Source organism: Balaenoptera musculus, chromosome 12, assembly GCF_009873245.2.
Source record: "Balaenoptera musculus isolate JJ_BM4_2016_0621 chromosome 12, mBalMus1.pri.v3, whole genome shotgun sequence".
Classification (NCBI taxonomy): domain Eukaryota; kingdom Metazoa; phylum Chordata; class Mammalia; order Artiodactyla; family Balaenopteridae; genus Balaenoptera; species Balaenoptera musculus.
Window position 1 is genome coordinate 25,468,735 of NC_045796.1, and position 243,793 is coordinate 25,712,527.

At 38.9% G+C, this 243,793-nt stretch overlaps 4 protein-coding genes and 1 non-coding gene across 15 annotated transcripts; 1 reads left to right on the forward strand and 4 right to left on the reverse strand.

Moving 5' to 3' along the window:
- Positions 1-3,789: 3,789 nt before the first annotated feature.
- On the reverse strand, positions 3,790-17,689 carry ABRACL (ABRA C-terminal like). 3 transcript variants are annotated; one of them, XM_036870852.1, is made up of 3 exons: positions 17,299-17,689; positions 11,998-12,064; positions 3,790-4,381 (listed from the first exon to the last, which is right to left on the reverse strand). In XM_036870852.1, exons 2-3 carry the CDS (start codon positions 12,056-12,058, stop codon positions 4,197-4,199), a joined length of 246 nt encoding a protein of 81 aa, XP_036726747.1. In that variant the 5' UTR covers positions 12,059-12,064; positions 17,299-17,689; the 3' UTR covers positions 3,790-4,196. The 3 variants fall into 3 exon arrangements, with proteins under 3 accessions (XP_036726747.1, XP_036726745.1, XP_036726746.1); XM_036870850.1 differs by having other exon boundaries at positions 17,330-17,687; XM_036870851.1 differs by lacking the exon at positions 17,299-17,689 and adding an exon at positions 12,405-12,532.
- Positions 17,690-47,674: 29,985 nt separating this feature from the next.
- REPS1 (RALBP1 associated Eps domain containing 1) lies at positions 47,675-130,454 on the forward strand. 9 transcript variants are annotated; one of them, XM_036871272.1, is made up of 20 exons: positions 47,677-48,414; positions 88,574-88,697; positions 90,323-90,519; positions 90,652-90,805; positions 91,365-91,489; positions 91,995-92,157; positions 92,436-92,499; positions 93,640-93,794; positions 105,152-105,273; positions 108,753-108,833; positions 114,456-114,543; positions 115,327-115,428; positions 117,551-117,620; positions 118,948-119,066; positions 119,891-119,973; positions 122,132-122,317; positions 123,502-123,597; positions 125,454-125,602; positions 126,717-126,822; positions 129,160-130,454. In XM_036871272.1, the coding sequence occupies exons 1-20, from the start codon at positions 48,262-48,264 to the stop codon at positions 129,226-129,228; spliced, it is 2,406 nt and encodes an 801-aa protein (XP_036727167.1). In that variant the 5' UTR covers positions 47,677-48,261; the 3' UTR covers positions 129,229-130,454. The 9 variants fall into 9 exon arrangements, with proteins under 9 accessions (XP_036727172.1, XP_036727167.1, XP_036727171.1 ...); XM_036871276.1 differs by having other exon boundaries at positions 91,365-91,426; positions 117,548-117,620; XM_036871271.1 differs by having other exon boundaries at positions 47,678-48,414; positions 117,548-117,620.
- An 835-nt stretch (positions 130,455-131,289) lies between these two features.
- ECT2L (epithelial cell transforming 2 like) lies at positions 131,290-207,573 on the reverse strand. Its single transcript, XM_036870938.1, is given in 25 exon segments — positions 131,290-131,711; positions 133,062-133,234; positions 141,326-141,414; positions 142,757-142,816; positions 143,512-143,564; positions 143,567-143,667; positions 143,766-143,839; positions 145,531-145,678; positions 146,651-146,865; positions 149,192-149,278; positions 156,807-156,910; positions 158,425-158,607; positions 160,176-160,268; positions 165,568-165,751; positions 167,325-167,429; positions 167,432-167,465; positions 168,209-168,377; positions 169,185-169,437; positions 172,971-173,073; positions 173,075-173,125; positions 191,025-191,137; positions 192,291-192,339; positions 195,009-195,093; positions 201,066-201,130; positions 207,521-207,573. Coding segments are annotated over 23 exon segments (2,622 nt in total). The 5' UTR covers positions 195,062-195,093; positions 201,066-201,130; positions 207,521-207,573; the 3' UTR covers positions 131,290-131,583.
- Positions 154,311-154,417, reverse strand: LOC118905551. Its single transcript, XR_005022256.1, has one exon. It is a non-coding gene; the product is annotated as a U6 spliceosomal RNA (small nuclear RNA).
- Positions 207,574-212,298: 4,725 nt separating the features above from the next.
- CCDC28A (coiled-coil domain containing 28A) lies at positions 212,299-227,205 on the reverse strand. Its single transcript, XM_036872233.1, has 6 exons — positions 227,041-227,205; positions 224,977-225,176; positions 221,233-221,396; positions 216,664-216,818; positions 214,867-214,889; positions 212,299-212,526 (listed from the first exon to the last, which is right to left on the reverse strand). The coding sequence occupies exons 2-6, from the start codon at positions 225,132-225,134 to the stop codon at positions 212,457-212,459; spliced, it is 570 nt and encodes a 189-aa protein (XP_036728128.1). The 5' UTR covers positions 225,135-225,176; positions 227,041-227,205; the 3' UTR covers positions 212,299-212,456.
- Between the last annotated feature and the right edge of the window lie 16,588 nt (positions 227,206-243,793).

Sequence of the window (243,793 nt, forward strand, 5' to 3'; positions counted from 1 at the left end):
TTCCTAATTGCCCCGTATGCATGCTCACGGTTAATCCCCGTTACCCAGCGAAGAGCCTCCATTCCTTCCAGCCAAAAGTGTCTCACTACAACAGTCACTAAAAGGGGAACTACAGGGGTAAAAAAATTTAAGAACCCTTTTGTTGAGGCTGCTAGAGATACACAAAAGCTACAAGAGAGGACTTTTCATACAAAATCATCTTCCGTAAAAAATGTGGTCTTTTCTGATTTCTTATCATAAAAGGCTCCTGAGGAGTGCGTTTTCTTTGAAGAGTTATTTATATCTTTTGTTAAGGAAAAGGAAACTCCAAGATTATCCGACGACAAATAAATTAAAGGTACATGCCTTTCTCTTGACTTTTTCTAGATATACGAGGCTATAAATTAATGAGGTCAACCCCGCGTGCCACACAGAAAAGCAGGCTGTTCCTTTGCCATCACATATGTTTGGTATTTTGTCTGTAAGTCCATAGGCCTTTTTTCCCCTCATTGTCTGGAACCGTAGGAAGCACTCAGACACCAGAGAAATCTGGGATGTGAGTGTTCAATTAAGACAAATTCCTCAAATCAACATTTCTGTAACTTATTTTAAATTGTGCCTCCAGCACACGAAGGAGTGCTTGGATTTTTCTATGACGGGGAACTTAAAGGAAATTTGAGTTGCACAAGTGGTAACGTTAATCAATTTTTCAATTAACAGTCATTCACTCTGAAGACAAGCTATAATTATAGGTTGTTTTGTATAATCTCAGTATACAAAATAGCACTGTTATGGATCTTACAAATTAAAGTTACTTCATAATGAGTGGTACTTATCAAATTATTTCATATAAGTTTTTTTTTTACAGTTCTTTGTAATTCACTATTATTAAGACATACACTTAGAATTATTTCTTCTGTCTTAAGGGTTCAAACTAATGTCCCAATCCTTTCCAGCCTCAGCTCCCAATACTCCCCTTTCCTTCCTTACCTTAAGTTACCTGCCTTTCTCTACCTTTGTAGGCAGAAGCAACTCCACCAGTAAAGTCCTCGGATCATTCTCCTGCTTTAAGGCAAACTTCACTTCACCCCAGTCCACCCTGTAACAATTCATCATTTTTGTACCTGTATCCCTCTATCATTTACCCAAAGCTTCTTCTATATTTAATATATATTGTGCAAATTATTTGCTTCTCTTTGATGATAATAATAACCCCTAATGCCTAGCACAGTGACTTGAACAAAGTAGATCCTGTACATTTTTGTTGCAAGAACGAAGAAATGTTTGTGTACAATTGTTTATAATTTCTAATTCCCATCCACCTATAGCCAATGACACTCATTAGTGAGATGATTAACTGGAATGCAGTTTATAGCCAAGAAAAAGTATTTGCACTGTGATTCTGGACCAAAAGAAATCAAATTTATGATTTTGAATTTTAAGACCATGATCCAAATAAGAACTATCCATATATTAAATTGTGACAAAGGAATGGACCATCTTGAATCTAAAGGAAAATACATAAAACTATATTATGGATGTCAGTAGTAGATAGGAATGCTGTTCTATTAATTTTCTCAAAATAACTAAATAACCCCATGGATATATTTTTTCTGGAATATATTTCTCAAATTCTAAATCATTATGGGTTTGAAACTTCGAAACTTCATTGGATACTCACCAAGGAGATACTTAACAAAGTGACAAACTAAGTAACTATTTCAACTTCTGAAGATTTTTTAAGGAAGTCTTTGACTATGAGGTCAACCTGCTCTCAAAAAAATGCCATCAGACTTCTGAGTTTCCCAGATTGCTTTCCTTTAAAAATTGCTTGTTTCTCAGCCCAGCCTTTTACAAAGCCTGTAGATTGTATGTCTTTGTGTTTCTAAATGCCTAATAATTAAAATTTCAACTTAAAGATAATAATAGGGGCAGAATTATGATTATCTATACATTTCAAAATTGAGATGGAAATCAATCCTGAACCATAATTCTCAGGTCTCTATCGATATTCCTGAACCTTCACCTGAGTTCCAGAACCAAATCCTCACTTGCTTACTACACATTTCCGGCCCAAACACTCCAAGTTCACCATGTCCAAATGTAACTCTCCCTAAAACCAGCCCTCCTGCTCCACTCAATTTCCCTATCTCTGCTAACATGTTAATTCTCTCAGTTACTAAGGCCACACGAGTAGGAGCTTTTGACCATTTCTTCTCACTTACCTTTGTTTTCTGCCACATATATATTTTATGGATTCATCCTCAAAAGATCTCTTGTATCTATATTCAACCTGTGTTATTCCCATGTTACTTAGCATCCTTCCCTTCGGGGAACTCTCCTATTTGAGGTGAGGCTGTGAAGCACAGTCTCCTACCCAATACTCACTCAGAAACAAGCATATGACCCAGGTCATTCAAGATATCTCATCCCTCTGGCAAATGTTATTGATCAGAGGGGTAGATTTATGCTGCAAGTGGAGCCAGTCAGAGTTCCTTTCTTTGAATTCATAATTAATATATAATTCTCTCTCTGCTAGAGTTGCTAATCTAGGAGTAGACGAATTTGCAACTACCTGCAGGCATCTATATGCAGGAAACATATTTAGAGTAGTAAGAGAATGAGAATAAACCAAAGAAGTCATCAGAGCCAATATGGAAAGTCAGAGTGTTTAAAACAACAGTGTTTGAGTCCCCTGGAGCCAGCCATGCCTGAATTCCATCCCATCCCTGGACTTGCCAGTTTAATGAGTCAAACTTCAAAACCCTGACTTGCCCACTTTCTGGCTAGGTAAACTGGAGAAGCTCTTAACTCTTCTGTATCTCTCTTACCTCATCTATAATACCTACCTCACAGGGTTATATGAGGATTAGCATAATAAATGCCTGATAAATGTTAGCAGTGACTATGAAGTACCAGTGAATTCTGTTGTTCTTTAGTCTAGTTTGAATTAGGGTCCTGTCACAAAAGAAAAGGTACTGGTGACAAAGTTTCAATTTCCTTTAAAATGTGCTTGCACTCCATCCTTCCTCTGCCTTCCCATTATCACCACCGCCATGAGATTCTTGAGCAATGTTTTTGCTGGCTTGTCTGACTACCTCCGCACTCTCCACAGTCCACCCTAGTTACCAGTGGCAGAGCTACCTTCACTAAACATCACTTTCATCATGGAACTTCCCTGCTCCAATTTTTCCCCAGACTCCTCTCCCTGGCTTCCCAGGTTCCACCTTAATTAGCCAAACTGAATCACCTCTCTTCCTAACATTCCAGTCAACCTGACATCCTACCTTTCACAAGATCATGCCTTGCTAATTCACGTCCCTCTGCCTTACCTTGAGTCATCACCCTCATCCATCCCATCTTTTTCCCTCTGGATATAATCAGCTCCAATCCTGCAAATTCCGCCTCCTCTATACCTCTTCCAACCATCATGCCTTTCACTGATCTTATCCTCCTTGAGATTCTGTATCATTTTCAGTTCTGTACTACAAGCTGCAACATGCAATCACAGATAATCCTGTATTATTTCAGGTTGGTCTAACTAATCCAATTAGAAAGTGAAGTTTTTAGGTTACATTTTTGGGGGCATGTCCCCTAACCCAGTGGCAAGCACAATATAGGCATCAAAATTAATATTTTTTATAGGGCCAAATCATAACACTAACCATCCCTACTTTTTAAATTCTGTAGTTTTAAGAGAATTTTTCTTCAAATTAAGATAACTTTTACTGCAGTTACCTAATCTTGATGCAAAAACTTGATTCTGAGAGATACATAAATCTCAAATGACAAAATAAGGCAATAAGGCAATTTTAAGAGAGTTACATGCTTTTATTACATAAACATTACATTCATTGTGGGAGCTGGTCTTCAAGTTTGCTTCTTGATTTCATAGAATGTCAAATGTCTGTAGAAATTATCTAAGAATGATTTATGAAACAAACACTCTTGCATCCCCACCAAAAAAGCCTCATTGCCTACATTTTCCAGCCAGATTCCTGAGAAAAATAATAGGTTTTGTTTATTTTACAGTGTAATACATAAATTTGCTTTCAAGATATAAAAAAGGACAGGCTTCTAAAATGAGTCTCCTTTTGTTTATAAAGTTCTATAAAAATACATTAAGTATGCTAATATGTTTGTCCTTTGATGTAATATTCCAGTTTACCAGAAACAAACAAACAAAAAACACAATAAACAAAGCTATGCAAGCCACATTAATCTTGCAGCAATATAATGTCAACATCATCATGAACACCTTGCAAAAGTAGCTCTCCTGGGTACGTAATCATCTTCCTTCTTTTTGCAGCTTTGAGAGTTCCTACCAGTGCTTCAAAGAGATTGGCACATTTGTCATCTCGGAAGAGGACCCCAAATTTCACACTTAATTTTCCATCAGCATCTAGTTTGAGAAAACACAAGGTTAGCCGGTGCAAAGTCTGTTTCTTGCCACCATGTGTGGCAGATACACATAATCTTTCATAAACATCTAACTGAAGGTTAACCAAGATTACAGTTTAACAGTCAACAGTCAAAAATTCAGTGAAACCTCTTGCCAGATTCAAAAAGTGATAGAATAAATGCAATGTATGCTACATCTCCTAGCTTCAGTATCATCTGGATAGAGAGTGGAAGAGAACTAAGAAACAGTAACAAAAAGTGAATGTGTGGGACTTCCCTGGAGGTCCAGTGGTTAAGATTCCGTGCTTCTACTGCAGGGGACACAGGTTCAATCCCTGGTCTCCCTAGCCGGGGAACTAAGATCCAGCATGCCACACGGTATGGCAAAAAAAAAAAAGTGAATGTGTTACAGCACTACAGTGGACAATTCCTCTCTGTCTAAATTTCGATTTTTTAATTGTTAGTTGTTGAATCGATAAAAATAACAAGTACAAGAGAAACCCCGGCTCAGGAGGAGTGTTTCTCTAAGTGTGTTCTGAACATGTGCAGAAGCCCCAGGGAAGGAGTGGTGACCTTAAAAATGAAGAAATCTTTATTTACCAGAATCCCTAGATTATCTAGTTTGAAGGCCAGTTTTTAACATAGATGTTAAAAGTTAAGGTAAACACTAAAAAGAAATGAGCTATCAAGTCATGAAAAACATGGAGGAACCTTAAATATGTATTACTTAGTGAAAGAAAGCGATCTGAAAAAGCTACATGCTGTATGATTCCAACTATGGGATATCCTGGAAAAGGCAAAACTATGGAAAAAGAGAAAACTAAGTAAAAAGATCAGTGGTTTTCCATGGTTAGGATACGGGAGAGATGAACAGGCAGAGCACAGAGAATTTTTAAAGCAGTGAAGTTACTCTATGATACTATAATGATGGAGACACGTCCTTACGCATTAGTCAACCCACAGAATGTACAATACCAAGAGTGAAATGTGATGTAAACCATGGACTCTGGGTGATAATGATATGTCAATGTAGAGTCATCAACTGTAACAAAGGTACCCCTCTGGTGGGGGATGTTGATAATGGGGGAGACTATGTATGTGCGGGGGTCAGAGGGTATATGGAAAATCTCTACACCTTCCTCTCAATTTTATTGCAAATCTAAAACTGTTCTAAAAAAAAGTTTTTTTTTAAATTAAGGTAAACAAAAGGTGGATCTTTGGCTAAAAGTCAATCAACTGAAGTCTCAAAGGGTAATCTAGGACACCTTCCAACTGTTGGCTGTATCCTTTGATCTACCTGGCTGAACCCTTGACCCAGTCCCATCCTACTGCACTGCTCCAAGTTCTTCCCTCCCAAAGCTGCGCCCCCTGTCAAGTAGATGGCCATCACAGTGAGAAGGGTTCTTGAGTTCCTGCGCTCCCCTGCTAGAGCTTATAGCCTGCAGCTTAGTAAACTCCTACTGTGGGTGCAGCCCTGTGCTGGGCACTAGAGGCAGAGAGAAGGAAGTATAGAATCACTTTCTAGCTATCAAAGAAACGGCTTCCATTCCCACAAGGAAATAAACATACAGTAAAACAACAGCACAAATCAGTACGTGATTGGATGTCAAGAACAAGATGACTGGGCTAGAATGGGAAGGGAAGACTTCATGAAGGGCAGTACCTGTTCTGGACTTTAAAGGGAGTATAACACAGAGCTTTTTAAAAAAACTTGACAGTCCTCAGTTGAAATCCTGGCCATCTGCTAGTTGCTTGGCCTTGAGAACTTTTATGTAAGCTCCCTAAGCCTCAGTTTCCTCATCTGTATAATGGGGATCTTAATACCTCCCACACTGTGAGGTTGGGGACACAGTTCTAAAGCACAAAGCACAGTGCCCAGCACATGCTAAGCACCTGATCAAAGATCATTATTGGTTCAATTATTTTTTTTATGGATATAATACATTTTATTTATCCATTCATCAGTTAACATTGGTTCAATTACGAATGAGAGAAATGGGGTATGTGCCATTAGGCACAGGTGAAACAAGTAAGTGTCTAGGAGAACAGTAATTAGACTGGCTAATTTACTCACTGCAAGTAAACCATCTAAGGGGAGAAGAAGAAGGAAATAAGTTTGTAAAGGAAAACAGAGAATGCTTGGCCTGGAAAGCAAAGATGCACCTGTTTGATTTCCCTATTTTTTTTTTGGCCGCGCCTCGTGGCTTGTGGGATCTTAGTTCCCCGAACAGGGATTGAACCTGCGCCCTCGGCAGTGAAAGCTCAGAGTTCTAACCACTGGTCCGCAGGGAATTCCTGCACCTGTTTGATTTCTTAACTTCTAGCTGCACAACCCTCTGTTTGCAATGAGAATCTTTCACTGATTACAGGAATCAGTGCAGCTGCTGGTAACCTGGCAGGTCCTTCAAGCAATCAGAGTTGCAGTTATGAGGGTAAAAGTACCCCTCACAGGGTTATTGCAAAGATTAAAAGATGGAATATAGGTAAAGTCTTTTATAGAGTGCCAGCCTATGGTAAATTCTCAATTTAGGTTAAGTTTTTAAAGGTACCAAAGGCAGAAACCTGGCTGTAATCTCAGAGTTCTCCTGCCCACTCACCCCTCAATCTGGCAAATGTCCAGGTGATGCCACCTTCTTTGTATCTTATGTTGCTCTAGCCTCTCCTCTTCATTAATTCCTTGGTTCAGGCCCAAACTGATTCTCAAGTGGGTAACTGCAAGACTCCTTATCAGTTTTCTCTTCTCCATGTTTACCCTAAATACACCCTCTACATTGATGCAGAATTAAAAATGTGGAAGAAACTTTGTATGATGCAAACTTAAATTGATATTCTTCTACTCTAATCTTTCAGTAGCTCCCTATCACCTTCAAACTGAAGTGAAGACCATGGCCTCACAATTAAGACTCTCCATCCTCTGGCCCTTGCACTCATCTCTCACCCGATTCCTGCCATAACGTTCCATGCACCTTGTGATACAGTCAAAATTAGCACCTTGGTGTTACCCAAGGTGACAGGAGTCACCTCCCCTGGTAACTTTGCCCATATTGAGCCATCTACCCAGCATCCTAGACCCTCTTTTTTAGCTAAATTCTTTTTTCTTCAAAAATGGACTCAAATGTCACCTTCTCTGAGAAGTCATCCATGATTCCTTCAGTCGAGCTATTAAAGCTCTTCTTATAAAATTGAGTATATATCAGTCAAAGCATTCACCATCAATTACAGTAATAATAGCTAACATTTATTGAGTAACATTGAATGCATTTATTGAACCGTTCAATGCATTTTACAATCATTAAAACTCACTTAACCATTTTGTCAAAGATAAGACACAATTGATTGCAAGACAGCACCATTACTTTATGTTCCAATTAAACTTCCAATTTAACAATAGCACACCATGTATCACAAAATACGTCCTTATTTTAGAGATTTTAAAGTGTGAGAAACAAATGTCTTCAATACTCATTGAAAGAGTAGTAGTCAGAAAAGTTTAGAAATGTGCCCAAGGTCACACAGCAAGAATACGGAAGAGCTAGGATTCATTCCCAGAGTCTGACTCCAGAGCACACACTCCTTTTTTTAAAATAAATTTATTTATTTATTTATTTTTGGCTGCATTGGGTCTTCATTGCTGCACGCGGGCTTTCTCTAGTTGCGGCGAGCGAGGGCTACTCTTCGTTGTGGTGCGCGGGCTTCTCATTGCAGTGGCTTCTCTTGTTGCGGAGCACGGGCTCTAGGCATGCAGACTCAGTAGTTGTGGCTCACGGGCTTAGTTGCTCCGCGACATGTGGGATCTTCCCGCATCAGGGCTTGAACCCGTGTCCCCTGCATTGACAGGTGGATTCTTAACCACTGAGCCACCAGGGAAGTCCCCCAGAGCACACACTCTTAACCACTTCTCAATACACATTTCCAGTTTATCTGTCTTCTCGATACCTAAAGAGGTCCGCAAGGGCTGAGATGGAATTTTGTTTATTTTCCCATCTCCAGCACTTGAGCACAAAGGCAGCACTCAAGAAATATTTGTTAAACGGAGGAGTTTAAATCTCCAAATAATCTTTATCCACTTAATTCTTTTCTACAGGATGAAAAATGAGAGACTTTAAAGAACTTTATTTTAAAAGAAACAGGTAAAACTAAATTCATCAATCTCCAACTTCGGCTAATACATCATATTTAGATTAGTCTAAATATGATTAATCTAAATCATAGATTAGTCAAAATTATTCCAGACACAACATAAATAACCATAACCTGTCAGTAGATAACATATCTCCATAGATGCTTTCCAACTTAAAAGTCATCTATTACCAGGAACAGGTAAGTCAAGGAGGCCTAGTGAAGTTGCAATGTTCAAAATATTTTCATCCTTGTAGAAGTTAGGATAATTACTTTGTAGTCATCTAGTTTGTAAAGCTGCTCATTTTGAAGTGCAGGTTCAGTTTGCCTTAGCAAATAATAACACTGTGCTAGGGATATAGAGGTTAGACTTTTAAATACAATTGAATGTGACCAATAAACACTAAGCTGACATGGAGAAAGATCTAATAAGAAAATCCAACAAATCTTTGGAAATACATCTTTAATATCTTTAACAATCCAAACAATAGTACTACTCCCAAGAGTGACAGAGCTCGTCACAGAGCTCAGGAGAAACTGAGAATGTAGAAATGAGGAACACAGGTAGGGGCATCACTATCGAAAATAAGACTCACTGAGGGACCTCCCTGGTGGCACAGTGGTTAAGAATCCGCCTGCCAATTCAGGGGATATGGGTTCGATCCCTGGTCCGGAAAGACCCCACATGCCGTGGAGCAACTAAGCCCGTGGGCCACAACTACTGAGCCTGTGCTCTAGAGCCCACAAGCCACAACTACTGAGCCCACGTGCCACAACTACTGAAGCCTGAGCACCTAGAGCCCGTGCTCTGCAACAAGAGAAGCCACTGCAATGAGAAGCTCACTCACCACAGTGAAGAGTAGCCCCCTCTCAGCGCAACTAGAGAAAGCCCGCGCCCAGCAATGAAGACCCAATGCAGCCAAAAATAAATAAACAAATAAATAAATAAATAAAAAGACTCACTGAACTTCCATTGAGTGAATATGGTGAAGTGGGTGGGAGAAGAATGGAATTAGGAAAGATTGTTCATGTGTTTGATTAGAGTGATGCAATGTGAGAACTTAGCAAGCTGAGGATGAAGAAGGAACCATGAGACGAGGAAGGCAGACTGCCTCTGGAAGCTAGAAAAAAGGCTAGGGATTCTCTAGAGCTTCCAGAAAGGGATGCACCCTGCCAACACCTTGATTTTAGCCCAGGTGACCTTTATCAGACTCTGCTGTGGTCTGAATGGCTGTGTTCTTCCAAAATTCATATGTGGAAATCCTAACCCCACAAGGTAATGATATTAGTAGATGGGGCCTTTGGGAGGTGCCAAAGCCATGGGGGGGTGTAAGGGTGTAAAGTCATGAGTCATAAGGATTAATGTCTTATAAAAGAGGCTGCAAGATATCATCAGCCATAAAAAAAAGATGAAACCTTGCCATTTGTGACAACATGGATGCACCTTGAGGGTATTATGCTAAGTGAAGTAAGTCAGACAGAGGAAGACAAATGCCATATGATTTCACTCATATGTGGAATATAAAAAACAAACAAAACCCCCCAAATAAATGAACAAACCAAACCAAACAGAAGAGCATGCTGTGTTGTATCACATGAAACTTACACAATCTTATAAACCAATGTTACCACCATGATAGATAGATAGATAGATGATGGATAGATAAAAAGGCTGCAAAGAGATCCCTAGTCTCTTTCACCATGAGAAGATACAAGAAGTCTGAGACCTGGAAGAGGACTCCAAGCTGACTATGCCAGCACCCTGATCTCGGACCTCCAGCCTTCAGCACTATGAGCAATTAATTTCTGCTGTTTAAAAGTCACCCAGTCCAGGGTATTTTGTTACAGCAGCCCAAACAGACTGAGACAGACTCCCAACCTACATGACCACTAAGATATTAAATGTGGACAAAACTGTAATTCAAAAGGATACATGCACCTCTATGATCATAGCAGCACTATTCACAATAGCCAAGACATGGAAGCAACCAAAATGTCTATCGACAGATGAATGGATAAAGAAGATGTGGAACATATATACAATGGAATACTACTCGGCCATAAAAAAAGAATGAGATAATGCCATTTGCAGCAACATGGATGGACCTAGAGATTATCATACTAAGTGAAGTAAGTCAGAAAGAGAAAGACAAATACCATATGATATCACTTATATGTGGAATCTGAAATATGACACAAATGAACTTATTTATGAAACAGAAACAGACTCACAGACAGAGAGAACAGACTTGTGGTTGCCAAGTGGGAGGGTATATGGGGGAGGAATGGATTGGGAGTTTGGGGTTAGCAGATGCAAACTATTGTATATAGAATGGGTAAACAACAAGGTCCTACTGTATAGCACAGGGAACTATTTCAATATCCTGTGATAAACCATAATGGAAAAGAATATGAAAAAGAATATATATACATATATATAACTGAATCACTTTGCTGTACAGAAGAAATTAATACAATGTTGTCAATCAACTATGCTTCAATAAAATATATTTTTTAAAAAAGATATTAAATGTGTTGCTTCATGTCACAAAGTTTATAGCACTGTTACATCAGCAACAGAAAACTACAGGGGACATTTGATACTAATGGCTTAATGGAATTTTCAAGGTACCTCTTGTTATTTCAAATGATTTGTGATGCATAAGTAGACAGAGCTATAAGTAAGAAGAATCAAGCTATAATGACAAGCAACTCTTTCAAGGTAATTTTTAAAGTTGTTTTTCACTTATATGATGTAATTTTTAAACTTTGGGTTCCATTATCCCAGTTGCTGCTGAATGTATCTACTGCTCTTACAATTTTCGAAATGCTCCCCAAACTCTTGTATGTCTGGTCTGAGATGCACGAAATACTTAGAGCTACAAGCATAATAGTTGCTTTCATTACAACTTAGGAAAAGGACACTAATACTACCAATTTTACATGTCACAAATTTCACAATAGCTGCTTATATGCTGCTAGGGGCAAAGCTAACTTTAAAAGAAAACTACCTAAAGGATGGGTTCTTTTAGTTATATACACATAAACACCTGATTAGACAAAACTCAAAAACTTGGAGAAAATAAAGACAATTTATTAAAATTTCAATCCGAGTCCCTAGTCATTTGGCAATTTGCAAAATGGTGGCAGGGTAAAGCAGAAAAAAATGAATTTTAATAGTGTGACAAATAAAAATTTGAACACGATTTAATTACAAGATTTCAATGCAGCTAGGTTACAAAAGCACAGCAATTTTCTTTCCATTCAAAGGATAATGAAATATCTCAACCATTCTTTGTATAAGAAACACAATACCCCAGTGGCTCTGTGTCTCCAGAAATCACTTCAGGGCAGAGAGCAGTTATCACCTGAGGCTGACAGAAGAGCTGCCATAACTGTGTCCTGAATCTCTAGGTGATCCCTTCATATGCCTCTAAAAGTCCTACCTGCTCTAACACAAACTCAGAAGAAATACTGTATCCATGTTATAATACTTACTTTTTGAACCCAGACGATGAATTTCCTCCACTAAGAGGTTAACTTCGTGATCCACATTCATTGCTGCCTGAGGGAGAAAAAAATACATGTGTATTACTACAGTTTCTACATTCCATTAAACACACCTTGCAAAATTCAAGGGCCCTTTCTTTTTTTCATGTAGCATTTGTAGCTATTAATTTACTGTGGTCCTCTTCCTAAAAATACTTGCATGATGTACCCGGCCCTAGAGTACCTCCATTTCCCCAATTTTATAACTGCCCCTCTGGGCTGATCTCACTCTTCTACACAGTCTACTGGGCAGAATGAAGCCATTCTCCTTGCACCCACTATGAACTCTAAGCCCAGGCTCTGGGCACCAAAAATACAAAGGTGAGTGACACAGGACCTGCCCTCAGGGAACTCACTATCCAGAAGCAGAGAGAGGCCTGGAATGAATAGCAAAGTGACAAGAAAGCACTCTTTTAGTGGTGGGTCCAAGGCATTAAGGGAACACAAAGGAGGAAGCCACAGAAGTTTTCGTCACTGGGGAGGAGTGGCCAGTAGACAGTTGGGAAAGGATGTTCTAGGCACAGGGACGAGTATATACAAAAGCACAGAAGCAAAAAACAAAACAAAACCGCAGCACACTTGGGTCAGGCCCTAAGCTAGAAGCTGGTGGTACCAGGATAAACCAACACAATCCATCCCCTCCGGGAGCCTGCGGTCCAGTAAGGAAGGCGGATCCAGGTGGATCCAAGGCAATTTTAATACCATGGGGTCAGCGCAATGATGACTTCTGGGTCCCTTCCTCCAGCAGTGCCCAGTGCAACCTGACAGTAATGGAGAGCCTGTGATGAAAACCATTCATCTTTGGATAAGGAGTTCAGGACTAACAGCGGCTGTGAGAATCCCCTGGGCTCATGAGGTCCTCCACGGGCTGGGCTCTGCCCACCATTCCACCATTCCAGCTGCCTCAAATCTACCCCCTTGAATCCAGGCTGCAGTTTCATGGGGCTTCTTTTTATTCCTCAAATGTCCCTCACTCTCACACCTCCAGCCTTCACATATCCTGTTTCTTCTTCAACCCGGACTCTGGCTATTCCTCTTTCTTGGGGCTAACTTCCATACGTCCAGTCCCAGCTGAGATATAACTTCCTGCAGGAAGCCCTCCCTGAATCCCTGGGGTAGGAGAGCTCTCCCGTGTGTGTTCCCACAGCATGTGTGCCCTCTTCATTTCACTTGATTGGAATGACCAGCTTCTCAGTTTTTATCACTAGACAGTGAGCTCCTCTATGCGGGGATCTGACTGTCATGCTCACTGCTGGACCACGTCTGGCACCAACAGCAGGAGTTCAATAAATAACTGGTTTGCAGACTGGAAAATGAGCAAAGACATGAGAAGGGATGGAACCACACCTGTGGGTGTTGTCACCATGGAGCTGCTGATTTATGTAAGGAACAGAGAGGAGCTCTGAGAGGGAGGAAGTGCACTCAGACAGAAAAGGTAAAGGGGCGTGGCGAACACCTACAGAAAGTGGGAGGAGACAAACACAGCAAGAAATAGGAAGAAGCAGGTAGAGCTGGAGGAGAGAAACCCAACCTTGTTGGATCAAAGAAGTAAAGTATAGAAGTAAAGGAAGAAGAATGAGTTTCTATAGGAAGGCAGTAATTTACAGTGAAAACAGCAACATGAAGGTTGGAAAGTATGAGCAGCTGGGCAAAAGAGGAATCAATTCAGTCTGTTTGCAAATCGTAAGTTTTCCAAATCAAATAAAAGAGTGGGATTGTGTGAATGGTTTACGCTGGGGTGATGATTTGGAAGAAACAACTTTATTCAGACAGATTGTAACTAATGCTCGGTAGCTTTGAAAAAACAAGAATGACATCTATGTTTAAATGATATTGATCGAGACCCCAGATTTTCTATCAGCTAATAATAAAAGCACAACTACACATCTACACTGCTACACTTTCGTGTAAATCTTATAATTTAAGAAGCCTACATTGCAATAAAATGCAACCTTAGGTTAATGCATCTACATAAAACCGAATATCAAAAATTATAGTGTCCAAATGTGGGAACTTTGTGTTGGTGAAATTATAACATTATATTCAATTCAAGATAGTTTAAGAGAGACACTAAAAAGCTAAAACATACCCAGAGGACACAACTGAAAGACATGCCATGAGAATAATGGTAAGAAAAAAACCTGTTAGTGTCAGTGTTGTGGACAGCTGTTATATTTCCCTGCTCAGCACACATTCCGCCTTCTGGCACCAGCAGTCTAATGTTTGTTTGGGTAGAGCCTTTCCTTCCTTACTCTAAACCCATGTATCTTGGGTAGAGCCTCACCCTGGACTCCAAGAGTGGTTCAAAGTCAGAATAATTGGTTTGGGACATAGGATAGGTGATCCCATCCTGAACAATGGGTTCAGTCCATGAACTTTGCCAGGACTACTAGTAAAAAGACACTTTCCTACTGGGTTTTAAGGTATAAGTTCACAGCCCTTATATAAATGGCTACCATGTGAAAAGAGCCTGCCAGGAATAAAGCTGACACAAAGAAAAATCCAGCCACATAACAGTGATTGAGTCTGTATATGACCTTGGACTTTCCAGTTACATGAACCAATCTTTCCTGGTTTGGCTTGTGCTGGTTTGCTTAAGTTTCTGTCACTTGCACTCTAAAGAATCTTGACTTTTAAAGTTAGCCTAGAGAAGACCTGCTTCTATTTTTTAAAAATTAAAGCTCCTTTTATTGGGACTTCCCTGGTGGCGCAGTGGTTAGGAGTCTGCCTGCCAATGCAGGGGACACGGGTTCGAGCCCTCGTCCGGGAGGATCCCACATGCCGCGGAGCACCTGGGCCCGTGCGCCACAACTGCTGAAGCCCGTGCGCCTGGAGCCTGTGCTCCGCAACAGGAGAAGCCACCGCAGTGAGAAGCCCTCGGCAACTAGAGAAAGCCTGTGCACAGCCACAGAAGACCCAACACAGCCAAAAAATAAATAAATAAATAAAACAAATCTATTAAAAAGAAAAAAAAATTAAAGCTCCTTTTATGTACTTATGTGAATAGTCTTATTTTGTGTTGCTCTATTGGGTAGGATGGATAGATGGAACAGAAAGGCAGATTTGAAAGCCATATGAGACAAAATTTCTCTAACAATCAAAACAGTCTAACAGTGAATAAAGTTTGCAGTAGTAGTATGGACCTGTGAGGGTTGATGAAGAAATCAGCCCACACTGGACAAAATAGAAAGGGAAATGTCCAAGGGGATTGCAGTCCTTTCCAATTCTCAGATGCTTTGATTTCCTCCCACCCTGAATATTTATCTCTTTAACATCGTTTTCCACTCCTTCCACCCCCCCACCAGCCACACACTTCAGACCTAATTCTCCTAAAATAATGAGACTCAAAGAGGAAATCCCGCCCTTAAGTAGTGTGAATTCCTGGATCACATTAAGCAGACAGATGTATGTTCATCCAATTTTAAGACAGGAAGGCAACCAGAATTTCTTTGTAATTAATTACACCTGAGGCTCCTTATCTGCATTAATTCATGTAAACCTAAGAACCTTACGAAGTAATATTATTTATCCCCATTTTATGGATGATGAAACTGACTCCAAGGGGCTTTTCCCACAATTAAATGCCGTTTCTACTGCATCATTCTGGCTCGTCTCCTTTTTTTTAAATTTTTTTTTTTTTTTTTTGCTGGTTATTATGCCAACTGCACTAAATATAACAGTGGGTTGTATTTGTGTGAAATATTACACGCTGAGTACTTACTAAGGCAGACACTTACAAAGTAAGAAAGGTTCCCTGCACTGACCCTTCCGAGTAGGAAAATAACAGGCTTAGAAACTATTGCTAGCATACATAATTTGGCATGGTTTACGTCTTTATTTGATTATTTAATGAGGACAAAGGAGTAAAAAATACTCTGTTGCACAATCCTTGGAAGGCCCATGACATTTTATAAGGACAGAAGCCTGGGACTGGTGTTAAGCTGCAAGATCAAGAACAATGAGAGGCCATGGGCAGAGCAAGTCTAAGGAAAAGAAAGAGCCCCTCAGTGGGAGGCTCAGGGGAAGGCGATGGCAGATGCTAGTCGGGCCCTCTAATTGAGACAGAATCCAATTAGGCACTGTGCGTGGGAATCACAAAGAAAGCGGAATGTGGGAGCACTGGGCCATCTGGGCCATATGCTGAAATGCTCCACCATCAATATGCGCTTAGGAATATATTTAAGGACTCTCATAGCTTTTTTCTTTGGGTGGTTGGTTCCTTTTTTGTTTTGTTTTGTTGGTTTTTTTTTTTTTTTTAAGTTTGGAGGCAATGCCTAGACATTTTCTAATGTCAGGGAATAAGCCTACTGGGGTGGGGACATCTTGGAATCAGGAGCCACCTCTCCACACTGGGGCTGGCCACCGTTTCCCAGCCCTCCTTCACAATCCCTGACGAGCAGCTGGTGCCGGTCAAAGAATGACTGGGTTCCTTCCTGCCCCTCGCAGGCGCGCACACACTCCATATTTGGTCATCCCTGTACCAAGTTTGGGAGCTGGCCCGGAAGGGGTCCCAAAACCCTGTCCCCAGCGGGCCATCACACGGTCACCACCGGTACCAGTGCAGAGCTGGGGAGCGCGGGGTTCGGCCCCCTGCTCCGGGGCGCACGGCTGGCTCCCGGGCGACCTCCCCAGGAAGAACCGCATTCCGGAAGCCTTTGTCTCCGAGAGTCTCGCGCCAGCGCCGCCTGCCCGCGCTCCGCGGCTGTCGGTGCGCCCCCGGCGCGCTCCGAGAGCGAGCGCCCAAACCGAGCGACGCAAACGGACCCAGCCCGCGGCTCCCCGAGTCGCTGGTGTCCCCTCACTACCACCCACGCCGCACACAGAATCGGGAGCGTACAGATCCGCACCCGCCGCCGGCGCCGCAGAGTCCACTGCCCTGAAGCCACCAGATTCCTCGGGGGAGCCTGTCCCCTCACTCCCAGCCCGTCCCCGCTCAGCTCTGCGGAACTGGCTCCCCAAGCGCAAAGCGGACACGTTGCTCCGCGGTAAAAATCTTTAAGCGCTGCGGGTCTCCCTGCCCTGTCCGCCCCCGGTCGGCAAAATGTCACGTGAGCCGAGGGCGGAAGTCCGCTGGAGAGTTGGGGGGCGCAGGGGCGCGCCCAACCGGTCCCCCGCACCCGCTCAGCCCAAGGTCAGTTATACCCTCCAGGCGTCTTAGCCCCCTCCTGGTCCCGGCTCTCCACCCGCAGCCCACGATCCCCCCGGCCGCTTGGCCTCCACCGGCTACCCCCGTCCATCCTTCATACCTACCTGGCCTCATCTTGCCAGGGCAATCACTCACCTCTCCGCCTCCTTTTCTATTCCGAGAAAACTGGGGCTGCGTCGGCGCGGGCTGGTTATCTTCTTCAACACACTGGGGAGGAAGAAGCTGAGGAAGGAAGTGACTGAGGCAGAAAAGAAAGGCTGGTGTGCAGGAGGAGGAAGGCTAGCGGGGGGAGGGGGGTGAGAGTTTCGGTGCTCAGGAATGCGGCCGCCCACACTCCCAGGGACAAGCCTATGAGGAGGAAAGTCAGGAGAGGAGATGCCCGAGACGGGGGCGGACTCCAGACAGGTGGCGGAGCGCTGGAGGCTTCTAGGAAAACGCGCCCACAGCTTCGATTACCGCCGCCTTTCCCCACGCGCCGCTCGGAGCCAGGGATCTTCAACCCCAGCATCTGATCCTGGACGTTGACTTCCTGCCAGGATCTCTCTTTTAACTTAGGAAACAAAGCGTCCCCAGCGTGCTGAATGCTGAGGTCTCCTAGGAGGAACGTAAGCCAGGAGCAGGAGCCTTCAGAAGGCTACAGACGTGACAACAGGATGGTCAGTTTTGCAAAAGAAAATTCATGTTTGAAAACCAATTTGTTCTACTGCGAAGAAACTTTACTTGGACAAAGCTAATTCTTGGTCCCGGTCAATATAGATTTCTTCCCCTCTTTATTATTTCCTACACATAACCGCATAATTCAATCATTTTATTCATGCATCCTTTAGTAACTGTTGTTTTAATCAGTGTGTGTTTATGTGTGTGTATGTGTGTGACATGTTTGCTGTACCTGGCGTCCCTTCAAAAAGGAAACCGAGACCCTGCTGAGAGAACTGACCCAAACTATTCCTAGGACAAAGGTTGCACAAATAACTGCCCCCAAATTTCTCCCCCCCGCCCCGCCCCGCTGTAGCTGATTGGATTAAGAGTAGTCATGTGACCCAAGAGACACAGTCCATAAACTGGCCATCACCCTAAGAGGTGACCTGGAACAAACAGTCCTCACCAAACCGGGACTCGGATCATTAGATAAGCCAATCAGATTCTCCCTTGGAAATGGAAAGGGGAGAATACAGAGAATGAGCTATCTGACAGGAAGGCTGAAGCTGAGAGGGCTTGAAGCGGAAGTAGAGAAAATGGGCCGCCACAAAGCAAACACTGGAGTAAGCAAAAACCAAAGATGAAGTAGAAGGTGGATGGGGGTGGAAGTGGTAGAAGTGCCTCTATGGGAAGCTGACACCCAGTGGTATATTAAGAACAACAAAGACCTGCTCCCCAGGAAGATATGAGTATCCAGGTCCTTAGGGCTGCACTGGACACCGCCACTTCCCAAAGAGCATTCTAGTTACCCTTTCACAATAAACACCTATGACTTTGGGTGTGACTTCGAATGAGTCTCTGTTCCCTACCACCAAAAGATTACTCTTCAACAAAGGTCTGATTCGGCAAGGTTTCTCATGTTACATGAAGTTTAAGGTGATCCCACCATATGTTTGAGGACTAATTTTTTCTCACTAGAAGAAAGCTGAGAGGTAGTATTTTATATCTTTCAAAGTCTACATAATGCAAAAATTATAATTCAAGAAACGATCATATTTAGCAATTCTCTAAGCAGGACCTGGCTACTTTGGCTTGTGGCAGTGACCACAATTCTTCATTCGGAGAATATCCAGTGAAATGAATAATCAGTCTGTAGTTGTGCCACTTCTTTATAACTAGGTAGTGTTTCACAGTACTTTGCCAATGGGGAGAAAACAGAAGAGAGAGAGAGAGAGAGAGAGGGAGAAATCGATTACTTTTAGCAAGTAAAAGTCCCTGTTACTATAAAAATGGATTCACTCTTTTAAAATACTTCGTTTATACATGTTGCACTAAGCATAACATAAACTTCATGTAATCTACAAAGAATTACAATTCAAGAAAGTTGTTTTGAGTGAAAGAAGTATCAAAATCTCACCAAGTAATATTTTTCATACCTAATTCCTACTCTTTCAGTTTCCATGGAGATTTTTGCCATTATCTTTCTTGTTCTTTTACAAAAATTATCATCATGTAGCTAAGCAATGTGGAATTTTAACCTAAAAAACAGAAAATAAAGTTTAACAGTTAAGAAGTACTTATTAACTATCAAGCATGTACTGGCAATGTGCCAAAACTGGAGGGTACAAAGTAGCCTAAAGCATGATCTTTGTCAAAAAGAACTTTCAGCGATGTACATATAAAATTTTAAGACAATCCTTATCCATTTACTTAATTACATAGTATAGACCAGCACTGTTTGATAGAAATATAATTGGGAGCCACTTCTGTAATTTAAAATTTTCTAGGAGCCACATTAAAAAAAGAAACATGTGAAATTAATTTTAATAATATACTTTTATATAATGTTTTCTTTAACCCAGTATATCTAAAATACTACCATTACAACTTGTAGTGAATATTTTTAAAATATTAATGAGATATTATAAACTTTGTTTTGTACTAAGTTTTCAAAGTTATTGTGTATTTTACTCTTAGAGTGCATGTCAGATGCTCAATAACTTTATATGGTTAATGATTACTGTATTGGTTGGTGTAGTTACAGATAATTCCAGAATAAAGCATGACATATAGGCTAATAAATTTACTTAAGAAATTACATGTTCCTGGAATGAGGAAAATAATAACACTATATTTAAAGGTTCATTTTTAAAAATATAATTGTCTCTCTTGTAATGAATAGAAAAAAATCTTTGTGAAGGATCTTCAGGACAGCAATTCTATCCTGAGTATATACCAATAGAAAAGGTACCTAGATCCACCAAGAGACATGTACAAAATATTCACTGAGTATTCATGGCAGCGCTATTTATAATATTTCTAATCTAGAGCCACCCAGATGCCCAGTAACATTAGAATGGATTAATAAATTGTAGCATATTCAAAAAATGGAAATTATCCACCAAGGAGAAGGAACAACCAACAACTACATGGAAGGGTATGGTTGAATCTCACAAATACAGTGTGGAGTGAAATAGCCAATTATTCATTTTACATAAAGGTTTAAAAGCAGGCAAAACTAATCAGTGGTGTTAGAAGTTAGGATAGTGGTTATCTTTATTGGGTGGTGGGGGATAGTAATTGAGATGGGGCATGAGGAGGGCCTTATGGAGTGCTGACAATATTCTGCTTCTTGATCCGTCTACTGGTTACACGCGTGTTTTACTTTGACTCTTCAACAAGCTGGCCAGTTAAGATAAATTTTTTCTTCCTGTGGCTATGTTCTTTTTAATAACATTTTCTTAAAAATAAAGAAGAGAGGATCTTGACCAAACAAGGCTTATTCCAGGAATATAAGGATTATTCAACAATATTAGGAAATTTTATAATTCCCTATGGCCAATAGTCTGATTTTTATCTTATTCTTTAAATGAGGTTTATCATTTGGATCTATCATTCTAGTTCAGACTGTCATCACCTTGTGCTCATGTTAATGTTGGTTATTATGGTAATAATAATGATTATTGCATATCTTGGGCACTAATTTTGGATCCAAGTATAGTACTGTTTGAGTGCTTTGGGTGATATAAAGAAGTAAAAGTAAAATCTGTGCCCTCGAGAAATAATGGAAAAAGAATTATATACCATGAGTAAGTGAGATTTATTTGAGGAATGCAAAGTTGGTTAAACAAATGGAAAGTAATCAATGTAATACACTATATTAATAGAATAAAGGGAAAAATCCACATCATCATCTCAACAGATGCAGAAAAAGCATTTGACAAAATCCAATACCCTGTCATGATTAAAGACACTCAACAAACTAGGAATAGAAGGGATTTTCCCCAACGTAACAACGAGCACATACAAAAAACTCATAGCTAACACCACACTCAATGATGAAAGACTGAAAGCATTCCCCCTAAGATCAGGAACAAGACAAGGATGTCTGCTAAGGAATACACAAAAAAAGCTAACAGAATCAATAAGCCAGTTCAGCAAGGTTGCAGGATATAATATCAATATACAAAAATCAGTTATATTTCTATTTTTTCTATATACTAGCAATGAACAATCTGAAATTGAAACTAAGAAACCGATTCTACTTATAACAAGATCAAAAGAATAAAATACTTAGGAATAAGTTTAACTAAAGAGGTGCATACCCTTGTACAAAATAGTATTGAAAGAAAAAAAATTTTAAACCCAAATAAATGGAAAGACATCCCACATTCATAGATTGGAAGGCTTAATATTGTGTAGATGGCAATACTCCACCAAATCATCGACAGATTCAATGCAGTACCTATCAAATTTCTAACATCGTTTTTGCAGAAATTGACAAACTGATCCTAAAATTCATATGGAAATGAAAGGGATTCAGAATAACCAAAATAATCTTGAAAAAGAGAATAAAGTTGGAGTATTCATATTCCCTGATTTCAAAGCTTACTACAAAGCTACAGTAAATGGTACTAGCATAAGGATAGACATATAGAAAATGGAATAGAATTGACAGTCCAGTAATAAACCCACTCATCTATGGTCAATTGATTTTTGACAAGAGAACCAAGGCCATTCAATGGGCAGAGAATGGTTTTTTGTCTGTTTGTTTTTGTTTTTGCTTTTTGGCCACGCCGTGCAGCATGTGGGATCTTAGTTCCCTGACCAGGGATCAAACCCATGCTCCCTATAGTGGAAGCTTGGAGTCTCAACCACTGGACCACCAGGGAAGTCCCAAGAATGATATTTTTAACAAATGGTGCTGGGACACTGGTTAACCACAGGAAAATAGCTAATTGGATCCCTATCTCACATCATACACAAAAACTTAAAATGGATCAAAGACCTAAATGTAAGAGCAGAAACTATAAAACTCTTAGAAGAAGACATAAGTGTAAATCTTTATCATCTTGGACTAAGTAACATTTTCTTAGATGTGACACCAAAAGCACAAGCAATCAAAGAAAAAATAAACTGGGTTTCACCAAAATTAAAATGTCAGTGCTTTAAAGGACACCATCCAGAAAGTGAAAAGTAACCCACAGAATGGAAGAAAATTTTTGCAAATCATGTCTGACAAAGATCTCATGTCCAGAAAATGTAAAGAACTCTTACAACTCAACTATGAAAAGACTAATAATCTAATTTAAAACTGGGCAAAGAATTTGAATAGATATTTCTCTAAAGGAGATATACAAATGACCAATAAGCACATGAAAAGATGCTCCACATCATTTGTCACCAGGGAAATGCAAATCAAAAATACAGTAAGGGCTTCCCTGGTGGCGCAGTGGTTGAGAGTCTGCCTGCCAATGCAGGGGACACGGGTTCGGGCCCTGGTCTGGGAGGATCCCACATGCCGCGGAGCAGCTGGGCCCGTGCGCCACAACTGCTGACCCTGCGCGTCTGGAGCCTGTGCTCCGCAACGAGAGAGGCCGCGACAGTGAGAGGCCGCACACCGCGATGAAGAGTGGCCCCCCGCTTGCCGCAACTGGAGAAAGCCCTCGCACAGAAACGAAGACCCAACACAGCCAAATAAAATAAATAAATAAATTTAAAAAAAAAAAAAAAAAATACAGTAAAATACCACTTCACACCCAGTAGGATGGCTATAATTTTAAAAAAAGGAAAATAACAAGTGTTAGTGAGGATGCAGGGAAAACAACCCTCAGACAATGCTGGTGGGAGTGTAAAATGAATGGTGCATCCTTTGCGGAAAACAGTTAAGCAGTTCCTCAAAAAATTAAAAATACATTTTAAATTCTTTGACTCAGCATTCTACTCCTAGTTCCATAGCCAGGAGTTGTATGTCCAGAGCAGACAAATCCACAGTAAAAAGCAAATGGATTATTGGTGGCTAGATACTAGGGAGAGGAAGGAAAGAGGGCTAATGAGCATGGTGTTCCTTTTTAACGATGAAAAATACTCTGGAATTAGAGAGTGAAGAAGATCACACAATCATGTGAATACACTAAAAACCTCTGAATTGTACACTTTAAAATGGCAAATTTAATGGTATGTGAATTATATTTCAATTAAAACATTTTTTGAAAAAGAAACAATGGAAAGACGAGACTAATAAACAATTAATAATTTAAAAACAAACCAGGGAATTCCCTGGTGGTCCAGTGGTTAGGACTCCGTGCTTCCATTGCAGGGGGTACAGGTTCAATCCCTGGTCGGGGAACTAAGATCCTGCAAGCCACAAGGCACAGCCAAAAAACAAAACAAAACAAAACAAAACAAAAAAGAGAACAAATGAAGATGCTTTGGCTGAAAAAAACCTGTTGCACAAAAGGGTTGATAGACTGCCCTGGGAAGATACTGCCTTTTCCCATTGCTCATTTATTCATTCATTCATTCATTCAACAAATATTTATTGAAAACCGTTATGGGCTAAGATTTACATGTCTTTTTCTCAAAGAGCGGTCAAAGAGAACAAACTTCCCATGTGAAAGAGAACCATTCTTTGTCAACTGAAGAACAGGACTTTTCTAAACTGGTTTATTAGACAATATATATCACCATTATTTCCAGAACTTACATTAAGATATTTTTCTTATTTTATTTTTTTCTCTTTTTTTCCCCTTCCTCCATATCTTTCTTTCTTTCTTTTTTCTCTTCTCTTCTCTAACATGCAAATTAGAAACGATGGAGTTCAACAAAGCTCAGGTAGTATGTCCATCACTCATCTGAAGTGATTTATTCCCTCTTTTCCTCCCCTCCCCCACCTTCACTACAGAGTTTCTAGTCTCCACCCCAACATAACTTCGGGTTGCACAAGGCTTTGAGAGTCCAAGGCACAGGCTCTAGCGCCAACCCTACTTGCTCAGCTCACCACTACCAAATGGATGCAGGCTTTCAGTATGTCAATTCCAGATTCTTGAAAGAGAAAATCCAATTGGGCCAGTTTGGATGGATTATTATCCCAGAGTTAAATCTGCTGTGTCTAATACATAGGGTTGCCCTTTCTCTACAAAGGAGGTGTGGGAGATGAATCACCCCATAATATGTCTACCATAGACAATAGCAACTCTATAGTACAATAAAAATAAAGCCTTGTACAGTAAGTAACTACTAAACCCCTACAGATATTTTCATTTTCATTTAAATTAATTGAAATGAAATAGCGTTAAAACTTCAGATCCTTAGTCAAGGTAGGCTCAATTCAAATGCTCAGTTGCTACAAGTGGTTAATGGCTACTGTGTTGGACAACAGAGAGTATTTCTATTTCCTCAGAAAGTTCTCTTGGACAGAGCTGTTAGAGGTGGTTAAAAACAATCAACAAAATCTGGAAAATTATTAAGAACCTTAATAAGATAACTAGTATTTAGTTTTTGCATTTCTTCCCCCACTCCCAACCCACCAACCAAAAAAATTTACAAATCACCTCTGTTCTAGGCCCCCTACTTTTCTGGCAAGCAATCTAAATTCTTACCCGAACGAGGGGCTAAATGCTACACGCAAAGAGCAGCTAGGCAGGCAGCTGTGATGATCACGGGGGAGACAGGTATCAAAGTGGGCACTAAGAAATACAATTTCTAGTCCAAATATCCAAACTGTTGTCCGGGGGTGACAGAAGGCCTGGAGTGGAAGGGGTTAATGCCACAGAGCATGACAGTTCGAGTTAATCAGGCTACACATTAGAATCACCTGCTAACCTCTAAGACACAGTGCCCAGGACTCACCAAAACTAATTAAATCATAATCTCTGGGACATCTGTGTTTTAAGGTCCCAAAGTAATTCTAATGTTCAGTCGAGGTTAAGAACCACTGGTTCGGGCAAGCTTTGAAGCCAGCTGCCAGGGAAAGCTTGGGGCAGCACTTGCTCCAAGGAATTCCAAGGGACTTCGGCTCTACTTTTCAGCTACAGTAGTTCATTGATGTCTTCTTAGTCCATCCCGCAGCGTATAAAGGGTCTGCTCTGGTCTCTGCCCAGGCTCCCTCACTCAGGGTGTCTCTGGTAGGGACACTTTCCCAGGATGAGCAGAGGACAATCTGATCCCTAGGGCAAGGTAGGGACCCAGCAACATTATCAGATTTGAGGAGTGCTTAGGAAAGTCTATTTTCCCCCAAATAGCTCCTCTACCATCATAATTTATGCCTGAAATTTCAATCCGTATAGATTGCTTTAAAACAGACATTGCAAATTCAAATGCTTTTAGAGACAGGCAAATAATAAATGACAGCTGTAGGAATGTTTACCCAATGTTGCTAACTCTTACCATTTTTCAAGAGATGACAGAAACCTGGATTTGTAAATATATATATCTATCTATCTCCCATTTTTTAAAAAATGAGGCAATTCATTGAAATGCTTTTAACACACTGTCCAGGCAAAATGAAACTTGTCTGCAGGATGGAAAAGTCCCTTTCCAAAATACAAATGTCCCTAGAAGTAGCCAACAGAGGATTTCCTTTTTCTCAGGTCTCTGTAGGAGCATTTGTCTCTTTCTACAATCCTGATACATCCTCTGCTTTATTCACAATTCTTTCCCTCAATCCTGCTGCTTGCTGAGCTTCTGTTTTCTCTTTTTCTCAACATATTTCTTCAAAGAACACTTTAAATTTGCTGCTTCTAGCCCTCACCACCCGCTATGTATTTCACGACTTATAATATGGCTTTTGCCTTCACCTTTTTGCTAAAAGTATCCTCTCTAGTCTAAGGTCACTAATGACTCACGATTGGCAGACACATTTACCTGTCCCCAGTTCTCGCTGTCCTGCAGCTCTCCATAGCACTTGGCATTGCCACCCATACCCTTAGTCGTGATCATTACACAGTAAGGGAGAGTAAGTGGCTCTAGGCTGCTGGAGATCCGAAAGAAGTGGGATCCTCAGAGTGGATTTGAGGGTGCAAACAGGAGGCAGGGGAATGCAGGCAATAGGATCAACTACAGTCTCTTGGGAGGAAAGTGATATTCTAAGGCTGAGTTCAAAAGAAGCACGTCGAAAGCAGTTCAGAGTTGGAGTTCTGATCTGGAAGTTTCAGGTCCAAGAGAGAAGATATAAGGCTGTATGCCTAGCACAGAAAATACTAAATAACCGTTTACACAACAGAAGTGATCTTCACCACTTCCCCTCACTATAGCCTGGACCCGATGTAGAAACAGAAGCCGATCTTGCCACTGGGTCCAAGACTGGGGATGGAGGGGAGGAATTACAGCCAGAAGCCAGGGCTCAGGCAGAGGAAATCAGGGGTCAGACCCCCCAACGTGCATACCCTAAAGCTCTCCGCAGAATGTTGGTGAATACTGCCATGCTGATGGGCACCTTCCCCTGCGGAGGGGACTCTGGGAGAAGCTGGAGTCAGACAGCCTCAAGTTCCTTTAATCAGCTGTGGGAGAGGAGTGGGACGACAAGAAAACACTCGCATGTGTGCACAGAAAGGTTGGGAAGGGACAGAGCAGTTCACCAACTCAGAACCTTTCCTGTATCAAGGATGCTCGAGGCTTCTCCCATTGCCATTTCTTCCTTCTCTAAATCCTTTTCCTCTCCTGAGACTCTAAATAAAGGAAGAGTTCCCAGCTTGAAACTTGCCACTTTCCCTCTGGTCCATCCTGCCAATGCTTCTCTATACAGAGTTCTCAGATCCCTGAACCCACCCTAGCCTCCCTGGGTCAGAATCTTTAAGGCAGAGAGCTTGTTAGAAATGCAGAATCACAGACTTGCTGAAACAGAGTTGGCATTACATTCAAGTCTGAGATGCACTGCTCTGGGCTATCCTTCACCTTACTGTCAGGTTAATTTTCTGAGTACAGCTTTAATCATGTCACACCTGTTAAAAAAGAAACAACAGGCCCCAAATGGAGTCACCTGTGCTAAGCCCCACATCGGCAAACCAAGGCTTAATACTTAACCTAATTGCAGTTACAACCTCTCCCAGGAATGTAGTCTTAACTGGTCAGTATGGAATTTTCTGGTCAGCTCCAATGAGGTAATCTGCCTCTTTCTATTCCCCATAGGTAGGTTACCTAAGCCTGAAACAATCCACGCCTTTCCCCCTTCTGCCTATAAAAGCCTTCCATTTTGTACAACTCGGTGGAGCTCCTTTCTACTTGCTAGATGGGATGATACCTGATTCATGAATCATTCAATAAATCATTCAGTGAAACCAATTAGATCTTTAAAATTTACTCAGTTGAATTTTGTTTTTTTTCACACACCCTTACTCAAAATCTTCAGGGTTTCCTCATCGTCCATTAAATAAAGTATATACTTTTTACCATGCCTTTTAAAACCTTCTACAACCCCTACTACCTTCCAGATTCCTGACCCCCCAAAACCATCTGTAAAAACCATGAGTCAGTCAAATTGAACTCCATCCTCTTCCTTCACCTGGTCCAGAGTATGGAGAAGAGGTGGAGATCAGTTTTGTTCTGTAAAAGTTTAGTTAGCACTTTCTGTGTGCTCAGCATACAACCTGTACCTTCTTTCTCCTGGGCCTGAAATCACAAAATCCCCACTTTCTTTTTTTTTTTTTTAATTTTATTTAATTTACTTTTTATACAGCAGGTTTTTATTAGTTATCTATTTTATACATATTAATGTATATATGTCAATCCCAATCTCCCAATTCATCCCACCACCACCCGACTCCCTGCCAATTTCCTCCCTTAGTGTCCATACTTTTGTTCTCTACATCTGTGTCTCTATTTCTGCCCTGCAAACTGGTTCATCTGTACCAACCAAATCCCCACTTTCTTGCCTTTGCCTTTTTTTCCTCTGCCTGGTGAGTCCTTCTTTCCCGCCACGTCTTTGCCTACTGAAATCCAAGGCCAAAGCCGACTGCCGGCTCTTTCACCAAGCCCCACGTGTTACCTATAAGGCAGAGGTTACCCAGGCACCCAGTGTGGCTCCAGTCCTGTCTGTGTATGTCCTTAGGAAAGGTATTAACCTCTACAAGTCTCAGTTTTCTAATCTAAAAATTAGTGATCCTAAAACCTACTGGCAGGGTTGTTGTAATGAGTAAATAAAATTGGGTCTCTTTTTTTTTTAAATTATTTTATTTATTTATTTTTGGCTGCATTGGGTCTTCATTGCTGTGCGCGGGCTCTCTCTAGGTGTGGCGAGAGGGGGCTACTCTTCCTTGCAGTGCGCGGGCTTCTCATTGCAGTGGCTTCTCTTGTTGCGGAGCACGGGCTCTAGGTATGCGGGCTTCAGTAGTTGTAGCATGCGGACTCCGTAGTTGTGGCTCAAGGGCTCTAGAGCGCAGGCTCAGTAGTTGTGGCATACGGGCTTAGTTGCTCCGTGGCATGTGGGATCTTCCCGGACCATGGCTCGAACCCGTGTTCCCTGCATTGGCAGGCAGATTCTTAACCACTGCGCCACCAGGGAAGCCCAAAATTGGGCTCCTTCCTCTTTGCAAAAAAACTTGGGAAATGAATTAATATAGCAACGTGCCCAGCCCTGTGTCTTCTCCTTCACTCCATTCCCCTCTGTCCCCAATGTGTCATATGCCTCTCTTGGGAGTCCTCCAGCACTTTGGACATCTTCTAGGACAGTTATATCATGTCACCTTATGAAATGCAAATATCACCATCATCTTTGAAATTTAATAAAATTAATTCAAGTTTACTTCTTTAATCCTCTAGGAAGTCCAATGCTCTTCTATTTTTGCAATTCTCAGGTTGTATGTTCTGCTTTCCACTGGTTCTGAATTCTCTAATCCTAATTACATCTCACACTTCGTGAATGTTTAGCCATTCTATCCGAAACAGACATGGAAAAGCTTCATTTCTTTATTCACCCTTCACACTAACTCCTTCCCCCCTCTTCCCCAAAACTAACCTTTGGCATTTGTGATGAACGTCGGGCTTTACCAAAGGTTTAAGGATGAAGGCAAGGTACATTAAAGCGAAGCAAGCAGTTTATAATGGAATACGAAAGTCTCGTTTACAAGTCCCCTCACTGCCCTGCCTCTGGAATTGCTTGCTGGCCCCCCTCCCCATTGCTCCAGCCTCCCCATCTGCTGCCGGGGCTGTCCTCACATCTCCCAGCTGCTTCCTAAGGCCCTTCTCCGGCCCCAGAACCTCTAGTTCGCTTCCTATTGTGCAGAGCAGTTTAGCTTTCCAGTCCAAACTCCAAAGTCTCACTAATGTGCTCTGCTGAAAAAAAACCTTCCTCTCTGACCCTTGAACAGCTTGGAAGACCTGGCAGAAGCTTTAGAATTTGCCTTTTTTTTTCTTCTTTTTTCTTTTTTTTTTTTTTTTGTCTCTCTCTACCACTTACTAATCCCTATGAGTGAAAGTAAGTCTACAGCCATTTGTTTTCTCAGTGATGTGAGTAACAACAACTCTCTTAGGGAGGCAAAAGTTGCTATGGTATATTGTTCTGAATAATACATTTATGTAAATTTGTATGGAATTTGTGCCATAGTCATTTCCTCTTAGTAGACGCTAAAGCTCTTGAGGGTGGACAGTGTCTTATTCATTTTGTATCCTTTGCAAAGCTTGGCACCACGCCTGGCAGGGAGTGGGCTCTCAACAATTGTTTAGTTGAATGGACTTAAAGGTTGACTTTCTAACCTCTTGACTCCTCTCAGGGCTATTAAAATGAAAGATTAGATGTGTACACCAAATACCTTAGTCATGGTAGACTGAATATCTTTTTCACCTTCACCAAAATTTAAACAAGTTTCTAGGGAAGAGGTAATATAAAAAAACAAATTAGTATGTAGTGAATACATATAATTACCAGCATTTATGTTCTATTTCCATTGCCTTTTTAATGTGAGATTAATGTACCTCTGCCCTCAGTATCAACGCCTCTGGACCATATTCAATTGAAATAAGCCACTAAAACATGCAAAAGTTAATTGAATGCATTTTTAATGGGATAGAGTGGCAAGCAATCACGACGATGAAAGTTTCATTGATATTATCATTTCCAATGTGATGTGAATTTTTAAAATTATTTATTTATTTTAATTGAAGTATAGTTGATTTACAACATTATATTAGTTTCAGGTGTACAACATAGTGATTCAATATTTTATAGATTATACTCCATTTAAAGTTATTTCAAAATGATGGGCTACATTTCCCTGTGCTGCACAGTATATCCTTGTTGCTTATTTATACATATACATTTTATTTTATACATAGTAGCTTGTACCCTTTAATCCCCTACCCCTCTTGCCCCTCCCCCCTTCCCTCTCCCCACTGGTAACCACTAGTTTGTTCTCTATATCCGTCTGTTTCTGTTTTTTTACATATATTAGTTTGTTTTATTTTTTAGATTCCACATACGAGTGATAACGTAGAGTATTTGTCTTTCTCTGTTTGACTTATTTCACTGAGTGTAATACCCTCTAGGTCCATCCGCATTGTTGCAGATGGCAGAATTTCATTCTTTTTTCTTTTTTTTTTTTGGCTGCCTTGGGACTTTGTTGCTGCGCATGGGCTTTCTCTAGTTGTGGCGAGCAAGGACTACTCTTTGTTGTGGTGCGTGGGCTTCTCATTACGGTGGCTTCTCTTGTTGCAGAGCACAGACTCTAAGCATGCGGGCTTCAGTAGTTGCAGCACGTGGCCTCAGTAGTTGCGGCACATGGGCCCTAGAGCACATGCACTTCAGTAGTTGTGGTGCATGGGTTCAGTAGTTGTGGCACATGGGCTTAGCTGCTCCGCGGCATGTGGGATCCTCCTGGACCAGGGCTCGAACCCGTGTCCCCTACATTGGCAGGTGGATTCTTAACCACTGCGCCACCAGGGAAGTCCCTCATTCTTTTTTTTGACTGAGCAATATTCCATTGTATATCTATACTACATCTTCTTTATCCATTCATGTGTTGATGGACACTTAGGTTGCTCCCGTATCTTGGCTAACATGATGTGAATTTTAAATATTATTAATTGCATGTAAAATTCTTTATAAAAGCTACCTGTTAACTATCAGTTATCAGTATGTATTCACAGTACATATTTTTAACTCCTCAGAGAAAGAGAAGAGAAACATAGTTTGATGTGTTGTCAACATAAGTTGAAAAGATCTATCTACAAGAGTAAATCTTTAAGTCTTTTTGGCAGTTGTTCTATATGTTTAATTAAGGAATAAAACAACAAAAATTTGCTGGGAAGGCACACATACCACATTTTCTTCTTTCTTGGTCTTAACAGTTGGGGGAATTCCCTGGGGTCCAGTGGTTAGGGCTCTGCGCTTCCATTACAGGGGGCACGGTTTTGATCCCTGGTCAGAGAACTAAGATCCCACAAGCAGCGTGGTGCAGCCAAAAAAAAACTATTTGGTATGTTCTAAATAAGCCATAAGAATTCTCTGATAAATGGAGATTTTTTCTTCTAGAATTAATTCCAATCTTTTCACTGATTTCTTAGGATCTCAGAACATGGTTTTTATTGCCACAGATTTCCTTAAAATAGCTAATTAGTTCCATGGGCTTACAAAGTTTGAGTTTGATAGGTTATATCACTCAAACATTTAGATTTTAATTTAAAAATTCAAAATCCAGATGTGTCTACATGGGTCTCTCTTCTGAATAGGTAGGTGGCTTCAGGGTGCTCCTCCAGCTATGACACATAGCAGGAAGAATGGCTAATAGTAACCAAGTATGTAGAAGATTGTCTTTGAAACATCAGTATTATTACACAGTAAGAACTGTCACTGTACAAAAAGTTAGATTAGTTATCCACCGAGGGGCATGCACAATTTACAAATGGATTGCTGTATTTGCAAAATCAGATCGGTTTTCACAAAGTAGCTTTAATAATCACAGAAATAAAGACAAAACAATGGGGATTATCCTAGAGGTTATCTAATTCCTGGCACATTGATAGGAATTCAAAGCTTATGAGAGAAAAGAAAGATGAGTGGTAATGTTATAGTCATGCAAGACTTTAATACTAATATTTTGTCACTTCAGTTATTTTTGTCATTGGTAATTATAACCATTAAACAAACATTTATAAAATATTTATTTAAAAATATATATATGTATATATTAAAAAAAAAAAGTGTTTATCTAGTACCGACTATGAATTAATAGGTTTCTCTTTCCCCTAACAGGGTTTTTTGGTCTGATATCTAGAACCATTTCCTCTGTTGGGGAAATATCTACAAGATTAATTCCTGAGCTGAGATTGTGTAAGTCCCTTATCAAATGCTCTCTTTTGGTACTTTGCAATGATCTTCAGAAGCTTCTGTTTGTAGCTGTTTTTCTGTCCCCCCATGAGTAGAGAGGCTCTAATAGCTTGCTAAATGTAGCTTTTATTTTCAACTATTATTTTCAAACCAATTAAAGGTAGAGAGGCCTTACGTACACACGGGGTAGGCAGCCATCACCGTGGTAAAATTTGAGATTAGAAAGAATAATGGTCGCCATACTATGTTTCAAAGCACCTACTTGTATTTCCACAGGCGAAGCACTAGAATTTGGACATATTAGGAAGGCCACTTTCTTAACAGTGAGGCATCAGCGTTACCTTGTGATGATTCTTGTTTTCAGTTACTGTTAGTCTGCTTTTTAATTATCATAAGTGTATAATTAAGTATGTTTATGATTCATTATAAATGACTTAATTAAGTACATCATTGTTAATTTAGTGTGTATCATTATATCTTTGCATCAGTTTTATTTCAGGCTCGTAATTTTCTAATAAGCCACTGCCAAATGACATGTACTTCTGAAAACACACCAAATTTGCTGTGCAGTAACATTTAATTCATTATATGCACCCAGTGAATCTACACTATTTAAATAACTTTCATAACACTAAGTTAAGTATAATAATTTACTCTGTTATTTTATAATTTATATATTATTGTCTTAGGATATATGTTATATATCTGTCTTTATGCCTCATAAAGTAAGCTAAATGTTTCAAGCTACATGTTTATTGTAGCTTTTTTATTCTCTCCAATTTTTTATTATCAAACAGTTCTGGGACTTCCCTGATGGTCCAGTGGTATAGAATCCACCTTCTAAGGCAGGGGATGTGGGTTCGATCCCTGGTTGGGGAACTAAGATCCCACATGCCATGGGGTAACTAAGCCCCCGTGCCACAACTACTGAGCTCGCGTGCCTGAACAAGAGAGCCTGCATGCCACAAACTACAGAGTCCATGAGCCCTGGAGCCTGAGCACCACAGCCTCAGAAGAGAAAACCCACACGCCACAACTAGAGAGAAGCCCACGCTCTGCAACTAAGACCCGACACAGCCAAATAAGGAAATAAATAATAAAAAAATTTTTTAAATAAAAGTTCTTTTTTCACTGGGAAAAAATTGGTCCAGTGAAGCTGTGCACTCATCCAACAGTGGTGAAAACATTAAAGCACAGACTTTGGGGCCCAACATGCTGTGGATGGAATCCTACCGCTATCACTTCATGTGTGTGGACTCCATCTCTCTAAGACTTAGATCCTTCATACATAAAATAGGAATAATACTTTCTTTGTAGAATAATTGTAAGACTTACCTAGCCCAAAGCAATCATTCAATGAATAGTAATTATTATTATTATGTATGTACAGTGGGATTAAATGATGGAGTTTGTCTTTCCAGGCCTTGGGAGGCAGATGTGGTCAGAGAATTAAAATCCTGCGAGCAGCGCAGTGGGATAAAGCCAGGCAGACTCTTCTGGAATTGATGGGCAGGATCTGTGTGTTACAGCTTAGTTTCAAGATAAGAAAGTGGGTACCATGTCCCTTTTGCGGACTTGCATTTTGTAGGGACCCAGGAAGCTGAAAGAAATTGCCATGCTATCCCAGCAGGAACTTCTGATCTTGCACAGATATGGTAACTCAATTTTCTATTTAGCTTTAAACAAGTTAATCTGTAATTTAACCTTGTGTGGGTGATGGAAACCCCCTTCCCATCGGTTGGATGAGACATTTCAGGATATGCAAAGTGTTCCTTTCAAGCTATATCAGGTGCTCAAAGGGAGAGGTAAGGTGTGTCTTATGCCCACAAATCTGAGCTCTCATAGTTACCTGATGCAACGGCTTACCCAGGGCCTGGTTTTAGAGCAGAATACAAGTTTTTTAGAGCAGAGTACAAGTTCTTTCCACCTTTAGAACAGAATAGAAGTTCTTTTTCTGAAATTGCCAGAAAGCTACTATGGTTCAGGAAACACATTTATGTGGTACCTCAAAGGAACCTAATAGGAGGACCTTACAGGTAAGCTTAACTGGAAACAGGGCCGTGGTAACAATAACCTGGACTTTGTCCTAAGGCTCAGGAACAGGGTCTGAATCTCTCCCTTCCATTTAGTGAGGGGAGAACATAGCCTGATTAGGACACTGATCAAGGGGCAGGAGTTGACCAGGGCTCCATGTAAGGCAGGAGACACAGAGGCTGTAGGAGCAGGAGAATTGAGCTCTCCTTGAAGGAAATTCAAAATCATGCATGATAGCCAAATTCCAAAGAACCAAAAGTATTAGGAGCACCAAATCTGGGGTCTAGTATGAAGGTCAAGTTCAGAAAAAAGGAAGAATATAAGCAAGGTGGAATCAAATGTAGTAGAGGGCTGGATAAAGGGAAAGAAATAAATGTTTTTTCCTGAATTTTTTTCTAGAATATTAATTGACATTGGTAGTTTTCACGGAATGGCTTGCCATAAGGACTGAAAAGGTGTCAGTGGCAAATGAATGTGTGGGTACTCACAGCTTAGACAGCCTGGGGGAAGCAGACAGGTACTGGTGAGATCAGTTATTATCTGAGCCCAGGCTGATTTTTAACTTCTTTGGTTCCACCCTTAACCAGTTATGGGGGAACCTGCCCTTTCCCCCCATGCCAACTAAGAGTAGAGCTTTTGCCCTTCTCTCTCGGATGTATGGGTATTCGGTGTCTTCACAAGAGCGGAGGGCGGTCCCCTTGGGTAAGCCTGAGTGGGCTCCACTCGCTGGGCAGTACAGAGTGCAGACAGAGACAGTGGCTGGTTTGGTCCCTGCTCCTAGACAAGGGGCTTTTCCAGTGAAGTCAGGGGTTCTGAGTTTTACGACTATTGGGCCTTCAGACAGCAACCCTCTTGGTAGTCCTTCCCGCTCACCCTGCTTCTCTTGAGCAATGGCCTAAAGCCTTCTAGACTGCTTCTCCAGGATCAACCCGCAGGCTCCCAAGGGGCCCTCTGTAAGCCCCTCTCGTTGGAAAATCCCTCCTCTCCTACTTCCCTTTTCCCTCAGAAGCGTTATCTCCCTTCATGACGCCTTCTTCTCCTGTGGTGTTTTCACAATAGACCTTGACAAGTTAGAAAGTAATTTGTTAATTAAAACCTGAAAATTTTGCTCTCCTTGAGAGCAGGGAGAGCTTAACTCCAAATCCTCCCTGGAAGTGAGGTGAAATGTTTGCATTCCATCTTTCCAGTGCAGACAAGCAGGGGAAAACAAAGCATTCATAGAAAACAGCCTGAAATGTCACAAGCTACTGCAAACAATTCACATGAAAGAGGATCAAAGGCCATTAAAGGAGAACCAGACATCCTCAGACTAGGAACAAAGCCAACTTGGGACTCAGAGGTGTTGGGTGAGGGTGGGGAGGTGCATAGATATAATGTACAGCACAGGGGACAGAAAAGGAATCGTTAGGTAGTATACACATGTCTCCTCCACTGGACTATAAAGCCCTCAGTGGCAATGATCGTGTTATTCACCTTTCTGTTCTCAGCATCTAGTAGAATTATTAACACTTAGTAGGTGCTCAATAAATATTTGCTTGAAATGAACTAAACTTAGCAAACTATTTTCATGACAGATATTTGTAGGTATGAGCAAAGCCCCCAGGATGTTTTAAAAGTTCCACACATCTCAACCTACTCAAACCTTTAGAGGGTTAGAGATATATTGGAACATTAAATGAATGCATATCAATGAAGGTCCGAGAAAAATGAAGAGAAAGACAACTATAAAGGAAACAGGCAGAAAAGTACCTGGATGTAAAATATAAACTAAGTGGTAGTTCTCTTATTCCAAAGCTCATCACATCAAATAATTTCTTTAAAATAACTCTAGTTAATCGAATTAGAGCAGACTTAGAAACATTGAATATTAGTCTTATTTCCCAATAAACCACCTTTTTCTCAAAATGATGAAGGTAACAGGGCAGATATTACAAAATGGAAAACGTCAAGTAGATTCTGGTGTCTGGTAGATTCTCTGTAGAGAATCAGGCATCACTCTCCACTAAGGTTCAGCCTGGTCAACACAAGGATTTGTATTGTGGGAATATTGTTGTTAGTTTTTAAATTTATTGCCATTAAGACCCTTAACATTAGTCCTACCCACTTAACAAATTTTCAAATGTATGATATATTATTGTTATGTGTGCAAACTTTGTTGCAGAGCAGAACACTGGAACCTATTCCTCTTGTGTAACTCTCTTTCATTTTTGTCTCCTTTTTCTCACTGTCTTTCACTTACTTTTGCCTTCAACATCACCTCTAGTTCCATTCTCCATTTTCCCGGCTCCAAAGACGTAATTGGACGTGTCCTTGCTTTAATCTTGTTAACTTTCACGTGTCTTTTTCTATCTATCAAATTATTGATCATCATCCTGCAGTTCTCTCCTAAAGGAAGGGTCAACAGCAAAAAATTACATTGAACTTACTTCTCACCACTCCAGGTCTATGTAGGGAAAATTTCCATATATTCTAGGAGTATTCTGTTTCTCTCTCTTAGACCATGTACCACACTGTATTATAATTACTTGTTTACTCATAGTGAATGTCACCCTCACTGGCTTCTTACCTCTTTAAAGGCAAGAAATGCTTTCTTGAACACCTCCAACTGAGCACAGTGCCTGACATATAGTATTTATTTAATTAATTGATGAATGAAGGTGGGGGGAGAGAGAGAAGAAAGAAGCAAAGGAAAAAAAGGAAGGAAGGAGGAGGAAAAAAGTTAATTTGTTAGTTGGAGAATTCTAGTCATGAAAGAGAAGAATATATATTAAATTTGTGGAAACCAATCATTCATATGCACTCTCACAACAAAATCCCTGTAACTACTCCTCAGCCTGGTCACTTGAAATGACCTGGCTAATTGGGGAGCATATCTTGAGTTGGGGGCAATGGGGCAGTTTAAGCAGCTATTTGTTTTTTTAAAGTTTCCAAATTCTACAAATACAACCATCAACCACAAACATTAGGCCAAACCAACCAAACGAAAGCAGATTTCATTTTGGTTATCAGGCAATTTCAGGGAAACTTTTGGTTTTGATTCCTTAGCTGAATTTCTCTATTTTTTAAATTTCTTTTTGTACATGTAATGATTGTCTTAATGACTGCTTTCTAGTAAATAATCCTTTGAAAAGTATTCTCTTTGAGTGAATAAACTGGTTTATTGAGTTACTTTGGGAAAATAGTTTTCTGTTCTTAAATCAAAGTATTGATCCAGGAAACATGAGCATTGTGAATCCTGGGATCACTGAGACTGAATCTCAGTGAGCTTATCGACTTCTTGTGGGATTGACCTTTATGAGTTTCTTTATTATATGCTACAGAAAGTAGCATACAGTTAATTTTATAGTTCTTAGCTCAAATAAACTTATTTTGGTAAAATTAGCTTTGCTACTATCCAAACAGTACATTTTCACAATGACAAAAAAATTTTTTAAGACACCATAAATCTCTTTTAAAATAATCCAAGAAAGTAGTTAAACTTATCTTCTATCTTGAAACTTATGTCCTGTCTTTAAAATAGTTACAAAAGTCACATTAAAAAAGATTTATGTCAAAAAAAAAAAGATTTATGTCAAGTTAAAAATCTTAATGCAATGGATAAATTTTTGAGGAAAAAAAAAGAGTTATTCAACAAGAAAAAGAAAACCTGAATAGGCCAATAAGCTAGGCAGAAGCTAATAAATTTGGCAAAGAAACACCACCCAAAAATATCAAGTGGTTTTATAGGTGAATCATTCCCATGGTAAATAGAAAAAGATTATCTAGTAAATTTGGAGACCTAAACATAATCTTGATAGGAAAGTGGCAACAGTACAATGCCAACAACAGACAGATGTTAGATTGATTGAGTAACAGAGAAATCCAAACTAAAGTAAAGCCCCTGGGAATTCCCTGGCAGTCCAGTGGTTAGGACTCTGGACTTCCACCACAGGGGGTTCAGGTTCGCTCCCTGGTTGGGGAACTAATATCCCACAAGCCACACGGTGCGGCCAAAAAAGAAAAAAAAGATAAGTAAAGCCCCTGGTTAGCTGTTTTCATTTTTTGTCATTTATAATATGTATGGTTTAAAAAGGCAAATCATTTTACATGGCTTATTCATTATAATGAAAAACAGTGGATCCTTGCATCAAAAGGTGGGATATAATTTTCATTTTATTAAATCTGCACTGGCCGTCATGACTCACCTATAATCAATAGAATGCATTAAAAAGCTGTTGCATAATTTCTGCCTTGATCTCTTGGAATGCTTGTTCTTTAAATGCTCCCTCCAAAAACCCAACCACTATGCTGTAAGAAGTCCAAGCAGATGGAGATGCCATGAGATGCTCCAGGAGATAGCCCCAAATGAGTTCCCAAATGAGTCAGCATTAATTGCTACCCCCATGAGTGAGTCATCTTGGACATCCAGCGCAGTGAAGCCTTCAGATGACCGCACATAGAAGATACCACAAAAGATATCTGCTTAGCTGAGCCCTTCCCACATCCCTGACCCACAAAATCATGTTTTCTGCTGTTCGGTTTAGGGATAACATGTTACGTAGCAATAGCTAACCAAACCACCTGCCAATTCTCAATTCTAAGAAGCACCCCTACCCCAAGTTCCTACATGGACCAGTGGAACTACTACAGAAGTCACCAAATGCAGAGACTTAATGATTAGAGATTAAAGGCTACAAGTGGTTTCATGATACCAGCCTGATGGCCCAAAAGGCCAGACTAACTCTGAGGATACCTCAACATAGACTAAGGGACCAGGCCACAGCAGCCACTTTGCAGTAGAACCAGAGGACAGCACAAGGACTCCTGCCTGTAGATTTGAGGCCCCTTCTCTCTCACAGTCAAATCGTGTAAACTGATCTCCATCTTCTGTCCTCATATTCCCCCATGACATCTGGGAGGAAAACAGAGAAAAGAGGAAGAAATATGAAAGGCTGAGCATTTAAGTGAACAAGACTGAATTGCTTAAATGATTACATTTTAACAGGAAGATTCTGAGATACGATAACTGACAAAATTAAGTTCAACCCCATGCTGATACTAATGAAGATTGTAAGTATTAGAGAAAATTTAAAAACCACATATAGTGTTTAAAATGTTTGATCCCACTATATGTATATAATCATTAAAGAAAAGAAAAAAGATATGTAGATTTTAAGCACTACATGCTTAGTGACTATAACACTTGTTGAATATACCCAAAGCACTAGACACATCAGTTTTTCTTTGTCCAAAGGGTTTACAGTATAGTAACAACTTAAAGACTAGGAGGAAATGGATATTATAGCTGGTAATCATATGTTGTAAATAATTATTTATATCTTAATAAAGGTTACCAGCCCTGGCCGTTTGAATTATTTGAACAAAGAACAAGAACAAATATAAACAAACAGATTTTTAATGATCATGTTTGTCCCTAATAATAGCTGCCAGTAGTTAAACACCAGTTAGATAACAACCTTTTATATTCATTCTTTCTTGTTCTTATACTGGCCAAATAAAGCATCCCATTTTACAGAAGACACTGAGACTGAGAGATGTTAAACTGCCTTAGATTACACAGCTAATTAATTGCCAGAATCAGGCCTCAAACCTATTTCACCTCAAACTAGGATTATCTGTTTTCGTTACAACTTGATTCCTTCCTATTGCTGTAGCCATTAAGACTTATATTCGTTTTCACTTTATTCATTTTTAGTTTTTAAGATTGCACAGAGATAACCTCTAAGCATCCTTGGAAAATGAAATATTGACAACAGTGAAGTATGACACAGGATTAAAATGAAAATACTTCACAAAGCAGAAAACCTCTAGCTCTTAAGCACCATGAAAGGTTATGGAACCCATAACACTGTAAAATGTTTTCATGGCAGGGCGATGGGAGTTAACAGACACTAATAAAGATTGTAGATGTAGAATTAAAGACAGGTTGCTTTATTTTTGTTAAATTACTGGTTTAAAAAGTTGCAGTTTTTGTAGGTGACCCTGCCCAAATGCAAAATTTTTGCTTCAGAAAACACTACTAATAAAAAAGAAAAGAAAAGAAAACACTACTAATGACAAGCAACATGCATTTAGTATTTTTACAACTATCTCTGCATGCTTCAGTATTTTAAAGAATAGGGAAACCATTCGGACTCTTCCCATTTTAAAAATTTAAAATATTGAAAGCATGCTAAATTGAGAAAATGTTTACAAAGGAAACTTAAGGGGAAAACTTCCTTGCATAGAGTAAATAATAAATGTTTGTTGGTTTGATTTTTATTTGGAGAAAAGTGCTTTTTCATTTTTGGTTAGTCTTTCCTGAGAACTTTATTTATACAAAGAATTGATTTATTTTTGCTGTGCCAACAATTTTGTATGGATTTCTATCCCTTTGCTCCTGATGAACTTCATGCTCATATGACATCTTACATTTATCTGGCATTTTCTATTCCATTATTAAACCCCAACTGCAACATCTAAAAAAATAATCATTTTATGGTTCTCTCCTAGTTAGGTAATGAAAATAGATCCCATTGGTAAGACAGTGTAAGATTGCCTCATGTGGTTTCTGGAGGATACAGTTGTGGTTTTTCAAGTTAACCTTATTATATATCATTTATATTGATGACTCCGAAAGAGGAAAATAAATAAGTAAGATTCATATTAAGTTTGAAAAAAAAGGGACAACTCTTTTACAAGTACAATCTATAGTTGAGTGAAAAAGACCTGCTACAAAAGATATAACAAAGAAGTAGGCATACAATATCAAATACAGGGATGGAATATATATATGTGTGTACATATATATATATAATGCAGGAATAATATATAGTAATATATAATGCATCCATTGATTTTTTAAATTATATGTTTGTAATGTATATATATAACATATTATATATAAAATATAATGTGTGTATATATACATATATATACTATGTATAAAATACATCCTTTTACTTAATATTGTATGCCTATCTTTTTGTGTGGCTTTTAAATAAATGATGTCAAGAAAAAATATTCATCCAAATGTTAATAGAAGTTGCCTGTGGATGGCAGAATTCAAGGTAATTTTTTTTCTTTGTTCTTTTCTGAGTTATTTTGTTTTTACAGAGAGTGTGTATATTTTTATAAAAATAATAGATTTTTCAAAAATAAAAAAACAGGAATTTTGATTACAGGTAAGAAACTATATTCCATTCCAAACTCTACATCAATCAAACAAGAAGCACACATTGAATATCCCATGTGTCCAACCCATAGATACCGTGTTATTTTTTTGCAACTCCAAGTCTTTCTCCACGAGTTCCACAGCTAATTCAACAACCACTTCTCTTAGCAATTCGCCATCATCACATCTTCCCACAGTATCATTCTTGGTTTCCACAGAAACGCAAACCATCTTTCTGTTTTCTTAATTTGTTTATGTAATGTTTAATCCAATTATAACAATTACAATATCAAGTGCAACAGGTTGGTAAGCACTCACTAAGTCACTTAATAGGAGCAGAAGTGTGTGAGTGGTTGAGATCGGGTTCCCCAGGAAACACACTGAAATGAAGATTTGCATACAGGAAGCTCCTTGATAACTCTTGTCAGGAATAGCACCCGTACGAAGTGAAGAAAGCCCATCATTGGGCAGAGGGACAACTGCTATGAGGTAACAACAGAGGCCCCCTCCAATCCCTGGAAGAGATCTGGAACTGAGATGACTCTTCAGAGTTGTTCCTAAACAGTTCAAGGACCTCTAGTCTCCTTTATCCACTGGCCAGTCACTGGATGTGGGCTGCCCTTGGGGCAGGGGTGTAACCTGGGTGAGGCAAGTTCCTTCTCCCAAGGGCAATTCCTGGCAAGGGATTCTGCTGTGGGCCCCTGACAGTTCAACGTTCTCAACAGCTGGGAAAATGGGTGAGGTGGGCAGTGATCTGGGTAGTTCACAGCAACCACGGGGTCCACACTCACACCACTCAGATCCACTTGCTTCATATAATATAGTACCTGATATGGGAACAACTCCCCCAGGACTCTGATGGGTCTCATTTCCTGGGAAATTTCACCAAAAGAATGTGAGTGAACTATATCTGCCACAATAGCAGCTCATTTCAAGGCCGCATCTGACACTTATTGACCCTTCTCTACTTCAATAGAATGAGAAGCCAAGAAGAGTAATGAGAAGCAGAATGTCTCCTCACCCTCAGCTAACACCTCTGTGGCTCTAGGTGGCTTACCTTGTGGGGTGACACGGTCCCTCATCCCTGATGGTCTGAGTGCCTTTGTCACCATGCCCTTCTCAATCTGTGGCAGTTATACTTGTCCATTTACCATCAAAACTAAACAGGGGAGACCAATACACCCCAGTGGATCTTCTGGGTGTGAAACATATTCCTTCTTGCCTCAGTTGTGTAAAGTAAGTACTATTACCTCCTGATGAGTAGGTTCAATACCCTCCAGTACGTTGATTCTTTTGTTCCCTACTGACCTATTGGCACAAGGAGCCCCAAGTGACAGAACATCATTCGTGGCATAAAGTTTAATGGGACTAATAATAACTAACTAATAATAAGCCTCCTAGTGGAAGCAATCCCGTGTGAGAACCAGGACCTTCGGATGCTCAAAACCTAGGGTTGAAAACCATAATTCAAAAAGACACATGCACCCCAATGTTCACTGCAGCTCTATTTACAATAACCAGGACATGGAAGCAACCTAAATGCCCATCGACAGACGAATGGATAAAGAAGCTGTGGTACATGTATACAATGGAATATTACTCAGCCATAAAAAGGAACAAAATTGGGTCATTTGTAGAGACGTCGATGGACCTAGAGACTGTCATACAGAGTGAAGTAAGTCAGAAAGAGAAAAACAAATATCATATATTAACACATATACGTGAAACCTAGAAAAATGGTATGGATGAACCGGTTTGCAGGGCAGAAATAGAGACACAGATGTAGTGAACAAACGTATGGACACCAAGGGGGGAAAGCGGCGGGGGGTGGTGGTGGTGGTGTGATGAATTGGGAGATTGGGATTGACATGTATACACTAATATGTATATAATAGATAACTAATAAGAACCTGCTGTATAAAAAATAAATAAAATCAAAAAATAAAAACAACCTAGGTTTGAGGGGATGGGAAACTCCCCCAAGTGGGTCACGGAAGGCAAAGATAAATGGGGCCAGTTTTACTTCCATCCCTTGGTTCTCTGTCCCATATTGTCTACCTATTGGAGGCAGAGTAACATACAGGATTGTTAATTTAGGGTGCTACTGCATCCTGGAGTATGGGGTCCCATCTTCACAGAATATCATCTCCACGCTGACACATCAGCTGCACCTTCAAAAGGCCATTCTATACTCTCTGAAGTCAGCAGCTTCTGGATGATGTGGAATGTGAGTTTAGTGGGTTATGGTTATGTGTCCACTAATGCACTTCTATTGCTGTAAGGAGGGTCTCTTTGTCTGAAGTCATGTTATGCAGATTACAAGTTGGTGATAAAAACAGTCTTAAACACTTAAATGGCTAAAGCCCTGTGAACAGGAAAGCAAACTTATGCCCAGGATACATTTGATTCCTATAAAGATAAATCAACTCGTCACCAAACGCATGACTGGTCTCCTCGAGGGATGATGTTACATCAGGAATTGAACTTGGTGTTGAGCTGACACCAAGGTGAGCTGAGCTGAACTCAACTGTTGCTGGCAGGTTGGACATTTGGCCTTGGTAAGTGGAAGCTGTGATGTGGGGCTCATATATACTTTCCATTGCTGCCACAATAGCTACTCAGTTCCTGAGCCAATGTGCCAACACTGGGGTGGCTGCTTGCAGAGGCTGCCTGACATCATCTGGCCAGGTTGTTTTGTCTACTTATGCCTCCTCCGTAATGGATGCTTTCTGGTGGGTGTGAACACATGATGCAAAGATAGTCACACTTCATGCCCCTTCCCATAGGTTCAACCACATGATTTCCTCCCAGACTTCCTCTTCCTTAATTTTCCAAACTGCCTCCTTCCAAGTCCCTGCCCTACCAGCCCAATCATTTGTCACTGTCCATGGGTTTACTGTGTATTCTTACCTTGGGCCACCTCTCTGACATTAAGTGAATGATCAGGTGCACCAACAGAAACTCTCTCCAGTGGATTTCCCCTCACTAACGTCTTTCAGGGCCACCCCTGAGTTGGACTTAAACCAAATTTTAACAATTATGTTCGGCAAAAGTGAATAAAAAGGCAAGCCACAGACTCTAGAAAATACTTGCAAATCATGCATCTGACAAAGAGCTTGTACCAAAAATGTATAAAGGATTTTCAAAGCTCAATGATAAAAAAAACAAATAATCCAATAAAAAATAGGAAAAGTTTTGAATAGATATTTTACCAAAGAAGATATTTGGTTGGCAAATATGCGCATGAAAAGGTGCTCAACATCATCAGTCTCTGGGGGAATGGAAATTAAAATCACAGTGACATACCACTGCACACCCATTAGAATGGTTTGTGAGGATGTAGAGAAACTAAAATTCTATACATTGGTGGTGGGAATGCAAAATGGTACAGCCATTTTGGAAATCAGTTTGGTAGTTTCTTTTAAAGTTGAACATTTAGTTACCATATGACCCAACAATCCCTCTCCTAGATATTTACCCAAGGGAAAAAAAATGAAGGCTTAAGTGTGCAGAAAAACCTGTACATACATATTTATAGTGTCTTTATTAATAGTCACCCAAAATTTAGAAGCAACCCAAATATCCTTCAACTAGTGAATGGATGAACAAACTATAATCATCCATACAATAGAATACCATTTAACAATAAAAAAATGAACCACTATACAAGGAAGATCATGGAGGAATCTTGAATGCATTATGCTATGTGAAAAAAATTCAGATTCAAAATGCTGATTACCGTGTAATTCTATTTACATGACATCCTGGAAAAGGCAAAAGTACAGAAACAGAAAATAAATTGGTGGTTGCCAGGGGCTGAGGGTAGAGGGCAGAGTAGTACAAAGGGGAAGCCCAGAGGAATTTTAGGGGAGAGTCACAGAATGTTTCTGCATCATGACTTTGGTGGTGGTTACTTGACCATTATGCATTTGTCAAAACTCACAGAACTGTATACCAGAAACGACGAATTTTACTGCATTTAATTTATTTTAAAAACTTCATTAGAGGTTTCCAGTTTAAAACAGTTGATATTTGCTAGCAGTAACCGACTATTTGATCTTACCTGAAGACCAGTATCTTTAAATTTGTAGCTATATAATATAGCCCAGCTGTTTTAAAATAGCTTTCTCATAATGTCACTTTTTAAAACTGATATATCTAGAAACATATAGGAAAGAAATTAGAATTGGTCTCAAAGGGCCTGTTAAATCTTTTTTTTCCCCTTTGTACCTGAAAGTATAAATTTAAGTAACGGATATAGAGAAAAATCCCTTTCATTTGTGAAACTGTCAAGCCCTCCAGCACCAAGGCAACCCAGTACCTGGCTGGGGGGTGGAGAATGTCCCCACTTCGTGCAAGACTTTCTGGTTTTTAAAGTGTGTGTATGTTTGGAGGGACTTTAGCAGATACAGTGCTTCTTATAAGCACTGATGTTCAGGACTGCACCCCCCCCATAAAAGATTGTATGTCAATTGTATCTCAGTGTTAAAAATGTAAACAAATATACATGTTAATGCCAGGTAGTGAAAAGTGTTATAAAGAAAAATAATTCAGATAAGGGGATAGAGCGTGGTAGTGGGGCTATTTTAGGTCAGGTGTTGAGAGAAGGTCTCTCTCTCAGTACGTAATATGTGTACAGGGACCTGAGGTGTGAGAGAACAAGCCATGCAAAGGTTTGTGGGAAGAGTATTTCAGGTGGCAGGAGCAAAGGCCCTAGGGCAGGAAAGAGCTTCAAGGCCTAGGAAAGGTGGTGGAGAAAAACATGCTGAAGACGATTGTTAAGCCAGTGCCTACCTCATGTGCCCCTCCCTTTTACACCTTTGGAAGACAGGCCATCTGTGGGTCTCTGATCTCCTCTGGTAGGTGTCCTGTAGGGACATGTGAGGTATTGCTGTGGCAAATTTAAAGTTTCAGAGATAGAGAAACTTGAGATTAATGGCATGTTATATATGTAAGTGTACAAAGTGCTACTCTTCAAATACAGCTCCACAAACCCTCTTCTTTTTTAAAAAAAGAAAAGTAATGCAATGCCTATAACTGTGTGTATATTAATATCCCATTAAAGCCTGGAGTAAAATGAATAAATATTGACATTAAACAGCATACATAAAGACTATAAATAGTCTCATGTGAGTTGAGTTGAGATTTTGTCTCCAAATGAAACAGGGCAGGTTTTGCTGACAAAGTGTTACAAAATAACCGTTTGGATTTTCAGTGCTCTTTGAATTTTGGAATTCCAGGTAAAGGATTTTGAACCTCTAATATTACTTTCCTTTTATGAGTCATTTGTGAGATCAGCACTCTGGGTAGTAACCTGTAGCAGACAAAATAAAAACCAAAACTGAAAAATCTGTCTAATTCTGCCCTAGCTGCTGTTTTTGAAATATTTCCTATTTGCTAAAGATAAACTCTTGTTAAGATATTCTATTTGGGATATCTTGCGAATCACTTCTCAGATAGGTGCAGAATAGTGCAACCACATGATTTTCATAAAGGAGGAAATTGGGGGTCGCAGCAGTGAGCCGCTGTGGTCTGTCCAGAGCCTAAACAGCTTTATAGAGCTGATGCTCTATATTTACAGCACTAAGTTCCTAGTGATCAGAACCACCTTGTACAAAGAGAAAAACTTTGCCAGCTTTCCCCCCTATTCAACAATTTTGTTTCTCAGGTAAACACGGCTTGGAGCAAGAGTGGGAGTTAGGTCTCAGTGGTCGGTGTCTGATGAGAGTTCTCAGATGGGTTGGATGTTCATAGCCCTTCAGAGCACAAAGAAATATTGAATTAATCCTCAGTAACGTCTGACCTCAAAACGGTACGACGGATACAATAATAACCTGAACAATGTTCCCCTTTCACGCAATGTTTATTAACCATGTAGTGCCAGAAGCTTTGAAACAAACCAAACTACAGCCGGTTTCTAAGTTCTCCTGGTCTGAATGGGCGGCGTGCTGTTCCCCCCTTGTCTCCGCTCCTGGGGGTCCCAGCTCTTCCCGCAGGGCGCCAAGGGCGGCTCGGCCCTCCGCCGCGGGACCCCGGCCACCAGGGGGCGCTGCAGCCCTCTCTCCAGGGAGCGGCCGAGCCAGCCCGGTGGGTGTTTCTCTCTCCTTCTCGCGCTCTCTCCTCCTGGCCTCACATCCGGGTCTGGAGCGCGGCAGCCGCTGTCAGTGTTGGTGCGGTCGCGTCGGGGGCCGGGCCGGGGCGCAGTAAATGGCGGCGGAGGGAGGCGGAGCGGCCGCAGCGGTCAGCCCAGAGCCCCCGAAACTTTAGGCTAGGAGCCCCACAACTTTTCCGGGAACTGCTGCCTCTCCGGGGGCGTGGACGGAAGGGGGCAGGCGAGGCGGGAAGTCTGGGGGGAAGCGGCGGGGAGCCGGGGAGACTCGAACCCGCGGCGGGGGCGGTGGCGGAGTCCGCCCGGGCCTCGCGCCGCCGCGGCCCCCGCCTCCTTCCCCGCGCCCTCCCCGCGGCCGCCGAGGCGGAGCCTCTTAGGCGGCGGCGCGCCGAGCCCAGCCGGGCCCCCTCCTCGCGACCTCCGGGCCCTGTGGCTCGGACGCCCCCGGCGCGCGCGCGAGGCCGGGGCTCCCCGCCGCTTCGGGGGGCGAGGAGGAGGCGGCCGGGCGGCGCGCAGTCCCCGCCGTCCCGGGGTCGCGAGGCCGGGCCCCGGGTGTTGCATGCGGAGCGGGGTGGCTGTGAGCGGAGGCGAAGATGGAAGGTTTAACGCTGAGCGATGCGGAGCAGAAATACTACTCGGATCTCTTCTCCTACTGCGACAGCGAGAGCACCAAGAAGGTGGCGGCCCACGGGCGGGTGCTGGAGCTGTTCCGGGCCGCACAGCTGCCCAGCGACGTGGTCCACCAGGTAACGCCGCCGCCGTCCCCATCCGCCGCGTCCGGGGGGTCGGCCGGCCGCCGAGGGGTCGCTTCCCGGCGGCTCGGGCCTCCAGCCGCCAGCCTCCTCGAGGTGGGAGTGGGCGCCGTTTCCAGAAGGGCCGGCGGTGGGCAGGTTTCCCCGGGTTTCTCCGCTGCGGGCCGGGGCCGCAGGTGCCCGGAAGGCCCGGACTCGCGAGGGGAAGGGGGTCGCTTTTCGAGGACAAAAGTCATGCAGAGATACGATGGGGGTGGGGTGGGAGGGGTCTGTGTATTATCTCTGGAGAGCGTAAGTCCTGTATCTCTCGGCTGCCCCTCAGAATCTGTGTTTTTCAACACTGGAAGAGCAACTTCAGATGAAAGATCTTGGATTGTTAACCATGTCTTTGAATCCTAGATCCTGGTTATCTACTTTTTTACATTTTAAGGAAGCTCAATTCTTAGGGAGATTAAAAAATTTGAACTTTTAGCTCGTAGTTTGCAAGTAGCTATGAAAAGAACTTTAACTATAGGATGCGTGGCTGATGTAAACTGGATAATTTTTCGATTGGCATGCGATAGCACTTGGTGGAATTTGTGGATTGGGTTGGGAGATAAGTATTGAGCAACTGGAAGTCAAAGGTGCATATTTGCCTCAATCTGTAGCCCTAGAGGAGAAGCAGAGTAAGTTTTAAGCTTTCTTCATCACGTCTGCTTTTAAAATAGAAGGCTTCCTGGAAGTTCTTCTCTAATGTATGTTGTGAGCATTGATGTTACTCTGTGTTTAATAATTCATAGCTGCTAGTGAGAGTCTGTCTAAACAGCATATCAGGAACAGGTTTTAAGCTTCATCTTTATGATGATCCAAGCCAGTTATCCAGATCTCCAGAACTTAGAGCTGCGTGCATAGATAGGTATGATGTAGTGCACTGCGGAGAGCCCTGAATAAGGACTTTTCACAGCTGGGTCCTTGACCGCACTCTGTTAACCCCTAGTGTGGCTTTGGGCCAAGCGCTCTCAGCTCTTCAAGCGTAAGTGTGCTTCTAACAAAAATTCTGGGAAATATAAAAATGTCCCCAAGGCCTCTGTTTTAGAAGTTACCTGTGCACTAGCTATGACTAAATTGAATGAGTTCTGTCTTTTCACATAATCTTGTTTGTTTTACGTTGCTTTTTAAAAATTTTGGGAGGAAAAGTTCTGTGTCTTACATACTAACAGCTAGGAGTCTCATATTTATTCTGCTGAAAACAGACAAAGTAAGTATTTTACGCTCTGCTGGCCACATACCGTCTCTTTATGTATATTCTTTGTTTTCATTCTTACAGACCTTTAAAAAATGTAAAAATCATTCTTAGCTCAGGGGCGTACAAAACGGGGTCCGCGGCTGTGCGGGTACTCGACGCTCCCCACGTGGCTTTGGAGTTAGACTTACAGGAGTAGGTCTGGTCAGAACATGCTCACTAATGATTTTGCTCTTTTTGTAGAAATACTTTAAAGTCATTAAAAAACTAAAATTAAGGGGAAACCTCCCATGTTCTATTTGGCTTATTATGTCTGGGGTGGGGGGAGCTGAAATAAACTGACTTTCATATTTTTAAGAGTGCATGTTGTAAAAAAAAAAAAAAAAAAGAGTGCATGAAGACTTTAAGACTTTATGTTATTCAGGATGCAAATTAGCATTAATTAACCTTTGCTTAAAATATGTTTAATCCAATCCAAGTTATTTTCATGTTGTGCTCAATTTTATTAACACTCAAAAATAAATTTGCCTTTTTGTATAAAGAGAGAACTTAAATAGCGTAAATAGTCAGGATTCAGTTACACGCTGGAAACTAGGAACTCCCTGAAGCAGAAGCAGAATTCTTATAGCTTTCTGGGTATTTTGCAGGCAGTTTACTTAAAAATTGGCCTAACACATAAAATGTGGAACAAAAGAGGAATATGGACAATTCCCTTATGGAAGTTCAGCATTGTCTGAAAAAGCAGCCCTCCCTTGCTTCCTAAGTGGGAAACATTTGGGGCAACTCACGTGTAATGTTTAGTTTTTACTTAGCACTGGGCTAGGCATTGCAGGGCATCAAAACAGGAGTAAGAAGTTCTCAAGAACCTTGTAAACTACAGGAATACACATGTGTAACATAAAGCAATGTGAATGCCCTAAGAGAGGATAAAGGAGGGTATGACCAGGAAAGGCCTCTTGACTTAATTCAGGTGGACCTTAAATTAGTGTGGAGGGATGAAGAGGACTTCCAGGCAGAGAAAAAACACGACCAAAGGTGGAAAGTGTGGGAAGGAGCCTTTGCAAGGACTAGCAGATAGACAGGTTTTGCTGAAGCTAGAGTATGTTTTGGGGATACTGGAACGTAGAGTCAGAAAGAGACCACGGTAGGAAAGATTCTAAAGACCAGGCAGATTTCATATTTCATTAGGCAATGGAGACTCAATGATAGTTTTTGGCTTTGAGTGAAGGAGAGAGTAGAGGGTGGGGAAGGAGGCTCGAGCAGTGGTCCGGAATGGATGCTGGGTACTGGGCACCCCAACCAGGGTGACAGCAGTAGAACAGAAAGGAGGGGCTGGAGGAACAGGTCTGTGTTATTGAAGGGCTGCTGGGTAGCCACAATGTGAGGTGCTTTGTGGGATAATGTTTCATTGAGACCAGATTATCAAGGCTGGGTGAAGAGCTTTGAACTAATTGTGAAGGTGGCAGGGAGTTGTAGATTTAAGAGAACTGACTCGTAAAAGCAGTGCTTTAGGAGGCATTTAGAAGACCAGAGCATCTGGAAGTAGAGGAAAGAAACTGGAGACGAATTTGGGAACTGATTCTCACGCACATACCGGGCTATGGGACTCAAATGTGGGAGTGGGGGAGACTATGGGGAGGGTGATTTTGCCCCCCCAGGAGGCATTTGGAGACATTTTTGGTTGTCATAACTCAGGGAGAGGGAGCAGTTCTACTGGGATCTAGAGGTAGAGGCAGGAGCGCTACTAAAACAGCCTGCAATGCACAGAACAGCCCGTACAGCAAAGAATCACCTGTCCCAAAACGTCAGCAGTGCCGAGATTCAGAAAACCTGATCTGGACTCTGGTGGTGACAGTGGGACAGAAAATGAGGCTGAAGATAAAGTAGAGATTATGAAGGTAGACCTGATGGGCTTGGGTTGCCTGGTGATATTTTGATGAGAGAAGAGTAGGGCAAGTGTTAACTCTCTGTTGGACACCACTCACAATTAGAAAAGGGGCAGGAAGAGGGCCTGATTTTTAAAAAGATGATAATGAGTTTGATTTCAGGCATTTTGAGACGGCAGTGCAAATCTCCAGGGGATAGTTGGAAATGTGTGATTTGTCCACCCTGAGTGCCGGTTATTACAGTGAAATTCACATGTTTGGGGTCTCTCCTCTTTCTCACCTGAGTATCTTGGAGGTAGAGGCCAGACGGCTTCTCACACTGTAGGCATGCATTTACACATCAGGGCTTTGATTGATGTGGTAGTTTTCAGCATTTTTTAATCAAAGTCATGAGAAGGCTGAGTCATCTGGGGGAATGAGTATAGAGGACAAAGAACAGAGGGCCCAGAACTGAAGGAGGAAGGAGCTGGCATTTATTGAGTGCCTGTTATATTCTTTTACTGGGCAGATCATTTTCATGCAGGAACTCATTTGATCCTTGTAAGAACCCTGGGAAGTGAGTATTATTCTTGTTTATTAACTAGGAACTTGATAGGCAGAGAAGTTAAATAACTAGTTAGTTGTATACACTGATGTGTATAAAATTGATGATTAATAAGAACCTACTGTATAAAAAAGTAAATAAAATAAAATTCAGAAATTCAAAACAAAACAAAACAAACAAAAATAACTAGTTAGTGAATAGAGTACCTCTCCTTTACCATTATTTCTTGCCACCTCTCAGCTCTTTCCTACTTTTCACTGTTCATGTGATTGGTTTGCCCATAGTTCTTATGAATAGAGACTTAAAATTATTTGATTTTGAGTTATATGTGGATTTCCTCCTTTGCAAAATAAATAATTTTATGTATGATGATGTCTGCAAACACAGCCACTTAAGAGAAATAGGAAGATTCTTGTAGTTGGTATCCTGAGTTTTACATTGCTACAACTGTCAAACATCTTGAGAAACGTTCATTACACTTGTTTTGGAATACCAGAGTAAAACCTGTTCTGAGTTTAAGAGTTTATTTTGGGGAGACAGTGTGTTAATAGCTAAAGCGAGTGAGCTGAAGCTTTATAGAATTATGCTCCGCACCAGAGAGGAACAGGACGAGGGGGAGAAAAATCTGGCTCATAGGATTTAATCATGAGGAATTTTGCTGTCTGCTGAGCAAGAAGATATTCAGTGGCTTAAAAATAATCTTCTTCAGAATTATTTTGTTTTTTAAACATTAGAGAAGGTATGCTAGTTACCACACTAATCAGGATGCTTTTCTAGCTTTTATTTAAAATTTCATCTTTGGGAAAAGTTTTAAAACTTCATACAGACTTTGAATGAATAATAGCTTGATAAAAGGTTCTAGTACTAACTGTTCTTTTATTGAAGATTATAAGCAATGTATCCTATAATGAGGCTGCGAAAATCTTTCAGTTCATTTGTGTTGAGCAATATCTTGGTAGAATATTTGAATAACACATTAGTTTAATGGAGGAAAAGTGATGACAATGAAACGTAAACCATTTTGTCTCTTTTGAAATTTGTTCAATTATGTGATCTACTCATTAGAGATAGGATTAAAATAGAGAAGCAGAGCCTCATTTATGCATTGAAAGTTACGAACTTAATACTTAATGAAATAAATGTCAGGTTTGTTGTTCTGGAGTAGTGATTTTGTTTGTAATCACTAAAAACATTATACCAAACTATAAAAATAATCTTACCTTGAACAGACACTTTACTATACACAGTTGAAAAACATACTGTTTGTGAAAAAAGTCACACTTAATGGCTCTCTGTAGTGTCATATTTACTGAAAATTTTTTTCTTTCCTATATCATAATGTACTTTTAGTCTTCTTTTTTTTAGCCAGTAGGCCAGAGTTAGAGTCTTAGTATCTTGAGAATTCAAGCTAGGCATTTTGACAGAGCTCTAAAAGAGTGTGAGAAGTTGATGTAAGGAGAACTAAACATGGAAGGCAAGTTCCAGCCCTGACCTTGAACAAATCACTTAATGCCTGGATTTTAGTTCTCACCATGGAAATGATTGAATTGGGGTTTTCAAAGGAGAGGTTACAGTGTAGGGATGGCCACTCTGTCCAGCCACATCCTTAAGAAAGTAGCCACACAGACTTGAAATTAGTTGATATGCTATTTTGAAACTGGAATTGATTTCTTTTACACACTTCGGGAGATTTGAAGAGGAGAATCTTGCCTAGAATGCTGAAGTGAGTATATATATATAAGAGGGAACTGATGAAAGTGTTTTAAGGTCCGTGGTACTTAGTTCTTCAAGGTGTCTGGCCAGTGGGAATTTGAAATGGGTGATAAGACTTGGCATTTCTGATGTTTTCCCTGATATATGTTGCATTTTCTGTAGCCTTTCCTGTGACAGATGCATCTTGATTTGTCGTTTTCTTCTGCCTCTATGTAAGGAATTTATGGTTGATGGGTTGCATATATAGGCATGACATAAAAATCAGGTTGTAATAATAACTTCGCTTCAGAAATCTTTTTTTTTTTAATTATTATTATTATTTTAAATTAATTTATTTAATTATTTTTGGCTGTGTTGGGTCTTCGTTTCTGTGCGAGGGCTTTCTCTAGTTGCGGCAAGCGGGGGCCACTCTTCATCGCGGTGCGCGGGCCTCTCACTATCGCGGCCTCTCTTGTTGCGGAGCACAGGCTCCAGACGCGCAGGCTCAGTAATTGTGGCTCACGGGCCCAGTTGCTCCGCGGCATGTGGGATCTTCCCAGACCAGGGCTCGAACCTGTGTCCCCTGCATTGCCAGGCAGACTCTCAACCACTGTGCCACCAGGGAAGCCCCCAGAAATCTTTTTTTAAGTTCATACCATATACCAAATTTTATTGCAGTTTGATAAATTATAGGACTTAAAAGTCTTAAAACCACATCTCTTCATTTTGTTTTAAGAACTGACTCTATGTGGAATTTGAGTCTCTTTTGTTAAGTGATGAAGACAGAATTTATTAGACTGTGTATTTCCATCTAACCTCTTTTTTGGTTGTGGATTCCTTTGAGATTCCTGTTGCACACCTGAGTGTCCATTGACAGATGAATGGATAAAGAAGATATGGCACATATATACAATGGAATATTACTCAGCCATAAAAAGAAACAAAATTGAGTTATTTGTAGTGAGGCGGATGGACCTAGAGTCTGTCATACAGAGTGAAATAAGTCAGAAAGAGAAAAACAAATACCTATGCTAACACATATATATGGAATCTAAGAAAAAAAAATGGTTGTGAAGAACGTAGGGACAGGACAGGAGTAAAGACACAGACGTAGAGAATGGACTTGAGGACACGAGGAGGGGGAAGAGTAAGCTGGGACGAAGTGAGAGAGTGGCATGGACATATATACACTACCAAATGTAAAATAGATAGCTAGTGGGAAGCAGCCACATAGCAAAGGGAGATCAGCTCGGTGCTTTGTGACCACCTAGAGGGGTGGGATAAGGAGGATGGGAGGGAGACGCAAGAGGGAGGAGATATGGGGATATATGTATAGCTGATTCACTTTGTTATACAGCAGAAACTAACCACTGTAAAGCAATTATACTCCAATAAATATGTTAAAAGAAAAAGAGAGAGAGATTCCTGTTGCACATGCTGGACAACTGCTTAGAAAACATAGTTACACAAAAATTTGCATATAACTCGAGATTGCCAGCCTTCCCCCAACCTAGTCAAGCTCATCCCATGGACCTCGCATTAAGACAGTTTTAAGGAAGAGCAGGCAGACCTGGGAAAGCTGAACATAGGTCTTTCTTAAGTCAGTTTTGTATATTTTCAGGAACTGTTTCTTCATGGCTACTATTTATGCTCAGGGTGTGTATGCGGTGCTGAAAACTCAGAAATCTTTCCTGCCTTCATGGATTATAACTTGTGGTAATGTTAAAAAGGAAAAGAACTGTATTAATGGGGAGTCATGGGAGGCTATGCACACCTACTTAGGTATAAGGGAAGGCCTCTCTGAGGAGACGGGGACCGGGTAAGGGAGTGAGAATGAGATGTTTCACACGGAAGGAATGAGCACTGAAAGGACCTGGACAGCATGTGAAGAGCTCTGTGTGTTGAGGAGATGAAAAGCTGGAGCATTATGGGCAAGAGGGGAGAATGGCAGGGGCCACATGCTGCAGGGCCTTGTACACAGGGATAAAGAGTTTGGATTATAAAAGACTGAAAGTTTATATTCAGGGGAGTGGCAGCATCCAAAGTATATTTGTCGAAGGTTACCGTGCTGTGTAGAGAAGAGAACACTGGGGCAAGCAGAAACAGATTGGCCACTGGATATGCAGTAGTTCAGGTAGGAGACCATGATGGCTTAGATTAGTGAGGTCGCAGTAGGGTGGAGAGGAGTGGACATATTTGAGATATTTGTAGCTGGTAGAAATAGGAGGACATGATAATGGATTGGATATGGAATATAACCGGGGGAAACATTCAGGGATGTTGCTGGAAGTCACCATTATTGGATGCCTAGGAGACGAATGGGTTTTTCAGGGTTTTTTGTTTTATTTGGGTGGAAGGTAATGGTGAATTTGGGAGTTTTCTTTTCTCAATCGTAAGTTCTCAGAAGCCTGTGAGATTGTTAAGAAGGCCTCTATCAGAGAGGATCATCAACTCTTGAGGAACTCAGAGATATTTGGCTTGGAGATGTCAGTTTGAAGCTTATCAGTGTGTTAGTGATATTCAAAGCCATGCAAATAGGTGAAATCACTGAAGAAGAGACTATAGAGAGGAAAGAAGGATTGGTTAGAAATAGAAACCTGAGGAACACTGCACATTTCTAAGTTGGGTAAACTGGAAGCCCTCTAGGAAGGAAGCTAAAAAGGACAGCCCGAGCGGTTGTAGGGAAACTGGGAATATATATTGGATCATGTCATGGGTGCCAAGTAATGCAAGTATTTCAAGAAAGGGATACTTAACTATTGAGTTTGGCGGAGAGGTTGAGAAGATATGGGCAGAAATACGGCTGTTGGATTTGGCAACCCAAAGGTCATCAGTGACCATAATGAGCCAGTGTCATAGACTGGTAGAGGTGGAAGCCAGATTTGAGTGACTTGAGGGATACACAGTGGCCCAGGAACTAGAAATTGGGTTTAAAGAAGTTAAAGGAAACAGACACGGGGCCAAAGCGGAAGTATGAGGATGTAAAGGAAGTCTTTGTTTTTTTGACTATATAAGAAATATTGCGGCATGGTTTTAGTTGTTAGGATTAATAAGGGAAGGAAGGAAGATGAAGAGAGAAGTCCTTGAGAAAGCAAGAATGGTCTAGGATCCTGATCGCACAGGGCAGCAGTTCTTTGATAGGAAACGGATAACTTCCACAATTTCAAAAGGAGGAGAGAAAGGGGAAAAAAAATCTAGTCATAGTAGCATCAAAAAGAATAAAATACTTAGGAATAAACTTAACAAAAAAAGAGCACCAAGGTGTTTATATTACAAAACATTACTGAGAGAAATTAAATAAGTTTTTTTTTTTTTTTGGCTGCACCGCGCAGCCTGTGGTATCCTAGTTCCCTGACCAGGGATTGAACCTAGGCCCTCGGCAGTGAGGGCGTGGGGTCCCAACCACTGGACCGCCAGGGAATTCCCCTAAATAAAGATTTAAATAAATGGAGAGATAGTCTGTATTCATAGATTGGAAGATAGAATGTTAAGATGTCAGTTCCCCAAATTGATCTATAGATTCAGTAAAATACCTGTCAAAATTCCAGTAGACTCTTGTAGAAATTGTCAAGCTGATCCTGAAATTTATAAGGAAATGCAGAGGACCTAGAATAGCCAAAGCATTTTTGAAAACAAAATAGGAGTTACCCTGTCTAATATTAAAACTTATCTACAGTGATCAAGACAGTGTGATTGGCATAAGGATAAGCATTATAGGTCAGTGGAACAGAATTGAAAGTCCAGAAATTAACCCTTATATTTATGATCACTTGGTTTTTGAAAAAATGCCAGAACAGTTCAATGGGGAAAGGATAGTCTTTTCAACAAATGGTGCTGGGACAATTGGATATTTTTATGTTTAAAAAAATGGGGCTTCCCTGGTGGCGCAGTAGTTGAGAGTCTGCCTGCCAATGCAGGGGACATGGGTTCAAGCCCTGGTCTGGGAAGATCCCACATGCCGCGGAGCAACTAGGCCCGTGAGCCACAACTACTGAGCCTGCGCGTCTGGAGCCGCAACAGGAGAGGCCGCGATAGTGAGAGGCCCGTGCACCGCGATGAAGAGTGGCCCCCGCTTGCCACAACTGGAGAAAGCCCTCGCACAGAAATGGAGACCCAACGCAGCCATAAATAAATAAATAAACAAATTTTTAAAAAAAATGGATTTAGACATACTGTTTTATATACTTCACACCGTACATGAAATTATCTCAAAATAAATCATAGACTTTGTAAATTTGTAATTGTAAAACCTAAAGCTATAAAAATTCTAAATATTGCATAGGAGAAAATCTTTGTGACCCTGTGTTAGGCAGAGTTCTTAGATACGGCACCAAATGCATGGATCATTAAAGAAAAAACTGATAAATTGGACTTCTTTAATGGAGTTTTAAAACTTTTTACACTTCAGAAGATACTTAAGAAAATAAAAAGACAAGTCACAGACTCAGACAATATTTGAATATTACAAACTTGGTAAAGGTCTTTAATCTAGAATATATAAAGAAATCTTACAACTCAATTATGCAGAAAAAACCCAATTAAAAAATGGGCAAACGACTTTAATAGGTATTTCACCAAAGAAGATATTATAAATGGCCAATAAGCATATGAAATGATGTTCAACATCATTAGTCATTAAGGAAATGCAAATTAAACTGCAATGATATATTGTAACACACCCACTTAAACGGCTATAATTTAAGACTGACATTACCTATTACTGGTATTGTGGAGAAACTGGAATCCTATACACTGCTCTTGGAAAGGTAAATGGTACAGCCATTTTGGAAAAGTTTGGCTTTTTCTTACCATACAAACCAGCATTTCCACTCTTAGGAATCTATCCAACAGAAACGAAGATGTGTGCACACAAAGAATTGTAAATGTCCATTTTAGCAGTATTATTCACAATAGTCAAAAATTGGAAAGCAATCCAAATGTCCCTCAAATGGTGATAAACAAAATATGGTATATCCATACAGTGGAATACTCTTCTAAATAAAGAGGAACAAATCACTGGTAAATGCTACAACAAAGACGAATATCAAAAACCTGATAAGTGACAGAAGCCAAACAGAAAAGAGTACGTATTGTGTGGTTGCATTTATATGAAATGTCTAGAAAAGGCAAATCTATACAGAAAGCAGAATAGTGGATACCTGAGGCCAGGGCAGGAGTGGAAACACTCTGGAGGAAAATTTTGGGGGTGATGTGATGGAAAAGTTCTAAGATTGGATTGTAGTGATGATGCACAACTCTATAAATTGTCTTAAAGCTCAATGAATTGTACACTTATGGTTGGATTTTGTGATGTATAAATTATACCTCAAAGCTGTAAATTAAAACTTTAATAATTTGGAGGGTGAGGGGAATGCATGAAATAGGCATCTTGGAGAATGCGCAGGGTGAGTGTGGTAGAGAATAAAGGACTCTGTGCTGTCTATGTAATTTTAATTACAAAACCTCAGTGTAACTTAATGTAATCTGGCATTTGGTTATGCATTTGTGTTTTGTATATCATGAAAGGTGATATATCAATAGATATTATGTATGGAAGAGATTGCCATGTGAAGATTCATTACAACTGCGTATAAATAAGTACATTATTTAATAGATTAAGAAGGGGTTGAAAAAATTGTGATTTGGAATAATGGAAATCAGTTTCCATCTATTGACTTTGAATAGTATGCTGACTTTATATACATTTAACTCAGATATCTTAATTGTATGGAAAATTATAGAAATATAATACTTCAGAAATCTGAGTTTGAAATAATTGTGCCCAATAATAATAATTTTAACGAAATAGTGGTTTCAATCTACAAGACTACCTCTGGTTGCTTTCTTTTATTGAAATAATTACTGTCACTATCATGATTCTTTCTGTTAAAAAAAAAAAAGCTTCTGTTAACTTAGAGGCACTGATTTGTTGTCTTTGTAGTATCTCTAAATTGCTGTATCCAATTTGAGTTTGCATAAGTAGATAGATCTTGGGCCACAATTTATATATATATATATATTTTTTTTTTTTTTTTTAAGATTTAATTTTTTATTTATTTTTGGCTGCGTTGGGTCTTTGTTGCTGTGTGTGGGCTCTCTCTAGTTGCGAGCGGGGGCTACTCTTCGTTGCGGTGCACGGGCTTCTCCTTGCGGTGGCTTCTCTTGTTGCGGAGCACGGGCTCTAGGTGCGCGGGCTTCAGTAGTTGTGGCGCGCGGGCTCTAGAGCGCAGGCTCAGTAGTTGTGGCGCATGGGCTTAGTTGCTCCGCGGCACGCGGGATCTAAGCAGACCAGGGATTGAACCCATGTCCCCTGCACTGGCAGGCGATTCTTATCCACTGCGCCACCAGAGAAGTCCCTATATTAATGTGCTCCTTTGGATAAAAAATAGCTAAGAGTGCTGATCTAAGAGTGATTATTGCTTCTTGTCTGTGGATTATGTAAAATGTTGTATGTGGAAATAGGAATATATCTATGTCCTTACGAAAAGAATTTATTGTCTGGAAACTATTCAAGAGTATTTTTGATTTTTCTTGTCTCATTTGTGACTAGAAGGATCAGAGGTTTGACTGCTTAAACTACAGTGTTTATTGGTATTGTATGTTATTAATAGTTGATTTAGAAGAATTCATATTTTTTCTAAAGCACTTAATTATATTTCATAGAAAAGTTTTTACTTACAACACCCTTGTAATTTTCTGCGTCAGCAAGTATTGAGTGTGGTCAGAATTGCATAGACTTAGGAATGTGGCAGTTCTAGATTTGAATCTCCACCTCAGTGCTTATTAACTTTCTTGCTCTGAGCAAGTAACTTAATTAACCCCTTTTGAAGACTCCCATTTCCTCATCTGTAGACTGAGGATGATACCAAATCCAGAAGTTTCGTAATACCACAGTGAAGTAACATGTAAACCTAGTGTAGTGCCTGGCTCTTAGAGGGTGATCAGAGAAGTTTCGTTCACTCAAGCTCTGCTCTATTAAGGAAAATTCATTATTTGTAGGATCTTGGCTTTAATGGTAGTAAAAATCTCCCCATTGTTCTTCAAACCTAGCTTTATACGTTTTGTTGTTTTTGTTGCATTGAACTTACTACACTGCCCTCAATCCTTTGATCCTATCAATAATGCCTTGTGTTTCTCCCTTTCACCGTGTAATTAGAGGATTTTTACTCCTGAAGTGAAGTTTACCACCAAAATCCTAAAATAAAGGATAATTCTGAGGTTTTGAGCCTACATGGCTTGCAGAATGATGATAACCATTAATGGAAATAAAGAAGTGAGGAGGGGGGGCCTAGTTTAGTTGAAGGCGATGTGCTGAGTGAGCACATCCATGTCATGTTCAGTCCATCTGGGCAGCAAGGTTTAGTGGGCATTTTTGAAAGCTTGAGAGCAGCAGCTGGGTGGCTTTAGAAGCTTGTGCAGACTTGGTGGTGGTTCCTGAATGAGGCCATTCAATAGAAATGAGGGATGCAAACTTAACTTAGTGTATTTGAAATGTCCTTTCAGAGCAGATGGTAAATTGCACTTTTGTGTAGAGATTTAGGTATTCTCACTTATGACTTCAGAAATTTTCTGAAACTATCTTGAGACTGTTAGGAAGGCAAGGTGGATGAGGAAGTGTGACATCTCTTCACCTGAACTTAGTCCAGCCTCCAAAGAGTTGAACCTTGGTTGTTAAACACAAAAGGTATTTGCACATTTAAAGTAAGAGGTCTTAGCTGTTTGCAAGCAACCTCCAAGGCAAAGAAATTGCATTTAGCTGAGGAATGAGCCTCAGAGCTAGAACAGTCTAGCCTACCCTTTCCCATCAGCGTCTCGTTGCAGCTTTGTGCTTCTCATTTAACACAAGATCTCTTTTAATCTTTATAATATAAGCCTGCCAGATACTGTTATCCCCATTTCATTAATAAGAAATTGGATGCTCTCATGATGCTCAACAATTAGTAGATGTGTGGAAAAATTCCTTGAGGGTGAGTTATCCTGGAGCGTTGCTGTACCATTTCTTCAGGGATGGTTCTGTTGAATTCTGCTTTCTGTATATTCAGAGTACTTTCTTCTATTTAATGTCTTACAATTACATCATTCATTAATTCAACAAATACTATTAAACACCTGTTACGCATCAGGGTATGCACCAGGGGCATGGAGTATGCAGAGGTGAATGGAAGAGACATGGTTCCTGCTCTTCTGGAAAACTTAAATCTTTCTCCTAAGCTCCAAGAACCTAGCAGGGGGTCACTGTTCCTGTCTGGTTCACAACTGTATCTCTGGCACATTGTTGGTAGTTAATATTTGTTGAGTGTTGAATGAGTGAGCATGGATTTATCCTTTCCCCCCCCCCAAATATGTTTGCTTATCACTAGCTTGAATATATATTGCACCCAATTCAAATAATAATAGTAATAATAAATGCCGGTGTACTGCTTACTGTATGTCAGGTACTGTTTGCACCCCTTTACAAATATTAATTTGTGAAGTGGGTACAGTTTACTATCCCTGCTTTTAAAATGAAGATAAAGAAAGGACAAGTAACTTATTACAAGGTCACACAGCTCGAAAGTGGTAGAGCTTAGATTTAAGTAGTCCTTTTCTTAACCACTTTGCTCTACTTCCTAAATATTATATGATTAAATACTTACTATCACACTTCCATGCTCATATCTTTACCGTCTACTATATCTCTCAATATTCTAAATTCCCCAGTTTCTTCTTTAGAGTTACTTGACATTTACAGATCACGCTGAGGTCCCCACACCAGCTTGTGGAGTCCCTGTACTGCTGTGAGTCCTGTTAGGTTCTAAGAGTTATTATAACAAGTCCTGTTTATCCATGTCTCTCAGCAGCGTGTCTTGGGATAGTTTTGTAAATAAAACTTAAAAATAGGTCCTTCTGCTACATTTACTTAGACGCCATTGTTTATTTTCGGTAGTTTGCTAAGTAAATTAATAATTTTATTGAAATAAAGGGATAAAATTTTAAACTGTTTTTATATAAAATACAAATAACACTCTAAAACACAAATAACATTCTAAAAGATGGCTAAACAGAATACTTTTATCCGCTAAGGCCGACTTAGTCAGTGTCTCCTCTAGGAAACCTAGATAACATTAATTTGTCTGACTTTATGAGGACCTGCTTCTCCAGAGGACTGAAACTTAGGAGAGGGTTCTTGGTAACCTGGTTTGGATCTCCTTAGCATAGGAGTGGCAGTTTATGCCATAGGTATAAATAAGATCAGCCAGGATGAATTTGTGGAGTGAAAGAAAGGAGAGAGCAAAAGGAAGCCTGAGGTAGTAGCTGCCTGAGGCATTGGAGGGAAAGCAGGGAAACAAGGAAAGGAAGGAGAGTTATGGAAAGAGTCATCTGTCACGTGCTACCAAACTCAATATTGGGTTTCATGGAGGCATGAGTGGAAGTCGGATTGCTTCCTGACATGTTGGTATATTACTCTTTGAAAAATGTGTTCTAATTTAGACTTTTGACTAATTCATACTGGGTTTTTCTTTTACATTCTCTACACTGTTACTGAGGTTTTATTTATTCAGTATTTTTCCTTAGGATCCAGAGCAAATCCTTCTCTTGATGAGTTCTCTATTTTGAGATATTTGAGATATTTGCAAACTAACTCATTTTTTATAGTCCTTCAAAAATTTTATCCCAGATGTAATATTTACCTAAAAAAATCTGAATCATCAAGGAAAATCTTGATGTTCATAAAAGACAATGCTGTACTGTTTTCATGGAATTAGGAAGAATACGGAAAACCCCGAATGAACTTTTTGGCCAACCCAATGGTTTGACATCCTGCTTCTTTGAACTTTCCCCTAATCCTTCCTACCAGATAACCCCCTTTCTGTAATCTTCCCATACTGTTGTATATGTTTGTACTTGTATATACAACTTGTACTTCTAGCTTCCTGTTCGTGTGTGTATGTTATCCTTGATAGGTGACAGGCGATTTGAAGGCAAGCGTTAGCTTATCCTTGTTTTCCTCAGATCACTCTGCTTATGATAGGCACCCAGATCTTATTGGACTGGTTAATTGGTGCTGCAGGGCTTCACTCCTCATCAGTACCTTGATGGGTCCTAGCCTAACCTCTTCATTTTGTCATACCACTTAAAAAATTCCAAACGACAGGGAATGAGCCTTTTTGAACAATATGGAGCCTCTGAGACCTGATTATATAGATCTTTCAGTTAGACTGAATAAGCTAGTTAATATTAATACTTTTGAAGTTGTTCAGGTGGCTTTAGTCAGATATGGTGAACATGCATATTAATAACTTTTCTTTAAGCTATTGTACCTCAAGGCTGTTCTTTTAATTTTTTATTTTTAAAGATACCATAGTTTACTTTAGTAATAAACTCACATGAGATTCTCTGCCTTTCAGAGGTATAATTTCTAATTCTTGAACGTGACAATGAGCAAATAGTGGTAGGTAAGTAATCTAAATAAGGAAACAGGTCAGTAGTTTCTCATTTAATTTAGTTGACTCTTTTGGAGGAAAGCATAGCATTCTCGTAAAATGCATGGCAATAGGGAGAACATATCAAATCTGAGTAGTCATGCTTATCCAGCCTTACCCAGCCTTAAAAGTTATCTACCAACTCACTCCCACATCTCACAATCTTGTTTCTGATTATTCTTCTAACGTGGACTTTGTGTTCTAGCAGATCTGTTTTCTGTTTCTGTTTCTCACACAGTTACTTGTTAGGTTTTTATTTTCTCATCATGTTACTTTCTTCATCTGCAGTACCCTCCCCCAGCTTCCGTGCTTCCATCTGCCCCCTTTTATTAAAAACGTGCCTTAGTTTTTATATGTTTGGAAATCTCATTTGAGATTTCAACCTTACCTTCTGTCTGACTCTCATTTGCCTCCTGCCTATCCTTCTGTATGTGTTTTGCACTGTTACTGCTTTTTGTTCATTTATGTCATTGCTTAACTGCTTTTCCAGGATATTTACATCCCAACAATATTATAAGTAAATATTATAAGTAAACTATAAATAACATTCAGGTTTCTTTTCTTTCATGACCTCATGATTATCTAGAGCAGCAAAAGCACATAGTAGATGTTTATAAAACAGAGCTAACTATTTAGGGAAGCCAGTTGCTTAGCTCTGCTATTGCCGTGCATACATGGATGTGATTGGGGTGACGAATTAAGGCACTTCTGGGGTCCTCACCCAGGAAAGTAAAAAGTGGGGGTGGTGAAGCTTGCGGCCTTGGACGTTCCACTGCTAGTGCTATGGGTACTCTGTCCCCACCCCAGTCAGTATTCTGGGCATGAGAAGAGAAAGAGGCAGCAAGAACAGGAACAAATAGCACAGAATTCTCTGAGTTTTGACTTTGCAGCTTTGCTGGCCAACATTGCCAGTTCCCTCTCCCTCCCTTTCAGAATGCTTTTTTCCCTATTCTTCTTTTTTTTTTTAATAGCAGAATGTAAGAAGTTTAAAAGAAACAAAATAGGAATTTATTGGCAACTAAAATAAATCATGGTGGAGTCTGGATATCTTGGCACTGTTGCTTATATTTTCTTTATAAAATGTAATAAAGCACAGCTTCTGTCCAGTTCCAGTGTACCTGGCTGAAAGGAGAAGAGCACAAATCCATTTAGAGGGAGGGTGCTGGGTACACTCACATGATACCACACAGCGATTGCACGTTCCCTAGCACAGGCCATTGAGATTTGTGCCATGTCAGAATTACAGATTATACTACTTGTCACGACCAATGTAAATCTCACAGGAATAGTAGAAATTACTGAGGTTAAACCTTTGAAATCTAAGAGCCTACTGTATTCTGTGCCTGCCTTCAGGAAGCTAAGGATTTAAAAACCAGAGGAAAGGAATTTATAGTTAGATTTTCTATTACTACCCACAATTTAAAACTCGTAGAGATAGAAATCTTTTACTTCCCTAATCACATTTCTGTAGATTACCCCTAAGACTTGTTTCTGGAATGAATCCAAACTTGTGTTTCTCACTTACACCTAACAAAGGGCAAAAACAGAATTGTCAAAGTTACTAATTGTATTGTATAATGGTTATTTTTTACATAGTGTTCCTTTTTGTTTCCTGTGTTATTTGACTGTACACCCATCTATCTGCCTTCCTATTTTTCTTTTACTGCCAAGTAACAAATGACCCAGATTTCTTCTCTACTGTCTATACTAGTAACCTAACTTTTTTCTGTTCCTCCCACCCTACCTCTTAAAAAAAGAAAAAAAAAGATATTCTTAAAGTTCACCTTTATCCTAGCCGCCAAGTCCAGTAATATTTTCTTAGGTTTCATTCTGTTTTATCACCTCCCTTGTAATTGATACTGAATTAATTCTTGGTGGATATTATCTCTTCTTTTTGTTCTCTGTGATGCTAAATTATTATGTTATTATATATCTTTAAGCATCCTGTCTTCCTACTGTGTCTTTCTCTTGTGTAGAGTCAGCTTTGACCCCTTTTCTTACATTCAGCCTACAAAGTCCTTCAGATTTTCTTTCTCTGAAAAATCTCAGCCAATCATCCTTTTCTGTCCTTTGCATTAATTATTTTCTGAGCTCTATGTTATTGCTACACTACTGCAGTAGCCTCCTAAATCTTAACTAGCTTTTCTGTAATTGCTAAAGAACAAAAAAGCGAATTTCTAAAAACGTGTATGATACTCTTCAGAAGTGCTCAGTAAAGATTAGTCTGGCATTTAGAACCCTCTCCATCTAGTTTGGTCCAGTTTACTACCTAACCACACTACAATCCCTACTTTGACCTGTTGGCACCTCCCCAATTCGAATGCCCGTCTTGACTTACCCAAAAACCTGTCCATTCTTTAACATCTAGGTTAGGCTTTTTTTTTTTTTTTCCTAACAAATATTTCCAACCCATAGTAACTTCTCTCTAATTCTTACAGAAACAAGTATTAATTACATAGCACCTGCTATGGGTCAGGCATTGAGCTATTTGACATATGTTTAATTTTAAACTTAGAGAATATATATTATTTCCATTTTGTAACTGAGAAACTTGGGGCTCCAGAGGCTACATGCTTGACATAAGCTGGGATTCAGATCCAGCTCCATCAGATGGCAAAACTTGTGTTCAAAACACCAACCATTTCAGTGTATAAGGTTACAGCCTTATATGATAGCTTATCTTTGTCATTTGTATGTTATGTTTTCAGCTAGGTTAGAAGTTTCTTAAGAATAGGGGATGTGTGTTAGAACTTGACATGCCTCCTAGGGCCTACTGTGTACTTTGAACATTGTGCGTACTTAAGAGGAGAGCATTTTGCTGAGGCTGAGGCATTTCTGTAGTGCTACTGATTACAACAATCTGCCTACTTTTCTTGTTAGAGCATTCCCTAAAATGTTATGAGTGCAAGAAGACTGCAGACATGGCCGCATACTGAATTAAAGGGAGGCAGTGGAGCAGCCTTATGACTTGTTTCCCAAAGTGTGGGCTATGTACCCAGCAAATGCGAAAGCACATAGTGAGAAAGCTATTCCTTTTTTTTTTTTTTTTTTTTTTTTGTATTTGGAGATAGTCTTTTTTTTTTAATCCTTCAATGGCTTCCCTAAGCCTTATTTTTTTTTTTTTTCACACACACACACTGTATTTTATTTTTACAAGAGATAAATAGACTGACACCAAGCATTGTACATGGATGACCACAACAAAAGCAACAATGATTGCAATTACCAAACATGAAACACACTCATACTATGTCATAATATTGACATTCAGTCCAGTAATCCTCCACTGTAACAGCTCCTTTACTTTGCAGTGAAAATTGATTTGTATATTCTTTGCCTCTGAGTCCTTGTGGGATTTTTTTTTTTTTTTAAATTCAGACAGAAAGTCACAAAAATTATTCTCATCCTCATCAGTTCACTCAGTCCCATGTAATTCATTTTTTTATTCATCTTGATCTTTTGTTAGCACTTTTATGAGTTCATCAGTTTTTCATTAGAGTTCTGAAAATGCTTATTCATTCAGTTCAGCAGTACAGTCAGTTACCAGAAACCTGTACTTGTCAGAGTCTTTTCCATGAATTTCTTGAAGATGAAACCCTCACTGTGTATGACAGTCTGTAGATCCATCCACGTCTCAACAAATGACTCAATTTCGTTCCTTTTTATGGCTGAGTAATATTCCATTGTATATATGTACCACAACTTCTTTATCCATTCGTCTGTTGATGGGCATTTAGGTTGCTTCCATGACCTGGCTATTGTAAATAGTGCTGCAATGAACATTCGGGTGCATGTGTCTTTTTGAATTACGGTTTTCTCTGGGTATATGCCCAGTAGTGGGATTGCTGGGTCATATGGTAATTCTATTTTTAGTTTTTTAAGGAACCTCCATATTGTTCTCCATAGTGGCTGTATAAAGCTATTCCTTTTGAATTGTTTTTCAAATCCGATTTCGGTTTGTTACTTGTAAGTTTTTAACACCTTTCTAACACAGGTAACTCTCTTAATAAAGAACAGGTTTTTTTTGCAGACAGTGGTATTTTGGCTGAAATTAAATGACAGTTTTGTTTTCATTGAATGTATTACTGTTTTTGTTATTTTCTATTTATCTCAGGTGATACTTAATTTCCATTTATATAGTGATACATTTTCCTTCTAAAATAAACTTATTAAGTTTTTAAAGTGTCTTGATTTAAAGAAGAAATATTAAGAACATAATAGCACAAGTGGCCCGTAGACATGGCAGAGCTTGTGATGGTGGTATGCAAGAATCTGAAGTTTGGGAAACGCACAATGGAAAAAGCCAGGCTTTGGAGTTTCTCAGAGTTGGGTTCATATCTTGGCCCTGCTGATTTCTAGTCTGTGACCTTGGGCAAGGACTTTCTCTTTGCCTCACTATTTTGATTTATAAAATGAATGTAACAATGCCTACTTCTTAAATTGTTTGAGGATTGTCTTAAATAAGTACTGGTATACCACTCAATAAATAGTAGCTTTTTCATCATCAATTTTGATAATTTATTGTTTATTTCCTCATTTGGTCAACTAAAAATCTTTAATAGAATTTTAAAGATGCAGTTGAATTCTTAGTATTTTTGACCCTCAAGCAAGTATTTCACTGCCCTGGGCCTTAATTTCTCTGGGCATTAGTTTTTTCATCTGCATATTGAGAATAAATTAGCGCCTGTATAGGATTGTTTTGGGGACTAAATGAATTTGTAAAATAAGTAGAATACTATGGTGCCTGATATTTGGAGTAGTGCTATATAGCTATTAGTTATTACTATTATTATTTCCTTAGAAAGGATGTAGCTTTTTGTAAGATCCTGAGGCTGTTTTTCCTTTGTTCTTACCATCCTGAGTTGGGGGTGGAAGGTGTTTTGTGATATTTAATATGTTCATTAAGATTTACTGAGTGTAAAGCATCTTGGTACTAGCATCATTGTAAACCAGCAAGGGAGAATAAGGAGGTCTTCAGCAAAACTACTCTGAGCCACCACCCAATTATTACATCATGCAGTTAAAGAAACTCAAAGGAAGACTGATAAGCCCCAAAGGACTGACGTTGAATCGTCATGAACTTCTGTATGTTATAGCATTTTCTAATTGAGTAAAATGCCATGGAACATTTGATATTGATATGTATACTTTATCAGCATTTTTTAAAGGCAATACCATGGGTTCATATTAGTTGAATGGTTATATTTAGTACTATTTTTGTTCTTCAATTTTTATCTATTTTGTAAGATACACCTGGTTTCAGGACAAGTAGTGTTTGTTTTTTATTCTGTGCATTATGTTCCTAAATGTCGGTTATAAAACAAATGTGGTAAGCCAAGTCATTTTCCTATTTTTCTTGAGTAATTACACTGGTTCTCTTCCTATAAAGGGGAAAATTGACCTTAAGGCATAATAAAAAACTAGAGTACAGAAAGCTTTTCGTTATCAAATATTTAATACAAAAATACGATAAAACACTCATTTACAAAGCAAAAGTACCGATGCTTGAATTTCACGCCAGATATCGATCCTTTGGAGGCAGATTTACAGGACAAAGTTTAGCAAGTGACTTAATTATTCCTACTTAAATCCCTAACACAGTGAATTTAATTCCTTATATTTTTTGCTCATTATAACAATTCATATTTAAATATGTATTTAAATAGGTATCATTTTTTTTTAATTTAATTTTATTTTTGGCTGTGTTGGGTCTTCATTGCTGTGCGCAGGCTCTCTCTAGTTGCGGCGAGCGGGGGCTACTCTTCGTTGCGGTGCGCAGGCCTCTCACCGCGGTGGCCTCTCTTATTGTGGAGCACGGGCTCTAGGGTGCGTGGGCTTCAGTAGTTGTGGCACGCGGGCTCAGCAGTTGTGGCTCGCGGGCTCCAGAGCACAGGCTCAGTATATGTGGCTCACGGGCCTAGCTGCTCCGCGGCACGTGGGATCTTCCTGGACCAGGGCTTGAACCCGTGTCCCCTGCATTGGCAGGCGGACTCGCAACCACTGCGCCACCAGGGAAGGCCTGTATCATTTTTAAAAGGGGGCATGTAACTAATAATCTATGTCTAGTACTTTGGCAGAAATAGATTTTTGAAAATTAGATGTTTTCAGAGGGTAGTTTGTATTGTGGTTACAGACTTGATATAAAATTTTCATTCAGAGAAATAATATTTTCACTAGAAGGGATCTTAGAGGTAGAATCTAACATTTGCCTTTTATTTAGGAGGAAACGAAATATATTATGTAATTTACCTATATTCACATAGCAAACAATTATCAAAACTTGATTCTGTGACCTAGTTGCCAAAACTAACAACTCTTGTTTTATGATGTAACATAGTAGAACTCTGGTATAGCACAGCTTATTATATGAATTTACCACTAGGAAAATATGATCGCTATGAAATAATATAGTGGTTAAGTGCATGGGTTTCAATCCAAGTTCTCTTGTTTGCTGTGTGTCCTTGAGCAAGCTCACCAGCATATCAGTTTTCTGTTCTGAAAGAAGTACCTACCTCATAAGGTTGTTAGGATGATTATGTTAGTTAATATGTTACTGAGCTTGGAACAGTGCTTGACACATTGTATATACACCATCAATGTTAACTACTATCACAATCATCATCATTGTCATCCTCACCCTGTAATAACCTGCAATAGCCCATAGCACAGGTTAGAACATTATCCTAAGAGTGGGATAAATGGGTTTCTCTTTATCACAAGTAATAGAGGGACTTCCCTGGTGGCGCAGTGGTTAAGAGTCAGCCTGCCAGTGCAGGGGACACGGCTTCAAGACCTGGTCTGGGAAGATCCCACATGCTGCGGAGCAACTAAGCCCATGTGCCACAACTACTGAGCTGGTGCTCTAGAGCCTGCGAGCCAGAACTACTGAGCTGGCGTGCCCCAACTGCTGAAGCCCGCGCACCTGGAGCCCGTGCTCCGTAACAAGAGAAGCCACCGCAATGAGGAGCCTGTGCACTGCAACGAAGAGTAGCCCCCGCTCACGGCAAGTAGAGAAAAGCCCGCGCGCAGCAACAAAGACCCAACGCAGCCAAAAATAAATAAATAAATTTGTAGACAAACAAACAAAAAAAACAAGTAATCGATATTTCCCAGGCCTGTGTTTTACTGACAACTGGCCAGTGATAGAGAAATATGTACAAGAAATTACATCACAACTGCTTAACCCTGTTCACTCTTAACTCCACTCACTGAGTGCAGACACTTTAGAGCTCCACTCTATTCTGTGTACTTAGGGAAAGTCATGGGCTTCCAGCCCTCCCAGTAAAGGAGCTGTAGTGGTAACATAGTGCAGAAGGGAAGAACATGCCCTAGAATCCTCCGCTTCCCCATTTCCTTTGACCATGGTGGGTTACTTGACCTTTGTCCTTTAGTTCTCTTATCTGTAAAATAGCAGTAAAAGTCTCTGTCTTTCAGGGATGAAAGTTTCGGTTATGAAGACTAAATGAGCTAATTTATAAAATGCTTAGAATGATGCCCAGCCCAGTGTTTAAATGTTTAACTTTTATTATTATTTTTAAAATTTTGATAAACTAGAGTTGCTGTGGCTCTAGAATCGTCAGTTAAGTCTCCATGTAAGAAAACAGAGGGGCTTGATTACTAGTACTGGTTTCTGAAAAATGTTACTCTTTAATTAAGATTAACATTCAATATGGCATATTGTAAGGGAACATGTTTGAAGTGTTGGCTTTTCCTGTAACCTTCTGCCTGCTGTTGGTTAAATGGAATCATTTATCTTTAAAGGTGTTTTGGAAGGGCAGTTATAAGTCTGGGTTTGCTTGAAACAATCCTGGCTTATGTCTCTTGTCCAGGCCTACTTATAAATAGTACTCCTTTCACTCTTGCAAATGTCTCAGGTTGGATGTAAATTTTATGGTCACCCTAAGTATAGTTTATTGGCCAGATTGATTTTACTAGATTATCTCCATGTCTCAATAATATTTTCTGAAGGCAAACACTACTACTTTAAGCTTAAGTTTTAGACGGTTTGTGGGATTTTTCAAATCACTTTTGTATTTTTATTGTTTTTATCCTTTCTTTAATCTATATTTCAGTTTTTTTAAAGTTTTTTTTGGTTAAGTAGATAATACAAAAAATTATTTTAATTGGGCATGGGGACTTGAACTACCAATAAACTTTATAGGCAGTCATATAATTTTTCATATTAGGATCTTTACATTTGAGCCTGTCAGAAGTGTTTTATTTGTTTAGACAACTAATGACTGTGATACTGATTATAAGCAATAAAATATTTATTGGTCTGTATGTACTACTCTTATCATAGTTGACTGTCAAAGGAGTTTATATTGTCCAAAGCGAGTAAAATTATAGAATTAGGAATCAGATATATTGCTAAGAGGAATCTTCTTAATTACCTATACCAGTTCAAGTCAAGAACTTCATAAACTTTTAAAATCTACCTCTGTCCTCTTTTTTTTTTTTTAACCTCTGTCCTCTTTTATGGTAGTTACTTAACTCAATATATTCTTTCTTTTTAATTTTTTAAATAAAAATTTAAAATTTTATTTATTTTTATTTTTGGCTGCCTTGGGTCTTTGTTGCTGCGCGCAGGCTTTTCTCTAGTTGCGGCGAGCGGGGGCTACTCTTCGTTGTGGTTCGCGGGCTTCTCATTGGGTGGCTTCTCTTGTTGCAGAGCACAGGCTCTAGGCGCGTGGGCTTCAGTAGTTGTGGCACTCAGGCTCAGTAATTGTGGCTCGCGGGCTCTAGAGTGCAGGCTCAGTAGTTGTGACGCACGGGCTTAGTTGCTCTGCGGCATGTGGGATCTTCCCTGACCAGGGCTCGAACCCGTGTCCCCTGCACTGGCAGATGGATTCTTAACCACTGCACCACCAGGGAAGTCCCTCAATACATTCTTTATGGTTCCTTTTTTTAGCGGGTGGAATGAAATCTGCCTTCCAGTATTAAGCTTCTAAGTCCTGTAGCAGTTATCTGTATTGTTATAGTATGTTCTTTGATGAATTGCTATGATAATATTAGTAAGGGAAAAAGAACATGTATAATATATTTGAACTTTTTTCTGCTGAAAAGTTATAGGAGACATTTGTAGTTTTTCTTTACACTGAAAAATATACCTTTTGCAAATACTTGTAGTGTAGAAAGGGGATTATTACTTATTTAGTACTTATCTGATATTTCAGTCCCTGATATATAGTAAGGGCGCAAGAAAATTCTAATATTGCTATTTAGCTACAGTATTTGACAAATTTTATACGTATCTTATTTTTGAGGTGGTCTGCAGAATAATGTGTGCTATTTGTCAGCAATGTATAGATGGTTTTCTTTGTTTTATCTGAGGACACACCATTGAGGAAAGACTTGGAGAACTCATCCTTAGTGGTTGAAATGTGAAATGGAAGTTATGCATGAGGGTATGAGTGAAAGGAAGAAAAGAATCAAGAAAATACCTGTTTATTTATCTAAGTGTTAGGATTAAATCATAGCAGGAGAAAGCAAAGAAGCCATGTGGTTTTGAACTGTAGGCTTGTAATCAAAAATCATTTGAGTTGTGTAAGCAAAGCAAAAAGCATTAAAGGTTTTGGATAAGAAAGTAATATAGTAAAAGTGAGATTAGATACTTGCCCCAGTGCAACTGAGTATCTCAAAGGGGTTGGTAAGATTGCATTTCACTTCAGACCTGAGTTTAGTAGGAAATTGGCGGTGGAGTTGGTCACAGAGTGATAGCTAGAGTCGTTTAGGAATGCAAACAGGCTTCATGAATCCAGTAATGGATGAGTTACCCACTTTGTTGGACTATGCTAAGTATTTAAATTAAATTGTTTTTGTAACAGAGGAAAATACTAGGGATTAGTATGTCCACATAGCTTGTAAACAGGTGAAACATGCTTTGTGTTGACAGCAGTATTTGAAAGGGAATTAAGTCATGTTGGAATGATTGGGCTTTGATGTATGCCCTTATCTTCTTTGCCATTGACTTTTTTTTTCTTGACCTTTTCTACTTGCCACGGTGCACTGCAGCAAAGATGATATGCAAGTGTGCATGGATCATGTGTAATCCAAACTACATTGGACAACGCAAACTATGTTTATTATTAGAAAATGTTTCATTTTTAAAGAAATGGTAAAAATGATCTTTCCTAGTAAGAAAGATTTAATTCAAATGAAGACTAACAGAATGAATTCGGTAAATCAGGAGGATGTGGGCACCATGGGAGAGCAATTCTCTTCAGCACTAAGTGGCAAAATACAGTGCCAGATCTTTCGGTGGGTTCCAGTATGACTAAGTCGTGGTCTCTGCCCACAAGGAGTTTAATGGAGGGAGGAGGTGTCAGGAGTGTGTGGTGTGGTTAACCTAATTACACAGGTAACTCAAGTAACTCAAATGGTAGAAGCTGGAGTACTAGTACAAAGAAAGAAAAGGCCATTTGCATGTGGAGTAGAAAGGATAGCAGATGTTATGGGAAGGAGGAGCCTGTTACGATGGGCTGTGAAGGAAGGGTGTAACTTTAATAGGCAGACATAGGTTAGAGAGTGATCTGGTGAGCGAGAAAAGCAGAAGTATGGGGATGGGTGAGCCCAGTCTCTAGATTGACCGAAGTAAGACTGGAAGGGCAGTTTGGGGCGATCTTACAGAGAGTCTTGAGTGCTAGACTTACGAGTTTGTTCTTTAAATATAATATACATTATTCGGAGCTATACTTTAGGTTTGTTAATCTGGTAGTCTGTATAGGAGTAGAAGGAGACTGCAGCAAAGTTGATTCAAAAATATTTCATTCATTCATGTATCCAACCAACTAACATATATAGGTGCTGTAAATCAGGAGTTGTTCTAAGTGGTGGGAATATGAGAGATCATCCCTGTTCTTCGGAGGCTCATTCTTTTGGGAGATGCTGACAATAAGTAACAGTAGGGTACTCAGAGGAAGGATTGCACTTTGAGCTGAGATCTGAATGACCGAGGAGGTAGCCAAGCAAAGATCTGAGGGGCAAACAAACTGCGGATACAGCAAGTGCAAAGTCCTTGAAGTGGGAGCAGTCTTGACTTATTGAAGGAAAGGAGGAAGAGGTGTTTTAGAGTTCTTGAATTAGTTATACTGCGGGTGTGTGTAAGGACTGGACCTGACACTCCAGGGAAGAATGAAATAATGCATTTTCTTTTAACTAATTTCCCTGGGTTATTCTTCAGTTGTCTCAGTACTTTGAGTCACTTGCTAGATAACGAGATCTTATATAAAGCCATTGTATAATGATTCATTAATGACCTGAATTAATGATCTGAGAATAACTGGGGGGGGGAGGCTTCCAGAATCTTAGCTGAAACACTCTAGGACCATTATGTAAGTAGGATAGGTTAATATATAATACCTGTATATATGATTATCTTTCATGAAACTTGGTCTCACTTTTTTCCACCCTGCTTGCTAGAGGACCTGAAGGAACATTACTGTAGTTTTTGCCATTTATTTTACGCCATTTTTCTAGTAACTATAGAATACCCTCTGAGACAGAATATGTAGATATGTGGTCCAGGTGTTTTAGTTGATCTGCATATTTTTAAAAAATTATCTGAATCCACATTAGCATTTAAAAATGAGAACAATATCATAGAATATTCCAGATTTCCAGCTTTAGAAAAATCTGAAGATGGCATCATTTGACAGATGTTCTTCTATAGCAGCAGTTAGCTAGAGCTGAATAGCAGCTGCTCTTGTCACACCTGCTCACCTTAGCTCACTACATCCCCCATCTGGCCAGTTTCACTGATTTATGGTATACTTGCTTGCGCCTGTAGACATTGTGTTTTCAGTGGCTGCTCTAGAGCAGGGAGTATGTAGCATTGACATCAAAGCAAGAGGTCCTCCTATCACTACCATATAGAGAGTGTGCTCTATAATAGCATTTCTCAGAGTTTGGTCTGCAGAGCCCTGGTCTCATATTTTCATAATAATACTAATAAGTTATTTCTCCCTGCTACCCCGCTTCTTTTTTTTTTTATCCTATGTTGACCTTTGCATTGGTAATGCAAAAGAAGTGGTGGGTAAAACTGACTCCTTAGCACAAATCAATGCAGTGTCACCAAACTGTAATAGTATTGTATTCTTTACTGCCATACAAGAAAGAAACCAATTTCACTTAAGAATGTTCTATGTAGAAAAAAACCCTAATTTTATTAAATCTTCACCCTTGAGCGTATATCTTTTTAGTATTTTGTGTGATGCAGTAAGAAGTATGCATAAAGCACATTTGCTGCATACTGAAGAATGATGATTGTCTTGAGGAAAAGTACTTATTTTATTGTTTGAGTTGTGAGCTGTACTGACTTTTTTTGTGGAGCACCATTTTTCTTGAAGGAACAGCTTACTTGGGTATTGGGCAAAGATTTTCTTGAAAATGAAGCAAGTGTGACTGTCACTTAAGGGAAAACAACTAATGCTATTTGTTACTAATGATATAAAATTTGAGCTTTCTGGCAAAAATCAGGATTTTGGAAAACTTAGCTGTAACCATGTGCTTGACTGCTTCCCAGTATTTAATGACTTTTCTGATGAGACCAGTGGTGATATTAACAAATGTAATTTTTTTAATATTTTGTAAATAAAATGTGTCAACATTTGGAAGATCTGCATGACTATGAACCAGTAGTTTATATATGACCAAAGCAGGATGCAGTGCACCAGATACACCAATGGATTTTTAATGTAAGAGTATGTAAAAGAGTTTATTAATATGGCTTTGGATTCTATATTGCAGCTAACCTTTAAGCAACTACCACTTGTAGAGTTTTGGTGTGGTATCAAAAAATGATAACAGATTTATCTGAAAAGGCTATTTAAATTGCCCTCTGTTGGGACTTCCCTGGTGGCGCAGTGGTTAAGAATCCGCCTGCCAATGCAGGGGACATGGGTTCAATCCCTGGTCCGGGAAGATTCCACATGCTGTGGAGCAACTAAGCCTGTGTGCCACAACTACTGAGCCTGAGCGCCTAGAGCCCGTGCTCCACGAGAAGCCACCGCCACAAGAAGCCCGCGCACCGCAACGAAGAGTAACCTGTGCTTGCCACAACTAGAGAAAGCCTGCACACGGCAACGAAGACCCAATGCAGCCAAAAATAAATAAATAAATAAATAAATTTTAAAAAACTGTCCTTTGTCTTCCAACACATCTGTGTGAAGTGAGTGTCTTTAAACTAAAGCAACATATTGCAGTGAATCAAATACAGAAGCAGATATTAATCTTCTCATAAGCTGGACATTAAGGAAATTTGTATATATATAAAACAATGTATTCTCAATTTTTTATTTTGGAAAAGGGTTATTTTCATAAAATTTTCTGTTACGTGTGATAGGATTATTCTTGTGTTTAAATGAATTCATAGGTGCATGTTTTTTTAATTTCCCAATTTAAATTCTTATATGGTAAATATCAATAAATATAAGCCACAAGAACAAAAGCTTTGAGGGAGTCCTCTTTAATTTTTTTAAGCATGTATAAGGAGGGATCCTGATACCAAAAAGTTTGAATATCACTGCTCTGGGCTCTTAAACAACATTGATTCCCAAAGTGTGTTATACAGAGCATCTGATCTATGGACCACTAGTTCTGAAGCATTTTAATAGATACTAAACCAAAAAGAGGTTTGTTTCTAGACTGTAGGATTTTTTAGTGCCTCTTAAGAACTAAAAATGCATTGTAAAGTCGCCAAGGGGGCTATAATATATGTTTATTCAACTACAGAGCATTTAACTTCACTGGTGTTCTTTGGAATACATTTTGGAACTACTGCCCCATAAACATGCCATGTTGAAAGTTATGTTTAGCTATGCCTTGGAGGCACCTGGGAACAGAGAGGCTTCGGACTCAGACTAATCTGGCTTTGAACCCTAACTGCCACCTACTGGCCTCAGTTTCCTTTCCTATGAACTGGGGATAATGGTAGCCAACATTAGAGGAGTGTTCTGAGTGTTAAGTGAGACAACAAGTAAACAGTGTTCCTAATAATAGGTATTCAATATAATTGTTCCCTGTTTTCCTCTAACTTCTCTAGTAAACCTGAGTCTCCATTACAAGTTATTCCCACGTTGGTAAAGCTGATGAGTCACAGAGAGGTGTGGGGACAAGTCTAACAAGTTAATGGAACAATAAAAGTTAGACTGACTTGGGAGCCAGTGTTGTACACGTAGGTAGACCAAACTGCCTGGGTTTTTAAGCCAGCAAAAACAGTCAGCTTGTCCATTGACCCAGTCCAACTTAAAGAATTGTTTATAAAAATGAAAGCAATGGAGTCACCTCAATTTTAACTTGATAGTGACTATAAAGGGAGGATCTTACTTTCTATTATATTTTATTAAACATTCATAAAATTTCATTTTGGAGAGAATGTTGACAGTATTCTCAGTGATTATGTATTGATTCTCAGTATTATGTATAGTTTCAATATATTCCTCATTCCATTTTTTTTGCATTTTTCTACTTTATAATTCAGCTCGTAGATTCAAGCTGAAATCCTCAAATAACTTCCATATAACTTTCTTGTTGTTAGAATTCCCTGTACCTCATGTTCTGAGCGTAGGATTAAAGAGCCTTCCTAATGCATTTAAACTACTCTTTCATTGTCACTGTGTACTAGGCACTCAACTTTTAGGACTTGCTGAGGGTACTTGCTCTGAGGCAGCTGACATTATCCTAGGAAAAGGACAGTGGACAGCATGTCTTGGTAGAAGATTAAAGGCATGACTTTGAATTACAGCTCTGCCCTTTTTTGAGCCCTCTGGCCTTAGTTACTTGGCCAGTCTGATTCTCTTTCTTCTCCTGTAAAATGATAAAAATACCAATTCTACTCCATTATTTTTAGGATTAGATGGGAACACCTTGAGTATTTAGCACTGTGCTTAGCATTGTGTGCACTCAGTAAATGTTAGCCCTCTTCCCCAACACCTCCGTATTTTGTGTATCAGAAGTAAAAAATGATGCTTGTGTACTTTTTGCTCATCGGAGAGCTCTTCGAGTTATTACTAAAGAACTATTTATTCTTGTTTTCTACAGTATTAAAAGGTTGATTCCTTTTCTTTTTTTTTTTTTTTTTGATTTTTTTGTGTGTGTGTTTTGTTTTTGGATGATTCCTTTTCTAAGCCATGGCATACAAGGTAGAAAGGCAACGACTAGAAAGACTGCTGATAGAGCAAAAATGCTATCTTGGCAAAAAGGAAAAAGTCACAAATCATTAAGAACAGAACAAAACAAAAACTCTTTAATAGTGTTATTCCATTAGATGAAAGGAAAAAAAAACCCCACTTTTTCTTAAGGACCCCGAATACATATGTTATCTTCCAGGAGTTTTATAATTTTATGCTTTACATTTAGATCTGTGATCCATTTTGAGTTAATTTTTGTAAAGGGACTAGGTGTACTTTTTTGGGCATTCATCCTGCTTTGTGTTCTCTTAGCTTACTGGATCAGTGGTTCCGTTTCTGGCATAAATTTGGGGGAAACTTTTAGTCATTATTGTTTCAAGTAAATCTTCTGTTCTTTTTCTCTTTATTCTCCTTGTCTTCTTATTACATGTATGTCATACCTTTTGTAGTTGTCCCACAGTTTTCAAATATTCTGTTCTGTTTTTTCCTCTCTTAGTTTTAAAGGTCTTACTGAGATCCTCAAGCTCGAAGATTATTTCCTCAGCCATGTCCAGTCTGCTAATAAGCCCATCAAAGGCATTCTTTGTTTTATAGTGTTTTAGATATGTAGCTTTTTTTTGGGGGGGGGTGGTTTCTTAGGATTTCCATTTCTCTGCTTATATTGCCTATTCTGTTCTTGTATGCTGTCTACTTTATGCATTAGAGCCCTTCACATATTAATCATAGTTGTTTTAAATTCCTGGCCTGATAATTCCAGCGTCACTGCCATATCTGAGTTTGTTTCTCATGCTTGCTTTGCTTCTTCAAAGTGTGATTTTTTTTTTTTTTTTTTTTGCCTTTTAGTATGTCTTGTAATTTTTTTTCTTGATAGCCTGACATGATGTACTGGGTTAATGATACCATAAATACATCTTTAGTAATGTGGTGGTAAGGTATGGGAGGAGGCGAAGCATTCTGTAGTCTTATGATTATGTCTCAGTCTTTCAGTGAACTTCTGCCTCTGAACTGTGAACTTCACAGTTGCTTCTCCGTCCCACCCATATCCCCGTTACCCCCCTTAGGTGGGACAGGATGGGTAGAATGGCATTTCCCTTCTCCCAGGTTAGTTAGGCTCTGATAATTACTGGGCAGGTTGGGCTCTGGTTAAATAGTTTCTCCTGAAGCCAGGCCTTGTTAAGACCAGAATGCTCTGGTGGGTTTCAAGATGGCTCCTTTTCCCCTCCCCCTGCCAGAAGCACAAAGGGGTTTTTCTCCCGTATTCTCTGTGAGAACCTGGTAGAGGTTTCTCCTGGAGGTAAAGCCCCTCTGTGACAAGGGCGCCCTGTAGTTTTCTCTCTCAGACTTGTGCACACTGAGCCTACAGCAATTCATCAATTATAGCTTATTCTTCCCTTCCTTGGCACTGGTTTTGAGGAAGTTGATGTTGATGGGTTTCTCTTCCAGTAAGTTGTGATTCTCTGTATTTGCTTTCTGTTGGTCTCCAGTTTGGGGGCAGCAGTTTGCTGTATGACCTCTGTTCTCTTACAGATCTAAGAAGAGTTCTTGATTTTTTAGGTTTGTTCAGCTAGACCAGAAACCAGAAGCCCATGCCTTTCTCCTTTCACCTTCTTATCCTTCCCCCCTCAACTTGTTAGCTCTACTTGTACATATTTAATATTGATAACATTTGCACCTTGTTCTAGAACCATAATTCTTAATTGTTTACCGTTTTGACTTTAGATTGACTTTAGCGTGTAAAAATTCAAAGTAAAAAAGTATTTACATTATGATGATATAAGTATTTTTACTGCAGATCCAGGCATTGTACTATGATTACATTCTGATACTTTCTCAACTGCCTTTCTTTTTTTTTTCCTTGCACTGTTAGCTTTCATATCCATTCCTTCCCCTTTACTTTTTCTGAAATTTTCCTCCTGGAGCCTTCTGTCAGTTTACTCTATCTGAACTGGTTGCTCCTTCGCCCAGTTGCATAGCTGTTTTCCTGCAACTTTATTTCTCTGCTTTCTTGGTGTGTATCTACTTTTTCCTGGATCCTCTGTCTCCAGATTTTGCTAAATAACATCATTTTCCCAAGAAAGAGTTCATAGGAGATAAACTTTTTAAAATTTCTGCGTCTAGGAAAGTGTCTCTTCTTGTTATCATCTTGATGCTAATTCGGATATGGAATTCTAGGTTGTAAATAATTTTTCTTAGAACTTTGAGAATGTTGCTTTATTGTTTTCTGATATTCAGTGTTATCAATGAGAAGTCTGATTCCAGTCCAGTTAGTGTTTTTTCTTAAGTGATCGGTACCTGTCTTCCTTATCGCCCTCCCCGCACCTATTCTGGCTACTCTTAGGATCTTTGTTTTATCCTTGCTGTTCTGAAGTTCCACAGTAATAACGTGTTTAGGAATTCTTTAACCCATTGTGTTGAGTACTCAGACAACTTCTGTCCTTTAGCTTTGGGGTAAATCTCTTGTTCATTATCACTCTTCTCCTTTCCGTGTATTGTTTGTAGACCTCATTTTAATAAAAATTTGGCCCATCTAGATTAATCTTTGTTTCTTTTCTCATATTTTCTAATCCAGCTTTCCCCTTCCTACTTCTGGAGAAATTTTATTTTTATTTTTTAAAATTTATTATTTATTTATTTATTTATTTATTTATTTATTTATTTATTTATTTATGGCTGTGTTGGGTCTTCGTTTCTGTGCGAGGGCTTTCTCTAGTTGCGGCAAGCGGGGGCCACTCTTCATCGCGGTGCGCGGGCCTCTCACTATCGCGACCTCTCTTGTTGCAGAGCACAGGCTCCAGACGCGCAGGCTCAGTAGTTGTGGCTCACGGGCCTAGTTGCTCCGCGGCATGTGGGATCTTCCCAGACCAGGGCTCGAACCCATGTCTCCTGCATTAGCAGGCAGATTCTCAACCACTGAGCCACCAGAGAAGCCTGAGAAATTTTATTTTTAATCTTCTAGTATTTTTACTGAACTTTGTATACAGTTGACCCTTGAACAACATGGGTTTTAACTGTGCAAGTCTAGTAACATGCAGATTTTTTCCAACAAATATACAGTCGGCCCTTGGTACCTGTGGGTTCCTCATCTACAGATGCAGAGTTGTGGATACAGAGGGCCAGCTACCAGGACTTGAAGCATCCTAGGATTTTGGTATCCCTGGCAGGTCCTGGAACCAGTCCCTTGTGGATACCAAGGGACTGGCTGTATTTCCATACCTCTTATTCTCTGATCGTTCCTTTTTCATAGTACCCTGTTCTTTTTTTGTGGGTGAGACAGTATTATCTTAAATCTGTCAGAGGATACTCACTAGAATATTTTTAAGTGCTCTTTCTTCCATGAATTATGTCTCAGGGTTTGTTTGTTTGTTTTCTCCCATTTGTAAATTTGGCAGTTCTCTTCCATTTTGTAGGCTTTCTTCAGTTGCTTGTTGATCTTTGAGGCAGTAGAAAAACTGAGCTCTGTGTACTTGGGCATAACACCTCAAAAGGCTGCCTCACTTTAGGAGGAGTGGGTCAGATTCTGCTCTTAGTTGAGTTGCTAAATGCTAGAAACAGAAACTTTTCTCTGGGGCAACAACTCCTATCTACATCAGCTGTCCTAGTACTTCCCTGACATTTCATTTTTTAGTCTTTTGTTTGTTTTCACTTGGAGGGTAAAGTCTAGTTGCTAATATTCTGTGAGCATCTGTAGGTATAGGGAGCTTCATCTCTGTCCCACTCAGTCATCTCAGTCATACCTAGCATGTCTGGGTGAGTCCCTGCATTTTGCAGGCCAAATTGATTCTTCTCCATGGATATTCTTGGCACTGATTTCTTCTACCCTACTTCATTTGGCATGACTCCATCTGCTTTCTAATTGCTAAAATTTACTTAAATTTCCTGTCAGTTTATTGTTCCCCTTTCCCTCTTATTTATTTTTAATGCGTTCCCTTACTATCATTTTAATAAGACTCCTGAAAGGAGAGGAGGTAAGTTCCTGTACTCAGTGTATTGTCTTAAACCAGAAGTTCAAAATATTTGTGAAGGCATGAGAACATCCCATCTTTTAGAAGACTTTTCATCAAAAGTTATAATAAAACCCACTTTGGTGCTTAAAGGCATTAGTTCTCAGCTCTCAAGAAAATGTGGTTTTCAGGAATGATTTAGTTTCTGAAGTCCCTGACTAAAGTACATTATGATCAGGTAGTAAATAAAAAGTGATAATAATGATATTTGTGGACCAGACACTGTTGTAAGTGCTCTATTAAGTACAGTCTCATTGAATCTTCACAGCAACATATGAAGTAGTATATTCTTTTCCCCAGTTTACATATGAGGAAACTGAGGCACATTAAAGTTACATAACTTGCTCAAATACTGTATAAATGATACAGAATGATTCCCCAACCACAGTAATCTCTATAGGTATTAAAGTGAACTACAATCTAGTTTATCTTTTCTTCCTAGAAGTTAGTGGCTTTTTCGTAAATATTATTAAACAGAGCATTTAGAAAAGAAATTGATGCTATTTATTTAAGGCTAGTATTCCTTTTTGAATCCAATAAAAGTAATGAAAACTTTGACACCTCTCTCGCTCTCTCCCCCCCACCCCGTTCCTCCCTCTCATCTCAGAACAGGCAGCCAGGATTCTGTGCCTGTCAGTAAGATGTTACAGTCATTCAGAGTTAATAGTACTTGACTGTGTTACATTTTAAAGCATATTCCATTTCTAGAAATTTGTTCTACAGTTGTACAAGTATACAAAGATATGTGCACATGAATGTTTATGGCATTATTTGTAATAGAAAACTGGAAAATCCTAAATGTTCATCAGTAAGGGGTTGATTAATTTGTAATAGGAATATCCAGGCAATAGAATGCTGTGTAAAAAAATGAGAGAGACCTATATATGCTGATATAAAAAGACCTTTGAGTAATATTATATAGAAAAAATCATATATAGTATGACCCTACACGTATAAAAAGTGTGTGTGAAGTATGTGTGGTCATATGTTTGTATATATGTAGAAAAAATTGGAAAAACATAAAAGAATGGTTACTTTTGATGAGTACTGTAAGAACTTTTAATTCTATATCCCAAGTACTATTATATTTATTTTACCATGAGCATATAAATTTTATAATGTTAAGAAAATAAAGCTTAATTGTTTGTAGTGGCTATCAGTAGTATACCAGCAACCACTCACTGGCCCTGGGTTTCCTAGGTGAGTTAGAATCTATTGGAAGAGATCTGGGAATCTGTATCCTAAGAAGGGCTTTAAGTAGTTCTCACGATCAGGCAACTGTGTGAGCTTGCACACAAATACGCATGATTTAGAATAAGGGAAAATTACCATAAAGAGGCAATTAAAAGAGTGAGGCTACTTTGAATAATGCTGAACTAATAATAAATTTCAAAATTTAGAGGCAATAAATAGTTTTCTAGGAAATTATCAAATATTTTATAGATAGAAAACCTAGTTTATTCCAAATAACTTGGAAGAAACAGAGAAATATATCAGAGATATTGCCTACCCGGTGCCATAGGTGAATTTTCTTCCAAATCTTTAAGGATCATGAAATTCCTAATCTATTTAAAGCAAGAAAAAAGTAAAGCTTGCTAGTTGTGTTTACAAAGCCAACATAACACCAGTTCCAAACCTTTCAGGTATAGCTTTTTTTAAAAAGCTTAATCATTTTAAGATTATGGTTAAAATTTTATATAAATATTATTTGAGAAAGTAATGCACCATGACTAAATGGAATTCATTTCAGGGATCAAAGGATTGTTTGATGTTAGGAACTCTATTAATAGAACTATTAATAAGACCAAAGGGAAAAATTATCATCTTTTAGTTTCTGCCCCCAAATGCACACAATAAAACTAACATCTATCTGTGTTTTTTTAAAATATAAAGCCCAAAGCAAAACTATTAGAATAGTGGAACTAGCTGAATAGTTTCTTAACAAAGGTGTTGCAGAGTGTTAGCCAGGATCGCCCTTAATAATAAAACACTGAAGTGGTCTTGTTAAAGTTAGGAACCAGACTGTACATGAATTGCTGTCCCAATTAAAGTCTCAATTTATTTCAATAAAGGATTCTAAAGATTATTTGAAAGATTAAGTAACGTGAGAACAGCAAAGAAAATTCTAAACAAGAACAAAAAGTGAAGGCTGGGCTAACCCTATCAGGTATTTAAATATTATAAGGCTAAAGTAATTAAAAAAGAATGTTACAGGTCCAGGTTCTATGTAGAACTGTGTAACACAGGGGGTCAGAAATAAATAAGTTACTGGAGAAAAAGGTGAGGTGAAAAAGATGAGAAACACTCTCATATTGACAGTGAGAGAATAAATTTTGGTAACCTTTTTGAAAGGCAATTGGCTATAGCTAGTTTTTAAACATACGTATACTTTGGTCTAGCAGGTCTGCTTCTAGGAGTTTATTCCAAGCATTTCTTTAGAGACAAATTTTGTCTAATTCACAAGATTGTGATGGTAATTTAGACTTCTTGGTAATTTAGTCTATTTTCTTCTTGATAGACTTCTTTAGACTACTTCATCAGGAATTATTTTTGTAAATTTGTATGTCATAGCTCCTTTCCTTCTTTCCTGTGTTCGTGGGCTTATGGCCTCTGCAGTAGGGGTAGCTTGGAGAGAGACACAGTGACACACATGCCTGACTTGGGCCGCAAAGTGAGGTTTTTAAGTGATGCAGCCAGGATCAGTTGTAGAGGAATAATTGCATATATTGCCTTTGATTCCTTTATCTCCTCTTTCAAAACATCTTTCTCGAGTCCTGAGGTGGCAGCTTGGCATACAGGCTCTTAAGATTTTGTTATGTCTGATACAATAGAAAGATAGTATTTCTCCTGTCTCTTCTACCCCATCCCACCCCATTTCCACCCCACGTCCTGGGAAGAGCTTTGGGTTTGTAATCAAAAGACCTGATTTCTAGTGCCTGTTCTGCTGACTAGCTCAGAGACTTAAGAGAAGCAAAATTACCCTTGTAAACTTACTTTCTTTCAAAGCCAAATATCTTAACCTGTTTTGTACCTGTCTTTCTACTTAAATTCCTCCTGTTTATTCCTTAACCCATTGCAAACTAGATTTTACCCTACCGCATCTCGATAACTGCTCGAGCAGCAAAAACCTAATTGCAAAACATAGAGTACATTCCCCCCCCCTTTTTTTTAATTGGATCCCACTATTTCTCCTTTTTAGAAATTATCAATATTTATCGTTTTTCTGATTAAATGATATTATATATTTTGGGTAGTAAATACAGTCTCATGTAAAGAAAACATAGAAATATCCCTTAATCTCAGCACCCAGAAATAAACGCTGGCATATTCACTACCTCTTATATGTACATATCTTAATAGAATTGGGTTATGCTTATGTATACACTGCTTTGTGTTCTGCTTTTTGTTTTCATAACATTAATGCTATAAGTGAGTTTTAAAGGCTACATATTTTTCTCATTATATGGCTATTCCATAATTAATTTTTATCTGTTCTTGTGGTGAGTTCACATTGGTTTTCATCTTGAACACCCTGTACCTAAACCTGTATGTGCAATGATTGTTTCTTTTAAGGCTTGCTCCCACCTTCCAAAGCCTCTTCCCACCCTTGGTTTCCCACTCCCTGCTGGTACTTTTTCCCACTATCTCTTTCATAGGGTCCTTTTTATACCTGCCTGTTAGGTTTCCTTTCATTGCTCTGGGCTTGCTGGCAGTCTCATTTACTCCCCCAACTTCAGTCATCACCTCCTGTCTGCTTCCCATCTGTGGAGCATATCTCCTCAACGTGCTCCCTTCTGAACACTACCTCTGTGTTTCTAACTGTTCCCCGGGTAACTCCCCCTGAAAGTCCCACAGGCACCTGAAACGGATGTAACAAGGATAAAGAAACTACAGGTGATCTCCTTTTAGGTCTTCCCGTTATTTATCTAGCATTTACCTGGAATATTTTAGACGCTTTGGTTTATAAGCCAAAGTAATCCAAGATGTGAAATGATCCCTTAAGGGGTTCCAAGTGGGCACAATAATCATAACACAGTGCCTGCATAGGCTGCAAGGCTGTGTGCTCTTCTATTCTTAACTCTCGCCCTCCTTTTCCTCATAGTTCCCTTAATGTAAACCTGCCCCTTTATCCTCCTTGCCCTTTAAAATTTACACAGAAGTGATGCCCCTTAGTGGCACAACAGCAGCTTCCTCCTGTGCTGATTATTCATAACAAAAATGACTGTCTTTTTTCCTTGTGCAAGTACACAAATGGTTATTGTTACTGTGATATGTTGCTGAACCATTGCTAGGTGCTTCTTTGCAATTCTAGTAAATACTTCTGATTTAGTACCATAGCATCTCAGGTACCTTAATCTTCCTTTGAGTGTTTTGGGAAAAAGAAAATAGACAAAATATGTTCCCTTTGTACAAGAAGTTGAATTTTTTGAGAAGCTGAGACAAGGATACTTAGTGCTTGTTTTAAGATTACTTTATGATGTCTGTGTAGTAGATGTTACTCCAGCTTTTGGGATTATAATTTAATCTTGTAACTTAAAATTCTCTTTTCTAGTCTGATACTTGTAGTAGCCAGTCGAGAAATACTTGTTGAGTGACTAGAATGATCCTTGAAAGCCTTCATGCTTTAAAAAAAAAAAAAAAAGCAAACAAACAGAAATTGTTGTTTTAAAGAAAAGTAATATAACCACGTTAAATATAATCTGGAAAATAAGAGGGAAAAAAACCATACTGTTAATCTCACCTAACAAATTTGTTGGTAGAATTTTTATATATCTGGTTGTTTTAAAAGTTGTGTTTATGTAGTTAAAATTATGCATCCTGCCTTTTCCCACTTAGTATGTCATTTTAGGACTTACTTTAAATGGCTGCTTAATAATCTATGAGTTGCAGAAACTTTTGGCCCTATTGTATGCACAGTGTTTATGAAGAAGAGTAGATGGTCATTTGTTTCTAAAAGATATGATTCTTAATAAAATGTAGTTGCTTATCACATGAATTTTAATACGTAGGAGAATGACAACCCTCTTATTGTAAGGTCAGTGCCTTTTTATTTTCAAACATTTAAACCTGAAACTTGAGGAAGTTGGTTGTAAGTTGAGAGTAATATACCATATGTCAGCTATGTATTTTGGAGAAGTTATAAACAGAAGTTAGATAGCTGCTAATGTGGAGAATTATTGTCATAATTCTTAATGTTAACATTGTGTTCTTTTATAGATTATGGAGCTTTGTGGTGCAACTAGACTTGGTTATTTTGGAAGAAGTCAGTTCTATATTGCTTTGAAACTTGTAGCTGTTGCCCAGTCTGGCTTCCCTTTAAGGGTGGAAAGTATAAATACAGGTAAATATGGAATATATTAGTAACTGAAATGAAAATGAACTTCTAATCACAAATGAAGTAAAGTCAGAACTGTTGGGTCTTTCTGATGTTTCATTGGCATTTGTGACATTGAGTTAGTGTCATAACTTTTACTACCATGCACCTTTCGTTTGTTAATATTAGAAAAATATGTCTATCTTAACTCTGTTATGGCATATATGTACTTCATACACATTTGATGGTAATATAAAAACTGTTAAAGTGGTGATTTTTAAAAATTAATTTACTAAAAATTGCTTAGAGTTTAGATGAATAATTTTATCAAGGTAAATGATGAATTATAGTGCCCATCTTCATATATGCTTTCCTTATATTCTTTTCTACTAACTAAGTATAAAACAACATTATACTTTGTGTTTTCCTGTTTGGAAAAGCCATGAAAGCTACATTTGAAATTAGAAAGAATAAGTTAACCAAAACTTTGACAGACACAGTATTAAAAATATTGGCAGACTAAAACCCAAATACAAGCATCTAACCACCTTACAAATGTCACCTAGGATAATTTGTTTTTCTGTTATTTGGAGGCTCATTGATGCCTAAGTAGATGGAAATTCTATAAAGGTAGGCACTTAAATGCAGAGTTCTTTGGTTTTCATAGGAAAGGCGGGCAAGAGAAAACTTGAGGTTTTCTCTGATGTTAGAATTTTTATAACATAGTTTTAAGTACCAGCTCAGTTTATTAGTCATCCAGAGGTTTTCATTGTGGAGCTCTGGTTTGCCACATATCATTTTTCTAGAGTTAAGAGTTTACATTCTTTTCAGGTAATTTTGAATTCCTTTACATAAATGCTGAATAAACAATGTTTTCTCTTCTTAATGTGGAGATACTAAAGAGAAATTCTGGTAATCATGGTGGAGGGAAGTACACTTTCTTCTAAGAATGGTTCTGCTGCTGTATTGTTCTAGTCTAAAAGTGTGCAGAGAAATTCTCAGTCTTTTATCCTCTTCTGTATTTAAAATTGAATGTAGAATATTTGCCTGTAGGAGTGTCATAAGCTAGACTAAAGTGGGTGGGTATAACTAACGCCTTGTTCTGTGTCCTTGGTAGGTGAACAGTAAGATGTTTTCAGGAATTTCTGCAATGAAAATGTCTAGATTAATCTAGTCTCAAACTTAGTGACATATTCTTATTTTGCTTAGAGCTCTAACATCTTCCTTTAGGGAACCAGTGTGAGTAGAAACAGCCTAGGCTTCGGGGTCCGACTCACCTGGGTGCAAATCCTAACTGTCAGTGACCTTGGCATCTTGGAGTCTCAGTTTCTTTCTCTGTAAAATGGGGTTGATATGGTTATGAGACGAGATAGATACAAAGTACAAGCATAGGGCCAGACATGCAATGAACATTTAATACAGCTTAACTCCTTAAGGACAGTTTGGTGTTACTACTTCTTTCTCGGTTAGAGTTTCCCTAAACAATCTAAGGGAGATGATCTGAATTTTGTAGAGATAAACATTTAGTGTCTGTTGTTTCTGTATCAGTTTTTGCAAAAATTCTTTCTAATGTCAAATTCATCTCTTATTTCAGTTTTTCATGTGTATACCCTTTTTTATTTTGAAGTAATAATTATTTTTGTGGTTAACAGTAAAGGACCTTCCTCTGCCAAGATTTGTTGCTTCAAAGAATGAACAGGAATCTCGTCATGCAGCCTCATATTCTTCAGATTCTGAAAATCAAGGGTCTTATTCTGGTGTAATTCCCCCACCACCGGGCAGGGGGCAAGTGAAAAAGGGATCCACAAGCCATGATACTGTCCAGCCTCGTACATCCGCAGATCAGCAGGTAAGCACGTGCGTGTAAATGCTATCAGTTGATGTCCTGTGCGAATGCATACGCTGAAACATTTATTGAGTACCTTAGTAATGAAAATGTTACCTTAAAATTTAAATTTTAAAGTAATGATGTTCTTTCTAGGAACCTGTATCCCCAGTAGTTTCGCCACAGCAGTCTCCACCAACTTCTCCACACTCATGGAGGAAGCACAGCCGCCATCCCAGTGGAGGAAACAGTGAGAGGCCTCTTGCAGGACCTGGGCCATTTTGGTCTCCCTTTGGTGAAGCACAATCAGGTATTTAGAAATTTTTTAAAAGTAACATTTATTTAGGGTTGTAAATTGAAGAAAACTTGATAGTGTTCCTTTAAGAGTTGCCTCCAAGTCAATTTTTAATTATACGTTAAGTGCCTTAAAGAGAAGCAAAAGCCAACTGTGAAAGTTTCTAAGTAGATATATCACTTTGAAGAGTGGTAATTGCATTTATTTATATCTATGATGCTTAGACAAAAGTTTATCGGTATCAGATTCTCTGAAGGGTAAAATGAAAAAATAAATATTCCTAGGGATGTATTCCCAGGTATAGATTATATTAGTGAAGGGAAGTACACTTTGTTGTAAAAATGATTCTGCTGCTATATTGCTTATTACAGCAATAAATTGGTTGTACCAAACGAGGTATAATTTTAAATTGACAGAAAAGATTCCGTTTTGGAAATTGTTAACATTTCTTCAAAGTTAGCATTAAAAAGAAAACTTTTATATGTGTGTGGTGATTTGTTATCATTAAAAACCTGGTAACTTTATTTTTTTTTCTCCAAAAATGAGTCAGCATGTTTACCCATTCTGCTTTTAGGTTCTTCTGCTGGTGATGCAGTATGGTCAGGGCATTCTCCACCTCCACCTCAAGAAAATTGGGTCAGTTTTGCAGATACTCCACCAACCAGTACTCTTTTAACCATGCATCCTGCTTCTGTCCAGGTGTGACATTTTATTGGTATTGCATTTTTATTTGCTTCATTCAGAGTATTGCTGCAGTCATTGTTTTCCTATTTTGCTGTTGCAAATTTTATAAATGCAAGTTCACTCTTTTACACAAAAACAGAACTCTGCATTTTCTTCAAGTCTCTTTTCATTGGAATGTTTCACTGAAAGTTTTGGCTGATTTTCTTGCTAATTCCATAGTGAAGTTTTGAAAGGTTTCTGCATCTAGGAATATATTTGCTTGGCTTTCTTAGCACATTTTACATAACTTTCTGTTGCTTACATATTGCTGTCGTTCTACACATTTATATAATCACTGTGCAAAAACGTTTAATAACCTATATAACAAATATGTGGTTTGCTGATGAGTTTGTGAAGACTTCTTATTTTTTAAACATCCACAAAAAGTAAGTTTTACTTTCAAAGATAAGTAACCTAGCAATCTTGGTCCACGTAATCATATAGATAGATACTGTACTGAGGAAAAAATGTTTCATTACAGGACCAGACAACAGTACGAACTGTAGCATCAGCTACAACTGCCAATGAAATTCGTAGGCAATCCAGTAGTTATGACGATCCCTGGAAAATAACAGATGAACAAAGACAGTATTATGTAAATCAATTTAAAACCATTCAGCCTGATCTAAACGGATTTATTCCAGGTGAGTTGTTAAAAACAGAAGTTCTTCTAGATGGGATAGGACAATCTCAATTTCATAATCTCAAAAAAATGGTTTTATTGGTCAGAGATTATAAAGGATAAATTAATTCTCAAATTGCCTAAAAACTTTATAATCGCTGGAAACCAAAAACATGACATGTACACATGTTAAGGTTACCTTTTTCTCAGTGACAAAAGTCTTAAGACTCTTACCTCACATTTTATCCTTGGAGCTGTAAGTTCAGAATAACATTAAACAACACTGTTTTAATATTTCAGGATCTGCAGCTAAAGAGTTTTTTACAAAATCAAAACTTCCTATTCTTGAACTTTCTCATATTTGGTAAGTGTGGTATATCATTAGTTGGGTATTGTGGGTTGTTTCAGAGGAGTTTATAGCAGGTAGATTTTTGAACTTTAAAAAATAAACTATTAGAGTAACGTTTTCAAGAATATTCTCAAAGAACTCAGTATTGCCTTATAATAGCCAGCTTCTCTCTCACTCTTTAGAAAAGAAATAAGTGATAACACTGTAGTAGTTCTTTAAAATGTGCTATAAAATTCTTTAAGCTGTATCACCTGTTTCTTGTTGAAAGCATAATGTGTGGAATAAAAGCTAGTTTGCTCATACATGGTTATGTTTATCACATTTGTTTTTTAACAAGTTTAGTAAGTCCTATACCAAGGCACGATCTTAAGGACATGCTTAGCTGCCATTTAAATATAGACTGAGACTCAGGATAGCTGCTGTGTAGTTGAAATTAGCCATTAAAACACAAATTACAATCACAAATTGTTTTTTAAAAACAATTATTGGATAAATGTTATTTCTACTGTATATCAATGAATTTCTTTACATTCTAAATTATTTTGTTATTAAGGTTTTTAGAAGCATAGGATGCTATGGTAGGAAGTAGGTAGATAATGCCTAAAACCGAAAAATCAAGAACTAGCGATATATGCATGCTATTTATGTAGTTTAAGGTAACGAATAAAAAATGGTTGCATCTGCAACCAGAAAATCGACATCAGGGTGGGGCTGCTCTTTCTTTGTATCAAGCCTTGTAATTCTATTGGATGCTTTAAAGTGCATACATGTAGAAGTTTGATAACAATAAAAACAGTTTTTTAAAATTTCAGTGACTTACTAACTAAGCCTAGCTTTAACTAAATCCTGTTACTAAAAATGCATATGGTTTAAGGGTCATTTTTTTGGTGACTTTATTTATTGGGACTGTTTTTTCAGCATTTTATTATGAGAATTTAAGGCATACAGAAAAGTTTAAAGAATTGTTCCTTGAACACCCATCTGCCCGCTGCCTACAGTTAACAGTTTGCTATATGTTTTATTACATATCTTTCCATCTATGGAATTTTAAAAATTATAGATTGCTATTTTCTGGGAAAGGATTTCTGTTCTTTTTGAGACCTAAAGGGAGTCAAAGCAGAATATGATTATATTAATAATAAGTTTTTCTTCTAGGGAACTCTCAGACTTTGATAAAGATGGAGCCTTGACACTGGATGAGTTTTGTGCTGCTTTTCATCTGGTAGTTGCTAGGAAGAATGGCTACGACTTACCGGAAAAACTTCCTGAAAGCTTAATGCCCAAACTGATTGATTTGGAAGATTCAGCAGGTAAGATTGGGAGCTGAAGAGACCTGATTGCATGCCTTAATAAACATAACACTTGATTCTTAAAGCAAAATAAAGGTGGACATTAAAACTTAGTTTAAGAGCATAAACATTTCATCAGAAGCACGTAGATTTGCCCTCAGAATAGGATGTACAGGCTGAACCTGGATTAATGGCTTGGCTTATTTAGTAAACTTTAAATAAAGAGATAAAGAATACATGCCACTATTTCACCTTACACTAGTGACTTGCAGAGATCTGAAGAGCATTTCATAGTGTCTTGTTACTTTGCTGCCTTTAATTGCATTATAAATTGAAGTGGGTAAAGTAGCCTGTCTTCATTATCAACATTTTTTCATTTAATGCATCTTGATTTGTTGAAGGGAATGCCTGGTTTATCCTTAGACCTCTGCAGTCCGCAAGCATTTTCCTTTAAAAAGCCCACCTCTTTTCTTCAGACTCTAAAGAAATCTGGGAAATTTGTATTTGATTGTAGATAGTGCTTTTTTTTTAATGTTTACAAGAATGCTTTTATAAGTGCTCATATTTACTGGTAGCTTTCTTTAAAAGGAAATAAGACTACAAGGGGTAAAAAATGAATATGTTTTTCTCACATTCTGAATGAATAAGAGGAAATTAATGCTAAATTCTTAATGCGCCTAATTAAAACTAAATTATTGTTTTCAATTTTGCTATCTAAATTCTCTTGTATTTTATGTTGGAAGGAATTTTATGCTTTAAAAAGAGAAGATAGAATGGAATTTGGCTCTTAAAAGGGCAACGTCTGTTTAACTCAGAAATGCCAGTCATCTGACTTCACTGTCTAAATTATACGGAAAGAACCATGTACATGTCATTACTGTCAGGAAGAGAACAGTCTCCTTGGAGTTAAGAGTCTGAGTGTGCTTCTAGTTTTGCTAATTACTCTGTGACCTTCCTTGGGCAAGTTCTAACCATTTACTCTTATTTTTTCCTTCTGTTTCTCCACCTGAAATGTGGATTTGATGCCATTCATATTTTAAGACCTGAATTGTATCCTGACCTTTTATCAACCAATAGGTTGATTAAATAATTTACTGTTGATTTCAGTTTTTTAGAAACATTATCCTGTGAGAATCCTAGGATTTGCCTAATCATTTCAGGTAGTTATTTGGCGTCAGTTACCCTCTAACTTGAGCTGAAAGCTAAGTGTTTTTGTCAGATAATTTTGCTTCAGAGTTCTTTGGTTTACCTAATTAGGAAATAAACAAAAATCACTTCTTTATTTAGCTTTTTGCTAGTAGCCAAAAGGGAAGCAATTTTGATAGCTACAGACTTGCTGCATCATTGATTTATAAATTGGGCTCGTATGTAGAGTTTTTCTATGACTTTAAGTTTTTAAAAACTGATAGCATACTAATACAAGAAATAAGTCAAGCTTATTATATGTCATTTTCTAGAGACTTGTCTGATCTTGTTATCTGTTGGATTCAGATAGGTGAATCTGGCTTTTGCATGTAGTCAGTAGAGTCTTTTTTTTCTTTCTTTAAGTAAAGTCTGGTTCTTTGTCATGTTGATCTACTGACGGAATTTTAAGGCTGATGATGCAAGAAGTTCTTTCCTGGGCATTTGTCTTTTTACACCTGTTAGATTTGTTTAGCAAAGAGACACTCTGGTTTTTTGCCTGCATGTATCTATACACTATTGCTCTAACTATAATTTTAAAGGCGTCAAAGACTCAGTTTTTTCCAATTCTAACATAATATTATATGGTTTTCCAATCAAATTTATTGTAAACATTTTGACCACACAATATTAGATTAAAATCTGCTTTGCCTACTTATAAATGATCAATTTGGAGTTCTATTTTGAGGTGGGAAGAACCATTTAATCTTTTTTCTCCTACCTATCATAAGCCTGAGATTCATGACACAAAGTCCTTTGAATGTAGAAATTGTCATGTGACACTGTGATTCAATCAGTATCCTTAAAAACCATTTTAAAATAGCTGTGTTTTTAGAAGTTCCCAGTTAAAGGAGGCATACCCAAACACTTTCTTTTGGCTGACCTGAGAACTTATCATAAATATTCCTTCTGTGGAGACTTCGTGCTGTGCAGGCAAAGTTGGTTTCTATCTTCTCTGATCTCACACAGCATATTCTATGTGCTGTTCATTGTGGCACACATTATGCTGAATCCTGTTCTTTTTTTTCCTCTTTCTACCACTACACTCTGAGCGCCTTAAAAAAACAGGAAATGTATCATATTCATTGTAGTATCCTCAGGACCTAGCACTTTGCAGGCATGGACTAAGTAGCTCAGTAAATAATTATTGAGTAAATTATGCTAAATGTGTGCCATTTTTAAAGGAGGGTTTTTTCCTTAACATTTCTGTCTTTGGAAATACAGTCGTTTGTTTTAAGTTTATGATGTTGGGACATATTAAAATATTAGCTCCACAAGTATTCTATATTTACAATTTAAATAACTCTTACAGAAAAACAGATGATGAATAATGATGACTTGAGTTACAGTTGCTTGAAGTAACAAGCTAAGCTTTCTGTAGGCATGCAAACATAGGTGGGATATATATGTATTTTTTCCAAAGTCATTTGAACAGATTTATTGGGTTAAATATACCAGATAAAACAGAACAACGAAGGACCAGAGGTAGAAGTACTTGTGTAGACCTGAATTAAAATATTTAACATTGAGCATCACTGAATTTGACAGCTGGAGTAAATAAAAAGGGAAACTTGACTTTCGTTGTCTTATAAAAGAAAACATACAAGAATTCATCTGTGGAAGCTTTCTGAAGCTGAATTCAAGAAAGAATGGTAATCTTCTAGGAATAGCTATCTTCTTTTTTTCTAAATTTTTAAAATTTTTATTGGAGTATAGTTGACTTACAATGTCGTGTTAGTTTCAGGTGCACAGCAAAATGAATCAGTTATACATATACATATATCCACTCTTTTTTTAGATTCTTTTCCCATGTAGGTCATTACAGAGTATTGAGTGGAGTTCCCTGTGCTATTCAGTAGGTACTTATTAGTTATCTATTTTATATATAGTAGTGTGTATATGTCAATCCCAGTCTCCCAATTTATCCCTCCCCCCTCTTAGGAATGGTTATCTTCTATTAAAAAAAAAAAAAGATTAAGGTGACCTGCTATCCTACCACAATTGTATCTTAAAGAAAAAAAAAAAAAACACGTTGAGTTATTATACATTTTAAACTCAATTTCCACCTCTTTTTTTTTTTCCACCTCTTACACTCGATTTCCAAAGAATCATCTTTGTAGCACAGTTGCAATTTTACGTATATTTTTTGCGATTATTTGGTCAATCTCTCTTAAACTAGATTAGAGGTTCCTGGGCAGATAGTAACCAGATTGGTCTTGTTCATCATGTTTAAGCACCTAGCAGGGTGCAAACTGAGTACACATAAGTAGGCGTTCACATTTTTGAAATGACTAAGTTGGCTGAGCCACTTGTTGTTTAAAACTGTTTCCTGTCTTCACACCACACTGCTCACATGAGCACCTCAGTAGTATCTGCTTGAGATGCTCCGAGAGGTAAAGGAATTTGTTCACTATTCTGTGTCCTCCTCCATAATCGCTGCTTTGTACAGTAAACTTGAGCATGTGTTTCATTGTTGTTGATATGGTGCATAGCATAGGTCCCCAAGCTCCTAGTGGTACTTTCTTTTTTTTTCCTAGCGGTACTTTTAACATGAATATTTTTAAAAGCCAGACTTTTTATTTATGAGTCATTTGCCAAAAATACATACTTGAGACTAGCTTGATGTGAGTTAATCAACGTTAAGAGTTTCTCTTGTGTTCACCCAGAAAATTTTAACATAAAAGCCTGCAGAAGTAACACATGCAGCTATCTGTTTTTACACAAGTGCATTCACACTGTACATCCTTGATTTTTTTCTAATAATGTTGTACATCTCTGCACTTTGTTACCTATAGAGCTGTCACATTCTTTATCATAATTAGTGAATGTTCCTTAATTCAACCAGTTTGTTATTGATGGAATTTTCGGGTAGTTTCCTGGCTTTACTTTTAAAATGGTGTTGCAAAAAAAAAGATACATATATTTTTGCTTTGTACAGAGAACCTCGAATCTTTGTTTTGGAAAATTTACTCTCCAAGTGCCTTTAGTTGCAGAGGAAAATGAAAATAGGCACTAATATTCATCATTAACTTTACCTTTTCATCATTAACTAACCTAAGGAATTAATTCTCAAGCCCCCCACCCCATATATGTATACATTCTTAACACTTGTGTCATTTCTTTTCAGATAGTGGGGTATTGGAGGTGATGAATCAGTACAATTGTAAATACTGGCAAAGGTGCACCATTTAGTGAAACTGGACAAAATAATTAAACTCCTCAAATTCCTGGCAAAAACAGTGACAAACAAGGCTAGCTAATACTTGAAGGAGAAAATCTCTGCAAGAATGACACAATAGGGGCTTTTAAAAGATTATGGTTTAAATATCAGTGGATTTAGTAAGAGTCCCTGGGAATATTTAACGATACCCTTAATTATTTTTTGCAGAAATGAGCTTTTTTCTTTAAGATTGTGTTGTGAAAGTCAAAATGAAGTGAAGGATGTCCGTCTTGCTCTGTTAGGACGAGAACTCCATGGAAATAAATGGGAGCCTTGTCTTCTTGCTCAATACTGTATCTTTGTTTACTATATTTACTTATAGGCCCTCAGTAAATGTTCACTGATGGAATTCATGCTTTTATTAATTTTGCCACCAAATTTCACCCAAAATCTTTAACATCTTTTATGGTTTGTTCTTTATACTCATTTTCTGTGTAAGTCTTGAAGAAAACGCCCCAGTTTAGTTGTTTTTTCTCTTTATGAAATTTTAATCCTTATTTTAAGTGGATTAACTTTAAGTGGGCTTTTTCCATTTTTAGCTATACTTAGATAATGGAAACCTCCTGTATATCTGTGGGTAATATTCTTTGAGGTATAATAGCTGAGCCAAATAGTATTTGCTATAAAATGTTGATCAGTACTGCAAAAAAAAAAAAAAAAGACAACAGATGCAATTTAATTAGTATTTGGGGTAAATGTTTTATTGTTTTCAAATCTTGTTGGACATGTTTTTACATTCATTTTTTTAAAATCTTTGGTTTTAATTCAAAACTAATGGACTACTACATAGTCCTTAAGATCTGTTTACTGAGTAAGTTCCCATTTTGTGGAGTATTGGGGAGAAGTGGAATTAATTTTGGAAATGCAACTTAGTTTTTCGATACATGTAATATCATTCAAGGCAAACAAAGCATATCTTAAATTAAGTCTTTAATTTCTTTCTGCATATGCATTGCTTATCCCTGTCTTTTAAGTGTGAATGAAAAAGGTACTATTTATAGGGGTTTTTTTTAAACTTAAAATTTATCCACACCTGTTTTTTTAAATTTTAAATGTTTTTTTCTTGTACAAATAATATTCACTTCTCAAATAAATAAAAGATATATTTACTTTTTGCTTAGATGAAGCTGATAAATGAAATTAGAACCTTGAACCTACATGATTGAAGAATTCTTCCTAGATTTGCTTTGCTACTTGAAAAGAAAATAAGTTTTAAACCATAAGACTTTAGGGAGTGTATATATTTCTATTAGATTGATAATAGCTGGCAGTCATTTTTGAAACAATTTTTTAGTATATTGAGTATAATACTAGGAAAATAAGAGACATTTGGGGTGGGTAGATTATAAACCTAGAATGAAACTGAAAGAGCTTCTTTCTCTTTAAGAAAGAGGTTGTTCAGCAGGTACACTGAACTGAACTGAATCTGTGAACTTTTTAGGGTCTATGGAGCCTAGGAGGATAAAAACTACTGACAGTGTTTTTATTTTCTAGTGCGATCCTGAAAATAAGGTTTGCACTTTTCATATTATCATTACTAACTTTTACATGTAGATTGACAGTACATCAGTATGATCACACTGGGTTGTGCCTTCCAGGCACACTTTTATACATGGAAATACTTTTTGCATAAAAGCCCTTTTGGGGTTGACTTTAACAAATAATTTAGGCTCATGCTCTTCTTTTTCAGCCCTGATGCTCTGATGATGTCAGGGGCAGAGCAGAACCCTCAGGAGGGAGGCAGGGTTGACACAGTGTTCCAGCAGGAGGCTAGGTTGGAACACTGAATCAGGTAAGAGTAAAACTACACCCCTGCCTCCGTAAGGATAGTCTTAAAGACTAACTTTTGTGGGCGGCTATGAAGCTCTTTGTTGGAGTATTTATAAGGAGCCAAGTTGAAGGAAGTGTAGTTTATTTACAGACCTAATGCCTCTTCCCAGACTCATGACTGTTAGTTTCTAGAACATAGGTAATTTGCTCTTTTTCTACTGCCATTTGTCGTTCTATATATGAAGTTAGGAAAGAAGCAATGTGTAATTTTGCTAATTTATTCCAGAGATAATTTTTGAATTTTCTAGGACAGTGATTTTTTTCAAACTTTCTCATCTTAGGGACCCCTTTACATTCTTAAAAATTTTTGTGAACCCCAAAAAAGACTTTCTTTTTGTAGATTAGATCTGTCAATAGTAACCCTATTAGAAATGAAAACTGATACATTTTTTTTTCCCCCACACACACACTGTATTTTATTTTTACAAGAGATAAATAGATTGACACCAAGCATTGTACATGGATGACCACAACAAAAGCAACAATGATTGCAATTACCAAACATGAAACACACACATACTGTGTCATAATATTGACATTCAGTCCAGTAATCCTCCACTGTAACAGCTCCTTTACTTTGCAGTGAAAATTGATTTGTATATTCCTTGCCTCTGAGTCCTTGTGGGATTTTTTTTTTTAATTCAGTATTTAAAAATACTTAACTGCTTTATTTTAAAATATCAAGAATGAACCCCTTACATATCAGCATAGGTATTTTTAGGAAAATAACCATATTCTCCAAAATAAAAAAATTGTGAGAAAGGTGGCATTGTTGTACACTTTTGCTAATCTCGTTCATATTGGGTTGAATAGAAGACAGCTTAGAATCCCAGCTGGCTGCACTCTGCATTCAGTCTGATGGGTGTGTTACTCTGTTTGAGGCGTGTCAGGGGTTGGCACACCAAGCCCCGAGGCCAGGTCCAGTCTGCTGACTGCTTTTGTATAACCTGCGAGCAAAGAGTGGTTTTTGTTTTCAAAAAAGAATTAATATTTATCACACATGAAAATATATGAAATTTGAATTTCAGCATCCATAAATAAAAATTTATTGGAACACAGCCAAGCCCATTCCTTTGTGAATTACCTATAGCTGCTTTTGACAGCAGCACAGTTGAGTGGTTGCAACAGAGACCTTATAGCCTGCAAAGCCTAAAATATTTACTGGCTAGCCCTTTGCAGAAGAAGGTTGCCAGTCCTTAGTACGTGAAGAAAATTTGGCCTCACGTAGTAAAAGGGAGGACTATTTTCAGATAATTTTGGATATTCTTTGGTACTGCACCAAAACTCAACAAATGGTAATTTCTTAAAGGTTAATTGCAGTGTAAAAGCTGAAACCATATTAATGAATTGTTTGTACTGTTACATAGATCTGTCTTGCACTTTGAATGAATCTTTTACCCGTGCACAGCTTTGTAACATAATGCACTGATTATTTGTAAAATATCAGTTCATTGAGTTGTACAGCTCTTTCAAATGTTGGGACATTTTATTATAAAATATCAAAAAGTGTGTTTGTTAATATCACAACCTGTCTTATCAAGGAAGTACTGGGAAGCTCTTGAGCTTATAGACATGGATATACATTTTCCAAAATTCTAATCTTCACTTAAAAGCTCAAACTTTGTCATTAGGAGCAAATACTGAAAATTGTTATTTTCCTTGAAGGGACAGGGTCACTTAATCCATTTTTGAGAAAATCCCTGCCTAATAGCCATGTCTGAATAATTACAGTTTATCACCTGTTCTTTCAAGAATAATAGCGTTCCATGAAAAAAGTGGCCTGTTAAGCTGACATCTGAATCACACTGAGACAACCGTTGCACTTTAATATGGAGAAGTGCTTCATATCTGTTTCCCATTTTGCCACAGAATATTTTAAAAATGTGTTTCCAGGGGTGAGATTTAATAAAATCAATAATTTTTACTGCTTAATTGTGAACATCCTTCAGTGAAATTGTCATGCATATTTATTGATTTATTTATTTTTACGTATTTTAACTGGAATGCGTGGTGGTAAAGAATACAATGACTGCTATATTGTAGCAGTAATCACTGTGTATTTAGGTGCCACTGCCTTGATTCTTGCTAAGAAGCTAGCAGTTTTACCCACCATTGCTTTTGCACCATCAGTGCATATGCCAACACAGAGAAAAAGCATTATTACTATTACAAAATAATTTTGACGTTTTAGACCCCCCTAACAGTGTCATGGGGACTCCCAGGAGTCCATGGTTCGCAGTTTAAGAATTGCTACTGTAGGAAAATAACTGTATTGGAATGACTATGAAGTATAATTATTTGGGTGAATAACACTTCAGTTCTTAGCCTCAAGGGGCTGGACCCACTGCAGCCTGGTACTAGTGAATCAAAGAGGTACCCAGAATCCATCCCAAATCTGAACTTCCCTGCAGTGGGGATGGTGTACACTCTGGCCCTAAATTTGTCAGTAGAAGACTAACAGGAGAACAGAGGTCTAGACAAGTCAAATCAGGGCCCCAGTTTGCCTTAAGGTGACATTTGAAACTTAAATAATAATGCAATATGACTTTTAAATAGGTTCTTTTGAAAATTAGTCATCCTGTAGTTAATACTATTTTTATTCTATTTTTCTTTTCTTTAATATCTGCTTTGGGAGATCTTTTAAAGACGCTTCTTCATTCACCATCCTTCTGACAGAGTTTCACTTCCGGTAAACTATCAAATCTATAGCTATTATCCTTCTTTCTTTAACTCCCTTTCCTGTTGGTTTTTTTTTTGTTTTGTTTTAATTTAATAAATTTATTTACTTTGTATTTATTTTTGGCTGCGTTGGGTCTTCGTTGTTGCACACAGGCTTTTCTCTAGTTGTGGCGAGCAGGGGCTACTCTTTGTTGCGGTGCACGGGCTTCTCATTGCGGTGGCTTCTCTTGTTGCGGAGCACAGGCTCTAGGCACGTGGACTTCAGTAGTTGTGGCACGTGGGCTCAGTAGCTGTGGCTCGCGGGCTCTAGAGTGCAGGCTCAGTAATTGTGGCGCACTGGCTTAGCTGCTCCGTGGCATGTGGTATCTTCCCGGACCAGGGCTCAAACCCGTGTCTCCTGATCTCTGCCCAATGACATATGTGGTCTCCCCACATCCCTTGTCCATCCTCTCCCACATTTGCCGAAGTAGGCTGTCATACTGCTCTGATGTAGGGCTCACTGGAACCATCTTGCTGGTGAGGTCCAGCTCCAGTTTGCCGTCGAGCGCCTTGCTGTCCTAGCTGCAGTCCGAATTGAAGCCACTGTGGAGCCGGGCGGCAGCCGCCGCGGCCTAGGCCGCCCCCGGAGAGCTGGGCTCGGGGGCGAACATAGAGGCCGAGACCGGCGAGTCCATCCGGGAGCGACTCTGCTCCGCCACCATCTTTAATAACTTAGGCTAATTCATCTCCCTTTGTTACCATAGGAAAAAAAGTCCATGATTTTTGTTCACACTGAAAACCACAAGCTATTTCCATGAGGAATTTGCTGCTACTATTTATTATAAATAATTTTTTCGTTAGTTTTTCTCTAAGAGCTTTGAGTTAAGAGGTCTTCATAGAACGTTGTATAAAGCATTTCTGCCTCTTATTTGTTCTATATCACTTTGGCACTTTTACTGAGAAAGAGGTAGAATTAAGAAAGAAATAGCAACAATGCTTGATCTTAGAAAACAAAAATTTATCAAAATATGATGCTGGACTACAAATTAGAACTTGCAGCGTGATATGACTATAAAGAAATAATGTCAGGGTGAGTAAAAGGGAGGTATTTTGAGATAGTCATGTAACAGAATAGGTGAAGAAAAATTTTGAGGCTTCTTCAAAGTATCAGTAGTTAATTTTGGTTCTAGGAAAATAATGGTAAAGGAGAATGAATTTAAATGAAGAAGAACACACAAAAGTAACTCATTCAATAAATATTTGAGTGCCTAATATGTGGTAGGTCCTGTGTTAGGCACTAAAATGTGAAGGATTTACTTATGAATAGATTGGAAGGTTAAAACCTATACATTGCTAAGTTATTATATGGCTGTCTATATAGGAATCTGAAGTATAGTACTAACATTTAATGGCAAATGTCTTTCTTTCTGATGGAGAAACTCGGGTGCTATTTATTTTGTTCAACTTGCCCATGGTCAAACAATGAGATAGTGACAGATATTAGAGCCATATTTTTGATACAGGTTCTAAACAGATTAGGTACTCCCCATTAATTTGGCAATCAATGTGATTTTCAGACTGGGATTATATTCAAAGCCATGTAAAATTTGGGAAGATTGGAATGAGAATTTAGTTACCATTGAAATTCCTTCTGTTTTTAAATTACAATTTGAGAGCTTAGAGAGGCCTTAACTAATTAAAAGTAGAACATGATATCACATAATACTTTAAAAACCACTTTGAAGTCCTGTCGTGGATTTGTAGCTCTCTCAGTTAAGTCTGTAAATGCTAGTGAACCTAATGATAAAAGTTTGTTTCGTGTGGGCTCATTGACTTTGCTTTTTGCACATGCCTGGGCTCTTTCTCTCCTTTTGCTGTCTGTCTTGAAAATATATGCTGCTTCTTGGTAACAAGGAAGACTTGTAGAGAAAATTCGAGAGAATTAGTGTAAATCAGCAGTTCCCAAAGTATATGCCGAGGGATTTTTATCTGATAAAAAAAAGGTTATATTTGGGAAAAACTGATTTAAACATGACAAGTCTTTGATATACAAACGTGCGTGGGGACACTCCAACAGGGAATTATAGTATCCCCAGATTTATTTGAATAGAAAACCTAATTTTTAAAAATACCTTACTGATTAATATTCCATGGAATACACTTTGGGAACTGGTACAAATCCATCTCTACTAGAAAAAGGTTCAAAGTATGTGCCCTATTGCATTGCTATGTACAACACTCTTTTTTCTACTTATTTCTAACTAGATTTTATTTTCATGGAAAACTCTGGTTTCAGGTAGACAGTAAGTTGCAGGAATAAGTATTGCCTGATTGTCTGATTGTTAAGATGTTTGTTTTGGGAACGTGAGAAAAGGAAATTCAGATTATAAATTACTACTTGTGAAAACCTTCTGTTAGGTTTTTATGAGTAAATATTCCTAAACTAAAATATATTGTTTATAGAGAATTTCTCTTTTCTAAATTGCAGACGTTGGGGATCAGCCAGGTGAGGTAGGTTATTCAGGCTCTCCTGCAGAAGCACCTCCAAGCAAGTCTCCATCAATGCCGTCACTAAACCAGACTTGGCCCGAGCTGAATCAGAGCAGTGAGGTTAGCAAAGCTTCCCTTTTCTCTCACTAACATTCACTTTTTTAAGGTAAGAAGTTCCGAGCAGGGTAATTTCAGCATATAGCTCTTTCAGCATGCATGCATAGTTGAGGGACCATATCAAATGTGACTGTGATAGATATTTGTAATTATATGACTCTGAGGTTTTCAAAGTACTTTTTCATATGTATATACTATCATTTAGTTTCCACCATTTCATTCCTACTAAATCCCTGTGAGTTAGATGGGGCAGATGCATGAACTTAACAGTCAAAAGGGTAAATGTCTTGGACAAGATATCTTACAGCCAGTAAGGGACAAGGGCTGAGATTTGAACACAAGTCCTTTGGACGTTCAGTCAGCTAGCACACCTGCTGTGTCACACTGCCTTCTCATTCCTGTAAGCAAGGCCTGGGATAATAGATTTGGAATCTTAGCATTGGAAGTGATATGAGAAGCCACTAAACCAGCTTTCCACATGAAAAAAGTATTTTCTACATTCCAAGCTATTCATAGTCATTTATTTTATTTAATACAAAATGGAATGATTTAACCCTATTAAATGCAGTGGTTAAAGACCATGTCATATAAGACCAAGCCAGCCGTGGAAAACAGAATTTGAGAACCACCCCCCCATTACTTTGGAACTCCATTATACAAAACAATAAAAGTAGGGCCACTAAGATTAGAATAAGGGAAGAGGACCTGAGGCCCTGCCTCCACAAAGCGCCCTCTGAGGCCCCTCTGTTAAACCTTCATGCTCTGTAGAACTTCAATTGAAAACCACTGCTCAGCCTGTTAGAGCACTTTTCTTTGTGAACAAGTTATATTTTTTTTCCTTACAGTTTTTCGTATCACTTTTAGATAGTGCTTGAAGCTTCTGTGCTTTCTGTGTCTTTTAAAGCCAGAAAAATACTGGGTTTAAGAGACACTAGTTAATTTTGGACAACTGAAAAACAAGAGAAGCAATTGGCAGGTTTAAAGTACTTGCTGCTGCTTTATGGCGTACTCACAGATACCTGCTTCTGAGACATTATAATATACATCTGTCATGCTGTCAGATATAAAACCATTTATATAAGTGTTTTTCTGGAGGGAAGATTTAAGCCTTGAAAGAATTTACTAGTAGAGAGGCTTTATGGAGAATAGGGTCAGTGTTCTTGAAACCACTGTTTTTGCTGCCTTTATTCATTTCTGTCATTTTTTTAAAAAAGCAGTATCAGATTAAAAGAGTATTTTTACTGATATCCGTTCATAAATAAAAGCAACTCTTTCTAAAACATGTCAGTTCAAAAGCCCATCTTCATTCTAAATAAAAATCACATGTGATCATTAAAGACTAGCAATGGAAGTCCCTTTCAAATCTGATTTAAGCAGTTGCATTTTCCCTTCTTAAATATTCTTAGCAAGTTTCATTTTGTGGTGTTTGCTAATAAGGACATGAATGTCATAATTGTTTTTTTTACTATGTGTGGAAAATCAAAATGTTACTAAAACTAACATTGATTTTTGACACATTTTAATTATTTATTTTTAAAAATTTACTTAGGATATGGAAATTATATTTTAATTTTCTACCTCAAAGCACTAATATTCTTTCAACAAATATTTATTCAGCACCTGCAAATATGGATGAGGCACTGTAGGGGATAACACTAATAATAATCCGTAACATTTATTGAGCACTTTTGATGTGCCTGTTCTGTTCAAAAAGCTCTTTACATATATTAACTCTTTACATCCTTATAACAATCCTGTGACATAGGCATTATTAATCTCACGTTACAGATGGTACAACTGGAACACAGAGAGGTTAGATAACTTGCCTGAGGGTGTGCAGTGTAACTAGGATTCCAGTAGTCTGGCTCCAGAGCCTGTGCCCTTAACCATTACACTCAGGTTACAAAGACAAGAGCGTTTCTCTGCTCTCCAGGTAGCTTACATACAGTCTTGTAAAATCTCATGCCACCAAATAGGTAGACAAATGTCTTCTTTTTGAAAAATATATTCTGCATCTAAACTTTTCTCCATAGTTAGGTAATTAGGATTTTAGAAATTCCTTCTGTACCTATGCAACAATAATTATTGCAGAAACTAATTATATTAACAAATATTGGTAAGTCACTTCTCTGAAATGATGTCCCATGATAAAAGTGAATCACTGTGGATTTTCTTTATTCAGGAAACACGCTAAATGCATCGGTATTTCTTAGTTTATCTTAACTTTATGATTTTAAAACTGATCTTTAGGGAAAACTGTTGAATGATTGCATTAGCCATTTTTGTAGATAATTTTTATAAATGTGTTCATTTGCTAACATTTAGTTTCTACATGTCTTCTCAAATTGAATATTACTATTTTAAATAGTAAGTCGAACTTTGAAGCATAAAAATGTATACTTTTCTATACTGAATTATATAAAAAGAGGATTTTGGTTAATGGAGTAGGTGTGTCTGTGTGTAAACATTTGTGTGTATATATTGTATATGTGCAGATGTTTTTCCTTCTTCAGAGTATAACTGGTAATTCTTAAGAATCAAATTTTAATGATAATTTTAATATGATTTTGATATAAAATCCTATACTGTTTATTACTAAGATCTTCAAATGGAATTTACTAAAATTAATAATCACTTATCACTCCACCTAATTTGAGGTATGATATTTGTGTACCTCTTTTAGAAGAGTAGTATTTCATATCAAAATACATCTTCTATATATAACACATACTCAGTTGCTTGATTTGCTCTCATTGTGGCCGCGTTCTGATTTTTCTAGCATGGGGTTGGAGGTGGGCGCCTGATTGGCAGTTTTGTCGTGTGGTCTGGCATGGTCCTGTGCGTAGTGCTGATTACCGGGCTTGACTTGCTACAGATTGCCATAAGCGCAAACTTATATTAATTCCAGAATTCTTTGCATTGTATCTCAATTATATTTTATTAAATATCTATACATATGTACAGAATATGTGCACATACATAATAGAATCATCTTTCAGGGGTCGCACTGGCAAGTCGCACTGACTTGCTTCGTTTTGACCAAAACTTTGGTACTCAGAATTCCTTAGTACCACCAAATCAGTGCATTAACATTTGGATTTTAAAAGAAGGATTTGAAGTTATTCTTTCTCTAGTCAAGACAAACCCCTTTATATTTTTCTTTTGTCACCATTTATACCACTTAGACTCTGTTCCTTTATTGTGTTTTGAGTTGAATTCTGTAAGGCTTTGAATCCCTCCCATAGAGATTGCAATAAATTGTTACTGTACATTTGATTGTGAAGCTGCTCACTTTACATTACAAGATGACCCAGCATAGATAATGTAGAATGTTTATGGAAAAATAGAACTGACGGAATTTTGTCAGGCCTACGAAACACAACTTGCAGTGCAACCTCTGAATTACTTTGCTAAATCTTCTCCGGTGATCTTTTACTCCATCTTTCTCATCATGCTGACTTGTCTCTCCTCTGTCTGTTCAGCAGTGGGAGACATTTAGTGAACGCTCTTCAAGCTCACAAACTCTGACCCAATTTGATTCTAACATTGCACCAGCTGATCCTGTAAGTCAATCACTTAGCTTGCTTGTTTGAAATTAATTTTATTAACCCAAATTTTCATTCATTATGGTTTTTAGCTGATCTGCATGATTCAGTGGAGTGCTTAGAGGGAAATGGTGGCAGGCTTTTCAATTTTTGTGTGTTTAATGGTGGAAAGAACTTTTTTTTTTTTTTTTTAACCATTCTTTGTATTTTCTAGTTATTTTAATGAGAGAAATCTATGTTTTTAAAATCCGGTACATGTGTCTAAAGGAGCATTTTGTGACAATTGATTTAGTTGACCTTGTTTTCATTTGCTAATTGAGTGTATGTTTTATTTAAACATATACTGCTTATTTCAGTGTAATGACAGTAAATACTATTTTATTTGTATGCTTACACATCATGTAACATGTGCTATGTATGTAAATATGCAGTGTCGTCTTTTATTTTAACAGTCCAGATGGTACAGCTTTGACTTAATTAGTATGTTGAGTCCTGTTACAAGAGAATCAAGTTCAGCAAAACAATAGTGTTGTTGGTCAAAGATTCCCATTGTGCAGAGGAGGCTCTGTCTTGTCTTCCTGTGGTTCACTGTGTTGCTTTGAAAATGCTACAAAGTTCACATCCTGATTTAAAAAATAAATTCTGTCCCATAGATTGAACTTCATATAAGCCCCACCTGTCCCTCAAGTTATTTGAAAACTTCTATACTGTAGCTGTTACAGTCTTCTCACTGTTCACTCCTGCTTTTTCTTTTATTTTTTATTTTTTCCAATAAAGAGAAGGACATGCTAATAAGTACCTTTCAAAGAGAAAAGAGGAAGTAAGTAGGAAGGGAAGAAGAGTGTAAAGGTAGGATTTTAAAAAATGAGTTCAGTGAAAAGAATTGGAGAAAGTGACACAAGGCATTCTTTTTAGATGTTTCTGACCAAAGATAGCCAGCATTTATTAATTAAATGTTAAAATAGTCTTGTTATTTATTATGGATTTGGGAGAAGTGGCATTTAAAGATAATAGTACATCTTCAACGTTTTAAATTAATGGCTCTTTGGTGTGTTTTATAATTTTAAAGAATTTATATCTATTTGAAATACAGAGAATGCTGTTATATTGAATTCAAACATAATGTATGGAAGTGTTTTAAGCGTCTATTTTATAATCTATTCATTATTCAGGGACCAATTAATATGTAGATTGTCTGAGCCTTTGGCCTTCTGTTTTCTTACTACTTTGAGGACATTAATCTTTGCTTTTAGTCTCTGAAAAATGGGAAAGAAATAAAAAGGCAACACTTAACAATTTTTACTGCTTATTAGCAGCAGTAATTAAAGTTTCTTGGGAAGTGACAGGTGCTATAAGCTAAAAGAAAGTTTTACTTTAGCTCTGTGTTTCATTTCTCCATATTATTCCTATCTCCTACTTACAGAGTTAAGTTAATTTTATTTAAAGCACTTAATAAAAGTATTTTACAGGGAAGGATGTAGCAGTAGAGACTCTTTTATTCTCTAACCCTTATAACCCACAGTAATAATTCATAGTATTATGATCTTTGTCAGGCCAGAAAAGAACATTAAATATAAAAATCTAGAACTCGGAGGCAAAATAAATTGACTCATGACTGGCAGGAAATGCAGGGAAATAGTTGAGTTAATAACAGTGATATTCTTGTAACTTCTTGGAAATAATATCCAAATTTGTGAATTCCAGCTCTAGTGTTTTAAATGATATGGCACAATACTTTCTTTTGTTATTTCTAGTATGGCAGGAGGCTCTAGGAAAGAAAATTTTAAATGGTTAATTGACATTTTAAACTTGAATTTAGGCCTCTAAATTTGATAAAGTTGGCAGTCTTAAATATTTATAATCTGGTACCTAGAAACATCTTTTTTCTTTTACGCTGGCAAACTATAATCTCACTATAAACTTTCAATTAGTACAATGCCCTGCTTTCAGTGAGAGTCTGAGTTTCTTAACCTTCATTTAATTCTTACCTGACATATTACCAGTCTACAGAACACAGCCTGTGGCCACATTCCCAAATGATCCTTTGCAAGGTTTATATAAATAAGGATTTTAAGTAAGTAAATAAGGTCCATTCAGTTTAGAAGAGACTCACGTAGGAGAAAAAGAACACTACAGTTCTGATATGAATTTAACATACCTTACAGTGTCAGAAATACTTAATGGAATAATTTTTAAAAGCCAAATTTTGACAAGTAGATATTGCTCAATAGAGTTTGTCTGTGAAGGACTCCAAACTGCTCTGTAGCACTTAGAGACAGCCATCACCCAGTGCAGTGACCTCACATGCAAACTGAGATGGTTAATTATTAGGCTCCCAGAATTGTTATGAAACTGAGTTTCTGATATCTCATTTCCAGAAACTTGATTACTTTTGTTGAACTGCTTATTCTGGTAGAATCTGTTTCCACCAGGAAATTCTAGACTGACGAGAAGTGCAGCGCACTTGTCTCTGCCATGAGTTATCTCTGATTTTGAGTGCTGTAGAATGTTTGAGTCACTCAGGGTATGAAAAGGGAGTTCATTTGATCACTGATTATGCCCAGCCAACTCAGTTGGTTTGGTGGAGCCCCCTTCCAGGTGCCTGTGTTATTCTCCAGGAATACCAAGATGTCAAAAAACAAGTCCAGTCTTAAGTAGACCACAGCTTAATCATTATAAACTGATGGTTGTAATATAGCTGACTGTGATAATTATCATGTGTAGCCGTGAACAAAACTGTGGGCAGAGAACTGTGGGCTAACTCAGCCCAGTGTGTTTGGGAAAGTTTTCACAAAAGAGGGTATGTTTGTATGATGAGTTTTGGATGAAACTCTGAATTGGCATAAGTGGACAAGGGCGTTCCAAACAGAATATCGTGAGCAGGAGCGATTCAGTGCAGTGAGAGAATAGGGTAGACGTGTATGGGGGAATGATGGGCTGAAGAATGTGGTTGAAACGTGACTGGGAAGATCTTTGTATCCTAGACCAAGGCTCTGAACTTAATCTCATAGACACTGGGAGCTAACAAGAAGTACCATGATAAGATGGGAGCGCCAAAGAGGTAGCTGGGGAAGATCATTCAGGCAACAATGTGAAGGACTGATGGGCTCAAGAGAGAGTGAGGTGATGAGCACCTGAACTAAGTGACACAGGAATAGAAAGTAGGCAGGGCTGGTTTCAGACAGATAGGATAATAAGATTTAAGCCAAGTAGAAAATGTAGATATTTGAGCACAATAGAATATTCAATAAAGTACTAAGATGTATAAAATCAAGTACCTAAATCTATGATACAGATGTGCCATGGGTGTTTAGGAATGGGTTTCCTAAAGGCTTTGGGTGATTTGAATAGTTAGAAGAAAGTGAGCAGAGCCTGCCAGTCAAGTCTCTTTACTTTTTTCTCTATTTTTAAATATGGGGATGCTATTTTAGAGCAGAGAAAGTGTTACTTTGGCATCTTGTGGCTCAGGACTCAGAGACTTATAGGCATTTATGGTTCTTCATTTGGGTGTTGAAATGCTTAAAGTCAAAGCTCTTTATTCTGCTGCACATCGCAGTCACAAACCAAGCTTCTGATCCACTAGTTCTGAGGCTGGGCCTGGTCATCTGTGTTAAAGCTCTTCCAGGAATTGCCTTGTCCTACTAGTAGCAGGATCCACTGGATTAAAGCTGTTGCAGGCTCATAGCAACAATTAGTTATATGACTGAAGTATGCAATAGGAAATTGATTCGCTGGTACAGAAACATATGCAAATTATTTAGAGAATGAACAGAACATTCATGATTTTCTTTTTGGGGGTCATTATTGTGACTTCCCTTTATTGTACTGGAAGTATATGAAAAGGCTACTTAATATTTCTGTTACAAATTTTATAAATATGACTTTATGTACATACACACAGAATATATATTAGATCAATATTATGAGTTAAAGCATCTAATAAGTTTTCCTTGCTTGTTTTTTCTTAGTGTGCTTTGGGTTTGGAATAAGCATGAATCTATCATGCTTTCTCCTTTAATGAGTTAAAGCATCTAATACGTTTTCCTTGCTTGTTTTTTCTTAGTTTGCTTTGGGTTTGGAATAAGCCTGAATCTATCATGCTTTCTCCTTTAATCTTGCCTTAGAATGTTAAATTCTGATTCTCAGCAGTTATTTCTGCTATTAAAATTGTAAGTTAAGAAAATAGTAGTTATTCTTAAAGCCATGTTTTTCATAACCATAAGCATAACAAACAGCATCTTGGGTGTGTATTGTTAATAATTTCCTGAGTATGACTCATTCTTATGTGAGAAATCTAAACTTTTATCCATCTATTATGTTCATCTTTTATAACTGTAACTTTAGAGTTGTAGGGAAAATGTTAGTTCAGGTTTATTAAATAGTACATAACCCTGTCCAGAATCTCACTGGTATAGGGACAGGAAATTACTGTAAATGGATTTATCTGTATAATTGCAGTGAAGAATTCATTTGTTATAAATGGGTTGAATTTAGAGATTATGTGAATAAGCCAAGGAGACCTGTCAAACAGGAGATGGTATGCTAGAACTTGCAGAGGTGTGGTGTTAATACTGTCACCAAAACAGTGTCCAACTTAAATTGAAAGGTCATTATCCTTCATACTAAATTATAAACTTAAACTCATTACTAGATATTTGAAATTTAAGGATCTCAAGTTCAGTCTTTAGCAGCAGCACATACAGAATATGAGCTGACTCCTAGTAGAAGGGGCTGAACTCCTGTAGGCATGTTTTTCAGCTGGTCTGTTGCTGTTAAGCCAAATGCTTGATCCCGTTCTAGTTCCTCCCCTGGCTGTCTCAGCTCCCAGGGCCAGGCCTGTCTGGCTACCCAGATGCACCTTTCTCTCTTCCTTCCCTTTTGGAGAGGCTGCCATAGATTGCCTTATACTCTTTTCAGAAGTTTATTCTGTCAGTTCCTTTACCCCTCTAACTAGACTTGCCACTCATGACTTAAGTTGAGAATTATCAGATGGTAGTATAGTCATGAAAAAGTTTAAGGAAAGTATTAATGTTAGAGTGGGAGTGTTACTTATCCTAACTCTTAAAAAAATGGGTTCCTTTGTGGAAGTTTTATGCATGAATTTTAAGCAGTTCTGTAGAACTAATCTATAGAAAGTATGTATCATGCCTACTGTTACAATATGACAGGCATCTCATTAACTTTGTTTTATATATGAAAAAGAAAAGTGTCAGATTTTTTGAGCAGTTTAGTGAAAATGAATTCAATCTGTTGCTTAGTCTTTGGGTTCTCACGAAATAGTTCCTTTTAACCTCAAAGGTTCAGATTTGTATAATTTCATCAGATCATTTCACACTTTGCCTTTGAATATTGTCTTGAATTGTATTTTTATAAGATCAGTTTTTTTCTCAAATCTTTAATCACTCAAAGTTAAAATGTACTTTTTGTAAAACAAATCAGATTATTAGGCATATATAGAAAACTTGATTTTTTTAATGTAATTCTGGAACTTTTATTTAAAAAATTAATTTTCACGCTTGCCTTAGTGTGCATGAGAAACTCTGTCCACCAGTTTTTGAAGTGTTTTTAATTTTGGTTATTTCAGGGTACCTGCTTGGCATTTTTCATACAAATTCTGTATTTCCTCCCATTTGTCTGTAGGATACTGCTATTGTTCATCCAGTTCCCATTCGTATGACCCCAAGCAAAATCCACATGCAGGAAATGGAACTTAAAAGAACTGGCAGTGGTAAGGAAGCTGTTGCTGGGTTGTATCTTAGTTTAGTGGGTTATATTTTAGATTAGCATCAAACCAAAATACACAGGTAATCATTCTGAGTTCAGGTTTCTTTTGTTAATTGCTTATTTTTTAACATAATACTTTCTGCAATTATATATGTATTGTGTGTGTGTGCTTGTATTTTTTTTTAAATTTATATTACAGTTTTAAAAGCAAATTACTGAATTTAATTTATAAAATTTTTAAATAAGGACGTTTGGAAAACGTGACTTTTCTAATACCCTGTGGGTTTTTATGATCATTCTTGTGAATTGTACATTTAAAGTATGTTAAATTTTAACCGAAGAGGTATATGTTAAAGTGAATTTTGTCTTTGAAATAGTATATTTTGCTTTAACTCTTGAAGTTTCTCCTCATTTTAGATTAAATGTTTTAGTTAGGGTCTCTCACAGATAGATTTATTTTCTATGTAAGTCAACAACATAAATTACTTATTTTACAGTCATTTGTGTGGTGTTTTATTTAACTAATTGCCCTACAGGGATAAAATTAACAAAGTATGAACATGCAGATTGACTTTTTCATTATAAAGTATCTTCTGTTGTGGCAGAAAACAAAATTCTGTGTAAACAGGTTTATGTTTGTCCTATTAAGTATTATTTTGTCTTACATTTCATGGATTTACTTGCTACTTCTTCGGAGTATTGAAACAAAGTCTTGTACCCTGAGGTTTATGAATTTATTAATTCAGATACCTGTATCTTGTATTTTTACCTATTAATTCTCTCCTAGATCATACTAATCCCACTAGCCCATTACTTGTGAAAACATCTGACCTTTCAGAAGAAAATAAGATAAATTCATCAGTGAAATTTGCTTCTGGAAATACTGTAGGTAAGTGAAAGATAGAATTACATCTTCCATTTGAGGTTTATTAAGTCTGGACTTAGAGTCTGAATAATTCAAATATATAACCATTTAATATTATCTTCACTGGATAATGCAGAGAATAGTCAGTCCTTTCAAACACCCTACCCTCTGTATGAATAAATGGTTGCCCATTGCCACCGAACCTTCTTTTAAGGCAGGCCTCCTGTTTGCCATCCCTCTCAACTAGCCAGATTTTGTACGTTGGCTCTTTCCCACTAGCTCCTTTCTTTCTCTCTCACAAGAAATTGTGTATATATTCATTCATTCAGCCAATGTTAATGGAATACTATGTGCCAGGCTCTGTTCTAGACACTGGGGATTCAGCAGTAAACAAAACAAAACAAAAAAATCTTTGCCCTTTTGGAGTTTACATTCTGTGGGGGAGGTAACAGAAAAAAAGGACTCATATCTTAGGAGATAATTAACACCCTAGATAAAAATTAAGTTGTGAAAGGGGAGAGGGAGTGACATTTTAAATAAGGTGATCAAAGAAGGCCTTACAAAAGATGACATTTGAGTTAAAACTTGAAGGAGACAAGGAATTGGGCTGTGTGAATAGCTGAAGGAAGGATGTTTAAAGCACAAGGAACAGCCAATATGAAGCCCTGGTTTAGGGAAGATGCCTTATTTACTGGGAACAGCAAGCAAACGCCCGAAATAGAACGAGTTAGTAAATTTGGCAGGTAGAGGTAGCAAGTGGGAGAATAGTAACTGGGGAGCAGTGTAAGACTGACTTTTACTGAGTAAGATGAAAAGCCATTTAGAAGGTTTTTGAATGGAGAAGTGACATAATCTGACCTTCCTTTTTTAGCAGGATCATTCTGGCTGCTGTATTGGTACTAAGCCAGAAGAAGGCACGAGTTCAAACAGGGAAAGACCATTTTAGGAAACAGTTATAACAATACAGGCAAGAGAAGATGATGGCTTGGCCTAGGGTGGTAGCAGTAGAAGTGCTGAGAAGTGGTCAGATTCTGGTTAGATTTTGGTAGAAAAAGACCACAGGATTTGCTTGAATGTGAAGGGGTCGGGGTGGGGGGCGGGTCATGGGTGGTTCAAGGGATCTTAGCAACTGGGAATTGACAGAGTCTGTGGTAGGAGAAGGTTTGTGGCAGGGGGAGAGTAGGAGTTCAGGTTTAGACATGATAAGTTTGAGATGCCTATTAGAACATCCAAATGGAAATTCGTTAATTTTAGCATCCTTCTTGTACCAATTAAGTAAACTTCTCAGTGATTTGACAAGAAAAAGGAAAGGGATACATTTTAAAATGAAACTAAACCAAATAAACAGTCCCTTCAATTTATCACTCTTGAAAGGTATGAGTAGTATTTCTTCAAATTATCCCTAGAGTTTCTATTTTAAAACTTCTTTACTGCTTCACAACTCTTAGTCTGCTTCTGGGATTCTCTTCTCCTTCATAAGACTTTAAGGAAATTGAAAATGATATTACCTCAGGTGAAAAATTGGTGCCCTCTGGTTAATTTCATAAATTTTATTATTGTCTAAGCACATTTTATTCCCTTGTCAAATTTTTAAAAATTTTACATTAACAGTCTTTAAGTTAGCTTTTTTACTTAAGATATTTCTAATTTATTCTTTAAAAATGAATTTTTTCATTACAAAAATTATTCACACTTGTAGAAATGTAATAAATAAAAATAAGAAAATAAAAATTACTTGTAATCTCACTATTCTATGAGTGACCGTGATCAGCATTCCTTGTCAACCTTAATCCTCAAATTCTGTGCATGTTATATTCTTATATGAAATGAAATTGTAATATATGTACTGTTTTCTATCCTTCTTCCATGTAACTTATTTTGAATATTTCTGTTATTAAATAATAACTTTTTTAGATTGTAACTTATTCTCTGTGCATAGTATTTTGTTGTGTAAATAGTCCATGATTTATTTGATTTATATCTAATTTTTACAGTTAGTAATACTATGATGAAATGTTAACGTGTTAGCCAATCTTTGAATATTTCTCATTTGAAACAATAATTCAGTTATATTTGTTTACGGCATATAGAGTAAAAAGTGAAGAAATGATTATTATTAAATAGGATATATCCCATTTATCAGCAGATGGTTACAGTAGTTCAGACTCTTTTACTTCGGATCCAGAACAGATTGGGAACAATGTAACTCGTCAAAGGTTAGTGTTTTCTGTCAATAAAAAGCATAATTAAAATATCTTGTTACGTTTTAATATTTTAAATTATTTAAAACCAAGTATAAGTTATTTTTCTCTCTTCTTCAGTTCTTCACTTCTCTAAAGGCTGTTAGGTTACCTACTGATTTATGTAAAAGAGAAATGATTTTGATTCTTTCCAACTTTAATAGGAAAACAAAAGGAACCGTTATGTCTTCATGGTATTCTGTGGAAGGTTTAAAATGAGCTGATAATTTCTTGGCAGTAGTGGTTGAATACAGGCCTTTTTGTAGCTCATCAGTGAGAGTCTATTTAAGTAAGAAATGTGCAGATTTCCTTTGATAGCCTTATGGGCAAGTACCAAAAGAATTTGGTGTTTTAAAATGTCATCTGGAAGCACAGCCCAGTGTTGGGCTACCTACCCACCCTGAAGACCTGCATTATATATAACTTCTCAGGCACAAACAAAAAAAGGTGTGAGGTAGGGTGAGGGTAGCAAGGGCTCTGTCTACAGGGGCTTCACCGTCCACTCAGAACTGTGCACAGGACAGAAGCATCTTTCTCCCCCGCTTTTCACGCATTGTAAGAGCCTTTTGCCACACTCCTGGAGGATACATGGAGAGAGTGGTGATATAGAATCTCTGAAGAGCTCACACAATCAAAAGGCTGCTTTTTCATATATCTTAGAGTTCTCAGCCAGTTTGGATTTTAGTCTACTTTTTATTCCTATTAGTGAGGATCAGATTGCTAAAGTCCATGAGACTCTCTTCAGAATACATAGAAGACTTTGGTGGCCAGTAAGTGAATCTCGAGAGAGGGTTGAGCGTGAGGATAAATAATCACCTCTGAAATGAGAGGGCCTGTGGTAACACAGGAATGGGCATCTCACGTAGTTGAGCCACATTCTGCCTCAGCTTACCAAACTTTAGATAAGTTGAAAGCTAACCGTATCTGAAAGTAGAGTTTCTCTTTTTTGAAAATAGCTTTTCAGACTAATATTATCTTTAAATGAATGGAAAAACATTACACTAGGTTAGAAGTCTACCTTGAATTCATGTTAATAACTAACTTTGTTTTTAAATTTTTTGAAATTTTGTTGAATGTATAATTATACTTTATAAAGAAGATTATTTGCTATATTAAATAACTACTTGTTGAATGCACATCATAAACAGTACTGTTTATTCATTGTAATACTTGTCTGTCCTCTGGAGAAAATGTCACACCAATAAGACCCTTTGCTGCTTAGCTGAGTTTGAATGCTTAAGAAGAAAAAAGAAAAGCTCCAATGTCAGTAGCATGACCAATTGTAACGGGGCGAATTTTGCAGGTCTCATTCAGGAATGTCGCCTGATAACACTGCACCACCACCTCCCCCTCCAAGGCCTCAGCCCTCTCATTCTAGATCGTCATCTTTAGATATGAATCGGACCTTTTCAGTCACCACAGGTAGGGGTTAGAGAACCATAATATATATTAAATTAAATACATTAAATATATTAAGCTAAAAATACACAATATTTTATTTTCTCTTATTTTTTGATATTTATATGAAGAAAAATTTTGAATTGAAAAAGTATCAAATGAGAGGGAATTTTTTTTTTATTAATGACTACCTAAATTGAGTTCAAATGATAACGATGGGAACCTGAGAGATGCCACAAGAGATTTTAAAGGAACGATGTGGAGGTATCAAGGAGGGAAAGCTAATAGGTCTTAAATTACATGACAAAAGAGAAGGAAGAGTCATAGCTTACTCAAAGGTTTCAATTTTTATATGACTGGTCGTATTGTTATCACGCTGGTGGAAATAGAAAAGTTAGGATGGAGGGTGATGATCTCTTTTTGATATTATGCGTTTGGAATGATGAGAAAAAAGAGAATCAACAGGCCATTGGACTTGTGGGTTAGGGAAGATTGATGTATTATTTGAGAATCATTTACATAGAATTAATAGACTGAAGTGTTAAATGAGAGAAAATTTGCAAGTCTTCATATTTGATAGCTAAAGAACAATCAGAAATATGGGAAGAAAACCAAGAATGTATAGTGTTATGGAAACAGGGAGGAGCAAGACAAGTGCCTCATGCAGCAGAGCAAGAGAAATGAGGTCTGAGAAGAGGCCGTGAGGTTTGACCACATCTAGACAGTTTTACAAGATATATACGGCTTCCAATACCATATGTTGGTATTGGAAATCTTTTATCATTTGATCACATTCATTCAGCCTGTCTGTTCTATTAGCAAAGTAATTATATATTTACAAAAAGAAGACTTGTGTGTTCACACAGGACAGCAACAGGCTGGAGTTGTTGCCCAACCTCCTGCAGTGCCTCCAAGACCACAGCCCTCACAGGTAATTCTCCTAGGTATTCACTACTAAGCATCAGTTATTATAGTCCCCTTAGTCAATTTGTCTGTTAGGTCTTTGATTCTATTCTAGAATTATTCTGAAGATCAGGAATTACATAATTGTCATTCTTAATGTGCATTTATTAATAATTCAGGGAAGGGGACTTCCCTGGTGACGCAGTGGTTAAGAATCCGCCTGCCAATGCAGGGGACACAGGTTCGAGCCCCGGTCCGGGAAGATCCCACATGCCGCGGAGCAACTAAGCCCGTGCGCCACAACTACTGAGCCTGCGCTCTAGAGCCCGGGAGCCACGACTACTGAAGCCTGCGTGCCTAGAGCCCGTGCTCCGCAACACGAGAAGCCACCGCAGTGAGAAGCCTGCACACCTCAACAAAGAGTAGCCCCCACTCGCCGCAACTAGAGAAAGCCCGAAAGCAGCAACAAAAACCCAACGCAGCCAAAAATAAATAAATACATTTATAAAAAAAATAGTAATAATTCAGGGAAGCTAGGTCTTATTTTAGAAGATAAGGATTCCAATAATGATTTGAGTTATTTTTTGAAAGAAGCTCAGAAGTGAACCAAATGATAATGTCTTGACAAAGGAGGGTTTAGAGGAAAGAGCAATGGATTGGGAGATATGAGGTGTCCATGTTATGTCCTGGATCTAGCAGTGACTCAGAGTGACCTCCCTGCATCTCCCTGGATGTGTTACTGCGTCAGTGAAGGAAGTGTTAGACGACTTCTGCACCACCCCCTGCCAGGTCGAAGTTGTTTGCATCTGCATAAAACTGTTATGTTCCAAGATAGATTCTGGACTATAGCTTAGTTTTAAGTGACTGACTGGCTACCTTTTACATGAATGAGTTTGGTTGATTTTTCTGAGTTAGATTCTTATAATGAAGATGCTTATTTGCAGTTAAAAAGATGGTTTCCTAATCATCGAAGACATTGAAATTTGAATATTCCAGTATTTATTTTATCTAAAGTGCCAACAAAAATGCTTTTACTGGGTTAAGCTGTGAAACCCAGTGAGTTGGTCTCTTGACTCAAGAACCAGTCTAGTGCAAAAGACAGAACTGTAAACAACAATTATAATAAAAGTGCTGCAGTAGACATATTTATAAAATGCTTTGTCACAGGTTTCCTAGCTGGTAAAGTCAGGGATCACACTGAAAATGTCCAAGTAAAATGAAGTAAGTTAGACTTAAGCAGAGACTTGAAAGATAAAATGGTATTTCTTGGGGAGAGGGCATTACAACCAGAAGGAATGGCATAGAGGTGTAAGGTAAGCCTGGCATATTCTTCAAGGAAAAACCATTGAATTCAGTACAACTAGAGTCATGGGAAAGGAAATTAAATAGGTGGAAAAGGGGCAGAGCATCTCCTATATCATACTAAGAAGGTGGAATTTTTCTTATAGGATATAGAGAATTTTTAAAGGGACTTTTTAAGGAGACTTCAGATTTATTCCTGTAGCATCCTGTACTTCCTTTGTCATAAAACTCCTCACACGGTATTTTAAACCCTTGTTTATTTATCTCTTGTCCTGCACTAGACTGTCAGCTTTATTAGGGGATGGACCATACTTGTTTATTCACTATTATATCCATAGTGCTTGGCCAAAAGTAGATACTCAATAAATTTATTTTTCGATTGAAGACTTTAGAAGACTTGATCTGGCAAAGGAGTGGAGGACAAATTGAAGAAACGTGCACTGGAGTGTCAGAGAGTAGCTAGAGCACGGGTTTTCACACTTTAAAAATAACAATCTTTTTAGAAACATATGAAACATTTTAAAAAATAGCTTTTTTAAAGAATGAACAATTATGCAGTAACCCAATTAAGAAAAAAACAGATGCATGGGGAGAATCAGAGATTAGGGCCAGAACTTCCCCTCTCCTTTGATGCCCTTTCTTTGCAATACGAATTTTGTAAAAGTATCTTTTTTATTGGAAGTTTGTCATCTTAATTTTTTTAGTGTCTTAGCATTTCACTTAAGGTTTTTTAGAGCTAAATGTTAACTGTAGCTCACCTCCCTGAATTTTCAGCTAGTAAAAAGAGCATCCTTATAATAAATTTTCAGAGAAAAAGAAGGCTACTCTCTGACACTGATAACACCAATAAAATGTTTGTTCCTCTATCCTAAACCCTCATGTAGGCTCCTGGTCCCATTGTGCATCGCCCAGTGGATGCCGATGGCCTAATAACTCACACTAGTACCTCACCTCAGCAGATACCAGAACAACCAAATTTTGCAGATTTCAGCCAATTTGAAGTATTTGCTGCATCAAATGTAAATGAAGAACAAGATGATGAAGCCGAGAAACATCCAGAGGTCTTGCCGGTCAGTGTTCAAGGGCTTATCTAATTTTCTGCTGGGAATCTTCTCATATCATGCTCAGAAGCCAGTCCTTAAACAGAGGAACCCCTAAAAGAGCAAATAATAGAAGGGACATCAGCGAGTAAATTATCTGCTGCTGCTGCTTTTAGAGGATTTATATTCCCTAGGTCAGTGCTTCTCAATTTCTTATTGGCCTCAGACACCTGCTGGTTGCATAAAATGCTTATTAATAAGAATCAAAATCTGGGTGAGGGGTAGCTGTCACATGAAAAGACACAAACACAACCATCTGGTCTTGGCTAAAACACTGTTCTGGGAGTTGCACCTTAATGCTAAACATCTCGTGTGATTTGGTGAACATTTCTGTATAATAAGAGGCTATGGTTACCATAGCTACACTCAGTTTGTATGAGACTAAGTCACTTTATGGGGGGTTGCATCTTACTGCTAAGCATTTGACTGTGTGATTTGGTGAAGATTGTATGAGAGGAAGTCACGTTAGTTAGACAGACTTAACAGACTACAGGATGTCAAAATTTAATCTTTGCAGACAGTGTTCTGGGAGACTCTGTTTAGTTGTAGCAGCAAGAACTTCTCTAGGGATCCCTGTCTTTGCTAAGTGTAAATGTGGAGTTGGAGGGAACAGGGAAATTCTGAAGTCCATTCTGATTGTTTCAATTTATACTGATCTTCTCTAACACATCCAAAAATCTGCTTGTTTGACTGGCATAATTTAGACAAAGTGTTCGTATAGGTCTGATCCATGGAAAGTTTTCTACTAGCCACTTCTTCAACCCTGCAACTTTCTGCCTGGCCTGGGGCTACTAGGGAAATGGGCTGCACCTCCAGGAAGGCAGGGTGGGCCTGAGGGGAGCGCAGGTGTGTGCAGGGTACTGGTACTCGCTCGCCTGGAATGGATGCTTCCCCTCCCCCAACCGAAGAGCTGCCCAGACGGTGCTGCATCCCAGCCGCCCCCCCCAGAGGTTTACTGCCTCCCTCCCTGCCCTTTAGTAGTAGAGAATGGTCATTTCATAAGGTATTCTCAGATTCCCTCTCATCTTCATCTCGGGGTTCTTATTGTTAGAATGGCTATTTTACAAACATTTAACTCTCTGATTTGTTACATGTATCTTTATTCATATATGTATATTACTTATAATTTGTGATAATCATATATTCATCTTTAGGTTGAAAAAGCTTCTGATCCTGCAAGTTCTCTTCGAGTTGCCAAAACAGATAGTAAAATTGAAGAAAAGACAGCTGCTAGCGCTCCCGCCAATGTGGTATACAGAAGTCTTTTTAAATATTGATCATTTTATACATATGAAAAGTTATATGAGATAATTTGAAAATCTTAGAAATAAAGTTCGAGATGATCTAGCTCATTCCACTGCCTTTAACTGTAATATGCTTAGTTCATCTCAGAACACAGCCCACCTAGAGATGGAGACGATAGCCTATCGTTTGCATTAATGCATGCCACAGGTTCTCACATCTTATGTGGTTATTACATTCTTTCAAACATATAAAGTAGAACTTCCTTATTTGTCATATTCAGTTTCTCTTATTGCAGTTATGAGTATAATAGGGAAAAATTATCAGCCCTTTAAGGTTAATTTTATACTTGGTGCTCTTTTTCTTTAACTGTCTTAAGAATGATTTTTTTCCCAAAAATTTATTATGAAAAATTTTAAACATACAGAAAGGTTGAGAGAATTTTACATTGTACATCAGTAAACGCACACCTTGATTATACCATTAGTATTTACTATACTTTATTTTTCTTCCAGTTTTATTGAGATGTAATTGACACACAACACTGTATAAGTTTAAGGAGTACAGCATAATGATGTGACTTACATACATCATGAAATGACTGTCACAATATGTTTAGTGAATGTTCGTCATTTCATATAAATACAAAATTAAAGAAATAGAAAAATATATATGTTTTTCCTTGTGTTAATATACTTGCTTTATATCTCCATCCTTCTCTCTAACTATATCAATCCTTCTTATCTGTTGCTTGCATTTCAAAGTAAATTACAGATATCAGGACACTTCCCCTTGAGAAAAAAATTTTGGTAACTTTTTTTTGTCATCATTAAGACATTCCCAGTAGTCATGAAAACAGTGAGTGTTTCTGAAAGTGCTTAAATTCTACTTTCTGGGCACTTTAATTTTTACGACATTAGTAGTTCTGTGATTTTTTTAATAGTGAATTTTATTTTTGTCAGTAATGGCAATAAATTAAAAATAGCACTTAACCAAAGAGATGGCATTTGACTCTTGTTTTTATTTATTAACAGGTCAAATCAGGTTATGGTAAATACCAGAATACCATATTTGATTCTGCTGCGGACACATTCACAGTTACCAATAAAATGTCCACTCATTTTCAAAAATTATAATTATTGTGCATCTTAGTGATGGGTTTTTAAAGAATTGCCTAGTTTTCCACTTCTTTATAAATTGTTTTATTCATTAAGATAATATATCTTAGGATTTTTGAGTAGGAAAGCCTATGGTGATAATGGATGCATATTTCTGGAGACTCCCTTTTATAGTTATTGAACAGGTGTATATCAAGTGTGTATCATATTTATGTTAAAACTGAATATGATAGCTTGAGTCACAGAATTCGGACCTCAAGGAGCTTATTATGTCACCCTATAAAAAAATTTGTCTAGTAGGTACATTTACAATTGTAGTGTCACTAGGAACGTTCTTTCCCATTGCAATTTAAGTCAGTTGTTGCCACAAATAATATAAATTGTTTCAAAGTAAGACAGGTGACTCTTAATTTTTGGAGAATGAATGGCTTAACAAAACCATATGATGTTGGCAAAGTGCTAACTAACCGTGAATGTCTTCAAGAAATGCTCATTATAAAGTAAAGGAGCTGTTACAGTGGAGGATTACTGGACTGAATGTCAATATTATGACATAGTATGAGTGTGTTTCGTGTTTGGTAATTGCAGTCATTTTTGCTTTTGTTGTGGTCATCCATTTACAATGCTTGGTGTCAGTTTATTTACCTCTTGTAAAAATAAAATACAGTGTGTGTGTGTGTGTGAGTTGTAAAAAAAAAAAAAAAAAGAAAGAAATGCTCATTATGAATGGAATTCTTGTCTCCTAGAGCAAAGGCACAACACCTCTTGCTCCACCACCTAAACCTGTTCGAAGGAGATTAAAATCAGAAGATGAATTAAGGCCAGAAGTTGATGAACATACACAAAAGACAGGTGTCCTAGCTGCTGTTCTTGCATCACAACCTTCTATTCCTAGGTAATCAAAGCCATTCCTAAACACATGTAACTACCAGAAACAAAAAGCACAGCAATTAAAAATATCAAACTGAAAGGAATTATGGTCAGACTAGTCCTGTAGGTGAGCATAGGCTTTTCACTGCTCCTCTTTGAGAGTTTTGTCATTTATCAGTGGGTAGAATATTCTTCCCACTTTTTTCCCTTGTATTATTAAGTTCAGTTCCAATTCCATTTTTACACTCTATTGCAAATCCTGGAGCAGACTTTAAAAATTATAGTGCACAGGGACTTCTGTGCTGGCACAGTGGTTAAGAATGCGCCTGCCAATGCAGGGGACACGGGTTCGATCCCTGGTCTGGGAAGATCCCACATGCCGCAGAGCAACTAACCCCGTGCACCACAACTACTGAGCCTTCGCTCTAGAGCCTGCGAGCCACAACTACTGAAGCCTGCGTACCTAGAGCCCATGCTCCACAATAGGGGAAGCCACTGCACTGAGAAACCCATGCACCACAACGAACTGTAGCCCCCGCTCACCACAAGCAGAGAAAGCCCAGGCGCAGCAACGAAGACCCAATGCAGCCAGAAATAAAATATAATAAAATTTTTTTAAAAAATCTTAACCTTTAAAAAAAAATTATAGTGCACAGTAACACTGATGTTTTAACTATGGTAGTTCTAGACCAGGAATTGGCAGACTAGGGCTCATGGGCCAAAGTCAGCCCATGGCCTGTTTTTGTAAGGCCCGTGAGCTAAGAATGGGCTTTTACATTTTTGTAAAAAAGAGAAGAGAAAAAGAAGATACAAAAAAAGAAGAACATTCAGCACAAATGGTATGGCCCGCAAAGTTTAAAATACTTACTGTCTGACCATTTACAGAAAAAGTTTGCTGATGCTTGCTCTAGACTGACTTAAACTCAGGTGAGTCTACAGAATAATCATTAAAACAATAACTACAATAATTAAGCCTCTGAAGCTTAGATGCTTTTGGTGGAGCATTAAAACTGAGCAAGTGAGGTTGAGCTATACTAACAAGGCAAAGGTGCTTCCTTTGCGTTCTGGGTTTAGAGATCAGGGAAGAATGGAGAGAATTTAAAGATAAAAAATGAAGGTAATTTTTTTTATCTTCTCAGGTCTGTTGGAAAAGATAAGAAAGCTATTCAGGCGTCAATTAGACGCAATAAGGAAACCAACACAGTTTTGGCCAGATTGAATAGTGAATTGCAGCAACAATTAAAGGTAATGTAGTTTCTGAATCTTTATTTGGGAAGTTCCATGGACTCAGAGCCTCTTAGTGTTGAACTGGAACTTGGAGGAGATCCAGCAATTCTTATGCTAGTATGAAACTTTACATGTAGCAAGGGAAGTGTAGATCTGAAGTGTTTTATATGCCTTTGAGTCTTTTAATATTGAAAAGAATTTCCTGTAGTCAATTCTGGTATGATTGCCTTATCCTACGTGTATATAAGGCATCATATTCCTAAAATGTTTCTTAACTTTCATAATGAGACCCAAGAGCAGAAACGTTGTGACCTCAGATACCGCCAGTATCACATGTGTGACTCTCAACACTCTAATTCTAAAATGATTTGAGTATTGTTAATTTACCCTTTTATCAAAGACAACTCAGATTCTATTAAAATGACTTAAACAGGTCTAAAGAAGAGGGATGGGGGCAATTTAGATCATCTCTAAAGTAGAAAAGACAAGCCTTAAATAGAGATGGTGCTTAGGGCCAGTGTGTACTCCTGTCATCTGTACTTGAGAGGAATGAGTTTGTTTTTCTTACTTACTACTAACCATGATATCTTTGAATCCCTACAAATAAAAGCTAACAGCCAGAATCATTTATGACTCATCAACATTATTAAGCATTCATGTCTTATAAACCAGTGGTTCTCAAACCTTAATGTGTATACACTTAATTAGGGGTCCTGTTAAAATGAAAATTTTGATTCATATCAGGTATGGAGTGGGACCTGAGAATTCTGCAATTTCTAATAAGCTTCCAGGTGATGAAGATGCTGCTGGACTGTTGGCTCCACTTTGAGTAGCAAGGTTGTAAACCACAAAGATGAGGAAAGAGTCCATGGAAATGTAAACTGAATACAGAGTTAGTTGAGTCCCATAACATTCTGTTCATATTCCTTATCTAGCCTTTATCACATTGTCCATACCTATGGCACATTTGTCTCTCTGTCCTACTAAACTGAACTTGTTGAGGGTAAACCATACTCATTTCTGTTTAGGGTGACCATATAATATATTGTTCAAACCAAGGTACATTTTTTTTTTTTTTTTTTTGACTGCGTCGGGTCTTAGTTGCGGCACGCGGGATCTTTCGTAGCAGCGTGCGGGCGCTTCGCTTTGTTGTGGTGCACCGACTTCTCTCTAGTTGTAGCGTGTGGGCTCCAGAGCACATGGGCTCTGTAGTTGTGGCGCACAGGCTCCAGAGAGCGTGGGCTCTCTAGTTGCGGCACACGGGCTTTATTACCCCGCAGCATGTGGGATCTTAGTTCCCCGGCCAGGGATCGAACCGGTGTGTCCTGCATTGCAAGACGGAGTCTTTCTTAACCACTGGACCACCAGGGAAGTCCCCAAACCAAGGTACTTTTGAGAGAAAAGAGAGAGATGTGTTAACAGGCCAGGACATCAGAGATAACTGAGACTGTCCTAGATAGATTTGTAACTATCTTGTCTCTGTCCCCAAAACCTCGCACATGTTAGGCATTTGATAAATGTATGTTAAAGGAATAATATTCTTGTATAACTCTCTGATCAAAGAAGATATTCGTAGCTGTTCTATGATTATGAATTTGCTCCATTGTAAAGGAAGAATGTAAAACTCATGACAAGCTTGCTAGTACCATACCTCGAAGATGAAAGTTTTGTTAATGCATGTTTTTCTGAAGAACTAAGGAAAATCATAGCAACATGTATATAGGAGCTATTTTAAAAATCACTTTTCTCATTATCTCTGAGGACAGAAAATAGGAAGTATGGTGCCAAATAGGAAGAGGTCATCCTGGTTGAAACACTATACTATCAGTATGATAGAGAAAAAGAAAAAAGGAAAATGGATGAATTAGAAGTTGTGGGCTATCTGAAAAGTCTGCTCAAAATCAACAGTAATTAGAAATTCTGATTACAAAATACATTTATTCATTGTGAAACTGAAACTCAAAAGGAGGTTCAGGAGTTGTTATGACCAGATATAATCACCAGGGGAAAGAATCTGTGTTAACTGATTCATCTACAGTTACTACAGGGGGTAGGCGTTATGCAAAATTCATGCATCAATAGCTATCATTTGCAAATATTGGCTTTTCTGATAATGAAACAAAAAACATTTTATTACCCTGACTTAAGAAATAAATATTTAATTAAGATCATATTTTAACATTACATACATATAAAGAAACTACATTTCTAAAGTAAAGTATCCTTTTAAAATATGAACAGTTGTCCTTCCTCGTCTTAACAAATTTAAATTGTTTTACTGATGCAGAGCTGTTGTTAGATGTGCCTTCATTTTTATACATATTGAAACGTAACTTGGCTTTGCATCTTTTTCAGGATGTTCTTGAAGAGAGAATTTCCCTGGAAGTTCAACTGGAACAACTTCGACCATTCTCTCACCTATAAGCCAATTGCCGTTAACTGTGAACATACCCATTTTTAAGCGGTTTTGGGTTCAAAGCCAATTTGGAGACCCAGACATTCAGCTCACTGCTTAATTCAACATTAAATTGTATGATTCTGTTTCGCCCTATGTGTTCACCATTGTATTTAAGTACCTTTTATTTTTTAATTGCAACAATAAAAGGGTCAGGATGACTTCGTGGAGGGTGTGTTGTGTTTGTTGGCACAGCCCGCCCTTGTTGCTCCATAGCGTTAGGAGTACATCCATAACATTGGTCCATTATACTTATGTGACCAGAACCGCTCACTGCTTGGATTTACAGAACGGGCTTCTCATTTACACCTCGAGCACAGACTCAGAAATATTTACAGAAGGAGACAAAATTAAATAAACTGTCAGTTTGTCTTTAGGTTTAATACTTAACATAAAGAATCCAAAAATCTTTAAAATGCGTTTCCTGTTTAATTTTTGATTTGAAAGAACTATATGGTGTAAGGCATTCGTTAACCATAAGCTCTGCCATAATTAACATTCTTCAAGAGTCACATGGTACTTTCAGACTTTTCCACGTCAACTTGGGGGGCAGATTTTATGTTTGCCTTGTGAAAATTTGATCGGTTTCACCTGTAACTTAGACTTGCTTGTGTGTGAGATTTTAATTCCACAGCAGTCATGTAAACTTACGAATTAACTGTGAAGACAGGCCTTTTTAAATTGTCCCCTAGAAGCAAAGGGAAAGTGTTGACACCACAAACAACGTAAGTACTGTCCACTTGAAAACATCACCACTTTTTGCATGATTTATGTACTTAACTCTCAATGAGAAGCTTATGCTCATCAGTCTCTACACGTTTTTTCAAGTAATATGTTTTAAAATTTCTGAGGACCTTAATTATTCACAGAATAAATGGAAACTCCTTAAGATTTCTAGTTTATCTTGAGCTATCTTGTTACTCATTCTTTGGCCATAGAGAGGTTTTTCCTGTTAACAAACGGTTTCTGAAGTTTGTCCTATTCAGGATAATGTAGCGTCTCAGGATTTGTTTTGTATTAGATGATATTTTCATTTTGATCACATTTGTAAGTTTGCATTTATTGCTGACTAACAGATATTCCTTTAACGTTTTCTTCTCTCTGTGACATCATAGATGTTAAGCTGCATGGATATATCATAAAAGAATCAAAAGTGTGATTTTACACTAATAAAAACAGTATTTTAACTTTTGTACATTTTTTAACAAGAATTGAAATTTTTAAGAATTAGAAGGAATTTGTATTTTTGTTGTTGAAAGAAGAAAATGTTTAAAATAGCCTAGTTCACAATCCTAGACTGTACTAGTAAATTTCATTTCCTTAAAGGAGAATTTGAAGCAAAAAGGAGACTGACAACCAAAAGCTTCCAAGATTAATACAACTTTATCTACCATTATTAACTAAGTAAAAATATTTTTACTACTGCATGTATCAGCTAAAGTTTCAAAGTGGCTAACAGGTTATAGCTTCAGTTTATTAAATAATTAAATGAAGGCTTTAAGCGCCCAGAAAACTACTCAATACCTATTCTTATTTTTCTCTGTTTTAAAACAGTTGTCTTAATTTCTTCATTTTTTTACTCAGCAAAATTCCATTACAGGCAAGTTTTGTTTTTTAAAAGGTACCTCCCCCCACCCCCTGCCAAACAGCCTTCTAATTTAACAGTGTAACAAATTTTTAAATCTTTTTATTTGGAAGGTCTAAGAATTTAATTTTGCAACAAAAGACCACTTAAAAATTACAGAAAAATTTTTAGTACTTTATAGTGGTATATTTTTAATGCTCTCTGGAGGAGTACATTCGTATTAAGGATATATGTGACAAGTTTTTAAATAAAGTACCAGTTATATTTCTTATACATATTTTTTAAATCCATAACCATTTCATGAAAATGTTAAAGATAACTGGTAAATCACCAACAGATAAAGACATTTCTCTAGACTGATCATTTAAGAAACACTTTTCATTATGACTTTATTTTTCATTAGATCAGAAAACAAAACTTTAAATACCCAATATCCTTATTCAGTCTTAGGTTCTGTCAGTCAGATTACTCTAAATAATACTGTTCATGAAAAATAACTACCAAAAGAAGTGGTTCAAAATATCATACTCACATTTTTCTTACTGTCCATTTCACATAATTGGGCATAGATGATAAAGTTTAAAAGCTAGGAAGAGCTTTATGGGCCATCCTAGTTCATCCTCCCATCATCCATGACAGATAATCATTCTGCTCCTTACTGGATCTTCTGGAACAGAAAGTAACATGCTGTCTGTCTTTGCCAGGGCAGATTGGAACTCCTGGTGTTTTAAGTCCAGTCTCACTTTTCCATACTACTTTCGATGGCGTTTTGGAGTACTGACAACCACAGGAATTTATCATCCTCAACTTCTGTAGAACAAATCCATTCATGTTTTGAACCTTGAAGAATAAATGCATTCTTGGTATCTGTAAAAAATGTTTGAGGTACACTAATTAGTCTTTGCAGGTAAAAATCAAAAGGAGAAAATGTTTTAAAATTCAAGTCATCTTGAAGAATTTTTTGAAAATTAAAAAGATTCAAACAAATACAAATCCAGTTTAGAAAATAACTTCCTAAATTACTGAATTATTCAAATATAGTCTAAAATAGTCTTGTCTTTACATTATAATTGTTTAATTATAATTAGCAATTATTTTTAAAGACTAAGTGATAGACGATGTAATGTTATTTAATTCCAGAAGGTACTGGAACCAGTAAAGGTCTTTACTAAGAGTTACTGTAGATAAGAAATGCTGAGAGCTCGACCTAGGCCACCTTGGTATGAGGCCAGGACAGAATTAAGCCAGCGACTTAGCTGAATGCCCACTTTTAGCTAACATTATGATGTTCTGACATAGAGCATAACTGATTAAGGGGAGGTGAAAGGAGACATGTCATACATGTTATGGGTAACTACCTTAGCTGAGTTTGTCTTCTAGGTGAAGTATTTATTCCCACATTTAGTGTTCATTTTTTCTCATCCTCAGATTTTAAATGGGGCTGCAGCTAATGGGAAGCAGACCTTTTTAGATAAGTTCCTTCTCTAAGATCTTGGTTCTGGCTTTAACCTTAAGTCCTACCTTCACATGCAGTGAAGAATATTGGAATGAGAGGTGTTATATTCAGATTGCCTGGCCTAACAGAAGTATAGGAAAGAGATACAGATCCTTTTAAGACTGGGAAGTAGAATGTAAGATAAAAACTAAAAATAGGTACAGTAGGTTTACGTAGGATTTCTTTTTGTAACAAGTGATATTTCTGTTGAGATTATTATGAATGAACTGTTTGTTATTAAACACCCTTTGCAAATCGATCCTTTATAGAAGAACTCTTAAATATGAAGTTACGGAAGAAAAGGTACAGTCAAATCTGCAAAAATCACTTAGTCCTAGTAGAATGGAAAAGTAGTAGATAAAAACCTAAAATTGTAACATCCTCAAGCAAAATAGAGTAATGGTTAAGGACTCCAGCTCTCCTGTCAGACCACTTCAAAGAATCCTTCACAGTGATGTAGGGTTGTGTCTCCCTTTGTGATTTTTGAAAGCTGTTTTCTTAATGTCTAGGGTGTGTGTCTGACAATGCCAGCATTCCTTTCTTTTGCTATTTTAGAGGTAGATGAAAGTTTACATTAATGAGACCCTAAAAGTATTTGGGAAATTGTTTGCAAACTCTCAAATTCCAGTTCTTGTCCTGCTTTTCTATTTTAATAGTTAATATGTTTTATATAATATAGCTTTCTAAAGGTATTTAACTCTTAGGAGGAAAAGAATACATACATTTGGAATCTGGAATATCTTCTATGAGTAGTCTCTGAAGGGCCACTGATGCAATGAACTGGTAGGTTGATTTTGAAGTCCTTTCAAACGGAGTATGAGACGTGCCCCGACTAGAAACAAGCAGTGCATCGTTGAAGAGGAAAAGACTGAGGTCACAGGTATGTTCATAGAGCCTGGGTTAAAAAAGGGAAGGAGCAGTTTTAGAAGTTTTACATATGTGTTTTGTTACACAGTTCACCATCTTTACATTGATAAGCCGCTAGTCAAGGTTCTTCCCTACCTCAAACCTTTTGAATGGCTTATTGAAGTTCTCTGTGTGTTTTTCTCCTGGTGTGAATAGTCCCTCTGTCTCTCAGACCAGTCATGTGGGTGGGCCTCAAGGTTCCTGGTGAAATGGTTTGAGCTTATCCATTGGACAAGTATCCAATCAATGCAGGAAAAATGAACACTGCCCTTTCCCAACTTTATGACATGAATCAGGTTAAAGCTGTGTTTTTAAACTTTTGTCAAAAGGTTGGTATTTCGTGTTTGATGTATTTAGGCAACCTGGGGAAAATACGTTTTCATTTGGTTTGGTTTCATCTTTAAGGGTAACACGTTGGGTTAGAAAATAGCACAAGAATCAGTAAGGTGCAAGGTGTCTTAAGTAGGAAGCAGGGAAAAGAAAAGCATTCACTAAGTAAGAAATAGGGATTTTTCTAATTTTGATTGGAAGAAAATTGATAAGTATGAAAAGCTGGAATTAAGTAGCTCTTCATTTCCACAGGGGTTGCTACCATGGTCAACAGTAGGCATGTTTATCAGCAGGCAAAATACGGTGTCCCCAACCTCCATCTAGTATCTTCTGTTGGTGGACCCAGGTCACAGTGTTTAGTAGGTTTCACTGTATTCTAGTCTGGGTTATCTCATGTCAGTACTCAATGGAGCATCAAGTGATGTGCTAGGGAGGAGCTTGGGGGAGCCCCACCAAGGCCCCCCCCCCGTCTCCACCCCCACCAGGAATGGCCAAGTGCAGCAAGCTCATTATTTTGATGGAGGATGACTGAAAAAAAATATGTTTTGCTAAGAAGCATCAAGCAACCCGCAGGAAGTTACTCTGAGGAAGTGAGTCAATTTACTGGCTTATTCAGAGGAATTCTCTCATTTTTTATCTTCATCATCTTTGTTTAATTTTTAAGTTGTTGATTTAGATCCACATAAAGTTCTACAGAAATGCTAAAGTAACATCAGTATATACTATCAGCTTTTTTAGTGTACTGTTCTTTTGTTTCACTTTTTCTTTTTGCTTGGCTCACTCCTCCCTCCACTCAGGTCACCCAAGTTACCAAACTAGTGCATATCTTTCCACTTTTCTTTAACCTGCCCAGGTAGTCACTCACATATGTACCTGTATATACATTTATTTACAGGTAGGGTGCCATTGTTTCAAGTATTATTCCAGAATTTTTTCTTGATTTTCTCATCAATGGAAATCACTTCAAGTTCTTTTTAATGACGAAGTGATATTTAATAGTGTGGATGAACCATCATTTATCCAACTCTTCCCCGTTTGATGGGCATTTGCTTTGTTGACAAGCTCAGGTCTCTTTCTTCCCTCCTTCCCTCCCTCTCTCTCTTCCTCCTTTCATTTGTTCTTTCTTTATTGCCACTGTGAGCAATGTTGGGATAAATCGATTCCTTACATATAAACAAATTCCTTACATGTGCTGCTATTTCTATCAGGATTTCCAAGGGTAGGACTGACTGACCAAATGGCATATATATTTTTGTCAAAGATTTCCAGATTGTTCTCAATAAAAGCTGCTATAATTCACATTTAGAATCCACTTTATATTATAATGGCTCTGACATACATAGTACAAACTTTAATGTGCATCTGAATTACCCAGAGATTTTATTAAAATGCAAATTCTGATTCGGTAGAGCTAGAGTAGCCTGAGATTCTGCATTTCTAACAGCTCCTGGGTGATGCTGATATGCCAACCGCACTTTGACTAGTGAGGCACTTAAGTTGTTTATTACAGTCATGCGTGTGAGGTAGGCAAAGGACTAGATCGGGAGTTAAACATTTTTAAGGAGTGCTATACTTCAGGTTTAGCTGTTTGGAGAGTGTTAGGAAATACAGGTCACGTTAGGTGTGTGGATAGATAGAAATGCAGTGGTCATCCAACAGGTTATTCTGAGAATAATGGAGCACATAGAGCTAGGGATGAGGGAGAGGGGAAGCAAGAAAGATGGGGTGCGTTTAAATCGGTGTGTGGTGGGCTGTATATGGTGAATGGCCACTTTAAATAGGCAGAAGAACTTCACCCATATTCTCGACCCTTTTTTGGCAATATTTTTACCCTACTACTGATAAGAATCATCATACCATTTTAGAAAAATGTTTAAAGCTATAATAAAACTTTGCCGTTCTATCTGAATGACCAGGGAATGTGCCTACAAGAGTGTTTTGAAGAAGTAGCTTTGAAAGGGGTGTGTTTGCTTGGTCAACAGATGTTTGATTTTTTCCTTTGGAAGGGACAGCATTGAAAGTAGAGGTAAATGAAGGAGAATTCTAGTTTTGTGACCCACTTGGACTGGGTGGGTGGATGGCCCAGAGGAGGGAAGGAGCAGGCACATTAACTTGAGCTTGGAGTTGAGGCCACTTGTAACCTGAGGACATGAGAAGGGAAAGATAAACGCACAAAGAGGTTTTTATTATTTTAATCTGATTAGGAAAGTGCTATTTAAATTATATATAAATGAATTTTACCTACAATAAAGCTTTCCGAAAACCATTTACACCCCCCAAGATCTCTGGTAATTTTCATCCAAAGACAAAAAACAACAGAGTTTTTTTTTAAAAACTGAATTCTAATGCACATGTAAAAACAAATAATTTTGCCCTTCATACTGACATAATGGAGCAACTGAAATGGAAACTCTGGATCCTACTAGGGTTTCATAAAGCTGCTTCTGCTCGCATTCAAAAGAGCCAACTCCAAGGTGAGAGTTCTTCCTTGAACTTGGATAGGATTTCTTTGCTAATTCACAAATAGGCTCAATGACTCAGCCAACCATAGTTTAAATTCTTAACACCATTCGAGAAGTGTTTTGTTGTTTAATTACTACATTAGCCAGACCAAGAGACAAAGTACCCAACTTCCATAAATACATAAAACTTTGAAAGTAATTTTCAGAGCAAAACCTTTGGCATGAACAGACAACAGTAGGTTATTGGTTCTGTGAGCTGACCTGAGCCAAAACTCTTGAGTGGTGGATCATTGTGGCTTTTTGGGTTGCCAGGATAAAAGTCAATTCAGAGCCAGAGTCCAGTATCCCTGAGAAGTCTGGGTATTTCTCCTTCCCCAGCGCCTAGTTGCCCTGGCAAATGACTGTAGGTCCCTTTGGGTAAGCTAAAAGGATTGTTAACAGTATGCATGCTCGGTAGTGTAGTAGTTTGTTTCCTCAAGAGGACTCTGGGGTCTGAGAAATGGATGGCTCTATTTGGTGATTGAAAGCCGTGCCTGTATTCACCAGTCTTAGAGGGCTCCACTTTTGCATCTTTGGCGACACCCCCCATTAGAAGGGAACAAAAATAAACAAAAATGCTAAAAATCAGCAAGCTTAAAGTCACATAGATGAAAATTGGTGTTTCTGAACAAACAATAATATAAAAATTCCAAGGTACATAATGTATTATAAAAGCTTAACAAACCCAGAACTCTGAGGGCCATATCCAGAGAGCGACAAATGCTTCCAGATTTCCTAACTCTAAAATGACTGTGACTTCATCTCTACCTCAGAGCAAATTTTTTCATTTATAGTACAAATATTTACTTGTTCTTTTTGTGTCACCGCTCTTGTTTATTGGTAATTTGTTTAGTACTTGTTGCTATGTTGGTGAGTTTATTATGAGGAAGTCTCAGTTCATCTTGCCACCTGCTGGTCTAATTAGTGGATAGAACACTGAGACCTGGTTTTGAATTCTAAACAAGCACTTATTAGTAATGTGACCTCAGACAACTTACTCAAGTCCAGATTCCCCACGCATAACATGGTTCCATTCCTACCTTCCTCACCAAATGATTGTAAAGAGTATATCAAATGAGAGAAGTGAAAATATGTGGTAAACTATAAAGCTTTAGACTCATGAGTTGGCACCGTGTGCATAAATATAAGCAGACTTTCCTCTAAGTAGAAATCCCTGATAGAAATCGTGGGAATGTCATTTCTTGGGTTTCATATGACTTCCTAAAATGACAGAAAACAAGGTTTCAGCCTAAATGTTCTGTGATGACTTTTGGAATATGAACCTTTTTTGCATTTACTTAATTTAAATATTAATGTAAAATTACATTTGTATTTATTGCTTGGAAAATCACTGAGATAGTGCCTACTGAAACATAAATGTACCTCGTACTTAGAGTGTAAAATAATGTAGTATTCCCCTGTTTTCCTGAAACTCTCAAATGTACTGTTGTCCAAATACTAAAGCAGAAGTCTAAATTCTAATATTTGAGACTTCTGGTTGGACGTGTAAAGAGCTTGGAAGTCATCACTTCCATCGCACGACAAAAAGGAAGCTGAAAACTCAGAATCAACCATTCTTAGATCCATCGAAGAAGTGAGGTTATAAAGTAGATTACCACCCAAAAGCTGAAGAGACAAGCTGATACGTAGAATCCCAGCTTACTGGAAGCAGAAACTGCCTGCTGGAGCCAGCATCGGGTAAGAATATTAAAGTGAAGTTGACTAATTGCTAGAGCCTGAGTGTGAACTAGTTCAAGAGATTACGAATTCCTGGAGGCCTAGCACTGGCCCACGCCACACCCCCGCACCCTTGCACGAGTTTAAAACTTGCAGGAGTTTTACCTCCAGGAGCCTCACCAGGTTCTCACTGTGAAACTCAGAAAAATACCCATTCTTCCCATGGGGAGGGAGAAAGTAACCATTTGAAACATGCCCACAGAGTTCTGTTCTATTCTCTTAGCAAAGGCCTGCCTTCAAGGGAAACAATTTTACCAGAATCTAACCAACATGAGGAAAGGGAAATACCCAACCGCACAGCTACCTCTAACCTTCCTGTCTCATCTTAGAGGTGACTAACAATAATAATAATAATATAATAAAGTAAAAGTAAAAAAGCTGATAGACACTTGTAAAGGTCATAGCCCAGGGGTACAGTCTCACTAAAAACCTGAGACCTAATGATAGGACATACAACTCTTCCCTTCCCCTCACATCTTCCTACCACATCAATAGGACTCCTTATAATAACAAGGGATTATAGCTGAAAAGGACTGCAAGGTTCAAATTCTATTTAAGGAATATCTAGGAAAACCCAAAGACAACAGGGGAAACAAAAATGAAAATTTTAGCCTCTGACACCACAGGTACAACAAACGGTAAATACAGGCTAACATTTAGCCAGATGAATGTAAAACCTCATACTAAAGACCTATTGACTTCATTTCCTTTTATCCAATACATCATGTCTAGCTTTCAACAAAAAAATTATAAGGCATGCTAAAAGGCAGGAAAACACAGTCTGATAAGACATGGCAAGCATCAGAACCAGACTCGGATATGGTAGAAATGTTGTTAAAATTATCAGACCAGGGAGTTTAAAATAACTAAGATAAGCTAAGTTAAGAACTCTAATGGAAAAAGTGGACAACATGTAAGTATAGATGGGTAATATAAACAGAGAGATGGAAATTCCAAGAAAGAATTAAAAAGAAATTCTAGAAATCAAAAACACCATAATAGAAACGAATAATGCCTTTGATGGGCTCATCAGCAGACTGGACATAGCCAAGGAGGGAATCAGTGAGCCTGAAATACATCAGTAGAAAACAAAAGAGTAAAAAAGAAGGGAACAGAATATCCAAAAGCTGTGGGACAATTACAATTGGTGTATAAATGTCTAATGGGAATATCAGGTGGAGAAGAAAAAGGATGAAACAGAAGAAATAGTTGAAGTAATAATGGCTGAGAATTTTACAAAATTATTGACAAGCACTAAACCATAGGTCCAGGAAGCTTAGAGAATACCAAGAAGGATAAATCCCCCCAAATCTATACATATCAAATACAAATTTGAGAAAATCAAAGAGAAAGATAAAATCTTGAAAGTATCTAGAGACAACAATGAAAAACAAAACAAAATGCAACATCCTTCTTATAGAGGAACAAAGGTAATGATTACACTGGATGTCTCTTTGGCAACCATGCAAGCAAGAAGAGGGGGGAGTGAAATAAGTGTTGAAAGAAAAAAATCCACCAAACTAGAATTCTGTAGCCAGAAAAAGTATCCTTCAAAAGTGAAGGAGAGGGGACTTCCCTGGTGGCGCAGTGGTTAAGAATCCGCCTGCCAATGCAGGAGACACGGGTTGGAGCCCTGGTCTGGGAAGATTCCACATGCTGCAGAGCAACTAAGCCTGTGTGCCACAACTACTGAGACTGCACTCTAGAGCCCGCGAGCCACAGCTACTGAGCCCACGCACCACAACTACTGAAGCCCATGTGCCTAGAGCCCATGCTCCACAACAAGAGAAGCCACCGCAGTGAGAAGCCCGCGCACTGCAACAAAGAGTAGCCTCCACTCGCCGCAACTAGAGAGAGCCCGCACCCAGCAACGAAGACTCAACGCAGCCAAAAATTAATTAATTAATTTTTTTTTAAAAAGTGAAGGAGAGGGACTTCCTCCTGGCGGTCCAGTGGTTAAGACTTCGCCTTCCAATGCAGGGGGTGCGGGTTTGATCCCTGGTTGGGGAGCTAAGATCCCACATGCCTCACAGCAAAAACTAAAAACAAAAAAACCCATAAAACATAAGCAATATTGTAACAAATTCAATAAAGACTTTAAAAATGGTCCACATTAAAAAAAAAAATCTAAAAAGAGAAGTGAAGGAGAAATAAAGACATTCTCAGACAAACAAACATTGAGGGAATTCATTGCCAACAGATCTACCTACCTAGCAAGAAATGTTAAAAGAAGTTATTCAGAGAAAAGGTAAATTATATAAGTCAGAAACTTGGACTTACATAAAGGAAGAGTGTTTGAGAATGAATATATGAAGGTAAAATAAATTCTAATAATAAAAAACTGAAATAATCCCTAGCATGTCTCCTACTACACCAGTGCGTTTAGAATTGCTGGCTTGACAGCTAGTTTCCTTCTACCATTGTAGCTCATTTCTATTGCTACTGACCAAAAACAAAACAAAAACACCGTGACAATGAGAAAAGTGACACAACTGTGTGATTTGATTTTCATTTAATATCCACTCCAGGTGGGGATCGAGGTGAAGGGACTGGTTTCTTCCAACCTCCCCCCGCCCCCGCCACTGCCACCACCCTGCCCTGGGCCTTTGGGAAACATTCACTGAAATATTCATTGAAATAACAGGCAAACCAATTTTCCTTTCTTTTATTGCAGTTAATTCCTCTCCATTTGGTTGCTCTTTGTTGAGTTATCATCTTTGCCATTAATACTGAAAACATAGATTGACAAACAATTTTCTAAAGCAGGAATTGAAAAACTATGGCCCCACCCCTTGTCTTCTGTAAATAAAGTTTTATTGGAACACAGCTACACTCATTCACTTAGGTATTGTATTGTTTTTGAAGATTGTATTATTCATTATGTATTGTATTTATGTAGCTGTTTTTGTGCTACAACAGCAAAGTTAGGTAGTTGCCACAGAGATCATTCAGCAAGAAAGACCTAGAATACTTACCATCTGCCCCTTTACAGAAAAAGTTTGCCCATCCTTGTTCTAAAGGAGGAAAGGGAATGCTAACACCCTCTCGTCACAATAGTTCTTATACTGTGAGCACTGTACAAACTAGATATGTGAGACCTCAATACCATGGTGGTCTTAGGGTAAGACCTTCTGAATACTGACCTCAGTAACTAACTGCGGATAATCAACTGGTCTTCTCTTTCTCAGAGTTGAGCAGATCATCCATGTGATACTCCGCAACATTCGGCTCTCCTCTCAGTAGGAAAGTGACCAAACTTCAGAATTCCTCTTTCAGTGGAGTTAGTGGTCCCGGCAGTGACAATTTAATTTCTTCCTTTCTACCCAGTAGCCACCTGGTATGCGAGTAAGGTGATAAAACACCTTACGTCGTCTCAGAGAGGGGTGTGTGTGTAACTTTTTAGTTCAACACAAAGATTTATCGTAAATTTACAATATGACAGTCATTGTACTGGATTCTGGGTACAAGATAAATATGACACAGTCACAGCCATAGGATAGTTAAATATTTACCTTAAAGAGAAACTTAGTTCCTCATCACAGCAGTGAAGTTGGGCTACATCTTGGACCCTAATCAGATATCTGTTTACTTCTGATAGAGTCTATGAAAAAAAAACCAAAATTAGAAATATATAAATTTTTAGAAAATAATTTCCACTACTGAAGAACCATTTTATATTCCAGAAGATGTAAGTGTTGAGTAGAACTCAGTTCATTTATGAAAAAGCATTGTTTGTGAAACAGTGAAAACTATATTTGAGGGTGTAGTCTAATTTTTAAACTATTGAAAACATTGTTTTATTATAAATGCTTTCCTAGTATCAAAAATAAAGTGAGGGTCAGGGTGAGTCAGAAGGGATCTATGGAGAAAAGGAGGTGAATGAAATGTTACAAATTAAGAAGTCAGGCCCTTTTACTGATCTAGCCATGGAGATGATCACTTGATGTGTATAGTGATCCAAAGATAAAGTTCTGTGGGCTCTGTGAGTTCCAAGATTTTGGATTTTCTGTAATCCAATCATCTCCACCTCTTTCCCTATCAAAATGTGCAGATCTAAATTAGGCCCAAACAACTCCATCTTGCTTCCCCAGTTTGAGCAAATAACAATAACACTTCCAGTCAATTGATATTTTAATTCAATATGATTCATATATTGAACTCCTAGTATATGCTGAACACTAGAAGACAAGTAAATCATAGTTCATACCAGATGGAGCTCCCAATCTTGTGAATAAAGGACTGAAGGAAAACGTGGCAGAGACCTTCAGGGTGCTGCAGAATACCTGGGAAGGGGCAACTCACACTGGAGATGTTGCGGGATACTTTACAAGGCAGACGAAGATTGAAATGGATCTTAAAAGGATGAATAGGAGTTTATCCAGTGGAGTAGAAAAAGAAGGCAATTTCCGAGAAGGAAGAGCATGGGCAAAGCACAAATGTGTGAAGAGAGGCTCGCATTATTAGAGAACTGTGAGTAGATTTGTGTGGTTTGATCATAAGGTGGTAGGCAAGGCAGTGAGAAGGAAGGTAGAATGGGACCAGATTATATTCCATAGGTAACAGATAGCCAGCAGAGGACTTGTAGGATTCCCGCCGATGTCCTCACAGGGCAGAATCCTGCACCAGATACTATGTGCAGGGAGATATAAAACAGTAAAGACACGGCCCCATTCCTCAAAGGGGGTCATGATCACAGTAGTCCCAAGAAAGGTGCTCAGACTGCAGAGAAGTTATGGGATGGGGTCAAGACCACTTGTGCCTCTTCTCATCTAGCATCCTTGCCGATAACAGGGATGTGGAATATGAGAGCTTGGCAGCCCCTGGCACACAGCAGGCACTCAATGGATGTTAGCTGAATCAAAATCTCTATGTCTCCTTTTTGCCGGTGACTTGAGGTTATAATTCATGAGCATGAGATGTAGCAAGTGCATCAGAATACATACCGGGCACCCAGAGATGATTATGTCTGACAGCTGATCTTTCATATTGATGTTCTGCTTCATCTAGAAAACAAAGTGATTTTAGGGAAACTGAAATTGTGATATTTTTATACATAAAAAATAGATTAAAATATTTTATGGCACTTGATAAGGGCACGGTATTTTCATAAACTATTATAAGAATCTCCATTTCCTGTACCCAATATGTTTTAAAACAATGAGGCTAGCAACAACACTGTATTCAAAAATTTCTTCTGGGCATAATGCGCTGTCATTTACATTCAGCCCAGACTCCCATGCAGTGTGCACATCGCAGGGATATTTTCAGAATGAGAGTACTGTACTCCAAGATGCTGAATTCCTGCAGAATATAGTTGTGATTGCTGTACTTACTTAGGCAGGAAAGTTAATTAATACATGAAGAAGTACTTTCAGAAACAAAGGGTTTTACTCTTTTTCTTTCCTTTTAGTTATCTAGAAAAATCACCCAAATACTCCATTTTTTTAAACTTTTATATTAATAAAGATTTTATTGTACTTCTACAGGTATCTGAAAACATTGTCTCATGTGATTTGGTTTAGAATAGGTGCCCTCCCGTGTTCAAAATCACTGAATACAATGATTTCACATTAAAAGGATGAAAGACTTTGAAGTAAAGAATACCCCAGGAGGATAAGGTATTTCAGGATCTTTGAGTTAGAGTACACAAAAGCACTGTAACATTTTTAAAGGACACAGGCTCTTATCAGCAGCCAACCTGATCTATGTAAACTTTGTATTTTTTGATTACTTCAATTGCAGTGGTCAAGTCCCATGGTCAACATGTTCTGCAGGAGTGTGAAGCCTCAGAGCATAGAGAAGATGAATATATTCTTCAGACCTTCGGGATGGGTACAAAAGCAGCTCCGGAAGGCTGTATGAGGCACAGACAAGGGAGCCCTGGTCTCTTTCTGACGGCCAGAGAATGCCCATACTTGGGGTGCCCCGGCTGTGCTCTCCCTCAGAGCTTACCTCAGCATCTTTGTAACAATGGTCTTATCATGCCTCTTCAGGAAAGCTCGGAATGCTGGTATCATTTCTCTGCACTAAAGGTGAGCATTATATTGTCAAAACTCTATAGGACAGTTTTAAAGCATTCTATTCCACCAGGCAAGCACCATCTGTGAAGCACTCAAAAGCAAAAAGGCAACATCTACATCTAATCACAGTATTATTAACACTATAGGTGCTTACTGATATCCGAAGTATAGTGTTTTAATTATACCATAAACCTAACCCTATTCATTGAACTTAATAAGTATAGAAAACTGAAAATGGGCTTTGCGTGCAGGTAGGCCTGGATTAGAATTAGAATTCTAATTTAATTCTATCTAATTCTATGTGACTTTGTCAAGTTACTTAGCTTCTCTGAGCCTCAGTTTTCTCATGGATGTCATATCTAACCCTTGCAGTGAGTGGGGAGGGGGTGAATCCTATCCATAAAGTGCCTGTCACACAATAAAGGTTATTTCCTAATAGTAAGAGACTATTAATGGGTTCAGCTGTAATACTGCTGTTAAGCATGTTTTCCACAGCAACATTAAAAAGGTGCTCCACTGTACTTAATATCTGTTTTAAAATGTATTATTCATCACCATTACAGCCCCCAGGAAGTTACCTCATTTTTCTCAGATGGCAGTAATGCTAATTTCTAGAAGTCAAATAGTCACTGATTTCAGAAATGTTAAGAGCTAACATTTATTGCGTGCTTACTTATATGCACCCCCATGCTAGTGAAATAGATACATTATTATCCATAACTATAAAAATGTTGGCACAAATTTGCCTGTGATAATATGTGATGCTTTGTTCCAACTCTTGTCCTAAAAGTCAGTTCTATGAAATTGCTTTATTCATGCAACTTTCACATAATCGAGTTGTCCTGCAGTGTTTAAACTCCCCAAGCGGGGCAGGAAGAGGACAGCCAAGGGCAATGTCTGAGGTCAGGAATCGTCCAGAGACCTCCCAGCCCCGGGCTTTCCCTTCAGGGCCTCAGTGCAGACATGTGGACACAGCCACAGTGGACATGGGGACAGTGGCAGAGCGCACCACCACGTCACAGGGTGCCTCTCCTGCTACCCTTTTGATGTAAACTGAGGAGGGAAGAGAGGTATCCTACTGCCATCAGAGGAGATCCCAACAGGAGCAGCAAGGGGCACAGACGGGAGCTGCATATTCCCGCTCAGACTGGGTATGGCAGGAGTCACGACAGGGACAGCTGTTTATAACGCACTCGCTCGGGAATGTAAGACAAAGGAACTCCTTACTTCATCGTGAGATTTCACACATTGAGTGTTTTTATTCCAGTGTGTGGATTATGAATTCCTTTTCTCCATGAGAGAGCTGGACTCGCCAAGGCCGCCCAGGCCTGTAGTGGCAGCATGGAATCAGGGTTAACAGTCCTGCTTCTGCCTCATCGTGAAGTATGTTCCTGTAACAGAGCCCCAGGGTAACTGGGACAGATGGGAGTCTGGCAGTTTGCATGAGGATTAGTTCAGTCCTACAACCAGTTCCAGGGCGCTGCTGGGTCAAGCACTGTGCCAGCCCGTAGCGACACAAAATTAGGTAAGTCAGGGTCCCCGTCCTCAAGGAGCTCACAGTAAACCAGAGAGGATCTGGAAGCCAAGAGTAGAGAAGAAGTCTTTCCTGGTAATTCTAGTCCTTCGGGTTACACATGAAACTTCCTCTCAAGCTCAGAAGGGCTAATAAGTGCCTGGATGGTCGCTCAATCTTTTACCTTCTCCATAGTTTTCAGAACAACAGGGTAATTGTTGAAGAAATTGGTGTATCTGTTCAACTGGCTTCCAAACTTTATGAATATTTCTCCCACGCAGTGAGCTGGGCCCCATTCCTGTAGTCTGTCTCTCAAGTCATCTAGAAACCACCTGCAATATGAGGAAAGCGTGGCCATGAAATATTGGCCAGTGACAACCTATAAACTTAAAAAATAAATTCGTGGTCAGTCGTTTAGGGCAGGGCTTTTGTCAAATCCTTTTGTCTTGACACTGAGCGGTTCAGATTTGACAGGAAAGGAGGAGATGGGAAGTGAGGAAGCAGGTTGAGTCAGGTGGAAGAGTCAGGACCCCAGACTGGCCTCCAGAGGCTGTCCCTGACTGTCCCCCACCCCCCTCCCCCAGGGACAGTTTCTTGCAGTGCTCAGAGGAGAGCGCTCAACTCACTTCAGTGGCTGAATGCCATCACCCAACTCAGCCCATTTCCCAGGGGTCGAAGGTTATCCCTCATTCAGCCGTCATAGGCCTTGAAAACTGGAAGAGGCCTAGTTCCTTTTATACGATCTGGGCCCCCTGAGCTAAGGAACTTGTTCTAAGTGACCTAGAGAGTTACTGACAGATAAGCACAAGCTCAGTTTGTCTTTATCACCAAGGCAAATGATCACTTTTCTCTCTCAACTGTTCCACACTCAAAACATATACCGTTACTACACTAACCCCCAGCCTCTGGTTCTCTAAGCAAAGTATCCTAGTGATTTAGTGCCACTATAGCCTCCCGTTCCTTTCCCATTGCGCAACCAAACACTGCTGACTATGAACAGCTCCACGAGGCTCCCCTTCGCATTGTCTTTTGCGTGAACAGCATATTGAATATCGAATCCCCAGGCACTGAACTCCACTCCTTGTGCTGTGGCTCTGAGTCCAGGCGGGGATTCTCCCCTGGGAGTCATCACTACTGGTCTCAGTCCAGTGTCAAGAATCCTCTGTCTTCTGTGAGATGATCAGGCAAGGTCCCCAAGAAGGGCAGAGAATGACTGGGTCTGTGCATAGCTTTCTGAAACAATTAAGCGTGGGTTCCTCCCACTGCACAATGAATATTTCAAAATATACCTATTCAGAGTTCACCTGCTGAGACATTAAATCAGCAGAATATCAGAGAAAATGATCTGGATATCTGCCGCGCTCAGAATTGCTCTATTTGACGACAGTGCTGCTCTAAGTGGCCGTATGTAAATATCTCTCACAATTTCCAGCATTTGCACGTATTTTCTCTCACTCTGTAAGAGTTCCCTGATGACGCTGGTCCGCTTTTCGGCTGAGTCCAGCTGCAGCTTTCTCTCCTGTAGAAAAGCGTTAGGAACTCAGAGGGAAAGCATAATGACTCTTTTCAGGTTTACAGCCTCAAAAAGCCTGACGGTCAAAGGAGACAGAGAATTGAAAGTACTGAGCAGTCAGGCAGTCACTCTGAGTGCCCCTTTCTGGTTTGTGATATGCAGGGTTGAAGGGAACCTTGATAGGGTACAGTGGAGGACCCTGCTGACCATTGCTTGTCCCCATCATCACCAAATAGTCCCTCACATTGGCCAGCTTAATGCTGTAGTAGGGATGGGGCTTTGAACTCTTGGATCTTGGGGAGGGCAGATTGAGACTTTAATTTTATCCATCTATCCATCCGAATATGTATTCTGTGTCACGTGCTAGCTGTTGGCTCTGCAATGATAAGACAGAGTACTGCCTTTACGGAGGTGATGGTCTCATGAGAAAGCCTTTGGGTTGCCCACTCTTTGTTTTCCTATTTCTTTTTCCCATTAGCATTTTATTGATTATCCTGTAGACAGAAGAACTGACATGAGCTAGGCCTCTCATCATCAACTAATTCAATAGTTACTTCTCACTGAGTATTATGAAATACCGAAACTCAGGCTCTTCTTTCCGTGTTGAGGGAAAAGTTCCTGTGAAACCGCCACTCCTGGGTAATTAGGTTGCCAGGTGGTCTTTATTTTCTATATATCAAAGTCCTGTTTTATTTTGTAGTGCAGAGGGAAAAGCCATACACTGGTGTAAAGAAATCCCACATCCTGATATTAACTGTGCTATGTTTATGTATGGAGAAATTAATTTTCCTTACTGGGACTAGGTAATTCTTTTCCTTATATTTGTACTTTTGAAAAGTTGTAAAATTAGTATCTTTACAATAGAAAACAATTACAGTATTCAATTTTTTAAAAATCTAATGGCCTTGTAATATTTGAGCCTAGAACAATTAAAACTCCTAGAACACAATTTCCTCTTTCCCCTCCAGCCCTAGGTCTGCCCCACACTGCCCCAAATAAAATATGACAATACTAACGTGTAATGCCATGTGATCTTCACCTGAAACGTCAACCATAATTTCATGAACTAAAATTAAAATGTAAAAGTAATTTAAGAGAAAAATCAGAAAACTCATTCTGTTTGAAATACTATAAGCACTGTTCTTGGTTAAGTTTTATCTTTCAAACACATGGTCGGTATATAATGCCTATTTAGACATATCTAATGAGTTAAAAAATACATCTATATCCCACTTGGCAGTTGGCTTACAGCCCACATTATATTTTATGTGTATTTACGTATTTTTAAAATACTGGAGTTATCTAATATTTGTCATCATTTTGACTTAAGGTTTCAGTTGTCAGAACTTCTGTTGTTGTCTTAAAACCATTGTCTGGTATTATTACCAATAGTAATAATACCAATAGGATGAGATTCTATCGTAATGCCTGCACTATGTAAATGCCCTCCTCCTTGGTGGTTCCTGGGGATGGGTTTGGGGCTGAGTGAGCACGGGGCCGGCGAGGTCCATGGCGGCACCGTCCACTGTAGGTGAACCAGCCCTGGGTGTTGTGTGACTAGGAAAGAGCCTTGGGGCTGAGCTCCGTGCTGCAGGATTCAAGATTCTCTCTTTGCCTGTTGCCTAACCTTAGGGAAATCCTTTAAGTTTTCTGACTTTAATTCTTCCTCTACAAAATGTGGGTTCTAACACCTGACTTACAGGATTCTGAGGTTGAAACGTGAAAATAAATGTGGCTGTGTGTTGCAGAAATGCTAGACAGCACGCATGCACTGTGTGTCACTGTCGCACAGGACCAAGCCTCTGCCTGTCTGCACCTGCTTCACCCACTACTACCCTTTCTAAATGGAAGGACAGAGCCCTAAAAGTTATATTGATTATACTCAGTGTTTGAAGTCAGACCATAGCTGATGGGTCAGTTAAACACTGTGCACCTTCATGTCCATGTAGCATTTCTTTAAATGCTGTCCTAGTGTCTATCAGAAAAGCAAGGAGTAGCACAGAGACGGCTCTTGCTGCCGAGATGTTACACGTCCATCCTCTTGGCTCAACTTCTTTTTAGTTTTTTTTATTTTTTACTTTTTTAACATCTTTATTGGAGTATAATTGCTTTACAATGGTGTGTTATCAACTTCTTTTTAGAGCAGGATTTATTCAAAAGAAAAATCTACTGGCTGGATTTCCCCCAGTTATATTTGGAGGGTTCTTTCCCCCCTAAGAGAAACTTTCAAGAAAAAAGGAAGAACGAACCCGAATAAAGGTTGAAGCTTTTTTTTTTTTTTGGTCAGGAGCAAAACAAATAGAAAATTCTTATTATGTGATAATTGGCTTACCAACTCAACCAGCAACTCAAAATTTGGACCGTTTTTGCTGAGACTTGATTTTGTGTTATGAGGATTATCTTCTATAACATTTCTTTCCTGAGGATTAAATGCAGACTTGGTTATTTGGGGCGGGCCCTGGGATGTCTAACTGCCCAGTCAGCGCTAAACCCCCTGAGGGTTCAGAAGCTCTGCCCTTCAGCCATAACCATAGTGGCCCTGAGACACAATGAATTAAGCACTCGACGAATGTGATGCCTCTCTTAAGTTAAATTTTACGTTAAAAAAAATAATAACCTTTTGCTTCCTAGGAACTGCATCATACTTGAGAAACTAAATTCAGTGCAGCTCCCGGTTCCCCTGGAGGCAGGAGAGGGACCATGCTCTTGAGCAGCTCCTGCCAGGTGCCTGGGACCAGGCCTCTCTGCCTCAGCTCTGCTCTGTCACCAGGCAGCAGAGTGCAAACAAGTTATCTTGCTTTTAAGCTGCCAGAAGCAAAAGCTCACAGTACTTTATAAAATTCACCTCTTTGTTCACCTAGTGGAAAAGTGTCAGAAGTAATTCACATGCCATTTCTAGATCTGTTTCCACATTAAATATGGCTTATTCTTTCTTCACTTTGCCTTGTTAATTGTTCTTGTGGCTTCCACATAATTTAGCACATTAAACAAAAAAAGCCCCCCCTTCGGCCTGCAGCATCCCAGGGTCCACCCCAGCAATGGAACAATGGTCCCATGTCTGTGCTGAGGCGTATGATAATTAATGACCACTACTGCTGCCCTTCCTAGTCAAAGGTAAAACTACCTATAGCAACCCCTCGACATGTAGGAGGGAGACTGAAAGAAAAACACCAATGTGTAAGCAAGACTCCTTTTGCCTTACTCCACTCAGGCAAAAACAAGTTTTTATTTTTCCCTTATGGCTGCCTGAAGCCTTTGTATAGGAGCCCTGGCCCTGCAACTGCGCGCAGCCAGCCAGCGCCTGAGCCTGAGCGCTTCACAGCTGCTCCACGGAGCCTTTCTGCCATGTCCTTTGTCTTCCCCGTTCGGGGCTGACCCATAGCGGCCTGGCATGTATTTATACTTAAATCTACTTTGCATTTTGACACAATAATTTCTATGTGTGGAACATTCTCTTCTTTCAAAATAAATTATAGTGCTGATAATTTCTATGGGGAAATGATAACTTCACCCAGTCAGTGGTGACACCCGTAGTTGTGTAGGTAGACGTGGCTGCAGGCGTAAAATGAAAATGAAACTCAACCTGCCCGGCCGAGGTTAAGAGAACCCAAGGGGTACAGATCGGACTGTGGATCCCACAGACGAGGGAGGCCCCCTTACCTGGGATATCATGTTTTTGTACAGGCTCCCATGAGTGCTCAGGCATTAAACTTCAGGAGTGGACTCCTAGACCCCCCCTGGCTATCCTAGAACCTGCTTGCTCATGCTGGGGCTTTGTTTCACCTCTGGCTCAGCAACAGCTTTTTAAATTTGTTATTTATTTACTTTTTGGCCATGCTGAGTGGCTGGCAGGATCTTAGTTTCCTGACCAGGGATCGAACCTGGGCCTCCTGCAGTGGCAGTGCACTGTCCTAACCACTGGACCGCCAGGGAATTCCCAGCAACAGCTATTTTTTAAATGTAAATTTTTCTGTGTGGCTAGGAAATCGATTTGACACAGTAATTGTGTTTGAACCTAAAAACAGTGAGTTCTCTCATTTTATATTAGCCGTCTAATTATTAGGATTTTTAGAGCCTATTTTTTGGTTAAGATACCATCCCCTCTTCGTTTTTAGGGATGAATTTGGATGAAGTAACAGGGGCAGCAAACTTTGCACATTTTTAAGAAAACAATTATTTGGAGTTGCTGGGCCTTTGCCTTGCCTCTGTCCATGACCCGTAAGGGAGACCTTGGATCACGTGTTAGGAATTTTCCTCTAGGATCTTAGTTATTGCTAACACCCTAGTTATTGCTGGTGCTTCTCCTAGAAAACACTTGGCTGCCTGAATTAGGGACCAGAAATAGTTGTGAAAATGACAGGTACAACTATGTCATATGTCATTGTCAAGAACAACTATGATTCTGGCTGTGACTCATCACTGTGGTTGTATAGTATCAGTGTAAACACTATAGGCATATCAAGGCCAGGAGTTACTACTGACTGGGCAGCAAGATGATAGATAGATAGATAGATAGATAGATAGATAGATAGATAGATAGATAGATAGATAGAGTGAGTGAGCTATATATGTCTCAGTCTATCTATATGTATATACGTGTGTGTGTGTGTGTGTGTGTGTGTATTTGGTCCTGGATTTGGCAGACAAGCCCTCTTACACAAGCCCCTGTGGAAGGGTCTTTAAAACAATTATCTCAGAAGAAGGCATTACTTTCCACTCCCATGGCTGAGAGTTTGTGTGCTCTTCTGGATGAGTATCTACACTTTTAAAAATAAACCCCAAGGTGTGGAGAAACTCAGCTTCTCTATTTTATCTGAATTCAGCACCTACGTTAAGCTGTGGTTTTCCTTCCTTCCTAGGGTCCCCAAATTTGTTTCATGGGCATCATGCACAAGCTCTCAAGTGTATAACAGAGAACCGAATAAGAATCTAACACCTATTTTTTCTGCTTTGATTTTGAAAAAGGAAGATATCAAAGACATTCCTAGGCATTAAGGTGTTTCACATTACTGTAGTTTTATTACAGGCAGACGATGTAACAAGAGCAGGCCTGATTTCCAGCATGGAGGCAACTTTAAGCCCAAACTTTCTGCATCACTTTATTAAAGTGATAAGATGATTAGGTTGAAAAGACTTAATTCAGTGTGGATTTTATTTGGCAGTGGAAAGAATGGAGGTATCTTTGAGAGGAAATATTCTAGGTGACCATTCTTTTAGGGGCCAGAGATTCCAGAAATTGTTCTCAACAATAGTAAAGTCTTTCAGATGTAAAATGAACACTTCACAAGAAGGAGCACTTATAGTTTTGTCCCTTTTGCTTTCTTCAAGCTATCCTGCTCCAAAGAGGGACATTTCTGGGGCCTGTATGTCCATGGTTGAGGGTGACAGTTTCATTCTTAGGAATAAAGGTTGATGGAAGAACTTCAGTAAGGTTTCCAGGGAGTCAGGAATGACCCAGATGTTGTAAGGACTTTGGAATAATTTGGAACCTGTGTAATGTGGTTACATGTTGATTATTCCCTTTAGTAAACCAAGGGGAAATGAGTGGTCCTGGAGCCCTGGGTGCTATTTTTCAAAGGTTTTCACAGGCTGAAGGAGGGATGGAGACTACATCCACCTTTTTGGGAGAATAATCCCCAGAAATCTCAAAGAGATAGTGGCCACCATAACAAGGCAAAAGGACTCTGAGAAGCAGAAAGAGAATCTCGATTAAATGCCTGCCCTTGTGCCCCACCCCCTCCTGTGCATTCTGCTAACAGGCATTAATCATGCTGCATCATCTATGTATGTGTCAGTCTTATCCACCTTAAAGGCAGAGGCTGTGTCTTATTTTATGTCTATCCCCAGGGCTAGCACAGTGCCTAGCACATGACTGGTTCCTATAAGTATTTAGGGAACTGAACTGAGAAGCTGGGGACTTGACCTCTGCCTGAGAAGTGGTTTGTGATGGTTAATTTTATATGCCAACTTGACCAGGCCACAGAGTGCCCAAATGTTGGCCAAACATTATCCTGGGTATGTCTGCTAGGATGTTTTTGGATGAGATTAACATTTAAATCAGGAGACTGACTAAAGCAGATTGTCCTCTCTAATGTGGGTGGGCCTCATCCAATCAGTTGAAGGCCTGAGTGGAACAAAAAGGCTGACCCTCTTGCAAGTAAGAGAAAATTCCTCCTACCTGACAGTCTTCAGACTGGGACATTGGCTTTTCCCTGCCTTTGTATTTTAACCGAAACATCAGCTCTTCCTGGGTCTCTAGCCTGCCCTGCCTTTGGACTGGAGCTACTCCGTTAGCTCTCCTAGTCTCCAGCTCACTGACTCACCCTGCAGGTCTTAGAACTTGGCAGCCTGCATAACTGCATGAGCCAATTCCTTATAACAAATCTCTTTCTCTATATATACACTCACATCCTATCGCTTCTGCTTCTCTGGAGAACCCTGATGAATACATGGTCCATGAGCGTTTCCTGAAGAGAGAGATTTAGGGTTGGGGCAGCAGGGAAGCAGGGCTCTGACCTCTAAAGGGCTTAGATATCCCTGCGAATGTGTTTATTAAGACTCCTCTCGGAGAGGATGCTTGTGGTTGGGAAGAAGAAGCCACTTCATGGGGAGGAGGGGCCGCTAAGGGGCACAGTCTGCTAATGACGGAGGGCGGGGGCTGAATAACTGCAGGCCTTTCGTTCTGCTGAGCAAGTCTGGCGGAGGGGACGCTGCCTCCAGCGGTCCACCCGGTTTGCCCCTCCCTGCACTGTGCTGTCCTCTAAAGCCAGGTGGACAAAGACTTCCAGAATATCAGGTTGATGGGGCAACAGACGATTTGCCTGCTGGGGGGACTCACAAGTCTATTCCTCCTAACACTGTCCACAGTGACTTTGTGTTGGGGGTGGCACCCAAGCCTTCAGTCATCACAAACAGGTGCTTTTTCAATGGGCATGAAATGACATTTTCATAGAAATCAGCTCTCTGAATGACGATGCAATTTTCAGTGTTTCCTGAATCCAGATTATTTCACTTAACCAAGAATGTACGGATTCTGAATATAGTACTGGCAAAATTATTTTTTCTTGACTAAAGAACTAGCTTCAAACCCACTTCTTTTTTTTTTAAACATCTTTATTGGAGTATAATTGCTTTACAATGGTGTGTTAGTTTCTGCTTTATAACAAAGTGAATCAGTTATACATATACATATGTTCCCATATCTCTTCCCTCTTGCATCTCCCTCCCTCCCACCCTCCCTTTCCCCCCCCTCTAGGTGGTCACAAAGCACCAAGCTGATCTCCCTGTGCTATGCGGCTGCTTCCCACTAGCTATCTATTTTACATTTGGTAGTGTATATTTGTCTATGCCACTCTCTCACCCTGTCACATCTTACCCCTCCCCCTCCCCATACCCTCAAGTCCATTCTCTAGTAGGTCTGTGTCTTTATTCCCGTCTTGCCACTAGGTTCTAAAAATATGGAACACTTCACGAATTTGCGTGTCATCCTTGCACAGGGGCCATGCTAATCTTCTCTGTATCGTTCCAATTTTAGTATATGTGCTGCTGAAGCGAGCAGCAAACCCACTTTTTTACTTTTATGAATTTGAATCTCAACTTAAAAAAAAAAAAAAGAAGAACCATTTTTAGTTTCATCAAAAAAGTGTCCTGGGCCACAGATGAAAAAAAAATTCTTTAGGTTATGTTGGGCAGAATGCGAGTATCCAGTTCTTCCCCCAAAAGCCAACTAGTTTTACTCCTGTCAGTGTGATGCCACGTATGCTTGTAAGTGGCTTAGATGTTACTCACATTATGAAACTACAAAGCACACTTTTTCAATAATAATCCATGAAAAGGAAGTTCTTAGGAGAAATGACAAGGTGAAAGCTTTCCAGGTAGAATTATCATTTTTGTTTATGAATTTCTTAAGCACATGTGTCTAACTGTACAGTGAAGCAATGGCATAAAAATGCAGCAGCAACTTTACCTTCATGAGTAAATTGCATGTTGCCTTTGGGCCACATTTTGTCAGAATAACATTTCCTTCAAAGTCTTTGCTCTTTTTACTACATTTCTTCAGCAGAAAATATGACAAAAATTCCAGAGGTTGTCCTGAAAAATCCGCCCCCCAAGAAAATTTCTATTTCAAATACAGGTCAACAAAAGTGCAGCAGAAAACACATTTTTTAAGTAGAGTTTTCATCTCTCTACCTAATTAATTTGCAAGTCCAGAAAACAAAGTAACTGTTATTCAATTAGAGTCAGTAAATGGAGCTTTCCAGTTAATCTTTGTTCTCTGCTTACAGTCTCAGTTCAGTTAGGATGCCAAGGTCTTGTGGGAGGGTCTCAAGATCTTCAGAACCAAAGTGGCCCAGACTTTTTAGCCAGATGAGGAAAGGGGACAGGACAACTCTTGTGTCTTACAGGCAGAAGAAGGTCTGGGGGAGAGGCTCCAGCAGCAGAATTCCCGGGGAAAACACCCTCCCAAATTTGGTTTCCTCTCTGACTGTAGGTTTGAGCACTACCAAAATTATATCACACAAGGTTATTTTAAGATAATTTGATGGTAATAAGTACCATGAACCTACACCAAACATGTTGAATAATTCGTTGGTGTTTGGGGACAGTGCGGAGAATTTCAGGGCCTCAGGATCATCCCTGTGAACATCTCTGATCATATTATCAGCGAAGTTTTCCAGGGCCTTTACCACTGAGCTGCCCGAGGATTGGCTAGTGTGGTGGGGAGCTGAGTCTTCAGGGAAGAAAATCATGGCTAACGGCAACTCCTCAGGCTTCTCACTGGACAGCGTACCCAGGAGATGTCTGGTGCTTACCCAGGAAGCCAAGTTGAAACCACGATAGATAAGGAGAGAGTGTCCAAAGACGTTAAAGCACCTACAAGGTGGAATTACTACAGTGAGAGGGAAGGATTTGAGAAATTTTCCTTGGAAAACTAGAGACCTTATACAGCATCAGGTATGTTAATATCGCCCCTACTCCTGTCCTGTTCTCAACTGCCCCTGAACTGAGCACTGCATACAACTGTCCCTCCGTATCCACGGAGATTGGCTCCAGGATCCCCGCAGATACCAAAATTCTCGGGTACTCAAGTCTTTTATGTAAAATGGTGTAGTACTTGCATGTAACCTAGGACATCCTCCCATATACTTTAAATCATCTATTACTTAATACCTAATACAATGTTAATAGTTGTCAGTGCACAGCCCAATTCAAGTTTTGCTTTTTGGAACTTTCTGGAATTTTTTTCCCCTATATTTTCAACATGTGCTTAGTTGTCCTAGGATGCAGGACCCATAGGTGCAGAATCCACGGATACGTACGGCTGACTGTATTTTATTTTCCTATAACCTTGCCATGGTCTTGGGGCAGAGTGTGTTCTGTACACTGCCTCTATTCACTGTGTCCTGGTATGTGGCTGACTTTTTTAGAAAAGCGTTCAAGATTTGTTTCTGATGAAAATGCTTCTTCAGGCCCTCCCCCATGCCTATGCCCAACCAAATTACTGATTTGCTTATTTCTGTTCTTCTGTGTTCTCTTTCCCTTCCTCTCTTATCTAGCCTTCCTTGCCCTTCATCTTTTTATATCTGATTTCACGCTTTCTCAGGTTTTCTGCCATAATTGTTTTAACTGTTGAATAATGTTTATGTGAAATATAAGCCACTAAACGTGTTTTTTAAAGCCATTTCTGACTGAAATTAATCACAAGACAGAAAACAGTGCGTCATATGATCAACTTTAAATTATCGAGATTTTTCCTATATGTCTATTTTATGCAGCTAATACATCTTGGGTTCAGAATCTCTCAGTGGCTTTTTTCGTAAATTGATGCACTTTCTCTGAGGAATTGTGTCCCAGAGGGATAAACTGGTAAAAAACAATAAATGCAAACTAAAAATTTATTTAAGGTTGGGGTTTTTGTAGTTTGTTTTATTCAAAGGAACACTTACAGAATTTTCTTTTGAAAGTTCTATCAATCCCTCTGCCAGAGCTTGTATAATTTCTTGGTTATTCAGAATGTTAGCCATACTCATGGTGTCTGATACAAATTGCCCTGAAAATATAAGGTGATAGGCCTGTAATTAAAATATGTGAGAGATATGATCAAGAAGAAAACTCAGTCCTCACAGTTGCTTGTTAGTGGATAAAAATGCAGACTAAGAATAAAAATTCTACTAGGCCATGTTATCTGCCATGATAAAATAGAAAATGAGCAAAAGCATCTAAATGTGTAGCATATAGAAAGTACCCACCCTGACAAAGCTGATATTGAATGAAATCTATAAATTGGACAAGGAAAGAACATATGAAAATAAACCTTATAAAGTTTAGATTCTCAATTCCACCAAAAACTCTTCCATATTCTGCATTAACTTTGTGCTCAAATCTGTAAATATTTTAAGTCCATAGGAAATAACATACAAACATACATACACAGACATCTTCTACATTTTAAAAATATTTTGAAAGACTTGCATTTATTTGAAAAACAACCTTTTTCCATTTGACTTTTCATTGCTTATGACATACATGACATACTTCTATCATTCATCTTTCCACTTTTCTTTCTAGTCCTTAATATCTGTGAAAGAATCAGGAAAAATAATTTCTCCTTGTTTATAGCCTCATAACTTTTAAAATATTGGTTGAACATCCACTAAATGTGGTAGAGTTAAAACCAAGAAGACAAATCCCTGCTTTGGAGACCTTTGTGTAAAGAGATGTAGGCATATGTTGACAGATAAAATATCCGCATGCATATTTGTGTGTTACAGCTCTTGTGTAGACAGTAATTATGTTAACAGATGCCCAATAAGGAGCAGGGCAGGGGAAGGGAAGAAGTAAGGCATATGACTTGATTGGTACAGTGCTTCAGTGACACGTGAAGAGTTAGGGAAAAATGAGTAGGCAGTTAAAGACGCAGGAGAAACCTATTTAAATAGGTGGGCTTTGTTTGTTTGTTTTTAAATACTTCATTTTAAAGAACTGACTAGTTTAGAAAAAGATCTAAAGTTGAGACAGGAAATTGTTTCCAGAAGACTTTATTGTGATAACTGGATCATGAGTATGATGTGTAAATGAGAAAACACATTCAGTGATGTCCAATAGGCTTGTCCATGTAGCCCATCACCAAATTAAATATTTTAGATAGAAAATAAGTAGAACTTAATTATAGAACAATTTAAGTCATGGGTGCTGTGGTCTAAGAGATGCTTAATTGGGATGTTGGCAATTAACTTTTAGAGCAAATTGTAGAGGGAAAAGGACCGAACTCTCTGGCTTAGCAAACAGTGAATTTTGCCTAGGTAAACAATTGACTGACACAGAATTAATAAGATGGTAAAATTTGAACCCAGGAACTAGCTTCAGCATTTTGAAGATGAATATATTTTTTCTTAGTGGATATTCATGATATTTTGAAAGGAGATATGAAAAACAAAGGGAATAAAGTTTTACCAAAGATGCTTAAGAGTCAACTTTTACTTGTGCATTCCTACACTTGTATTCACTCTGGATGTGTAACAACCTTCAAAATTAAGCTGCAACAGAAGTAGCAAGAGTTCTTACCTGTCATCCTGCCACTTATGTTCTTCTGCAACTCCTTGAAGAGAGGACTTAGTTGTTTCCTTACTGATTTCAAGGTGTCTTCCAGGAAGTCGGTGAGGCTGGACCATGTCTGCAGCTTTGATTCACTGAAGTAGGTGGAAGGGGGCGCCCTTTCCTACTGTCGTCCCAGCCAGTCACTAAGAACTGACATTATTTTCTCCTTTTAGTATTGCAGACTTAAGCTCAGATGAAAGAATTCTTCTTGTATATAGTATGAAAAAAAACTTAATTGCATTTATATCAGGCTTATTATCCTTTCTCATTAGAAGACTAAGATAAACACCCATAGTCTGCTTTCAAAGGTAAAATTAGAAATGCAAAAAGGATGCAATGAATAATTTCAAATGCCTATCTACTCTTTGATGGATAAGGCTGACATGTTATACTGTATTTGAAATCAAAAATTAAATAGCTGCTGGATTTTTGCATCAGAAAGCAGAATAGACATCCAAGTAAGGATATACAGTTGTATGTTTACATCCTAAAAATAAAAATACAGGAAAACCCCACTCTGCCTGGTTTCCCCATCGTGTCATCCAAAGTCATCCCCATTGTAGCCAAGCCTGTATCTTGTTTACATCATGTCAAGCTATTCTCTCTCTACAAATATCTCTACAAGACTGAACTGGGTGCTTAAGAAAGTTCCTCTCCTTGAAAATCAGTGACTGAATGATACAGGGCCAAGTGAAATTTTATTTTCTGTCCTAAATGGACAGTTTGATTCTTCTCCCCACATTTTTGCTGATAAAAGTGAAAATATTTGTAACATGTTCTTCTAGAAGGAGAAGAAGAAGAGTGGGAAAAGGAGGAAGAGGAGACAGAGGAGGAGAAAAAGAAGAAATCCTGTTTTATAAACAGCAGTGTCTGCACCCTGCTGTCTCTACAAGGCTGATTCCTCCCTGCACGGGGCCAAATATGCTCTCATTGCATGATGGTGCTATATAAACTAAAATTAACAAACACTTCTGCTACAAAACTATATTAGGTCAATGTGCTTTTTGTTGTATCTATATGGAAACTTTTCCCTTACAAGTCTCCGAATCATGCCAGCTTTCCTCAGTCTTGAAAGGCCCTTAGCGTTCAGGATTAGAGAAGCAATGCTTTATATAGTTTTACATCACTCTGAGTCCTCTTTGATAGAAGGGGAGGGATTTTTAAAGGGGTAAATGATTAACATTATTATAGCAAAGCAATCTGACTCTCTCTGTTGGTCAGCTTATGTTACATTTTGATCCAACAGTTGCAGCTTTAGTATCTAAATGAACTTTTGCTTTCACGTGTATTTCACCTTTGTTCTTCCTCTCTGATAATGAAACTTGAGCCAGCCCCTTCACCATCTCTTTATAGCTGCAATTCATTTTTCCAAATGAAAGCACATTGATAATGTTTTACTAAGAAAAATTGTTCTCTGTATTTAGTATTTCTCTAAATCAGCTACTATACATCTTTGTTTAGCTGTTAAAGCTGGTGTTTTCAACGGAGCTTTTGCAAGTGATGGTTTGAAGCAAATATTTGCAGTAATAATCCCCTTCTGAGCAATAATAATCCCCTTCTGAGTGATGAGAAATGACCTAGTTTGGGAAGTTGACAGCATTTCTTCAGAGAGGAATGAACCATCGCCAGAACCAGGATTATGAGCTGTGCTTTGTCCTTGGTGATCCTGGAGTTGGTGGGTGTCATTGGGCACGGTGGTAGTGCCCATATTCCCTTACTGTGTTGGTATGACCCGGTGGCAATCCCATTGGGGGCAGTCAATAACGTGCCAGTCAGTTGAGACAGCTGAGAAAGAACTTCTGTTCCTGCCTCTGCACAGCCAAAACTACTTTCATTAGTTTGCTCACAGGTTTTGCCATGAACAGTTAAATATTACTTAGAAGCGCTAATGAGCTGGCCAAGAAAGGCCACTTGTAGGTCTCGTCTTCAATTCAAATCCCTCATGGAATAGTCCATCAACACTTTGCAGTTCACCCCTAAGTGCTGAAGTTCAGACACTTTATTCAGGAGGACTGACAACAGGGTGGAGAAAGAGGCAAGAAGTTTGACCTGGTGCTTATCTTCAAATTTGGAATTCTCGGGCCAAAGACAGAGAAACGTCTACATGTATTTTCTAAAATAGTCTGATTCAAAGAAGTCTCATTGTAAGGGGATAGATTTAAAACTGTTAAACACATAATGGAATACAATGGTCAAATTTTAGCATTAATTTTACCCCTTCTTCGGTGACACAGCATATAGATTGAACTACTTCAAATGAAACTATAGGGTAATATATTTTAATTCTTTGTGGTCTAGGAGTAAATAATTACTCCAACTTGTTTCAGTTGCTTGCAACGAGATGGTAGTGGCTCAAAGGTCGGGGTGTCTCTCACTTATTGGTGTCTAATGTTTTCATTGACAAATAGATCAATGAAATTAAAGAGCATTCCTAAGTGTACCTACACATATATAGTCAATTGATTTCAACAAAGATGCAAATGAAATCCACTGGGAAAAGGATGGTCTTTACAAGGAATGGTGCTGAAATAATTTGATAGATAGCCACATGTGTTTAAAAAAAAAAAAAACTTCAATCCATACCTTGTGTTCTATTTAAAAAAAGAAAAAGCATAAATCAAATGGATCACAAACCCAAATTTCAAACTTAAGACTATAAAAAATTTAGGAGAAAACACAGAAGTGACCTTGGTTAGGTAGAGGTTTTAGATATGACATCAAAAGCATGATTTATAAAACTTAAAGACTGATAAATTTGACTTTATCAAAATTAAGAATTTCTTGTCTTCAAAAGAAACTGTTCAGAGAAGGAAAAGATAAGTCATAGACTGGGAGAAAATATTTGCAATCAACTTTTCCAGAATATACAAAGATCTCTCAGTAAAAAACAAAAAAACCTAATTTTTAAAATGAGCCAAAGATTTGAACAGACACTTCACCAAGGAAGACAAATGGCAAATAAGCATATGGAAAGATGCTCAGCATCATTAGTCATTAGAGAAAATGCAAATTAAAACCACAATGAGATACCACGACACACCCACTTGAATGGCTCAAATTAAGAAGACTGACCCTACCAAGTGTTGGGCAGCTGGAGTGGAAATAAAAAATGACACAACCACTTTGGAAAACAGTTTAGCTTTTCTTTTTTTTTTCCCTAAAGTTAAACATACACCTATCATATGACCCATTCATTCCACTCCTAGGTATTTTCCCAAGAGAAATGAAAGCATATGTTCACAGCAGCTTTACTTTGTAAAAGCCCCAAACTGGAAAGAACTCAAATCTCTATCAACAGGTGAATGGAACAAATTGTGGTATATCTATACAATATAATCATTCCCAGCAGTAAAAAGGAATGAACAATTCAATGAACAGCATGAAGTGGATGAATCTAAAATAATTATTTGGAGTGAAGGAAGCCTGACAAAAAAGCATGCATACTGTATGATTCCATTTATGGAAAATTCTATAAAGTGCAAACTAATATATTGTGAAATCAGTGGTTGCCTCGGGTTGGAGTGGAGAAGCAGAGTGAGAAATTGCAAAGTGGCAGGAGGAAACTCTGGCGGATGATGAATGTGTTCATTATCTTGATTGGTTTATGGTTTCACATAGTGTGTAGACAGACATATGTCAAAATTTATCAAATTAGGGACTTCCCTGGTGGCACAGTGGTTAAGAATCCACCTGCCAATGCAGGGGGACACAGGTTCAATCCCTGGGCCGGGAAGATCCCACATGCTGAGGAGCAACTAAGCCCATGTGCCACAACTACTGAGCCTGCACTCTAGAGCCCACGAGCCACAACTACTGAAGCAAGCGCGCCTAGAGCCCATGCTCTGCAACAAGAGAAGCCCGCGCACCGCAATGAAGAATAGCCCCTGCTCGCCGCAACTGGAGAAAGCCCGAGTGAAGCAACGAAGACCCAGCACAGCCCAAAATAAATAAATAAATAAATAAAAATTTAAAAATCACTTTAAAAAATTTATCAAATTACACACTTGAAATACTGTATATCAATTGTACCTTAATAAAGCTGTTTAAACAATTTAAGTAATGCCGAGAAAGATGAGTTTTAGGTGTCTGGCTTACGCAGTAACTGGTGAATGATGATATCTTAAGTGAGGAATCCTGGGGGAGGGGGAGGTTTGCGCTGGGAGGCAATCAAGAGTCTGCTGTAGGCGTGTGAACTTTGAGATGCCCATTAGCCATGCAAACTAAACACCCACGTGAAGATGTCGAGCAAAGGCTAGATATGAGTGCAGCTGAGAGATTTTAGAGCTGGAGACATAAGTTTGGGAGTCTTCAGCATCCAGATTGAATGTAGAGTCATAGGAATAAATGAGGCTCCCTAGGGGAAAGAAGCGAGCCCGAGATCAAGCCCGGGACACATTTAGGGGTCTCGAGGAGGAGAAGGAGGAGCCAGCCAAGGAGTCGGAGGGGAAGAGACCCCTGAGGTAGGAGGAAAACAAGGAGAGGGTAGTATTAGGGAAAGCACGGGAAGAAGGAGAGTTTCCAGAAGTATTCATCCTCCTCGAATGCCGCTGAGAGGTCAAGGCCAGGTGAGGATGGAGAAGGGACCGTTGGATTTGGGCACATGAGAGTCACTTATAGTTTTCCCAAGGTGATTTCAGTAGAAGGAGACCACTTGGAGGAGCGTGAAGGGTGAGTGAGAGGTGAGGAAGGTAGAGGCAGTCCGCTAGACCAGCGGTTCTCCAGGTGTGGCCCCCCGGTTAAGCAGCATCGGCATCACCTGGGAACTTGTTAGAAATGCAAATTCTCAGCCCCTGTGCCAGACCTACTGGATCCGAAACTCTAGGGTGGGACCCAGCACTGCGGATTGTAACAAGCCCTCTGTGAGTCAAATACACGTGAAAATTTTGAGAACCACTGGTATAGTCCACTCAAAAATTGGTGACACAAAGTTTATGGTCTCTCTCTCTTTGGGGGGGAGTGAGAGGGGAGGAGCTACTACAGGTGTTCCTGATCTGATAGGAATAATCCAATAAAGAAAGAGGATGGAGGCTGTGGGAGAGGATTTGAGCGTAGGAGTGACGTCTTGGGAAGGTGAAAGGCGATGTGTTACAGAGTCCAAGCGGAGTAGTTGATGTTTGCTTCGAGCAGGGGTGCTTCTTCCATCGTAACAGAAGGGAAGACAGAATGAAGGTAAGAGGTGGGGTAGGTGGTGGATTTTGTGGTGGGTGGTAAATTAAGGAGTTTCCTTAGGGAAGTAAAAGGTGAAATCAAGTGAGAGGGTTATTGAAAGACTGACTAAAGGAGAGAAGGGACAACATAGTCATTTTAAGAGTGGGAAAACGAATTTACCGAGGAAATGTGATAGGACTGCTTATCAGAGCTGCAATCCCATTTGATATTTATGCCATTAAAGTTAGATCAGTAAGAACAGTTGTATTACTCTTTCCAACAGTCTTCAGCTGCTTTAGTACAGGCAGGCATAGATTATGCAGATGGTTGTGTTTTAACCAGCATTGAGACTTAGCCAAATGAGCTGGGATTTGGCCAGGAGAAAAAGAAACAAAGAAGTTCAGATTCTTTGCAAGAGAGTAATGATAATGACGAACCATTAAATCCAAGTTTAATGAGGAAGGAACCGAGGTCGAAGGCATGGTGATAGAGAGTGAAAAAGTGGGAGTGTGTGCATTGGAGGTCCTCAGACGAAGAACTGATAGAGTGGGAATATTTGAGTATATGATTTGGAAGTGGTACTCGGAGAGACAGATGCTTGAGATCAAGATTTCAGAGGTGATACAGCTACCGGGGAGGACAAGCTCAAGAGTGATGCCTGAGGTGGTGGGAAAGAGATTTGTGACTGAGAAGCCTGGGCCTTCTGACTGAACCAGGGGCTCGATGGTTCACCCAGGTGGAAATTATATTTGACACGAAGTTCAGCGATGATTTTGGAGCCCAGAATGGCTGTGGGAAATCCATTGTTTGAGGACCATTAAGTTTCACTTGAGACCATTTTTGTGTCACCAGATCTATTATTCTTTTCCCCTTTCACCCTCATTCTCTCGGCCTTTGAATACTTTACTTTCCCTCATCCTTTCTTTTTTTCCAAAACAAATTTTAGAAAATTTGTTTTGCTCTCATTTTAAAAGTAATACTAGTTCACTACAGAAAATAGAGGCAAATAAAAGAGATAAAAGAAAAAGGAAAAAAAAAAAGAAAGGAAAACTCACTCATCCAACTATTGTTAGCATGTTGGTATACATCCTTCCAAACCCCTTTTATACAAACACACCACCACCCCCCTCCCCGACACATACACAGGATTTAAGCATTGGGATCACACCTTCCACATACTTCGTAACTTACTCTTTTCCAACTAATTTTAAAAGTAGGAAATTTGAAAAACACATCCAGATATAGATGGTGTTAATAGTTTGCTATATTTCCTCCTAGAGTTTTCTATGCCTATTTTCTACATAGTTGAGATTATATAATTGTAGTAACTGTAAAAAAAAATTTTTTTACAATAATTTATACTTTGTTTTCTTTTAAACTCCTTCCTATCCTTTTGCTTTTTCCTTTCCTTCGTGGAATCCTGCCAGGGTCATGCTTTGTATGTATTGAATAGTTCAGTGAAATCTGAGGATTAAGAACTTTAAAACTCACAGTTCCCTAAGGAATAGGTAGTAAGAAACAGTTTGAGAAACTTTAATTTCACACTCCCTCTCCTCTGCTTGATTAAAAAAACAAACAAAAAAACATAGCCCATGAGTCCATGAATACAGAGCTTTTATTTAACAGATATCTGTTAAATATGGCTGATGTTAGACAGCTAGGCACTGAAGATTATCAGCTACCACACATCTTTACAAGGCACTTCACCGTTTTTAATACTCAGAAGAAACAGAAATAAATTTCCTGGCTGGCTCTTGCCACTAGTGACTTTATTTCTTTAGGGACAGTTACTCTGACCACTAACCCTGATGCCCTTTCCCCCTAAATACCTGAGTATGTGAAGTATAAAGAGAAAAAGAAATAAAAAAATAAAAGTGACTGAATCATTTGAACGGATGGCATTTTATAAATCCACAAAATACCATCACGAAGTAGGTATGACCACTACCTCTCAAAACTGACCTGATGCTCCGAGTGGTACAAAGAGGTCCACGTGATCCCCTTCTTCTTCAGGGGCCACATAGCTTCCTAATGTCTCCCAGGAATCTCTCACTTCAGGCCTCAGTAAATTTTTAATACCAATTTTATAGCCTGAGGGGGGGAAAGATCAAAATGTCATATCTGCTCTAACACTGTTCACCACCATCTAGAAAACGAAACCAGAGCTGTAGGAACCAAAGCCCATTACTTTAGAACATTTATTAATAAATTAAAAACAGTGAATAATCTGTGATTTTTAAAGACTTGTTTTTCTTCAAAAGCTATAGGAGGAATATAAGCTTTCCCCTTCATTGGTTCCTTTTTAAATTATTTTGTTTCTTTTCTAAGAGGGGAAATTTAAGTGCATTTGTACCTCCACCACTCAGAGAGAAATACTAACAAATTATTTTCCTCTAGCTTTTTTCTTTGTACACACCCATGCACAGAGACATATATACTACTTTTAAAAATAATAAAATCGAGATCATACAATTTTGTAATGGACTTCTTAAAAAGATTTTGTTTTCCTCTTAATTATGAATTTTCAAATGATCAATATTGATAAATATTTCCCATTTAAATAAATATTAATACCACTGCTCTTTTAATTCAACAACCAAATAAACCTTTCATCGTGTTATAGTTAATTCATTAACAGCAGACAGGTTGGAAAGTCATAGAAGGCATTGATTTTTCCCAAAACTTCATGCCACTTTCTGGAGGTCACAGTTCAACTGAATAGAGAACCGCCACATGGTTACATTCTGGTTTTTACCTAAACCTCCATTACATTCATAGTCAAATAAGTAACTATGGCATAGTCTTATGTAAAGAAGACAAATAGGAGAATGGACTCATTTGATTCCAGTTTATTCACCCTAACTCTGTCACCAGTTATCCTCTGTGCCCAGCATTATGCATTTTTAAACATTAGAGAAACTATCTATGGCCCACATGGAGATCAAAACTCTGATCTTGCTTTCATGTGGATCCATTAAGCTAGCCAGTTGTAAATGATCAAAGTCAATTCCTAGATGCCCAAAAAGAAAAGTGATTTCATACCTTAAAAGCAACCATTTTGTTACAAATAAGAAATTTTTGCAAAAATTTTCTAGGTAAGCCATTGAATGTAGTCTATTAATGCCATCCCTTACATATGTGCTTATGTGTGTATTAATGCATGTATATATACACATATATACATACATATATATAAATACATGCTTCCTATGTCTTCTTTGTGCTTCCTTTTTCTTATATTGAAATTTAAAATATACAACTTCATTATAGAAAGCATATTTTCATCAAATGGCACCCTCATATAGATCACAAAGTAGGATTTCTGACATTTTTCTTTTGAGAGATGGTAGTTATATGATATTATTAAGTTCCTTGGTCATTCCAAAGAAAATTTAAAATAATTTGTGTCACTTTGCTCTTTTAAGGATTAAGTGCAAAAAATTCGATTCAGTAAAAATGTACTGGACACCTACTAAATGCAAGGCAGTTTGGGTCTTTAATACTTTTTAAAAAATAATTTTGATTTATGGTTATTTTTATTGCTTCTGATTTTTAAAACTGTTTGGGTCTGTACATTTCCACCTAGATCAGACTGCTTTCCTTTTAGAAGATGAATCATTTTCGTACACATGGTGACCAAAAGATTGCCATACGTCCTCTAGGGGAGATGAAAAAAGACCCGATTCAAAAAAGGACTGGCCTCCTAACACACTCTGTACCTCATATGCAGGAGTCCGAGATGATATTAATATGAAGTGTGGCTGGAGAGCATGGGAAGAGCTGCTGTCATTTTTATAAACTCCATGCCAATTTTTCTTTGATAATATAAAGGGTAGGAATGGCACCCAGAAACATTGCTTCTGTGGGAAAAAGGGAGAATAAGTGATGTTTTGATTTTCTCTTAATCTGACTTTGACAAGTGAGCACCAGTACGTCCTCTGGACATCAGTTATCCTGGACGTGGCAAGCGGCCTCAGTGCCTCAGTCTCTCCCTGCGGTTTTCAGGGACAGCGGCAAATGGGGCTGCTGGGCGAGTGGGTCCAAAGCTGCCCTCTGGGCCTCTCCTCCTGCATTCGTGGGACACCAGAAAGGGCTCTTGGAACTTACTTTTGTGGGGCACTTAAAACCAATGTAGTGACATACTTAAGGGCTCAAAATGACATTTGTAAAAGGAGCAGCCAAGAGATTTTAAATTTCCTTAATCACCTGGGCCTCACGATTTTCTGAGTAGTGTCCATTCTCTCCACAGTCACCCCTCCCCCATCACCATTCAGATAGGCTTACTCCCTACAAAAAAATTTCTGGAAAAATGTTACTTTTGCTCAATAACTTTATACAGAAAATATGCTGTGTCCACAATATAGCCTCTTTGCGGGGTTAAGAATATTTATAACGTAAATTTTGAATGTTATGTATCTCCCTCTTCAAGAAGCATGTTTAAGACCACTGTTCTTGAAGATTAAGGAACTATTTGTATTGCTGTTTCATAGGATAAGAGCCATATAATTATACAAGATCCCTGCATGTTAGCTGAATTATTCTAGAATGAATTCTTGGTGTCATAGGATGGTCCTCCACCTTCAGTAGATGGAGGTTTGCTTACCGCTTGGGCAAAGCTTCTAAAGATGCCAAAACAAGCTGTTTCTCCAAAGTTTCATGTAATCCCACTCGATCCCTCACAGTCTGGGAGAGACGTGGTTGGCATTTGGATTTGAACAATCTAGAGCAGCATGTTCCATTCACCCAAGGGGGTCGAACTTTGAGCAAATCCTCTGAAAAACAAACAGCAGCAGGCTCGGCTGTTTACTTCATGCTTCTCCCAGCCAAGTCTACACAGTTAAGGGCATAAAAATAAAGCTGTTCCAAGGCAGTATTCCAGATGGCAGTAATTATAGCCACTTTTTACACACTCTTTGGTTTTCTTATCCTCTCAGCTCTGTGGCTGCAAGTTACCAGTCACTTCAGGTCAAGAAACAAAGCTCAGAGAATAAGCAACTCTTTTCTTGTAGAAACCAGTTCATCAGTTTGTAGGCTTTACCTCATTTTTGGCCTTCTTGGCTTCAAGTAATTTCCCATTTGTTACAATCTCACAGACGGTGAGTCAGTGAAAAAAAAGATGGGAGAACTCTAATCAGGTTTGCGCATTACCTTTACACATGGCGTAAATCAGAAGGCTTAGCTCAGAGAGTGTCTCATCCCTACTCCCTTTCCACTAAAAAAAAAAAAGTCATTATTCCTGCTTCCATTTCCATTTTCATTTTTCCTCCTTTTTCACCAATCCTAATTCTTCCGAATTGTCCTGATCCTATTTATTTGCTTTTGCCTGTATTCGTACTTCTCTCTCCTTATTTTTGGTCTCACAGAGGCACTGACATTTGACCTTACATATTTTATCAGAAATCTTTTTGTTTTTCTTAATTAATAGTGAAGAAAAGAAGAGTTTGTCCTGAGATACTTTAGAGAATGCCACTTACAGGCTGTTTCAGAAAGACCTCGCTATCTTCCGTGGGAATTTGTATGTAAATCCATTGGTTTCTACAATACTTGGTTAAGATATAAAGTTGTAAAATGCCACTCACTCTTACGTAGTGCAATTTTCTCCCAAATTATTTTCCTTAGGCACTTTTCTCTTTGCCTCTCCTGTAGTTGCTCATCTTCTGTTTTGGGTTCATTCAGGGTCCCATAAAGAGCTGTGGCTTCCCTAGGGGTTAGCCAATCTAAGCTGGACACACAAGCAATGTAATGGTGCTTCCAAGCACCATACTCACTATCTGTTGGCATATAGGGCAGAAACCATCCAAACTTCATGCATTTGGGCATCCATAAGCAATCCTTCAGAAAAAGAAATGAGAAACAAAAGTTACAAGGACCATTTCCCAGTAATAATCTTTTCAGGTACACAGATCATTTTTTCTTATTACACTGAGATTTCTAGTGCAGTTGACTTGCTATCTAAACTTGACTCTGAGAAATAAGAAGCATACACCTTACTACACAGGAAAAATATTCTTTGATGAACATGTTTATTATATATGAATATATGTATTAGTCATCTTTGTACACTTATTCAATGCTCTCATAGCATTTGGTTACTTTAACCCCAGATTTTGAGAATTCTGCTTCTAACAATGGTATAGTAGTTTGTCTCAGACCAACCCTCCCACTGGGACCCATATGATATTGCCAATAGGCAACCAGTTTTGAGATATGAAAACTGCAAATTTCATGTAGTTTCACCTAATCAAATATATAGACAAAATACTATAAAACAATGACTTGAGCTACCAATTCAATAAGGACTTGTGCAACCAAGACCTCAGAGAGGAGGGAAACCCAGAGAGGTAATATCCTGATTTGGCCTCACTTTTCACTTCAAGGCACTTGACAGTTCCAAAGTAAAACTAAGGCTGAGAAGCAGAGAAGGAAGTTATGACTGAAAGACTTAGAAGCTGTTAAGAATTTTAGGCATTCTCACAGGGAAGAGAGGAAACAAATTTAAATTCAGGGCCCACTAAGGGGAACAGCCCTGGTAATGACACCAGGCTTTTAGTTGAGATCCTTTTCAGTAAGGATGACAAGGAATTAGACTGACACTAGCTTTGAAATATTCTCTGATTGAATTTAAGTGGGCTATTCCTAGTCTAACCAAATGCCAGAAGCAAAAGCAAGTTCTCTCTGGAGGAAGATAATATCATCCGGCAACTCAAGTTATTGCATCGATTTTTTATATTCAATATTTGGTACTCAACCAAAAATATCAGGCACACAAAAAGACAAGAATTGTTTGTTTCTTCTTTTGTTTTTTAATAAATAGAGGATCCAAAACTTGTAGTTATCAGACATGAACTTTAAGAAAGCCCTGTAATTACTATGCCTAAGAAATTAAATTGCTGGGTGGAAAATTTTGGCAAAGTAAGCAAATTGACACTCTAGAACTAAAAAATATAATACCAAATTTAGAACTCAATGGACCAGTTTAAGAGCGAATTAGAATCCAGCTAAAGAGATAATTAGGAAACTGAAAGCTAGGCCAGAAGAAAAATCCAGACTGAAACACTGAAGGCCAAAATGATGGAAAAGGCACATTAGAGAATATGAAACTTATGGGACATGGTGAATCAATCTAATATATTGAAACCCAGAAGAAAAAGAGAGAAAGTGGAGCAAAAGCAATATATGAAGAGATAGCATCTGAGAACTTTGCAAAACTGATAAAAGACTTTAAAACCCCCAATTAAAAAATCAATGCAAAATACAAAACAGGATAAATACACACACACACACACACACACACACACACACACACACACACACACACACACACACACACACCCCTCCAGGTACATCGTAATAAAACTGCAGAAAACAAAAGACAGAGAAAAGCATCTTACAAGCAGCTAGAGAAAACAGAAATATTACCTTTAAAGGACCAACAATAAAATCCCCTACTTCTCCAAAAAAATTATGAAAGCCAGAGAACAATGGAACATTTTCAAAGTTCTATAAAAAATTAACTGCCAACCTAGAGTTCAAATTCCCAGTGGAAGTATCCTTCAAATTTGAAGGTGAAATAAAGACATTTTCAGACAAAAACTAAGAGACTCTGTCAGCAGCAACCTGCACTAAAAGAAATATTAAAGAGAATTCAGAAGAAAATTGATCCCACAAGGAAAACCAGAGATGCAGGAAGGTATAAAGAACAACAGAAAAAGTGGTTACTTCCATGGTGGTGCAGTGGTTAAGAATCCGCCTGCCAATGCAGGGAACACGGGTTTGATCCCTGGTCTGGGAAGATCCCACATGCCATGGAGCACCTAAGCCCATGCACCACAACTACTGAGCCTGTACTCTACAGCCTGCGAGCCACAACTCCTGAGCCTGCATGCCACAACTACTGAAGCCCATGTGCCTGGAGCCTGTGCTCCATAACAAGAGAAGCCACCACAATGAGAAGCCCGTGCACCACAATGAAGAGTAGCCCCTAATCGCCGCAACTAGAGAGAAAGCCCATGTGCAGCAACGAAGACCCAATGCAGCCAAAAAATAAATAAGTAAATAAATAATAAAATTACTTTAAAAAAATAAAGTATATATTCTGACCACAATGAACTTTGAAAAAAAAAATTTTTTTAAGTGGTTACTCATAAATAAATATTAACTATATAAAACAATAATAGTAAAGCCTTGTGAGGTTAATATATATATTTTTTTAATGTGTGTTTGTGTATTTTATATATGTGTATATGAGTAAAACTAAAATATTTGAAAACAAAAGCATACAAACTGAGCAGGGAAGCAAACGGAGTTTAAGAGTTCTATGCTCCTTGCATTACCTCAGAGGTGGTAAAATAACCCTGGATAAGTAGTGTAATCTCTATGGTAGCCATAAGAGAACTGCTAAAGAATTTACAATTAATCTAAAAAATATTTAAGCTAATCCTAAAAGAGACAAGGAGAAAAACAAAGTATAAAATAATAAATAAAAATAGTAAAATGTTGGACTTAAGCCCAAATATATCAGTATTTACATAAATGTGAACAGACTAAATTACCCCAGCTAAAGTCAAAGATTGTCAAATGTTAAAAGAAAACCACCACCACCATATTCTGTTTACAAGCCATGTTCCTTAAATATAAGGACACAGAAAGGTTGAAAGTAAAAAGAGAGGAAACAATATACCATGGGAACACTAAGCTTGGATTCATAAATGCTATAAATCCAGGGCCCACAGTTGCCTTTTGCATGTGGCCCCTCCATGGAGAGCCAAGTATTCTCCAAGATCAGAATCTCAACATAAGCCCATTCTGGAAAGTTTGTATAAGTTAAAGGAGTAAATTATTGACTTGTATTTAAAGTATGTCTACCTTTACATTTCATTAAGTCTTTTAAAAGAAAAAGAGGAGACAAACAGGCCAAATGCAGAAATAATGGCAGAGGATGTAGATCTAGATTTATATTCTTCAACAGATGTTAGCCAAAGAGGGAGCAGTTAAAGTTGTGGTTGTATAGCAATTTTTGAGGTGGGTTATCATGAATAAAACAATATCATGTAAAAAACCAAAGTTTAAGTAATTTTTCACAAAAAAATGGACTTCTTAACCCAGATAATTAGTTTCTAAATAACTAAATTGAGTATTTAAAGATTATTAAAATTACATGAATTATTAGAAGAGTGTATATCCCCCTGACTTATAAAATAAATTAGTGTATTTAATTCATCCCCATTTTTTTCTCTTAAGGGTAAGTTAATTATGGTTCAGATACCCTCAGTTATTATCTTCAGGAAAGGGAGCTACCCCAATCACCTCATTACAGATGACAGTTGCATTTGGGCCCTATTACTAGGATATGACAAGTGGTAAACCTGTTCAGTTAAAAATTTCCAGGGCCAGCTGACTTGTGCAGCTGCGCACAAATCTTTTGGATTCAGAAAGGAAAAGATATATAGAGAAATGAAGTGTGGTAGAGAAATCCACTCTGGCCACTTGCATCCTTTCTGAAAACCAGTCTTGGACAACCCTAAAAAGAAAAATGCAGAAATTTAGTTCAGATCACTAATATCTAAAATTGATTAAAATCCAGTATAAATATTGGTCACTGTTCTTTCTCTAGTGTTCTACCTATTAAAAAAATTAAGTCCTAAATAACATAAGGCTAGATTTTTAAGTATCCACTTTCAATGATCCATTCTAAAGAGGAAGATGAATTACAAAAATATCTAAAATCCACAGGGGAAAGAAGTCTGAAATAAACATAGTTGTTTAAGATATAAATCTGGGGGCTTCCCTGGTGGCGCAGTGGTTGAGAATCTGCCTGTTAATGCAGGGGACACGGGTTCGAGCCCTGGTCTGGGAAGATCCCACATGCCACGGAGCAGCTGGGCCCGTGAGCCACAACTACTGAGCCTGCGCGTCTGGAGCCTGTGCCCCGCAACGGGAGGGGCCGCGATAGTGAAAGGCCCGCGCACCGCGATGAAGAGTGGCCCCCGCTTGCCGCAACTAGAGAAAGCCCTCGCACGAACCGAAGACCCAACACAGCCAAAAATAAATAATAAATAAATAAATAAAGTAGCTATAAAAAAAAAAAAAAAAAAAAAAAAGATATAAATCTGGGTTTTTTCCTTTACCCAAATTCAATAAATCAGCAAGTCCTGTCGGCTCTATACATATATATCCCCCAAATATGTCCCCCATCCCAGCCACCTCTCTCCACCTCCCAGCCTTCACTCTAGTCATGGCACCTCCACCTCTCTCCTGGGCGGTTGCAGCTGCCTCTTGATTGCCTCCCTGCTTCCACTCCAGTCTTTCTAGAGCCCATTCTCCACACAGCAGCCCAAGTGGTTTTTAAAAATGTAAATTAGATAATGTCACTCATGCAAGTAAAACCCTACAGTGACTTCCCTATGCAATTAGAATAAAAACCTATAGCTCCATCACACCTAGTAGTGAAATAGTAAATGCCTTCCTCCTAACAAAGCAAGATTGACTACACTCACTACTTTAACATGGAATAGAAGTTCTAGCCAGTTCAATAAGGATAGAAAAAAATAATGAAAGGTATACGTATTGGAAAGGGAGCAGTAAACCGTCTCAATTCATGTATCATGTACGTGGAATCTATAAAACAACTATTTAAATTGTTGAACTTAATAAAAAATTGTTGCTAATTTTCTTTTTTTTTTTTTCAGATGTTTATAGAATCTATAGCAACATCCCCTTTTTCATTCCTGATATTACTAATTCACATTTTCTCTCTTTTATCCTTGGTTACTCTTCCTAGGAGTTCATTCATTTTACTACTACTTGTAACAAACCAGCTTTTGTTTTCATAGATTTTCTCTATTGTTTGTTCATTTTCTATTTTATTGATTTCCACTCTTATCTTCATCATTTCTTTCTTTCTATGTACTTTGGGTGTAATTTGCTATATTTTTCCCCTAGTTTTTTTTTTTAATTTAATTATTTTTGACTGTGTTGGGTCTTTGTTACTGCGCGCAGGCTTTCTCTAGTTGCGGTTCGCGGGCTTGTGGTGGCTTCTTTTGTTGCGGAGCATGGGCCCTAGAGCACGCGGGCTTCAGTAGTTGCAGTGTGTGGGCTCAGTAGTTGCAGTGCACGGGCTTAGTTGCTCCATGGCACGTGGGATCTTCCCAGACCAGGGATCGAACCCGTGTCCCCTGCACTGGCAAGTGGATTCTTAACCACTGTGCCACCAGGGAAGTCCCTCCCCTAGTTTCTTAAGGGGGATGTTGAGATCATTAATTTTAAATGCTTTTTCTCATTAACATAAGCATTTACATTATATTATTTTCCCTCTAAGCTGTGCTGCAGACCACATGCTTAGCCATGTTGTATATTCATTGTCTTTCAACTTGAAATATTTTCTGATTTCCCTTATGATTTCTTCTTTGACCATAGGTTATTTACAAGTGCTGTTAATTTCTAAATAGGGATTTTCTAGATGTTTTATTTTTATTAATCCCAAAATTTATTGCATTGTTGTTAAAGAATATACTTAATAAGAGTTCAACCATTTTGAAATGTATTGAGTCTTAATTTGTGGACCAGGAAATGATGCATAAAGGTATAAATGTTACTTTGCTCATAAAAAGAACATATATTTGGAAATTGTGTCTAGTTTCTATAAATGTTAGTTCAAGGTGGATAAGAAGATTGCTCAGTTCTTCTATATTCATACTGATTTTTTTCTTTAGTTCTATTCTGTCAGTTTTTGTTTCATGTAATGTGAAACTGTTATTTGGTACATAAACATTTATAATTGTTATGACTTCTTGATGAATTGTTACTTTTCTCATTATAAAATGTCCATCTCTATCTATCTCTCTGGTAATATTCCTTGTCTTGAAGTCCATTTTGTCTGATATTAATATTGCCATCCTACTTTTATATGCTTACTATTTGCATGGTGTATCTTTTCCTATCCTTATACTTTACAAATCAGTGCCTTTATATTTAAAGTGTATCCCTTGTAGTCAGTATACAATGAGGTTTTTTTAGCTCATTTGACAACCATTGCCTTTATTCGAGGGTTTAGTCTGCTTATATTTAATATAATTACTGTTATAGTTGAACCCAAGTCTCAGTTTTGTTATTTGTTGTTTGGTTGTCCCATCTGTCTTATGAGCCTTTATTCCTCCTCTCCTGCCTTGGTCTGAGTTAATACATATTTTTGTATTCCATTTTAATTCCTTTATTAGCTTTTTAGGATATCTTTGCATTAGTTTTATAAGTTGTTGCTAGGAAGTATGATATGCATCTTTAATTTCTTGTAGTCTACTTAGAGGTAATATTCATATAAAATTAAAGACCAGTGCAACAATATAATTCTCACCATCCTTTGTGCTTTTGTTGTTATCTCTACTGCATCTACTTATGTTATAAACCCCACAATACATTGCTTTTGCTTTAAATAGTCATATGTCTCTAAAATAACTTCAAAATTTTATGTCTTCTCACACATTTGTCATTTCCTGTGCTCTTCATTCCTGTTTATAAATCCATGTTTCCATCTGGTATCAATTTCCTTAGCCTGAAGAGCTTCCTTTAGCATTTCTTTGCTGCAGGTCTTCTGACAACAAATCTTGTCAGTTTCCTTTTATTTGAAAATGTCTTTATCTCACATTAATATTTGTAATACTATTATGACCCCATTAATTAATTCAAATAATTATCATCCTGTAGCCGATCTGGTTTCTGCTACATCCTATTTTTCTTCTTCCTCCCTCATGCCCATATTATTCTAAAGCAAATCCAAGACATCATATAATTTCTTTTTTTTTAAATTATACTTTTTAAAAAATTATTTATTTTTGGCTGCGTTGGGTCTTCATTGCGTCTTCGTTGCTGTGCGCGGGCTTTCTCTAGTTGCGGCGATCAGGGGCTACTCTTCGTGGCGGTGCGCGGGCTTCTCATTGTGGTGGATTCTCTTGTTGTGGAGCACGGGCTCTAGGCGCACAGGCTTCAGTAGTTGTGGTGCACGGGCTTAGTTGCTCTGCGGCATGTGGGATCTTCCAAGACCAGGGATGGAACCTCTGTCCCCTGCACTGGCAGGTGGATTCTTAACCACAGTGCCACCAGGGAAGTCCCAAGACATCATATAATTTCATCCATAAATATTTCAGTGTGTATCGCTAAATAATAAGTTGTTTTTTGGTTTTGGGGTTTTTTTTTTTTTTGGCCGCACCACACGGCTTATGGGATCTTAGTTCCCCGACCAGGGATAGAACCCAGGCCCTTGGCAGTTAGAGCATGTAGCCCTAACCACTGCACCACCAGGGAATTCCCTATCACTAAATAATAATAAAACAAATTTTTTTAAACATATACTGCATATAATACTATCATCATACTTTAACATTCAACAATTTCTTAATATGACATTCATAAAGAAAACTTTTTAAATATGACATCCATCAAGAAAGACTTGTAAGTGAGGCTCCAGAAGAAGTAAACTTCTTACAAGCATGCCACCTAAGCACAGATAGATCTTGAATGAATACAAAATCCAAGCCCCTACTCAAGTGGTCATCTTGGAAGCTATATAGATCTTAGGCCAAAGAAACATTTCATGGCCCATGAAGGATGTACTTCTGGCCCTGCAGCTAACAGCTACACACACAAAAAGGACACATAATACCTGATTGTCCTCTGTATATATTAGCAATAAACATCTGCTACAGCCCCAAGCCACCAGATAGCAATCCAGGTATGAGGAAATCGAGCTCGTCCCTGAAACTCCTGATTTCCTCCGAACTCAGCAGAATTACAGATATTTGTGGCCAGTCTCACAGCTGATTGGAAACTTTGGTATAAAAACCTACCAGAACTCATTTACCTAAGGCCACTGGGAAAACAAGACTTTTTCTCACTGCTAAGTGGCTACTGCTGCCCAACTACTGGGTCCTAATGGACTCAGATTAACTCACTGAAAGAAAAGTGCTAACTCTGGCTTCCCTGGTGGCGCAGTGGTTGAGAATCTGCCTGCCAGTGCAGCGGACACGGGTTCGAGCCCTGGCCTGGGAAGATCCCACATGCCGCGGAGCAACTAGGCCCGTGAGCCACAACTGAGCCTGCGCGTCTGGAGCCTGTGCTCCGCAACAAGAGAGGCCGCGATAGTGAGAGGCCCGCGCACCGCGATGAAGAGTGGCCCCCACTTGCCGCAACTAGAGAAAGCCCTCGCACAGAAACGAAGACCCAACACAGCCAAAAATAAATAAATAAATAAATAAATAAATAAATAAATAGAAGTGCTAACTCTGAACAGACTTCATCCTGCAGTGGATCTTCTCTGACCTAAATTCCCATAGAGTGGGTCAAGCCTCAGACAGTTTCAATGTGAAATGAAAATGACACCTCCAATTAGGTACAAAAAAGACCTTAATTACCCTCACCAACAGATTGTTGAATATCCATTAGACCCAGAGACAGTCTTGACCATGAATTAACAAACTGTTGGCTTAACTGGAGCCTCACTTACAAGTCTTGGGAAAGGAAATGTTCTACCTTGCAACACAACACCAATTCATACATGTAGAAGGAATTAAGAAATGAGAAGATCACCACTTGGTAGCTATTACAGTAATAAGTGCTTCAGGTAAGAATCATCAATGTATGCTAAAACTGGTAAGTAAAAGTTTGACGAGGAAAAAAATACTTGCATAGATTCAAATACTTTTTAATTAATTTAAAACTAATCACTCAAATACTTTTTAGTTACTAATTAATAAATACAAAATACTTAATAATTAACCACCTTAACCAAGTGGTAAAGTTAAGATCATAAACAGTAGGACAAATTGACATGCTATTCCCCCAATATGATCCACTGAGAAGAACATAGCATTAAGTCTGTGTTATTCCTGCCAAGAATGTATGACCTCAGTGTAATCTTGAGGAAATATCAGCCAACCACAAACTGAAGGTCATTCAACAAAGTAGCAGATCTATGCTCTTCAAAAGTGTCAAGTAAGAAAAGATGAGGAAAAACTGAGCAATTGCTCCACATCGAAGGTGGATGTAGAGACATGAAAACTAAATACAACAGATGACCTTAGATTGGATTTTGGACTGAGAAGGAAAGGACGATTATAAAGGACATTGTTGGAACAATCAGGAATATTGAATGGAGTCTGTGCATTGGACAGTAGTGCTGAATCAATGCTGATTTCCCAATATTGCAGGATGTACTGTGATTTTTCAGCAGAGTGTGCTTGTTTTTTAGGAATCATACTGAAATGCTTAGGGTTAGTGGGGCATTATGTTTACAACTCACTCTCAAATGTTTGAAATAATAAGGTAAAAATGGTAAAATGTTAACAATCGAGGAATCCAGATGAAAAGTTTAGAGGAATTGTTTACACTATTTTTGCAACTTTTCTGTAAGTTAAACATTATTGTAAAAAGTGGGGTTTTTTGTTGTTTTCTTGGTTTTTTTTAAAATTTATTTTATTTATTTATGGCTGTGTTGGGTCTTCGTTTCTGTGCGAGGGTTTTCTCTAGTTGTGGCAAGCGGGGGCCACTCTTCATCGCGGTGCGCGGGCCTCTCACTATCGCGGCCTCTCTTCTTGCGGAGCACAGGCTCCAGACGCGCAGGCTCAGTAATTGTGGCTCACGGGCCCAGTTGCTCCGTGGCATGTGGGATCTTCCCAGGCCAGGGCTCGAACCCGTGTCCCCTGCATTGGCAGGCAGATTCTCAACCACTGTGCCACCAGGGAAGCCCCTCTTGTTTGTTTTTAAGAAGCAGCTACCTGCTTCAGTCCCAAGGTTTAATGATTGCCTGTTATTTTTGTGTGTTTCTACTCCCCTGACTTTAAGTCACTGCTTTTTCTTGGTCCTTGTCCATGCAGCTTTGTCATAACTGGAGACAAAACAGAGCGGCTTACAATGAGCCTGTTGGCAGGGCAGTCTGGAGAGAGGGTGGGAGTCGGGGTGTAAGCAGGAGGGCAAAGGAGGGAGTTGTGTGTGTGCTGGCAGCACAGGGTACTCACAGGCAGCGGTGTCCCTGAGGGGTCTTCTCAGTACTGATAGAGATTAACGTTCAAACTGAATGAGACTTGTGACCACACCAAGGACAGTTAATCCCAGTGGATTCGTGACCTTAACTCCTCACTGTCTGAGGTAGGCTTCATGGTCATTCCACTGGCCCTTGAGAGACAATTTGCTCTCATTTGGAACTCTAAGACAGATCAATAAAATAAGATGCAAAACAGAAACGTTTTCAGCCTCCTTTTCAGAGACGGGTCTCAGTATCTTCAGAGTATTTGTCCCCATCCTCACAGCATCTACCGTTCCATCCCAGCCAAGCAAAAGAGAATTGAGCCTGAATTGCTTTTTAAAGCAAACCTTAATCATGCATGTTTTATATTTGTTCCTAGTCTGCGCTGCTGCAAGGACACATTCGAGTATAATGAATTTTAAGCAAGAAGGAAAGAAAATGCTTCAGTCACATTAAAAAAAAAAAAATCAGTACATGAGGAGCAGAGAACTAGGGTGGTTTGCGGTAATGACATTGTGGCTCATTGCATTTTAGTTAATGTTGCAAAGTAAGAATTCCGTGAAGAGAAATACCAGCATGTGAGGAGACAATGAAGAAAATGTGCTTTGCTCGTTTGTTGTGACAAAGATAGCTTCACTGGAATAATTCACGATAGCGCCTCGCAGCGTGCTGCTACACACACAATGTGTGCCTTGCAAAACGAATAAGCTTAGCGATATGGGACTTGAATCTGAGTCTCTGCTCTGAAGTTTCTGATAAGAAGGAGAAGGACGCTGCCCGAATTGTGATGAAATGGCTGAGGAGCAGGTCGGGGAGGCGGCCTGGAGAGGGCCGAGTGGGCAGAGGTCCCTGCACTCTAGTGGCCCAGGCGGCACCTCCTCGTCTTGTCTGGTGGCTTGACACACACTCCATGGCGTGGTAAGGGTCTGTGGTGGGTGGATTTCCACGTGGAGGCCAGTGTCACACAGCATAACGACCGGGTCTGGGGTGCACAGAAAATGCAGAACCGTGCGCTGAGCTCTCCAGTGAGTGAGAGAGCAAAGCTGGGTGTGGGTACAGCAATAAGGAGGGTGACTGAAGGTTTTTTTTTTTTTTTAAGATTTAAAAATAATTTGTAGGGGCTTCCCTGGTGGCACAGTGGTTAAGAATCCGCCTGCCAGTGCAGGGGACACGGGTTCGAGCCCTGGTCTGGGAAGATCCCACAACATTCTGCAGAACAACTAAGCCCATGTGCCACAACTACTGAGCCTGCGCTCTAGAGCCTGCAAGCCACAACTACTGAAGCCTGTGCACCTAGAGCCCATATTCCATGACAAGAGGAGCCACCGCAGTGAGAAGCCCACGCACCTCAATGAAGAGTAGCCCCCGCTCGCCACAACTAGAGAAAGCCTGCATGCAGCAACAAAGACCCAATGCAGCCAAAAATAAATTAGATTAATTTAAAAATAATAATAATAATTTGTATATTCTGATTCATAAATAGCTAAATGGGTACATAAAAGCATAAGAAATTAGGTTACACTTAGTTGGTACAATTATGGGTGATTGCTAGTTTCCTCTTTTTGCTTATTTAAACTTTCCAATGTGTCTCCAAAGGCCTGATTTTACTACTGAATAGACAAAAAATGCCCAAGGCTTTCATGCAAGTCATCCCCTCCAGGTGGAACACTCGTCCTCCAAGTCTTGGCTTGTCTATTTCCTACGCATCCTTCAGAATCCAGCCTAAATGTCAAATCCTCAGGGAAGGCTTCCCTGATCCCCTGGACTAGGTGAGGTCCTAGTTACTTTTCCTTTGTCACTTAGCATCACTGTAGCTGTTTCTTTGATATCTGTTGGGTTGGTCATGCCTGCCCTTGGGTGGTGGAAAATAAAGGATAATGCATGCACATGGATGTGACATCACTATATGAGTGCAGGATGACTTCCCTTGTGTGATTCTTATTATTATATGACTTGTGGCCAGTGAAGCAGTACGGTCCTGAGGAAGGAGTAAGAAACTTTCTCTGGAACCAGCATGGTAGATCCAAGTCACATGGCTAGTAAAAAGCTATTTTTGCAACAATGTAGATAACAATATAAGGTGATGTTAGTGGGTTGTTGGGGTGGTATTTCTGGGGTACTGCCAGAATCCTCTCACCTTCCCAACAGGCTGACCGTCCCTGCTCCCCAAACACTTCCCCGTGGGAAGCTACTCTCGCCCACTGAGCCCTGCCTACTTCATGCCATCTCATATTCTTTGCCGAAACCTGTATCCGTTACACTTGGTGTGCACTAAAGTGTAACCTAAGCACTATTTTTGTGTTTCCTTTCTTGCTGACCCTCAAATTTAGTCCTTTTTTGGACTCATTCACCATTTAAAGTCTTTCTCTTCCACTGAACTGGAAGCCCCATAAACAAAAGGTATGGCAGCCGTCTTGTTTGCTGCTCTGTCCCCAGCATCTGGTATGGTGCTTGTAACTTAGCAGGGGGTAAATAGATATGTGTAAATTAGACTAAAGAATGAAAAAAAAAGTTGAAAAACAGGAAGAGAAAATCACTGCTTGTATTAATTTCCTGTTCATTATAACAAATTACCACCAACTTAGTGGCTTAAAGCAGTACAAATGTAGTCTCTCAGAGTTTTGGAGATCACAAGTCTGAAATCAGTTTCATTGGGCTACAGTCAGGGTGTTGGCAGGGCTGGTTTTCTTCTGCAAGCTCTAAGGGGAGAACTTGTTTCCTTGTCGTTTTCAGGGCCTAGTAGCTGTCTCTATTCCTCGGCTCAGGTCCCCTTTATCTTCAAAGCCAGCAGCACAGGATCTTCAAGTCTCTCCATCTCTCCCATCATCACATCATCTTCTCTTCTGACTCTGATGTCTCTTGCATCCCTTATAAGGACCATTGTGATTATGTTGAGCTCCAGTGATGCAGGATAATCTCCCCAACACAAATTCTTAATCACATCTGCAAACTCCCTTTGCTGTACAAGATAACACTCATAGGTTCCAGGGATTAGGGCCTGGACATATTTGGAGACAATTATCCAGTCTACCACAGTGCTCTAACTTCTGAGACATGCAAAACACCCCCAATTATTTCCAGTGGTGCTATGATGTACTGTCAGATATCCAGTGAGGTGCATGAACATCTCTCTTGTTCCATTTTAGGCCAAGTTTTAGTCTACTAAAATATGAACTTCAGAGGGTAGGGGTATTTTACACTCTGTTTAGTGTTGAATCCCATGCACCCAGAACTATGCTTGATATACAGTAGACCCTCGGTAAATATTTGTTGAATGCTGCATGAATAGACTTTAGCTTTTGTCATCCATCATTTACTTCCTCTTCTTTAGATAAAATAACCTCAGTTCCTATTTGATTGTCCATGTGGTTCTACAGGAGCTGACTTCATCCCTGACTCCAAAAAGCACATGGTCAAAGCTAATTAAATTCATGTGGGTCAATCCCGTGGCCACAGCCACTGGCAGGAGTGGGCATGGACCCAAACTAGTCCAGAGGGAAACCAAACAAAGAATTCTTTTCTTCTGGACACAAATGAGGAACCATAATAATGAAGCCATGACTGCTGAAGGCAGAGCAGAGGGGCAGAAAGAAACAAGTCATTTAATTGCTGAATCTCTGGATCGAGCTTCAGCTGCAGCCAAACCTACCTATGGGTTTTCCAATTACATGAGAGTCAAATATTTCTTTTATTATTTGTGTCAAGTTTAAGGTTACTTACAATGAAACATTCTAAAACCACTAAGAAGTATTGCAAGTGAAACATGAAAAATCTACAGAAACAGAACAAATCATTTTGTTTTGCTAATAGAGAATAGGAGGGACAGGACACTCATACCATCTGTGTTCCAGCCTCCAAGAAGGAGTAGATGAAAAGGTGGAAGAAGCCTTGGGCCTTTAGGTCACCCAGGCCTTGTGTCTTACCCTTGGCTGGGTACCAAATCACCATGGGAACTTAGTAAAAACAGCTTCCTCAGCCCCATCCCAGGTGTTTTGAGCCAAAATGTCTATGGGTGAGGCTCATAGTTCATGTTTTTAACAAACTCCAAGTGACTCTAACGGGTTCACCCTCCTCAACATTGGTGAACTTGACTGCCCACTGGTAGAAGAGGCAGCCTAGCAGATCCTGATTCTGATGCCAAAGTACAAAGTGTTGAATACATTTATGGTGTCCTTAGGAGAATGTATAATCCTATTTGAAGCCCTGAATTAATTAAATACTTAGACTCTGCATGAGGGTCTAATGCGCTGTCTCCTATGTGTAAAGGACATCAGTTTGACTGCTAAATGCTTTTTGTTTTTCCAAACCTGGCTGATTCTTAGCTGGATTCTGGAGAGTTGGTATAACAAGAGAAGTGACAACTAGATAAATGGACTATTATGGACCATTTTTAAACCTATTTATCTTCCTTTCACTTTCCTTAAATAAGGGAAATCAGGGTAGCTCCAGGGTTAGTGAATTCAAGAACTCAGTGTCATTAATGGCCAAGGATTTTCTATATTTTCACTTTGCCTGCTCAGTAGTTTGCTTTGGTCCTCCAACTTGTTCCCTGAGGTGGTTCCCAAATGACTGACTGTTGTGAGCAGAGATCTGCACACAACAGAGATCACAGGCTATAGGGCAGAAGAGGGTATGTCCTTTCCTCTAGTTCCTTTTTTAGGTCCCTTTGAGAGTGAAGAAAACTCTCCCAGAAACTCTAGCAGCCACTCTCTTGTGTTTCCTTGGGCAGAATTAATATCTACATGCCCTTTCCTAAACCAGACACATCAAAGAGGATGGAATGACCGTGATTCTGTCCAACCCTGACTCACTCTTTGGGGGTCAGTGTGACCCACCACCCCTGAAGCACATGATACCTGAGGGAGAAAAGGGGCTTTGTCAGGAAGATGGAGAGGAATTGGGGAATGGCATGGGTGGGTGGGTGTGTGATGGACAGTGTCTAGCCCGCTAAACAGGAATTGATGCAAGAAGAGGAAGGATCTCCAGCTGCCCAAGCTTCTTTCTGATCTACCCAACCCTTAAAGACGCCTGCCCTTTCCCTTCCCTTCAGAGCACTTACTTATCTCAGTCCTTGCTCCCTTACACTTGAGATACTACATGGGGATATTTCATAAATGGATAAAAGTGGTTTTACTATCTGGTGGTACAACTCTTACTAATTTTTTTCTTTATATTTAAATTTTTCGTAGCTGTTGTAGTCCATTTTCTTTTCCAGATTAGCTTTAGAATCCGTTTCTCAAAGTCCATAAGAAAATGCCATTTTGGGATTTGTACCAAGATTGAATTGAATTGGAAGATTAATGTGGAGAGAATTGGCATCTTGAAACATAGCATATCTATCTATTTACCCAGGGTTATTTTTTCTACTACCCTTTAATACAAATTTCTAATTTCCTTCATAAGGGTCTTGCGCTTATCTTTTTAGTTTTATGCAACACACATAAGGAAGCAGAGCTGAGAGAAGGGAGAGAGTGAGTGAGCCCTGGTAACATTGAATCTAAGAATCTAGCACAGCCTAAAGCAGACAAATCTTAAGTCAATAAATTCCCTTTTCTTCTTAGGCTGGTTTGAATTCCATTTCTGTTATTTGCACTTGAAAGCATTCTGACCATGACATCAAAAGAATACATAGAGAGGGTAGGAGGAAAGATGACAGGCGGTCACCAGACACTTACTATGTATGTAATAAGAGTATCCTCCTTCTACTTCTAAGACTTGCTAGCCGTTTAGGTCTCACAGGGAGCCACGTCTACTCTCATTCTGCCTCAACCCTCCTGAAAATTTCCTAAAGAGATTTTAAAATACAGAATGGAGACAAATGGTCTCTTAAAACCTTGTCTCCATTTTCCAAAGAATTATCTGTGGATTTGACCCTTCACAGCGGGTAAAGGATACTTGGTAGATCTGGAAGCTAATATCATGTCCTTTATAAATGGCTGGTAGTATCATCAGGGCTGCTACATTTGGGAAGTTGTGCAATGAACAAGTTTAGGAGGTGCCATTCACACAGGTGATAGAGTGAAACAGCATCCCCTGGAGGTGTGTGATATGGCACCCTTGGGTATTATTACTATGCATAATTCCTTTTGGAATTGCTTTATAGAGGTCTTGAATTAATTAAATAATGAAAAGTCTTCAAAGAAGCAAAGTATTAGTAATATCCTATATTCTAAAACTTGTAATATCTTGAAAAAATCCTTCCTCTGAGAGAACTACCAAAGGAAAGCTTTGTTCTGATTATCTTTTTGTTATCATTGTAATTAGGAGTGTTTTACACATCTTCATTCATTCAAACAAGAATTTATTGAGTGGCTACTATGAACCTGGTATTGTTTTAAGTGCTAGGGACAGAAAGAGTTACCAGAAAAAGTCCCTACCCACATGGAGCTACCTTCTAGTGGAATAGGCATATGGTAAATGAACAAGCAAGTACTACGGTGTATAACATAATGGCAAGTGGAGCTACCACGCTGTAAAGAGAAGTGAAACATTACAAAGGGAGAGTAGCAACACTTATAAAACAGGAAGTGAGGACTTCAAGGGCAGGGGCTTTGCCTAATGTAAGCCGGTGACCGTCCTACCACCCACTCTCCCTCTGTCCCCACCTCCACCCAGTAAAACAGCTTCTGGGTTTGGCTTCTTTTCAAACTCCAGGATTTCCTTTCTTAGCTTCATCCACCCCTAAAAGCCACCCAACAACAAATGCTAATATTTTATGTGGTTGCCCACGACCATCTGATCTATATGAAAGGACAGAAATATGTCCAGAATACGGGGCTGAGGGGAGGGAAGAGTCAGGATGACCCACGTTTCCAGACCTGTCTTGGATATTTAGAAAACAATGGGTCTCTGAATACTCCCCTCTCCCCTCCACCACCTCCACACAGAAATGTCCGTCTTTCAAATGGACGTCAGTAACTCAGCGTGATGTAGCGGTTCTGTATTTAAGGTTAATCTGGAAGTGTGTTGTCTCCAAAAAATTTATGTACCAGATTTCCTCAGAGATTACAATCGAGATAAACATCCTCAAGTGAGCCCTCCCAGGGGCTGCCTGGGAAGACGGGGTGGGTGTACTGAGGCAAGAGTGCGGGGCGGCGGTGTTCCCTCTTAACTATACGTGGGTTGGTACGTTTTCCTGCCCTCCAACCCCCTTTCCAGGTGACTCTGATGGAGACAAGCAACAAGAGCTAATCCTTGTTCGGTGGTGATCTCCCTCTCCCTACACACACACACACACACACACACACACACACACACAATCCATCCATGTCTTAGGACTGCAGTTACATGAATCATGAATGTTGCCCCACCCACCAGGAAAAGCTACAAGTTTGAACAGCTCCAGCCCCGTAATGAAAGGCCTTTGTAGGAGGCATTACCTCTTGCTGAACAGAAGCAATTTGAAACCGGTCCCACCAGTGTGACTAGGAGACTGATTCAATCTTCTCATAGGTTTCTCCAAGTGTGACAGACACAAACAGCCCAGTTTCCTTTAAGGAGTCACAGGAAAGGTCAGCCTCCTCAAGTGGCAGGGGGACAGCACCACTGGAAACCGTCAGACGTGTGGACAGATAAGCATAATGTACAGGGGAAATGCCACGATAGAGGTTTGTAAAAATGATGGGGGTGAAAGATGAGCAGGAAAGGTTTCCCAGCGGAGGTGACATTTAAGTTGAAGTGAGAGGGAGAACTTGCCAGGGGGAAGGTTTAAGAAGATGAACCTTTGAAAAATGTCTTAAATATCATAAAACTCCATTTAAGAAAATTTCCAAAGTCTTAACAATATGGAATATTTATTAGGATAGAAAAGAAAAATCTTAGATATTTGAATATATCTCATAGAGATTCAGAAGAAACTTTTAATGAAAACTGTGACAACATATTTCTGACTGGTACTGCAATATCCTGTTTAAGCTTTATAACTGCCTGAATTAAAACAAAGTTATTCAGAAATTATAAAACAAAGCATCTAAAACAATGGCTTCTCTGTCTGAAAAGCAAGGTATTGAACAAATGTAGCTGAGCTTACATGCAAAGATTTCGGGCATTCGAATAATGCTAAATTCTCTCATTTATTCACAAGCTTATTCATAGTTATGGGGGAACAGGGGCTAGAGGAGTAAATATAATTCAGAAAAAACACTTAATAATTAAAAGTTGATGGCAGTGCTACCATTTGATCCAGCAATTCCATTTCTAGTTATATACCTAAAAGAAGTAAAGCATCCATATAGAAAGACTTATACACAGTTGTTCATAGCAGCATTACTTACAGTAGCCAAAATGTGGAAACCACCCAAATGTCTATCAACTGATGAGTGGATAAATAAAATATGGCATAGCCACACTATGGAATATTACTTGGCAATAAAAAGGAAAGTCTTGATATATGCTATAAAACAGGTGAACTAAAGGCCACATATTGTATGATTCCATTTATATGAAGAGTCTGGAATAGGCAAATTTATAGAGAAATAAAATAGATTAGTGGTTGTGCAGGGCTGGAATTGAGGGGGATTGGAATGGGGAGTGATTGCTAATAGATAGGGGGTTTCTTTTGTGGGTGATGAAAATGTTCTAAACTTAGATTGTAGTGATGGTTGCACAACTCTGTGAATGTACTAAAACCAGGGGTCCCCAACCCCTGGGCCATCAACCGGTCCAGTCCGCGGCCTGTTAGGAAGCGGGCCGCACAGCAGGAGGTGAGCGGCGGGCAAGCGAGAGAAGCTTCACCTGCCGCTCCCCATCGCTCGCATTACCACCTGAGCCATCCCCCACCCCCACCCCCCTGTGGAAAAACTGTCTTCCAAGAAACCGGTCCCTGGTGCCAAAAAGCTTGGGGACCACTGCTGAAACCATTGAACTGTGTCCTTTAAATGGATGAATTTTGTGTATGTGAATTACATCTCAATAAAGATGCTTTAAAATTTTATTGCTTTAACTTTAGGCTAAAAATGAAAATAAGTTGGGCTTTTAGATTTGGTTAAAATCAAGCACAGCTCAAACTGGATTAGACCATCTGCACATGGTGTCTTCAGCTGTCAGTAAGAGGGAAGAAATGGCTGACCAAAAGAGATGGCAGGAAGTCATGTAAGAAAGACTTCATCCAGACTGTGGGGAATGACCTGATTGATGTTCAACAACAAAAACCACCACTACAAATTAAAGATCCTGGTTTCAGGATGCCAAACCCAGAGACCAGAAATTGACATACAACTTCCCCCGAAATTAGTAGCCCAGAGCATGTAATAACAGCTTCATGGGACTACAAAATACATATAACTCTGCAGAAACACAGCTGCCGTCAAACAAAGCAGAGTAATTTCACTTAACAGGTTAGTTCCATATCCTTCTCCCACAGAAAGAAGAATTCAGGTACCAGACAGTGAATGAAGTTTCCAGTGAAAAAACGTCAGGCCTAATGTTAATGAGCCTCAAAATATACCACAAGATCACTAATGACCTCCAGTGGTTACAACTGAAATTGCTCGGTTTGTGATACATGAGACTAGAATAGGATGGCCCACAAAGCAATTATGGATATAGGGTTTGGTCTATTATTTTCTTATCTTGAAAGCTGCAAAACTGGAGTCAAAGGAAGCCTACCCAATGACTACCATAAAAATCTCCCTTCCTCCTGATTTTTAAGCACTGACTGAAGAGCCGCTTTGTCCGTGGCCTGTCTTTGCAGCCTCTTTCGACATGCCTGGAAGATGGCTGTCTCTCTCCGGTGACTTGGTGACTCCATCAGGAATAATCCACTAGGAGCCCCACGGACGCAGAGAAAGCTGACAGTGGAGAAGGTGCGTTCGTAGGTAGGAGAGATGAAATGACTGATCAAAAGAGATGGGCAGGGGGAAGTGTAAGAAAGACTGAGAGAAGCAGGTATTGTAAACTAAAATTACCCAATTTGGTCTTGCACAACTCTGACACTTTTTGGTAAATATCTAAGAAGTTTGAGGGTTAGCCTGTCCCCCAAGTCCCGCCACCAGGTTGTAGTGAAAGCAGCACCAAATGATGCCCTACCTGGAGTTTCACTGAACAAACTTTAGTAAATAAGCCCAAACCACTTCATACAGCCTCCTCTGTAGGCCTGACAAAATCCCAGCTCTCTGCCCTTTGGGTGAAAGATTCATTCAACTGAGAAAGAACAATGTTCCATAAACAGGATTCTATTACTATCCTTTTTGTTGGCCTCAGGCTACCAGAAAACCCCCAGTCAGACAAGGCCATTTTTTGGAGATGAAACGATCCTTAATAAGCACCAACTGGCCTGGCTGGATTCTTCAACCAGGTCCAGGCATGCCAGAGGGCTCTCGAGAATATTTTGGTCAGTCCACATAGCTGAATACCTTTAATTTCACCAAAGACAGGCCATTTCTAGCATTCAACCAGCATGTTAACAAGTCACTAGTTGCTCTGATAATAACTAATATCTAATATTTGCTATGCTAATTAGCAAAGTATCTGGTAATAACTAAAACACTGTGACTTTTCCAATACAGTGCTAGCTAATCACCCCTAGAGTACCAACTCTTGATCAGAACACTAGTTGCCCCTGGGTGTAATTTCAACTAACACTTTCACATGTCACACCAGCCATGCTGGAGTATTTGAAAATAAATTACAGATAGAATAGGATGCAAGGGAAAGAATAAGAAGAACCAGGACTTAACGGCAATCAGTGACCACTGCCATATAAGTCTTGCCCATATTCCTAATTGTTGCTGCCACTGTCATTTCTCAGATATTTTTTGGATCCACTCATTCATGTAACAAATATTTTGGAGTACTTACTTCAAATATCTTATCTGAGAGTTCCAAGGAGAATTTAATATACTAAGACAATGTTAAAAATTCATTGGCTGGGGCTTCCCTGGTGGTGCAGTGGTTGAGAATCTGCTGCCAATGCAGGGGACACGGGTTCGAGCCCTGGTCTGGGAAGATCCCACATGCCGCGGAGCAACTAGGCCCGTGAGCCACAACTACTGAGCCTGCGCGTCTGGAGCCTGTGCTCCGCAACAACAGAGGCCGCGATAGTGAGAGGCCCGCGCACCGCGATGAAGAGTGGCCCCCGCTTGCCGCAACTAGAGAAAGCCCTTGCACAGAAACGAAGACCCAACACAGCCAAAAATAAATAAATAAATTAATTAATTAAAAAAAATTCATCGGCTGAAGTTATAACTTTTTGCAAAAACTAAACATCCTGCTATGGTATGAAGGTGTTCAACTCCCCAAGGCTCCATTTTACCCACAAAGAAGCAGCAGCACTAGAAAAGATTGTTTATAAGCCTTAAAATATCAGTTGCTTTTTTTCTGTGGAAAAAAAGAAACTCATAAAAGTTATGTGAACATTTTATGATATTTTATTTTTTTTAAGATAATTACATCATTAGGCTACATTTACCTTAATTGTGATTTAGTGCATCATAAAAAAATCGTGAATAAGAATTCTTGATGTTGCTTGTTAGTCCAGAGGTCAAACCAATGACTTATAAGAGCAACTGTTTCCTGAAAGAGCTATAAGGGAGAGAAAATGACATTTTCCTTTACAGTTCGATATGTTCTTAGTTGCTAAGCAACCCATAGGCAACCTAACAACCTCACAGCTAATATTTGCATTGCACGTTACAGTTCACAAAGCACTTTCACGTATGTAGTAAGGGTCTCTCCCTTCAGCTTAAACTCCTTTTATCTGGGGATGCAGGCAAGCCCCGGCTTGTTGGGTGGGCTGGTGGGAAAGGCTGGCAGGGATGTAATTGCAGAGGGGCTCAAGGAGGGCCCAAAGACGTAATGTATCCTCACTGTTGTTTCCACCTAAGCTAATGTGGTCTGGGGAAAGAGATCCCAAACATTTCATCTTGAAAACACATACTGGCCACTTGCTTAATTCTGAAAACAGGGCCATGTGAAGTAGGTGTGATTTTACTAACCCATAGTCCTACCTCTTCATAGCACCCACCAAAAGGAAAGTTAGTAAATTTTGCTGAAGGGCCATTGTTAGGAGTGTCTCCATGAAAGACATACACCAGGACCAGCGTTCCCCGACACCAGGACTTCAGTCCAGCTTGGCTCAGAGGGCATATATAAACCCACTGTCTTTATTACTAGTCAGGCTTTGGTCCCAGCCCATCTGGTCTCCTTCCCTTGTGAGTGCGCCTGGACCGCGCAGGAGCTCTGAGGACCCAGGCAGCCCCTTTTCCATGAAGGTCTGGCAGAGCTGCCTGGGCCATTCCAGTGACTACTTCCTGCATTATCTTTCAAAGAAGGGGCATCCCCAGGCCCCAGGGAACCACGCAGTTGGCACAAGAGGGAAGAGAGAATCAAAGACACACATATCAACACTCTCCACACCAAAATACCACCAAAGCACCTTCTCTTGTCTCCTCCCCCTTATAGCAACCAGGGTGTGTCCTGGAGGTTTCTGTTTCATCTCTGGAGGTGCTGATAGGGCAAAAGTGGGAGCAGCTCTTGCACCTCCCATAAGATTGGAGTTGTGGACTGGGGTGAGGAGAGACCGTCTTTGGGGTAGGGTTATTTTTGTTTAAAGTGACTCAAAAACTAAGTTCTTTACAAGTATTTATTTTATTTTAAATATGGCAACATGAGACCCAATATATCACAGTAAAATTCACCTTAGAAATCTTGTCTTATTCTAGAGTATGTGACTCACCTGTCGATTTAATGACTTGTTGCTAAAAGGTGTCCAGGCACTGAATCTTTTTTTTTTTTTTAAACATCTTTATTGAAGTATAATTGCCTTACAATGGTGTGTTAGCTTCTGCTTTATAACAAAGTGAATCAGTTATACATATACAATATGTTCCCATTTCTCTTCCCTCTTGCATCTCCCTCCCTCCCACCCTCCCCATCCCACCCCTCTAGGTGGTCACAAAGCACCAAGCTGATCTCCCTGTGCTATGCGGCTGCTTCCCACTAGTTATCTATTTTACATTTGGTAGTGTATATATGTCCATGACACTCTCTCACCCTGTCACATCTCACCCCACCCCCTCCCCATATCCTCAAGTCCATTCTCTAGTAGGTCTGTGTCTTTATTCCCGTCTTGCCACTAGGTTCTTCATGGCCTTTTTTTTTTTTTCCTTAGATTCCGTATATATGTGTTAGCATACTGTATTTGTTTTTCTCTTTCTGACTTACTTCACTCTGTATGACAGACTCTAACTCCATCCACCTTATTACAAATACCTCCATTTCATTTCTTTTTATGGCTGAGTAATATTCCATTGTATATATGTGCCACATCTTCTTTATCCATTCATCTGTCGATGGACATTTAGGTTGCTTCCATGTCCTGGCTATTGTAAATAGAGCTGCAATGAACATTTTGGTACATGACTCTTTTTGACCTATGGTTTTCTCAGGGTATATGCCCAGTAGTGGGATTGCTGGGTCGTATGGTAGTTCTATTTGTAGTTTTTTAAGGAACCTCCATACTGTTCTCCATAGTGGCTGTATCAATTTACATTCCCACCAACAGTGCAAGAGTGTTCCCTTTCCTCCACACCCTCTCCAGCATTTATTGTTTCTAGATTTTTTGATGATGGCCATTCTGACTGGTGTGAGATGATATCTCATTGTAGTTTTGATTTGCATTTCTCTAATGATTAATGATGTTGAGCATTCTTTCATGTGTCTGTAGGCCATCTGTATATCTTCTTTGGAGAAATGTCTATTTAGGTCTTCTGCCCATTTTTGGATTGGGTTGTTCGTTTTTTTGTTATTGAGCTGCATGAGCTGCTTGTAAATCTTGGAGATTAATCCTTTGTCAGTTGCTTCATTTGCAAATATTTTCTCCCATTCTGATGGTTGTCTTTTGGTCTTGTTTATGGTTTCCTTTGCTGTGCAAAAGCTTTTAAGTTTCATTAGGTCCCATTTGTTTATTTGTGTTCTTATTTCCATTTCTCTGGGAGCTGGGTCAAAAAGAATCTTGCTGTGATGTATGTCATAAAGTGTTCTGCCTATGTTTTCCTCTAAGAGTTTGATAGTGTCTGCCCTTACACTTAGGTCTTTAATCCATTTTGAGTTTATTTTTGTGCATGGTGTCAGGGAGTGTTCTAATTTCATACTTTTACATGTACCTGTCCAGTTTTCCCAGCACCACTTATTGAAGAGGCTGTCTTTTCTCCACTGTATATGCTTGCCTCCTTTATCAAAGATAAGGTGACCATATGTGTGTGGGTTTATCTCTGGGCTTTCTATCCTGTTCCATTGATCTATATTTCTGTTTTTGTGCCAGTACCAAACTGTCTTGATTACTGAAGCTTTGTAATATAGTCTGAAGTCAGGGAGCCTGATCCCCCCAGCTCCATTTTTCGTTCTCAAGATTGCTTTGGCTATTCGGGGTCTTTTGTGTTTCCATACAAATTGTGAAATTTTTTGTTCTAGTTCTGTGAAAAATGCCAGTGGTAGTTTGATAGGGATTGCATTGAATCTGTAGATTGCTTTGGGTAGTAGAGTCATTTTCACAATGTTGATTCTTCCAATCCAGGAACATGGTATATCTCTCCATCTATTTGTATCATCTTTAATTTCTTTCATCAGTGTCTTATTATTTTCTGCATACAGGTCTTTTGTCTCCTTAGGTAGGTTTATTCCTAGATATTTTATTCTTTTTGTTGCAATGGTAAACGGGAGTTTTTTTTTTTTTTTTTTAAATTTATTTATTTTTGGCTGCATTGGGTCTTCATTGCTGCGTGTGGTCTTTCTCTGGTTGCGGCGTGTGGGCTTCTCATTGTGGTGGCTTCTCTTGTTGTGGAGCATGGGCTCTAGGCACACGGGCTTCAGTAGTTGTGGCTCACAGGCTCTAGAGCGCAGGCTCAGTAGTTGTGGCACACGGGCTTAGTTGCTCCGCGGCATGTGGAATCTTCCCGGACCAGGGCTCGAACCCGTGTCCCCTGCATTGGCAGGCGGACTCTTAACCACTGCACCACCAGGGAAGTCCCGGGAGTGTTTTCTTAATTTCACTTTCAGATTTTTCATCATTAGTGTATAGAAATGCAAGAGATTTCTGTGCATTAATTTTGTATCCTGCTACTTTACCAAATTCATTGATTAGCTCTAGGAGTTTTCTGGTAGCATCTTTAGGATTCTCTATGTATAGTATCATGTCATCTGCAAATAGTGACAGCTTTACTTCTTCTTTTCCGATTTGGATTCCTTTTATTTCTTTGTCTTCTCTGATTGCTGTGGCTAACACTTCCAAGACTATGTTGAATAATAGTGGTGAGAGTGGGCAACCTTGTCTTGTTCCTGATCTTAGTGGAAATGGTTTCAGTTTTTCACCATTGAGGACAATGTTGGCTGTGGGTTTGTCATATATGGCCTTTATTATGTTGAGGAAAGTTCCCTCTATCAGGCACTGAATCTTGTGTGGAAGCTCTCCATTTCCAAGCTTTCCCTGGGAGAATTCCCAGCTGACATCTCAGCAAATTATTTTCGTCCAGTCCTAGAAACTGTAGGTTCATTTCATAAACTGTGGGTTTAATTAAGATCACCTAGAACATCCAGTATATTAATGTTGTCCATATAGGAATAATAGAATTACAGCAATTCATTTACATATAGTTGTTTATATAGATACAATTAGAGCAATTCATATATATATATATATCCATACAAATATACACAGAGTTCATGAACTCTAAATCATTGCAATTATTCTCTCCTCAACTACTTGCACCCAAATGTGAATCCAAATCAGAGCTGTTTTTTACTTTGCTGGCAAAATGACTCAGAAATTGGAATGATTCTTTATCAGCCATAAATACTGACTTTTTCTTTCTCTGGAAAGCAAGAATCTGAAGGGCTCAAAGAGGGCGCCCTCCCACCCCCCCACCCAGTGCCTAGCTTTTGAGGACATAAGTCAAAGAGGATATAGAAGAAAAAGTTAGGCTAATATATTAATGATCTATTGCTGCATAGCAAATTACCTTAAAATTTAACAGCTCAAAACAACAAACTCTTATTATTATCTCAAAGTTCCTGAGGGTCAGGAGTCCAGGCACAATCTAGTAGGGTACAGTATTGTTAGTCTACTAGGGCTGCCATTACCAAAAACCACAGACTGGGCGGCCTGAACAACAGAAATTTGTTTTCTCACAGTTCTGGAGGCCGAAAGTCCAAGATCAGCATGTTGTTTCTGGTGAGGCCTCTCTTCCTGTCTTGCAGGCAGTAGCCTTCCTGCTGTGTTCTCACAAGGCCTTCATTCTGAGCACACATGGGGTGGGGTGCGGGAGGCGCTCTGGTATCTCTTCTTCTTCTTCTTATAAGGATACCAGTCCTATTGGATTAAGGCCCCCAACCTTATAACCTCATTTAACTTTTATTACCTCTTTATAGGCTCCATCTCCAAATGTAGTCACATCGGGGGTTGGGGCTTCAACATATGGATCTGGGGGAGGGGGGACACAATTCAGTCCATACAAGGTACCTCTGCTTCAAAATCTCCCATAGGCTGCAATCAGTTTGTTGGCCAGGACTCCAGCCTCATCTGAAGGATCTGAAGCTCATTCATGTGGCTGTGACCAGGATTCAGTTGCCCATGGACTGTTGGGTGGAGGAATCCTTTGCTTTCCTTGCCACATGGGCTTCTCCATAGGGCAGTTCACATGGCAGCTGGCTTCCATCAGAGGAAGCAAATGAAAAAGCAGGAGAGGGCACACAAGAGGGAAGCCACAGTCTCTTGGTAACCTAACCTCAGAATTGGTATCCCATCACTTTTGCTCTGTTCTATTAGGTAAAAGCAAGTCGGTACGTCTGGCCCACACTCAAGGGGAGAGGATTATACAAGAGTGCAGATAGTAATACAATCTACCACAGTTCACCCTTTGGATCAGTTCCCTTCCTTTCCCACATGCAGAACACACTCATCCACGCCTTAAAGCAGACAACCCCAAAGTTCCATCTCATCAATATTTTGAGCTTAGATCCCAGGAGATAGAAATGATTCATAACAGACTCTACGGACCCAGATATACCTACTCTTGATCTAGAGAACTCTGAACTAAAAAGATAAGCTATCTGGTACTAGCCCCTACACACAATATATATAATGGTAGAACAGGAAAAGGATAACTACAATAAATATTCCCATTTGTAAAGGAGAAGAACGATATATAAAAGAGTTAATCCATAGCAATTCTGAGATCCTGCTGTAGAAGGCTGGAACCCAGTTATCATTTTTAGTCTCAAACAATCACATTCTCTTTTATACCGTGTAGGTAACTCCTTTGACAACACGGCTTTCTCAATATCTATCTCAAGTTATTTGATTCCAGGCAGTGCTATGTGCCACAATTTTTTAGAGACTTGTCTCTCTCTCTCTCAATTTAATTGCAAGTAGTTTGAGCCTATCAGACTTTCCTGAGGAAGAGCCAAACCCTAGGTCTCCCCTCTTTGAGATATTTTCCCAGCGTGAAAGTATTTGCTGGGTACCACCTTATTCCATTCAGAGATCCTAACAATGGTGTGACAACCATACTCTTCTTGATTTGGTCTTTGCCACTAGGCACAGTTTTAAGCAGACTTTTTTGCTCAAAGGACTTCTCTGTTGCTTCTTAACTAGCTGAACATGTGAATCAGTTGCACCTTCCAAGCTTGCAGAACCCTGAGTTTTTTGGTTGTCTCTGAATTCCTTTTCATTCTTGCTTGCAAACCAGCCAAATATTTTCTGAGCTCCTTTAATTCTTGTAGTAACTTGGCAAATGCAGCCAGTAGAAATGAACACATTCTAATAACAGTCATTTTCTACCTCTTTGTACAAAGTACAAGCTCATTAGGTATGTAATATGCCTTTTAAGCTATTCTAGACTATACTTTTATACATTTTTTTTGGTAACATGGATTGCTGACTGTCCAAGTCTCCAATAACAATTTCATGCTGCCAGACTGGATGTTAATGTCACATAATTTGGAATGTATTGATGTTGGTATGGCAGCACCCTACTCCTGGAACCAATATTTGTATCTACCAAACATTTAAGAAATAACAAACTTATTCCAGAGAATAGAAAAAGTGGGAATTATTTCCAGGTCCTTCTATGAAGTCAGCATAACCTTAACACCAAAACCCAACAAGAATCTTATAAGAGAGGAATATTATAGGTTTATTACCATAAACATAGGTCCAAAAATCCTAGTCAAAATATTAGAACACCAAACCCAGCAATGTATTAAAAATGTTAATATATCACCAGCAAGTTGGCATGTAAATTTGATTTGATATTACAAAATCAATGCACTTCTCATCATTAATAAAACAAAGGAGAAAATCATGAAAATCTCAGTAGATACAAAATGTGCATTTGATAAGATTCAACACCCATTCGTAACAAAAAAAATCTTACCAACCTAGAACGAGAAGAAACTTCCTAATCCAAATTAGGACATATTATAAGAAACTAGCAAACATTAAACTTAATAGTAAAATGTTGAAACTTTCCTTATAATTGCCACTACCATCTTTATTCAATATTGTTCTGGAGTTCTGTCCAATGTAATAAAGCAAGAAAATTAAATTATAATCATTGAAAAGGAAAAAACTGTCATTATTTATTAGTGGCATAATTGTATGTAGAAAATACTGAAGAATTTACAGGTAAATTGTCAGATTTAATGCATGTTTAGGAAGGTTGCTATACACAAGGTCAACATAAAAAAATCTGTATTTCTGTATACTAACAACAAATTTTTATTAAAAAACAATATGTCATTTATAATAACTTTTAAAAATCCAATTTAAATCAGAGGTACAAATGTTCCACATAGAATACTAAAAATTTTATCAAGAGAAATTTTTAAAGATCTAAGTAAAAGTAACGTCTATATAGATGTTAGTTGTACCAAATTAATCTATTAATCAAAACCCAGCAGTGGGGTGGGGTGTGTGTGTGTTTGACAAACTAATTATGAAATGTGTATGAAATGCAAAGGGTCAAGAACAGCAAAGCCAACTTTAAAAAGAATAAAGTAATAAGACTTACTCTACATGGTATCAGGACTTATTTACTATAAAGTTAGTGTAAATATAGCATGAGATATTGGCATAAGAATAGACAAATAAACCAGTTTGAGTCCGGAAACAGACTCACAAATATATCTCACTAGATTTATGACACTAGTGGCACTGCAGAATAGTAGGAAAGGAAGATTCTAGTCAGCAACACATGGAGTAGAACCACTGCGTTCCGTTGGGCCCAGCTGATCCTCAGAATCATAATAGTAAATGATTGTTTTAAGCCACTAGATTTTGGAGCGTTTTGGAAACTAATAGAAAAAATTCATACCTGGAAGTAGAGTATTGCCGTAACATAACTTAAAGCATATGGCAATGATGTCAAAAAAGAGCAGCAAGTGGAAATTGGAAGGGTGGTGAGGAGACTGTCAGTGGAGCCTAGAAGAACAGTGAAGTTGCTAAGAAAGGCTAGAAAAAGGATCACCTGTGTTATGTAGCAGTGGAATGTTTAGTAACACTGTTGCCTGCATTAATGTGGACAATAGGAAATCTATCAAGGAATGTGCAGACCTGGCTAAAGAGATTCCAAGCAGGATACAGAAAGTTCTGACTGGCTTCTTAGCTGAATATGACACAATAAGAGAGACATGAACTGACCTGAAAATCTATTTAGTTTTTTAGCAGAATCTAGCAGAAATAAAGAATATCTAGTACAGTATCCCCAGCCAGCAAAAAGTCTCAAAGTAATAAATGGCTTCATTTCAAAGACCTCCTTGATAAGGTCTTTGAAAGGTTTAAGGTGGTGTGTCTCACAGACCCTCTCATTTACAAAATAAAAGAGTTCCTAAAAGTCTTAGAGACTTTGTCCCACAGCACCCTGATTCATATCCCAAGGCAGCCAGGGGCCTATCTCAAAGGGATTTGTGGATGCAGCTTTTGTTGAAGAGAATGGATTATAATAAGATACACAGAAAGCCCACAAAATTGTCAAGAAGATTGTTCTGGTGAAAGCATGACCAGCTTGAAATAAAAGGGACTGAGAAGGCCTGAAATAGTCTCTGAGCCTCCAACTTTCTACAGGTAAGAAGCAGGCTGAGAAAGCTTTGCAACTGCAACCACAGGTAATTTCTTATTGAAAAAGATGGGTGACTCAGAGGACAGAGCCAAGAGTCAGTAGTGCAGAGCCAAGAGAAGCTGAGAACAATGGATTAGGAGACTACTCCCAGGGAGTAGACCTGGACCATAATCAAGGAATTATCAGGACAACTGGTCTGGCTGAATTTCAGAATTGCTATGTACCAGCAACTGCCATGTGACTTCTGTTTCCTGCCTTTGTGAATAGGAAAGACTGCTGTGGTTACCCTTTTTGTGTTTCGCTAGTGTAATCTAGGTGTCTGGGAGACAGCTACATTCACAGGTCTCCAGTTCAAGAGGAGCGACAGACAAGGAGCCTCACTTGCAATTGGACCTGATGCAGATCACAAGAGACTGGACTTCTAGACTGATACCATAATTGGATGAGACTTTGGGTGTCTTGGGATGGGGTAAATGTATTCTGCTTGTGAAAGGCATGTGAATTGCTGTGACCAGAGGATGCCACGTGGTATATTGTCTGTACATATGGCCAGGAACGATTGCTCCCATCCAGTTCTCCCATCAAGAAGTGGAGTCTTATTACCCTTCCTCCCCACAAATCTGCACTAGCACTGCCTTGTTATAACCAATAGGATGTTATGGAAGTGATGATATATGACTTCTGGTCCTGGGCTTTAAGACTGGCAGTTTCTCTTTTTGCAGTCTTGAGATCTAGCTGCCAGGTAAATAAGCTTGGGCTAGATTACTGAGTGAGGTGAGACCACATGGAAAGACAGAGGTTGAACCAGCCCCCAACTATTTCAGCCACCCCAGTCAGAGCACCAGATGTGTGAATGAAGCCATCTCGGGTATTCCAGTTCCAGCTGAGCTCTCGGGTAAATGCAACCAAGTGAATGACCCCAGCCTACAACAGCAAGTGGAACTGCCCAGAGGAACTGTGAACCCACAGAATTGTGAAAACCAACGATTCCTGTTTCAGATTTGGGGATGGTTTGTTATCCAGCACAGACTGACTAAGTTGTGTGTTGGTGAGCATCCAGAACTCTCATATATAGCTGGTCAAAGTGTAAATTAGTATAAGTACTTTGAAAAACGGGCATTATTTCCTAAAGTTGAACACATGCATACACTTGACCCAACAGAAAAACATGCACATGTGGACCAAATATATCCACAAGAATGTTCTTAGCTGCTTTGGATAGCTCCAAACTGGATACAACCCAAGCATCCAACAACAGTTGAATAGATAAATATATTGTCATGTATTCATGCAATAGCATGCTACAGGTCAATGAACAGGCTGCTGTTACACACAACAATATGCATGAGTCACACACCTAAGACATTAAACAAAGGAAGCTGGAAACAAAATAATACCTTTTGCATGGTTTTATTTATACAAAGTTCTACGCTCTAGTGGTTGAAGTCAGGATAGCGGTTACCTTTGGGGAGGAAAGAGAAGGTAATGACTAGAAGGGATATGAGAGGGGATTCTGGGGTGCTGGTATTGATCTAGGGGTGGGAGCCTGGGTGAGTTCACTTTGTCATTCATCGAGTATTACACTTATAACTTGCGTATTTTTCTATATCTTCTATTTTGATTAAGAAGTTTTAAAACAACATCAAATACTACTAAGTACCTAGAAAAAGTAAAAGTACAACTTTATAAAGATAGAAAACTTTACTGAAAAGCAATTTTTAGAGACCTAAATCAATGGAGAGAGATGTTTAGAGATATGTATTAGAGATTCAGAAAAATGAAGAGACTAATTCTCTCAAACTGATCTACAGATTCAATGCAATCTCAAAAAAATCCCAAAGTGATATTGTGTGTGTGTAACTTGAAAAGCTGATTCTAAAATATTTATGGAAATTTACAAGGCTAAAGTAGTCCAGACAGTCTGGAAGAGCAAGAGAGGGAGATGTGTTTCTAGATATCAAGACTTATTATAGGGGAGGAGGGATAAATTGGGAGTTTGGGATTAACATATACACATTAACTGAATCACTTTGCAATACACCTGAAACTAACACAACTTTGTAGATCAACTGTACTTCAATAAAAACAAACAAACAAAAAAACAGGGATATATTGTATAGCACAGGGAATTACAGCCATTACCTTGTAATAACTTTTAACGGAGTAGAATCTGTAAAACTATTGAATCACTATATTATATACCTGAAACTAATATAATATTGTAAATCAACTATACTTCAATAAACAATTAATGTAGAGAAACTTATTATAAAGCTGCACTAATAAGATGCCATGGTATTAGCATGGGGACAAACAACTAATCAGGGGAGCAGAAGAGAAGGGTCCAAAATAGACTCGTGTATACATGGGCACTTCTTAGATTTCAAATCAAAGAGGAAGAGAGAGATTTTTCCATTTATAGAAAACAGAGTATCTATTTAAAAAAGAGAAAAGCAAGTGGACCACTTTCTCACACTGTACCACACGCACATCAATATCTGGAGGTTTTTATATATAAAATCAATTACCCATGGCTTGTGAGTGCCCAGAAGACAAAATTAAGAACAATGGATGAGGTCAGAGAGATGGATTTTGGCTCAGTCTAAGTGGGAAAACAATCACTTCAGCAGCATTAGCTGTCTTGGGAGGTTATGTCCATTACAGAAGATGTTAAAACACAAATTGGATGACTGCTTCCACTGAAATTCTAGCTGAGATTCAAGCATCAGAAATGTCTAAGTTTCTAAGCAACCCTCTGTTGCTATAAATACCAAGAAGAGAGGGAACAATGTGAATTTCTTCAGCCTGGAGTAGCTGAAGAAATTTTATTGGCAAGTCAGAAGAATCTGAGAATAAGCCAAACACTGGTGGTGCCTCTACGCTTATTACACTTCAATGAGACAGAAGCACATTTTAAAAATGAATATCTTGGAAAGGCATGTACCATATTAGGAACAGTTTTAGAAATATTACAGAGGGGCAGCATGACATGGTGAGCACCAAATTTGAATTCCTGCTCTGATCCCCCCCAAATTGAAGCCTTAGGGACTTCGCTGGTGGTCCAGTGGTTAAGACTCCACACTTCTACTGCAGGGGGCATGGGTTTGATCCCTGGTCTGGGAACTAAGATCCCACATGCCGCATGGCCAAAAACAAACAAGCAAACAAAAAACCTCAAACTCCCCCCCAAAATTAAAGCTTTACAAGTAATTTCATCTCTGAGCCTCAGTCTCCTCACGCGTGAAGCAAGGCAGTGATGTGTCTTGGCAAACTACAGTACAATAATGTTCAGATAAAAACCTCATGGCAATGTGGAAAATTAAATACCTCCCTCTGAATCAACATTAAATCAAAACAAATCCTTAGTTTCATAAGATGCCCAGCTGTTGTTATGTGAAATCTCTCCAAGAGCCAACGTAAGGGATTTTTATTTAGCAAGTTCTCAAAATTGGTATTATCCTCTGTGGTAAGGTATTACTGAGTTACAAAATGAGCAGAACATTACAGAAAGAATAGTTGCTATCTCTGCTGGTGGGCTTCAATATGTGAGTACAGTACATCATATATAGATATAAACATAGACACAGATACAAATTCCCACAGGATTATATTCATTCTCTTAGATGAATATCTTACTTTATTGACTAGTTATTTGATCCAGGGAGAGACAGCATGCTGGCAATCACTACTTCTTTAAATGGAATGATTTCTTTTCATAGTCCAGCATTTAAAATCTCTCCAGGGACTTCCTTGGTGGCACAATGGTTAAGAATCTGCCTGCCAATGCAGGGGACACGGGTTCGATCCCTGGTCCAGGAAGATCCCACATGCCGAGGAGCAGCTAAGCCCGTGCGCCACAGCTACTAAGCCTGCGCTCTAGAGCCTGCCAGCCATAACTACTGAAGCTCGTGCACCTAGAGCCCATGCTCCTCAACAAGAGAAGCCACCACAGTGAGAAGCCCGTGCACCACAACGAAGAGTAGCCTCCACTCACCACAACTATAGAAAGCCCACGCGCAGCAACGAAGACCTAACGCAGCCAAAAATTTTAAAAATAAAATAATTTTTAAAAATCCTTTCAGCCTCTAAACAAAACTCTTAAAAAAAAAAACAAAAACAAAACTCTCCAAATAGTAGCTCCATAAGATATTAATAGGTATTTCCCAGAAAAACAGCATCTGTGGTTAAATATGCCTGGAAATGATTGATTGAACAAAATTAAAACTGTTTCTTTTTTGTAGGATGTTTTGCAAATTTAGTATATTGATGTTCACAGTCAATCTCCAAGAGAAGGAGGTAATATGTAGCATATCTCTTGTTCATTGTTAAAGGAGCCTATCATGAAGTGTATTAGTTGTCTAATGTGGGTATCAGAGTGGGTATCTAGTGCTGTGTAACAAATAGTCCCAAAACGTAGTTGCTTTAAAAAAGCATTTATTCTCTCACAGTTTCTGTGAGTCAGGGGTCAAGCATGGCTTAACTAGGTCCTCTGGTTCAGTGTCTCTCACAACCCAAGTGTCAGCTGGGGCTTTTGTCAGCCCAAAGCTGAACTGGGGAAGGATCCACTTCCAAGCTCGGGTAAAGGGTTGTCAGCAAGATTCAGTTCCTCACAGACTGAGGAACAAGGGCCTCAGTTCCTTGCAGGCTGGAGGCTCCCCTCCCAGGTGGGCTTCTCCACCGCTTAGCTCACAAAACGGCAGCTGGCTTCCACCCAAGTAAGCAAGCGAGAGGGCAAGAGAGGGCAGGCAAGATGGAAGCTAGAGTCTGTAACAAAATCTCAGAAGTGATACACCATTGCTTTTTGATTCATCAGAGCAGGGGTCAGCAAACATGGTCAGCAGGCCATATTTGGCCCACTGCCCATTTTTGTAAATAGTTTTATTGAAAGACAGCTAATCATATTTATTTACATATTGTCTGTGGTTGCTTTTCAGTACAACAGCAGAATTGAGTAATTGGGAAAGAAACCATATGGCTCACAGAGCAAAAAAAAATTCCTACCTGGCCCTTTACAGAAAAAGTTTGGCAAACCCTGCATTAGAAACAAGTCTAGCCTCCACTTGAGGGGAGGAGATTCAAAAGGGCATGAATACCAGGAAGCTGGGGTCGTTGGGAGTCATTTTAGAAGCTGCCTACCTCGTAGTGCCTGCCAACAGGTAGGGACTTGGCAAGTAGTTGCTGAGTGAGTAAATGAATAATTGTTCACATCCACCAATTTTCTAAATTCAAGGGCTGAAAGAAAAGTTGCTAGCCAAGAAAAAGCCAAATTCCTTCACTGATTATTAGGATTTGACAACTGCATCACAACTGTAACAACTCTAACAACTTATCAACTTGTGTGATCTTCTTATTAGTAATTTCCATCATTATGTCAAGTGAGTTAGATGGCAAAATAAGCTTAGAATTGAATTCATATGTAGATCGGACAGATTATTCTTTCACAACATCAGCAAAGTGGAAGAAAGCGTACGTATTTGAGATGAGGACTCACTCTGGGGGCAAGAATATTGTGAATTATGTTTACAATAGGACGGCTACAGTATCTTCTAATACCAAGAGAGACTCAAAACCTAAATGTACAAAATCAAATTCTCATCCATTTTTTTCATCTTTTCTCGATGTGCTTTCTCCAAAAGCCAAAATACTGTACCACAAAGTTCTTCCTTGATCATTTAGGATCTCTCTTGTTCTAGTACAAAGTAGCGTGTCATTCTTGGAAGAGGAAATGTCACGCTGCTGCTTTGCTTACAGCCTCGTTTTCCACTGAATTGAAACTCCAGCGTGGGTGACACAAACTGGAGAACTATTTCTTACCTCACTCTGTAAAACAAGGGCTCTAAATATTTCTAAAGTTTGGTGCAAAAAGGGAATAAAATAGGAGACCCCAATCTGTGGCTCTTCTCATGTGTTACTGGATCCAACAAACATATTAAGTAACAAAATCAAAGTGGGGAGGGGGACATGGAATAAAGGCTATATTTAACATCCTACATTTTTATGAGTAGCTACTCTGACTGGCACAGTGCCAGTAAGTCTCTTTCCCATACATGAGCTCATTTATTTCTCACATTCATCTGGGAGTTTGATTACAGATGAAAAGAACAGGGTAAAGAAAATCATCTAAGGTCACACAGGTAGTAACTGGTATCAAGTTTAAAGGTTATACTGGATTTTTCCTAACATGTGAGTGTAACTTGAATTGGATGTATGACTGGTATGGGTTAATTTGGAAATACACTTTCTATCCCGTGACTTATTATTCTTTATAACTGACATATCAGTGAGAAACTCAGCAATCGACACTTGCACCTCTATGCTTAGGGAGAAAAAGGCAGGTGGGGGGTGGCGGGTGGTGCCTGTTGTGTGACAACCAAAGCCAGGCTAAGGGGTGAGAGGGCTGGACAGCTGCCAGCCCATACAGAGAGCTAAATCATCACTGGCATAAATCAGAACCGTGTTGTCATTAACTATGTCTCCACAGGTGACTGGTTACACAGCTGGAGGAATGTAAATTACTCGGGTCCTACTCCACTGTGCAAGACACTGACTTGGAGTGGAAACTGGAAACAAAACATTGTTCCCTGGCACAGAGGTACCTACATTTGAGTACTTTGGCAATTCACATTGCGAGTTGTACAACGATTCATTTATTTTCTAAAAGTTAATTCCTTAAATATGCCTCCTCAGAGGTTGTGTGGTTCTAAAGATTGCAGAAAAGAACTGGTATACAGGAAAAGTGAGTGTGATTTGTGAAAAAATAGAAATGAAAGATAATTCCAGTTAAGTAAAATGTCCTATATTCAGGGCATGTAAAAACATGCCATTTTGAACATAAACTGGTATATAATTTTTATTAAATGCACAAATAAATAATAAATAATGAAAGTAATAGCATGTTTGGAGACACAGGAGGAGTTTTGTGAGCCAAAACTGGACACAATCAAATGCTGGATTTGCTCACAGATATAGAAGTTTAAAGCTGTAACATTAAAACTATAACAAGAAGTGACTGTGCTATTTAAATTCATTCAAGAAGAATAATCAATTATTGTTGTTCTACAACTTCCAAGTCCCAACCCCTACTTTCTTTCACGTAAATAATAGTTTTTAGAGCACGATTTTTGAGGTTCCTGTGATGCACAAATGTCAAGATGGGCCTGAAAACAATTACACGGGTTGTGCTGCAGTTGAATACGTGTGTTGTTAGGATATTCTGTTCTGATACACGGCAAGGTTGATTAATAAGCAGAGCATGAGTCCTTTTAAAAAGATAAAATATAAGTATCACGATTTTAACTAAGATTTGATCTTATTGATCTGTATATGACTGTAACCCAAATCTTAGCATATTAACTTTTCAGAGCTATACAGTTCTAACCACGAACTGTATTCGCAGTAGATTCTTTGTCTTTCTCTTTCACTACCTGCCCCCGCATCCCTCTCACTCCCCCCCCCGTCACGTGACCCCACTTTTCGGACTCCGGCAGGAGCAAGTGGGTGAGAACTGCCCGAAGGAGGGAGGGAGTCGTTGTGAGCCAGCTCAGAATCCTATGAAGATCAGTGTTTTCCAAACTGCTCAATAACTTGACTTCATCTGTAACTCAAATGCGTGCTCTGCAGGAGATAAGAGTTTACTGGCCACAGCCCAATTCAAACCTGACCCTAGGCAGGGACAGTGGTGTTTCTCCCCAGCGCCACTTCAGTGCTCTGGTTCTCCAAGGTCACCGAGGGGGAGCCAGCGAGGGCGCTGCTTTGGGTCTTCCCGAGGCTGCACCGGGAACTAAACCGCCCGGGAGCTGGGCCCCCATGGCCCCAAGCAAAAGCTGTGCAGCCCAGAAGGCAAGCGCTTTACCTCCGAGAGGTGGCGGAGAGTCCCGGCTCCGGGCGGCTGCCTCCTCTTTGGACCGCGTGGAGCTGCGAGAGAAGGACCCCGGCCGTAGCCGGGGGGCAGGGGCGGGGCCGGCAGCCCACCGTCTCCGTAGAGACCGACCACACGGCCCCGCCCTCCCCTGCGGGCCGGCAGCTCCCGGCACCAGCACCCACACAGGGTTCCAGAGCGGCTGGAGGGACCGCGTGACCGACGCCGCCTTCCGGCTGGAGGGCCCAGAAGCCAGGCAGACCAAGACCCGAGCGCCCGCGCCCTGCCGGCCAACGCCCCCTCCTTAAGGGCTGCACGGGATTCCGGCCCGGGCGGCGTTCCCGCTTCTTTGTCACCCTTCAGGGAGTCTGCGGTGGGATCCCGGGCATCACTGTAGTTCCAGAAGCCTCTGAAGACACGGAGCAGTGGGGCCAGACCCCGACAGGAGACTTGGATACAGAAGCCAACGTTTGCTTGCTCTCAAAGAAAGCCTGCAATTTTAAGGCTGTGTGATGGAAAAGGTGGGGTTTCTTAGCTTCAGCAAATCCTCAGAATATTTTAATACTTATTGCCAATTTTCACATTATACAGGAGGTACCAAAGCCAAAGCAACATCCTTCTTAATTAATTTCTAATGGTTCTGGTCAAAATGCCTTTAAGTATTTATTGTGAAGCCTGGAAGTTTTTTTCATTTATATGTAGATGAATAGTTACCACCAAGGAAAGATGTTCACAACATGAAAAGCAGGTTAGAAAAGCATATGAATAGTACTACCTAATTTTTGTAAATAAACGTTTGTCTAAGAAGTCTGGAAGTATGTAAACAAATGTTAAGTGGTTTGCTCTGGTACTACTTTTTTTTTTTTTTTTTTTTTTTTTTTTTATTTTTGGCTGTGCTGGGTCTTCGTTTCTGTGCGAGGGCCTTCTCCAGTTGTGGCAAGCGGGGGCCGCTCTTCATCGCGGTGCGCGGGCCTCTCACCATCGTGGCCTCTCTTGTTGCGGAGCATAGGCTCCAGACGTGCAGGCTCAGCAATTGTGGCCCACGGGCCCAGCTGCTCCGCGGCATGTGGGATCCTCCCAGACCAGGGCTCGAACCCGTGTCCCCTGCATCGCCAGGCGGATTCTCAACCACTAGCGCCACCAGGGAAGCCCCTGCTCTAGTAGTACTTTTAAAAAAATCAATTAAAAAAATTTCTATAATAAATATGCAACATCTGTATAATAAACAATAAATTTTATTCTGATCCAAGCACCTAATTTTTTCCCCCTGTTGCCTTTAACATGTTTTAGTTGTGTGAAAGGATACAAATTAGATAAACTAAAAATTTGTTACCTGGGACCCACATGGGGTTCACTGACACAAAGGACAAATGAACCAGCTGAATAAACAAGGTCAATCTGCTGCTCTGTCACTAAGCCACAGGAAACAGCTTTTGCTTTATCTCAGGACCCATCCAAGAAAAACACGTCAATTGGCAAAGTTTCCTTTTGCTCTGTCAGACCCTAGAATGCTTTTTCCCTTGGAATCCCTATTTGCTCAATCCAACAAAGCAGTTTTGAAGGTTACATTTAATGTTCTGGTGATTTTCTCAGTTTTAAAAGGGGTATTAAAAAGACTGATTAGATAAACTGATCAAAACTCTTGGAACACAGAATGCCAAAACTACTGAAGTTGAGACTTTTAAAAAATATTGTTCAATGGGTCCCCACCCTCCCCATCTCCCATTAGGTGCTTGTTTCTGTGGCCTGGAAACAAGGAGGAAGAAGCATGGACCTACTCTAAAAGATGAAGGCAAGTGAGCTATAAATGGATAAACAAAATGTCGTATATCCATACAATGGAATGTGATTCGGCCAGGAAAAGAAGTATTGATAACATGCTACAACATGGATGAACCTTGAAACCTTGAAAACATTATACTAAGTAAAAGAAGCCAGTTACAAAAGCCATGTATTGTATGATTCCACTGACAGAAAATGTTCAAAATTGGCAAATCCGTAGAAACAGAAAATAGATTACTGTTGCCAAGGGCTGAGGGGTTCGGGAGATAGGGAGTGACTGCTAATGAGTTTCTTTCTGAGGTGATGAAAATGTTCTAGAATTAAATTATGATGATGGATGCACAACTCTGTGAATCTACTATAAACCGCTGAATTATATACATTAGAAAAGGTCAAGTCTATGGCATATGAATTATTTCAATAAAGCTATTTAAAACCTAATGTTAATGTTCAGCTACTGTTTGCTGAACATTACTGGTGTCAGCTATTGTGCTAAGCATCTTATATGTACTTTTTTACTTCTTCATAACAACCACTACAAGCTGGTCATTAACCTCATTTTCTAGGTTAAAAACAAAAATTACAATAGAAACTGAGTAAACACACATGAACCCAAAGCTAATGGGCAGAATGCGGATTCAAATCAAGGTCTAAGTAAGGTCAAAGACCATGCTCTTTTCATTATGCCAATATTTAAATGTGCATAAGGTGCAAGATTTGCAAGAAAGTTGCAGAACCTCAATTTTCTAAACACAGTTTACCTTTGAGGGCTGAGCCCTTGTATTCCCAGATTGAAGACTACAGGTTTCTCCAAAACAGACAGAGAGACTAATTTAAAACAATCACTTTATTAAAAATAGCAAATTTCACAAATACTCATTTAACATTTTGTTGTCACTGGCCACTGGAAAACACACCGGGCCTGTGTACTGATTGTCTAACGTAAACTGAAGCTGGGCTCCCACGAAAAGCCTGGGCATCATCAACTTATGATCAACAGTGGAATAAGTTTGGTGAGCTCAGGAAGGATAAATCCTTCAGCCCCATCAACAACATTTAGCACAGTGCATTTCAAGTATAACCCGTAAGGCAACAATATAAAGCATAGCAGCAAAAGCTCTGTATCACATTTCCTGATTACGCCTTCCACAAGGCCGAGGCCTCCAGTTATGGTGAATTATAGCAAGTCGAGTTCACTGAAAGCAGCATGTGAAAGCAGTCACTGCACTTGCACTTTAATTAATTCCTTATTGTGGAAGATGATTCCGCTACTGGATTCAGCTAGAAGAGTAAAGAATGATGCTTTTCTTCAAACCACGAGAAAGCGACTGCATTTCATTTTAGCCGGCAGAAGTATTTGGAACATCTTGTGCATCTGCCAAATGGAGTTTCTGTCTGGATTCATCAGTTAAGAAGATTTTCATTCTCTAATGAGTACTTCTTTTAAATTTCTGGAAATTACATTCAAGAGCTAAGAGACAGAGGTATTAAAAAAAGAAGTATGTTTAAAGGGAAAGTGCCTATGCTGCTATTGAGAAACTTGGATGTGGTAAGACAATCTTTAAATGGAGTAAAGTAATTTTACTATGTCTAGAATTTGAAGATTTAAAAACAAATCACTGATTCAAGACTATGTTCCAGGACTTCCCTGGTGGCGCCGTGATTAAGAGTCCACCTGCCAATGCAGGGGACACAGGTTCAATCTCTGGCCCGGGAAGATCCCACATGCCATGGAGCAACTGAGCCTGCTCTCTAGAGCCCACAAGCCATAACTACTAAAGCTCGCACGCCTAGAGCCCGTGCTCCACAACTACTGAGCCCGCACGCCTAGAGCCCGTGCTCCGCAACTACTGAGCCTGTGTGCTGCAACTATTGAAGCCCGCGCACCTAGAGCCTGTGCTCCGCAACAAGAGAAGCCACCATAATGAGAAGGCCGTGCACCACAACGAAGAGTAGCCCCTGCTCGCCGCAACTAGAGAAAGCCCACGCGCAGCAACGAAGACCCAACGCAGCCAAAAAAGAAAAAATACAAATAAAAATAAAAATAAAAATAAAAAATAGGGCTTAAAAAAAAAAAAAGACTATGTTCCAGGTTCTAATAGAGCACAGAATTATTTTAATGCAGCAAGAATCATTTTCATGGTAAGACACTGATTAGAGGCAAACATGAAAATTTACTAGATTAACAAAATTCACTTGAAACGACACCACCACTTCATTTCCTTGGGAAAATAATTTCTTTGTGAAAGTCCAAGAGAATAAAATAAAATCATCATAGCTCTAAAACCTTTCCTATAATCCTCTGAATTATTCTTCAAGAAAACTGGAATTGGATAAAATTCCTGCATAGTTTATTCCATTCCCTTCTCATCACTGCCTTTCATTTTCCTCTTTGATCTATATGATCCACTTGCCACCTGTTTTTCAAGACTCAATTCAAACAATGATCTGGATATACTGAGGACAACTGAATGCTAGCAATACGTGTACAGCAGACGTTTGCAAAAATGTACAGACATGAGCTGTGGCGTCAGAGATACTCTTGTTCAGTTGGAAGGATGAGATTTAACACATATCAACAGATAATGAAATAATGCAGAACGCTAGTTTGGGGTACAAACAAAATGCTTTATGGAAGTGGTCAGCTTGAGTGTTATTTGATAAGGAGAAGGGGGAGGCCAGAGCAACTCTAGATAGAAAGTACAACCTGAACAAAGGCATTAAGGTGAGCATGAACTTGGGCATCCAGAGAGCCAACTTGGTGGGAATGAAAAATAATGAAAACTATAACAGGATGAATATGCCGTGATCAAATTACTGAGAACCTTTTAAAAATCTGACATAGTAAAAAACTTGGTAAGAAACAAGAATGGCAAGATGAAAGTGATGTTTTAGGAAGAATAACTCAGTGGCAATGTCTAAAGTCTACAGCAGTACTGTCCAATAGAAATATAATGTAAGCCACAGACATAGTTTTTAAAATATATTTTATTTATACTCATAATCAGGAAATTATCATTTCAACATGTAATCATAAAAATATTGAGACAGTTTACATCTTTTCATTCTAAATCTTTGAAATTAGGTGTGCATGTTTTACTTAAAGCACATGTCAATCCATGTTGCCAACACTTCATGTGCTCAGTAGTTACTTGGCTAGTGGCTGCCATATTGGACAGTGCAGCTCTAGAATTTCTAGAGAACAGAAATTTGAAAGGCTGTGGAATCAGGTGATGAGGGTAGAGAATGAAGGAAGAATACAAAACAGAACTGATAACACCTGACAACTAACTGTAATTAAGAGACAGCAAATAATTTCATGTCCCTGTCCAGGCTAAATGGCAGATAGTGCCATGACTGATTAGCAATGTCTGCTATAGTCATAGAAGGGATTTTTAAACACTCTTGAAGATTAAAATAATAGGGGCACTTGAGAAAACCATAATTCAAAAAGAGACATGTACCACAATGTTCACTGCAGCACTATTTACAATCGTCAGGACATGGAAGCAACCTAAGTGTCCATCGACAGATGAATGGATAAAGAAGATGTGGCACATACATACAATGGAATATTACTCGGCCATAAAAAGAAACGAAATTGAGTTATTTGTGGTGAGGTGGATGGACCTAGAGTCTGTCAATACAGAGTGAAGTAAGTCAGAAAGAGAAAAACAAATACCGTATGCTAACACATATATATGGAATCTAAAAAAAAATGGTTCTGATGAGCCTAGGGGCAGGAGAGGAATAAAGACGCAGAGGTAGAGAATGGACTTGAGAACACGGGGAGGGGGAAGGGTAAGCTGGGACGAAGTGAGAGAGTGGCATGGACATATATACACTACCAAATGTAAAATAGATAGCTAGTGGGAAGCAGCCGCATAGCACAGGGAGCTCAGCTCGTGCTGTGTGACCACCTAGAGGGGTGGGATAGGGAGGGTGGGAGGGAGGCACAAAAGGGAGGAGATATGGGGATATATGTATACGTATAGCTGATTCACTTTGTTATACAGCAGAAACTAACACAACGTTGTAAAGCAATTACACTCCAATAAAGATGTTTAAAAAATAAAAATAATAGGGGCACTGATGACAGAGAGGAAAATTAGGAGGAGAAAGTATGAATACGGAAAGAACATTTATTACAGATGAGGAAACTAGGGTTGCTAGGCTTTGCTCAAGGTTACATAGCTGCTTACCAAGACCTGAGACCAAGTGATCCAAAGGCCATGTGCTTGCAGTCTACCACCACGGCCTGCTGAACCGTGGGGGCTGAAGTGAGGAAAGCGGGAGACAAATGAGTCTAAATGTTTAACAGAAGCTCAGCTAAGAGGAGAGGAGTTATGTGTCATAAGCAGAGAGAGAATATAAAGCATAGAATATAACGTAAAACAAATACAAAGAAAAAAAAGAACCAGGAACTACTCCTAAGAAAAGCCTCCTAATTAACTCCTATCTTACCCCCATATTAAACTCTTTCTTGGCAGTGGTATCTTACATTAATATCTCCTACAGTTTATGTGGCTTCTCAAAACTGTATTTTCTTCATCTGTAAAATGGGGAGTATAACACCACCGACTTCCAAGAGTAGGACCAAATGAGATAATGCGTGTAAAACACTTCATATAATGCTTGGCAAATAGCAGGTATTCAATAAAGGTGAGATATTAATTACTATTACTGGATTTGTATATATCTTCCTATTTCTTCATTGTTTTTACTGCACAATTCAGCAGTTAGTAACAGTATATGTTATTGCAATAAGAGTGATTTTTTTAAAATATATATTCTATATAGTTTGGAAATTTTCATATACACATGATTACATGTAGTAGTTACCCCATATTAAAGACAATACTCTGAAATGTTAAACAATCTACCCAAATTTACATTAGCAAAACGTGGAACCAAATTTTGAAAATCAAATCTCTTAACTCTACAACCAGTATCCTTTCCAGTATCTCATTATTTGGTTCAAAGAGATGTCTTACCACTAAAATTATTTTACAGGCAGGATCATTTTTTTTTTTGTTCTTATATATCTCACATTGTGCCTATCAGTATGTTCAAAAATACATTTTAAAAATTTCTTGAAATAATTGCTCTAAATTGAAATGTCAAAACATGAATATTTTACATGTGCCTTTGTGATTTCCTTTAAGTTAATCCTATAATACACTTTTTTAATGCATCTAAAATATTCTAGTTCTAATACTAAATTTAGAGTACTGTATTATGTCTGCTATCCCACCTCCATTTAGCTTAAGAATCTAAGATTCAAAATAATGTATATGGCAACTACCCTAATTCTTAATTCTCTTGATTAAAACATTTTAAAAATTTGTCTTAAAAACCCAGAAACCATACAGAGCAAAGCACAAACCATAGAAAAACAAAATTTCAGCATACAAAACAACTGGGAAATTCCATTTAGAAACTAAAGGGAAAGAAAGATGGCCCCAGTAAATAGCAGTAGGTTTCTTCACTTGATTGGGACTATTCACCAAAAATTATAATCTGTGAACTTTTCACTGTCGATGTTAAGCAAAGGATACATGGAAGAATTCAATTCTTCTAGCTGTAACACAAAGTAACAAATTTAATTTTTATTTTTATAAGATAACTATCATAGATAATTGTTAACCATACATTATTAAAGACATTATTTCACATTTAAGCTTTCTTTAAACAAAAAAGTATTAAAGAAAAAACTTTCTAAAAATTTCCAGACTGGGAAATTCACTTAAGCAAAATAATAATAAAGTAGCTTTAGTATTTATGAAATAAGAATATAAGAGAATTAAAACCATATGACAAAAACTGAAGTTTTATAAGGATTCTTAAAACCATGCTTAATTATAATCATCTCTAATAATAGACTTTTTTAAAAAAGCTGCCATTTTAATGATCAAAATCTTTAAGAGCTTTATGAATTACAAAAACGATTTTATGTGATATTCAGTTTTTAGTATGAGGTAGAATTAACCACCCCTATTTTACAAAGAGAAAAATCTGAGTTACAAAAACATTAAATTGCCCAAAGTTATACAGCTCTATGTAGACCCTGGACTAAACAAAGGCTTTCTGGTTTCAAATTCAGTTTTCAACGTACCACAATCACAATTAAAAGTATAGGTTTGAAATTTTTAAACTATGGGCATACAATTTCACTCACATTTACTTATTCAAAAGATAGAGAAAAGCAATAGAAATTAACCATTTCTGTTACTGGTAAATATGGAATCTGAAACTAAAGTATGTTGAATTCAATTTTTATTTATTTTTGTTCCAAAAAAAGATTTAAAGAGGCAAATTTAATGAACACTTTTCAGTATATAAGAATCCTATATGGTGTTACTGGTTGAATTGTATCCTCCCCAAATTCATGTTTTAGTCCTAACCCTTAATACTTTATAACGTGACTATATTTGGAGACAGGTTCTTAAAAGAGGGAATTAAGTTAAAATGAAGTCATTAAGATGGGCCCTAATCCAGTATGACTATTTTCCTTACAAAAAGAGGAAATTTGGACATAGGGACCCACACAGAGAGGAAGAATGCCATGTGAACATGAAGATGGTCTTCAACAAGCCAAGGAGAGAGACCTCAGAAGAAACCAACTCTGCTGACACCTTGGTCTCCAGCTCTCAGCCTCCAGAATTGTGAGAAAATTAATTTCTGTTGCTTAAGCCACCCAGTTTGTGGTACTTTGTTACGGCAACCCTTGCAAGCAAATACACATGGCAACCTACTAAATTACCATAAACACCAAGCATAGTGTAAGTAACTACCACCTGAGTAAATAAGGCAAAATGTATTAATCATACCAGGATCTTCTGACCTACTATCTTCTATATCTTAAGATCTTTTATATGTACAGAAACAAATATTTTCCTTTTAGATTTGCCAATATCCCAGAAAATATGCTTAGATGTAAATATAACGATATACTGGATCCCAATATATCCTTTGGATATATTGCTTTCAAAAAAGAGTATAAAGTCCAACATGGATAAAACTTGAAAACATTACACTAAGTGAAAGAATCCAGACGTAAAAAGCCACATATTTTATGATTCTCATTTATATGAAATGTCCAGAATAGGCAGATCTATAGAGACTGAAAATAGATTGGTGGTTGCTGGGGGATAGGGGGAGGGGAGCACTGAGAGGTAGAGGATTTCTTTTTGGAGTGATGAAAATGTTCTGAAATTAGATGTGGTGATGTCTGCACAACATTGTGAATATACTAAAAATCACTGAATTTACACTTGAAAATGGTTAAAATGGTGAATTTTACCTCAATAAAAATTTTGATTAAGAACAGAGTAAAGAAAGAGGACTGTACTCACGTCAGACAGAAGCCTGTCCAGATTGGCGTCACTGGCTGCTTTTCTCTTATCCTCAGGAAGCGCCTCTAACTCCCCACAGAGCTCCAAATTCAAGCGAGCTAATTTCTCCTGCATTCCCCGAACATGTTCCATCTGTTCAATGGAACATTCATTTCCTGGGGGAGCATTCCAGAACATTAATAACGATTAGGATAGGTCAAACTAACTGTCTTGAGGAGAAACTTCTAAAGTCAAGGTGCTTAAAAGAAATTGGTTTTCTTTCTTTTGTAAGTTACATTAATGACTGCATATTTTCTGTGTAAAATTATAAATCAAATCTCCAACCAGGAAAACAACAACAATCTAAAAAATAATCATGGGCATTAAAAAATGATATAGAAAAAAAATTTAAGAATGAAAGAACCCTTTAGGTAAAAAAAATTTTTTCAATAGTAATATCATATATAGAGGTGTTAACACCATCTATTCACGTTGACAACTAGTTGACAACTGCCATTAAAACTGAGTAACCCAACATTTTATAATGATCTGAGTGAAACTAAGAGTCCTGTAAGGACTTCAACCATGAATCATTCTGCCAACCAACCATGTACTCCTCCTTTAAGAAATATAAGTGAAAATATTTATAAAGTGTCAAGAATGTAATGAAGCATGAGAACCACAATATATACACAGTAGAGGAAGACAACTTATTGCTAAAGGATAGGTCTTGCGTTGTTTATTGACTAGACTCCTCTGAGGTAGCATTATCTGCCCAGAGCAACTGATGTATATACATGAAATATTACATATTTTCATTCAGTTTCAGTACAGCCTCTGCAAATTCTTGACACTATCATTTTCCCCTCCCAAAACCTTTGATTTTTCTCAAAGGTATAATATAGCTCAGCTAAAGGTGAAGTATGTATCTTGAATAAATATGAATTAATGTAAATTATACTATTTTTTCCTTTAGCCAGCTTTATAACATCTTCATAAATTGACTATATTACATTATGTTAAGGACTACTAATAATTTTAAAGCTAGTTACAGCTCTTTCAAAATCATCCTTTCTTCATAGTAAAATATCTCATATTTCCTCTATTTTAATGATGTTTTTCAACAGTTAGCAACCTGGAAGGTCAAGTGGAAGAACTACCTCAAGAGATATATATGTATGTGTGTGTGTGTATACATATAAAGATGTACATATATTATATAGACAGAGGAAAACAATATAGAGTAAAAATATAAAGAGGTAGAAATCACAAGGAACAAGAGAAAAGATTCAGGGGATGGACCCAGGTGACCTAACATGAGAACAATAGAATCTCCAAAAGGATAAAAAGGAACAGATGGAGGAGAAATAAATGACCAATAGAAAAAAATGTTCCTTGAGATGAAAGATGAGTTGGCAGATATGAAGGGCTCACTGATTTCCAGGCAGGGATGATACGGTCCTAAGCATATTCTGGTAAATGCTTAAACTTTAAAGATAAAGGAGAAAATCTTTCAAGCATTGAAAGATTGAAAAAAATTACTTGGTAAGAAAGAATCCAGGGACTTCCCTGGTGGTCCAGTGGTAAAGACTCCGCCTTACACAAGACGGGAATAAAGACACAGACCTACTAGAGAATGGACTTGAGGATATGGGGAGGGGGAGGGGTAAGATGTGACAGGGTGAGAGAGTGGCATGGACATATATACACTACCAAATGTAAAATAGATAGCTAGTGGGAAGCAGCCGCATAGCACAGGGAGATCGGCTCGGTGCTTTGTGACCACCTAGAGGGGTGGGATAGGGAGGGTGGGAGGGAGGGAGATGCAAGAGGGAAGAGTTATGGGGACATATGTATATGTATAACTGATTCATTTTGTTATACAGCAGAAATTAACACACCATTGTAAAGCAATTATACTCCAATAAAGATGTTTAAAAAAAAAAAAAGACTCCACCTTACAATGCAGGGGATGCGGGTTCGATCCCTGGTCAGGGAACTAAGATCCCACATGTCACGGGGCTGCTAAGCCCACACGCCACAGCTACTGAGCTTGCATGCCTCAACTAGAGAGCCTGCGTGCTGCAAAACTACAGAGCCCATGCCCTCAGGAACCCGCACGCCACAACTACAGAGCCCACGTGCCCTGGAGCCTGTGTGCCACAACTAGAGAGAGAAAGCCCTCATGCCAGAACTAGTGAGAAGCCCGTGCACCACAACGAAGAGCCCCTGTGCTGCAATAGAAGATGCCGCGTGCTGCAACTAAGACCCGACGCAGCCAAAAATAAATAAAATAAAAAAGTAAATAATAAATAAATCTTTTAAAAAGAAAAGAAAGAATCCAACTGGCAATCAACTTCTCATCTGCAATGCTTATATATAGCAAACCATCGAATAACAGAGACTTCAATCCAAGAATACAAAGTCACTTAAAAGTTAGGGCAGGAAGGGTGTTGGGGAGAAAAGTGAAGAAGTAAAAGTGATCCAGAGATTATATCTCAAGGGTGGGAGAGAAGAGAGGGGAGAGGGAAGTGAAAGTATTCTAAAGATGCCACCTTACCAGGATGGAGTAAAGCAAGGAGGAAGGGATGTCATAAAACATCTTTGTGAAATAAATAACGTGTTTTTAATGTCTTCTTTTCAAATAATAGTATAACCATGACTGGAAACCCAGACACTATAAGAAAAGATAGACATATTTGAGTATACAAAAATTTAAAACTTTTACAAGGCGATGTATACCATAAAATCCACAGACACACTAATGTTGCTTAAAAAAATAAAAACAAAATAGGTCAGAGGGTTAGTACCTAAAATATGCAAAGGGCTCTTAGTAATTAACAAAAAAAGGATAAATAACCAAATAAAAAACTGGGTAAAGGTCCTAAAAAAGAGCAATCCAACCGCTTAACAAACATTCATGGCTATTCAAATTCAACAGTAATAAAAAAAACCCTTTACAGCAACAGGCTGGCAAAAATGAAAAGGCTGGTAATACCTATTAGCTGGTGGGAATTCAGGGAAAAGAGTTGTTTCATAAATTGTTAATGAAAACTGAAAGTGCAATAGCTTTTTTGAAAAGCAATCTGGATACTTTTATTAAAATTAAAATTGGGCTTCCCTGGTGGCGCTGTGGTTGAGAATCTGCCTACCAATGCAGGGGTAAACGGGTTTGAGCCCTAGTCTGGGAAGATCCCACATGCCGCGGAGCAACTGGTCCTGTGAGCCACAACTACTGAGCCTGCGCGTCTGGAGCCTATGCTCCGCAACAAGAGAGGCCGCGATAGTGAGAGGCCCGCACACCGCGATGAAGAATGGCCCCCGCTCGCCGCAACTAGAGAAAGCCCTCGTACAGAAACGAAGACCCAACACAGCCAAAAATAAATAAAGAAAATTTTTAAAAAATAAAAAAATAAAATTAAATTAAATTAAAATTACCTCTATGCTTTGACCCAGTAATCCCACTCATGGGAATCCATCCCAAAGAAATCAAAACAGCCACATAAGGATATATGTAAAATGATGTTCACTACACCACTGAGTTTAGCGGCTCCAAACTGGAGACGAAGTAAATGCCCTTCAACAGAGAAATGGCTGAATAAACCAGCGTATATTCACAACTTGAAAATTATGTAGCCATTAAAAAAAAGAATGAATTAGAGCTATACCAGGTGACTCAGAGAGATTTTCATCAGGTATTGTTTAGTGAGCAAAGCAAGACACCGAAAAGTGTATATAAGATACTACTTGTAGAAAACAATGAAAAGAAAAATCTGTGTGTGTGTGTGTGTGTGTGTGTCACACAGTTAACTGGTTGGGGCTGGGGGGAGGCAGAGGCAGTAGAGGGCGTAAGGGAAGGGGTAGGGAAGCCAAGTAAAAGAGCTGGGGAGGGAAAGACAGCACTTAAAAACAAAATATTTATGTTGATGACATTTATGCTTTTGTGTGAGATTCCATATGTGTGCACTCAACAATTTTTAGATTGCTTTTTAAAAAGGCAGGGAAATAATTTTTATAATCAGAAAAAGCTTATAAAGTGAGTTGGAAGCTGAACATGAAAAATCTGACCATACACTTTGTGAACTCGCATACAAAAATACCTACTCAGAGTTTTATTGGGACGATCAGTTAACTGTTCTTACGTCTTCATCAAGCCAGATTCTTTAATATTCGAAAGTCAGGTATTGTGAGCAAGAAACAAGTTTAGGCTTGAAAGGGTAAAGAAAAATGATCTTGAGTCTTTCTAAAACTGAAACACTAAATCTAAAGTATTTCAGTTGACAGAGAATGTCCCTTTTGTTTGTTACACTTTCAAGATACTTAGTCAGTCAACAGCAATCCTACTTTAACAATTCAACTAACCCTCCCTTTTTAAAAAACTTTTTTCCTGAAATCTTACAAGACAAATTATATCCCACGACAAATGAAATCTAGGATGATTGCGTTTTATGCCTCTGGACTGTTGTTTTGTTTTGTTTTTTTTAAATAAAAGAAAATGACACTTCAAAAAGGAATTGCAAAATACATGCAGAAAATATGATGCAAACATCTTGAGAAGAAAAAGAGTAGAGAGAAACATCTATGGATTACCGAATGCTTGGAGTTTTCCAGAGTGGAAGTCATTCAAAAGGCTGAGGAGCCCCCTCTCCATCTCCTGGACATCAGAGACATCGGTGAGGAAGGAGTGCTGGATCGGGCTTGATTGAGCGCCTTTGCCTTCTCCACCCTGAGGTTTGGTCTTTTCTTTCATCACTCTGTAAAAAGGATGCAATAAAAAATTAATTGCCTATAATTACCTTTAAAAAGAGATATTTTTTCAGGCTGTTCTAGATTAAGGGAAAAACAAGACATCCGAATAAAATCAATACTAAATAAAAGCAGCCATTTCAAGGCAGAAACCAAAAGAACAGGCTATGAAATCTCAAACAAATGTATAAACTATAACTACTAAGGTATATAAAGAGTTTGAGTAATGTACTTTTACTCTATGGTAATTCTTTGGACTGCAAAAAAAACTTTTACTAGCCAGTGTTTCATATTTCACTTCTCTGTAAACATATTCTGCTTTCCCATCTAACTTTATCCTAGCTGTTCCCCGAACTATGGGCTGTCCAACAAGTGGCTATGGGGCCCCTACACTGTAGCTGACACGGTGCCAGACACTGAGTATATGAACGCGTGCAGGACATCAGTGACTGCACTGAAGCACGCCCAGTCTAAGGAGAAAGACAGACAGAAATTCACCACCAACATGTGATGGAGTGCTAGAACCTGTTATCCTTGACTCCTCCAGCTTCCTAAGGCCCCCACGTGCAGTCATGAAGTCCTACTGGTCACACCCATAGAGCTGTCTCTAATCTCTCCTCCTCCACTGCCACTGTCCTATACCTGACCCAGCTACTCCAGCAGCTTCCCAGCTGGTCTCCCGGCCTCTACGTGCTGTCTCTGAGCCCACAGAGCAGCCAAGTCAATTTTTTAAAAGTAAAGTCAGTAAAGTCAAGTCATATAATTTACTTAATGCAAACCTTTCAGTAGTCCGATAACCTGAAGAAATTCTATCCTCTCTTGTATGTCAATGCTCTAGACATTCTGAATCTCTTTTGCTTCCTAGAAATCCCTTCTCTCGTCTCCTTGCAGCTAATCCTCTGCCCACGTTAGCACCCTTCCCCTCACTGCCATCCTTGCCAGGCTACCTCCCACACATCCTTCAAGTCTCAGTTTAAATGTGATTTGCTCAGGAAGGCCCTTTCCAAACCCCTGGACTAGGCTAGTTCTCATTACACACGTCTAGCATATGCCAGGCTCTCAAACTCTGGAGTGATGGTGCTATACATACTGTGATACGGGAGCAGAGAGAAAGAACAGTCTACTCAACCTAAGGGCAGCAGAGAAAACGTCCTAAAGGTGATATGTGAGTGAAGGCTTAAAGACTAGGAGTGAACCAGGCAAAAATGGGAGACGGAGTTGTGTGTTACTTTTATAACCCTGACACGTGCTATAGATCCTGACGTAACACATATATTCAGGACTCAGTTAACTTCTACGTAACGTAGCATGAAGACCTCTTCCCCACAAGTGCACTCGCCACAATGTGGGTAAGACGAATAGGGTGTACTGGGGGGGCTCTGAGTGTGCGGGCAAAGGTGGCAAGACTAATTAATTCCCGTGAAAAGAAATCAACTTAGAACACATAGGCCGTTGACACTAGGTCACTAACAGTTCTTCACAAAGAGAGATTTGTAATTTTACACACGTGATATTAGATTTACTATCACTATCTAGTATCTTGCTACTCAAAGTGCTGTCCAAGACCTGTACCATCAGTATTACCTGTGAGCTTATCAGAAATGCTTAGCTGAAGCCCCATCCCGAACTGATTCAGGATCTACATTTTAAAAACATTCCCAGGAGATCCATATTCACATTAAAATCTGACATAAACTACTATAGACTATAAGGTTTCAGTATAGCAAATCTTTTTTTCTTTCAAATTGGAAGCTTTATCCAAGTAAGTGTTTTGCATCAGTTCATCACTTAACAACCTTCTCAAAAAGGAAAATAAAAATCTGTTTCTGGGCTTCCCTGGTGGCGCAGTGGTTGAGAATCTGCCTGCTAATGCAGGGGACACGGGTTCGAGCCCTGGTCTGGGAAGATCCCACATGCCACGGAGCGGCTGGGCCCGTGAGACACAACTACTGAGCCTGCGCGTCTGGAGCCTGTGCCCCGCAACGGGAGGGGCCGCGATAGTGAAAGGCCCGCGCACCGCGATGAAGAGCGGTCCCCGCACCGCGACGAAGAGTGGCCCCCACTTGCCGCAACTAGAGAAAGCCCTCACACGAACCGAAGACCCAGCACAGCCAAAAATAAAAAAAATAAATAAATAAAAATAAAAGTAGCTATAAAAAAAATTAAAAAAAAAAAAATCTGTTTCTTCTTACTTTGGTGTTTTTGATCATGTCACACTGTCTCACTTTATGTTAAAATAATTCAATTAAAAAGCACTCACTGAAATTATACTATGTGCAAAGCCCCACTCTAAATACTGTCTAGCACACAAGACCCAGCCCTCAGGAAGCCCACATTCTAGAAGAGGGGAGAGAAATAAAAGTACAAGGTAGAAAATGACAATGAGATACAAATAAACTGATGCAAAAATTTGGAAAAAGGAGTGATTCCCTTTCAAATCTCTTGGCTTTCTTTCCCCATCAACCATAACCATATTCAAAATCTGATTCTAAATTAAACTCCTTATTGGAATGTTCTTTTCCAAGGGTCTCTGGCTATGTCCCTTTTGTTTCCTCAAGGACAGTGTGAGATCATCACCAGCAATCTTGTCTTTTGTGTTAATCCAGTGGCTACAAAGTGCTACAAGCATTACTTCCTTAACTGACTCTCATGATAAGCTTGCAGTTAGAAGCTTATTTAATCATAATTATCTACAGGATTGAGATTATGAAATGCTTTTTCTCTTAAGATATTATCCTGCTTTCCAAATATCTAACCCTACAAAATACTCATATATGCAGCAATAATAGGTAACATTTAAACTTGTCCCCCGTTTCCTTTAAAGCCTTAAGGCAAATATTAATATGTTCACTAAATATTAATAATGATTACTTCTAGGTGGTAGGATTTTAGTATTCTTTTGTTTCTTCTTTGAATTTTTCCTGTGTTTAAATATTTACAATAAATACAAATCATTTCTACTAAAACAGTGAACTCATTCTTTTAAAAAAAATAAAACTACCAAAGCACAAACACTCAGCTTAAAAAAAACAACAACCAGATATGTCTTTTCCATTTCTGGCTAGCTCATCAACTTTGTCTGCAAGTTTTCTTGCTCTGTATTTTTTTTAAAATATTTATTTATTTATTTGGTTGCGTTGGGTCTTAGTTGTGGCTCGAGGGCTCCTTACTTGCGGTATACAGGCTCCTTAGTTACGGTGGGTGGGCTCCTTAGTTGAGGCTCACTGGATCCTTAGTTGTGGCATGCGAACTCTTAGTTGCGGCATGCATGTGGGATCTAGTTCCCGGACCAGGGATCAAACCCGGGCCCCCTGCGTTGGGAGCGCAGAGTCTTAACCACTGTGCCACCAGGGAAGTCCCTGCTCTGTATATTTTAATATGAGACAAAGAAAGAGGCTTAAAGCCAATCATTCATTCTGCATTTTCTAATCTCTATACACTGTAACCTTCAAAGAATTTTTTTCTAAATCACATATAATATGTGCCTCAAAAGTCAAACCAAGAGGAAAAAAATGTTATAAGAATTAGTGGATTTAGTATTTACTTTAATATCATTTTGCTGTGATAATGTGAAAGAAAAGAATTCACCTTTTTAACTTTGGTCGCTGTGAAGTTGACTGTGATGCAGGATTTGAAAACCCCGTGCTTTTACTAACTGGAATGGCATTTTTTTTGGCATTAACAACCTGAGTAGAGTGGGCACTAAAAGACTTAGGACTCCTCCTCTTCACTTTGCGCTCCTCCATTGTTTTAAGTTCCTTACTGCACCAAGGCCAGCTTCTTATGACCTAAGGAAATACAGCAAAATTATACACATATGCTATAATACGCCAAAATGAAAGGGCTTCAAAGACCCACTTCATGGGCTGAAAGAGGATCAAGAATTTCAGAGGTCATTAAAGAAAGTTAGAACAAGGATTCTTAAGCTTAGTTTACTGTATTATGTACACAGAAGCCCTAACCAAAACTGCCTGTTAGACAAAAAATTTTTTCACTGTTTATTAATTCATCCCACAAAAATTTACTCTCTTCTACATGTCAGGCACTATTTGGGGCATTGGAGAGACAGTACTGAACAAGACAAAGTCCCTGCCCTCAATGTTCCCTACATTCTTATAGAAGGGGAACAACATATAAACACTAAACAAATCATCCAGCCTGACTCAAGCTTTATGTGCCCCTTAGGTCTCCCTTCTAAAACGTATTCTTTGAAAAACCACCTAGATACAAACAGATATATAATTGACATGGGTACCTGCATTTTAATTAGCAACTAGAAACCTTATTTCAACTACCAAGTAGAAATTCAGTTGCTGCCTAGAGTTAATACTGATTCTAGTTCCTTGATCAAATGAAGTTCTGTAAAATTAAACTTGTTCCATCACAATTGTAAATTAACTTTCTCTACCTATTTCCAAGGAAACATGAAACTTTATTATATATGTTTAGTTTTGTCAATGTCAAAAAAGTTACACTATGAAGTTACAGTCAGTCCTTCCATAGAGAATATGTGTAAAACCTTCTACTTATCCAGTACTTTCCCTTTGTGTATTAACCAGCTTTATTTCTCTAACAGCCACCCATCTAAAAATATCCTTCCACATTTCCTTTTTATTTATGCATAATATTAAATTCTTCCTAATTATATTGTTTCATGTATCATAAGATGAGAAATTTATATGGCTGTTCTTCTCATCAGACTGTAAAGTGCACTAGGACCGTTAGGCCTTTTATTGTATGTTGTGTTGAATTTAATCATTCTATGAACATTCAAAAAGACTCAAATCTACTGATGTCACTCCTCAAGTAATTATTTGAGAATTTTAATGAAAATAGATTTTTTTGGCTACTGTCTGGACTCCGTGTTACTAGCACTGTTATTTAAACCATTGAGCTCAGTTGGCTCAGGCTGACTCTAGACAATCATAACTGGAGCTAAACCTCCAAAGGACCAAAGGCTGTAAAGGAAAGGCTCTATTGCCCAGGTTCTAATCCCAGATAACGAACGTAAATCCGCTTAAATCTTGGCTAACAATTTTTCCTTTAAGAAGCATTTTAAGTAACAGAACAGACATTTCGGGGTTGTTTCAGCATGCAACACAAATTAAATGTTTAAAAAATAACTGAATAGAGAAGATGGGATATCAGTTCTCCAAAGAGGCAAGGATCTGTATAAATTTATGATACACATAAACACACTGGTTTTCGAATTTAATTATGCTTATACGCAGTTGGTGACACAAGAATAAAAAAAAAAACCAGGAAACAATGTAAATAAACCAACAGTGGTCTAAACTATTGATAAGATGTTCTGAGGGGCCAGGGCTCGAAAATTATGCTTTTTTGGCTAGATAACATCACTACTACAAGAGCACCGAAACCCTTCTTGTATACCAAGCAGCAAGGAACCATTCAGAGAAGACCTTCATAGACTACAGCTCGTAGTCCAACTCACACATTAGTTTGAGAGCCAGGAACCCACAGCCTCCAAGCAGGACCACTAGAAATTCCTCTTGACTTCACCTCATTGCCCTTCTCTAATCAGCCGTCACGGAGAACCTTCCCCGCCCAGAATCCGGTAGCGGCCAGAACCGGTGGTGGGAGGGGCCTACAGGGGGACATTGCGGGGGTGCCTTTGCTTCCACTTCATACCTGAGGAAAAAGGGGATCAGGGTCCTCTTCCACAACCTGCAAGGACCCCGGGGCCTCTGAAGCCACCGCCGCAGCTGCAGCCGCCGATGCTACAGCTGCAGCTTGAGCCGGGGTCACATCCCGGACCTCTCGCCTCCACAATGCCCTTTGTTTACGGAAGTGACGTAAGGAGGCGGAGCCTCCGCTTACTGGCCGGGAGCCTCGCCTCTTCCTGTTCCACCTGTGCGGCTCCCGTCTCCGGCCCTGGCACCGCATTGCTTCCCCTGTCCTGCATTCACTGTAAGTTCGACGGGCATGGAAAGGAGGATCCAGAGGTGGGCTTTTATTTGGGGCTCAGTGGCCCAGAAGCTGGGAGGGTAAGGAGGGAAGGTGGAGGCAAGAACCGGAAATGTAGTACCTTTTCCGGAAACTGTCCCGCCCCCTCCGTGAGTGTCATCTCCCACGCACTACAATTCCCAGCATGCTGTTCGAGCAAGCGTGGAGGCGGAACCAGAGTGTCGCCATAGCAACTGTTCCGGATTGTTTCCAATGCCTCGCCTGGACTTCGCAAGGTAAACCAACGTTGTCTTGTAAGGCAGCGTAAAAAAACGTGATTCTGTTTAGCAACCCCGAGGCTGAGCCCCTGAATGAAATGCTATTACTGTTGCTATAAGTAGCTACTGTTCAGGCACTTGACAGACGTCATCTCTAAACCTCACTGCAATCTATGAATTAGGTGTTAGAACCCCCTTTTAGAAATGAGGAAGCTGACACTCAGAAAGACTGCGTCTCTCTGTCGCCAAGATAGTTCCTCCCTACCTTTACTCCCTCTGGAGAAGGAGTTGAGGATTGAGAGAGATCGAATTCTCCTAAATGAGGGGAGAATCCATGTTTTATTCCCTCATCTGGATAGCCTTCCCCGTTGGGGGTGGGAGATTTTAGGTTCATAGACCTTTAGATTGAAGAGACTAGAAAGCACCACGTACTTCTCCTTCGTTTGCTAATAAGGAAACCGTATCTAGAGGTCGTATCAATGCCCGAGAGGCAGAGCACAGGCGAATGCAATTATCCTGGTTTCTAATATGGGATGTTCTACCGCCACCCCCCTCCATTTTTTGAAATTCTGAAATGTTTTAAAAAGAAAAACAGAGTAAACATTCATGCACCCACTACCCAGAATTAACGGATGTTACGTTTTATCATTTTATATATATATTTTCTAAATTAATTAATTAATTAATTTCTTTATTTTTGGCTGTGTTGGGTCTTCGTTTCTGTGCGAGGGCTTTCTCTAGTTGCGGCAAGCGGGGGCCACTCTTCATCGCGGTGCGCGGGCCTCTCACTATCGTGGCCTCTCTTGTTGCGGAGCACAGGCTCCAGACGCGCAGGCTCAGTAGTTGTGGCTCAGTGGCCTAGTTGCTCCGCAGCATGTGGGATCTTCCCAGACCAGGGCTCGAACCCGTGTCCCCTACATTGGCAGGCAGATTCTCAACCACTGCGCTACCAGGGAAGCCCCCATTTTATATTTTTAAATGAAGAAATATACCATTACAGATAAAGCGGGTGCTACCGATTCTCAGTGCCACTCTACTTCCCTTCTGAGGGGTAACTACGGTCTTAAATTTGATACGCATCTTGCTAATCTAGGTTCGTATACTTTCACTATTACTATGTATTTGTAAACAATATATCGAATGACTTCGGGCTTTTGAAGTTTCACATGAATGCTTTATATTTTGTGTATTGATCTACAACTTGACTTCTCACCCAATTCTATGTTTTTGAGACCTATCCACATTGATACAGATGGCTAGACTTCATTTGGCTTAATTACATAGTATTCTATCAAATAGGCTTGCCACAAACTATCTGAGAATTCCCATAGTGATGGACGGTTAGGTCGTTTCCCATTTTTCACCGTTACAAACAATGCTGTAGGGGGCAATCTTCTCAATATCTTTTCTCAATGTCTCTTAACTCATCCCTGAATTGTCTTATCTGAATTAAGCAGAACTTGCAAACTGGTGATTCACAGGCTATTTTTTTTTTTCAAGTTGGTTACTAACAGTTAAAAGCGAAGGAATTAAAAATGATGTCAGCTCATCCATTTGGCATCCCAGTAATAAATGGGAAGATCTGACCACACTAGATCTGCACTGTAGACTGGCAACAGTAGTTCAAGCCCAAGAGCAGCTGCCTCCTTTAGATCAGTTCAGGTGATCTCTATTTTTCTCTAAGACACAATGCGTTTAGTATCCCTCTGAGCCCTGTGGTATTTGCATTTGCAACATAATACAGTAATGAGATAGAGTCATAGAGGTACTTTTATTTGAAATCTAGAGTTCTTGAAAGAAATCTTGTTCTTTGAGGCTTACTAGATTTTCCTTTATACTGCAGAGATCCCTGCTTTGGATTGTTAAATGCACACCTTGTGTAAATTAATCAGATACTTTCTTCCTAAAGACAGTATGTATTTCCAGGATAGGAGCTGTGATCAACAAGACCACTCCCCTCACCCCCCACTAATGTACTCTATGTAGCATATTTTCAGGACTTCCCTGGCAGTCCAGTGGTTAAGAATCTGCGCTTCCACTGCAGGGGGCACAGGTTGGATCCCTAGTCGGGGAAGATACCACATGCTACACAGTACGGCCAAAAAAAAAAAAAAAAAGACTAGCATATTTTCAAAAATATTATTTCTTATGGAAAGTTTCAAACATATACCGAAGAAGACAGAATGATATAATGAACCCCTGAGTATCCATCATCTAGCTGTTGACTCATGGCCAATCTTGTTTCACTTATACCCCTCCCCCGACATTTTCTCCTGTCCAGTAATATTTACATTGAAGCAAATCCAAGATATCACTGAATCCGTAATATTTCAGTATGGATCTCTAAAAGACTTTTAAAAACGTTACCATAATATCACTATTATTCCTAACACAACACTAATTGCTTAATATTTTCAAATATGCAGTCAGTGTTCAAATTTCCAATAGCATCCTAAGTGTCATAATATTTTTTTACATTTTATTAAATCAGGAATATTTTTCTGTACCGTCCTTAGGTGATGAATGGGTTTGGAAGCCACTGTTGTACATCTTCATTTGTTGAGCTGCAAACTGGCAATGTCTTTCCCCTGGAGGTTACACTCTAAAGGAGATAAAAGGTATCTCAACCCAAAGCAAATGGCTATTCTACCTCAGTGCCTGGAAAAGGGTCACGCCCTGTTGTCCCTTGTGGTTCTTTTAGGGAAGAGATTTTGGGTTTTGATTTTTTAACTTGGAAACCCATCTATCATTTCCAAGGGTTCCTACATCTCCTTTTCCTCCTATACTAGAATGCCTAGGCCAAGATAGATCAGAATCAATGCTTCTTTGCATGCCTGACTCAGGAAACAGCTAGTAAACAAGCCTTAAAGCAGAAATGAGCTTGCCATATTCATGGAACTGAAAGAATGCCAGTCAGTGTGGTGGTGTGGATTTCTGGTCTATTCTAAGATATACATCTTAAGCATTAGTGAAGGGTCCCAAAATAAACACAGGGATCCTTAAAATTGTAAGTATTTTACTGCTGACTGCTTTGGAAATGCAAACAAGGGGGTAAACAACTGACCTGAAAAGTTACAGACTTTTACAGAATTCTCACATATATGGTCTTTGATTAATCTGTCTCCCTCAATAGGCTTTAAGTTCCTTGAGGGCAGATATTATTTTTTATTTGATTTTTGTATCTTAAGCACATTGTATTGTGCATTACATAGAGCATGACATAAGGTAGGTGCTCAATAAATGTATGTGTTATGAATGAATGAATGAAGTTCTCTGATTTTATTTCTGAAAGTAAAGTGTTTCACATAATTCTTCTTTAAACCCCAAAGTCCATAGATGTAGGCCCAGTCAAAATGCCAATCAGATGATGTCACTAATCCCCAGGCAAGTGCTCTTTTTTTAGTTGGGCAATTTGTGTTTTGTTTCCCAAGCCTTCATACCAAGGGATCTCATGAAGGAACTAATCCTGAAGCTTAGGGAAATTGTTGCCCGGGTGATTATTTAAAAAACTTCATATTTGGTATAGTTTCGGTTTGTGATTCTACAAAGTTAATGTTTTAATATAATTTCGTATTCACACTTCCTTTTTAAGGGCAGGAGTAGTTAACAGGATTAGGGGATGGCTGTCAGCAAGATAGGAGGACAATTCATCCCTTCTCTAAGTTCTTGTCATAGGGACACTCCACCTTTGGAAGAAGGCTTACTGTAGGCTTAACCAAAAAACAAAGTATACCGGGACCAGCAAATTAGCTACACTGCATTACAACCCTTCCATCAGTTTTATTTCTTTTTGTTGAGTTTTAGTTAAGTAGCAGTATTATCATGGAGCATCACAAGATTGCTAAGAAATACCTGTTGGGATAGCTTACAGAACAGTAGTACAAGATGGAGGGAAGGAAGGAGGGAGGGAAGAGGGAGGGAGGGAGGGTGGGAGGGAGGAAAGAGTAGGAATGGCTCCCATAACACTATTTATATCTCTATTTAACGAAGAAATTTTGAAATGTTACTTAAAACCTAAGCTGCTACCACTCTGTCTTTTGAGTTGCCATAATTCCTATCAATGGGGAAATCAATCTTTACATTGGGGCAGGAAAAGGAATGAGACTCTAGGTAGATGGCCCATGTGTGTCGTAATAACAGTAATGAGAATTGGATACGTACAGGTGAACGGGAGGCTGAGTTTGGGGATATGAGGTTGACAAAGGCGAATTGTTCTGTATGATAAAGTGGGGGAAATTGTTCTCTGTGGCAGAGGGTGTGGGTTGAGAAATGTTGCTCATAGTTAGCAAAAAAGTGGGGAGCAGAGGGGGAACGGAGCGACAAAATGGCGGGAAGAAGAAGAGCAATGAGGGCTGTTATCCAACTGTAATTGTTAGTGTGGCTATAATTACACACACACACACACACACGTTCTCCATGCTTCCAAACATCAAAATAAATCCTCTACAAACTCAAGGCTTTGTGTAAATTAGTCATGGAAATCAAAGGAAAAGTTTTCTAGTCTACATCTTTAGGAGATTTGGAGAACAAGGGCAATATGTATGGAATAGTAAAGTAATCCATAAACTAAACTATGTCAGATGAAGCAGGAGCTAAGAGTCCAAGGTGAACGAGAAAATTATAAGCCACAGTTTCCCCTACAATCTTAGAAAGAGGGAGAGACATGAATTTTCTACCATCTGAAGATTGGACGTTTATATTAATTTCATTTTAACCTTAAAGGGCAAGGGTACCTGGGATGACACCTGGTAATCTGCTGGTCTCTCCCACTAGTCTGTTAGCTACCTGAAGGAAGGAACTATATCTTACACAGCTTTATATTCCCAAGGTCTAGCATAGTGTCTGTCATACAATAAAAACCTAGAAAATGTTCATAAAATGAGTGAATAAATCAGGAGAAAACTAGACTTATATGATGGCAAGTAGCAGAATGGCATTATTAATTTAATCAGGTGTCACCATAACTCAGATGACTAATTCACAGATTAGAAATTACAAGGATTCTTAGTCATACCTACCTCTGGCCTCCAGGTGGCAGTATTATCTCATATTAAATTGTTTGAGACCAGATTGCATTTAACTTTTGAGGGGGGGAAAAAAATAACCATAAATGAATTAAACAATTCTGTAGCTTATTTCTGTAATTGTACTGAGCAAAAAAGTAAGAAATAAAATGTACTTACATGAGATTATAGATTTCTTCTCCAATTTCAACACAAATGAGAATTACTGGTCGTTCTCTAATTCAAGCAGTTTCCAAAACTTTGAAGGTAAATACAAATTGGTGTACTTTGCTTACAAAACACATGTATCTCTTTAAAGTATGGAAATGTGTGTGTGTGGGGCAGTAATATGTCTAGAAATAATTCATCTACCAACAAACAAGGTGACCAGATTAAATACAGGATGGTCAGTTAAACTTGAATTCTAGATAAAGAATACTTTATTCATATAAGTACATCCCATGCAATACTGGGGACTAAAAAAGTACTTGTTTATCTGAAAATCAAATCTAACTGGTCATCCTATGTTTTGCTTTGCTAAATCTTGCCATCTTACCAACAACATTTTGTTGTCGTCGTTAATTACAAAATAAGCAGAACTCTCCCAGGTCTGCAGGGCCCAGTGCTGTTTCCTTATTTGGAGAGATGAAAAGGAAGTAGCTTGGTAGGGTCGGCTTCCTCGCTGTAAGTCTAACTTTACCGTTCTTTGTACTCTACCCATGCAGATCAGAGTTCCCCAGCTGAGTAACTTATCTTCAGGAAACTGACCTCTCAAGCAAGTGCAGATGGTATAGCCTAAAGTGGTGATTTTATACAAACACAGTGTTTTATAGCACTTGTGAGTCTGGTTGCAAAAGCCAAACCATGAATGAGATTCTAGACCCCGTCACTTCTGATTTATACTTTTCAGAGGTACCTCATCCATAGCAGCTATGACAACAGAAATAGGTGAATTGCTCATGAAATAAATCCTATTTCAAGAAAGTAAAGAATTTTCTGGTAAATTCAATCATATGTTATAGTTCTATGTATATTTGCATTTTTAATATAAGCATTCCCTATCTTCTAGATAAAATGTGCTTCATAATGTCATTTATAAATATTTCTGAATTTAAAATAAGCTTTCCAGGGACTTCCCTGGTGGTCCAGTGATTAAGAATCCACCTTCCAATGCAAGGATGGGTTCAATCGCTGGTCGGGGAACTAAGATCCCACATGCCTGGGGCAACTAAGCCTGCACGCCGCAACTATAGAACCCACGTGCTCTGGAGCCTGCGTGGCACAACTAGAGAGAAGCCCGCACGCCGCAACAAAGAGCCTGTGTGCCGCAACTAAGACCCGATGCAGCCAAAAGTAAAAAAAAAAAAAAAAAAAAAAAAAAAAAAAAAGCTTTCCACAGAAACAATATTATGAATGGTAGCTCTTCAGGTTACCTAGTAAAAGTGTATTTAATTATGTGACTGAACCACTGTATTTTAAATTAAAAACAGTTTTTTAAAAGGTGGTTATAATAATAGTATTTTAAAGAGTAAGAAAGAAAAAAGGTTTTAAAACATTGAATATTCGTGTTTGAGGAAATCTCAGTAACTCTTTGGCTCTTGCTCTGTCCCAGAAGTCATTCTAAGTGATTTAAATGAATTAACCCATTTAATCCTCATAGTAACCCTAGGAGGTAGATTTTGTTATGATCCCACAAAAGTGGGGCAAGGGTTAAATAGCTGCCCAAAGTCACGCAGCTACCAAGTAGTAGAACTGGGACGTGGGCCCGCCCACAGCTGCATTAAGCCCTGTACATCACAGCTGCGTTGGTGTAAATACAGAGTTCAGTGAATTGTGGGAGAAGATTCCGAAGGGGACATCTGATCCACTGTCTAGGTTAATACACCGTATTGTTCACTGAGCCTAGAACAGTTCAAAGTGAAGGGCTGGTCTTTTCCTTAATTTAGGTGTATTTTGAGTGCTCCTTTTGTGCTTACCAACCAGAATGGAGCTGTTTTGGAGTTTATAGATGCAACAAAGAATGTCAGAAAGAGGAAGAAAGATTTACCTGAAGTAACTGGATAAGAGTTAATAAAAGGTGGAAGAAGATTAAGGGGCACATGCATGTAGGTATGAGAAAGAAATTTCTGGGGTGGAAATAACTGAGTTGAGACCTGAAAAGAAAAATCAAAAGGAGAAGAATTTGACTTTGTTAATTAACTACAGGAAAAGGAAATGGGAAGTGGAAGAGATATTGCCCCAAATTGTTGCTAGTTCTATCTAACTCGCTCAGATTTGTGATAACCTGAGGTGGTTCATGCATGACCCAGTTGTGGCAGTGGTGCATTTCCTGAAGGCCATTGCTCAAGGTACAGTCTCTCATGTGCTGAAGCAAGAGTCAAACTCCAAACCCCACTTAGTCGTCTTAGGCACTCTGTCCATCCTTGACCCTCTCCCAAAGAGATAAGAGGTAGGAGGGTGGAGGGAAGAGAATCCTGGACTTACTCTTTGGGGAACAGCCTTCTGACCTTGCTACCTGGCTAGTTGGATAACCTTTGGCCTCTGTTTCCTAAGCTGGGAAAACAGGCATGATATTACTCACCTTGTGATATAAGCACCCAGCAAATATTAGCTCTCACCCCATTTAATCTTCATAACTCTATGAGGTAGGTATCATTCCCATTTTACAGATGTGGAAAAGGAGGCTCAGAGGGGTTAAGGTCCTTGTTCAAAAGCATGTGAGTGTGAGTACAGAGGTGGGGATAGGATTAAACCCTGTCATTTAATCCTAATGACTATTGCTCTTTCCTTTGCAGTATTGCCTTCAGTAGAAAATGCAACCACTGAAATAAAATGGATTACTTTTTCTCCCCTATAGTGAAAATAAAATAAAGCCTTTTTCTACTTCAGTCCTGATAAATAGGAAAAAAATAAATGAAACCCAGAAATATTTTTTTTCCTAAGATAGCAAAAATGGAAAGGTTTTCTAAAGCAAAATATACTGTTTATAAACATTCCAAAAAGCTTTCAAATTATGAATAAGTAGACACTTGTAGCCTTCATTCATTATAGTAACTTTTATTTTTAAACTATTCATTATTACACAAATAATACAAGCCTATGCATTCAACATGTGTTTACTGAGCATCTACTAGGTGTCAAATATTTTTCTAGGTTCAGTGAACAGTACAGACAAAACTCCCCGTTCTCATGGAGCTGGTATTCAAATGTAAGCACGGCAGATTGTACGAATAACCATAATAATGAAATCACTTCTGTAGAATAGAAAGGATAAGTATTATGGGGAAAATAGACTTGGGAAAGGGGAATAGGGTTGTGGGTGGCCATTGCAGTTTTAGATAGGGAGCTGTGTACTGGAAGGCCGAATTGAGCAGGTGAGTTGTGAGCAAAGACTTGAAGAAAGGGAGGTGGTGAGTCATGGGAACATCTGGGGTAAGAGCAGAGGAAGGACCAGTGCAGTGGCAGAAGGTGGGAGCACGCTTGGTGTGTAAAGACCAGTAAGGGGGTCAAGCTGGCTTGAGAGGGTTGAGCACGGGAAAGGGCAAGAAGTGGTGAGGTGGGAGAGCTAAGGCTGTGTGTGTGGGAGGGTGGGAAGAAGTGGCAGATTATGTGGGGCCTGGTGGGCCATTTTTAGGGTTTAGGTGTTTTTCCCTTTGAGAAATGGAAGCATCTGGAGAGTTCTGAGCAGAGAAGTAACATGATCAAGCCTCCGTTTTGATAGATCACTAGCTCAGGCTGCTGTTGGGAATAGACTGTGGGAGTAGAGGGGAGGAGCAGGGAGACCAATTTGGAGACCATTGAGGTGATCCACGTGAGAGAGGGTGGTGCCTGGACCAGGATGGCCGCTGGGAAGGAGGTTAGAAGTGGTCAAAACCTAGATCCATTTTGAAGGTAAAAGTAACAAGGTTTGGTGAGAGATTGGATACGGGGTGTGGGAAGATGAGTCAAGAATCACTCCCAAGTTTTTGGCCTGAGCAACTGCAAGGAAGGGTTTGCCATAGACTAAGATGGCAAGACTTGTGTGTTGGAAGCCAGGGAGGGCAGGAAGTTCATTTTGAGATACGTTGTATTCAGGATGATGTTTCAGGCATTCAGGTGGAGATGCTGAGTAAACGACTGTGTGCTTAAGTCTGGAGCCCTGGTCTAGCCTGGATGTATACGTTTGTTCGGCACATAGCTCGTATCTACAGCCGTGAGACCTGATGAGGTCACCAAGCAAACGCAGAGAGAGAAGACTCCTAAGGACTGAGCCTTGGGAAAAGAGGAACTGGCAAAGTTAGGAAATCAAGACAGAAAAGGCTAAAGAAGGAGAAAATTAGAAATACCAGACAATGGCTATGCCATTCACATTTTCATATATATCATTCCAGACCTTTTTCCCTTGCTTGTATATGGCTTCCTTTTTTAAAAGTTCACTTAGAAATATAATCTAAAATTTTACTTTATAGATCCTTTTAAAAATAAATTTTGAGTGTATCCATACATGTATGTGATATTCTAATAAAAGGTAATAAAAGTTTTATGATGAAAAGGAACTCTCTCTTCCAGACAGCCTGGTTAGTGGTCTCATCTCACATGTGGACAGTATATGAATGTATGTGTATATATACACACACGTGTATTCACACATGCTTAGGATATGCGCATTGTTCTGCCACTTTCTCTTTTCACTTAACAATGTATCTTAGATTTTGTTCCATATTGACATATGCAGAGCTTGCACTTTGTAGATATACTAGTATATTAAGATTGATTAATATGATAGCTACCCAGGTTATTCTAGTCAAAACTGTCAGGTGATCTTGCCTGGAGAGACCCCCACCACTGTATCTGCCAGAGCTTTAGGTCTGTCTTTCCTTTCATCCCCTTTCTCCTTCTAATCATTCAGTTCTTGGTTTCTCCTTTTTCTCCTTATAGAAACATATCTGGATTGCTTCCTCTCGGGGAAGTGTAGCTATTCACTCACTAAAGATTTATTAAGGATTTTCTACCTCTTTGGAATATAGTGTGAGTCAGGAGACAGAGTCTGCAGGAGCTCCTGTCTACCTGGAGATGCAGGATTGTAAAGAAGTGATTACAGTGCCACTTTATATATAGTGCAGTAACAGAGAGAGAGCAATGGAATGCTTTGGGAGCATGGGGAGGGAGGGGGGAAAGGAGCGAGAGGGGGGAAAGGAGCGACTAACCTGGCATAAAAGGTGAAGCTACTATAAGAAAGACTATTTAAAATATATATATAATACATATAAGATATATATGATAACATATATATACTCATACACACACACACATGTATACATGTGGCTAAACAAGACAGCTTCTGTCTACAGACCTAAGGATAAGGAACAGACCCCCGGCCGGGGCGAGCAGGGCCTTCTTGACCTGGCTCTAGGATATCCACACCCCTTCCCTCTGTCCCTGCCTGCCATTCTCTGTCCTTGGAGGCACTTCCATAACTCTGCTCTTGCACATTCTGTTCCCTTGGCCTGGAACGCCTTTCCATATCCGAATACCTCTCAAGAGCACAACAGTGATAGTGATAATATCATTGTGAGAATGACAGTAGCCAAACAATACAAATAACTTTAGAATGTATTATGCACAAATTTACATGCAGTCTCATCTAATCCTTTTAACAACCTTATGAGACAGATACTGTTTTAACCCTATTTTTTAAATAAGGATGTTGAGGATAAAAGATATTAAACAGCCTACCCAAAGTCACACGACTAGTCAGTAGCACAGCGGGGATATTTACCTAGCTCTAGCCAATCCTAGAGCCCACCTCTCAACTTTGTTGCTACTCAAAATTAACTCTTTAGTAAAATAATCCTGCAATGTAAATATCTTAGGCAAAAATTTCCTCATATGTACTCCAATTATTTTATTGCCTCACTTATTAGTGTAATACCCATTACGATTACTTTTTACTTTTATTTTTCTTAATTGCAAAAGTAATGTCTATTATAGAAAAGTCAAAACTATAGATAAGCAAGGTAACAAGAATAAGGTAATTATTATCCATAGTCCCACATTCTGGGGAAAAAGGACAATTTTAATCAAAAGACTACATACTGTATGATTCCATTTATTTGGCATTCTGGAAAAGGCAAAAACTGTAGGGAAAGAAAACAGTGGTTGCCAGGGGCTGAGCTACAAAGGGCATTAGGACTGATGGAAATGTTCTATACCTTGATTGTGGTGATAGTTACACGACTGTATGTATTTATCGAAACTAATAAAACTGTACACTAAAAAAGTACATATAAACTATACCTCAGTAAACCTGACTGGAAAATAATTAACATTTTCCTGTATATCCTTCCACACTTTTCCCTATGCATGTATATTGTAAATATATACACCTTTTAAAATAGTTTATGTATGACTTTTATTAATATATTTTTTAGAATATTTCAAGATTTACAGAAAATTGCAACATTAGTATAGAGTTCTCATATCCACCTCCTACATAGTTAACAACTTGTATTAGTGTGATACATTTATTACAGTTAATGAGCCAGTGTTGATACATTATTATTAACTAAAGTCCAGAGATTATTCAGATTTCTTTAGTTTTAACCTAGTGTCCTTCCTTTCCTGTTGTAGGATCCCATCCAGGACCCCACATTACTCTCATTTCTCGTTTTTCTTTAGGCTCCTCTTGGTTGTAAGTTTCTCAGACTTTTCTTGTTTGGATGACCTTGACAGTTTTGAAGTACTGGTCAGTGATATTGTAGGATGCCTCACTATTGGAATTTGTCTAGTGTTTTTCTCATGATTAGACTGGGGTTATAGGTTTGGGGAAGAAGACCACGGAGGATATATGCCATTTTCATCATATCTGCATTATGCTTTATAACCTATTTTTCACTCAAAAAATGTATCAAATGCATATTTTCTACTCGCTACATATAAATCTATAGCCTTCTTATTGGTGATAATAATATTCTGTTGTATGGGTGCAGCAAAAGTCGCTTACCCAGCAACCACCTCTTCTGGACACTGTAGTGTTTTCACTATTGCAACAAATGCTACTCTATATATTTGTTCAGACATCTTTGCAAACTTGTCTGAGGATTTCCTTAGGTTAAGTCCTGAGCTGTGGAGCTGCTGAGGTAAATTGTATTCACTTTTTGTTGGTTGTTTAAAATGCTTTTGATACATAATACTGAAGTGCCCTCCAGAAAACTTATTATTAATTTGAGCTTCTAGCAATCATGTTTCAGTGCTCTGTTTCCTCACATTCTAGCTAATGCTGATTATTATTCTTTTCAACCTTTATTACTTATTATATTAGAATATTTATTTCTTATTATTATTTTCAACCTCTGTCAATTGTAGTAGAAAATGTATCATGTTGCATTATATTTGTGTATTATCTTCTGCCAGACAATGAGCTCCTAAAGGAAAAAGACTATATCTTATTCATTTTCCAATATCCAGAGTCTGAGTTACTGCCTGAAAAAAATAGGGGATGTGATCCGACAAGAGAATCCATGCTAAGGAGAGAAAGGGTTTTCACCATCCCTGGGTGCAGTTGTATCCTCTGAGCCAATGACCTGTGTGCATTATGTAATTGAAAGGTGTGGCTCTAATAGTGTGAGCTTCAGACCAGGAAGGAGAGAAATCTACACTACACCAAAAGAGGGTAAACAGGATCTTGCCGTTTTCCTCAAGCATGATGGCTGGGGATTTATTTTACCAACTCTGAAAAGGAGTATCACCTGATAGTTCCTTTAAGCTGTAATGCTATTAAAGCATTACATATCACAGCTTTTTAAAACAATTAGATATATTTATGATTTATAACAAGCATGATGGCTGGGGATTTATTTTACCAACTCTGAAAAGGAGTATCACCTGATAGTTCCTTTAAGCTGTAATGCTATTAAAGCATTACATATCACAGCTTTTTAAAACAATTAGGTATATTTGTGATTTCGAGATCAAAAAGAAAAACTTTCAGTCAATACCATCTTATATTTGTGGCCTTACTTAACAGTAAGAGCTGCCAAAAATTTTCTTCTTCTTTTTTTCTACACACTTCTCCAGTATTTTATTTATACCTTTTCTTATAAAACCTTGACTTTCTCCCCTTCCCCATACTTAGTTCTTCCTAAATCTTGCTGTCACTTATAAATGTATTATGTAACCATAATGATAAATGTCATTGTTTCAATTTGTTACTGGAAGGGAACGCTATACAAAAAGAAAAGGAATCTGTATTTTCATAGTAAACATCAATATTTTTAGTTTTGTTTTCTAGTTTTGCAAGATTGACTCAGTAGGGTCTGAAAAAAGGAAAAATGTTTCCGAGGTCTAATGGTGATTCATCACTCTCCTAAGATTATTAAAATTTTCAGTGGGAGATTTCCTCAAGGTGCTGCTAGTTGGAGTATCCCTCACATCTAAGAATTTCCATATGTTCCTTACAGGCGCTTCACCATCCCTCCCAGTTGTCACTTAACCTCTTTTGAGTTATGGGAGTTCCCTTGCTATTCTTATAATCTAGGTTGACAAAGACGGGGCCCCAAGTTGTAAGATAGGATAAAAAAGAGAGCCATCATCATTAGGGCATGATAAGAGAAATTCATAAACCCAGACAAGTTCCTGGAGTAAGAAGTGCTGTAGTATTACGTAATTTTTTTTTTTTTAATTTTTGGCCGCATTGGGTCTTCGTTGCTGCGCACAGGCTTTTCTCTAGTTGCAGCAAGCGGGGGCCACTCTTCCTTGCGGTGCGTGGGCTTCTCACTGTGGTGGCTTCTCTTGTTGCGGCGCACAGGCTCTAGGCGCGCGGGCTTCAGTAGTTGTGGCATGAGGGCTCAGTAGTTGTGGTGCACGGGCTTAGTTGCTCCGCGGCATGTGGGATAAATGCTTTAAAATTATGTCTTTAGTTTTTTCTCTCATGTCCTTAGTAATTTCTCATACTAATTGTCTTGGTTTGATTACTTAAAAATTATTCAGTGATTTTTTTCACTGAAGCATTATTAATAATTATGGTATTTGAAAAAGTAATAGTCTCTATTCAAGTTAGATTAGTTTATGTTTTAATGGCATAGTTTTTGTTGCTACAAGTTATATTTATTATTCACCTAACAGTGCCTAGACAACCTTACTATTAACTCCTAATCTAAAATTTAGTAATGTGTTAAGATGAATAGAAGTCAAAAGAATAGGAGATAGGAAACAATGAGGACTTTAAACATCATTTAAATTATCAACGTTGTCTACCTGAGACTGTAATTGAGAAAGAGGGGTATCGGAATTGAGTTACAAGAAGTAGCCTCTTACTGTTTCTATCTTTAAAGGATCAAACCTGATAAGGACTCTAGAATGTTGCCTTGACAATCTGAGGAAAGGAACTTGGGGCTCAAAGTCTCCTCAGTCACGCTGGAGTTTAGGCATTTAATGATCAAATGATAATCATCAGGCATTTAGGTAAACTAAAATGAATATATCTGACTGCATCCCATCACTTCAATTCCAGAAGGTTAAATCTTTTAGAATAACCAGAATATTAGAGCTACATTAAACCTTTCAAATATGAAGTTAGGTATATAGAATTCCCAGTAAAGTATTTCAGAAAAGAAGTTCCACAAGGCCTATGAATCTCCTTGACAGAGTAACATGCAGAATGATGTCAGCCTAGTCAAATGTTTTGATAAAACAAGACTTTCAGATGGAATGATAAATTTAGCCATTGTTTAAGTCAGTCAAGATTTTCTGAACAACTCTTTGAACTTAAGATGGCAGAGGCAAACTTTCCCACGTGAAACAATGAGAGAACAATAAGTAGTATCCTCTCTTCCTAAACTATGTTCCCATCATGCCTCTATCTTGCTCAAAAGCCTCCTGTCCTTCCCTCTTTCTTAGAGAAGCATCTCCCCAAATCTGTGCCATGGAACACTGGTATTCTAAAAGATAGTAATAGATCTTGCTGAAAAATAGATGCCTGTGGGAAAGAAGAATTCAAAAATGTGTTTTTACTTCCATGTATGTAAGAAAAACTCTAGGGACTTCCCTGGTGGTCCAGTGGTAGAGAATCTGTCTTGCAATGCAGGGGATGCGGGTTCAATCCCTGGTCAGGGAACTAAGATCCCACATGCCACGGGATAACTAAGCCTGCGTGCCACAACTACTTGGCTCACGCACCTCAACTAGAGGCCGCGTGCTGCAAACTGCAGAGCCCATGAGCTCTGGAGCCCACGCACCACAACTACAGAGCCCACGCGCCCTGGAGCCTGCACGCCACAACTAGAGAGAGAAAACCTGCATGCCACAACTAGAGATAAGCCCTTGCACCACAACAAAAGATCCCCGCCTGCCTCAACAAAGATCCCACGTGCTGCAGCTAAGACTGGACACAGCCAAAAATAAATAAATAATAAATAAATCTTAAAAAAAAAAAAAAGAAAAACTCTAAATACCTTTAAGAAATTATTAATGTGGAATAATTTGCCTTTAAGAAATGGAATGCCAACTTCTGTACATCAAAAATCACTTTTAAAAAGTTAAAAGACAATAGAGACTGGAGAAGTTACATGCTGTACATTTAAGTGACAAAAGATTGGTATCAAGAATATATTAAAGGACTTACCTGGTGGCGCAGTGGTTAAGAATCCGCCTGCCAATGCAGGGGACACGGGTTTGAGCCCTGGTCCAGGAAGATCCCACATGCCGCGGAGCAACTAAGCCCCTGAGCCACAACTACTGAGCCTGCACTCTAGAGCCCACGAGCCACAACTACTGAAACCCACGCGCCTAGAGCCCGTGCTCTGCAACAAGAGAAGCCACCACAATGAGAAGCCCACGCACCGCAACGAAGAGTAGCCCCCTCTCGCCACAACTAGAGAAAGCCTGCGCTCAGCAACGAAGACCCAACGCGGCCAAAATTAAATAAATAAATAAAATAAAAAGAATGTATAAAAAAGTGAGCAAAAGGTATGAACAGTAATTCACAAAGGAGAAAATCAAAATGATCAAGAAACACATGAAAAGATGCTCAAATTCACTAGTGATCGAGTGAATGCAAATTAAAACTAAAAATACCATTTCGTACTCAGATTGGCAGAAAACTAAAGAGTCTGATAATGTCAAGCGTTGTGAAGAATGTGAAACAGAATTCTCGTACACTGCAGGTGGGAATATGAGTAAGTACCACCCTGGAGAGTTGATTGGCAATATCTAGTAAAGATGTGCTTAACTCATGATCCA

What these genes read in the sequence shown, in the direction of transcription:
- REPS1 (XM_036871271.1), top strand. Translation starts at nt 48,262, where the DNA reads ATGGAAGGTTTAACGCTGAGCGATGCGGAGCAGAAATACTACTCGGAT. An exon ending in AACATCCAGAGGTCTTGCCG is followed by an intron (nt 122,318 to 123,501) that starts GTCAGTGTTCAA and finishes ATTCATCTTTAG; the next exon opens with GTTGAAAAAGCTTCTGATCC. An exon ending in CTAGCGCTCCCGCCAATGTG is followed by an intron (nt 123,598 to 125,453) that starts GTATACAGAAGT and finishes CTTGTCTCCTAG; the next exon opens with AGCAAAGGCACAACACCTCT.
- ABRACL (XM_036870852.1), bottom strand. Translation starts at nt 12,058, where the DNA reads ATGAATGTGGATCACGAAGTTAACCTCTTAGTGGAGGAAATTCATCGT. An exon ending in TCATCGTCTGGGTTCAAAAA is followed by an intron (nt 4,382 to 11,997) that starts GTAAGTATTATA and finishes TTCTCAAACTAG; the next exon opens with ATGCTGATGGAAAATTAAGT.
- CCDC28A (XM_036872233.1), bottom strand. Translation starts at nt 225,134, where the DNA reads ATGGAGGAGCGCAAAGTGAAGAGGAGGAGTCCTAAGTCTTTTAGTGCC. An exon ending in CAGCGACCAAAGTTAAAAAG is followed by an intron (nt 221,397 to 224,976) that starts GTGAATTCTTTT and finishes TCCTTTTTACAG; the next exon opens with AGTGATGAAAGAAAAGACCA. An exon ending in GAAGAATTGAATTCTTCCAT is followed by an intron (nt 212,527 to 214,866) that starts GTATCCTTTGCT and finishes CTGATTCCACAG; the next exon opens with CCTTTCAAATTTCTGTTCTC.